Source organism: Pipistrellus hanaki (assembly GCF_964339955.1).
Source record: "Pipistrellus hanaki genome assembly, chromosome: 19".
NCBI lineage: Eukaryota > Metazoa > Chordata > Mammalia > Chiroptera > Vespertilionidae > Pipistrellus > Pipistrellus hanaki.
The window spans coordinates 9,955,532-10,178,670 of NC_140521.1; the positions used below are offsets into that span (position 1 = coordinate 9,955,532).

General features: G+C 58.6%; 7 protein-coding genes and 2 long non-coding RNA genes across 23 annotated transcripts; 2 read left to right on the top strand and 7 right to left on the bottom strand.

The window, feature by feature from the left end:
* The first annotated feature begins 17,917 nt into the window (after nucleotides 1-17,917).
* TBX1 (T-box transcription factor 1) lies at nucleotides 17,918-26,364 on the top strand. 2 transcript variants are annotated; one of them, XM_084867622.1, is made up of 9 exons: nucleotides 17,918-18,152; nucleotides 18,703-18,825; nucleotides 20,079-20,463; nucleotides 22,396-22,497; nucleotides 23,352-23,523; nucleotides 24,044-24,199; nucleotides 24,855-24,922; nucleotides 25,028-25,128; nucleotides 25,488-26,364. In XM_084867622.1, the coding sequence occupies exons 2-9, from the start codon at nucleotides 18,792-18,794 to the stop codon at nucleotides 25,967-25,969; spliced, it is 1,500 nt and encodes a 499-aa protein (XP_084723748.1). In that variant the 5' UTR covers nucleotides 17,918-18,152; nucleotides 18,703-18,791; the 3' UTR covers nucleotides 25,970-26,364. The 2 variants fall into 2 exon arrangements, with proteins under 2 accessions (XP_084723748.1, XP_084723749.1); XM_084867623.1 differs by lacking the exon at nucleotides 17,918-18,152 and having other exon boundaries at nucleotides 18,179-18,825.
* Nucleotides 26,365-35,784: 9,420 nt separating this feature from the next.
* GNB1L (G protein subunit beta 1 like) lies at nucleotides 35,785-88,433 on the bottom strand. Of its 3 annotated transcripts, XR_014793450.1 has the most exons (9): nucleotides 88,300-88,433; nucleotides 87,940-88,037; nucleotides 63,688-63,821; nucleotides 63,106-63,231; nucleotides 60,885-61,047; nucleotides 56,332-56,430; nucleotides 53,435-53,650; nucleotides 37,329-40,028; nucleotides 35,785-37,063 (listed from the first exon to the last, which is right to left on the bottom strand). XR_014793450.1 is itself a non-coding variant. In XM_084867290.1 (8 exons), the coding sequence occupies exons 3-8, from the start codon at nucleotides 63,798-63,800 to the stop codon at nucleotides 39,777-39,779; spliced, it is 969 nt and encodes a 322-aa protein (XP_084723416.1). In that variant the 5' UTR covers nucleotides 63,801-63,821; nucleotides 87,940-88,037; nucleotides 88,300-88,433; the 3' UTR covers nucleotides 35,785-39,776. The 3 variants fall into 3 exon arrangements, 2 of the variants coding, with proteins under 2 accessions (XP_084723416.1, XP_084723417.1); XM_084867290.1 differs by having other exon boundaries at nucleotides 35,785-40,028; XM_084867291.1 differs by lacking the exon at nucleotides 63,106-63,231 and having other exon boundaries at nucleotides 35,785-40,028; nucleotides 88,300-88,409.
* On the bottom strand, nucleotides 82,839-85,581 carry RTL10 (retrotransposon Gag like 10). Its single transcript, XM_084867292.1, is given in 5 exon segments — nucleotides 82,839-85,033; nucleotides 85,036-85,107; nucleotides 85,110-85,278; nucleotides 85,280-85,414; nucleotides 85,418-85,581. Coding segments are annotated over 5 exon segments (717 nt in total). The 5' UTR covers nucleotides 85,514-85,581; the 3' UTR covers nucleotides 82,839-84,788.
* Nucleotides 88,434-97,952: 9,519 nt separating the features above from the next.
* TXNRD2 (thioredoxin reductase 2) lies at nucleotides 97,953-145,688 on the bottom strand. Of its 5 annotated transcripts, none has more exons than XM_084867930.1 (18): nucleotides 145,556-145,688; nucleotides 142,083-142,151; nucleotides 140,633-140,689; nucleotides 140,004-140,148; nucleotides 138,502-138,576; nucleotides 137,050-137,128; nucleotides 136,537-136,599; nucleotides 131,209-131,279; nucleotides 123,051-123,070; nucleotides 122,239-122,330; nucleotides 117,878-118,052; nucleotides 107,395-107,531; nucleotides 103,875-103,970; nucleotides 103,311-103,403; nucleotides 101,626-101,697; nucleotides 101,355-101,452; nucleotides 99,153-99,361; nucleotides 97,953-98,236 (listed from the first exon to the last, which is right to left on the bottom strand). In XM_084867930.1, the coding sequence occupies exons 1-17, from the start codon at nucleotides 145,677-145,679 to the stop codon at nucleotides 99,238-99,240; spliced, it is 1,590 nt and encodes a 529-aa protein (XP_084724056.1). In that variant the 5' UTR covers nucleotides 145,680-145,688; the 3' UTR covers nucleotides 97,953-98,236; nucleotides 99,153-99,237. The 5 variants fall into 5 exon arrangements, with proteins under 5 accessions (XP_084724056.1, XP_084724057.1, XP_084724058.1 ...); XM_084867931.1 differs by having other exon boundaries at nucleotides 142,083-142,148; nucleotides 145,556-145,682; XM_084867932.1 differs by lacking the exon at nucleotides 145,556-145,688 and adding an exon at nucleotides 144,624-144,672.
* On the bottom strand, nucleotides 124,872-126,938 carry LOC311613727. Its single transcript, XR_014793510.1, has 2 exons — nucleotides 125,620-126,938; nucleotides 124,872-125,133 (listed from the first exon to the last, which is right to left on the bottom strand). It is a non-coding gene; the product is annotated as an uncharacterized lncRNA (long non-coding RNA).
* On the top strand, nucleotides 145,598-169,167 carry COMT (catechol-O-methyltransferase). Of its 2 annotated transcripts, none has more exons than XM_084867957.1 (5): nucleotides 145,598-145,734; nucleotides 161,542-161,827; nucleotides 162,612-162,805; nucleotides 163,759-163,890; nucleotides 168,125-169,167. In XM_084867957.1, exons 2-5 carry the CDS (start codon nucleotides 161,542-161,544, stop codon nucleotides 168,323-168,325), a joined length of 813 nt encoding a protein of 270 aa, XP_084724083.1. In that variant the 5' UTR covers nucleotides 145,598-145,734; the 3' UTR covers nucleotides 168,326-169,167. The 2 variants fall into 2 exon arrangements, with proteins under 2 accessions (XP_084724083.1, XP_084724084.1); XM_084867958.1 differs by lacking the exon at nucleotides 145,598-145,734 and adding an exon at nucleotides 157,345-157,595.
* Nucleotides 147,097-150,720, bottom strand: LOC311613713 (transcription initiation factor IIA subunit 1-like). Its single transcript, XM_084867949.1, has one exon. The coding sequence runs from the start codon at nucleotides 148,908-148,910 to the stop codon at nucleotides 147,822-147,824; it is 1,089 nt and encodes a 362-aa protein (XP_084724075.1). The 5' UTR covers nucleotides 148,911-150,720; the 3' UTR covers nucleotides 147,097-147,821.
* Nucleotides 152,516-156,915, bottom strand: LOC311613726. The gene is made up of 3 exons (XR_014793509.1): nucleotides 156,589-156,915; nucleotides 154,290-156,348; nucleotides 152,516-154,035 (listed from the first exon to the last, which is right to left on the bottom strand). It is a non-coding gene; the product is annotated as an uncharacterized lncRNA (long non-coding RNA).
* ARVCF (ARVCF delta catenin family member) lies at nucleotides 168,410-219,088 on the bottom strand. 7 transcript variants are annotated; one of them, XM_084867868.1, is made up of 21 exons: nucleotides 218,872-218,998; nucleotides 212,416-212,469; nucleotides 190,902-191,132; nucleotides 182,456-182,614; nucleotides 181,757-182,304; nucleotides 179,927-180,429; nucleotides 179,169-179,352; nucleotides 178,202-178,319; nucleotides 177,669-177,840; nucleotides 176,768-176,785; nucleotides 175,675-175,746; nucleotides 174,975-175,102; nucleotides 174,485-174,635; nucleotides 173,608-173,806; nucleotides 173,420-173,531; nucleotides 173,216-173,306; nucleotides 172,784-172,837; nucleotides 172,009-172,094; nucleotides 171,298-171,417; nucleotides 169,404-170,881; nucleotides 168,410-169,352 (listed from the first exon to the last, which is right to left on the bottom strand). In XM_084867868.1, the coding sequence occupies exons 3-19, from the start codon at nucleotides 191,112-191,114 to the stop codon at nucleotides 171,310-171,312; spliced, it is 2,916 nt and encodes a 971-aa protein (XP_084723994.1). In that variant the 5' UTR covers nucleotides 191,115-191,132; nucleotides 212,416-212,469; nucleotides 218,872-218,998; the 3' UTR covers nucleotides 168,410-169,352; nucleotides 169,404-170,881; nucleotides 171,298-171,309. The 7 variants fall into 7 exon arrangements, with proteins under 7 accessions (XP_084723994.1, XP_084723998.1, XP_084723992.1 ...); XM_084867872.1 differs by lacking the exon at nucleotides 212,416-212,469 and having other exon boundaries at nucleotides 218,872-219,088; XM_084867866.1 differs by lacking the exon at nucleotides 171,298-171,417 and having other exon boundaries at nucleotides 169,404-170,854.
* Between the last annotated feature and the right edge of the window lie 4,051 nt (nucleotides 219,089-223,139).

The following is a 223,139-nucleotide window of genomic DNA, read 5'->3' on the forward strand; positions in this document are numbered from 1 at the left end:
CCAAACCGGTTTCGGCGTCTTTTTCTTTTTTTTTTTAATCCTCACTTGAGGATGTTTTTATTGATTTTTGAGAGAGAGGAAGGGGAGAGAGAGAGAGAGAGAGAGAGAGAGAGAGAGAGAGAGAGAGAGAGAGAAATATCCATGTAAGAGAAAAACATCGACTGGTTGCCTCTCATAGGCATCGCAACGGGGCATCTAACCCGAAACCTCGGTATGGGCCCTGACCAGGAATCGAACCTGCAACCTTTGTGTGCACAGGATGGCGCTCAACCCACCGAGCCCCCTGGCAGGGCCAAACGGATATATTTCTGTCCCGACACAGACCGGTGTGCAATGGCCCCCGAGCCGTTGGGGGTCTCTGCCTCCCTGCACACCGTCCCCCTGGCCGGAGGGGTCTCCCTGGGACTTCTGTCCGGAGAGACTGAGCCTGCGGACACGGCGGAGGAGCGAGCCAGGGGCCATGCGGGGCCGCCCCGCCTGGGCCTGGTAGCCCGGTAGGTGAGGGTTCCTAGCAGGTGGTCCCTCGCAGCCTCCTCCGACCTGGGTGTTTGGGGGTGGGGTGCAGCCTGGGAACGGCTGGGATGGGCCTGGGAACAAAGGCAGTGGCCCCCAGAGGACGCTCGAGTGGGGCCAGCTGTCGCTGCCTGGCTCCGATTCCCGCTCTGCGCCGCCGGCCCCTCAGGCCGAGGCCGGTGGTCTGCCCGGGAGGGGGTGGGCGGCCCCGGGAGTCCGGCCTTTTCTCCGGAGCCCAGCCGCGGCCCCAGGGGCATCGGACGCAGGAGGGAGCCGCCTTCGTGCTGAGTGCAGAACCGCTGTCCGGAAGGGCTCTCTCGTCCACCAGGCAGCAGGTCCCAAAGTGTGCTCTGAGCCCCCTCCCCACCCTCATCCGGCACCAGGGCCAGCCCCCTGCCTGGGCCTGGGTTCCACACCCCCCGGGCCCTCCGTCCCCCAGTTACCCTCCAGCCGGGTCCTGCTCAGGCGTGTCCTTCCGTCCAGGGAACCTCCCAGCCAGGACCAGAGCCACCCGAGAACTCCCACTCAACCTTCAAGACCCCACGTCTCTGTCCCCAAGAAGCCGCCCCCAAAGGCTAGGCCTGGCGTCAGTGTGGTGTCGTCACCTCTTCAAGACTGCTTCCTGCCGCAACCGGGTTGGCTCAGCGGATAGAGAGTCGGCCTGCACACTGAAAGGTCCCGGGTTCAATTCCGGTCAAGGGTATGTACCTTGATTGCGGGCACATCCCCAGTAGAAGGGTTGTGCAAGAAGCAGCTGATCGATGTTTCTCTCTCATGGATGTTTCTAACTCTCTATCCCTCTCTTTCTCTCTGTAAAAAAAAAAATCAATAAAATATATTTTACAAAAAACAAAAACAAAAAAACTGCTTCCTAGTGGCTCTGCATCCCTCGCCATGGGCCGAGGTCTCATCCTCCCCGGGCCTCAGTTTCCCCATCTGTCCTCGGCTAAAAGCGTCCACGGGTCCTATGGGAGCATGTCTGAGCTCCGGGGGGCCTGGGCCTCCTCAGTTCTGAGGAGCTGGGCTGGGTGTGGGTGAACTGGGGTCTCCCCGAGAACAGGAGAGTAGGGGCCCAGCGGGCACCCCCTAACCACAGGGCTGGCCTCCGCGGAGGCCAAGAGGCACGCAGAGCGGCTGCTGGGGTGGGAAGGGGGGCTAGAGAGGGGGAATCTTCTTACTCCTGAAATCCCTCCCGCCTGCCCCCAGGCCCCCAGGGAAGCCCCGCGATGCGGGAACCTGATATTTTAAGACTTAAAACAAATGTTTCTGGAGCCCGGGCTGTGCAGTCTCCCACCCAGGCCTCCCAGGGGCCGGGCCAGTCAGAGGAGAGGAACCCCCGTGGCCCTCACATCCCAGCCGCGAGTCCACCCTGCCCCTCGCTGGGACCGGAGGGACAATGAGGCAGGACCGTTTAGGAGGAGTCAGAGCCCAGGGCAGCTTCAACATCGAGGCTGGGGGGCCTGGTGTCGGCTCCCTGCTCTGCCGGTCCCATCTTGGCCTCTAGCACACAATGGGAAGCCCATCAGGAGCTCCGAACGCCTCTCAGGCTGGCCTTCCCGATGCTCCCAGACTGTCCCTCCCCACCGCCAGGAGTGGGGACAGTGCTGTGTTGCTTTTGACCCACGGGCAGAAGCCACCTAGAGCTCGGGGCTGGAGAAACTGAAGGCTGTGGGCCCACGGAGCAGGAGATCTGGGATCGATTGGCGATGTCTGCCTGGGAACTGGGGTGGAGGATGGATGTGTGTGCTGGAACTGGCTTCCTGAAAAAGCAACCTTGACATTGGACTCCCAGTTGCCTGGGTGACAGAGGGGCCTGAAGCTCCCTCAGGCTGAGCAGAGCTGGCCTGGGTGAGGCCCAGGCTTCAAGTCCCTCCCAGGGACTCCATGGAGCCATCTTCTCTCTGGGAGCTCCCAGGGCCTGGAGAGCCTGAGCAGCACGGGTGGAGGGGCCGGGCTGGTGGGACAGCCCAGGGCGGGGAGGCTGGGGACCTGCCGGGTCTGGCAGGATTAGGGCCTAATCTCTGAGAAATGTCTTGGGGGCTGCGCCAGCCCAGGGCCAGCTGGGAATGTGGGGAGTGAGGAGGCAGATGTTCTGCGGATTCTCCCAGGGTGGGCGAATCCTGACGACCCCAGTTAGCGTGGGGGCCCCCAGCTTTCAAAGCACCTGCACCGTGTCCCCGCTCAGTCCCCATGCCCAGAGCCTGGGAGAGCCAGGGTGACCCCAGCGGATCAGGGTGGAGCCCACCCACCTGCCAGCAGGTGAGGGCAGACACGGACAGGAAGGTGGCAGTGAGGCAGGGTCCAGGGATGGCCTTGTACCTGGGCCCGATTCCTTTCCTCGGCCACACCCCTGCCAGGGCCCCCTCCTCTCCCACCCCCTACCCGCACTGGTTCCCAGGCCCCTAGCCCTGCTGGGCACCTGAGCTCCAAACCAGAAAAACTAGATAGAGAACAAACAAGCCTACAGCTGTGGCCTCCACCGTGCCCAGCGCAGGCCGGGCCGTGGGGCTGGCTCCCGCCCCTCCGGGTCCCGAGGGGCAGGGCGGCAGGGGTAGCCGGGAAGGGGGCGTGCAGAGTCCACACTCTCTGGTCTGCCCCTGCCTGCCTCCCCAACCTGAGGTCCTGTCGCACCAGGCATCGCCCTGCTGTCTCTCCGGGGATGGGCTTTCGAGCCGCCAGCTTGCAAAGAAGAGCCTCACAGCCTGTGGGCCTGGGTGCCCTGAGCTGCCTCTGGGCAGGGAGCCTCTCACCGCCAGGAGCGTGAGAGTCGGGGCAGAAGCCTGCAGGGGGCTCCAGGGGGACATGCAGGCTGGAGGGGACGGCTGGGTCCCTGAGGTCCCTTCAGACCAAGAGTCCCTAGATCAGCCGCCCCCAACCGGTGGTCCGAGGTCCACTGGTGGTCTGTGAGGTCCAAAAGTTTGGGGACCGCTGCCCTAGACCCAAGGCTCCCTCCGAGAGCCCCAGTTCCCAGGCCTCTGACCTCTGGATGGGCATGTGCAGTGAGCACAGCGCTGGGCCCACCACAGGTGCTGGCACACACACGAGCAAGCATATGCAGCCTACACCCCCCCCCCGGGGGCTTTCGTGGCAGCGGGGGCCTTGGACTCACCAGCCTGCACTCTCCCCACTGCCAGGCCCTGCCCTCTGGGCTCCTCTGAGGTCAGGCCAGACCCCTGGACCCTGCAGGGCCTCGGCCGGGACTCGCCTCGGCCGCACCTGCCACGCCTGCCCCCAGGGCTCTGCGTGTGACTTCAACCCCGTGAGAGTGGAAACTGCTGGTTTGGATTCAAGTCCCTGGAATGGCCACAATGGAGAACTGGGGCGGCTCCGGCTGCCCCAGGCTGCGCGGCCTTTCCGGGCAGCTGCAGGTTCTTAGCCGGGCAGCCTCCTTTCTCCAGGAGGAGGGGGCGAGGAGGAGGGGGCCATGTGCTTTAGGGAAACGGCGAGGGGCTGGCCAGGGAGCCATATTGGAACCCAGGCTGCCTGTGGTCCAGGTCCCGCCCAGCAGGGGGGGATGCAGCCCTGGGCTGGGGAGACAGGCCAAGGTGGGACCCGGGGCCCAGAGGGGGCTGGGGAGGGCAGCCGAGAGGTTGGGGAGTTGACCCCAGTGAGGTGGGGCTCAAAGGACCTCCCTTGACCATCACGTCAGGAGCAGTTTGGGGGCTGGAACGGGGGGGAGGGGGGAGAAACACTGCAGTCAGGCTTCCTCTGCCAGGCAAGGAGTCAGATCAGAACGGCCTGGAGAGGAGAGGGGCTGGCATGGGGTGGTACAGGATGAATACACAGGGCAGGATAGGGCCTGAGGGGGAAGGGGGCAGGTGGGGGCGGGGGCAGTGGGGCCAGAGTGGCGGGTGGGTCCGTGCCGAGGGCCCGGCCACGCGGTCAGTTCCGGGCGGGTCTGCCCTCCCGAGGGGCTGGAGCCCAGGGTGAGGGCAGGGCTCGGGGCCGCTCTGAGGGGAGCTAGGCCGGGGACCCAGCTGTCCTGCGAGGACACGCCGCCTCACCCTTGGGCCTTGCCACCAGCACTCACATGACCCGCGCCTGGCTGGCTGCCTGGCCAGCGCCCCTGCCAATCACGCTGACCTTCCTCCCACCAGCACCTGCTGGGAGCTGACAGAGGTCTCTATTCCCGGCCAGGCGCCTGCTCAGGTTATATTTAGGCCATTTAGGGGGGCGCTGGGCTGCTGACCCCTCCCGGGGCCCAGAGCAGGGGCAGCTGGGCCTGGGCCGTCTGCCCGGGGCGGCCTGGTGGCTTGGGTGGAGCCCTGGGGCACAGGCTGCTGCCCGCGGGCCTCTGCCTAGGCCCCTGCCCCTCTGTCCATAGTTGCTGGTCCGGGGGAGGCATGGGCTCTGGCCATGGCTCACATGGGGACTGACCCTGGACCTGCGTCTGAGCTCCTGGCCGTGAAGGATGAAAAGGCCGACTGAGCTGGAAACTCCATGAGCTCAACCCCGAGCGGGGCAGGGGGGGTTATGGGGAGGCAAACAGGAGCTCCAGGCTGTGGTGGGTGGGGAGCAGCAGCCTTGTGCTCAGAGGCTCCGGCATCCATGAGCTCACCCCCTCCTGGGACTTCCAGGCCCTGCCTGAGGGGATGGGGGGACGAGGGACCCGAGCCCCAGGCCCTTCCTGCCTTCCTGGACTGGAGCCCTCCTCCCTCCCGCTGCCCAGCAGGATGTTCCCGGGGAGGAAGTGGCCCCTCCGAGACCACCCATCCATCCCTCCTGGAGTCCAGGACCTTTTCCGGCCCCACGTGGGCGCCTCGGTCCTGCCCCCATGCTGCCAGCCCGGGGCCAGACCCAGGCTTCCGGCCCCAGCAGCGTGCAGCGGCGGGGATGTCTCTCTCAGCCGCCCCCGGCCCCGTAGGCAGCCCAAACTCGCCAGACCAGAGAGCTCAAAACCTCAGAACCCCACATCCCTGCCCACAGACCCCGCCTTCAGACACCCTCATGCTGGCATCACCTGCTGCCCCACCGCCCGTCTCCGAGGGGGAAGGTGACCCCAGGCTTTCCGAATCTGTCTCTGGAGGCTGATGGCTGCACACAGGGGTCACCATGGGGACGGCAGAGGCAGGCCCGCCTTGCTGCAAGGGCCTTAGGTAGATGGCACAGCCCTGTCCCGGGCAGCCTTGTCTCCAGAGAAAGTCCCTCCTCAGCCCAGCCCTCCCCTTCCGCCAGGCCCCTCACCCGCCAGGTCTTCACACCCCGTTCAGTGGGGTTTCCTGCCCCTGCTGACCCCAGACCAGGCTGAGTTGCCTGGCCACCCCCCCCTCCACCCTCTGCCCCAGGAAACAAGCAGCCGAGGGGCCTGGGGGCCACGTTTGGAGAAGCCGAGGGCAGGGCGGGGGGCTCTGGAGGGAAGTGCAGGGGCCCCGGCCCCGCTCCCTCTGAGGTTCAGGAAGTGGGGGTCTCGGGAGCTTCCTTTCACAGCCAGACGTGCGTGCCCGCCGTGGGGCCGAGCGGCGGGAGGGTCAGAGGCCTGGCCGCAGCTGCCCCTTCCTCCCAGCCGGTCACCAGCTGGGTGGGCTCTTCCACCACAGGCTGGGTAAGCAGGGTGTCCCTTGGGCCCACAGGTGGCCGGCAGTGGAGGCCAGAAGGTCTGTGAGCCCGCCCAGGCTGGGGGCATGTCGGCCATGGCCTCCGTGGGGGCTGTGGGTACAGCCCACCCTGCCGGGCAGGGTTTGCCATCAGATGGGTGTGGCGGGGCTCGGGAGTGTCCAGTGGGCTCACCCCGGCTGGCCGGGGTCTGTATTCCCTCCTCCAGCCCCAACTTTCCCAATCCCCTGTCTTCCCATCTGTGGGACAGGGTGACAGTCTCTGGCCCCAACCGGTGAAGGGGCTGGGCTGGCCGGGGCAGAGGAGCCTGGGGCTGTCTGGGGTGGGGCAGTGCTTCCAGCCCACCGGCCCCCAAGCCTCGAAGCCCCCCTCCCACCCACCCGAGCTGGCCTTCCATCAAAGCCTAAGCCCAGCTGAAACTGATTTGGCTCAGTGGATAGAGCGTTGGCCTGCAGACTGAAAGGTCCCAGGTTCGATTCCAGTCAAGGGCATGTATATTGGTTGCGGGCACCTCCCTGGTAGGGGGTGTGCAGGAGGCAGCTGGTCGATGTTTCTCTCTCATCGATGTTTCTAGCTCTCTATCCCTCTCCCTTCCTCTCTGTAAAAAAAATCAATAAAATATATTAAAAACAAAACAAAACAAAAAAACCTAAGCCCCCTGCTATGCCTGCCCCTGCACCCTGAGCCTTTCTCCCTGACCAGGTGCCCTCAGCTCAGCCCCTGCTGGGGGCACCGGGCGGTGGAGCCCTCCTGGGCTCATGCACACTCTCAGGAGCTGGGAAAGGCTCCAGAGCGCCCGCCTGGCCGAGGAGGGGACTCCGGCGAGAGGTAGGGATCTCGGAGCATACGTGGGGGATCTCACAGTCAGGTACATCCTCACGTTGGCTTATCCCCCACCACGATGGGGGCGGAGACCACACATAGATGGGCAAAGTGAGGCTCGGGAGCACTGGCTGGCCCAGGTCTTGGTCCGCCGGGGTCTCTGGCCCGGGAGGGTCTGGGGCTGGGACCAGGAAGGCCAGCACCGTGGCTCACGAGTGTGAGTCTCTGCCTGTGTCCGAGGCCTCGCTGGGCCCCCGCCCCCGGCCCACACATGATGGGCGGTCGTCCATCAGCACGGCCAGCCCTTCTGGCCATCCATCACCAGCCAGTGGCCGCAGGAGGAATGGCCTGTTTGTTTTGCCAGCTCCGTGTCGCTCCCTGGGGCGGGGGCTGGAGGAAATGACCATTTTCTTGCCTGGGCGGGCGGGCGGATGGACAGGAGAGGTGTGCAGGGCACCCAGGGCAGGGCCAGGCTGGGATGGGGCAGGACCCCGGCTGGGCAAGGCCCCTCACGGATGCCCGCGGCCTTGCCCCGCTCCGTGCCCTGCCCCAGCCTCCTCTCTGGCATCGGCGTGAGCCGCCTGGGCATTTTCCCACAACAGCTGTCTGCAGCCAGGTCACTCACCTCTGCCCCTGCCACTGGGTGGGGCGGGCTCAGGTGTCAGCGGCCACCAGGTGGGAGGTCCCCTTGTCAGAAATCTAAGATGCTTGATGCTGGCTGTCCATGGCGGCTAGCCGTTCCCCTGGGGGCGTGTCCCGGCCACAAACCAAAGGGTGCGGAGGAGAGGGCTGTCAGGAGGTCTAGAAGGCCTTGGGCAGCTATTGGGAGCCAGCCAGCCTCAAGATCAGAACCAGGGGCGTGCGGGGCCACACTAAGAAAGACAGCACAGCCGAAGCCGGTTTGGCTCAGTGGATAGAGCGTCGGCCTGCAAACTGAAGGGTCCCGGGTTCGATTCCGGTCTAGGGCATGTACCTTGGTTTCGGGCACATCCTTGGTGGGGGTGTGCAGGAGGCAGCTGATCGGTGTTCCTCTCTCATCGATGTTTCTAACTCTCTTCCTCTCTGTAAAAAATCAATAAAATATATTTTAAAGAAAGAAAGAAAGACAGACAAACAGCACAAGTAGAGCGAAGGAGGTGGCACGGCGTACGGAGAGAGCAGTGTCCAGGCCCCGGGCAATGTCGTCAGCAGCTGCACAACAACCACTACCACATGGGGACGCGTCCGGCTCACGGGAATAATTTACCGACAGGGTGCTCAGCGCCCCCTGACCACGGTCCCTTCTCACAGCCACGCTCCCGAGGCCCCCGGGGCCGCCCTGGGACGTGTCTTTCACTGCCGCAGCCTCGGCCCTCTGCCCTGACCCCTGATCCACAACACACTCCGCACTGCCCCCAGCCCCTAGCCACCAACGAGGCCCCGGCTCCCTCCCGGGCCTGCAGGCCAGGAAAGGAAGCCCCGAAGCCGAAGCTCCCAGACCAGGGGCGTGAGGCCGCTGCCCTCCCCGCCCCCCCCCCACCACCACCACCACCGGGGCGGACACCCGCAGAGAACACGCCCGCTGAGTGCAGAAGGCAGCTCCTCCCCAGGAAGGAAAGCCAGAGCCGAAGCCGGAGTCAGGAAAACGCCCTGCAGATCAGGGCCGGCGGCTCTGTGCCCCCTCTGGCCTCTGCCACCCCCAGTGCCCTCCCTTCCCCGGGGCCACCCCCTCTGCTTACCTCCCAGGCAGCCCTGGCTATTGCATAGCTTTTCGCCTGGGAGCAGCAGTGCTCTTCCAGAACTTTCTGCCCTTAGACCCGGGCTGCTTCCTCTGTCCCGGGACAGCTCTGCAAGGTACTGACCCCTTCTGCCTCCTCAGACGGAGAGGCATTTCTGTCTGGAACCCCTGAAGCAAGACTCTGGTCAGTCTCACCATACGACCAGCCAAAGTTCCCTCTAAAGTGAGTTACGAGCCGAAACCGGTTTGGCTCAGTGGATAGAGCGTCGGCCTGCCAGAGCTGAAGGGCCCCAGGTTCGATTCTGGTGAAGGGCATGTACCTTGGTTGCGGGCACATCCCCAGTAGGGGGTGTGCAAGAGGTAGCTGATCGATGACTCTCTCTCATCGATGTTTCTAATGCTCTCTCTTTCTTCCTCTCTGTAAAAAATGAATAAAATATGTTTTAAAAATAAAAAATAAATAAAAATAAAGTGAGTTACGAATGGTCATCCTGCCTGAGTGTCTGTGTCGGAGGGAGAGGCGCGCTCAGGGGAATAGCGCCATCTGAAGCCACGAGAGGGGACTGTCTGGGTGTAAGGGGAAGGGGCTCCGGGAGGGCTGATTCTCGGGGTCCCAGCCGGGGCCCAGCTCCTGAGGGCTAGCTTAGCCCCCCTGCTGTGCCACCGCCTGGTGCACCGTCCAGGCCGCTCGCCCACATGGCTTGGTCCTGCTTTACCACTCCCCCCCCCGCCCCAGGCTCAGGGAACAGGCAGAAGCAGCCGAGCAGAGCAGAGGGGGCCCCGGCGGGCCCCAGGGTGCAGTCCTGAGATGAATTCCGTTTTCGGTGGGGGCAGAACCGTGGCACAGAGCCAGGGCGGAGGGGACACGTGGCCAGAGGCCCAGAGGGGAGCCGGGACCCAGGAAGGCAGGCAATTCCAGGAGGGGCCTGCGTGGAGCTGGAAGCAGAGCCGCGTTGGCTTTGTCAGGGGGCTGCCTCGGTTTCTCCAACGGGCACCTCGGCACTCACATCGGCCTCTGGTCCTGGCCGTTCCCAGGGAGGCCCGAGACAGCCAGGCGCTGGCCTACCCTCTGCCCGGCGTGGGACGGCCCCGCGTGCATTCAGTCCCGGCCCACACCCTGGAGGGAGGCCCCCCGCCCCACAGCTGGTGCCAAGTGTCCGCTCAGCAGGATGGGGCAGAGGGTGCCTCCACGCTGCCCATGCCCCCTCTTGCCCCGGGTGCCTGGCAGCCAAGGATAGCTTCACCCACCCCGTCTTGGCCTCAGTTTCCCCATCTCTGAGAGGCCCCTTGGTGGGTAGAGGAAAAGACCAAGGCATGGCGGGGGTGGGGAGATTCAGCCGGACCCTCCCCTCTGTCCTTCTGGTCCCAGTGTCCGGCTCTGGTGGGAAGCTGGGGCTCCAGACCTGGCCAGGGTCCCCTCCCTCCTCCTCCCCGCACCCCACCCTGGCATTACCTCAGAGCCAGGGATAGCTTGGTGGGTGAGTGGGAACCCCAGAGGTGGGTCTGCCCAGTCCCTGTCCCACCCAGTCACCGATGGATACTCAGACAGCAGGAAGGGCCTGGCCACCCTGCACACACACAGGCAGGCCAGGCCCTCTCAGCCACGAAGGCGGGAGAGGCCCAGCAGGAGGGGTGGGGAGAAGAACCGGCCCCGAGACTCGGCCCCGGGGACCCACCCAGGGGCTGACCAGAGCGCGGGCCCAGCGGCAGGGCTCCGCGGGGGCCTCCGGGCTGTCAGGCCGTCCCCTCCGGCAGCTGTCTCAAGCTCCCACCTCCCCCACCCGCCCCCGGGACTCCTATTTCACTGAGGAGATTAAGACCACCTGGCGAGAGCCCCCTCTGGGCCCTCCCTCACCCCAGCCCTCCCTCCTCGCCCTGTGGGCCCCTTGAGGTGCTCTCCTGAGCCTCGTGCCTCTCCGCCCCACGTTCCCACACAGCCTCACGGCCCTGCCCCTGAGCCTACACAACATCCCCACCTGCTCCGATGGCCGCCTGGCCCTCTCCCGCCCTGCTCCCCCCAGCCCTGCCCACACAGCACTGTCACCGGCCGGCCGAGGTCCCCACCGTGGGTCCCCGGTCACACCCGCCCTTCCCCTCCAGGCCTAGGAGGAATGGGGGCAGCCCCGGGCTCCAGGGACAGTGTCCTGGGGGCTCGGCCGCGGGCCCTGTCCAGCCTACCGTGGGGCAGTCAGCAGGGCCTGGTGCCGCTCAGACAGACGGAGGAATCTGAGCTCTGAAAACCACAGCTCGGAGCTCGCCTATTTGTTTGCTTTTGGGAAATTCCAACCTGGTTCAGCAGAGCCTCGGAGAAGGGAAGGGATTTGTCTGGCTGGAGCGGGGTGGGGTCCACAGCTGAGTGTGGGACCTGGGCTGGGCGGGGGAGTCGGGCAGAGCATGCGTGCCTGCCTGGGCTTCCTGGGGGCACACAGCCAGGACCCCTCCTCTCTCCACCCCAGGCCAGGCCTGGAGGCCACAGAGGAGCACAGAGCAACAGCTGCCCACCCTTCGTCCTGGGGGGCCGGCTAGATGAGGGGGTGGCCCGAGGAGGCGTGGGCAGCAGCCATGGTAACACCAGCTAAGAAGCCATATTCAGAAGCCAGCAGCTCTGAATCCACGCTGCAGGGCCTCTAGCATTCTCCCCATTTCTTAGACAAAAATCACTGAGTCTTGGAGAGGCCCAGCTTGTGTCCTCGGACACAGAGCATGGCAGGGTGAAGCTTGCGCCTGGCCCCGGCTCCTGATGTCTGGGCCACACGACCAGCTCTGGTTCTGCCCTGCTCTGAAGGGCCAGCGGGACAAGGAGACCTGCCAGGAAGAGTCACATTCTCCTCTGAAAGGCTGTCCCACCTTCTTCCCAGCCGCTCCTTCCCCAGGAAAGCAGGAGCCCGGGCTGGGCTGGGAGACCTGCTGGGGATGGAAGTCCCTCAGGAAGGTCTTGCTGCCTCCACTGGTCTCCACAGGCCTCCGTCTCCCATCTGTCCTTGGGGTCCTGGCCCCCCATTCTGGAACGCTGCTCATCAGGCCATCCTGTGCCATGACAGAGCATCCCCTCTAGTGGGACGATGTCCCTCAGGCAGGACCGTGTCCCTGCCTCCTGCCTGCAGCCCAGATCGGCAGGCTGAGGGGCACTGCAAGGTGAGTCTGCGGAGGGCAGTGGGCACAGAGACTCTGGGTGCCAGGCCACATCCCCTGGGTGTGGTCTTGGAAGCGGAGTGGATGACAAAGGGCACAGCCACAGAGCCAACCCTCTACTGCCCTGGGGCCAGATTCCCGCCCAGTTTCTCCAAATAGTCACACGAGGCTGTCACAGTGAATAGCGAACAGAAATTCCAAGGCAGATATATTCTGTTATCTTACACGCACTGTCTTTAAGGGGAGACGCAATCGAACCAATGATTGCAGGAGAACCCCCTCTCTAGGACCTGCTAACAAAGGCGCCGATGTCGCCGAAACCGGTTTGGCTCAGTGGATAGAGCGTCTGTCTGCGGACTGAGGGGTCCCAGGTTCGATTCTGGTCAAGGGCATGTACATTGGTTGCGGGCACATCCCCAGTGGGGGGCATGCAGGAGGCAGCTGATAGATGTTTCTCTCTCATCCATGTTTCTAACTATCCCTCTCTCTTCCTCTCTGTAAAAAAAAAAAATCAATAATATTGTCTGGTCCAGCCAGACAAATCCCTCCAAATTATATATATATAATTTTTTTTTAAAGGTGCTGATGTCACTGGCTCAGCAGTCATTCTCCATTCCCCTGGGCCCGACCCCAGATTCTCACTTCTCAGAGCTTCCCAGGGCTCCTCTTCCCTGCCCAGCCCGATCCAGGCTGGGCCTGGGCAGGGAGTGACCTCCCAGTGACTCCACCCATTAGGGACTCTTCCTGGACCCAGTGTCGAGGGCCTCGTCCTGGCCCTCAGACCTTCTTCCCCCTTGGGGCAACATCGGAGTGTGTCACCTTCAGGAGTGGAGTGAGACATGTTATTCTTCCTTCCTCATACGGTTCCATCGGCTCCACGTGGACCTCGTCCAGGTCAAGTAAACATCAGACCACGTGAGTTACTGAAGTGAGTGTCCCCGGCACTGAAGATCTACCGGCACACGCGTGCACGTCCATGTCAATGTTCCGCACGGACAATATGTGCCACCTGGCCCACGTTGGTGTCTGTCTGTGAACAGTGTGTGTGTGTGTGTGTGTGTGTGTGTGCTCATGATCACATGTGTGTGAAGTGTGCTCACATGCATGTGTATAAACACTCAGCTGCGGATGTGTCCATGTATGTATGTATGGCGTGTGCATACCCAGCACACATGACGCCCGCCCTCACGGGCATGTGTGCAGTGCTGGGGGTTCCATGTGGGTGTGTGATGGGTGGATGTTGGTGCCCAGCCAGGTTCCCCCGCTGGCCAGAGGGACCTGCAGAGAGCGCCTGCAGGTGCGCCTTTTCTGGCCGCCTCCTCTCACCTAACACACCCAGGAGCTTTGGGGTCCGTCCCTTTCCCTGGAAAGTGTGGGTCCCACTTGCCTTGGCCACAGAGATCAGGGTTTCCTCAGCCCCCCCTGTAGGCAGCCTAAATCTAGGTCACCTGGTCTCTGAGCCCCACCTCTGCCTGGGGGCAGCTGGGGTAGATGGACAGACATATGGACAGCCGGCTCCTCATGTGGCTGGGTCCTCCCGCTAAATCAACAGGCCCAGCGATCAGAGAGGGGCCCAGGGCCGGCCGTGCACCAGCCTGTCTGTCTGTCTGTTTGTTTGTTCTGGAGCTGTGGGAACTTTCAGCCTGCAGGGGGCTCTGGTGCCCAGCAGGGGGGGCAGGCGGGGGTGCTCTTCCCCAGGCCTAGCTGACATCCCCATCCTGCCTGGCCATCCCTCTCATCATCTCCGCCCCCATCTGTCTTCCTGGGCACTGGGCCCAGAAGACAGCACCCACATAAGGGGGGAGGAGGGGAGCACAGGACCCAGGAGACAGCACCCAGCACCCACAGCGGGGGAGGTGGCAGAGAGGAGACTTCCACCCAGCTGTGCACGGCTGTCCGAACGCGGGTCTGTCCCCTCCCAGCTCCGAGGGGACCGGCGTCACTGGGGTGTGAGCCTCTCTCTCTGCCCTGCCTTCTCCCACGCCTGTCACTCCCACTCACTGTCTCAGTTTTCCTCTTTGTTCCTCCTTCTGCCATCAGTCCCCCCGGGGTCCAGGCACCAGCACTCTGAGAGGTCCCTGTCCCGGGACCAGAGGCAGGTGGCGCTGGGGTCTGAGATGATGCTTTGGGAGAAGTGGGGGGGTTGGGAGGGGGGAGATCCAGCTCCTCCCTGGCCCTCGCTCAGCTCACTCCCACCCCACCCCCTCCACGCCGCCAGAGTGCACTCACCAGGCTGTTTCTAACTCCTGAGTCTTTTCGAGAATTCCTCTGGGCTTGTCTGCCCAGCCTCACTGGGGAATCTGCGCTGTGCCCCTACCCAAGGTTTGTGAGGGCCCAGCACCCAGGAGGACGCCTGGGGGGGGGGCTGGCAGGGACTGCGGCTTCAGTAGGGGGGCACCCGAGGGAAGGGCCAGGGGACAGTCAGGGGCAGCGGAGCCACTGCTCTCCCCGAGGGGCGGGGGAGAGAGGGTTGCCTCCTTCACCTCTGAGGGGCAGTGTCCCAAGAGCCCAGGACCTGTGCCAGGGAGGGTGTGTGAGCAGGAAAACTGCCTCTGCCCCAGGCCCCCAGGGCGGCCCCAGCCCTGGCCACAGGGCAAGCTCCGCAGGCCTCCACTGCTGACCGGGCACCCACCGTGTCCGCGCGGCCGTGCTTCGGAGGTGCCCGCTGGGCGCTGGAGGAAGCTCCCACTCCGATTCTGGCTTAGATTTTAGATTCTGGCTTAGACGCAGCCCTGGCACTAGCCGCGCCCGCTCCTCCCCCCAAGCGCAGAGCCCCAGGGGTCTTCTGAGACCTGGACGAAGCAAAGGGAGGTCTCAGCACAGTGGCTGGAGGATAAGGGGGCACGCGGTCCCTACCCGCCCATCACGCCCATCAGGGCGACCCAGAAAGCCGCGATCACGCGCAGGCATCGCGGGCCAAGCACCGCCGGTGAATGGAGGGACAGCAGGGCCCGGCACTCCCAATCCGAGCGGTGGGGACAGAGCCGGGAAGGGAGGACGAAGGCGCCGAGCCCGGCTCCAGCGAAGGCGGCTCCTCTCCTGCCCCTGCCGCTGCCCCCGCTGAGACCCGGGCCCCCAGAGGCCCAGGGAGGGCTGCGGGCCGGGAGGAGCCCCTGACTCGGTTCAAGCTGCTCCTGGCGCGGGGCCTCCCCGGGGGAGACCCCCGAGGCCGAGTCCGGGCAGGCGCTGGACGCAGTCCCCGGCTAATCAATTCTGCAACGAATGAATGGGGTCCAGGAAAGCCCAGCCCCCCTCTGTCTGAGCCGGGGGTGACGCAACCCGGGTCTCCTCCGCTCCATTCTCTGATTCCTAAGGGAGGAGAGGAGGGGGGTCCCAGGGCACCACGGACTCACATCCCGTGGGCCGCCTGCACGCATCCCTCTGCGCTGCTTTTGCCCGGGAGGGCCCGGCACCCATGGGGAGCCCGGGGGCGCACGGGGGGGGGGTGCACCTTGTCTGGGGAGCACTCCGGGGCAAGGCGCAGGGGCTCGGCGCCCGCTGGAGGCGCGTGGGGGCGCGCAGGTCCCCCCCGAGGTCGGGAACAAAGAGGCCGGAGCGGATTCCGAGCGCGGAACGCGGCGGCGCGGTGGACGGACGTGCGCTCACAACGGACCGAGAGCGCGGAGCGGGGGTCCCCGCGGAAAGAGTGTGGGGGTGCCCGGCTTGGTGCGCTCCGAGGGGGCGGGGCTGGGCGGCGACGAGCCAGCCAAGCACAAGCCTCCCCAGGGCCGCCCCCCGCGCGCCGGGGAGAAAACACCCGAAATCCGGCTGGACGCGGGGCTCGCTTTAGTCGAAACTCTCCGAGGTTGCGGGGGAAGGCGGCGCAGAGTGAGCCGAGGCGCAAGGCTCCCGGGGGCAGTGCCGGGGGACCCCACGTGGGACCGTGCGCCGGGAGAAGCCAAGGAGGCGCCGCGGCCGCAGCGCCCTGCGCGCCCCCGCCGCCGCCCGCCCTCCGCCAGGCGGCCGCCCCCACTCTGTCCTCCCGGCAGCCGGCCCGAGCCCCAGCCTCGGCGTTGCGGCCTGTGAAATGGTCTCATAGCACCTACCTCGCGGCCAACCAGCCCGCCGGCCGGCCCGGCGCGGCGCGATGCGGGTCTGGTCCTTCCTCTTCGTCCCAGGCGGAGGGCCGCGCCGCCAGGTCCAGGCCGCAGCCGCGCGCCGCCCGGGACCCCGGCCTCGGTTTGCCCCCCGGGTCCGCCGGCCGGGCCTCCTGCCCCGGCGGCGTCATGGAGGCGCGGCCGGCAGGGGGAGCGAGGCGGCCGGATGCCGCGGCCCGTCCAGGTGAGGGAGGGAGCCTTCCCGCGGGCGGCGGCGCGGGGGCCGCGGTGCGCGGGGGACAGGGTGCGCAGGGGACGGGGTGTGCGGGGCGCCGGGCCGCCCGCGGGCGCGTCCCCTCCGGGCGCACTGCGGCCCGCACCGGGGAGGGTGGGCGGCGCGGCCGGCCGGGAGCCGGGGCGGGTTGCGGGGCGGGGGAGCGTGGCGGAGCGGGAGGGCGGTGCGGCCGGGGAGGGACCGACGGGAGGCCGGAGGAGCGCAGCCCGGTGGGCGGTGGAGGCAGCTGGAGGCTCGGGCGGGCGGCCTGGCGCCCCCGGCCTCTCTGGGCTCCAGGAGGGCCCGCGCGTGGGGCAGCGGGGTGCGCGGTTATGCAGTCGCTCCGGGTCAGAACCGGCAGCAGCATGGAGCGAATCGCTCAGCAAACCCGAGCAGCCCGGGTGGGGCCCCACACACCTACCCAGCGCCCTGTCGCCCTGTCGCCCAGTCGTGGACCACGAAGAAGTTTCTCCTCGGCTCTGAAGCTTTGGACAAAACAGCCGGCCCCTGGCGGGCCCCCGTTTGCGCAGGAAGGGGTTAATGAGGGCTGGGAGGACCCCCGCTCCACTCCCCACCTCTGCCCTGGAGGGTCAGGGACCACAGGATGGCGCCCGAGGAGGCTGACCCGGAGTCCCCAGGAAGACCCGGGGTTTTTCACTTTCACTTCTCGGTGTTGGTGTCACCCTGGGACTCAGGTATTCGCCCTGGACATACAGGGAAGGCTCCCCAGGTTCGGAGGAGAACGCCATCACTGGCACCCCGAGTGCTGGGACAACGTGCTTCCCGGACAACGCACAGCCCACCCCACGGAGCCCCCACAGCGGGACCCACACATCAACGGTGGGTGGGTATAGCTACACACCAGCAAAAGGTCCCCCCTGGTGACACGGTGACAGGGCCCTGCACAGCTCTGGATGTGAACCGCCAGCACCCCGCACAGCTCCTGCAATACTCCTCGACCTGCCCCACTGTGTCCCCTCTCCGCCAGGCTCTCCCCTCCGCTCACCAAGGGGGTCAGGGGAGCCTGGCTGGTCCCACATCACACTCCTCCTTGGACCTGGCCCTAGGTCCCACAGGTCGCTGTCACTGTCACCGTCCCTGCTGACAGCTTCCGGTCCCTTCCACAGCCCAGAAAGCCTGGGGGTGGGCCGGGGGAGGGGGAGGTGTGAGGGGCTCGCTGTGCATGAGGTCACCCCAGTCACACAGCACAACCCACATGCTCACCCACCGGCCTCACACCCTTTCCTGGACCTCAGGCCCCAAAGTCAGCACTTCCCACTGGGGCCTAACCCCTGGTCCCCGGTTTTCCTGGGCCGTCCCTGCTTCCCAGCCAGCAACAACCCCTGCAGCCTCAGGTCCGAGGCCCTGGGATTGTAAAAGCCCCGAGAGAGACTGCCTTGCCTGCCCCCTACCCCCTCCAGACAAGCACAGGCAAATGATGTGGTTGCAGGCGGAGGAGAGGCCTTGGGAAGGAGGCCCTGACTGCTGGAGCCTTCGTGCGGGACCGAGAGGCTCCTGGGAGGCACGGAGGGAGACACCGGACTGGGAGGCCATGGGTGCCTGCTAGGGTCAGAGGAGGCCCCGGAAGCAGTGGGTAGGAGAAGGCACAAGCTAAGCCCGGCCTTTTCATCCCAGATGCCTGTGCCTAAGGCCTGGAGGCCTCAGGCAGGCCCTGCCTCACTGTGCTGGGCCTAACTACCCCCGCGGGCAGGCTGACTGCGGAGCGGGATGCAGCGAGGGGCAGCAGCACACCGCCGCACCGGGAGGCCTGAGCTCCCTACGTGTCCTCGGCTCCCTCGGCGGTCCAGGCTCCGCCCCCGGCCCTCCCTGCGCCTGGCCGGTGCGCGGGGAGGTCAGAGGAGCGGGCACTGCCCACCCTCCGGATGTATAAGCGTCCCGGCCAGAGGCGGGCGGTGTACGCGGGTTGCGCGTGACGCCGGGACTCCCGGGCTGGGCTGCCGCAGCCTGGGCGGTGTCCCTCTGCTTGGGGTCCCCGGCCACAGCAGTGAGCCAATCGAAGGGGGCCCGGGGCATTCGCTGGCCGGGGTACTGTCCTGCTTCGCAGAGGCCGTGCTGGAGCCTGAACTGCCCTCTCCTCACCCAGGTGCAGGGGCAGCCAGGGAGGAGGAGGAGGCAGGAGGGGCTGAGGGCAGGGGTAGGGGCTGGGCTGGGCCCAGGCGGCCCCTGGTGTTTCCTCCGTGCTCCACTGCCTCAGGCTGGGGCTGAGTGCTCCCGGTATAACCGCCTTCCCCCGGGGGCTGTGGAGGCTGACGGACAGAACCCTGGCCTCCGTGGGAGCAGCGGGATGTCCCAGGGGCCCTGGCCATGGAGGTCCCCGGGAGCAGAGGCCAGGGGCGAGGAACTTGAAAAGCAGAAGGGCCCCATGCTCTCCGGGCGCCCCGCCCGGCCGGGCCCCTCGGCTGCCACTGGTCGGGAGTGGGGGGCCGTGACGCCATAATCCCCTGGGTCTGGGCTAAGGGCTGTGAGTGGCACCGCAGGCTCCCGCCCCCGGTTCCCGTGGGCTGGGCCGGCCTCGGGGCGGCTGGGTGCACGCAGTCGGAGGCGGCGCCGGCCAGGCCGCCGGGCGCCTATGGACGCGCGCAGCCCGCTGTCTCCCCGGGCCAGCGCGTTCAGCATCGCCTCTCTGGTTGCAGCAGAGGCCTCGGAGCGCACCGCTCGCCTGGGCCCCGGGGCCTCCCACCGGGCGGCGAAGCTTCACCGGCTGCTGGGATCCCCGGCCGGGATGCACTTCAGCACTGTCACCAGGGACATGGAAGGTGAGCCTTCCGCCCGCCCTCCAGATCCTCTGCCGCCGCTGCCCCAGAGAGGGTTGGCAGGGCCGGGGCACCGAGTGGGTGTGAGGGGAGCTCTGGCAGGGTGGGCTCCAGGCTTCTAGCTTCAGCTCTGGGGCAGAGAAAGGGCGGGCATCCTGCCCATGGCTTGTGCACCCTCCAGCCTGGGACCCAGCTCCAGGGACCTGCACAAAGCTAGACACAGGCCCAGCAGAGGTGAGTGGAGGCGGGGAAGGACAGGAGAGGAGGACCAGAGAAGGGGGCAGAGGGAGAAGCCCTCGGCCGGGGGGGAGGTGGGATGAAAGCGCAAGGAACGAGGGAAAAGGGAGAAAGAGAGGCAGCCAGGAGAGGAAGAAATTGAGGGAGGGAAAAAAGAGAGAAAACACAGAAAACCCGAAAGGAGGGTAGGGAAAAAGAGAAAGGAGAAAAAGAAATAGAGGGCAAGAACAAAAAGAAGCAAGGGAAAGAAATTTTCAGAAAGTCATTTTAAAAAGAAAAAGAAAAACTTGTCTTCATTTTGTTTAAAAAAGAGGGGAAAAGACAATGAGTAACAAAGAAGGATATACAGAAACCAGAGGGGAAAGGCAGACGGAAAAAGAGAAAGAGGGATGAAAAATAAAGCGGAAAGAAAAAGACATAACAGGAAAACGAGGAAGAGGCAGAAAAGCCAACAGAAATAGAAACGAAAGAGATAGTGGGAGAAGGGAAGACGGCTAGGAGGGAAATTCTAAATGATCAAGACAAAGGTAAAAAATAAAATAAATAAATACACTGGAAAGAGAGCCTGGACAGACCGAGAAGGGAGAAGTGCAACGCGGGAGGGCGGCAGAGCGAGGGGCGGCGGGCGGGCGGGCGGCCGGCGCTCTGGGGAGCCGGTCCGGGCGGTCGGGGGGCCCGGGCCGAGCAGCCGCGGCGGGCGGGCGGGCGGGCTGGGGGCCGGGGAGGGGGAAGGGGCGGAGGAGGGGCGCGGGGAGGGGAGGAGGGAGGGGAAGGAGGCATTGTCTCGGCGGGGGTGGGGTGGGGAGCGCGGGGCGGGGCGGGGCGGGGCGCCTCTTCGGGGCCGGCCCGCGGTGTGGGGCGGCGCGGCCCCGGGCGCGGCGCGGCGCCCGCCACTCGGCCCGGGGCGCGGGGGAGCGCTCACCTCGGCGGCGGCGGCGGGGTTGGCGGCCCGCGGGCCATGATCTCCGCCGTGTCCAGCCCGTGGCTCACGCAGCTCTCGCACTTCTGCGACGTTGCAGCCTTCACGGCCAGCAGCCTGAGCAGCCTGGGGGCCGCCGGGGGCTTCCCGGGCGCCGCGTCGCCGGGCGCGGACCCCTACGGCCCGCGCGAGCCGCCGCCGCCGCCGCCGCGCTACGACCCGTGCGCCGCCGCCGCCGCCCCGGGCGCCCCGGGCCCGCCGCCGCCGCCGCCGCCGCACGCCTACCCGTTCGCGCCGGCCGCCGGGGCCGCCAGCAGCGCCGCCGCCGAGCCCGAGGGCCCCGGGGCCAGCTGCGCGGCCGCCGCCAAGGCGCCGGTGAAGAAGAACGCCAAGGTGGCCAGCGTGAGCGTGCAGCTCGAGATGAAGGCTCTGTGGGACGAGTTCAACCAGCTGGGCACCGAGATGATCGTCACCAAGGCCGGCAGGTCAGGGCGCCCTTCTCCCCGCCGCGACCCTCCCCACGTGGCGCCGGGCTCGGGGGCAGCGGGGCTTTGGCCCGATCCACGCGAGCGAGACCGAGACCGGGAAGCGGGGTGGGGGGCGCGGCCTGGCCACCTGCGGGCCCCTCTGCTCGCGGGGCCAGCTCCCCGCTCCCGGGGACCCGGCTCTAGCGACGGCCGCCCGGCGCGCCAGGCCGGGCCGGAGGGGACTGCTCGGTTGGCCGGTAAGTCGGATAGAAACCCTGCGGACCGGCCGCCCCGACCAGCAGCAGCCCCAGAACCGGACCGGCTCTGAGCACACACTGAGCCTGGGGCGGAAGGCAGCTGCCGGTGAGGGGCCTTGCCACCAGCCGGCTCCAGCCCCGGCTCCCTCCCGGTGGTGGATCCCCCCTCCAAGGAAACTCGGTCTTTGGTTCTTTAGTTCGGTCTATCCCGGCGAAAGAGCAGCAGCTGGGCAATTGTCGGGAACGTTTTAGGGGGGAATTAGGGCTCTTAAAACAGCGTGTCCTGTTCTGTGGAGCTTTGCTACCCAGTTGTCTTAGGCCTGAATTCCGGGTGATTGTGGGGCCTGGCTCTGCCGCCGGGGCCGCGTCCTCCAATCGGCCTGTATTTGCTGTAAGGGCCCCGAGAGAAGAAGGGGAACAAGTTTTTCGATGCAACGGATTTGACCAACAGACAAAGGCGAGTGCCGGGCTGTGTCTAATGTACACACAGAGACACCGGCTCCGAGTCCGCCCGGCCAAAGGGAGCTCAGGGCCTGTTTGCAGAGCCTTCTGGTGGTTTCTGTTTCCTCGCTGAGGCCGTCCTCCCTGGGCAGCCTGGGGCCCACGCTCAGCTCCAGCTCAGCGGGTCTGCTCCAGGCTGTCCGTGCTGTCCTGGGCACCCCCCCCCCCCAGGACTGTGCCCCAGCCTCTGATCCAGGCCAGCCCAGCCCAGCAAGGGTCTTGACACCCGCTAGGCTTCACCCCAGGAGTCAGCATGCACCCTCCAGCCTGCAGAGGTTGTGGTGGTGGTGGTGGTGATGGTGGCAGGCCAGTCCAGGAGGGCCAGCTCAGCGTCATCTGTTTTCTGCCCACTGCCTGCAGGGAGTGAGGGGAAGCCGTAGGAAGGGCAGGGGGCTATGCCTAGCGCTGTGCTTCAGGGCCCCACGGTGGGCAGGGCGGCCCATCCTGGAGTGGCACAGTGCCCTCTCACGAGCCTGATCTGGTCATCAAGTTGGAGCCCCGGGGGAGGGAGAGTTAGAGACCCTGAGGGCACAAGCCAGGTCTGCCCGAGTAGCTGTGCCTTAGGGTTACAGTGGCAGTCGGGGGAGCGGGAACTTGTAGGTAGGGAGACTCCAGCCCTGGGCGGGCAGGAGGCAGGGCCTGAGGGATGGGTCACAGCAGAGGCTGCGAGCTCCAGGGCCTAGGCCTTGCTGCGGGATCCGGGAACAGCCTCGGCCCAGGCGGGCAAAAGGGCAACCAGGACTCCTTGGAATCTCACAGAAAAAAATACCCCGGTTTCACTTTGTCTGAGCCGGGAGCTTAGACTGAGCTGGGGTGGCTCGGTGGAGGGCCGGGGCTGGATCATGTGGCTGGGGTGTTGCTGGCGGAGGCTAGCTCGGCGATTGCTAGGCTGGGTCCGCTCAGGCGAGGGTGACAGAAGCGACTGGCCAGGACCAGGGTGTGGAGGTTCAGCCCCAGGGTTGAGCTGGCCGTTTTCATGCTTTAAAAACGGGGGCACATCTTACCCTCGCTGGGCAGGGGCCTGGCCGGGCTAGAGCCGCTGAGCGAGCGAGCAAGGGGAGCTGAGATGGAGGGACCGGCCCCCACAGCACACTCCGCAGTCACCGAGGCAGCCCTTCCCTGGCTGGTCAGGGTGGAGCGACCCTGTCCCTCTCAGCCTAAGGTGACCTGCCTCCCGCCGTCCTGTCCCCAGGCGCATGTTCCCCACCTTCCAAGTGAAGCTGTTCGGCATGGACCCCATGGCCGACTACATGCTCCTCATGGACTTTGTGCCCGTGGATGACAAGCGCTACCGGTGAGCGCCCAGCGGGACCCGGGAGGGAGGGTGCCCTGGGCAGCCACGGCTCCCCGCCTGGCAATGCCTTGGGCACAGCCCACGACGATATTGGCAATGGGGTGGCCAGAGGCATCTGTGCCAGCTTCCCCACCAGCTTTTGTGTCCCGTTCCCTTCCCACTCTGGGGGACCCCAGACTCTCCAACATCCCGCCCCCCAGAAGGCTCTCCAGAACCCCACTTAGGAGGTCACCCAGGCTGGTCACCTCCCCACCAGCCTCAGGCCCACCGCAGCCAGCGCCCATGCAGGGGAGACCCCAGCACACAGCCCCCCTTCGTCCTGTCTCCTCCCAGGAGGTGCACACCTTGTCCCCTTCCCCCACCCCCAGGGGATGCTGCCCCCCCACACACACACACAAGCAGGGCAGGAAAGGAGGGGTGACGGGGAGAGATTATGCAGGGCGGGCCTTAGCCGCCCGGACAATTAACAGCAATTAATAAAGAGAACGCGGTTTGCCCCGTGCCCCAGGCAGCCTACGTGGCCAGACCCAGGCGCCCGCCGAGCAGGCGACACGGAAGGCCAGCAGCAGGGGAGGCCAGAGCAGGCAGACCCGTGTGCAGCGAAATGTCGCACCGGGCGCTCAGCCTCCCTCCGCCCCCCTCCTCTCCCCCCTCCTCGGCGCGGATTCCCGCTGTCCTGTGTGTTGGGACTGGAGGGAGTTTTCTGTTTTCTCTGCGAGTCCCCTCGGAGAAGCTTTCCCAGCCTGCGTGCGGCAGCCAGAGCTCCCCGACGGGGGAAACTCATCAGAGGCGCTTCCGGGGTTCCCCCAGCTCGGCCCCCCACAGGCCATGACCCTGCTCTGGTGCTGTCCCAGGTACGCCTTCCACAGCTCCTCCTGGCTGGTGGCCGGGAAGGCAGACCCCGCCACGCCCGGCCGAGTGCACTACCACCCGGACTCGCCCGCCAAGGGCGCCCAGTGGATGAAGCAGATCGTGTCCTTCGACAAGCTCAAGCTGACCAACAACCTGCTGGACGACAACGGCCACGTGAGCGACCCCCTGCCCCCGGCCGGCCCCCACGGGGGGGGGCCCACCCCTGCAGGCCCTCCCTCCGCGGGCCCTCCCTCCGCGGGCCCTGCATGCAGAGGGCAGAGCTTGGGCAGCCTGGGGTGTGGGTGAGGGACAGGCTGCAGAGGGCAGCCCCTCTGGGCAGGGGCCCCCAGGATCTGGGGGACCTCAGGCCTGGGAGAGGGGGCCCCATCTTTTGTTGGAGATTTTTAACCGGAAAAGAGGGTGCCGGCTGGCCGTGGGGGTCGGTGCAGGCAGCTTTTTGGAGTCCAGGCTGGCGATGAGTTAAGGAAAGAGAATCTAAGCCTCGATCTTTTGCCGCTCGGAGGAGCATTTTTTTTTCCTTGTGGCCCCACCCCGTTGGTCACAGTGTCCCCCTGGATCCCCCCCAGGCCAGGCCTCGTGTGGGGAGGTAAGGGTTTTGCCCAAGTTCTCCGTTCGCTGCCTGTGAAGATCTCGGCCGATTCCCTAGCTCCGGCCTCGCCACCTTGTCTTCCAGATTATTCTCAACTCCATGCACAGATACCAGCCCCGCTTCCACGTGGTGTACGTGGACCCGCGCAAGGACAGCGAGAAGTACGCCGAGGAGAACTTCAAGACCTTCGTGTTCGAGGAGACGCGCTTCACGGCAGTCACCGCCTACCAGAACCACAGGGTGAGTGCGGCCTGCGGGGACGGGGTGAGGTTTGTCAGCCCCTGCCCGGGATCAGGACCAGAAGGTTTGGACCTGCAAATTATGGGGGTGGGGGCCGTGGAACGAAACCAGCCCGCAGCCCCACCCCCAAGGGCCTCCCGCCGCTCCCTCCCCTCTGCCGCAGGACGCCCCGGCCTCCTATCAGGTTGACCTTTCAAGCAGCAACTGTCAATGTGGCCTGAAAGTTTGTTTTCCAAACCATTCCGGAAACTCCCCATCAGGGGCCAGATCTGAGGTTTACCCAGATTCCTAGGGCGCCCCTCCGCTCTGCTCTTCTCCCCTGCGGGGAGGGGGTGGAGGGGACCGCATTCCCATCTCAGCCAGGGTGTAGGGGTCTCCATCCCAACCGCTTGGGGTCCCCCAGAGGCAAAGGGGCTCCTTCCCGAGAAGGGAGGCTCGCTCCGCAGACACACATCCCGCCGCAGGAGAGGCACAGCCTCCGTGGGGGAGGGGCGGCCGCGGGCCGCTCAGTCCGGAGGGGCGGGGAGAGGAGCCCTCTCGGGAGCAGCCCCCCTCCATGCTCCCCAGCACTCCCCAAGTCCCCGCGGGGTCCCCCGGCCCCCTGCACGCAGGGCTCCTCCAGCGCGTGCTCAGTGCGCGCCCTCGGTCCCCGCAGATCACGCAGCTCAAGATCGCCAGCAACCCCTTCGCCAAAGGCTTCCGAGACTGCGACCCTGAAGACTGGTGAGTGTCCCCGAGGAGCCAGCGAGCGCCCCGGGCGCCGCCGCGCCGGCAACGGGGCATCCTACCCCCGACCCACCGCCCGCCTCCCTCCGTCCCTCCCCGCAGGCCCCGCAACCACCGGCCCGGCGCGCTGCCGCTCATGACCGCCTTCGCGCGCTCGCGGAACCCGGTGGCCTCCCCCGGGCAGCCCAACGGCGCGGACAAAGGTAGGGCCGGGGTCGTGGGATCCGGGCCGCGGCCCCGCGCGCGCTCCGCCCCCGGGAGGCGGCTGCGCCCGGCCCTGCCCGCGCCTCCGGGGCGCTCGCGGCCTCCCCGCCGCTTGCACAACGGCCGCGGCGGCGGCGGCGGCGGGCAAGCGCGCACTCGCCCGCCCGGCCCGACGGCGGAGCCTCGCCCGGCCGCCCGCGGAGGGGCGCGGGCTCCCGGGGAGGGCCGGGGTCTCGGGCTGGTTCGGAGAGAAGTCGGGGTGACGGGGGGGGGGGAGGGGTGGCCTAGCGCCTCCTCCTGCCGGCGGGTCCCCTCTGCGCTCCGGCCCCTCACGCTCACCCGCCGGCTCTCCTCGCAGACGCGGCCGAAGCCCGGCGGGAGTTCGAGCGCGAGGCGGGCGGGCCGGCCGTGCTCGGGGACCCGGCGCCCCCGCCGCCGCCGCTGCTGGCGCGCGTGCTGAGCCCCGCGCTGCCCGGGGCCGGCGGCGCCGGGGGCCTCGTCCCGCTGCCCGGCGCGCCCGGAGGCCGGCCCAGCCCCCCGCACCCCGAGCTGCGCCTGGAGGCGCCCGGCGCGTCCGAGCCGCTGCACCACCACCCCTACAAGTACCCGGCCGCCGCCGCCGCCTACGACCACTACCTCGGGGCCAAGAGCCGGCCGGCGCCCTACCCGCTGCCCGGCCTGCGCGGCCACGGCTACCACGCGCACCCGCACCCGCACCACCACGCGGTGAGCCCCGCGGCCGCAGCCGCCGCCGCCGCCGCTGCAGCCGCCGCCGCCGCCAACATGTACTCGGCCGCCGGGGCCGCGCCGCCGGGCTCCTACGACTACTGCCCCCGGTAACGCGGCCGGCCGGGAGCGCGCCCCGGCCCCGGGCCTCCGCGGGGCCCCCTCTCCAGCCTCGCAGCCCCGGGGCCCTCCGCCCCCCGCCCCGGCGCTGTCGGAAGAAGACCTGGCTCCCCGGCCCCGGCGCCCCCGCGGCCCCCCGCTCCCCGCCTCCGCCTCCCCAGCCCGGGGGCCGCGGGGCGCCGCCAGTGCCAAAGCGCCGGCCGCGGAAGGAAGTGGTATTTATTGTTCTCCGCCCGGCCCGGCGCCCCGGCCCGGCCCGCCGCTGCCGCGTAGACACGGCCCGGGAGCCCCGTCCGTCTGTGGGCGGTGTAGATACGTGTAGATATGTGTAGATACTGTAGATATCGCGCCTTCAGCGACTTGATGATAAACGGTTTCGCCTCTTTTGGAAGCTGCCTGCGTGTCCATTTATTTGAGAACAGCGCACGGGGGAGGGGGGTTTCGGGGGCAGCAGCTCGGTTGTACTCGGGGACTTGAGGGTCAGACTCGGGGACTTGAGGGTCTGCCCAGCTCTAGGCCCTGAAGGCCGCAGGTCGGGCAGTTGGGCGCAGCCAGGGGTCCCTGCCTAGAGCCTTTCCCCGCCACACCTCTCTCCGTCCTCTCCCCGCCCCCTCGGCGGCCGGCCCGGTCGGGTTTGCTCTTACTGCCCCCTCCCGGCCTCTCCCCGGCCCTGCCCGCGCGCCCCTTTCCCACTCGGACCTGGCACCCCACCCCCAGGCAGTGGGTACCCGGGCCCCGCCCAGCCCCAGGTGTGCATCCGGCCTTTTTACTGAAATTCCTCGCCCGCCCGGGCAGTTGTTCCTCTCCTAGGACTTGGACCCACGCCCAGGTCCTGTTTTCGGGGCCCATGCCGGTTCTGCGTGCTTTTCCAGGGAAGCCGGGAATGACGGTCATGACAGAGCACTGTCACTGGGGATTGGGGAGGGAGCAGCCTGGCTCTGAGGAAGGAGAGACAAACAGGCCGTTCTGCTCTCCTCGCATCCCCCCCCCGCCCCCGCCCTGCCTGCGTTTCCCCTGTTTATTGACTCTGTTCACTGGGAGCGTCCCCACGGGGTGACCTGGGCCAGGGGGCACAATGACAGCGGCCATGAGTCATCTTGAAACCTGTCTGTGAAGCGTTTTTCCCAGGCCAGGTGGTGAGGGACCTCTCCCCATCTACTCAACACCAGGGATGGGCCAGAGGAACCCTTTGATCCCTCCCTTCCTGAGTCCCGGCAGGAAAAGCTGACAGCCAGTCAATGTCAAGGCTACTCACTTGGACGCGACACGAACGGGAAATGCGAGGGGTTGAGGTTTTTGTCCTAGTGTTTGTGGCGGTCGCTGCCACACGGCAGTGGCAAGCCTGATCCCTGAGGGCACGCCTTCTGCCCAGATGTGTTTGCCCTGGGCGTGTGAAGGGACCGAGGGTTTAGAAACGGGGTGGCAGGAACTGGTGCCAGGAAGTGGGCTAGGAAGTGACCGAGGCTGCTGAGGGGTGAGCTCTGGAGCCAGACCCCCCTCCCCCCCCAAAAAAAAGCCTCCAAGGGTATGAAGACTCTCGCAGCCTCTGCTCAAGTGGCCAGCAGGCTCCGTGGACACGGCTCCAGGGAGGCACGCCTAAGGGAAGCTCTGGATACCGCCTTGTGGACACTGTCCAGCCCCGCGCCCCAGGAGCATGCTTTGAATTTGCACCACAAATGCACCAACTCCCTTCCTTGTCCTGGGAGGCCCGCAGGGGTGCTGGGCTGCGGGTGGCCCTGCAGGCCCAGTGTCCCCTGCGGGGGCTGGGCATCCCTCCGGGGCCCGCTGGGATTCTCAGGCCTTCCTCTCTGCACATGGGCCCTGGGGAGAGGGGCGGGGGGAATGGGGGGTGAGAACCGCAGTGGGAGAGATCTCCGGTTTGCTTTTCTCCAAAGCTGACGTGAGAAGTGCCCCTTGGAACCGACGCCGGTGCTGGGTGTTCGCCGAGGAGGGGACGCAGGGGCACGCACCTTGGATGTGACCCCTCCCACATCCTACCCCCTCAGCATGGAGCGCCTCCCGGCTGGCCAACATGGCGGCCACTGACGTTTTAATGAAGGAAACTAGAATAGAATTAAACATCGGGTTCCTCGCAGGCTCCATTCCGAGTGCCGGACGCCACAAACGAGGGCGTGCCCTGCAGGGACGGACATATGGCCCCCAAAGGCATGGTGTTCTCTCCTCTGCCCCGGGGATGATGAGTCTGCCCAACGGAGACCTCAGAAATGGGGTCGGGCAGTGGGGAGCCTGGGCTGGCTGCTCCTGCTTCAGGGTGTGTCCCAGGCCGCCCATGCTGCTGCTCCCGTGGCTCAGTGCTGCCAGTGCCCCGCGCCCCGTGAAGGGCACCTGGTTGGTTTAGGACAGCAGTCGGCAAACTCATGAGTCCGCAGAGCCAAATATCCACAGGACAACAATTGACATTTCTTTGGAGAGCCAAATTTTTTAAAACTTAAAACTTCTTCTAACGCCACTTCTTCAACATAGACTCGCCCAGGCCGAGGTATTTCGTGGAAGAGCCACACTCAAGGGGCCCAAGAGCCGCCTGTGGCTCGAGAGCCGCAGTTTGCCGACCACTGGTTTAGGAGGATGCGTCGATGTTGGGCGCCGAGGGCGGGGCTGGCTCCTCCGGGCAGCCTGCCGAGTGGGGCCACGCATCACCTCCCCAGGTTACCGGGCTGTCACCCTGCCTTGCACCCCGGGATGGGGGCGGGGAACGAAGGGCTCATTGGGGTTACCCTGCTTCTCCGGGAGGCTCCCCGCTTCATTCAGAAAGGCACCAGGGCATCTCTTGGCCATTCGCTCCTGAGAGGAGTGGTCGGTGAGCGCCCCCCGCGGCAGGTCTGTCTGGCTGCTGCTGTGGGGCTCACGTGGCGGCATCTGCCCCCGGACAGTCCTTGACTTCCTGTGTCCGACTCCTCCTTGCTTCCGTCCCCTCCCTTAGGCTTCCTCCGCACACACGCCTGGCTTACCCTTTCTGTGCCCGCTGTGCTGTCCAGGGCTTGGGGTCCTGCCCGCCCTGCCCCTCGCGGGCTCACCCCGAAGCTGTTGGATGCCTCCACAGCACCTCCCCCGGAGCCCCCCGGTCGGCCCAGAGGCCCCTTCCTTGCCTGTCTCCATGGACCTGGGAGGACAGGAGTTTGGACTCACAAGGACCTCCGAGACCTTCAGGTCCATGGACCCCAGACTCCTGAACACGTGAAGCCCTTCAAGAAAACTAGACCCCCCCCCCCCGTGTGAAGCACAGCCAGGCGCGGTGGGCCTGCCCATTCCCCTCCACCCTTGTGGGTCCCACGTTTGGGACTAGGGAACCCCGGGACCCGGAGGGGTGGCGGGATGACCCCCCAGCAGCCCAGCTCCTGTTCTCAGAGGAGGAAGACCGGCCTTCGGCTGGGGAGCCTCCGTCTGTGCCTTACCCACTCCGCCCCGGGGGCCTTGGGGAGCTCCGCCTGCTGGGGAGGACATCCCACACCCCCGCCTGGGAGGACTCACCGGGTCCGGGCGCCTGGGGCTCACAGCGCAGCCTCCTCGCACCCGAGGCTCCCAAAGCCGAGATGTGGGCGCTCTGAGGCCCTACCGGACGCAGGGCCTTGCCCGCACGCATGGTGGTTTGAAGAGGCTCTGGGCGGCCCCCTCCCTGGCATGGCCATCACGTAAAGCTGGCGACGCCCACGCCTTCAGAGGGACAGAGAGAAGGCGGCGTGCGGGGCACCGGATGGCTCTGCAGACGGGGGCACGGGCCTCTGGGGGTGGCTGGGGGCGGTCTCCCCCGGGGAGCACTGGGGTGCAGAGGCCACGCACTGACCTTTGGCCACGAGACGAGGGGAGCCGGAAGCCTGCAGTTGCAGGGGGAGGAGGGGAGCTTAGTGGTTGTAGGGCTCCAGCCTCCACCCCGGGGAGCCCCAGCCCCCCTTCCTCCCGCTGGGGAGGCCCAGGGCGTGTGTGGGACCCATATGACTGTGGCTGGCGGAGCGGGAGGCCCTGATCGCCAGGTGTGCTGCAGATCAAAGCGCCCGCGCACCGCGGACCCGGGGCCACAGCTGCTGAGGGCAGAGCCGCCGGCCGTGTGCAGGAGGCGGCGGGAGGTGGGGGCGAGGGGCTGCGCCCAGGACCGAGGGGGCGATTCCGGGGGTGGCAGGAGTGCGGCCCAGCCGGGACCCGGGTGTGGGGGAGAGCACACGCGCAATGGCTCTGTGGTCAGTGCCTCGGTTTCCCCTCCATGCAGGGGAGCAGGCATCTGAAGCGGCTGCCCATCCTGACCCCGCAGGCCTCCTCCCGGCCGCCGCCCTCACCCCTCGAAGCCGCCTCTGTGTCCAGCCAGAGACCAGGTGGTGGCACCCGGTCCCCAGAGGGGAGGGGGGGATGGTGGTCTCCTGGTCTACCCCACACGTTTTCTGCATTTGAAAAAAAAAATGCCCGGCCGTGCCTTTGATTCGGTTCCCTCTCCCGCTTGTCGCACTGCTTCAAACCAGATGGCTCCGAGCCGGATCCGGAGCCGCGGCGTCTGTGTGACCGCCGCCGGGTCTGCCTGTGGGAGCCGCGGGACCCGGGTGTTTGGTTAAAAGCAGCTCAGGTGGGGGAGAAGCTTAGGTTTTAATCGCGGTAATTAAATGATCTTTTTAATTATACAGAGGGAGGGCACTGCAGCGCCCTTTATCTATCAGTGTTCAACTGCACAGAGTGAGCCCTTAATCCCCTTCTTCCCCCCTGCCCCCCTCCCCCCCCGCCTCCCCCAGCATCTCTGGAGCGGGGACACGTCTCCACGGGAGGGGCTCACAGTGTAACCGGAGGCCTTTTCCATGCCCCCACCCCGAGCAGGATGTGCGGTGCCCCTTCTGGTGGAGAGGGCCCAGATGTGGCCACCCCTTCAGCCATGCATTATGAGCTCCTGCTGAGCCCGGAGCCCCAGCCACCTGGGCGCTGGCACCTCAGCCTGGGAGACCTTGCAGACCAGTTCCCGGGTCCTCAGGCCCCAGGCCCCGAACTTCACCCCCCACCTTGGCCCTGCCCTCGGGGCTGGATACACACACACACACACACACACACACACACGCCGCCCGCCCTGCCTCCTGCTCGCTGCTCCTCGGTGACACCTTAGCCTCAAGTCCTATCTCCCTGTGTCCCCCATCTCCAAACACATCTTTATCCCAGAAGGTGTTTTCTAGATCCTTCCCCAGGGTGACCCCATCGCAGTGAAGGTGGGGATGACACCGGGGACAGGGAGGCTGCCTGGCTGCACGTGACCACAGCCTGGACCCGCCCCATCAGGTGGTACATCTCTAGGGGGCATGGCGGGCTCTTCGCTGCGGGGGGGGGGGGGGGAAGGGGCTCAGGGCAGGTCCTTCAGAAGCAAGACAATGTGGGTGATGGGTCTGATCCCCCCACCCACTGCTCAGGAATGGGGTCTCCCACATATTTAAAAAGATATATTTTTTTTTATTGATTTCTGAGAGGGAGAGAGAAAAGAAGCATCAATGACCAAAGAATCATTGACTGGCTGCCCCCTGCATGCCCCCTACTGGGGATCGAGTTAATAACCGGGGTATGTGCCTGACAGGGAATAGAACCGTGACTGTCTGGTTCATAGGTCTTCGCTCAACCACTGAGCCACACGGGCCAGGCAGGGTCTCCCACATTTGGGGGTGACTCTGAGAGAGAGAGGAACTGCTTCTCAGGGGCAACCACGGGGCCCAAACTGTAGAACGGCGTGTGATCAGGTTGGCTGAGCGAAGCCTCGAGCATCTACCCGCAAGGAAGGGGAGCAGAGACTTGCACCCAGATGTCAGGAGCCCTGGGGGTGGCCGGAACCAGGACCCAGGCGGGGCGCACCCGAGGTGGGGGGGTAGGCACTGTGGCTCCTCCTTCCTCAGGGTAGGGCCCCGCGGTGAAGAGGAAGGAGCGGAGAGGATGGTGAGGCGTCAGGTGAGCGAAGGGCAGGGCTCCGCGGGCGGCGCCCTCTGCGGTCCGTCTGCGGCATCTGGGAGGCGAAGCTGCAGAAAACGGACCAGCGTGCAGGCGGCAGGAGGCCGTCACCGTTCACACAGCCGTCCGCCGAAGAGTGAGCGTTCGCGCTGCTCCACACAGGAAGAACCTGCCTTTGCTTCCGTTTTGTCCCCGTTCTGGTGTCTGCTCTTTCCCCCTCCGCCCTGTCGGCCCCGCACCTCGCTGAACGGTGTCCGGGAATGGTTTAGGCCAGTGTTTCCCAACCTTCTCTCATGATGAGAATCACCTGGTGGAGTTGTTAAAACACAGATTCCTGAATCCCAACTAAGAAGTGCTAAACTAAAATTTTTGGGAACATATAGGTAAAATTGCATACCTAACTTAGTGCTCTGTATATAACATTTGTCTTAGAGCACTAGTTAAGTATACAATTTTACCTATATGTTCCCAAAAATTCTAGTTTAGCACTTCTTAGTTGGGATTCAGGAATCTGTGTTTTAACAACTCCACCAGGTGATTCTCATCATGAGAGAAGTTTGGGAAACACTGGTTTAGGATCTGTTGTTCTGTGAGCAAAGCGGCATGTCTTTGTTCTTTACTTCTCCAAGTGGGTGAGAGCGCTGGCAGGCTCCCTGGGCCGTGGGTGGGAGAGGCGTGTGCTGTCCTGAGCGGCCCCCGCGTGGCCGTGGCCCCCAGCGGAGCCCAGCACTCCCGCCCAGCCGCACACTCAGACTTGATCTCAGCCTCGTCTACAAGGAGAAAGCGATGCGTTTGGTAAAGTGCTTTGTCCGCTCTTATCTGGAGCTGTCACCCCGTGTGCTGCAGGAGCGGCTGTGAGCTCCACTGCCCAGGAGCACAGACCTGGAACCTGGAAAACAGATCCCCAACCTGGCCCAGTGCCCTGACCGGAATCGAACCAGCAACCTTTCGGTGCACGGATGACGCTCAACCAACCGAGCCACATGGGCCAGGGCGCCAGGGCCGACTTTTTAATACCCTGGTTATTTAATGTTGAAGTGGGTGCTGGCTACCCTAAAAGAGTTGTTTCCCCCTTCACTTTGGTCTGTGGTTGAAATTAAAAAAAAAAAGAAAGAAAAAGAAAAAAGAAAGAAAGAAAAGAAAAGAAAAGAAAAGAAAAGAAAGAAGCCAGTGTTCAATGAATTCTTAAGATGAACAAATTGCATGCTGTGTAATATACATAATTCTCAATATAGTCCCACTCCAACTCAGTTGATAAATCCAAATTCATGGCTATAACAAAGTAAAATTACCCCAATGTTTAAACATTGGTTGCAGATTTATCAAAAACACTTCTAAATATTTAACAAAAAAGACAAGCCTCACCTATCACTTCTAAAAATGTCTTCACGTCTCAGGACAGACGCACACGCAGTCTGAGAAGTGGTTCTAAAAGGGGAACACAAACACCCGTTCTTTCCTGGGGGTGTTCTCGGCACCCCCAGGGCTCGACCCGCCAATCGGGTCGCTGGAAACTCCGCTCCGGGCCAGGCCCCTCCGGAGGGGCCGGTGCTGCCCTCCAGCGAGGCGGGCCCGCCGGCCTCGGACTGAGCCTCTCTTCAGAGCAGCACTTTCCTGCAGATCGGGGAGCTCGTAATGATGGCCCCGTCGTTCATATTTATTTTCAGTTCCTGACCCTTGGCTTCGCTCCCTGAGATGAGGGATTCGCTACGTTTCCTGTAGGTGCGGAGTCCTGACCCGATGTCCTGTTATTCGGAGATAAGACCCTGGTGTGCTGAGAGGAGCAGCCTTCCGGGCGAGCATTTTATCCCACCCGGCAGGGCCGAGCGGGGCTGCGTGTACGTGGCCGGAGGGAGGGGCGGCCGGACACTCCCACCTGCTGATGGCAGGAGCTCGGTTGCTGCCCCCGGCTCCTTCCCCACACTCTGGAGTCTCAGATGTCTGTGCTCATCAAGATGAATGTCACTCATTCTTTTTTTAAAAAAATATATTTTATTGATTTTTTTACAGAGAGGAAGGGAGGATAGAGAGTTAGAAACCTCGATGAGAGAGAAGCATCGATCAAGCTGCCTCCTGCAACACCGCTCTTGGGGATGTGCCCACAACCTAGGTACATGCCCTTGACTGGAATCGAACCTGGGCCCCTTCAGTACGCAGGCCAACTCTCTACTCACTGAGCCACACCAGTTAGGGCTGAATGTCACTCATTCTTGATTGAGGGGCTGGCATCGACGGTCCTCCCTGTGGCCCGCCCTCTTAGGGACCCACAGTCCGGCAAGCCCCTCCAGATTGCTGGCCCATGTGCTCAGAGGCTAAGTTTGGGCTGGTTATTGAGGCAGCATGGATAACTACAACCGGGTGGAGCAAACGACTCGATGGCTCACCATTCCACATCTTTAAAAAGCAAGCGAGGTGAGGTGGGTACAGGGGCTCGATTGCATGGCAACAGATGGAAACTAGACTTTGGTGGGGGGCATGATGGAGCACATTCAGATGTCGATCATAGCGGCGCACACCTGAAACATATATAATCTATAAATCAGTGTTCCCTCAATAAAAACTAAATTTAAAAAAATAAATTAAACAATAAAAATGTAAGCATCTTGTCTCAGGCTGCTCTAACAAAATACCAGGCTGGCCGGTGGCTTATGAACAGCAGAAATACACTTCTCACGGTTCTGGAGACGGGAAGTCCCGGCTCAGGGTTGATTCCGTGTTGGTGAGGGCCTCATAGATGGCTGTCTTCTCTCTGTGTCCTCAGATGGTGGAATTGCTCTGGAATCTCGTTTTAGGGCACTAATCCCATTCCTGAGGGCTCCACCCTCACGACCCAAAGGCCCCACCTCTTAATACCATTACCTGGGGGGGAGGGGGGCGGGAGAAGAGGTGAAGGGTCAGGCTTCCTATGGATTTGGGGGAACACAAACATTCAGACCATAGCAGCCTCCAGGCACAGTTGACCTCATCACAATACCTTCCTTCCTGGTATGCTTTTTGGTAACTTCTTATTTGAGTGTCAATGAGAATTCTTGGATTATGAGAGTCTCCCCCATTCGTCCCAGGTCCCAGGCCTGTGTGGGAGGCCCCTTGACCCTCAGTGCTGCTTCTGGCACCTCTGAACACAACCTGGCTTTGCGGCAGCAGCGATTCCTCACCTCGGCCCGTGCCCCGGAAGCAGCTACCCTTTAAGGCAGGGCCAACACGCGTTCCTGTGAAGGGCCAGGCAGTGGCTCTGCGGGTCCGAGGTCCCACACGCCCTGGAGCAAGCATGACGGCTGACGACATGCAGGGCGTGCTTCCCAGACCTGCCCCGAGGGTCTCAGCGCCCACGCTGGGTGCAAGCCGTGAGCGCTGACTGCATTTTTTCAGTTGACGCACCATGTGGGCATACCCTGCTGCCTTTGGCACGTGGGTGCACCTCCCACTCAGATGCTTTTCCGCGCGGATCCCCAGGCGTGGCTTTGGAACTGCTTTTGGCGGGCATCTGTCTGGGTGGGTCAGGTGTGTGTCTGGCCTGCTCAGCTGCAGAGGCCTCGCCCTCTGCATTTGCTCAGCTCCTTCCGGCCAGGTGCTTCCTTCCTCCCGGCTCCTAATGGGCCTCCTGGACACGCCGCCCTCCGGCCTGGGAGGCAGCGTGGAGGCAGGGCTGAGCTGGCCCCGACACATGTGAAAACTGGAGCAGAGGCGGAGCGGGGCGGGAGCGGGGGTGCGGGCTGCATGGGGGGCTGCAGGCGGGGAGGTGGCCCGTCCGCACCGGCGCACAGGTGCACGCGAGCTCGGCTGCGAGGTCTCTCCCGTGCCAGCTCGTCTTTAACACCAGGCTTTCCCGGGCAGTTATAGCTAGTTGAGTATCAAGCGTTTCTGAAGAACCCCCTGGAGGAATGTCTTTCCTTTGTGCAAACAGTCCTTTTGTGCGGAGGGTGTTCTGTGGCTTCTTGGCAGAGACGCAGGTGGGAAACACCTGATTGAACATCACTCAGTCAGGAGTGCAAAGACACGCACCGCACGTCAGCACAAAGCCCGCTGCCGAGCCGGCGCAGCGAGGGATCCCGGCTGCCGCCCCGCAGGCCCTTCCCGGGCCGCCCTCGGCACCCGGCTCCCGGGTCACCCGCCGCCGCAGGCGGGCTGGTCTGCCTGTCTCCAGGGCACACGGCTTTCTGACACGAGCCCATCTGACACTCGGGAAGCACAGGGAAAGGCGGTGAATGCTAAAGGCTGTGTCCCTGGTCACTGCCTGCTCTGCCGTCAGCCTCCAGCTTGTCTGAGGAGAACCCAACCGGCTGTGGGATGCCGGTGAGGGCCGAGGGATGCCGGTGAGGGCTGTGGGGCGCCGGTGAGGGCCGTGGGATGCCGGTGAGGGCCGTGGGGCGCCGGTGAGGGCCGTGGGGTGCCGGTGAGGGCTGTGCACGGGAAGCCACGCGGCAGAAGAGGGGCTGCGGGCAGACGGCAGGGGCCCTGCAGCCCTGGCCCCGGAGCTCAGCCGGCCGCCGGCACAGCTCAGACCTGACAAGGGTCGTCCGAGGCTTTGCCAGCGTGAAGCGCCCTCCCCGGGCTGGGCGTCTGGAACACGGCCTGTGCCTCCCGGCGTGGGAGCTCCGTGGCCATCTGCTGCTGCCCAGGTCCTGTCCATGCGGAGGCCGGGCTGCCGAAGCCTCGGGTCCCACCGGGGGTGCAGAGGAGGAGCCCTGAGGACCGCCTGGAGGCCCCGCCGCTGCGGACACTGATGTGTCTAGTAAGCTGGCGTCACTCTGTTCTAGGCAGCTCAGCTGAGTCAACAGGACTCTCAGCCATCCGTGAAGCCTCGGGGACGAGGACCCTGCGCCCTCACCCGCCCGGACCCGGCGCAGGCCCCGCTCTGCACAGAGGAGCCATGGCCGGCAGGGAGCTCGCGGGGGCTGTCACGGCCTGGCGTGGTCCCCGTACACTGAGCTCGGCCACAAGATGTCCCCGGGACACTGCTCACCAGCCGCCTGGGACGCTCTGGGCCTCTGCTGGCGTCTTCAGCACCAAGGCAAGGGCCAGGGACGCACAGGGGTCTGCGTCACCCGCACCCGCTCTTCCCCGCCTCTGGGCGTGGGGAGCCGACAGTCCACACGCGCCCCCGGCGCTGGAGGCACCGCACGCTGACCTGCAGCCCGTCCTGGTCTGTGTCACACCTCCGTGGTATCTCTGTAAATACAGTGACCCGACACAGGGCAGCGTCACGGAGATTCTCGGGGAGCTGGGAACATGGGCTTCACAGGGACGGGGCGGTCCCTCTGCCGGGACCCGTTTCATGGCCTCCTGAAGGCCCAGCCCAGCGCCCGGCGCCTCGGAGTCCACGCTGAGGCGGGAAGACCACAGGGTGCCCAGCACAGCAGTGGGTTCAAGCGGGGCCGTGGAGGGGCGCAGGACGCTGACGAGGTGCCCCTCCCTGGGGGCATCTCCCCAGCACCTTTGGCCCGTGTTCTCCGGCTTTGCCTCCATCAGGCCGGTGGGTCTGGAGCCTCATCTGACAGGTCTTTGCTCTTTGGCAGCAGCCATGGGCGGTCAGCGCCTCTGGAAACGGCGTGGCAGCTTTGCTGGAGGTCAGGGAGGTGTGCGAGGCTCGTGAGCCCGGCTGTGGGCAGGGCCAGCGGGAGGTTCATGCTGAAACGGACACACACCTGGCTCCCCGCCGCCTTCGGCTGTGCGGCCGCGGTGCCGCTGCGAATGAGGCGGAGGACGGGTGTTCTGAAGTGGCTCACCCAGCGCGTGGCCTCCTGCGGGAGCCGCGGCCGGGCTGTGGCTTGGTGAGGTCACCCTCCGTCGCCCCTGACCTGGCAGCTCCCTGGAGGAGCCCCAGGGCACGGCTCACCCGGCAGCTTCCCTCCCGTCTCATGGGGCTCACGTTGCAGCCCAAACAGCTACTCCTCCCTGACATTCCTGCTGTGGAATCCTCTGGAAGTGTCCCCAGCTTCCCAGTGGCCTGGTTAGGGGACACTTGGGGCCTGTGTGGTCCCCCCCGCTAAGGTGCCAGATCTCCCGCAGCGCCTCTGTCCAGCTGGGGGGCCAGTCCCTGCACGGGGAGGTCCATCGCTCAGGACCAGCCTGCCTTCCGGGGCGGTGCTCAGCTCCTGGGCGGTGGCCAGAGGCCCTGGGGGAGGCTGGGCGGAGGGCAGTGGGGTCTTTCCTCAGGGGCCTGGGTCTGACTGAGCGGCCGGGCCTCTGCTTTGGTAGCCCAGGTCCGATTTTGTTTCCTAGAAACGACCCTCTGCTCACATGGACCAAGGCAGACTGGAGCAGGCTGACCTCCATCCTCTTCCAGGGACCACGATCACCAGCCCGTGCCTGCCCCTCTGCGGTCAGATTGCCCCCTGGGGCTGCCCCCCACCAGGCGCCATGACAGCCGTGCCCACCTGCCTCTAGCATCTGAGCGCCACCAACAGCCCTGCCTCCCGGGAGCCCCCGCATTGAGAGGTCCCTGCTCTGCGGCAGCAGCTCCCGCTGGAGTTCCTGCCCCGTGGAGACGGGCGATGCAGACCTTCCAGGGGCCCAGGCCTCACTGACGTGGTTCCCACGGTCGTGGGACCCCTAAGCCCTCAGACCCCCCCTCTGCGAACCCCAGGCGGTCTGGCCTTCCGGTTCTACGTATGTGCCTGCCTGTGGGCCGTGTTTCAAACGACCCGTGAGACCTCAGGCCTTTCCGATTCCCGGCGCTGCGGCCTCAGGCAGATCTGCCGGTGGACCTGCTCCGAGGACTCGCCCGATGCCTCATCTTCCCGCCACCTGGGCCCACACGTGCGCGCCAGACCTCCGCCTGCCGAGCGGGGAGGACCAGCTCCCCTGGAGCAGAGCCGCCTCCTCACGGGTCACACTCCGCTCCTCACCCCTGGGCCTGCGGGCCTGAGTCTGGTGCTAAGCAGAGAGGGGCGGGCTGAGGGCCCTGAGTGTCCGCAAGGCCCCCCCTGTGGGGGCCGTCCTAGGTGCTGACCGGCTCAGGGCGGGCAAAGGGGCTCTTCTGGCAAAGAAGCCGGCAGAACAAAGGGGTCTGAGCCGCCGGCTTCGCCGGGATCTGCCGCAGCTCCTGCGCCGTTTGGAGGCTCGTATTTCCTCCCTATCAGCGATTCAGCTTTAAGAGATGACGCCTGACGTGAGGAGGCTGTGGGTGCAACGCCTGATTTGGCTGCTACTTCCCGCTGCCCTGGGTGTGAGGTGCAGGCTAGGGCCGTGCCTTGGCTGCGGGGCCTGGCCTGTCCCATATGCTGCTGTGCCTCCCGCCCCGAAGCCGCCCCGGACATGGGCTGAGCCACCCCTGGTCTCACTCTTCCTCCCGCTAATCCTGCGTTTGGGGTCTCTGCCCAGCTGCCTTCGCCGCCCCCCTCAGCGCCCTCTTTCTGCCTGGCCTCCTTCGTCACTTCCTTCTGCTGTCCGGGCCTCAGACTGAGCTCCCGCTGTCCTTGGGGTGAGGCGCCACGTGGAGTCGGCAGGTCCCAGGGACCGCACTCAGTGTCCAGTGTGAATACAGGCTGACCATCAGCCCAGTGGAGGGTCTTGGCTCCGACCCTGTCGGGGGGGAAGGGGGTTTGCCTTGGAGAGAATTCGTACCTCGAGTCTGAAACTTTAATTTTACCGTAAAGCTCCCCATGGCCTCTTACCCAGGTGATGCGGGCCCAGGTGTCTGCCCAGTTACCCTGTGTAAACTGCAGAGTCACGGCTGCACAGATGCCCTATTTCACAGGAGGAAACAGCCGAGTGCACAAAGCGAGGACTCCGCAGACCACGCTCTCCTCGAGACCGGAGGAGCAGGAGTGGTGACTTGCTGTCCGCAGGGCCCTGAGCACGGCCTCCTCAGGCCCGGGTCAGGCCTAAGTGCGGGCGCTCCTCTCTGCCCTGTGTGTGCCCGGAACAGGGAGCGGGCCCGTCAGGAGGGTGGGTAGAGCGACCAGACGCTGATGCGATGGTCCTTGGACCCCGCGGCCAGCAGGCCGTCCGCGGCGAAGGCCAGGCAGTGGACCGGGGCGCTGTGGAAGGCCAGCACGGCCAGCGGCTTCATCGTCCGCCAGTGGAACACGCGGACCCGGTGGTCCCAGCCCGCCGTGGCCAGGAGCTTCCGGTCCGGCCGGATCTTGACGTCAGAGATGCCGGGGTTGGTGAGCTCGTGAGTCCCGCGCACCTGCAGCATCGAGAGGGAGGCGGAGAGTCGTCAGGGGCTTCTGAGACCCGGCACGGAGGCTCCCGTCGCGAACATCCGCCCACCCCGTCCCGCAGCTGAGCAGGTGGACACGTGGCTGTTCGCAAACTCACCCCTTCCTCCCGGGAGCAGGGCCTGAGCCCTGCCCTTAGCCACGCCCTGGGGTTAGGAGGGAGGACTTCGGGACCTTCCCTCAGAGAGTCCCGAGGCCCCACAGAGCTAGGAATTTGGGGGCTCCGAGTCCCTCCCATCAGGCCCTCAGGAAAACCCGCAGCGAGGGGATCGTGGGGCCCCTCCCCGCTGTATCCAGTGTCCAGGGGAGCGGCAACATGTCCACTTGACCAAACATGGAGCCGGCATTTCCGCCTCCGGAGAAGCCTCACACCCGCCGAAGCACCAGGAGTCCAGCCAACGTGAGTCCACCTTCAGCAAAGCTGAGAGCGAGGGCGACCTCAAAAGCGAGAGGGCTGGAGGCCGCCAAGAGCGGGAACGAGCAGCACGTGGGCGAGACGAATGGAGGACAACACTGACCACAGGCTGCAGGGCCTGGCGAAGGCAGGGAAAGCCTCCGTCCCCAGCCTGGGTCCCAGAAGAAAGAAAAACAAGCTGCACAGGCACATCCGTTTGTGTGGAGCAGCCATCAGGGCTGGCATCGCTGGCTCTGACACCCCATGCTCCTCAATGCCGGTGGCGACCCCTCCCCGACAGGTGCCTCCTGCACCGGAGTTGCCTGCGGTCACGCTGCTCTGGGTCACACAGGACTGCACTGAGCTCTGCAGGGCACCTGGCACCTCTGTGCCCCCAACACTAAATGCCAGAGGCACCTGGCACTGAGGAGTCACCTCGCCGCTCCTCACCAGCACCCCCTTTTCTCCTGCTTCACCTCCCAATGGGGCCACAGTGACCTAGATGATTAGCACTCATTTCTTCAAAGATAACACAAGGAAAGAAATGCAGAAAAAGGAATGGCGGCATTCCTTGGAAGCCAATAGAAAACGTCAGCAGGCATTTCAGCCTTAAATTCACAAACAAAGCTTCATGAAGCCGTCACCTCTATAAAACAAAAACCCAAAGCAGCTCAGGGAGGAGGAGACGCACTGGCAGCGCACAGGAAGAGGGGAAGGAAAATGCAGAGACATGAAGGGGAGTCACACACAGCAGACGAGACCCGGAGCCTCGTAACAAGACAGTGAAGGCAGGAGTGGCACAAAGTGAGCAAAATGAAAGGGGACCAAGAGATTAGTCAGCGTTAAGCTATGTCTAGTCCAGTGGTGGGCAAACTGCAGCTCTCGAGCCACATGCAGCTCTTTGGCCCTTTGAGTTTTTAGCAAAGGCCAGCTTACGAGTGCCCTAATAAAGTTTATAACAATGTACCTACCTAGTTAGTTTAAGTTTTAAAAATTTGGCTCTCAAAAGGAATTTCAATCGTTGTGCTGTTGATATTTGGCTCTGCTGACTAATGAGTTTGCTGACCGCTGGTCTAGTCAAATCATTGGACGTGACGGCTGAAAAGTCCCTTTGGTAGTCAGGCAAACAGAGCAAGATGGTTTAGGAGGGTGAGGGTTAGCTGTCCTCAGAATGATCCGTGCCAGCAGACGGCAGAGTGATGCCTGCAGAGGCTGTGGAGGAGGCAGGGCCGAAGAATTTTATATCCAGCCAAACTGCCGCTCAAATATAAAGACAATAGACAAGCATTTTTGAACATGTAAGGACTCAAAGCTATATGCTCCCGTAAGCTCTTCCTGAAGGACTAGGAGATTAACCCCAGTCTCCTCAGAGAACTGGAGAACTGCAGCAAATGGCCTGGCAGAGAACACGGAATCGACTTACCTGTAGGATTAGGTCTAAAACAATGCGGGGATTATGGCTATAGAACCGGTTATGTAACTAACAGGAATATGGGAGGGTAGCACGAGAGAGGGGATGCTAAGTTAACCGAGTGGCCCATCTTTTGTCATTTGGGGAAAAGAGACACTAGTCAACCTCCTGTTTGAGAGATTGTCTCATACTCAGTAAATAAAGACAAAACATTATGTCCTCTGCCCCACCACCCTAGACTTCAGGTACCTTTGTTTCCTAGCATTTGCTCTTATATTTCTCCACAAAGGATTAAAAAACAGATTTATGATTGGGATCCAAAGCTAAATACAAATCTGTGCTACGTCTGAGAGAGATGCCAACACGATGATTGGCAAAGATATACCAGGAGACTACAGACAAGAGAAACAGGGGTCCAATCTCATTAAGAAAGGCTGAATTCAGAGCCAAACGCATTGTGTCAGACTATGTACCATACTTAACAATGATAAAGGGTACAAGTCATAATAAAGAGCTATGTATATCGATCAACAAATAAACAGTCTTATCTTAAGCAAGAATAATAGGAAGGTGGCTATGAGAGAGTAACTGGTACCAGACCGTCCTCTTGCTGTAAACAACCATCAAACTGGACAAAATACACTAAGCAACTATGAACAGATACCGGACAACAGGACAGAAGGGCAGCGTGGAGCCCAGCAGCTTTGTGAAGCTGAAGGGTAGGGGTCAGAGTGTGGGCAGCTGGAGCAGCTGAAATCTGGGGCATGGCAGCGGCACAGAGGGGGCTGGTGGAGGGACTGAAGGGCGTGTGTGGTCCCAGGACTTCTGTGTGAGGCTGCATGCTCAGGGTTCCACCCCAGGTTTAACCAGACAGTGGCTGCTACAGGGTTAAACATTACAGATACTAGAGACCAGCAGTGAGCTCAGGTCCAGCCGGGATGGGAGTGCAGAGACTGCATGACAACCTAATACTCCCTGAGATGCCACATGGCCTGGCTTCAAGAATGAGGATTACACCTTGGGGCAGGGCCCACTCCAGACTGACGGTGACGAGGCTGGAAACCAGGCCCTACGAGTTTGGAAGTTGGTCCCACCACATTAGAGGGACCTGGGATGACTCTGGGCTTCCCACAGGCCTGCCCTAACGAGCACAAAACCAAACCCACACAAGTTCAAGGTGAACAGCCGGTGACTGCGCTGCCTGCGAGAACAAAACTGAACCCTCTTCAAAGCAGAATAGAATTCGGAGTCTCTATCCCCTATTATTTACAACGTCCGGCAAACAAACAGAACATTATTAGACATGCAAAGAAGCAGAAATATATTATGACCCAGAGGCGAGGGGGAGAAAAAGCAGTTTATAGAAACTGGCCCAGAATGGCACAGATGTTGAACATATCAGACAGAGATTTTAAAGCAACTATTTAAATATGTTTTTAAAGAAAACATGAAAGGAAATGCATTAAATAATTACTGTCTTGGTGAGTGAAGAGATAAGAACTATTACCAGAGAAATTAAAGTTATATATACATATTAAAAACAAAACAAAAACAAAAAAACACACCCAAAATAGCCAGCACAGTGTTAAAGGAGAAAATAAAGTTGGAAAACTGATGCTACCTGACCCTCAGGGCTCGGCAGCACCAGCCTCTGACCCGACGCACATTTCAGATGAGTCTGTCACGGCACCAAGTCTTCCACCCAAGGGCAGGGACAGGCCAGAGTGAAGAAGTGACCCAATGCTCATCAGCTTTGTTTAAAGAGAGCCTCCAGCCCTGGCTGGTTTGACTCAGTGGATAGAGCATCGGCCTGCGGACTGAGGGGTCCCGGGTTCGATTCCGGTCAAGGACACATGTCAGGGTGGTGGGCTTGATCCCCAAGAGTGGGTGTGCAGGAGGCAGCCAATCGATGATTCTTTCTCATCATTGATGTTTCTATCTCTCTCTCTTCCTTTCTGAAATCAATAAAAATGTATTTAGCCGAAACCAGTTTGTCTCAATGGATAGAGCGTCAGTCTGCGGACTGAAAAGTCCCGGGTTCGATTCCGGTCAAGGGCATGTGCCTTGGTTGAGGGCACATCCCCAGTGGGGGGTGTGCAAGAAGCAGCTGATCGATGATTCTCTCTCATCGATGTTTCTAACTCTCTATCCCTCTCTCTTCCTATCTGCAAAAAAAAATCAATAAAATCAATAAAATATATTTACGAAATTAAAAATAAATAAACAAATACAAGAGCCTCCGCTGACTCCATCGTGAAGGATGGGGGTTAGGAGTGGGAATGGCACAGGGGTGTGAAATGTGCCTGGGGCAATAGGGGAGCCTTATTTAGAGAGCAAATATTCACCAGGACCCAACCACGTTTCCAAATGATCATAAATTATTTTATCAGTGCATTTGCAAAGGTTTATAAAAACATCCATAATATGTTTTTCCCTTAGATTCTAGAGTTACCAATGTGACAGCTAATGCAATAATGATTTGTTTCAAATGTCAGCGTTTAAGCTGCATAAAGCTGATTTTATTCACTTTTCTGGTTGGCTGCACTCTTGTTAATGAAATTAACACACCCATCCCATTTGTCCCCAGGGGACAAGGATCTGATTTATTTTTCTATTAAAATCAGTTACAGACAACCACGTTTGGATGGCCCTACATGGGGTTCACCCAGGAGCCAAGGGGCTTCCGGGGCCAGTTCATCAGCACCAGGGCTGGGCGAGCCGCCGGCATTCAAGAGATTATGACATCTGCCCAGCCGGGTGTGGCTCAGCGGTTGAGTGTGGACCCAGGAACCAAGAGATCACAGGTTCGATTCCCAGTCAGGGCACATGCCCAGGTTTCGAGCTCAATCCCCAGTGGGGGGTGTGCAGGAGGCAGCCAATCAATGATTCTCTCTCATCATTGATGTTTTTATCTCTCTCTCCCTCTCCCTTCCTCTCTGAAATCAATAATAAAAATATATTTAAAAAAAAAACAAAAACTCTTCCAACTATGTACTTCTGTTGTATGGAAAGCACATCTCAATAAAGTTGATTTTAAAAAAAGGGAGAGATTATGACATCTGAAACCTACAATGTTAAAAAATGAAACTTTTTAAAAATATATATATTTTTATTGATTTTTTTTACAGAGAGGAAGGGAGAGAGATAGAGATGTATTTAGCCGAAACCAGTTTGGCTCAATGGATAGAGCGTCAGTCTGCAACTGATGAGAGAGAAACACCGACCAGCTGCCTCTTGCACACCCCCTACCGGGGATGTGTCCGCAACCAACGTACATGCCCCTGACCGGAATCGAACCTGGGACCTTTCAGTCTGCAGACCGCCGCTCTACCACTGAGCCAAACCGGTTTCGGCAAAAAATGAAACTTTTATAATATGTTTTTATTTCTTATCATTTTTAAGAAATAACAATTGATTAAAAATTTTTTTATTGCTTTCTGCCAAGACCGGTTTGGCTCAATGGATAGAGCGTCAGCTTGGTTGCGGGCATATCCCCAGTAGGGGGTGTGCAAGAGGCAGCTGATCGATGATTCTCTCTCATCGATGTTTCTAACTCTCTATCTCTCTCCCTTCCTCTCTGTACAAAATCATTAAAATATATTTTTAAAAAAATTTTTTTTATTGCTTTCAGAGAGGAAGGGGAGAGAGAAACAAATGATGAGAGAGAGTCATGGATTGGCTGCCTTCTGCACGCCCCCTGCTGGGGATCCAGTCTGAAACCTGGGCATGTGCCCTTGACTAGAGTTGAACCCTGGACCCTTCAGTCGGCAGGCTGACGCGCTACCCACTGGGCTAAACCGGCTAGGGCACAACTGATGTTTTAACACAAAACCAGTAACATTGTAAGGTGGAGTTTACAGTGGGTGTGAAAGTGAAATATACAACAGCACAGCGGAAAGCATGGGAGGGTGGGCACTCTGATCCTGCTCGTGCAGGGCTGGGATTCAGGACAGGAAGGGTGACAACACCAAGCAGACAGAGCTGTCCAGTGAAGAAGCCAGGAGAGGAGGTGAAGTGGGATGCTAAAAACCAAGTACCTGGTTAACACACAAGAAGGGGGAAAGGAGTAAGAGAGGGTCAAAAACAGGTGGCAAGTGAAACACATACCAAGACGGTGGACTTAATGCCAGACACATCACTAATTATAATAAGTGACCCAATTAAAAGACAGAGATTGCCTCAAAGGGTCCAAAAGCAGGGCTACCAAAGAAGCTTTTAAATGCAAAGAGATCAAGACAGGTTAAAGTAAGAGAGAGGTTGGTGAAGGTGGAGGTTGGAGGTGGGCGAAAAGAGGTCAATGGGGGTAAAGGAGGAACACATGTAATACTTTCAACAACAAAGATTGTTTTTTTAATGTATATTTTATTGTTTTTTTACAGAGAGGAAGGGAGAGGGATAGAGAGTTAGAAACATCGATGAGAGAGAAACATCCATCAGCTGCCTCCTGCACACTCCCTACTGGGGATGTGCCCGCAACCAAGGTACATGCCCCTGACAGGAATCGAACCCGGGACCTTTCATGCTCTATCCACTGAGCCAAACCGGTCAGGACAAAGATTATTATTATTATTTTTTAATATAAGAGATATATCGTGCAAAGAGGAAACAGAAGACAGCTCATGCCACAGTTCTAGTATCAAACAAAGCCGACTTGAGCACAGAGGATGTTAAAGAGACACGCAGGACATTTCATAAAATGACCATCCAGCGGGATGCGGGAACCATCTGAAACGCTCACAGTCCTACCACAGAGCTTTAAAACGCGTGAGGCAAACCTGACAGACCGAAGGGAGAAACAGGCACGTGCACAGCCGCACCCGGAGACGGTGAGCCCCCGCTCAGGACCCGGCCGAACACCAGACAGAAAGGTGGGTGAGGATCCCGAAGGCCCGAGCAGCTCCCCCGAGCGCCCCGGCCCGCGTCGGGCTGACAGGACACTCCGCCCAACAACTGCAGAACACATGCGCTTTCACCAGGATACACCATGTGCTGGGCCAAAACACAGGCCTCAATAAATATCTGCATCCTGACATTGCACAGGGCACCTCCACTGACAGCAGAATTAACCGAGATTAAAGATATCCACAAATTCAACAAATATTTGGAAATTAAATAATATACTTCTAAGGAACCACTGGATCAAAGAAGAAATCACAAGGGAAAATAGAAAGAATTTTCGACGGAATAAAAATGAAGACACCATAAATCAAAATGCGTGGGACGGACCCGCAGAGGCCGGTGGCGAGACGGGAAGCCGACTCCTCCGAGGCCCGGCAGAGGGGCACCGACGACGGTGGGCACCGTCCGCGTGCGACTGGCACTCAGTGGTCCCCGCTAACGCACTGCCGAGGACAGCCCCCTCGGTTTCTAGAGAGGAGGGCTCGAGATGCAAAAATGTGGGCAATGCTCATGGCACAAAAGGGTAGCGAGGAGGTGCAATCTGTGAGAGACGGGACATCTGGGGGAAGGGGGAGGCGAAAGGATTAAAAAAGGTAAAAGCTATAAAAGGATGTATCATCCGAAGAAACTTGGCCCGAGCGATGTGAGCAGTTGGCAGAATCGGCCTGTAGGCAAAAATCCTTTCCAGAGATAACAAGGTGACTAAAGGGAAGGCTCAGCCCGGCCGGCGCGGCTCAGAGGTGGAGCGTCCACCTATGTATGGACCAGGAGGTCGCGGTTCGATTCCCGGTCAGGGCACATGCAGGGGCTGCGGGCTTGATTCCCCAGTGTGGGGCGTGCAGGAAGCAGCCGATCCATGATTCTCTCTCATCACTGATGTTTCTATCTCTCTCTCCCTCTCCCCCTCTCTGAAATCAATGGAAACATTTAAGAAAAGAAAAGGTTCAACTCCCCCATGAAGGTTAGCATTCTTTTAAATATATATATATATATATATTTTATTGATTTTTTTTTACAGAGAAGAAGGGAGAGGGATAAAGAGCTAGAAACATCGATGAGAGAGAAACATCGACTAGCTGCCTCCTGCACACCCCTCACTGGGGATATGCCTGCAACCAAGGTACATGCCGTTGACCCGGATTCGAACCTGCAACCCTTCAGTCTGCAGGCGACGCTCTATCCACTGAGCAAAACCGGTTTCGGCAGCATTCTGAACTTGTGTGTCCGTAAGCCGCTTTGAAATGCAGAAAGCAGAATGCACAGGCCACAGGAAAGGTTAGCAAGATGCGCAGCAGCTGGAGGCTGCCCCTGACCCTCCCCAGGCCCGTGGGCCGCAAGCACGGGGGTGGGGGTGCCGCGCTGACCTGGTTCGCGCAGGTACAGCCGTGCGTCTCGCGGGGAGAAGCACTCCCCTCCCAGCACATGTGGAGCACTCATGAGACTGGACTGGCCTCCACATTGCAAAGAGCTGATATCATTCAGACCTTCTTCTCCGACCACAATGGAATTAAACGAGAAAATGAAAAATAAAAAATAACTTGGTGGGGCGGGGGGGTGGAAATCAAACATTTGGAAACATAAAAACACTCTAATCAGCTCGGCAGTCAGAGAACAAATAAAAATCAGGTCCGCCCGGAGTGAGGGGTGATGGAGACGGCGACATGGTGCAATGTGGGGCGCAGACTTCGGCTGCTTTGAGAAGAGGCCGGAGCGAGTGCGTCATGCGCCGGCCCCAGGCAGCCATGGCGCGCGCCCGAGAGCGCACGAGGGAGGCGGGAAGAGCAGAGCAGAAACGCTGGGACAGAAAAAGAAAGACCGGCAAAGACAAGGCTGAGGAGGAATAACAAAGGGACATTCCTGCAGACACAGCAGAAATGGACAGTCTTTACCAACGCCTATGAAAAAGTCAATACGAAAACACCTTGAGGATCTTTATGCCTACAGGAAATAAAACTAACTCAAAAATCAAGACACGTAAATTAATCCCAGAAGAATATCAGACCTTCCCTACGGGGAACACGCCTGCCCCCAGGAGCAGGCCAAGACTGACCCCGGAGTCAGGCCCCGGAGCCACCCCGGAGTCAGGCCCCCGTCAGCGTGTCCAGAGGCCGGCAGAGGGGGGAATGCCGCCTCCTGATTCTGGGGCTCCTGACACCCCGATGCAATAAGCAGCGCGAGGAGACAGGAAGAGGGCACAGCTGTCTACTGACAGGCGCCCTGACCAACTCCGACCGAGCCCCTCAGAGGACATGCTGGGGAGCGGGTTGTTTTAGCGCTGTGCAACTGATGCAATGTTATCAGAAACCGAACAGCAGAATTCACTAAGTTATCGGATCTGAGAAGAAAAGCCATGAGTCTGATGGCCCAACAAGGCCTCCAGATCCAGATTCCCTCCCCACCAGGAGTGGGAGAAAACCTAACCCGGTGATGAAAATTTGCAAACCAGCCGAAACCGGTTTGGCTCAGTGGATAGAGCTTAGGCCTGCAGACTGAAAGGTCCCAGGTTCGATTCCGGTCAAGGGCATGTACGGTACCTTAGTTGCAGGCACATCCCCAGTAGGGAGTGTGCAAGAGGCAACTGATCGATGATTCTCTCTCATCGATGTTTCTAACTCTCTATCCCTCTCTCTTCCTCTCTGTAAAAAATCAATAAAATATTTTTTTAAAAAAAGAGAAAATTTGCAAACCACACAGCCAAGGCGGCTCTCCCAGCCCACCAGCGGCGCGGCCAGGACGCCTGTGGTGGCTCCCGCTTCCGCTCAGCGTGCCCTGCGCCCCCGGCTCCACACGCAGGCTGCCGAGGCGGGCACGCGCTGGGGCAGGGCCGTGGCGGTGGAAGCCACTGTGCACGGGTGGAGAAGACAACTCCACGCGTGTGCCCGCGTGTGGAGGCCCCTCCTGAGTCGTGTGGACAGAGAGCTGGTGGCTGGAACGGGCACGAGAGGCTGATGGCCACGGTCCCCCCTGCTTCTCTCCTGTGAGCTTCACCCCAGAGCCACCAGCGTTCTCACCCCGCCCCCCGCGGCAGCATCGCCACCTGGCAGGGCTGCGGTGCCCAGTGCTGCCCAGGGGTCAGCTATGAGACTCCCCACCTGCCGCCCTCACAGCCCCTCCTGGAGGCGCAGCAGCAGCAGCAGCAGCAGGGCAGAGGCCTGCAGCTCACCGCTCTCCACGGCCGTGAGAAGGCGGGGACGGTTCAGGGGGACCCCCTCGGGGAGCGCGCTGTCCCCGCGCTGGGTGTTCTCAGGGAGAGGAGTCCCGTCGGGCGTTCCCGGTGACCGTGGCCCCCTTCCGCCGTGTGCCTGAGATGCGTACCACAGCTCTCTCCCCAGTGATAAACTCAGGAGGAGCAGGCCCCTCAGGGTCCCGTGGGCGCCCCCGAGCCTGCCCCCGCGCCAACGCTTTGGAGAGAAGGCCCCGCAGGGCGAGGGGGGGGAGGGCAGTGGCCACGCACGGGGACACCTGGCCGGCCTCAGGCACAGGGAGGGGGGGGTGCGGTTAGTCTGCTTCCCAGTCCTGGCTGGCTGGGCTGGGCTGGGGGGGGCTCATTATTATTTAAAGGCCTAAAAATATTGCCGGCCGTAAATCAGCCCCTGCTTCAAGGCCGCGGGCCCTGCCCCACGTGCGGGAGGAAGGAGCGGGTCTGTGCACCACCTGTGCCTGACGACAGAGGCCGGCGCTCCGGGTGGCGCCCGGAGGGCACCTCGGGGAGGCAGGTGAGCAGCCTGGCATCGCGGCGCGTCCTCGAGGCCGCGGGATCCCGGTGCGGGTGACCCAGGACTCCGGCCGCCGCCCCGGCCCTGGCCGGACCTGTCCTGGGCCGGGCCCCTCCGGGAAGGAGCCCCGGCCACCAGTGGCTCTCGCAGCGCATGACCTCAGGTGCCAGGAATGCGCGCGCGGCGCGGCCGCCATCTGGTTCCCATTACCCACGCTCGGCTGCGGGAAGCCTCATCTGCGTCTCGCGCCCAGCGCCCGCCCGCCCGGGAGAGATTGATTTGGGCTCATTAGAGGCTCCGGCAGCAGGCCGAAAGGTGAGGCGCATCTTTGCCCGCGTGGCTTGCGGGCCAGTGGGCAGCCACATCGCAGTGCCCACCGTAGGGCCGGGCACGGCGTACCCAGGGCTCTGGGGCAAGGACGCCCGTGGGTGATGAGGGCCTGGGGGCCCCCGGATGCCTCCTCCTCAGAGGCCTGCGCTGCACGGCCCGAAAGCCTCCGGCCCCAACTAGCTTTGAAGACGGTGCCCAGTTGTCCCCGGGTGAGGTGGCGTGCTCAGCGGGAGGGGCCCTCCCCAGCTGAGCGGGGCCCCGGCCCAGGCACCGCCACCACGCCAGCCACAGCCGTCATGCAGAGCCTGCTCACCGTCTGCTAGAACTTTCCAATTCATTAACAATGCCCTCTGCTTTAACTTTTCAATTCATCGGTACGGTAAAAGTTCATCTCTGGACTGCAACGTGCCCCATAAATTTAAGTCTTAAGTTCCAGCAGCTGTTTCTCGAGGGAGCCAGGAGAGACCAGGCAGGTCGGAGCCAGGAGGGCCCGTTCCCGGGACCCGGGACCCGGGGGCGCCGCAGCCTGGGCAGGGGCCTCAGGGAAGCTGCCCGAGTCTTGGGCTCTTGGACCAAGTTCAAGGCGCAGTGGGGTGGAGCACGGGACTCCACAGGGAGTGGGTCTCTACGAGGCTCGAGGAGCCGGAGGGGAGGGAGTGAGGGAGCACCCTGCTGCCCATGGAGCCAGGAGGACTCAGGCCTCAGCAAGGCTGACTCCACTGCTGAGGACCCAGCGCGTGGAGATGTGGCTCCGCTCCCTTCTAAAGATGGCCGCCACCGCTATGACCTTCACTCCCACCCCTGGCAGGTCCACGGGGGCCCTCCTCCGGGATGAAGGCACTCGAAGCTCAGCCCCCGCTGCCTGGCCTGGCCCCACTGGGAGGCCTGTCTGACCCCCTTCCTTCAGGGCCTTGTGGCTCCCTGGGATGACAGAAGGATGGAGGGATGGTTGGACGTTGGGAAGAGTGATGCCAAAGAAGTATGAACATGTGCCCTGTCCCCAAACATGACATGTGACCCCCTCCTTGTCCGGTCGTGCTGGGCTCTGACCGCTGCTCCTCCGGACCCACAGAGCTCGAGGCAGACCCTCAGGTCCCACCTGTAGAGTCCGGGGCAGCCTCACACCTGGGCAGCTGGCATGGCCTTACCCTGCTGCCGCCACCGCCTGCTCTGGCTCTAACCTTGGTTCTCCAGAAAGACTGTTCTTGTTGGGGTGCCAGGGGCCCCTCAGCTGTAACGTGGGGCGGCACCTCCCAGTCTCACTCTGCCTGACCTCAGTGTCTATCCTCAGACCTTTACGTCACTGCTCTCCTGGACACCCCCTCCTGTCCTGGCTGTCCTCGCTCTGTTCCTCTGGGGGGGACCTGGTGACCGTGTCACACCCCCAGGTTACAGCCAGAGTGTGGTGATGCCTGCTGGATGCCACAGTGTGTTCCGATTCTCACCTGGGGCCCATGCCCCCTCCATCCCATGTGCCGGAGGGTGCCTCTTCCCCTGGCTGGGGGGGTCCGGTCTGGGTGAGCATGGAGCAGGCTTGGCAGGCTGCTGGGCAAGGCTCCCACCTGCAGAGGGGCCCCGAGAGACGCCTCTTGTCTGCCCTCCGTCTCCGGCGGGAAGCCCGGACCACAGCCTTGCAGAGACAGCCCCGGACCCGCTCTCCAGCACTCCAGTGGTGAAGGCCCAGTGAGGCCAGGGGCTGGGCTGCTGCTGCCACTGCCGCCACCTAGAGTCCTGCTCCCCCCAGACCTGGGTCCCAGAGCTTGCCCTTCTGAGAAGCTTCTACTTGCTGGCTACGGTCAAGTCCAAGACGCCCTGGCTGATGGGGCTCCTCGCTCACCCCCAGAAGCCGGTGTGCACCTAGGTGACCCTCTGGGGGCCGGAAGGTACAGGACACACCCGGCACGTCTCCTCCCCCTTGACCTGTAGCTCCTGGGACCTGCACCAGAGTGAGGCCTGGGGAGGAGGACTCCTGCCCCCAAACGCCACCCCTCCATCCCAAACGGGGCTGAGCAAGCAGGGTAGGCCACCCCGTGTGGAGCGCCCGGCACGGCCCAGACGTGGCTCCCAGGTGCTCTGCGGGGCGGGCTGGCTGGAAAGGCCCACTGGGACGTTATGAGGGCTCCTGGGACGTTAGGGGGTTGGCTTTCAGCAACTCCCCTCTCCACCCTGAGGCCTCACAGCCCTTCCCCGCTGCCCGTGAGGCGCGGCCTCCCTGGGGCCGGCTTGCAGACCACCACCTGGGCGTGACTCCGTGGATTTCTCCACATCGGGCTGTTTTTGTTTTTTGATTAATCAGTTCCTTGCTGACCGAATTCCTCTGAGTTTTTGCAAATGGGCTGGCGTCCTTACTCCTGGACTCTCCATGCCTTTTCTCTAGATGGACAAGACGTGACTGCTATTAACCCGAGGTCCGAGGGAAACCCAAACCATGTGAACGGTTCACGGACGCCCACGCCCCCTCCTTCCTGCGCCGGCCCCACAGACAGGCCCGCCTGCACCCCGCCTCGGAGTGATTAATTAGCCGGCGATCTGCAACAACTCCTCTTCATGCCTAAATATTGTTTCAGCCTATCAGACTGTTAGTGCAGAGCAGGATAAATGGCACCTCGGGTCTGGCGCACTGACCTGCAGGGCCTGCTGCTCATCCAGGCTCCAGACAGCCAGCGCCTTCTCCGCGGAGCCCGAGACGCCCCGGGCCTTCTGGGAGTCAAAGTCAAGGCCCATGACGGGCTCCGTGTGGCAGGCGATCCGGCTGCACACCTTCCGCTCGGAGACATCCCACAGGGCCACCGATCCGTCCTCGTAGCCGGCCAGGAGGCGCGGGCGGGGGCTGGAGTCCGTCTGCGGGGAACAGAACGGCGGTCAGCTCCCGAGGGGTCCCGGTGCGTTCTGGGGACCGGGGGCTCTGGAAACGGGCTGTCCCCCCTGCTGCCCGCTGAGGAGCTGCTTCCCAGGGTCCTCACTCGGCAGTGACAGTGCGGAGGCTCCGCACCCCCTCCCCCCGCGGATGATGCCATTGGTGCAGGACCCGTGCGGGCTGGGGTTGGGGCACCCCGGGGACTGGGACGGGAGGGTACGGAGCTTAGCACGCCCCCACCTAACACTGCGGTGCCGCTGCTTGCCAGCCCGGGTCCTGCCCGGGTCCCCCCTTCCCGCGGGCCTGAGACTCCCCACCGCCTGTTGGCGGGGCTGGTCACCTGTCTACAACCACCAGCCAGAGAAAATCGCGAGCTCTTTGTCAATGAAAAATGGACTTTCTGGGCTTTGTCAACGTCGCTGCGGAAGCCCCCCCCCTCCCCCCGTCCCGGGGCTGGGTGAGCCGCCGCGGCGCTGAGCTATTGTGATAAATGAGGGCACAGGTCAGAGGGCCCGCGCCCTGGGCAGACGCCTCGTTCATCTCGCCTCTGTGTCGACTCCAGAGAGCACGGCAGGGCTCCGAGTCACCCTGGCACCGAGAGTGGCCGCACCAGGCGCGGTGCCCGGTCCCCAGACACTACCAACAGGAAGTGCCTCCAGGACAGGTGCCCAGGTTGCTTCCGGGACTCCTCTGTCCCATGCTTTATCTCTTCACTTGTCTCAGCAGTCCCCCCCCCCCCCCCAATGGCCTGGGGATGGCCCCACTGGAGTGTGAGAAATCACTGAGCACGTCCCCTCCAGCTCTGACCCGGCCTGGCCTTCAGCCCCGATGGTGATCGGTGAGAAAGGGGGGCTGGTCAGCGAGACTGCCTCCTGGGCCACCTGTGCCTCTGGGTTGCGAACAGCTCCACTAGTTCAGGACTACGGACGACGGACAGGGCAGCCAGAGCAGGGCCTCACCCAGCAGCTGCCAAGGGGGCCACATGCTGAGCTCCAGCCTCTACTCCCCACCTGACTGCAGGCCACTCCAGCTGCTTTCCCAGCATGCAGGGTCCTGCGGGCCCCCCCAGTGACAGACTGCGGGTGGGACAGTGCTCCAGTGGCCATAGGCTTTTGGTGACCACACCCACAGCGCCAAGCTGACCTCCATGGAGTGAGGGCCTGAAGTGACTGTGAGGACCCCAGCAGGCAGGCAGGCCCTGTGGGGAGCCCCCGGCTCGGGTGGGGCCCATTGCTCTGAAGGGGGTGTGAGTAACTCTGCATGAGGCTTGACTCTGATTCTGACATTTTATGTGATAATCACCATGACAACGCAGGTCAGCCTCCTTGAGGGATAAAACGAGAGTGCATCTTAAAACTTCAGAAAAAAAAAAAAAGGCCACTTCAGGCCTAATAAACTGGAGCCTGGGCCTCCGTGTTTGGAGAGAAAAAAAAGGGGACATTTAAGATTAACAGAGAGTTTGCTTTTGTGTTGGATCCATATCAACTAACAAAAACGTGATTTGTCCTTCTGTCAACTATATTAATTACCTTAACAAGTTTGTACATCCCGTTTCTACACATTTTTCTGCTGGAATTTTTACACGATTACGCAATGACAGCACTTCCAGGGAGTGGAGTGTGAGCGGATGTGGCCCCTGCCGCCCTGCCCGGGGCTGTGAGCGCCGCACCACGCCCGCCCCCAGCACCGCGGCCTCGGGGCATTCCCACCAGCGTCTGCCGAGAACCTGCTGGCGCCAGGAGCTGTGCCACCCGTCCGAGCGGGCCTCAGAGCCTCGCTCACCTCCTCGCCCGGGATCCGGACTTCCAGCTGGAAAGTCACTGGTTAAGGAACTCCAGGAGGAAACCAGCGGCTAGAAAGGCCAGGGAACCTTCCCGGTCCTGAGAGGGGCCAATGGCTCGGGCCTGTTCCCCTGACTCCCATCGGCCATGCAATCCTCTGCACGCGGCCTGAGCCCATCCGTCTGCCTCTCAGGAAGAGTTCCAACAGGCACTGAGGCGCCTGGCAGGAACCGCCAGCTCCCGATCCTGGATGGGCACGGGGCGGCCCTCCCAAGGTGCTGGCGGACTGCAAAGAGCTGAGAAACGGCCTGAGCAGCGCTCCCGAGGTGGACACTGCTCAGGGACCTGCTTCCCGCGGTCTCTGCCACGGCCGAGACGCCTCCAGGAGGCCTTCTAAGCGAACACGCCACCCATTTGCTTTGCTGTGCCACACACAGTGGCCCAAGGCATGGGCATGCTTACGGGGAGCCAGTGTTGACCTCTGACCTTTGGGGGGGCTGTGCATCAAGGAAAGTCAGGGCCTCCTGTGAAGGTGGGCGGGTCCAGGAGAGGGGAACGGGGTGGGGAGAGAAAAGGGGAGTCCTTCCTGGGAGGCGGCCAGCTCAGCTGACCCGGCTGTGCCCCCTCCCTGCACTGGCAGGGGGTGCCCCCTTCCCGCCGCCCAGCCTGCAGGGGCCAGCAGAAGCCCCGTGGCAGTGGGCAGGAGCATCCCTCGAAGCACGGGGGCTGCGGGGATGGAGGCGGTGGTGGAAGCGGTGTGCGCAGGTCTCCCGAGGGGCTAACTGCCCTGTCGGTTTGACGACAAACCGAATCCTGGATGGGGCATGATTCACGGCCCGGCGGGCGTGGCTGGCAGGGCGTGGCTGGCGTGCACTGGGCCTTACCTGCCACAGCTCCAGGCACATGGGCATGCCTGGCTTGGCATCTGCCTCTGGCTTCAGGGTGCACACTGACGTCTTGGATGGCATCTCCAGAATCTGAATCTGACAGTAAGAAAACAAGTTGATTTGGGCCGGCGCCAAGTCCAGTCTGTTCTATACAAACAAGAGACTTTTAAGGCGATTAGCTAAGACGGCTGCGGGTTTCTGTCTGCTCCCCGCAGGAACCTGGGAGCCCAGCCTAATTAGGCCGCACAGGCTCGTGGGCTCGAGGGCTCCGTACGCGCCTCGGGAGACGGCGTGCGTGGCGTCATTCCCTGGCGGCCGTGAGTAGCGTTCTGCCCAGGGCAGCCACCGGCCTCTCCCCAGTTCCACCCGCTCTCCCGGCCTCTGCCTGCTTCCCTCTCCTGCTGCGGGTTCTACGGGAGTGACTCCACACTCTCAGCGTATTAAATGGTACAGACTGGCCCAGGGGCCACTTGGGGACCCTCTACCCCGCCTGGGAAATGACCACAACGTGCACCAGGGGAAGCTCTGTGTAAGGCCGTGCCTTGACCCTGGGCGTCGTGGCGGTATGTGTGTCACCTCGGCCGGCAGATGTGCGTCGCTGCCCCGCACAGACAGCCCAGACTCGGGCCTGTCCACGGAGTTGGGCCGGGTTCGGTCCCCGTTGTCGGCGGGGGACAGCCGAAGTCAAAGGAGCAGGCTCAGAGCTGGAGCCCGATAGACTGGCACTGGGCGCTCAGACATCTGCACCCCTCCTGCCTCAGCCCCCTCACCTGCCTGCAGGGCTCAGAAGAGGAGAGGGGACCCCATGAGAGGCAGGGGTTCAGCCAGCCCTTAGCTCCCCATGTGCTGGTGAGAGCAGCTCCACCAACACCACAGCAACCATGGGCGGCCACTGTGGAGCCGCAGGCCACCCCCCGCCCACACGGAGGTATGCTCTGGTTTGCAGACAGGGGTCTGAGTTCAGAGGAGTCGAGAATGCTGAGGGGACAGCTGGCCTAGGGTCTGATGCCCAGAACTCAGAACCGCCAGCGGGGAGAACCAGGGTGAACTCGAGCTGTGCGAGCGTGGCTGAGCTCCCGCTAACACACACAGGAGAAGGGCCCGAGCCCCAGAGTTAAGTCCCGGGTCTGAGTTCCAGTTCTGCCACATGTGTGTGTGCTGGTGGCCTGGTCTCTCAGCTTCGAGGCCCTGCAGTGCGCCCCATGCCTGCCTCTGTGCTCGGGCGGCACGTCCACAAGCTGGGGCTGTGGGTGTGCTCTGGGCAGGGATCTCAACGGAAGCCTGCAAAGCACCCCGGCCCCAGCACCGGTAGGAAGGGTGAGTCCAGGGGCCCCTGCCAGTGTGAACACGCACACACACACTCACACATGCAGACAACGGCCCGCGCTGCCCACGAAGGAGACAGAGAAGAACAGAAGTGACGTGAACTGTGTCACGGCCATGAAATAAAGGCCGGCCAGAAAACGAACCCTGGAGCAGCCCAGATGCCGGAGGAGAAGTTCCAGCAAAATGAAAAGAAATGTAAGAAAGATGAGGTAGCCGAAACCGGTTTGGCTCAGTGGATAGAGCATCAGCCTGCGGACTGAGGGCTCCCAGGTTCGATTCCGGTCAAGGGCATGTACCTTGGGTGCGGGCACATCCCCAGTGGGGAGTGTGCAGGAGGCAGCTGGTCGATGATTCTCTCTCACTGATGTTTCTAACTCTCTATTCCTCTCTCTTCCTCTCTGTAAAAAAATCAATAAAATATATTTAGAAAAAGAAAAGAAAAGTGATGTGCGACAGCCAAGACCCAGTGGCAACAGGTGTGAGCCAGAAATAAAAAATTAAAAAACACACACACAGAAAAGGAGAGAGGGCTCTTGGGTGAGTGATACCAACTCAGGGACAGACTCCTCCCCGGCAGCAGAGGCAGCAGAGCGCCCGGCCAGGATGGCTCCCCCAGGGCGGAGAGAGATGCTCCGCTCAGTCCCCACGCCTTGTGCACCCCAACACCATACAGTGCAAAGCAGCAGGCTGTGGCCGGATGGCAGGGCCCCCTTTGCTGCTTTAGTGCCCCGGTGAGCCGGCCGCACTGCGAGGTGAGGGGTGGCCTGGAGAGACACTGACCGCGCTGCTGGGGGCAGGACACGTGACTTCCTACTCCGTGCACGGTTCTATTTCCTGAATTACTCAGATTTCTTAAAATGAGGTTTGTTCCTTTTGTCACCATATCAGGAGGACAGGCTGGTTTCAAGATGCTGAGTGGCAGCCAAAAACGGGTTTGGCTCAGTGGATAGAGCGTCGGCCTGCGGACTGGAAGGTCCCAGGTTCGATTCCAGTCAGGGGCATGTACCTTGGGTGCGTCAGGGGCATGTACCAGCGGGGGGTGTGTACCAGCTGATTCCAGTCAGGGGCATGTACCAGCGGGGGGGGGTGCAGGAGGCAGCAGATCGATGATTCTGTCTCATCGATGTTTCTAACTCTCTATCCCTCTCTCTTCCTCTCTGTTAAAAATCAATAAAAATAAATAAATAAAAATAAAAAGATGCTAAGTGGCTGGAGGGAGAGGAGAAGCCACAAGGAGAGGGATGTCGGAGGAAGCAGATGTCGCTGTACATGGTATGCACAGGCCACACCTTGGATGGCCTGGCACACAGGCCCATAGTCAGTGGGGAGTGGCCCATCCTGGTCTTTGGGCTCAGGCTCAGGAGTCACACAGCAAGTCTGCTCGGGTCAGGAGGGGCAGGAGGGGCTCAGGGGGGGACGTGGCAGCCCTGAGACTGAGCCGGGTGCCGTGGGAGGGAGCGTGGGGGAAGGAGAGCAAGGAGCCGTGGCCCCAGGACCAGGGCAGCCCGGTGGCCTGTGCCCAGAGCCTCCTGCAGGCGCCGGAGTGCTTTCCATCTGGCACTCGACCGCAACTTTTGTTTCCAGAAGGAAAAATGTTGGTTTGAGCAAGCGTGGCCACCCAGACGGCCCAGGGGGGCAGGAGCTCGTCCTCTCCCGGCACTGTCTGGGCGCAGGCCAGCGATGCTTTTCCAGGGCCTCGTCCAGGCAGATTCCAGGTGGGAACATGGAAAAGAACCGTTTTCCCAGGATGCGCGAGATCCCAGGACTGGCTGCTCCTGAAAAACACAGATGCTGCCAGAGCTGGGAGCCAGGAGGTGGGTTAAAACAGCCTCGAGCAGAAGGCATGAGTGGTCTTAGGGACCAGGCCTGGGAGAGGAGGGTGGGGGGTGGAGGGTGAGGGCAGGAGGAGGGACGAGAGCAGCCAGAAGTCCCGGGGCGGCCGAGGTGGAAGCCAGCCCACAGCACCGGCCCCGGTGGGAGCTGGCTCGGCCCTGGGCCGGCTGGCTCTGTGTGTGCAGGCAGGGGGAAGGCTGGCTGCCCGGCTCCTGCCCTCCCGAAGGAAACACACCTCTCTCCGTTCACATTAATAAAACCTTTAACAGGTTTTTGGCAAATTGGCAAGAAAAGTGCATGTAGCTCCTAATTGGTGATTTAAATGCCATCATGAACAAATAAATGCCTGTTCCTATCTCGTTATTTATGAATTGAACCTGCTTGCAGACAAACGGCTCCTCTTGGGCGGGGGCCAAGCCTCCCGTGTGCACAGGCCGCAGGTCCCTGCCCGGCGCTGCCAGCGGGCAGACTCCTGGGGAGAACACAGGAGTGGGCGGCAGGCAGGGGCTCCCGCTCCCTCCCCTGGCCCACCCCACCCAGGCGGGACCCCACCTCTCCTCCAGCCAATCCCCCCCATTTCCCTTCAGCTCCCTCACAGCCACGCCCTCCTCCCCTTCCAGGCTTCCTGCTCTCTGCCCCACGTGCTGGGCGCTGCTTCCCGGGGGGGACTCTGCCTGCTCTGTCCCCCGGCTGTGGACACCGCTGTGCAGTCCTTGCCACCGCCAACCACCGCTGGCTGCTCTGGCATGAGCGCCATCTGACAGTGACCTCTAGGCTCTGTCATACCGACCCCACCCTCCAGCCCCACCCTCTGACACTCCCCTGATCGCCGCTGTCCCTCTGCACTGCAGTCACCACCCAGTGCCAGCCCTGCCCGCCAGGCCCAACCCTACCCGAGGCCTCTCACACCAGGGTCCGGTTCTGCTCCTCAAAAAGCTGCCCCTCCCCTGCTGCCCTGGCTCCCAGGCCCACGGCAACTTCACCAAGGCCTTGGTCTGCCTTCCACTACCTCCTGCTGGTCTGCTGGGGACTTCCCCGCACACGAGCCTGTTCCTAAGTCCTCTGAGGACCTGTCTGGGTGGCCTCCCCAGTTCCCCTGAACGCCTCAGGCCTTGCCACGCGTCCCTCTGCAGCGCGCTGGGTGCCTGGTCCTCCCAGAGTCACCCTGTGGGCCTCCTTCCTGACTGTCGCCACCAGGAACATCTCCCAGGTGCCCAGAGGAAGGCCCATCCCGAGGCACCCAGCAGTCAGACCCAGACCTCCCACAGCTCACCGGGTCCTGTGGAGAGCAGTGCTCCTGCAACCCAATTGCCCATGCCCACGCCCATGCCCACGTAGGGAAAACGAGTCTCGGGTGACTCGTGAACAGGGCTGGGCAGGCTGGCGCTCACCTCGTCGCTGCCTCTCCCGGGCACAGCCAGCATCCAGCGCTGCTGACCCCGGGCCAGGATGGAGCCCCTGCAGAAGCCCACGCTCTCCAGGCCCACGGAGTCCACCACGGCGTTCCTGCCCTCCGCCAGGTCCCACAGGCACAGCTTCAGGTCTCGGCCCTGACTGCCAAAACCAAGGAGAGACCGGCCGTGAGCCTCCCGGGTGAACCGCCTGCACGCCCCGCCTGGACAGATGCCGGCGTGCTGGGGCCGACCGGAGGCGGAAGGCCGGCGGGGCCCTGCCGGAGGGGACCCCGGCTGCCGCCGGATCATCGGCTGGGGAGCCCTGGCGTCCACAGGAGTCTGTGTCCAGGCCGCTGTTCACGCCTGAGCGTCAGGGGGACTGAGGATCACGCGGCTCTCTTAAGGAGCGGGCTGACCCTGGGCTCTGCTGGGCTGTGAGGGAGCCGGACGTGGCAGTGACCTTCACACAAGGACGAGCCAGAGCCTAATGCAGGAGAGACATGCTCACACACGGAGGGGCATCTGACTCACGGTCAAGACGGCAGCCAGGCTGTAAGCAAGGACCGGCCTGTTTTTAAGGAGCTTTTTATTCTGAATTTGTGTCGAACGCACAGGACAGTTGTGAGAACGGCGGGAAGGCCTCCCACGCCTCCTTCGCCCGCCACCTAATTGCTAACGCCGCCGCGTACACTCTGTCCTGGCCCGACGCCCATCACCCCAGATGATCTGCACGGGGACAGCCACACCCAGAGCTCCTTGGCCCGGGTGGCATGGGGGCGGGGCACTTGCTGCACCGGGACCAGTGCAGCCTGGTGCTCCCAGGCAGCCCAGCGTGCTCGAACGTTCTATCCGTGGGTGCAGGATCCCCCGGAGGCCTGGCTGAGAGCCTTCCTCCATCATATCTGCAGCAGGTGGACAACTCAGACCTCCAGCCACAGCAGGACAGAAGTCACCGGGGTGCACACATCCAGGCGACACCCCCCGGAGAAGCACCGAGGGGGATCCCGCAAAGACAGAGCTGAGTGCAAACGTCAGATGCACAGGAAGCTGCTCTGGGGGACCCCACTTTCTTAAGTAAAGAACAATAACAACAACAAGAAATAGACAGAACGAGCCTTTGCCTTCTGGAGATGCGCGTGCCGGTGGCAAACACAAGTGAGGCGGGAGGGGCTGCCTCCGGGGACAGGCAGGGAGCGGGCTGCAGAGTCCGCGTCCTGCTGGGCCGCTTACACAGGTGGCCGCTCTGGGACCGCGCAGCAGTCTGCAAACTTGTTCTCCGCGCTCTCCGGTGAGTGTGCTTCACCTCACAGTGAGAGGCGGGAAACACAGCCGCACAGGTGTGTCCCGGGAGCTCCTTGCACAGGCTGGTGTGGGCCTGGGCCTCCCCGCTTTCCGTCCTCCAGACTCTCCTCGACATGAAAGCTCACTCTCCGCCCTCAAGAGCCACTTGGGAGGGACTTGACTTGCAAACACAGCTGGGCGCACAGCCTCTAGTGCAACGTAAACGCACCTGCTCATTCCAAGCGGCTGCAGGGTCTGCGCCGCGGGCCTCCTCACCGCAGGCCCTGCCTGGAGGGGGGCTGCCGCAGGGCCATTGGGACCGGAAGGAGGGGTGCCATCCTCACAGGCTACACCGGGAGCTGTCCACCCCGCACCGCGCTGGCCCAGGTCTCCGTGGCCTGAAGCCTCAGAGCAAGGCGTCAGGTCCCCTCTCTGCCAGGGGTCCCCGGAAGACAGCCAAGGTGCCTGGGCCCCAGAGAGCAGGAGGCCCAGAGGGCCTACACCTCAGCGGGAAATTCTGCAGGAGCATTTAGAAATGGCAGCTCCTGGAACAAGTGCCTCAGTGGGGTATTCAGACAAGACACCTACTCTATTCAGGGAAAGTCGGAGACTGTGAGGGCCCGTTGTACCAAGTGTGGGCGGTGACATCGGGGCCAGCCTGGCCAGGGACCCCAGCTCCCACCGCTGGGAGCTGCAGCAGGCCAGGCGGGCTCTGCTCAGCCGCCGGCGATGGGGCTACGGACAGAGCCGTCCTCTGCGTTCATTCGGCCCCTCTCAGTGAGCACAGCGGGACAGCACCCAGCACCCCCAAACGCTCTGCCTCAGGATGGGCTGAGAGCAGGGGTCACGCCCTATCCTGCCCCTGGGGGTGGGGCAGCCTGAGTGGCTAGGGGAAGCTGCCCCGCCCGGCTCCTTTGGGACTGCCACGGAGACCTACCTGAGGAGCTGGGGCCCCTGGGGCAGAGTCTGCAGCCAGATCACACACTGACCCCCGTGCCCATCCAGCGTGGCGATGGCCCTCCGCGTCTGCAGGCTCCAGATGTGCACCAGCCCGCTCAGGGACCTGTCCAGACGAGGGCAGGGCAGGGTCGGGAGGAGGTGTGGGAGGAGGTGGCCGTGGCCCGCCCGCTCCCCAGGGCCAGTCGGGTGGACCGGGGTTCCAGCTGCCTGAGCCTTTAGATTAGGTGCCAGCTCTGAACACGCCCTCAGGCTAAAGGGGCACATGCCCTTCCTCCACGGGGGCCTCTGAGGGCCCCGTAGGCAGAGCCTGCCTCCCCGCAGAGGGTGGGAGGGCTGCCGCTGACAGTGCAAACTGGGTGGCACCTGTAACAGAACGGGCGTGTGTCCCTGCCTCCCCCAGGGGGTGAGGCCCAAGGGGACAGACAGTATGTCCAGTGGGCTCTCAAAGTGTGCCGGGGGACAGGCGGCCTGAGCTGCTCAGCAGGACCCCAAACAAGCACCATCCTATTGTCAGCCCCCCAAACCTCCCCCTGGGCCAGCCCCCGCAGCAGCTACTCACCCCGAGAGGAGACGCTGGTGCTCCCGCCCCGGGGCTCCTCCACAGAAATGCAGCGCGTGCACCGCCGACTGGGTCCCCCGGAGGACGAACTGGGGGTCCGGCGGGGCCGCCATGCTGGGCGGGGCTGCAGCCCCCTGGGGACCGAGAGAGGGTGGTGAGCGACCCGCTGTCCCCCTTCAGAAAGGCAGGGGGCGGCCTCCCTGGATGCTGTCCATCCCGTCTGCCTTCTGCCATGGCCTCTGCAGCCACGTGGGACCACCCCAGGCCCAGCATGGGCACAGCCGTGGCCACAGCCTCCTGCAGCCACGCCTGCCTGGCACAGAGCCGTCCACGGTGTCCGGGAACTCCGGGCCGCACCGGCTACACCTCCTGGCTGCCTGGCTCCCCCTGGCCCTGAGCGCCGTCCCACTCAGGCCAGCCAGGCCCTCCTCGCCCAGGCTGCGCAGGGTCTTGCTACTGACCAGGCCTCGCTCCAGTTTGTCTCTCAGGGAGCCCACCCCAGCCAGCCCCCCTCCCCCCAAAATAGTCAGGGAGCGCGAGGGCCCTGGGCAGGCTGGCCTGGTGGACAAGGTCCGAGGAGCAGCTGCTGGGCCCTCAGAAACCACGGCTTGTCCGGGCTGTGCCTTCCCCCGTAAGAGCAGCGGGTCAGCAACGGGCACAGAGTTGCTGGGCCCCAGGGTCAGAGGAACCCAAGGATGCAGAGCCTGCTAAAGCACCCCCACCCAGCAGAAAAGCCCCAATTCAGGATGGGGAGGCACCCCGCCACTCAGTCCGAGCCTCAGAGTCCAGCAGGCCACCTCTGCAGGCTCCCGCTGTGTGGCCCCGACATGCACACTCCCACCTCGTTCGTGCTCCCGTACACACGCACAGGTGCTCACACACGCACACCTACCCGTATACACGCACATGCTTATTGACACACACAGGCGTGTGCTCACATGCATGCGCACACACATACACATGCGGTGCCAGCTGAAGCCCAGCCCACACTCGCCACCTGCCTGGGGCCAGAAAGGAGTTTCCAGAACCTCACCAGCACGAGGCTCGCTCGGAGGTGATGAAATCACGTTCTCCTCCATTGTTTCCCCACAAGCGCAGGGAACAAACCCGTCACGTTGTTGCAACAACCGAAAAGCACAGGCCAACATGATGCATCGGCAATTAAGGGCTCCATCATTTCCAGCAATTAAAATAAATGCTTTCTTTGAAAACTAATTAATTCTACCTACATATTTTTCCCATGACAATATGCTGCGATGGCTTGATTTATGACATCTAATTATTCTTTATTAATCTAATTGAGAATAATCGCATTATCCTATCTCCCCTGGCAGCGGCGGCCCGGAGCGGAGGCCGCAGCCTTGCGCAATGCTGACGTGCGACGTGGGCCCCGCCGCCGCCGCCGCCGCCGCCGCCGCCGCCGCCGCCGCCGCCTCCGCCGCCGCCTCGGGTCCCTGTCCCATCACTGTCTCTCCCTCCCGGAGGGCAAAGGAACACGAAACCCAATCCACCGAGCACAACTTCGCATTCTGCCTGCTCTTCGAGATGTCAAAGCGAGATGCACATTCTTTCAAAAATTAAAAAGGAAGACAGCCTGACACAATTTGCACAACTCTGACAGCCATTCCAACCGAGGCTGCACATGCCCCCCAAAGCCCCGGAGCCCTCAGCCCTCAGATGAGCAATGCCAGCATCCCCTGTGTCCCCTCCGTGGCACAGCCTGGCAGGCTTATGTCCAGGAGAGGAGACGGGAGCCTCTGCTGCCCGGGCAGATGCCCAGCGGCAGCCTGCAGCCCCTCCCGCGGGCCCCTGCCCTAGGCCTGGAGCCCCCTCCAAGCCTGGCATCAACCCCTGGCCAAGGCTTCTTCCGGAGGAAGCCTGTCTGTCCGGTCCCCGGTTGCTCGGGTGACGGTGGCTGCCATGGTGGTGGGTACGTGGACAGAGCATCAGCACTGGGGAGTGAAGGTCCCAGGTTCAGTTCTGGTCAAGGGCACGTGCCCAGGTTGCGGCTTGATTCCCAGTAGGGGGCGTGCAGGAGGCAGCCAATCAATGATTCTCTCTCATCATTGATGTTTCTCTCTCTCTCTCCCTCTCCCTTCCTCTCTGAAATCAATAAAAGTATATTTATTTATTTTTTAAAAAAATATATTTTATTGATTTTTTACAGAGAGGAAGAGAGAGGGATAGAGAGTTAGAAACATCAATGAGAGAGAATCATTGATCAGCTGCCTCTTGCACACCCCCCACTGGGGATGTGCCCGCAACCAAGGTACTTGCCCTTGACCGGAATCGAATCCTGGACCTTTCAGTCCCCAGGCCGACGCTCTATCCAATGAGCCAAACCGGTTTCAGCAATAAAAGTATATTTAAAAAGAAAAAAGAAAACCTCATAAAAATAAATAAGGAAGCATGGCACCATGCGTGAGAGCCATGAGAAACAACAGGAAGCAGAACTAGACCTCCAGAGCAGAGAACTCAGGTTTATTGAAAATAAGAATGCTTAATGGTTTTACAGAAAAAGAAGGCGCTAAAACGACAAGTAGAGAGCAAAAGGCTGTAAAAAATCACCAATCAGATCTGACAAAGGACCCAACTGGTTAAGAGGTTATTGGGAAACAGGTGATTTGCATGGAGGCAAGGTCTTACTCTTCTGGTTATTAACTAATCACAAAAGGAAAAGATCCCTTTACAATGGAGGCACCTGGCTGTCACCACCTTCACCATCTGATCAAAACTGGCGCTGCCAATAGTAAACACACTGACATCACCGATCGCCCGGGGCGAGGCAAGAAGACGTGGCGCCATCCCCGCGCGGCCATGCCAAAGCGTGCCGGGAACGGCAGACACAGCCAGGTCACGGGACTAGACAGCGAGCGTGGACTTATCCGAAGGTCACGGTCAAGAAAAACAACAAAAGCAAAAAGCCGGACAACTCTTGTAAATTAACCATCAAGATCAAATGCAGCACCAGAATCATGATGAGCCGGGACCGGTTTGGCTCAATGGATAGAGCGTCGGCTTGGGGACTGAAGGGTCCCGGGTTCGATTCCGGTCAAGGGCATGTACCTTGGTTGCGGGCACATCCCCAGTAGGGGGTGTGCAAGAGGCAGCTGATCAAGGACACTCTCTCATCGATGTTTCTAACTCTCTCTCTCCTTTCCTCTCTGTACAAAATCAATAAAATATCTTTAAAAAAAAAGAATCATGATTAGATCCTGGATCAAAAAGGGGGAATCCACACGCCGGTTCGAGTCCCAGTCAGGGCACATGCCCAGGTCGCAGGCTCGATGCCCAGTAGGGGGCAGCCAATGGATGATGTTCCTCTCTCACAGAGGTTTCTATCTCTCTATCCCTCTCCCTTCCTCTCTCTAAAAGTAAAAACAAAACAAAAACAAAAAGAAAACAAACAACAACAAAAAACATTAAAACAGGAGAGGACCCACAGAGAAATTGCTTGGGACAACTGAGGAAATCCGAATAGGGACTGCAGGTGATGTGGAATTTTGTTCATTTTCTTGGGAAGGGTAATGGTGTTTTATGGAGAAGACTGTCTTTATTCCTATGCTACAGTATTTTTAAGGTGAAATGTCATGATGTCTGCAATCTGTTGCAAATGCTTCAGGAAAAAAAAAAATTTCTTTATTTCTATGTACATGTAAATATATAGGCAGAGCGGTAAAGTAAATGTGGGAAAATGCCAACAATTGGTGATCACAGGTGAAGGATACCTAGGTATTCATTATATACTATGCTTATAACATTTCTGCAGGTTTAACAATATAAAAGCACATTAGAGGAGGGGGAAGCATAAAAATCACACACATCAATACCGTAAAAAAGCCCTGACCAGTGTTGCCCAGTAGTTAGAGCACCAGTCTGAACACCACAGGGTCGTGGGTTCGATTCCCAATCAAGGGCACATACCTGGGTTGCAGATTCAATCCCCGGCCCTAGTTGGGGCTCATGCAGGAGGCAACCAATCAATGTGTCTCTCTCACTTCAATGTTTCTCCCCATCCCCCCTTCTGTCTCTCCTCTCCCCCTCCCTTCCACCCTTCTTTCCTTCCACTCTAAAAAAAAAAAAAAAAAATAGTGGAAAAATAAAAAAACTTAAATACCATAAAAAAAAGCAAACACCAAAAAAGAAAAATGATCAAACGACTTGAGCAGATATTTCACAAGAAACAAAAGTGGCTGATAAACATATGTTTAACCTAATTAATAATCTTAGACATGCCTGTCAAAACTGCCATGCGACATAACTACACTTCCAGCAAATCAGTAAAAAATTAAACAGTCTGTCAAATGTTGACCAAGATGTGGGACAACTGGAACCCCTTACCAAGCCAGAGGGAGCGTAAGCTGACACAATCCGTTTGGAAAACAACCTGGGAAAACAATCTATATTTTGCACACTATGTGACTCAGCAACCCCACTCTTAGATAAACATCCTACAGAAATTCTCACACACGCACACAAAGAGATCTGTGCAGGAGTGCTTATAGCGGTATTGTGTACAGTAAAAGAAAACAACACAAAAAAACCCGAAACAATCCAAACGGCCATCATCTGCTGAATGCGATAATTGTGGAACGTTCCTACAATAGAATACTCCACTACGTTTAAAATGGATCAACTCCAATCTCACAGGGATGCAGCTCAATATCATCATTCTCATCGAGAGGCAGTAAGGAAGTCAAAACCAGGCTACACAATAACAACAACAAAAAAAGGCTACAGACAGGGAGAAAACAGTCACAAAATATATCGGATAAAGAACTCATACTCAGAATGTAAAAACCAATAAGAAACAAAATGTTAAAGTTGTTCCAAAAGGCAGAAATTAGATAGACGGTTATACCAGGCAAGTGGCAACAATAAGAAAGCAGAGATTGAAATACTGATATCAGCAAATTGAATTCTAGCCAAAAAGCGTTAAATTTGACAAAGCCAGACACTTTCGAACACTAAAAGCTGAAATTCACAATGGATATATGATACTTATAGACACCTATGTACTAAACCTATATAAAGCCAAACTACAGAAGACGCAAGAAGTCAAAAAAACTCACTAATGGCTCTTAGTACAAGCCGGGCCCAGTAGATAATAATAAGGAGAGAGAAGACTCAACAGGAAAGATATTGTGGATGAGAGACTAAGCCTTCTTCTCAAAAGCACATAAACCGATTGTAGCCCTAGCCGGTTTGGCTCAAATAGAGCATCGGCCTGCAGACTAAAGGGTCCCGGGTTCAATTCTAGTCAAGGGCACCTACCTAGGTAGCAAGCTGGATCCCTGGCCCTGCTCAGGGTGCAAGCAGGAGGCAACCAATCCGTATGTCTTTCTCATCATTGGTGTTTCTATCTCCCTCTTCTGTCCTCTCTGAAACCAATAAAAATCTATAATAATAAAAGAGTAATATGCTAATTAGACTGGACGTCCTTCCAGACAGCCTTCTGGACGAAGCCGTGGGGATGGGGCCGAGGCAATAGGGGGCCAGGCCCCTTGCACAAATTTCGTGCATCGGGCCTCTAGTATATATATATTTAAAAACCACTGTTTGTATATTGGGTGTCACAAAGCAAACACTGGCTCAGTAAATAAAGCGTCAGTCTGAGGGTTGAAATTCCCAGGTTTGATTCCAGTCAAGGGCATGCACCTTGGTTGCAGGCTCTCCCCCATGCAGGAGGCAACCGATCGATGTATTTCTCTCACATCAATACTTCTCTCTGTCTTTCTCTCTCTAAAATCAATGGGAAAACATCCTCAAGTGAGGATTAAAAAACAAAAAGAAACATTGGTAAGCTCCATAAATATGAAATATAATAAACGATATCCTATAACTATAGTGCAATTAAACCAGAGATTAACAAGAATAAAGCCCAAAAGATCCCTGCAACTAAAAATTTTAAACCAAATGTATTAAATGAATTTAAGGTGAAAGGGGAAAAACTTAAATCACAAATTTTGAAAACAACAATGCAAAACACCTAATTTCTGTACAAAGGAAAAGTCTGAAGAATGTGAGAGGAAGTCCCTGATGGTGTGTCTGACTCTTCTCTCTTGGAGCTGTCCCAGCGATGGGTCTAGGCAGGGAGCTTCATGGAAGAAGTGACTGTGAGAAACCCCTCTCTTTCAGGCCTGAGTAATCTAGGGGATCCAGGATGAACTGTGGGTGGAACAGGTGTGTGCAGGAAGGTGGGGGAACTGAAGAGGGGCAGAGATAAAGAAAAGATCCCTTAATTTTGTGAAGGAAGCCACAAAAGTCCTAGGCTCATTCCTGCATTGTACATGCCTGGGACAGGCCCAAAGCAGCAGCACCAGCTTTAAGATGTGGACTAAGATTTAAACCACCACCCAAATCTCCGACAGACCCCCAAGGGTCTGATGTGTGGGACAGCCCCAAAGCAGCATCTCAAAAGCTTTGAAAATTAAAAGGAGATGAACACCATAGTCCATGGAGGGCAAGACAGAACTTGTGATACAAAGCTAAGTGGGTTGACTACCTGCTAACCCCAAACCCAACATTCTCCAAAGGACCCAGCATAACACTCAATCCAGGATATGTCTAGGATACAATACCAAATTATTCAACATTCCAAGAACCAGAAAATGACGCCAATTCTCAAGGGAAAAAACAACTTACAGATGCCAGCCTTGATGATTCAGATGCTGGAAATATCAGATAAGGATTTTAAAACAGCTTTCAGGATTATGCTCTACGAAGCAAAGGTAAATACACTTGAACTTAATGGAAGGAAAGTTCTCAGCAGAGATAGAAGAATTGCTTTTTAAAGGAAATTTCAGAACTGAATAATAAAATATCTGAAACCAAAAAAATCAATAATGGAATGGGAGAGGACAAAGGAAAGAGTCCATGAACATGAAGACTGATCAATAGAAACTATCTAATATAAGGTCAAAAAGAAAAAGATTACATTCAATACAGCATCCAGGACTTGTGGGAGAACAGTAAAAGGTCTGACATTCATGCTATTGGAATTTGAGAAGAAGAGAAAGAGACTGAAGTACAAAAATTACTTTAATAGTGCCTGAAATTTCACAAAATTGGGAAAAGAAAGATTTACAGATTCAAGAATTCAAATGAATAAGAAGCAAGATAAAACCACACTCAAACACAAATGATAAAAAAAGAATCTTGACAGTAACAACAAATTATACATAAGGAAATAATAATTTAAATGAGTGTGGATTTCTCATCAGAAAATGTGGAAGCCAGAAGACAGCAGAACACCTTTAAAGCAATGAAAGAAAAGAACTTTATATCCAGCATATGGTCCTTTGTGAATGAAGGCAAAATAAAAATATTCTCAGATGGAAAAAAAAAATAAAATGAAGAGAATTTCTTGCCAGCAGATGTGCTCCAAAATATATACTAAAGGAAGTTATACAGCTCAAAAGAAATGGTAATGAGAAAGAAATGTGGAATTTCAAGACAGTAGAGTAAAAGAAATGGTAAATATCTGGGAAAGCATAAAATACAAGTTTTCACCTCTTAAGTGAACATGTATATTGTTAAAATTATAACACTGCTGGGTTCTTCAATGTAACAGCTATAACATGAAGGTGGAAGAGTAAGGGGACCCATATGGTTGTAAGGCTTCTATATTTTACTTTGAAAAAAAATAAAATAAAATAAAAAACTAACTCTAAGAAGACTGTCAAAGGTTTAGTATGTAGACTGTAATCCCTAGAGCAAACATTTAAAACATATTATGTAACAGAAAAAGGTATATTCATAAGACTAACAGAAAAATTTAAACAGACTATTTGAAAATATCCAAGTCATCCAAAAGGCAGAAGCGGGGACAGCGCTGGTCGGCGTTGCTCAATGGTTAGAGTGTCCGCCTGAGCACTGAAGGGGCTCGGGTTCAATCCCCAGTCAAGGTCACATACCTGGTTTGCAGGTTATATCCCGGGCCCCAGTCAGCGTGCATGTGAGAGACAACCAATCGGTGTATCTCTCTCTCTCACATTGATGGTTCTCTCTTTCCCTTCTCCCTCCCTTCTATTCTTTCTAAAAATCAATGGAAAAAGCCCTAGCCAGTTTGGCTCAGTTGATAGAGCATCAACCTGCAGACCAAAGGGTCGCTGGTTTGATTCCGGTCAAGGACACATACCTTGGTTGCAGGCTCCTCCCTGGCCCGGGCCCTGGTCAGGGAGTATGCAGGAAGCAACCAATCGATGTATTTCTCTCACATCGATATTTCTCTTTGTCTTTCCCTCTCTTCCCTTCTCCCTAAAAATCAATGGAAAAACATCCTCAAGTGAGGATTAACAAAACAAACAAACAAACAAACAAACAAAAATCAATGGAAAAAAATGTCCTCACTCTTCGGGTCAGGATTAAAAAAAAGAAAAGAGGAGAGAAGAACAAGCAATCAGAGGAAACAGAGAAAACAAAATGGTAAGCCAAAATAAGACTATCTCAATGATTATAATATATGTAAATACTCTCAACATGTAAATTTTAAGGCCCCCATAATTATAAGCTATTATAAAAAAAAATATATAAGTTATCTAGAATAAGCCCGTTTTAGTTTAAAAACATAGGTAAAAGTAAAAAAATGAGAGAGATATACAAACAACAAAAGAAAGCTGGAGTGGATATATTAACATCAGACAAAACAGACCTCAGAGCAAGAAGTATCATCAGGGATAAGAAGGATATATAAAAACATAAGGCACCAATTCATCAAGAAAACATAAAAGTTCTAAATATGTATTCATTTAACAACCAAATGCATGAAGGAAAAGCTGGTGGAACCGAAAGCAGAAATAAACAAACACATAATTATAGCTGGAGATGTAAACTACTCCTTAGTCATCTGTTGAGCAAGTGGCCAGAAAGTCACCCAGGAGCCTTGACTAAGACTATCTCTGTACTTGACCTCGGTGACATTAAGAAAACACCCCACCCAGCTGAAAAACATTCTTCTCGATGCACGCGGCACATTCATCAAGACAGGCCATATCCTGGGCCACAAAACAAACCTTTAAAAACGAAGAAGAACCCAAAAAGTACACAAAATATGTCCTCTGGATTATGGAATTAACCTGGAAATTAATAACAGAAAGATAACTGGAAAATATCCAAATATTTGGAAAATAAGTGACACACTTTAAATAACCAATGAGTTATTTTAAATGGGTCAAAGAAGTCCTAAGAAAAATTAGAAAAAAATGTTACCTGAATAAAAAATAAAAAGTCAAAACTTGTAGAATTTAGAGAAAAATTCCTACCACTAGTGCATACGTTAGAAGAGAAGAAAACTATGGCCTAGCTTCCACCTTAAGAAACTAGGAGAAGAGAAGCAAAATAAGCCCACGACAAGCCAAGGAAAGGAAATAAGGTTAGAGTAGAAAAGAAAGAGAGAACAGGCCAAAGCTGATTTGGCTCAATGGATAGAGCGTCGGCTTGGGGACTGAAGGGTCCCGGGTTCGATTCCGATCAAGGGCATGTACCTTGGTTGCGGGCATATCTCCGGTGGGGGGTGTGCAAGAGGCGGCTGATCGATGTTTCTCTCTCATTGATGTTCCTAGCTCTCTATCCCTCTCTCTTCCTCTCTGTACAAAATCAATAAAATATATTTTTTTTAAAAAGAAAGAAAGAGAGAACAGTAATATGATAGAGAAAAATCAATAAAACCAGACAATGGTTCTTTAAAAAGATCAATAAAAATGATAAATCTAGCTAGACTGACAACCAAAAAAAGGAGAGAAGAAACAAGTATAATAATGAAAGAAGGGTTATCACTAGACACCTCAAACACTAAAAGAATGATAAGAAAATACTATAAACAATTCAATGCACACACACTCAACAACTTAGATGAAATGGAACTACAGACCACAGACTGTTAGAATGGCTAAAAGAAAAAGGGGGGGAAAACCGACAAAACCAAGAGCTGGCTGGAATGCGGAACAACTGGACTTCTCGTACATTGTCGGTGAGAATGCAAAATGGTACAAGCATTCTGGAAAACAGCGGGGTAGTTTCTTATCAAAGGAACTATACATGTGTCATATTGCCCAACTATCCTACCCTGTATATTCTAGAGAAGTGAAAACTTATGAGCAAACAAAAGTCTACTGTATTAATAGCAGTTCTACTGTATTAATATTGTCCGAAATGGGAAATAACCCAAATGATAGCCACGGGTGAATGGCACACTCTTGAGCAACAAAAAGGAACAAATGACTAATAAATACAACATCGTTGATGAATATCTAGAGAATTATGGTAAGTTAAAGGCTACAGACTATGTGAGCCTGATGATATGGCATTCTGGAAAAGGCAAAACTAGGCAGACACCACAAATGGGCCATTGTCAGGGGTCCGGGGGAGGGGCAGGGGCTGACTACTGAGGGGCGGCAGGGGGAGGGTTCTCAGTTAATGAGACAGCTTCGGTATCCGGACTGTGGGATGCTTGTGTGGGCAGGTGTGAAGACTCACTGTAAGTGGATTTCACAATAATCATAGCATTCATACAAGATATTCATGAGTTCATACTTATGCGAAGACAGGAGAGAAGACAAATTTCCCACCCAGAATTCCAAATTATGGATGTAGATGCTCCGCCCTGAAGGAGACGGAGCAGAATACCCACCACTGAGGAGTGGCTTGGCAAAGCGACATCCTGCCTAAGAGCGCGATCTGGACAGGGGGTAAGCAGCAGCTTTACAGTGGAGAAGCCTCGGGGGACCAAGGTCAGCATCCACAGTGATGTCATGGTGACAGCATGCACCTGTGATATGATGTAATGAGGTGGCACTTACCTTTCAGGTCTGGCTCCCAAAAACCCTCAACCTCTATCTATTCACGAGAAAAACACACAGCAAAACCCAGCCGAGGGACAGTCTACGAAAGACCTCAAAACCGTCAAGGCCACAAAAACAAGCCAGAAGAAACTAAGGAGAAAGGACGACTAAATACAACCTGGGACCCTGGATGGGATCCTGGAATGGAAAAAGGACATTCGCTAAAAACTCAAGAAAACTGAATAAAGTGTAGACTTCAGTCAATAACAATGCATCTATGTTGTTTCATCGCCATGACAACTGTACCATGCTAACAGAAGATGTTAATCTTAAAAAGGAACAGTGCTCAGGCACGCTTCTTTGTCCATGGTAACACACCCTTGGCTTTCTGAGGGGGCTTCTTTTCAAATAAAATACATTGTCCAATATTTCTGTGCTACTTTTTCTCACGCTATAAGTAATGGCATTTAGTTCACCACTAACATATTATAAACACCCAGTTTCCTGTTTAGATTCTTTCAGATGTAGAGCCAACTTCTAATTCTACTCAAGGTGACTTTAAGCAGATTTAATGCCAACTTTTAAGTGCTTCTCCCATTGAAAACACCCTTCCATTTTTTTGCCCTAATATAAATTGGGTTTAAACTCATCAATAATGTCCCCAATACAAGGTAGTCCGTATTGAGTGAAGCAAATTAGTGGGTGACCTTGACCGGCATCATCATCATCGTTCCTTCTAGAAACGGAGCAGCATGCCTGGGAAAGGAAGAAGTCATCTAACAATAGTGCTCTCCACCAGTGAGACCTACTCCTTCTCTCTGAATTAGCACTGCCAGCCTCGTGGGAAAATTCTGGATTGGCTGGTCCTTAGGCCAGTGAACAGCAGCCCGCTCCCTCTGCACTTCCCGGGCCACAGACGGAACCTAAGACATTCCCTGTACCGGTTGGTCCTGAGTGAGGCCTCACCGCCCTCCCACCTCCCTCATCAGAACAGACCCTGGCAAAGCCCAGAATCCCAGAACGGACCCCTGCATTCAGCCCCGATGGCCTTAGCCGGCCACCTCCCCCTCCCAGCTGGCCCCTCGAAGCTGCACCACAGATGCAGCGGCCTGTGGTCCAGGCTGCTGCTTCCCATCTGGAAGCGGAGGTCTGACCACAGCCCCTGCACTGTCTCTGAGGTCCAGGGGGGTCCACGGCAGTCATCAGGTTCACATACAATACATCTGATTGACTTAGGACAGCCCTCCACCTCTCCGTCACTGAGGCCCTGGTAGTCAGTGTCCTGTCCACAACACGGGCTCCTTGCTCGAGATGGGGGTGGGGCAGCCCCATGAGTGACACCTGGCCCCAAGGGGTGGTCCTACCACAAAGCAGGCCCCCTTGCAACGAGGCCAGACCTGCCCTTGAAGGCTCCAGGAAATCTGTGTCCGGCTAAGGCAAGGGAAGGAACAGCCTGCTGGGATCACAAGAGCCGATCCCCTTACCTGCAGCTCACAGCCATACCAAGACCCGGACCCACGCCCCAGCCAGGGAACCGCCACAACGGAAGGGCCTGGGCAGGTGGGCGGGCCAGCCACGGCCCCAGCCCGCCCGAGCTGGGAGGCAGGTCTGCCCCGGGTAACTCAAACTTCACAAAGAAACCATTCCTGGAATGGGGCTCCGCTGGTGAGTTGAAGTCAAAGGCGCACTTCATAGCTCCTTTCCAAACCCCGTGCATTGTCAGGGCCCTTGCCCCTTTGAAGCCGTGCTGAGTGATTGAAGCGTCTACTTTCTGAGAGGCAGATAGTACGGGCCCGGTAATCTGACTCTAAGCCCCGGGATAAAGGTAGTTTGTTTCCTCTCAGCCCTTCTGTCAACACCTCCTCAGTAATTAGCCCTAATTATTACCAAGGGCCAGCCTCCCATTCGGTTATTAAATCAGAAATAGTATCATGGCCGGGCGTCTGTCAACACCCGGCTGGCGACCTTGGATTCATTGAATCCTCTGTCAGTATCCATGGCTTCAAAGATGCAGATCCTGGGGAGGGTTCCGGGATGCAGCCTGGCCAGCCCTGCCCCAGAGGGAGGGAGGGAGCCGGGGAGGGAGGGGGAGCGGAGAGAGGAGGGAGGAGGGAGGAGGGAGGTTGGTGCCACAAGCAGCCCAGCCCTACACACCTCGGACCTCATAGCCCAGTGGGGAGGTGGGAGCCCAGCCCGGTCCCTGCATCCACCTCCCCCCCACCCCCCGGGGCAGCAAGTGCACACTGTCCAACCACAGCCATTCCCAGCTCCCCAGGGGGCTGATATAACTGTGTGTGTGAGTGTGTGAGTATGTGAGTGTGTGAGTGTGTGTGTGTGTGTGTGTGTGTGTGTTTATAGGGGAGTGACAGGCACACCCCCAATAGCCCTTTCCCTAGAGCAGTGTTTCCCAAAGTGTGGTACGCGTCCCCCCAGGGGTACGGGAAGAGTCTGGTGGGGGTACGCGTTGCACCGGAGTTTGGTGGGGATATGCACTGCACCGTGCTTAGCTGCACCTAATTCTCCGTTCTCATGAGTACGAGGGGTGCTCAGTGTTACAAAAATTATAGAAGGGGTACGCATATGTCAAAAGTTTGGGAAACGCTTCCCTAGAGGATCTGAAGCTGGTCCGGGGCCTGCCTGCCTCTGGCACATCTGTCTCCCAGGAGCAGCAGGCAGTGGCCTTGGCCTTGACCGATGGAGCTGGGCCCAAGACTGGGCAAGGCCCCGTTCTGTGAGTGCCCAGGGAAAACAGCCGGGCCCCGCTGCCAGGAGCCCCCTCTGAGCTCCGTGTACCACCTGGGCACCCCTGCAGGTAGGGCATCTCCCCACGAGCCAGGGAGTCCCCAAAACATAACTCGGGGGACAGCCGCAGACACAGGCTTTTGTGGTGGAGCCAACGGTCACACTCCCGAAGGACCTGGGGTTAGAAAAGCCGCCACCTCTGCCTTTGGCTTGAACCCTCTCCTTCCATCCAAGAAGAGTCGCTTGCTCCATAACTGGGACCTTCTGCTCTTGCAAAGCTCAGCCACCACTGCTAGCAAAACAGCTGCCTCTGGCAGGAGCAGACACTCACCTCGCCTCCCTGGGGCCCCTAGATTCCTGTGAAGGCCCAGGGGGGCTCCGGGCCTGCAGGGAGTTAGGCTTTGCCTCACAGTGCCTGGACACTCACCCCACCAGGTCTAAAAGCACCCCTTTTCCAGACGAGCCCCACTGTTTTGGGGGAAGAGGGTAACAGGCCAAGTGATAGCCGAGCCTCCCAAGAGCCTGCTGTGGTCGGTGCCCAGGCAGAGGTGTCCCCCCCCAGCCCACCTCGGCCTGCTCTTCTCCCCTGCCCCGGCACAGCCAATGCCCAGGCAGGGCCAGCTGGGCGGGGGCAGCAGGAGGGAGCCTTCAGGAGATAAAGGCCCGTGATGTCTCACAGCCTGCAGGCCGGGTAGGTGTGTGAATGACCGGTCTGCCCCCAGCCAGCAGGGGCCTCCCACAGCTGTGGGTGCTGGGCCGGGAGAGTCCCGCAGACTTCTCCTGGGGACTGGCTGAAAGGAAGGAAATGCCAGGGTGAGGGGCGGCGGGGCTGCAGGGGCGGGCAGGATGGGCGGCAGGGCCTCTCCGTGAACAGGCGTCTCAGGCTGCAGCTGAGGACATCCGTTACCCCCAGGGGCAGCTCCAAGGAGCCCCGAGATGGCAGGAAGGAAGCCTGACCTGACGGAGGGGCCTTTTCAGCCAACCTGCCCCCAGGCACTTACGGGCAGAGGTGGGCACCGGGCCAGCGACAGGCCACCCGTCTTTTTGTCACCGGTGAACACATGGGAAAGCTTGTGTTACAAGAAGTGTGACCATCCCCTGGTGCCAGGGCCAGCCTCTGGGGCGCTCCTCTGCCAGGAGGTCTGGTCCACAGCATCCAGCTGCCCAGTGCTGCTGATAGCACCCAGACAACTCTCACCCAGGGCATGGGAAGGGGGCTGATCCCCACGGGCTCATGCCCAGCAGCTCCTGGGAACCCAATCCCACTTGAAGAGGGACCCCAACCACGGTGATGCACTTCCTGACGGATCCACGCGATTGTCTAGGGGCACCCCCCCACACTGTGCACACACATGAATGGCTGCCGGCAGGGCTTGGTGGAAGGCTCAGGGAGGGAAGGGTCAGGGACAGCGACTGCAGTCCTGAGGGGCCTGCTACTTTCCAGGCACATGGAGGCAGAAGTTCTAATTTACAGGCCGAGGAGTTCAGCAGCTTGCTGGGAGTGGGGATAATAACGAGGACCAGGAGGCTGAAGTGGGCATTATGAAGAGTGCCCCTGGTGCGGACGGGTGGACAGGGACAGGACTGCACTGGCCCTGGGTCACCTCCTGGCTGCCATCACCCCAAGGCTCCAATGTGTACCCCGATTCCCAGGGGAGGAACACAGGTACTCGGTGTGGGAGGCTGTGGTGCCCCAGGGAACAGAGCATTGGATCAGGTGTCTGACCCAACGCCTCCTGGGTCCTCCACCTGCAGGCCCTCCCAGGCCACCCACCTCCCACCCACCGCCTGTAGAAAGCCTGGCTATGGTGCAAGTGTCAAGGTGAATGACGACACTTTGCACTTGAACTATGGGGAGTGCAAGATGCAGCATCCCAGCAGCCAGCCGGTGTCCCTGAGCTGACCACAGGTGGAAAGCAGCCCAGGGACAGCCCTCTGCCATCTGATGGTTGTGCCAACTGGGAGACAGATGCACCTGGCAAGTGGATGAACACTCATGACCCACAGGTCCCAGCCCTGGCTGTGTATCCCTGAGGCCAGGAGAGAAGGAACGGGCTGCCAAGGGCGCCCTGCAGCCCAGGGGCCCCTCCCGGGCTCACCCTCGACACCCCTGTAACAGAGATCATATCACCCATCTGCAAATGAGGACACCACTGCTCCAAGGCAGCTAAGGTGAGCTCAGGACTCCTGCTGCTCCAGAGAGCATGCCCAGCCCAGCAGTCCCCCAACGCAGAACCCCAGGGGGAGGACCACTGCTGGAGCCAGGTGGGCACAATGCGGTTCACTGTGCCATCCTCTCCACTCCTGCGTTGTGATGAAATGTGTTTTAGAAACTACCCGAGACAATCTGAAGAACCGGGGAGGAGAGTATGTTTCTCTACCAGATAAAGAAGATGTGCCATAACGCTAGCTCGTTGGTGAGGGATAGAGCAGACCAGAGCCAGGCGTGTATGAGAGGCATCATGGACAGGTGTGGGCAGCATGGCATCCGGCACTGGAGGGAAAGGTAAAATGGGTCCGCTATCGGTTAGGATCGGGTAGGTCACGCTGTGGAAAACACAAGTCCCCAAACTCAGTAGCTTCACACATTCAATGTTTATTTCCATTCCTATGACATGTTCAGCGCCGGTGCATGGAGAAGCCACTCTTCTCAGGCTCTTCGATGCCAGAAGCAGACGCCTCCGCCCACCACACCATTACCGAGTCCAGTCAATGCAAAAGGCAAAGCATTAACACTTGGGAATACAGTGTAATGTCTTTGACCATCAAGGAGGGAGATATTTCTTAAGAAGAGTCCTGCCCCGGCCAGATGGCTCAGTGGGTTGCAGTGTCGTCCCATGCACCAAAAAAAGGTTGCAGGTTTGATCCTTGATCGGGGCACGTACAGGAGGCAACCGATGGATGTTTCTCTCTCACATCAATGTTTTCCTCTCCCTTCCTCTCTCTCTAAAGTCAATAAAAACATATACTCAGGTGAGGCGTTAAGAAAAAACAAAGAAGGCCCAGCCAGTGTGGCACTGTGGTTGAGCATCAAAACATGAACCAGGTCACAGTTCGATTCCCAGTCAGGGCGCATGCCAGGGCTGCGGGCTGAATCCCCAGTGGGGGCACGCAGGAGGCAGCAGGTTGATGATTCTCATCATTGATGTTTCTCTCCCTCTCCCTTCCTCTCCCCGATATCAATAAAAACGCGTTTAAAATATTAATTTAAAAAGGAAGTGAGAGTCCTCCATACAAAACAACTGGGCACTTACTTCCTGCTCCAGGGGCCTAGAGGGGCTCCCCCCAGGGCATTCAGTGACCTCAGAAGGGTTCTCATGACAGCACTGACCAAAATTGCAAATAAATTCATTTAAAAAAGAAATCCATCTTGGGCAGTATAACTGTGTTCCCCCAAATTCAGAGTTCTAACCCCCGGTACCTCAGAATGTGATTATTTGGAGACATGACCCTTAAAGAGGTAATTAAGATTAAATTAAGTTATATGGGTGGGCCCTAACAACAGGACTGGTGTCCTCTGAGAGATCAGGACACAGACAGGCACAGAGGGACCACCATGTGAGGGGAAGATAGCCATCACAAGCTAGGAAAGGGGCCTCAGGAGGAACCACCCTATAGATTCCGTGATATTAGACTTCTAGCCTCCAGAACTGTGGAAAACACACACATTTTTCGTTTAAGCGATGAGCCCTATAAACGCACGCAGGTGTCTTTCCAGGGTAATGCTGGAGCACGCCAACCACTGCCTTGAGCCGTGATGAGTGGATGCTTGCTCTTCTCAAGGCTGAGCGCCCCACAGGAGGATTAGATGCTCTCATCCATGCAAACTCAGGTGTGGTTTCTCTGGCCAGGGAGTCGGTAATGGGAGGGGAGAGACAGGGATCACCTGAGGTTCACTGTGGTCTTTCCACTCGTTCTGTGTTTGCAGAAAAACACACCCAGTGGGGCTCCTGTTGGCACGGGTCCCTAAGCCGCTACAAAAGGCAGAGGGTGTCCCAGTTGATCTGTGACGGAGATGCAGTTTGTTACTGCAGCATAACCTGGCGCATCCTGACTGACGCAATGGATAACAGCTCTGTTTACCTCCCTCCTTACTGCTGGGCCTTTGGGCTGTTTCGTTTTGCTGCAGTGAGGCTCATTTTGGCAGTCACGAGGGCTCAGGCCACTGCATGGGTGTTATCTCATTCAACTCTTCCACACCCTGTGAGGATAAACTACAGCTCACAGAGGTCAAGGTGACACCAAGGGCTGTCACTTCCAAGTGTAATAGGAAAGGTATGACCAAGCTCAAGTCCATGCGCTGAAGCCCCACACCAAGGAATGAGCAATGACCAAATATATGCAGGCAAGTGATCAGCGTCTGCGCACCTAGAAATGTCATGTGGGCAAATTGTAGTATTTGACACTAACCAATAGCATTAAAAAAAAAGTCTGTTTTCCCCTGCTTTCAGCAATTCCGGGTATCTAAGACTTTTAAAGTAAGTTCTGGAATCACAGACTGGATTAATACTACTTTAATGATTTTTCAAATGTTGAAATCTTTAATTCATCTGGAGTATAGGCTAGTAGAAAGAGGCAAGTATGCAGTTTTACTATTTTCCAGATGGCTAATCAGTTGTTCCTACTCCTTTTATTAAATAATACATTTTATTCCCATTAATTTGAAACACCTCTAGGACTAAATTCCTATTTGGCTTTATTCCAAAGTTCTCTATTCTCCTCTGTTCATCTGTCCACACCAATTTCCAAGCACCTTCATTATTGCAGCTTTATAAAACGTTCAGTATCTCATAGGACCTTTCCCTCAATAATTCCCGTGTTAGAATTTTCTTGGAGACAGATACGTAGAAAGCCCTCCCATAGTGCCTGCTGTGTCCTCTCTTTAAGAAATTAAGTCTGCAGGTATTTCCAAGAAGTGAGGGGCAGGCATGATGATCTACAAGGGCCCTCATTTGAGCTGGCAAGACAGCTCTGGCAGTGGAGCCTAAAGCTGCTCTCTGGGGGGCGGCCCAGCTGACACCCTGCTATGCTGCTGGCCTCTGCACGGTTGCCTCTCCTGTCTCCATGTAGTGGACCTGGAGTGAATTCCTTCAGCTCCAGATTGGCATTTTCCCTTCGGCCCCCTGGGTTTTCCCCTCCCTCAGGCTCCAGGCAGCTCCTGTGGGCTTGGGTTACCATCTGACACACCTCTCCCGAGGGCCAGCTTTGCCGAGGCAGGCCTAGGGGGGTTGGGGGAGACGCCAGAGGACCTGTTTAATTTGGGGAAAGCAAAGAAGAGGACAGGACCTCACTGGTGATGGCACGGTGCCTGCTCCTGAGTGGCATCAGGAGAGGATGGGAGGGCCCTGGCCTGGCTGCCACACAGGCAGTGTGTACAGTGTTCAAAGTGATAGCTTCCTCTGGCACTGACCTAGCTGCTTTCCCACTCTGGGGGGACAGGAACACAGCGTCAGGAGAGGAGGCCCGTCATGCTTGGTGGAAGGAGCATTTGCCACTCCCAGCTCTCCACACATGTGCAGGCGACCCCAAGGAGGTGCTCCTGAAAGCTGCATGGCCTGGCAGGCGTGCGGAGGTGTTAGGGACAGGCTGGCTGGAGTGGGCGGGAGCAGTCAGACTGCGCCTGCAAAAGGAGGGTCTGGACCTGAGCAGCAGCAGGGCGGGGCAGCCAGTAGTGTTATCCCACGCAGAGGGACTGGGGCTGCCTAGAACATTCTGGGATTTTCCACATCTGATCCGAAAGGCTGCATATTTCTTTTGTCAGCCTGCTTGTTTGGCTTTTAGGGTTGTATTAGCTTCCCACCTATTTCCAAGATTTGCAACTGTTGTACCTGCAAGTTATTTGTGCCTTAAAATAACTCACACACATAAAACCACCTGAACCCAGAGCCTTTTGAAGTGAGCTATTAAATAAAATAACCCCAACAATGTGTTTAAAAACTTTTATCAGGTGTTTTATTACAATTTTTCCTAAAATAACTAGTTTTAGTTGCAATTCCCATTTCCACTTCTTTCTTCTTTCTACTTATTCTTTCCAGGAAGGTGTTCTTTTGTTTACACAATTGTAAAACTGAAAGGGGCTTGAAATTCTTGCCTAACCACTGCTCGGATTGGTGCACTGTACCAGCCCTCCGTTAAATTTAGCTCGAGGGAGCTTCCAGCTCAGCTCGTCATTAGAAAACGCATCCTTGTGCAGAACAGGTCTGTCTTCATTCCAACCTCTGGCCCCCCGGGGCCTCACAACTCAGGTCCTCTGCCTGCTCCTCACTTCACCTCTACTCGTGTAGAAAAGTCAGTTTTCAAGGCCACACTTCACCTGCCAGGCCTCCCACTCCCACCCATTCAGCCCAACTCCTCAACCAGACCCTTCCAGTCCTCAGAGCTCCCAACCATACATGCAATAAGACCTGGGGCGCTTGGGGCCGGGCCTGGCCTCTCTGTTCCTGACAGGACGGGCACAGGGCTCCTGCCAATGGGACAGACTCTGCTTGTGGGCAGCCACGGCGCCACAGGCTCAGCCACGGATCTGTCGCACATTTAATGAGCACCGGTTGTGCATCAGGGACACGAGCTAAGGTGGAGCTCCTGCCCTAGAGGCTCACAGTCTACACAGATATACAGTCATGTGGTGCTGGGTTCAGTGCTGAGTCAGCAATGTGCAGGAGTGGGCAAACGGCAATGACTGTTGAAGAGCAGAAAGTGGGAGGGCATCGGGGCAAAGGCACTGAGATAGGAAAACTGAAGAAAACCCGGTGACTAAATGTTAACACAGAAGAAAATGCTTGGAACAGAGCTGAGACTGAAAGGTAGCTTGCATTCTACCTTCCTGTATTTGAGCCTTCCCAGCTGACCGGGGCTGCTGCTAAACCCTTAGGAAAGCATCTTTCTCTACCAAGCACCATCTGACTCAACAACGAAAGTGGCCACCTCCCCCAGGCACCCTTCCTTAAATTCCAGCCCAGGGGACAGGTCACGGGAACCAGGCATAGGGGTGGGGGGCAGAGCAAAGACCATACAGGGACCAAATCCCAGAAAGGCTGGTGTGGCAAACCCGTCCAGTTGCGGCCAGCACTGAAGGGGGTTCTGTGTATGTGTGTGTGTGTGTGTGGTGGGGGGGGGGAGATAAGGGGTATGGAAGTGGGGGAGGCTTACAAAGACAGTGCAAATATATGGTGAGGACTGATCTATAGAGCTCTGTCCACCTAGTGGGAGCAAACCCAGGTGAGATGGCACTCCAAGGGCAGGTGTGGGGATACAGAGCCCAGCAGGAAGCAGCCTCTGTGCCATCAGCGAAGTCAGAGAATGAGGAGCACAGGGCAGAGGCCAGCGGTCTGCTGTGAAGGGGGAAAGGGGAGGACAAAGGCAGAGTCTAAATAAGTACACCTCCTGCCCAGCAATGGGACCAGGGGACAGCGCCACTCCTGGCAGCACTACATCCAGAGTCATCTGGCAGCAGGAGAAAAAGGTGGCTCTGCTGGGGTCTCTGGGGTGTCCACTACCCCCTGTGGGCCACCAACCTCCCCTATCTTCTGGGGTTCTGCCCCCCTTGGGTGAGCGGGATCTGGCTGCTGGGCAGGGGGGTTAGGCAGATTCTGAAAGCACAAGGACAGGTGTGGGGACCCTCTCTGTTGGCTGGGAGGAGGCTGGCCCCACCAGAACAGGACTGGTGCTACACGCAGAAGTGGACAAGGCAGGGGGCTCAGGGGGCCCAGGGCTGCTCTCCTTGGCCAGCTGCTGCTCAGGCAGAGGATTTTTCAATTCAGAGTCAGAACTAGAAATAGCAGGGGTGGCCAGAATGCCTGGGACAGGCCTGAGGGCAGCACCGTGTTGAGTGCCAGGGCCTCGGAGAACCTCGCTAAGGACTGCCTCACCACAGGCAGCTGCGGGGCCACTGGTGCAGGCTTGAGGCGGGGACAAGGGGCAGGGCTGCAGCATGGTACTCAGCAAAACTGTTCAGGTTTTGAATAACCTCCGCAAGATCCTGACCAAAGAGCTCATAATCACCAGGCAGGGATAGGTCCCCGTCAGGGTAGGGGGCTGCCCACGCCCAAGCGGGGTCTGTCAGGTGCCCTGAGGATCTTGCAGACACAGCTGAGGTTGTCCTGATAGTGCTCGAAGCGGAAAGACATGCAATCGCCCAGCCTGGGCCAAAAAGTGGGCAGCAGCAATGGGAAGCCATCAAAGGTGCCTGGGTCTGAGCCTGGCACTCAGTGGAAATCTACCCTGAGGGGTCGTGGGCTGGGCATGTGCACAGTGAGGTAACCCTTTCCTGTGGCTTCACAACTCACTGTGCTCTTCTGCTCCATGCCGTACACACACACACACACACACACACACACACACACACACACGGTCCCCCTGCAGGGCTGCTCAACCCGGGACCCACTAAGGGGGGCATATGCAACCGCAGGAGGCCCAGTCAATCGCTTGCCAAGGGGTGTGTGTTGGCATAATTGGCTGCAGCCCAGATGGGACTGCAAGGACCCTCCACCGGCGCCAGCCACAAGGAATGCTGGGAGTGGAGGGAGGCTGCTGCACCACTACTAAAAAGAAGGGGAGAAGAGAGGAAGACATGGCATAGGAAGGGGGGAGGGGTCAGAAGGGACGCACAGGACACAAGAAGACAAGAGATGGGCTAGATGGGTGTGGTAAACCCAGGTGTTCTGGGCAAGTGCTGAGGGTCAGGGGAGCTGAGAAGAGCTCATAGGACTGTCAAACACAGGTCACCATCCAAGGCATTCTGTCCAAACCCAAGGTGGGGAAGAGCAGAAACTAGGCCTAATCATCACCAAGGGGCTGCAGGAGGTAACCCACCAGGAGTTCTGAGTGGAAGCAAGGCCTGGGATGCCCGAGAAGGCTGGCAAAGGCCACTTGTGACATTTCAAGGGCAAGATGCGATGGCAGACGCTGTCAGTACGAAGGAAAGGGGGTCAGATCAGATCCTCCTGGGCTGCCCTGAACAGCCTGGCTCTCAGGGAATTTCAGGAGAATGACAGTAGCAACCTTTTACTAACTGCTCTACCCACACCACACCCTGACCCTCGCATAAGGTTGGTACTATTATGGTCCCCGAGGCAGACTGGTGAGTGACGTCGCTTGTCTGAAGCCACACACCAAGCAGTAAGCGGCAGAGGCAGCTGAACCTGGCTCTGGAGACCAAACCCTTAACCATCACCTTCACCACACCAATTATGAACTACACTTTACAACCTGCTTAGGAGTCTTTAGCTGCCCCAAGCACTAACACCAACCTGTGGCACAGATGGTCATAGGATTGTCCTCCACTATAGCACTAGGAGCATGGTACCCGTGTGTGTGACAGAGCCCCGGGCCATGCTATTCTCTGTCTCTAGGCCCTAGGCTTTCCAGACTCACTTCACCGCTCAGAGTACAGCCTACAGGCAATGCCACCCTGACCCTGAATGCCACCTCCCTGCACTCCTTTCCCTGTCGAGAACCCAGCATCTGATCATTCAAGTTTAATCCCACGTGCTGCCTCTTCTCTCACCTCCCTCAAGTTACTCCTGCTAAGGGCCTGGGGAGCAGTGATCATCAACCCTGGGTATTCAGGGAAAGGAGGCTGCAGCAACCAGCAGGCACAGTTCTTTCCCACAGCAAGGGGCCATCCCCGAGGGCTGTCACGCTGCCCAGCCTAATGCAAATACCTCCCCAGGCTCTGCAAAGGGAGGGCCACTCATGGCCTCTGCAGCACTCTTTGCTTCACCCCTCCTTGTGCAGTTTTCCCAACACCCCACCCCTCCACTCACATCCCAGCGCTCCGCACCTAGGGCACCGCTGCCTGCACACACCTTCGTGTGCAGTTTCCCGTGTGTTTGCCTGGCCCCCATCAGAGGGAGTTCCTCCAGGAGGGCACAGCTCTATTGGTCTTTCCGCCCAGAACCTCCCAGGGTGGCCTGCAGCCCGCAAAGCTGCCAGGGCCACCAGCACCTACCTCTGCCACCCAAGCATTACTGAACCTCTTAGATATATTCCCTGCTCTGGGGGTGGTCTTCCCCTAAAAGCCTTTCCCATCCTAATACAAGGAAAGAATATTCTCGGGCCTGCTGCAGCAGTGGCCCAAGGAGCAGCACCCAAATGCAGTGCACTCAGAGTCCAGTCCAGTCCAGTCCCTCACTGAGCTCTGATCACTCACCTGAGGTTAGGCGCCAGGTCGCCCACGGAGACCACATCCCAGGCCCAGGAGCCGATGCACTCCCTTCTCCCAGTTTGGACCTCCCATCCCCACTTGGAACCCTAGCTGTCACCCTCCCAACCCATCATTACTCCTGTGTGCCCTCTGCAATCTCAGGAAGAAAGCATTTCTGCCCCAAGCAGCCAACTTTGCCCTGCATGGGCCAGAACCTTCCAAAGCCTGAGCCTGCCTGGTGAGAGAATCCTGGCTCTCCCACACCTATCAATCTGCTGGTCTCTCTGGTTTCTATCCTCACCATGCCTGGCACCGAGGAATCTGGGCCCTTCTGGGCTGGACAGCGCTCGCTCTGTCAAGGAGAGGATACCGAGGCTCACATGCACTTGCCTCGCCTGGCACCATGGGACATCCTCTACTCCGAGGAGACCCCGGGCCCCCCAAGAGTAGCACAACTTGCCCAAAGCCCCATCGCAAGTGCCTCCACTTCAGGGCAGACCACTGCCCACCCCTCCTGCAGCCGCCACGCAGCAAGCCGCGGGGATCGGAGCTCAGAGGCTCCACCCCAAGAGAAATCTGACCCACCTACGGCTACGCCAGGCGCCCACGAAAAGAGTCCACGAATCTGCAGCCAGAGACCTCGCGAACGCGTCTCCCTCCGAGGCCGAGAGTCCCAGGGTCACCTAGAAAGCGGAGAACAAGATCGGCCGCCGTGAGGCGAGGCGGAGGGGGACTACCTCTGGGGACGCAGAGACGGCGGGAACCACCCGAAAACCATTGCAGACGCCCCCTCGGCCCTGGCGCGGATGGACAAACTGAGGCCCGGTGGCCGGAAGGCCCGCGGGGACCCAGGCCGGGGACTCCGTCTCCGAGGACGGGGATTGGGGAAGGGACGGAGGGCGGAACCCCACTGCCGGTCGCCCGGGTTCTCGCCGCCCCACTGACCCTAGAGCCGAAGATAAGTGACTCCAACTCGGAGCAGTGAGGACCTCAGGGCCCCAGCGCGCGGTGCAGCCACACCCCCTGCGTGCGCACAGCCTCCCGGACGGCGCCGCCGCCGCGCCTGCGCCGTGCGCCCTGGGGTCGCGGCCGCGCGCAAGCTCCGAGGTCTCGCCAGCGCGAGGGCTGATGGGATCGCGCTCAGCCCTACGCCGCGCCAAGTGCCACGAGAGCACGCAGGGCCGCGTGCGCATGCGCGGAGTGGCGGGAGGGGGCGGGGCTGCGCGGGTGGCACTGCCCGGGCGGGCGGGGAGCACACGTGGGAGGAGGACTGAGCAGCTAGCGGGTGGCGCCGCGGCGCCCACGTGGCTCCTGCAGAGGCACAGTTTGTTTGTTTTTTTTAAATATATTTTATTGATTTTTTACAGAGAGGAAGAGAGAGAGAGTTAGAAATGTCGATGAGAGAGAAACATCCATCAGCTGCCTCCTGCACACCCCCCACTGGGGATGGGCCCGCAACCAATGTACGGTACATGCCCTGGACCGGAATCGAACCGGGACCCTCTCAGTCCGCAGGCCTACGCTCTATCCACTGAGCCAAACCGGTTTCGTGGAGATGCAGTTCTTGAAGCCCCTGGAGCCCGGGTTTACCACCTCGAATCAGCGGGGCACTGGGGGCTGCGGGCATCAGGGCGGGTTTGCGCGAAGAGGCCCCGTCCAGTGCCCCGTGTTAAAGGGCCAGGCTCTGCATACCTCCGGCCGGGCAGCTCTGCCCCAAGGACCCTCCACCACCTGCGGGCGGGCGGGGCCTGTGGGTTTCGCATCGTTGGTGGGTTTATGCTGCTCTACCCCAGCAGAGGCCGGCCCCAGAGCGGACAATGAGGGCAGCCTGCCAAGGCAGCCGGGAGCAGCGTGCCCAGTCAGCACCCAGGGACATTGGGAACGCGGGTGGAGGACGGGATGGGGGGCTCCTCACCCTCAAAGCACAGCTCATGCCTCCTCCCCGCGCCCTCCCGGTGCTTAGACCAGACAGAGGTGGGAGAAGGTGCCAGCCCCCAGCGCAAGGACCTAACGTCCTGTGGGCCAAGGACCTGGATGCAGGCCAGGGGTGCCTGGGGCCAGGGACAGCGCCGAAGCCGCTGGAAAAAAATGATTTTTCTCAAGGCGAACACACGTAACACATCAGCTCCCCTTCTGCCCTGGTCTAGTGACTCCTTTCATGAAAGGATCTCTGAAATGTTATCTGCATTTACACCCAAACGCACTCTCTTTGATCTCTGAAACGCAAATCAAAGCTCACATTGTACCTCCACCGGGTCTGCGGGGCTTTCAGCAGCCTCGGCCAAAAATAATAGAAGTGGCACCCGGCCAGGAAACGCCTCCTTGAAGCGTGAATGAAACTTGTATTTTTCGGTTGTATCTTTCCTAATTGACCTGATAATTTAAACTTCCTGCCTCAAAGGAGAGGGGGAGTTTCCGACAATTTGGCTTACCTCAGGCACTAGGCAGCGAAGGCCAGCTCAGGGCCCATCAGCAGGCTTGTGTGAAAGGCTAATTCAGCCCGGCCAGGCCATCAGAAAACAACTGTGTAGGTCCAAATTGCGTTTTTCCTCCCACTCAGGCCATCTAAGTATATGTATTTTTTTTAATTGTGGTAAAATATATAAGACATAGTATTTACCATTGTAGCCATGTGTAGGCTCAGTGGCACTAATTACATTCACATTGTGGTGCACCCCTCACCACCACCCAGCTCTAGAACTTCATCACCCCACACAGAAACTGTCCCCGTTAAACACTTAACTCCTCACTGAAACCGGTTTGGCTCAGTGGATAGAGCGTCGGCCTGTGGACTGAAAGGTACCGGGTTCGATTCCGGTCAAGGGCATGTACCTTGGTTGCGGGCACATCCCCAGTAGGAGGTGTGCAGGAGGCAGCTGATCGCTGATTCTCTCTCATCGATGTTTCTAACTCTCTATTCCTCTCTGTAAAAAACCAATAAAATATATTTTAAAAAATAAAACACTTAACTCCTCAACATCACCTCTTTCAGCAGTCCCTAGTAAGCTCTATTCTACTTGTCTATATTAATTTGCCTATACTAGGTACCTTGAATAAGTGAAATCACACATTATCATTTCACTTAGAATAGTTGCTTTTAATCCTCACCCGAGAATTTGTTTGACAAGAGAGAGAGAGAGAGAGAGAGAGAGACATTGATTGGTTGCCTCACACACTGATGCACTCCCCAACCAGGGATTGAACCTGCAATCTAATGTGCTCTGATGGGGAATTGAACCCACGACTTTTCAGTGTATGGAATGATGCTCCAACCAACTGAGCCACGCCAGCCAGGGCTAGAATAGTTTTAAAGGTTCATCCATGTTGTAGCATCTATCAGAATTCTGTGTCTTTTTGTGGCTGAATAATATTTCATTATGTGTACACTAGAGGCCCGGTGCACGAATTCACGTACAGGTGGGGTCCCTCAGTCTGGCCTGAGATCGGGGCTGATGGGGGTGTCAACTGGCTGGGGGAGGAACTGAGGGAGGTTGGCTGGCTGCAGGAGGTTGGTTGTGGGAGTGGACTGACTACCAGGGGGCAGCTCCTGTGTCGAGCATCTGCCCCCTGGTGGTCAGTGCATGTCACGGCGACCAGTTGACTGGTCAATCGGTCACGTAGGCTTATATATGTAGATACCACATTTTGTTTATCCACTTATCTATTAATGGACACTTGGGTTGTTTCCATCTTTTGGCTGATGTGACTAGTGAAGTTATGAACATGGATGTACAAATATCTGAGTACCTGCTTTCACCTTTTTAAGGTATATACGCAGAAGTGGAATTACTGAATCGTATGGTAACCCTATGTTTAACTTTTTCAGGAACTACCGAACTTTTCCACAGCAGCTGCACCCACCAGCAATGCAGTTTCTAATTTTTTCAAATCCTCACAATCATTTGCTCTCTTCTGCTTTTTTTTAAATTAAGGTTTTTAAAAATTGATTTTGTTAAATTTATCTCTAAATATTTTAAGGGTTTAGATACTAATGTAAATAGTATTTAAAATATTTTTATTTTCCAGCCGAAACCGGTTTGGCTCAGTGGATAGAGCTTGCGAACTGAAAGGTCCCAGGTTCGATTCCGGTCAAGGGCATGTACCTTGGTTGCAGGCACATCCCCAGTAGGGGGTGTGCAGGAGGCAGCTGATGGATGTTTCTCTCCCGTGATGTTTCTAATTGTCTACCCCTCTCTCTTCCTCTCTGTAAAAAATTGATAAAATATATTTTTTAAAAATAAATAAAAAAAATATTTTTATTTTCCAGTTGTTCTTTGCTAGTATGTAAAAATAGAATTGACATTTTATCTTATGCTCTTGCTAGGTTCACTTAATATTTCTAGTAGTTGTTTTATAAATTTCTTAAGATTATCTATATACACAACCATATACAAATAAAGACAATTGTCCTTCTTTCTTTTATATATAACATTTGTATATTTATATAGAATATGTATACATACATATATATGTCTATACACACACACATACAACTATTATGACTTTTTTTTTTTTTTTTTTTGCCTGTTGCAGTGGTGAAAACTTTCAGAAAAGTGGTAGGAGTAGGCATCCTTGACCTATTCTAAATCTTAGAAGGGGAGTGTTTGATCTTTCACTATGAAGTTTGGTGTTAGCTGTAGATGCCTTTTTATTTGGTTAAGGGAGTTTCCTTTGAGTCCTAGTTTGCAGAACTTTTGTTGTGTTTTTTTGTTTTTTGTTTTTATAAATGGGTGTGGAATTTGGCCAAATGCTTTTACACCATCTTTACTATAATCACAGTATTTTTGTTCATTCTGTTAATGTGACAAATCGCAAGGATTGAATGTTGACATAAAACCACTTGCATTCCTGGATAAACCCCACTTGGCCATAATGAATTCTTTGCATGTATTGCTAGGCTGCACACTCACATTTTGTTAAGGACCTTGGTCTACCTACTTAAGGGATGTTGGTTCGTTGTTTTCTTTTCCTGTGACATCTTTGTCTTGTTTTGAAATCAAGGTAATACTGGCCTGATAAACTGACTTGGGAAGTGTTTTTCCTCCTCTACTTTCTGAAATAACTGGTGTAGGGGTAGCATTATTTATTCCTTAAGTGTTTGCTAAAATTCATCAGTGAAGCCAAAGCCGGTTTGGCTCAGTGGTAGAGCATTGGTCTGCGGACTGAAAGGTCCCAGGTTCGATTCCGGTCAAGGGCATGTACATTGGTTGCGGGCACATCCCCGGTAAGGGGTGTACAAGAGGCAGCTGGTCGATGTTTCTCTCTCATTGGTGTTTCTAGCTCTCTATCTCTCTCCCTTCCTCTCTGTAAAAAATCAATAAAATATATTTAAAATTCATCAGTGAAAATATGTAGGCCTGGAGTCTTCTTTATGGGATACCTTTAATAAAGAACTTAATTCCTTTAAGAGATGTAAAGCTATTCATATTTTCTACTTCTTCTTGTAAACGTAAAGGAATCTGTCCATTTCTAACTTGTCTAATGTATTGAATTAAATTTGTTCATAACATTGCCTTATTATCTTTTTTAAAATATATTTTTATTGATTTCAGAGAGGAAGGCAGAGAGAGAGAAAGAGAGATAGAAACAGCAATGATGAGAGAGAATCATTGATTGGCTGCACTGAGCCTGCAACCCGGGCATGTGCCTTTGACCGTAATTGAATTTAGGACCCTTCAGTCCCCAGGCCGGCACTCTATCCACTGAGCCAGTAGGAGGTGTGCAGGAGGCAGTTGATCAATGTTTCTCTCATTGATGTTTCTCTCTATCCCTCTCCCTTCCTCTCTATAAAAAATCAATAAAATACACACACACACACACACACACACACACACACACACACACATATATATATATATATATATATATATATATATATATATATATTTAAAAGAACTGCTGTAGGAAGTTCTTCAGGCAGCAGGTGTTCACAGAGGGCCTGGTAAGCGGGCGGGTGGGGGTCAGAGCTTGTCTGAGCTGGTGAAGGCAATCCTCATTCACACTGTGCCTGGGCCTCCTGGTGCAGCCTCCCGCCCTGATGTGCTCAGGCACCAGGGAGCTGACGGGTAACACACCTTTGGAGAGATGTAAGGTGCTGGATGGGGCTCTGACTTGCAAGGAGTGGGCTGATGTGAACCACATACTCCACTTATCCACCTTCTCCCCAAGACTTTGAAAATCAAACACTCCCCCAGCCATGGAAACCCAACCTCTGCTCATGCTTAGGGCTTTATTATCATAATCACCCGCCCAGTTCCGGCCACCACAGGCTGAACAAGGAGTCATTGGAGGTCTTGTCCCCCATTGCCCTGTCCCACAAGCAGAGGCCTGGCACTAAGGAGGCAGTGTGGCTGCACGCTGTGCCCCACGGGGACTTCTGGGGGGTCTGGGCATCGGTTTTCTCACTCATCAAGTGGGAGCCACCCCCCCAAAACACACACACACACACACACACACACACAACAACAACAACAACACCACCACCACATTCGTATGTTGCTTTGATCTCACATTCTGTCTCCCATCTCGACCCTGGTAGTTCAGGAGCTAACTGCATGTGCTCTGGGGAAATTGTGGGTATGAAAATTCTTCAAAGATGCTTAGACCACAACATGCCTGCATGCCTCTAATGGAACTATACAAAACATGGGGGTGCCCCATGCTGGGGTGCTCGCATCCACGCGCCTCGTGCCCAGTCCCCTGGGAGCCTTGGCTGGGTCAGTGGCCAGTGGTCGGAGCAGAGAGCTGGGCCCAGCTGGCTCCTGACCCCCAGCTGGTACGTAACAAGGTCACACGGTTTCTTGTGTATGGTTCCCCTTTATTCCCAAGCATTTGGTGTTATTTGATCATCGGTGGTAAGCCAAAAAGATCCTGGTTTTATTAGGGGGGGAAAAAGCTTAATTTCATGGCCAGATCACTGTCCCGTGAAACCCTAGAGGCCAGGACCTTGGCGGGCTCGAGGTGGGCCTGCCTCGCCCGTCATTTCTGCTGTCGCCGCCGGCTTTGAATTTCCTGCCTGGACCAGCCGGGAGCCGAGGGCTCGGCTGTTTCCTGAGCTCAGCGGGGCTCACCGGGTTGGATCTTCACCCTGTGGGTGCCCAGCTCCCTGTCCTGTCCTGGTGGGGGTCAGCTCTAAACAGAACAGGCACGCGGGAGGGGTTCCTCTGGCCGCCCCCTCAGATGGCCCTGGGAAGGCTGCAGGCCCTGGTTTGGGTTTCGGGATTAGGGAAACCCGAGCACCATAGCGTGTTGGGGCTGGGATTAGGTGAGCTCAGCTCTAAGATGCTTTGCTGGGCCCCAGGGGGCCCCCTCAGTGACCTCTTTGCTGGCCTTGCAGGCACGGGCGCTTGGCCAAGGACCAGCATGTACGGGGCTCCTGGGGTCCACTGTGGCGGTACAAGAAATTCAGGAGACTCCTGGGAGCTGGGGTGGCAGGTGGGGGAGGAGTGGGCACAGGGCAGAGTAGGTCAGGCCTGCTCAGGGCAGTTCTGCAGGGGAGCGCCCTGGACTGTCCTCCTGTAGACGTTACTTCCGGGTCTGAAGGTTGGGCCCTGGCCATCCCATGACCAAGTGCACGTGGAACAGGAAGCAGCATCTGTAAGACAGGCCCAACCCCCCGTCCACCCTGTCCCCTCCCTGGGGCATCACTCCTAAAGTCACTCAGCCCTTGCTGCCTCGGGGGAACCCCTGGGATGGGAACGGAGGGCAAGTGGCTCCCAGTGGGTTGTGAACAGCTCAGGGAGGCAGGAGTGGCTCCTGGTGGCCACCCCTGAGTGCCCTGGCCTGGACCCCGATGTACTTATAAGAGCCAGACACCAAGGCGTGCACGGCCAGTGAGCAATGTGAGCACAGGGCCCTGAGGCCATGCAAGGAGCCCCCTCACCTGGGTGGCCCGAGCATCTGGAGCCCGAACAGAGTCCGGAGGGCTCAGTGATGTGGCCCGGAAGCCATGGGTCTCTCAAGACGGCACAGGCCCTGTCTGGCCGACTCAGGGTCCCCTCTTGCAGGGTCCGGGGCCGCTCTCACTGCCCCCGGTGGAGAGCGGTGGGTGAGGGGCTCAGGCCTGAGCCAGGCTGTGGAGCAGGCTGGGGCTCCGAGCTGCTGCGTGGGCTGGGTGTGCAGCGAGGCGTGTAGCTGAGACGCTCGGGACAAGCCACCCCAGGGTCCTCGGGGGCTGCAGGCACAGACACCCGGAAGCACGGGCACCGCCGGATGCGGACCTGTTTCTCATGGGGCAGCTCTGCCTGCAAGGGCCCTTGGCTCAGCGAGGTGGGCACTTCCTGAGCCAGGCCTCCTGGTCCCCCCACCTCCCCGCCATGTAAAAAGCATGGCTGAAGCATGCATGGGGGCGGGTGCTGCCCACTACTGCTGAGGAAAGCTGGGCTCCTTGGCCGGGCTGCGAGATGCTGGGAAGACACCAGCAGCCTGTGGTTCGGAGGGGACCGCAGCCAAGCATCTTGTCCACCTCCCCTGAGCTGATGGCCCCTTATGCACCCTGCAGTCAGTCCCCTCCTCCCTTGCCTTGCCTATTTCAGTTTCCATCCAGCCCTCAAAAACTGCTTGTCACCCTCTTCTGTATACCTGCCTCCCGAGGGGACAGCACCTCAGCGGCTGGAGAGGGAAGAGGAGTGGGGGAGTGGTGGGGGAGGGAGAGGGTGCCGCTGGAGGTGCCTTGCCCAGCTTCCGAGCTAAGGGTTAGGCCGGGAGGGGGTGGCTTGGCCCCTGAGCACAGCCCCTTCCCTCCCATGGGGTTGTGCAATCTGAGCCGTAGGCAGAAGTGTGCAGGAATCACCCAGGGTAATTGTAGGTTACACCAAACAATCTGAGGAATTAAAATCATATTTTCATTGCACCATAAAAACTTGCAAAGGCGGCGGGAAGGCGGCCCTCGGGGCCAGGTGGAGAGCACCTGGCCTGTGGCGCTCTGGCCCCTCCCGCGTCCCTGGGAGGAGGGGGCGGGGCAGGGGTGGGCCTAGAGAGGGGCCTCGGGCCATTCTGTGAGCCTGGAGCCCAGCCGCATGCTGGACAGATGACTGCTCCGTGCTCCTATTGAGGCCCACGTGCAGGGTGAGCCCTCACTCAGGGAAGCAGCTGTCAGAACACCCTGTCCAGCTGGGACCCCAGAATCTGGCCCCCAGGTCCCCCCAGAGCAGTGTGTGCATGTGGGAGTCCAGGTTACTGGGCGCCGTGGCAGGAATTGCATACTGAGAGGAGTGGGCACAGGGCAGAGGCTCAAAGGTGGCTCCGGCGATGGCGGTCGCCAAGGCCAGGCCCTCTAGGCTCCTGCCCACCATTTACCAAAAAAAACGTGAACCCCATGAAGGGGCCTGTGGAGCTTAGGGGCCACACAGACAGCACCCCCACGAGCTGTCCCGAGCCCCGCAGGACTGGACGGCGAGGCTGGCGGTGCCCAGCCCCAAGGGTGCATTGCTCTCTCCCAGGGGATGGCACAGGCCAGGCAGCCCAGGGTGGGCATTGCAGACACGGCAGGTGCAAGGTTGGTACTGCGGAAAGGGGCGTGCAGAGAAAACCACGGGGGGGGGGGGGCTGGGGGCAGGCACGTGGGAGCACCCTGGCAGCCAGTGGTGGGCGATCCTGACCCTCCCCTCAGAGAGGTGCCCAGTGTGCACGAGGGTCCCACTCAGGCGGCATCATTTCCATCGTCACCAAAAGCAACAAGGCCATCCCGGGCTCCTCACTGCCCCAAGGCAGACCCATCGGGCTCAGGGCACCTGCAGCCCCTGCCTGGAGGGCCCCTGGCAGCCCGCGTTAGCTGACCTCCGCACACCTCGCCTCTGCCTCCACGACAGGGCACCCCTCCTCCCCGCGGGGAGGCGGCCCGCGCAGGATCCAGCCTGGGGCGCGCCGCCAGCCGTGCGTTAAATGGGACACGGCTGATCTCGTGCTGCACTTGTCGAGAGGGCCCGGCCCAGCCCGGCACTTGGCATCTTAATTGGGCGTCTGAGAGCTCCCGCGCACGCTTCCCACAGAGCGAGGCTCCCGCAGGCCCATTAAGGCGCAAAGGCATTCCTTTGTTTGCTGACAAGCAGGGTCCCATCCAGGGCTCCCGGGCCAGCAGACTAAGTGATGTTTTCTTAAGAAAGACACGAGATTAACCGCCACTAAAGCCCCAGCACAATGCCAGGCCCTGCCCGGCGCTGTCAGCTCTCTCTCGGCGGTGACTGACAGGCACCGTCAAGCCTCAATGTGCGGGATTAGCCGGAGCGCAGCACACGGGCTGGCTTGGAGGCCACCGTGGAAACGAATGAGGTGCCTGACATTCAGGGGACAGAGGGCCTCCAACCCCTGCCCGCTCCTGTCGCCGGGCCACACTGCTGGCAGGATGCTCGCCTACCGGGAGCTCAGAGGGTCCCGGGAGGGGTTCCCCGAGATCGGTGCGGGGAGGAAGGGCCGGGGTCCTCCGAGGCACTGATGCTGGGAACGCAGGGATGCTACCCAGCTCCCGTCGCAGAACCATCTGGAAGCAGTTCCCAAATGACGAAGGGAGGTGATGGGTGTGTGTGTGTGTGTGTGTGTGTGTGTGTGTGTGAGTGAAAGGCTGGTGGGGGCACATCGGGGGCACTACAGGCAGGGCACACTTGAGGAAAACACCCTCTTTATTTGCTCTCCAGAAATGCCAGGGGGGCTCAGACGTGGGCAGCCCACGGGGTGGGTTTCTGCGCAGGTCGTCATCAACTGGCATCGGGGGCCTGGCAGGGCCGGCCCGGGCACGAGGGGCAACGGGGCAGGTGTGGGGCTGACGTCCCACGGGGGCCATCCCTGCAGGGCACACGGGCAGTCCATCCAGACACGCCGCCCACGCCGGGTACCTCGGGGCTCTCCAGGCGGGGCTGAGGGTCGCCTGGGCTGGGCCTTGGGTGTCCTGCCAAAGGCGGGGGGTCAGCATGAGGTGGCCACCCCAGCCCCGCACACCCGTGGCCACGACTCTCCTGCCCACGTGCAGGGACCCTCTCGGGGCAGACGGACCCCCGGGGTGGGTCACAGGGAGCACTGTACTGTGAAAACTACTTTGCGGATGGTAAAATGTTTATCATCTTTTAGGTGTGACATTCAGATATCAGTTTCCTCCGTTTGTCTACAGAGAAGGCGGCCCTGACGGGGGCACCCTGGTGGAGCAGGTGCCCCCGGTGCCCCTGGAGAGGCCCTGAGCCACCGCACGGCCCCTCAGGCTGAGCCGGAGGATGTTGGGCCTGAGAGATGGAAGGCTCGGACCACAGGCAGCCAGCCCGGGGGCCGGGGTCAGGGAGGGTCTCGCTAATGCCTTCCTCCTCAGAAGAGGGGTGGAGGCAACAATGAGCGAGAGGTTTCCGGCAGCTGCTGGCCCAGCCCGGCCCTGCGCAGCTCTGGCAGAGGCAGCTGTGCGCAAGGCAGCATCTCCACCTTCTGGGCGAGAGGGAAATGAGCGGGAAGGAGAGGGAGGCCCGCTCCTCCCGCCCAGCGCCAGCGCCCAGGGGCCGCTGAGCTCGGCCTGGGGGCGCTTTCCACATCCAGTGTGCCACCTGGCACAGGCCACGGAGATGGGTGAGCCCACAAGACACTTCCTGCCTGTGGGAGCAGCGGCAGCCAGGCCGGGGCCTGGGGCATCCTGGGGAGGGTGGGGCCCTCAGCGGCCTCCTTTCCCATCCCTGTGTCTTTGGTTCCTATGGCCCGGGCCCGGGGCTCCCTGGGAGGTGGCACAGGGCGGGTACAGCCTGCCAGGCACCTGGAGGGCAGTTCACAGTGGCACCCTCCCCTTCTGTCACGGCTCTATCCTCACTGGGAGCCCGGCCCACACGTACCTGGATCCAAAGCCCCAAAGGGCCTGGCGGTGGGGGCAGCGGGCGTGCCGTGTGCCCTGGGCTCGGCAGGGATGGCGGCTTAACCTCAGCAGCCCGTCACGGTGGGGTCCATGCCGGAGCGCTTGGTGATGCGCAGTTTGGTCACCTCCTCGGCACACGTAGGGTGGATGCCCACCGTCCGCATCACCTGCGCGTAGGAGGCCCCGCACCTGCACGCGGGGGGGGGGGGGGGGGGGAGGGGGGCCGTGAGGCAGTGCAGGGAGGCCTGTGCACGTGACCCTGCCCCCGGGAGGGTGGCACCCAGGAGGGCACCTCAGAGGTCTTGGTCTCCTCACCCCCTCCCAAGCCTGGCCCCCACCCTCTCTCCTGCAGCCAGCAACCAGAGACACCTGCCAACAACAGCTGGACCCATCCCATCTCCCTCCGAGAAAATGCCTGCATTGGCCGGGGGAGAGGGGGCCCCACCTCCCACCTGACCTTCCCTCACTTGCTCCAGCCTGGCCCCCTGCGGCTCCCCGCCCACCAGACACAGCTCTGCTGGGGCTGTGGCTCCACTGGTCCTGCCGGGGGCCCACGTCCTCGGTCTGCCTGAGCCCACGTGTTACCACCGCAGCCTGCACCCGCCCAGCCTCCCGTCCAGCCGGCTCTTCTGCTCACAAGTGCCGCCTGCGTGCTGCCCACGACCCCTCCCCATGCACGGTGCATCCTGGGCACGCTGGGAAAGGATCTGCTGGACACCCTCCCCGGCCGAAAGGGCTTCCTGGTGTTTTAATTACATTTTAAAATCCTGATTGAGACACATCAGCTCTCTACTTATTTTTATGCTCTTTTCCTCTGAATTGCCTGTTCATCTTCTCTGTCTACTGGATTCATCCTATTATTACTGTTGATTTCTAAGAGTCCTTTGCATGTGAAAGAAACCAGCCCTTTCCAGTTGCGTTATTAAAAAGGCTGCCGCATTTTAGAGTCTCCAGAAATTGTTCCAGCTGAGTGACAGTCCTGACAAAAGCATCCGAGTGCCACGGAGATCTGGGCCGGAGCCTGGGGGAGCCGGCCTGCCAGCACTCACACAGGTCAGGGGCTGGGCTCCAGGGGGCACCCTCAGCTGTTCTCCTTGTGCCCAGGGTGGACTGCCCTCCCACAGTGGGCTCTGGCAAGGCTCAGCAGAGCTTTGTACCAGGCTCCTGGGCCTCCTTCCAATGGTCACTCCATGTGAGATGAATCCCGTGATTAAGGACCACGGACACATGTTCCTGGACCCAGCCCTGCCGCCCGCCTCCCCTCCGAGGCTCAGCTCCCCTCCCCTCCGGGGAGAACCTGACCCCACCCCCAGTGATCGCCTGGATGCGTGGGGGAAGGGCTCGGAGGGCAATGGGAGGCCTGAGGCTGGCTGCCCTGTGACGGGTGCCCATCGGAGGGCCTGTGCCGAGGCCGAGGTGTCTCTGGGACGTCTGGACTAGACCCTCACCTTTGTAGCCCTCCATCACCAGGTTTTCTGGGTATCAGTCCTGCTCCTTGAACCTCCATACACCCCAAGAATCAATGGGGATCCAGGAGGCATGTCTTCCTTTATGAGTCCAGCCCCTCCTCCTTCTCCCCCCCCCCCCCGCCCGCCCCAACCTCTGGCAGGCCCACACCCAGCTGTCCAACCTCCTCACTGGCCTACGCAACCCACTCCTACCCAGAACCTCCGTCAGCAGAGGCTCCAGGCGGGGGCCCACAGTGCACAGCCTCAGCCCGAGATCCAGACAATGGCTGGGGCTCCCGCAGACGAGTGCCTGCTGGGGGGGGGGGGGGGTGCAGAGGGAGGGTGCGGGAGGGGAGGGGCTGGCACTCACAACGCACCTGAGGCTGAGACTTGGCTCATGGCCACCTGGGTGCTGAGGCCCATGAATGAGGGCCCTAATCGTGCTCACTCTGAGTGAGAGAGGCCCAACGAGTGACCCCCCTTCCCCCCTTCCCCCGAGGGCCGCCAAGGGCAGGACGCTCTCCTCTTGCTCCCCAAGTGGCCTGGCCATACACACTCGGCGTGGCCGGCTTAGCGGGGTTTGGCGGGAGGAGGAAGCTGCCTCTGGCCTGGCTGAGCCTGCCCTTCGGGGGAGCCGTCCCGCGGAGAACACAGAAAGCTCCCTGCGGCGCTGCCAACACACAGAGGGACCCCCGTCTGCGCACCGGGCCGCGGCCGCGTTCTCCCGGACTCACTTGATCCCCAGCGCGAATCCCTGAGTGACTTCGCCCGCGTTGGGGCCCAGGAAGTGCAGGCCCAGCACTGGCTTCGGGGGCTTCCGCAGGCACACCATCTGAAAGCCACAGAGTCAGCTGCCGCCTGCCGGAGGCGGGAGCCCGGGGCTGCCTGTGGACCGCCCCCCCCCATGTATGTGTGGCCGTGGGGGGCTCCCCCACCCCCGGGGCCCACTCTTTCCCTCTCTCTCACCCTCTGGCATGCCCCGGCCTGGCCCCCGAGGACACTCACCTTTATGTAACACTGGGACGCGTCCCGTTCGGCCACCGTGAACTCCAGTGGCTTATAGTAGGCGTGATACACCTGGGCGACAAGACACCGGTTCCAGGAGTCAGTGGCTGCAGCCCCTCGAGCCCCCTGCACACGGCCCAGCTCGGACAGGCTGTGCGGACGCGGCAGGGCCCCGGGCTCTCCCACGCGGCTGTGGTCCAGGGCCAGGACCCTCCCCCTCGCACAGGCCGTCTATGGCCAGAGCCGCTCTGTGCGGCAGGCCTCTCCCCGTCAGGCCGAGGTCCCCGTGAACCATGGCAGCAGAGCAGGCACCAGGCTAGCGCCACCCGCCGTGACTGGGCCCTGGGCCCAGAGCTCAGCACAGGGCACGGGAACCCCCCAGGAGGGCGGTCTGAGTGGACGCTGCGGAGTGACCGGGTGACGGCGGCGGCGGGAGACGGGAGCGGGTGAGCGGGTGGCCGTCTGGCCTCCCTCAGGCACCCTGGGGCTTGGGGGGCCCTCGCTGAGCAGGGAGGAGGGGGCAGGCGCAGGGCCCCGCGGCCCACACCGGAGCTGTCGGACAAAGGCTTTCAGCACCCGAGAAGGGACCGACCGACAGCGCGTTCGGGGCTGCGGCCAAGTAAAAAATGAGCAGGGCCCTCACATGTGTTGCACAGCCATTATTAATTAATGGAGCTTCAGAGAATATTGTTCTAACGAAGACCGAATTGTAAAAAAAACAAACAAAGGGTATTTGGCCATTCAACATTGTGAAACATAAAACAACATTATAAAATGCCACGAACATATGTCCCAGTGTACTCGCGATGAATCAAACAAAAATAGCAAATAAAGTGCTGAGGGGAAGGCCGGCCTGTCAAGCGGGGCCTGTTGATGGAGGGGACTGGGGCGCTGGGGCAAGGGGCAGGCCCCGGAGTCCAGGGCCCTATTCCCAGAGGGCCCCGAGCCCTGCTGTGGTGGCCGCATGGGGCCTGGTTCCTAATCGGTCCGCCTGCAGGCTGCGGCAGCAAGAGGAGGCCACACGAAGGCTTCCAGCACCCAAAGTGTCCCCAAGTCCTGCCAGGCTGCCTGGGCACGCGCTGTGCCACCCCCGGGCACAGCTGGCCCGTCGGAGCACACCCCAGAAGCAGCCTTGTCTGACGAAAGCCCTGCCTCTGAGATGAGAGGCTGAGGCTGGGCTGTCAGGGGCCTGCGGGGACTGAGCGGGTCTCGTAAGAGGAGCAGAGGCAGAAGCTGGCAGGGGGCTGGGGGGCAGGTGAGGGGTCACAGACTGCAGAGATCACAGGGGAGTTGGGGAGTTGCAGGAAGTCGAGGTACCTGGGGGCAGGGCCAGGCTGGGGCAGGAGAATAGGAGACGAGGGTTAGAGGTCAGAGTGCAGAAGCCTTCCCAGGTCTAGGGAGACATGTGCCCTTGTGAGGTGGCCACACTGCAAAGGCTCCCGAGGCCACCCTCTAACACTCCCATCCATGCACATGTCCCTTCCGGCCACATCACAGCCTCACAGCCCTGGTTCTGGGCCCCAGGCCCCGCCCCGCTCCTGCCCTCAGAGGTGCAGTCCTGGGATGCAGGAAAGTCAGCTCTCCTGCTCGCCTGCTGGGCCTCTCAGGGAGCGGGTGCCAGACGGCACGAGGGCCACACAGGTGTCACGCTGTGGCGGCCCCTTCTGCTCGGGGCCCTGACTGACCTCCACGTGATCGGCTCCGTGGCGTGCCACCGCCGCCTCCTCGGACAGCCCCACGCAGCCATATTCCAGCGGGGTGAACACCGTCGTGGGGACCTGGGAGAAGGTTCTGAGTCAGGCACACCGCTGGGACACAAGATTGAAGGTTCTCACCGGGCCAAGTCACCAGACACGCTGGCTGGCAGGCCACAAGCGGTGGGCAGACTCACTCACTTATTCCTGGGCTAAACTTCACACACACACACACACACACACACACACACACGCAGACATGCACCCACCCACTGATGCACACACCCCCCACATGCAAATATAGATGTGTATATATATACCCATAATATGCATGCACATATGCAAAGACATGCACAAAATGCACAGATATATGCATGCACATATGCAGACATGCACAAAATGCACAGATATATGCACGCACACAGACATGTACTCGCACCACACACCCACACGCACACACACAGATGTGTACATATGTGCACCCCTACGTAAACGTGCACACATACCCTCACGCTTCAGTCTGAAGCTAGCCCGGGAAGAGCCATGAGCACTCACATTGTCGTAGTCCATCAGGTCTTTGGACTGGCCGCAGAGCCTCTGGGCCAGCAGCCTCCCTGCCATGATGGCGGTGGGTGTCAGCTCAGGCCGCCCCTGCGAGGAGGGAGAAGCGTGGAGTCAGTGAGAAGCGGAGTCAGCTCAGCGTGTCTCGTTAGGGAGTCCGTGCAGTCCCTCCATCACCCTCCACCTCCCTAGTGAGGTGTCTCCCTGTCAGAAACTCCCCGGCGCTGTCTGCTGCTGGGCCGCCCTGGGACAGCAGGCCCTCCGCCAGCCGGTGGTTCTCTCCTCACTCCCTCCGCCCAGCTCTGGGTGATCACACCTTCCCCAGCAGAGCGGTGAGCTTCTAACGAGCCCGCCAGGCTCCCTCGAGGCCTCTACCTGCACCCCTTCTTCATGGCAGCGACCTGGCAGAGCTGAGCCCACAACAAAGCTCCAGAGATCCTGCTGCCACTCAGCCCTTCAATGGATTGGGCCTCTGGCTGGCCCGGGCCCTGGCATTCTGTGCGCTCCTGACACCGCTCACCACAGCCCATTACAAACCCAACGTGAAAATGCAGCTCTCCTGGGGTCCCCTCTGTCCCAGTGTGTGTCCTGCAGGCAGGGGGGTGGGGGTGGGGGCGAGAGCGGGGGACACAGCCCTCAGCGTTCCTGCACGGGTAGGCCCAGGACAAGCTGCCAATCACCCCTGCAGCAGCAGGAAATGCAGATGTTGTTTGACATTCCAGAAATGAATGGAGATCCGCAGAGATAACTCAGGAGAGCAGACTGTGCATTCCACTGAGCCTGGCTAGTTCAGGAAACCTCCAGGCGCACGCGCACAATATCGCACTCAACAATGGCTCACCCCACCCCCTGCACACACACACACACACACACACACACACACAACACACACACCAACCCGGACCATTGCAGTGTTAACCCTTGTGCCTGCTCAGAATGACCTTCCCAAGGAAGCGAATTTAATTATCTGAATACGTGATGCTTTGTGTGTGCCATATGCTCCTGGCCACATGGTATAAAGCAGTGGTCGATAACCGGTGGTCCGTGAGGTCCGAGAGGTTGGCGAGCACTGGTCTAAAATATGAACTGTTTCTGCTGTGTTAGCACAAGCCCTGAGGCTGATGGGACTCCAACTCACTCCGTTCCTGGGGTGCGTAGAGAGCGCGTCTTATTCGAACTGGGCTCTCCCCTGAGACCACGGCGCTGCCTGAGGGCACGGCTCACGGGACGGACACCGGCAGCCAATGCCACCCCCAGGCCATCAGAGATCACTCTGAGCAGCGGCCGCTGGCTGCGCAGGCTGGGTCCACGGGACACTTGAGAACACGTGCAGTCACTCCCTTCCATTGACACATCAGGACCACTAGATGGTCAAAGCTGACCTGGAGGAGAACTGACCAGAGCTCTGGCCACACGCCCCAGCTGAGCTGTCCCCGAAGCCCCATCCACGCCGATGGGAACACTGGCCCTTCACCAACAACAGGAAGGCCCAGCCTTGCGTGTACCCGCCCTGGCTGTCCCCATGTGTCCCAGCTCTCTCCAAGGCCCCCAGACACCATGACCACAGCAGAGACTGCGGGAAGGATGGTCCCGCAGCATCAGCGACAGCTGCCTCGCAGCTCCAGGTTTCCCCACCCAGGGACCCACTCACCTTAGATACTGGCTCCCCCATCCCTAGGCATTTCCCAAAGTGGGTTCCCTGGTGTACCTGGACACAAGCATCCTCATTCAGCTCCCCTGTGCCTTTTCTAGCTCTTCTCCAGCCCAGACTTCCTTCACCCCCCCCCCCAACCCCATAACTGAGCATCTTCTGAATCTGAAAATTCCTTACATCTCTCCTGACCCCCAGGAACTAAGCATCTTCTGAATCTGGAATAGTTTCCTGGTGTTTGTCACCTGCGGCCACTACCAGAATGTTACCCCTTTGAGGCCTGGGATTCTATCTGTTCCCACGGTGGCCCCAATACCCAGAACAGTTATCGGTACCAGAACAGTGGGCACTCAGTCAGCACATGATGAATGAATGAATGAATGAATGAATGAATGTAAATTAGCACATCGTTGTGGGCTTAACGGCTCCCTGCTCCCCAGCCCCAATTCACCTCTGCCTGGAACCTCAGAGCGTGGCCTTATTTGGAAATAAAGGTCTCTGCAGATATGACTAAGGTAAGGATGGAGATGAGGTCATACTGGAGTAGGGGGGGGCCCTAAATCCAACGAGAGGGTCCTGCCAGGAGAAGAACAAGAGCGCAGCCCCCTGGAGGAGACGGTCCCGTGAGGCAGAGACTGCAGGGCTGCCGCTCCGAGCAGGACCATCCGGGCCATCAGATGCTCGAAGGGGCGGGAAAGGTCCTTCCCCAGAGGCTTCGGAGGGGGAGCCTTCAGACCTCCAGGCTGCGGAATCAGGGAAAGTAGACTTCCATCGTCCTCGGCCACCCCGTGCGCGTGATTTGGGATGGCAGCCCTGGGACACGTGTCAGTGACACCAGCAGGTCTCCAAGCCGGGAGGCTGCTGGGGTCAGGGTGCCTGGGGCCCCTCTCGGTCCCTTGACCAGGGACTCTCCTGAGCCACCTCCTCGGTGTGTGCTGCACACGTGTGGGGCAGGCTGACTGTTCCTGAGGCTTCGGGGGAGCAGGGGCCCCACAACTGACCAGCGGAAGGTCTTGCTAGGAGCCTGGGGGGCAGGGGGGACAGGGCTTCCACCAGGGACTCGTAGGTAGTGTGCGCCCTCCTTTCCAGGGGAGGGAACCGGCGGGCCTGGGTGGGGCTGGGTCCACATGCTGTCAGGCTCCAGTGCCCTCAGGCCCTGCCCATCTGCCAGCCCAGGGAGAGTGCTGACCCGCCCAGAGATCAGACCCAGTGCCCTGGGGCCAACGTGGCGGCATTTCCAGTGCACCTCTGCCCGCCTGCGGGGAGGGTGAGGCGGCCATGGCGGTGAACAGGTGTCCCTGCCTCAGAGCTGACGCAGAGGTTTGCAATAGGAATCTGCTAACGGTGCTCTAAGGCAGTGTTTCCCAACCTTCTCTCATGATGAGAATCACCTGGTGGAGTTGTTAAAACACAGATTCCTGAATCCCAACTAAGAAGTGCTAAACTAGAATTTTGGGGAACATATAGGTAAAATTGTATACTTAACTAGTGCTCTAACACAGATGTTATATACAGAGCACTAAGTTGGGTATGCAATTTTACCTATGTTCTCAAAAATTCTAGTTTAGCACTTCTTAGTTGGGATTCAGGAATCTGTGTTTTAACAACTCCACCAGGTGATTCTCATCATGAGAGAAGGTTGGGAAACACTGCTCTAAGCCATTTGTAAGGGTCCCCACCTACCCTTCATGGCAAGGAAGAGCATTTGAGAGAGAGAGGCTGCCCGACTCCTCCCAGAACTCACATCTAGTGGCACCTGGGACTTGGCCCAGCGCCTCCGTCAGCCACGTGTCTCCCCACGGCCTGGCCAGGGTCGGTGGCCAGGGTCGGGGGAGGGGGTCAGGCAGCGGGCACCAGCCATACCTCCGCTGTGTCTCCAATGGCATAGATATGGGGGACGGAGGTGGCTTCCCGGGCATCCACCAGGATCTTCTTACTCTTAGGGTTGGTGTCCACTCCAGCCTTCTCCAGATCCAGGTTTCTGGTTTCTGCAACTCGCCCTGAAGGAAAGGAAGAGCAGTTTACTGACCGCAGTTTTCTTTAGCCGTTCTGACCACGATCCTTGGTTTATTTGAAACACTTCTCCGACTGCCTACTTTAGAACTGGTAAAACATCAAACACAAACATCGTCGGGGGACTCCTGGCCTCCACGGGCCTCAAACACACACACACACACACACACACACACACACACACACTCCTTACATTTATTTGCACAAAGAATCCGTGAAAGGATGAGGCAGGACCAGCAGAAACAGTGGGCCTCGGAAAGGGAGGAAGCTGGGGGAAGGGACAGAGTCAGGAATAGGACTTCTCTAAGCACATCCTGTGATACAATGTTGTTTTCTTAGCCATCTATGTGATTACACATTAAAAAATAAACTTAAATTAAAAACGGGGGAAATCCCTATGACCTACAAATAACCTGAAACGAAGGGGCCTGGGTGTGGATGCAGCTGGTAACAGAGCAATAGAAAGATGACTCGTTCAAGAACTGAAGGAACCAACATTCTAACTGAATATCCTCAGAGGGTTATGTCCTAACAATAAAGCTGCAAACAGATCTTGTGTGTCACAGAGAACAGTTAAAACCTCGTAATGTTAAATTTGAAATTCATTAATTTTTTTTAAATATATATAAAGTTCCTGGTTCTTACCACAGAAAGTTCTAGAAGCAGTGATGACCCAAAGGCGATGTGCATCGAGCCTGTGATCACTAAACCCCTCCGCCATGAAGGGGCCATGACCCTGGTGTAGCCCACTCCGGGCCGGGGTGCCTTGGACATGGCAGAGCAGCCACAGGCGTGACGGGACAGGGCCATGCAGCTGTTACAGACATCACGCCCCCGGGGAAGACTATCCTTACCCAGGCCCCTCACAGAAGCCGCGGCTCCTGTCCTGCACGTGCATTTTCCACTGAGGTCCCCATGGAGCCCACTTGTGGGCCTCAGGTGAGCTGACGGCCTCGTGAGTCCCCATATGGCTCTTCCTGGGCCGTAGTGACCGCCCTTCCACTCTCTGTGACCCTAGGGCTCCCACGCTCCTCCTGACGGGTCGTACTGGGGCGAGAACAGCACCTCATGGTGATTTTACGCTTCCATCCTACCATCAGGCTGAGTGGATCAGCTGTGGCCTTTTGTCCTCTCTCCTGCACTCCTGCCTGGCCAGTCACAGGAAGGGGAGCCAGCCCTGAGCAAGCAGTGAGAATGCACCAACTCACACGCTGCTCAGGGTCTCAGGACAGACCCCACAGCCCCTCTAGGGGGCTGCAAGGCGGTTCCTGTGGCAGCTCCACCCTGCAGACATCAGCTCCCCCGCTTCCGTGTGTCATGACCTGCCCAGCAGGCAGCCCCAGCTTTGAGACCCCCAAAGTGGACAGCAGACCTGGGCCCAGGGGCAGAGCACACCACACCCACCCTCAGTGCAGTCAGCGTGGTTAACCCTGCTCTTGGGTACAGAGAGGCCAGGAGGGGCAGGGGACAGTGGTCCCTGGGTGCTGGCGCAGCTGCCGCCCTGCCAGGCTCCACAGGCTACAGCGTGGGTGTCATCACAGCCGAGCTGTCAGCACGGGCCCCCTTTTCCCCTCATCTAGTCGCTGTGGCCTCACTGAGCAGGAAGTGTCAAAGGCCACTCTCCGAGAGGGCAGTGGGCAGCTCGTGGATGATCCCCTAATGACAAAAACTAATGACTCCTGAGGCACGGTTCCCACAGTGTGCGGTGGCTCAGACACACAAGAGGCCGGGGAGCGGGCGGTGCCAATGTGGACATCTGGAGGGCTGAGCCGTGTGAAAGGGAGACCTCGCCTCCAGCTGCTCTCTTGAGGCGGGAAGTCAAAACAGAGACTCGGCTAAGCCGTGCTTCTCAAGTTCATGGGGAGCCGGCTCCAGCCTCTTCCCTCTGCTCGGCCACAGCAATCGGGTGCCAGGCAGGCTGGCACCTCTCACCAAGGAGGCCAGACACAGGCAGCAAGAGGCTCCGGGGTCCCTGCGCTCTGACGGCACTGGAGCGGTATGACTGGAGACCCGTGAGAATGCAAACTGGGACACGCCACCGCGGCCAGTGTCCTGCCCTGGACAAGATGGCCTGGGGGTGGGGGTGGGGGTGGGGGTCCAGGCCTGACTCCCACATCATAAGAGAGATTGGTTTCTTGGAACCAGTGGGCACACAGGAACCCTTGTGCCTTTGGGAAGGGACTGAAACAGGTTGCGCCTCTGTGAGGAAGGAGCTGGGCCCCGTGGGCAGAGCTGGAGGAGGGGGCTGGCTGGGGGGGCCGAGGGTCCCTGCAGGCAGAGGGCTCACAGCTCAGCGCGCTGGCTCTTCCCCAGGCCCCCAGTTCTGGGGGACACAGCACACCGCAGCTCACCATGCCCACCGCTTCCTGCGGATTGCTGAGGGCTGGGGCAAGCGGGTATCCCAAACGGTGCTGACCACGCCGTGCCCGAACTCCCTCCTGCACTCCTGCCTGGCCGGTCACAGGAGGCCAAGAGCATTTCCTCACATGCTTTGCGGTAACCATGGCAACTACACACCTTGCGGATGCCAGCAAACCACATCCGAGGTCCCTAAGAAAATACAGCATCTCCCCCTGTTCCCGGACTTGATACATTCCAACACCCCCCCGTGGGTGCTTGAAACCGTGCATTTGTACTGAAACTTATACTTTTTTTTTTTTTCTTATACATCTGCAATTTCCAACCTTTTTCATCTCATGGCAAACCTACACTGATTACTAAAAATTCTGTGGCACACCAAAAAAATATATCTTCTGCCAATCTGACTAAAAAAAAAAAAAATGGGTATGGTTTTGATTCACTCACACCGGACGGCTATTGTCACAGTGACTGTTGTCATTTTTTCATTTGACAACCTAAGGGAAAAGCGGTCAGCGCCCCTGGTTCGTTCGGGTATTGCATGCTTTAAAAATTCCTGCGGCACACCGGTTGAAAGTCACTGTTATACATGCAGGCCCTTTCACTTAAAGGAAGCACTTTATGGCTCCTGGTTGGCATATTCGAACTGTCAGCATCGCTACTCATCTGCTTGGGGGCCATTATTAAGTAAAATAAGGGCTGCTTGAACACACAAGCACTGTTAATACCTGGGCAGTTGATCTGGTAACAGAGACGGCTGCTCAGTGACTAATGGGGGGGAGGCAGAGACACTGTGGAGACCCTGGACAGAGGGACGATTCACGTCCCAGGCAGGATGGAGTGGAATCACGCGAGATTTCATCCCTCTACTCGGAACAGCATGCCATTTAAAACGTGTGCGCTGTTTGTTTCTGGAATTTTCTCTTAATATTTTTGGGCTTCGGTTGACTGCGGGTAACTGAAGTAGCAGAAGGCAAGACCATGCATACCAGGAGACTACTATATAGATACATTTAAAAGCAGTAAATTTGTTACTAAATATCAAACTTAGGAATAACAAATGCAGGAATCAGGTTGCCTCTACAGTCCGTTTTGAAGGCAGAATGTTCAGGGCCCCCGAGGCCCAGAGGGAGGAGAATGGGTGCCAGGGTGGAAGCAGTGGCTGGCCTCACCAGCAGGGCAGCTCTACCACATGGAGAATGTCCAGCCTAGGCCCGTTTTCCCTTTATCTTAGGTAAAAATAAAGGTACAACTCTGGCCGGTATGGCTGTTAGTTGGCTAGAGTATCGTCCAGTAAACCAAAAAGTTGCAAGTTTGATCCCTGATTCCACTGTGTATGGGAAGACAACTGATGTTTCTCTCTCACATCGATGTTTCTCTCTCTCCCTTCCCCGCTCTTTAAAACTAATACGCATGTCCTCCAGTGAGGATTAAAAAATAAATAAAGGTACTACTCCTCGAAGGATTTGGGGGAAGAGGGGAGCCCCCACCGTGCCCCAGGCTGCATCACCCTGCGTGTCACACACAATATCCCCCCCCCCCCAACACCCCTACCGACCCCGCACAGAATGTCTCCCCCTTCAGCCTGGGCTCTTGGCACCAGCTGGGGTCCAAGTATCGCTGAATGGCTCCCCCGGGGAACTCCGGGAGGCTCCCAAGTCCTGCTCCCTGGACACCCCCGGCTGGAGATGGCCATCTGCCCGCATGTCTGTTTACGTTTAGTTCCCTGGGGCAGGTTCTACGGGCCGGGCAGGAGGCCACACCCCCAGGGCTGCTTCTTCGGGGGTTCAGGGCTCTGCTCCTTCCCGAAGGGGAAGGGGGTAAGGTGAGGGCTCGGCGCACTCTCAGTGCTGATCGTTACTAGTCAACTTATTTCTTGGCCACGCATTCACTCCATTTCCTCTTGCGAATTGTCAGTTCCTGCCTTTTCTCATTCGCTTACAGACGTTTTCATGACTTTCTGGCCTTGCAAGAGCTTCCCAGGGAATACACGTATGATGCTGTGCCGTTGTTACAGCAAACAGTGAGACATTAGCATTCCAGGTACAAGCAGATGTTCTCCCTTCCTCTTCAGAGGCCACAACCATCTGCACGAATGTGTGAGTGGGCCCCACCCCTCTCTGCCCCGGGAGCTGCCTCCCTCCCCAGGCCCAGCCCTGTCCATCGGCCAGAGTCCCTCTGGAGGGCCATGTGACCCCTGGTATCTCTGAGGTCAAACAGTCCCTCCTTCCCAGCACCCGGCACCCAGGGCCCTACAGGGGTGGCGGAATCAGCATTCAGCCCAGACGTTCATGGTACAACCGGACTGGGCCAGCCCTCCTCTGATGCCCACAGCTGCTGCTGCTCACCGGCCACCACGCCACGCAGCCGCTGGAGAAGCCACGTCTGAGCACCCCAAGAGCCCCTGGTCATTACTCCTTGCTCTGCCGGGCACGGGGGCGCAGATAACCGGGCGCAGGCAGCTTCACGCGCCTCTTCCATCCATTATGGGAGGACAGGCATTCCCCCCGATTTCACGCCTGCCTGGAGCACATGTTCTGACGAGTGAAGGGCAATCCGTGTAACGAGGTAAGATTTAAGTGCCAGCGGGGGTATGACAGGGTGAGTGAGGACTGTGATCAGAGAGATGCAGCAGGGATTTGCAGGAAGCAGCTGGAGGCTCAGTGCTGCGAGCTCCGGAGCCTAGGAGGCCGGACAGACAGCGTGGGCGAGGGCCAGGAAAGAGCTTCACACACAGGCTCATCGAGCCCCCCCACCCCCCCGAGCGACCCTCCTGAGGGGCTCGTGGACCCCCAGAGCCGGCCACCCGCCCTGGCCAGGCCTGTGCAGCACCTCCAACCAGGCACAAATGGGAACCCACACCTTCGGAGCCTCTGGTTGGATTTTTGGAGACTTAACTTTTCAAAAATGTATGCTATGTGTCTCGTCACCCTTCAGACGTAAGGGGAAATGATTTAAAAAACAGCAAAGGGCTTTTTTTATGGTCTCAAATGGCCCCTTCTCAGTGAGTGCCAGGCCGATCCACAGCTGCCAGCCCGCCGAGGACAGAGCGCTGCTCTCCTGCTGGCCTCGGCCTCCCAGGCAGGGCTCCATGTTTGCGGAATGAATGAGTGAGGCCCTGGACCTCAGTGCGACCTGAGGCGGGCTGCCTGCTGTGACCACCAGCGCCCACTAGGGCCTCCTAGGCCACTGGTCGGCAAACTGCGGCCTGCGAGCCACATGCAGCTCTTTGGCCCCTTGAGTTTTTAGCAAAGGCCAGCTTAGGAGTACCCTAATGAAGATAATAACAGTGTACCTACATATATATTTTTAAGTTTAAAAAACCTGGCTCTCAAAAGAAGTTTCAATCATTGTACTGTTAATATTTGGCTCTGTGGACTAATGGGTTTGCCGACCACTGTCCTGGGCCATCGTGAGGGAGCCTTTTACCTGGAAAGCTCCTTGGACAAGCCGGGAGGGCTTACCGACTGGGGCGCACGTGTCTGTTGGCCAGAGTCCATCCTGGAAGACCGTGTGTGGGTCTTTCCTGTCTGAGCCGGGGTGCCAGCACTAGCATGGCATGAAAAAGCCACGCTGGCTCTGCAGGCAGCCTGTGGACTCAGCGGAACCTCCAGCTCGGTCCCAGCGGCAGCCTGGCCCCAGGGCCCCAGGAAGGAGCGGCTCTGGCGGGCGGCGTTGTAGCTGTAACGGTGAGAGATGTAGTTCCCCCGCGGCTGGCTGCTCCGAGGGGCCGTGCAGACTCAGGCGGTGCACGTTCATGTGGTGCCCGTTTATCTCTAGGACTTTCACAAAGGTGGGGGGTTTTTTTGTTTTTGTCTTTTCTTGCCTTTTTTCCTAATTGGTTTCTACGAAGTTCTAACCATAAATCCTGGATTTGACTTGGTAAAGAGCCCCCATCTGATCCCCGTGGGCACCGAGGTTGGCTGGCTGGCTCCGGTGGCTCTGGGGGGCCCGGTGACCCTGGACACAAGGAGCTGGCACAGCTCTCCATCCCGGCTGGTGGCTCACCCCAAGCAGAGGGCGCGAGGCCAGTCTGGGAGCACAGGGCACTGTCTTCCCGCTGCCCCTCTCCCGGCTTCTGCCACTGCAAGCCGGGGCGGAGGGAAGTGAAGGTCACAGCCGACGGCGCTGCTTCAGGAGCGGGGCGCACTGCCGGCTGCACGGGGTGGTAGGCACGCCTGTGGCTGCACCCTGGCCTGCGAGCTCCATAAACATCTTCTTTTCCTCCAAAAGCAAAGCACAGACACAAGCAGGTCTGGGTCTCTCTTGATGTAATTACAAACTTGACGTTTGCACTGACCTAAAAGGCATTAGGATAGCAGAAGAAAAGTGGTTCCTTCTTCAAGGCCAGCTGCTCCGCCTGGGGCGAGGGAAGGGTGGACACCGGGTGAATCGCGCTGTCACAGCGCAGTCTTCTGGATGTGACTGCCACAGCCAGGCCTCTGCAGAGCCCCCTCCGGGACGGAGACAACCAGGCACGTGCTCTCCTGCAGCCACAGCAGCGGGCGTTCCCAGAGGACAGGCCCGCGGGCTGTGGACCTGGCTTCTCCAGTCCAGGCTGCGTCCCCGGTCAGCCCACAAGCTCCTCCCCAGCATCGATGGCCTCAAGGAGCCGGAGCCCTGGGCTGCCTCATCCTTTTTGCTGGACTCGGAGCACTCCCACCCATGAACCCCCAGCCCTGGGGCTCAGTTCTGTGGTGCCTCCTGCCCCCTCTCCTGCTGCCTGGCCCCGTGAGGAAAACGCCTCAGGGACTCTGTGAGCCGAGTGTGCAGTGTGGCCGCACCATCCGATGGGCACAATTGAACCAGGACGGCTACTATGTGCCCTGCAACACGATCCCGGGGCAGAGAGAGAGGAGATATCAGGCTGTAGTCCACGCTAGACACGTGTGCTCCCCTCCCTGGGCGTGGTGGCCCCCATCGTGGCTCCCCGGACCCTTCCTGTGTCCCTGGCCGAGGTCCCAGGACACGTGCTGTGTGGGTGGGCTGTACTCAAGAGTGGCCTGTGGTGGGTGCCTCAGGGTGGTGGCTGGATGGAAGCGGGAACGCTGGGCCCGCAGTGCCTCGGTGCCAGGGCCTGCTGGCTCCTTTTACACCACCTCAGGGGCTCAGAGTGACCTGACGGGGGGATGACCACGGCTCTTCTGCTGGGACGAAGCCTGAGAACCAGAAATGGCTTCCGGGCTGGTTCCCCGGGTCTCACCCAGCAGCCCCGGGGGCTCCCGAGGTGGGTCTGAGAACATGGCCATCTGGCTCTTCCAACAGTGAGCAGCGTGCCATGGCCCGGGGATGGAGGCGCCAAAGCCTTCATCCTTCCCTCGAGTGAAGGACAGAATCTTCCCGAGAGGCTGGAGGTGATGAGGGGCAGGGGGTTCCGGCTTGTGACTTTCCAGGCTGCGATCCAAACCCCTTTCGTCCGAGCTTTAAAAACAGAACCTCGGCCGGACCAAAGCTGACCGCTCGCCTAGAAGCGCTGGCGCTCGAAGTCTCCGCTCCCGACGCCCGTCCTGCGCCGGCTCCCCCAGACGGCGGGGATCCAGGCCACAACTGGTTAACTGTGCCGGGCGAATTCGAGCCGGCAGCGCAGGCTGACTGTCTTCACTCAGCACTGTAATCGGCACATCTGCAGACAGGAAATCCTCCTCGCCGAGAGTTCCCAGTCTATTATCTGAGACACCTGGTGTGGGTGGGTGATTCAGAGACAAACAATGAGAGGGCCCCCTGCACAGCAATTAACTGCTTTAACTGCTAATGTGTCTAATCCACCACGTGGAGATCAAGGCTGCGCGGAGGAAGAGGCGCAGAGTCCTCCTTGGCTTCCAGGCTGCGTGCCCGGCGCTCGCCAGCTGTGGCCCAGGCAGGCGTCGGGCACCGGGGCGCCCGTCAGGGCCGGGCCGGCACGCAGCCCCACCGGCGCTCCTGGCAGCCCCCTGTGCGTGTCCACGGGGCCTGAGGGGCATCCTTCCCTTCTCTGTGTTTAACCGACGTCCAAGCCCAGCCCGCTGCGGGGCAGGATGTCTGGTCCAGGAGCTCTGTAGCACCAGCCGTGTTATACCGCCCCCCACTGCCCCCAGGGCGTTTGATCTTAACCTCCCGGATCGGATCATCCTTTATGGCAAGTAGAGATAGAGCGTTGGCGAAAGGCTTACGGGAGTCAAACCGGCAGAAAAGCATTCCCAGTTGTTAAACTGGGGAGCAGCTCCCGATGTTTACAAAACCTGGCCCAGGAGCGAGCAGCAAAGTCAGCACATGCCCGTGCAGCCCCAGGAGGCGTGCCAGAAACCGCCGCCGCCGCCGCTGCGCCGCCTGGGGAGGCGAGGTCAAAGGCCAAGGGCTGTGAAAAGCTTACACCCCCGGCATCAATCATGCCGGGCAGACTGTCTGGGGATGCTCTTTTTGAAAACACACACACACACACACACACAGAAATAAAACGAACTCCTGGTGGGGGAGGGCGGGCAGGCATGCATGTTGGGGGGCCTTGCTCGCCCTCCACCGGGCCCCGTCTGGAAGCCAGGCGACCCGAAAGCTCTCTGAGGGCACAGAGCCTCGCCCTCGGAGCGGCTGCCATCGGCACGGCCTCAGCAGGTAGCGCTGGGGGCAGGCTGGCGCCGCGGTGCAGAGGTGGAGACCAGGGGCGTGGTGGGCACAGGGACGGCAGAAGATGAAGGACTGATGGGTGCTGGGGCACAAATGGGAAAGAGAGATGGCCGCCTCCCGGGTTAGAGCGGGGTTTAAGGTGTTACCGGTCAAGTTACACTTCTGGGTCTGAGCAATTACACAGTCTTCTAGTGTTCATCGGCATAGAGCTACCTAAAATGTACAAGTGGGTCAAGAACGTCTCCTTTGGTGACTTACTGACTTCGGGGGAAGAGGCACTCAATTTGCTCGGGGGCATTTCTGATCCTTCTCCTTGCTCCTCAGATCCGCTCACACTGACCACCCAAGGGAGCATCCTCTGGAGGTCAGTTCTCCCTGTGATTCCCGGTCACTCTGAGCAGCTCGGAACACAGGCTTTTCGGAAACCCACTGCTCCGTGATGCACACCTGCTCCCGCCAGGAGCCCCACCTCCAGGAGCATGGGGACCGAGCCACCAGGCCTCGCCAGCGCCGGCAGGACGCCCTCCAGCGCTCGGTAACCACGCGCTTCACGGACACGGGCCCGGGGACAAGCCTGTGAGCCACAGGATTTCGAGCCCAGGTTCACCGAAGACGGACAACTGACCAGACGGAGAAAACACCTCACGCTGAACACCTCAAGAGCGAACAAGACCTCGATGCAACACACACGCTGGGGGGCGATGAGGAAAACAACTCTAACCCCCAGAAGCCACAGTAGGAGCGTCCCGGCAGAGACCAGGCTCCCAGGGCGTGGTGCCTGGGCCCCTGTTCTCCCACCGAGCTCCTGGCCTTTCCTCAAAGCCCAGTCCCCTCTGAGTCCAGGCCCTGAGCAAGGATCTCCCCCCACCACCCCCACACTCCCCCCCTCCTCCCCAGGGGGGCCTAGGGGTGCAGGGAGGGTCCCGCCTGGGAGGGAGTGTGTTCAACAAGGTGGGCAAAGGGCGAGTTCTGAGCAGCCCCACCTGCCCAGCCTCTGCCCTCCCAGCAGCTGCCCCAGGGCCTCTCAGAGCACTGGGGGATGAGAACACAGCCCGTGCCTGGCCGGAAGAGGCCTCGGGTCTCTGTCCTGGCCCTGGGTGCTGTCCTTGGAAATCTGCAGTGTGACTGCCGGAAAGGCCGGGAAAGGGGCCCCCGGAGCATCTGATGACCTACAGCGCGCACAGCAACCCACCGGGAGGTTTATCAGGAGCAATCCGGCGAGTCTTTGTGACGGCCCCAGGGGTGCACTGCAGCGCCAGCCCACCTGAGAGCCAGCAGGGCGCGGGGGCCCCGGGAGCAGCGGGAGGGGGAGGGGGCGCTCACGCTCCCCACCCGGGGGCGCTCACGCCCGCGCCGCGCGGCTCACACGCCTTACCTACGGCCCACAGGACGGTGTTGAAGGTGTCCGTGCCCTCCCGGCCAGAGGCGTGCTCCTTCCAGGTGACCTGGAGCTGGTTGTCCTGGAGCCGCTTCACGCTCACGACGGTGCAGCCCCTCAGAAACCGGGTCCCGTGAGAGGCCATGTAGTCCGTGACCAGGGCTGACATTTGCTGCGAAGCACAGAGCACACGCCGTGAGGACCAGGCGGCCGAGAAAATGTCGCCACCAATGACGGAGCAGGAGGAGAGAGAGGACCGAGCCGCCTGCCTCCTTGCGAAGGCCCTGAGGTGGGGGTAAGAGGGGGTCTCTTCCAAAGAGGAGGCTCAGGGCTCCCCTTCTTCTACGTGGCCCCATGCAGACCGCCCGCCCCTACCTCCGGGCCTCCCTGTTCTCCGTGGAGCCGGGAGGGCACCGGGCACCCCCTTCCCCAGCCCCCAGCTCTACGCCAGAGAACCCTGAACCCTTCCGCCAGGATGCACTTGACCTCTGGGCTCTTCTTTATTTTTTTTTTTTATTTATTTTTTTTTTTAATAAGTTTTTATTTTTCATATTATTACAAATGTTCCTTCCCCCCCCCACCCCCACCATTGCTCTCCTCCACCAGGTTCCCACCCCACCCTCTGCCCTTTCCCCTCTCCCCATTGTCCTCATCCATAGGTGCACAGTTTATGTTCAGTCTCTTCCCACGCCCCCCTCTCCCCTTTTCCCCAAGAATCGTCAGTTCACTCCCCTTCCATACCTCTGATTCTATTATATTCAACAGTTAATATTGTTCATCAGATTTTTTTAATTTCCTTGGTTTTTAGATTCACTTGTTGATAATTACGTATTTGTTGTTCATAATTTTTATCTTTGTTTACTTTCTCTTCTGAAAGAACCCCCTTCAGCAATTCATATAATTCTGGTTTGGTGGTGATGAACTCCTTTAGCTTTTTTTTATTAGTGAAGCTCTTTATCTGGCCTTCGATTCTGAGTGATAGCTTTGCTGGGTAGCTTATTTTTGGCTGTAGGTTCTTGCTATTCATCACCTTGAATATTTCTTGCCATTCCCTTCTGGCCTGTATGGTTTCTGTTGAGAAGTCAGCTGACAATCGTATAGGTGCTCCTTTATAAGTTACTACCTTCTTTGCTCTTGCTTCTTTTAGTATTCTCTCTTTATCTTTTGCTCTTGGAATTTTAATAATGATGTGTCTCGGTGTGGTCCTCTTTGGATTCCTTTTGTTTGGAGTTCTGTGCGCTTCCTGGACTTGTAAGTCAAATTCTTTCACCAGGTGGGGGAAGTTTTCTGTCACTATTTCTTTCAGTATGTTTTCGATATCTTGCTCTCTCTCATCTTCTGGAACCCCCATAATTCTGATGTTGGTTCGCTTGAAGTTGTCCCAGAGGTTTCTTACATTATCTTCAATTTTCTGGATTCTCTTGCCTTCTAGCTTCTGTGGAGGAGTGTCTTCTGGCTCTTTATGTTCCAAATCTTTGACTTGATTCTTGCGATCTTCCCTTCTGTTTTTAGGACTCTGTAGAATATTTTTTATTTCAGACAATGTATTCTTTATTTCTTGTTGATCCCTTATCATTTCTTGTTGACTCCTTATTAATTCTAGTTGATCTCTTTTCATATCCTCATAGGCCTTATCCATCTTTTCTAGGAAATTCTTGAAAAACCTCATAAGCGTAGATTTGAACTCTATATCCAGACGCTTTTTGTCCTCCATTTCTTTCGTTTGTGATCTATTTTGTTGTCGCATTTCGCAGTTACAGATGGGACGGTGTTTCAGGGTGGAGCCTGCAGCTTTGGCTTCCGTCAGCCCCGCCCTATGCGGGTCCTTCAGTGCTCGCAGCCGGCGCCTCTGAGAGAAAGGTGCCCTCGATTTTCGCCTGCTGCCAAACAGTCTATGCTCTCCCACAATGAGCCCGGTATTGGGGTTCAGTTCAGTTGGAAGTGGAGTTGGAGGTGGCGTTCACAGCAGTCTGGAGCCCCAGTCTCCTTCCCGTCAGGGCAATCCCGCGGCACAGCCGACCGTCCCTTCTCTGGGGGCAGTGTGCGCGCCTCCGGGACCTCCTTTCTCAGCTTCCCCGGGTTCCGACTTACAGCCCAGCTCCCTATGGCTGAGCCTGAGTCCCCGGGGTCTGGCCCAGAACTGGGGTTCAGAGCAGTCGGGGGCCCAGCACAGTCGGAGTTTTATCTCCTTTCCGCTAGGGAACGTCTGGGCTCTTCTTTAGATGCTAATTAACCGTCTGCACGGAAAGTAATGACAGAGGAGCACCCTTCTCCTGGGGCTCCCCACCCTCTCTCCTGGAGCAGGGAGCTGGGACAGGAGGGGGGCCCCTCTGTTCCCCACCAAGAAATGCAGGAGAGTGGTGCTCCTGGGGGGCGGGGGTCATCTATAGAGAGGGCTCCTTCCTCCCAGCCCGCATTCTCGGGCTGCAGACGGGGAGCCTAATTCTGGAGCCCCCGTGGGCTATCACCACGGCACAGGGCGCGGTCAGCCACAGGAGAAAGTAAAAGTCACTCTAAACGCTCTGTTGTCTGCTCAGATGCACCAGCTCACTTAGGGACGGGGACACCAGGAGAAGCCCTGCCCTTCCTGGAGCCCTCTGGACTCCTGACGGCCTGGACATCCCTGTCTCGGTCTGAGGGGAACTGCTGGCCCCCCGAGCTACGGCGCAGCTCCACCGTCCCCAGGCCTGCCGCTGGGGCTGCAGCTCGGAGCTCTGACTGACGCTTCCTGCTGAAGCAAGGCCTCGGTCACCTGGCCTTGCCACTGTCCCTCCCCCAGGGCACCCCTGGAGCCTGCTCCCTCTCTCCCCCCCCTCCCTCGGGTGATCCCACTGTCCCCAAGTGGGATGAATCCGACTGTGCCCCGGCATCAGACTGCCTCCCCTGCTGCGATGCCTCTGGGGAACTCATCTGCCAATGGGCCCTCCAGCCCGGCCTTGCTCACTGCAGCCCCTCGGGGGGCCGGATCTAGCCTCTTCACCTTCCTCCATTGGCCCCTCGCTGGGAACTGCTTCCCCTTCCCACTGTCCCCAGCTTCTGCCTCCATCCAGTGCCGAGGCCAGCCCTCCCACAGCCCCGGTCCCCACAGTCCCCGCTGCCTCTCCTGCCTCATTTCTCCTGCCTCCTCCGTGTGGCCTGTCCCCTCAGCAGGCACTCAGGGCCTGTGCGCTGAGGGAAGTGACAGATGAGTGTGGCAGCAGAAGTGCAAACAGCACATGGTGGGCCCACCAGGCGGGGCAGGGCAGGCCCGGGAGCCGAGGGCGGACAGAGGGCCAGCGGGACCGTGTGAGGAGGGGCTGTCTGTCTTTGGGGAGGCACAGAGGGTTTGCCATTGTAACAACAACCCCACGCTTGGATTTTAACAGGTGACCTTTCCTCGGAGAGTTTTTAGATAAAAGCATTCAACATGCTGTTCACGTGGGCGCATCTGCCATCACATGGGTGTCTGCGTCCCGCACACTCGTGAGGACAAGCTGCACAGGGGAGATGGCCCTCGGCGCCTGCCACACCGCGGTCAGGAGAGGACACCCAGGCCCACTGTGCCCTCAGCCGGCGCTGCCCCGGAACAGGGCACGTGAGCAATGAGGCTCAGGGGCTGTGCTGACGCTCCGAGTGCTCAGGGTGACTGCCCGCGGCCGGGAGCAGAGTGCTCACCGGGGCTCACGGGTCCCGTCTGTCCGTCTATGGCAGGCGGCCAGTCCTGCGGCCAGGAGCTCTGTCTTCTGAAGTGGCCGCCCAGGGCCTCGCCAGTCCGCCACCTGCTTCCCGGCCTGGCGCTCCCCTGGCTGAGGGGGCACCCCCATCACACCCCAGCAAGGAGGCGCGGCTCGCACCTCTGCTGACACACACCTGCCGAGGTCTGAGGGGCTGGCCCGGCGTGCCCTGAGCTGCCACACGCTCTACGTGACGATCCTGCTTCGGCTCTGGCAGGTGTTGTATGTTTTATGAACAACCTCCTCATTCAACTCAAGGGCCAGCTTCTAAAGACCGAGAGGCTCCCAGCCCACACCTGCGCCTGCCTGGGCGGGGGCCGCAAGCTGGTATGAGCGGGCCACGGGCCAGTGTGGGCGGGCCACAGGGTGGTGTGAGCGGGACCACGGGCCGGTGTGAGCGGGCCACAGGCCGGTGTGGGCGGGCCACAGGGTGGTGTGAGCGGGCCACAGGGTGGTGTGAGCGGGCCACCGGCCGGTGTGAGCGGGCCACAGGGTGGTGTGAGCGGGCCACCGGCCGGTGTGAGCGGGCCACAGGCTGGTGGAGCGGGACCACAGGGTGGCAGGAGCGGGCCACGGTCTGGCATGAGCAGACCCCACGGGCCCGTGGGAGCAGGCCACGGGCTGGGGGCGGGGCCTGGGCTGTACCTGGTCGAAGCCCCGCAGGGGGATGCTGCGTATCACGACGGTGGTGTCCAGTCCGAGGCCGGTGAGGAAGCCGGCGCACTCCAGGGCCACGTCTGCCAGAGACCAGCTAAGGAGGGCTCGCCGGCCCATTGTGGCGTCGGGAGCCGAGTGGCGAGGTCCCCGGGGCCTGACACCAGCAGCCCCCTTCCCGCCGGTCCCGGCCGGCCGAGAGGAGTCTCCCGACACCAGCCGCAGGGCGCCCCTCCCCATCTCTCACACGTGCGGGGCCGGGGAGGGGCGCCCTGCAGCACCCATGGGCCAGGCGGCTTCTGCCTCCTCCGGGCATCGGCCCGGACTCCCCGGAGTCTCACCTCAGCCTCCAGGACGAGGCCCGCTCTGCGGGGTCCGGGTGGTGACGGACAGGAAACACCCCGCCCGTGAAAGACACAAGGCAGCAGCACTTTCATCTCCCCGGAGCGACCCCCGTCCTGACCCCGGGGCCTCCTGGGGCTCCCCGCCTGGCCCCCCCAGTGCTGCTGCTCCCGCTAACGGACGGACCTCAGTGAGGGGGCCGCCCTCCGGGGCGGATCACCTGCCTCGCGGCTGCGTCCAGCTGGCCCGGCCGCCCCAGCAGCTCCGTGTGCGGCTCAGGAACAGCCTCCAGAAGCCCTAGACTCAAAGGTCAGCCTGAAACTGTCCCCTGGGTACAGGTCATCCTCTCGGAGTGGCCCTGTAAGTGCCTGCTTCCAGGCAGCGAGTGTACTCGCGGGCAGAGGGCGGGCGGGGGAGGGCTCGGGGAGGCCCCTGGTCACCTGCACGCCGCCAAAGGATACAGCTGCCTCCGACCACCAGCCTGTTAGGGGAGTGAACACAGAGGAGAAGAGCGGACGTGAGTCTCACCGTCACTCACGCACAAGCATCTGCTCCACGTGGGGGCTCTGCCGCGGGGACGGGGCCCCTCAGCCTCCGTGCAGGGCACTCAGGCAGCGAGCGTGCGATGTCAGGTGCGTCAGCTGAGGCCGAGTGTGCAAACAGCTCGTCCCAAGGCACAAAGCCCACTTCCCAGAGGCTGCCGCTGTGACATACAGCATGGCAAATAGTGTCACCGGGTCAGAGAATTGCCTGGTGCTGAAGGATGTGAGTGGCCAGTGACAAAACAGCACGTGTCCCGTGAAAGGCCCTGGGAGTGGGGCCCGCACGGACCCAGGGGCATGGTGGGAAAAGCCCCGTCCGAGGAAGCAGAGGGTTTTCCCTTCTCCCTCAGGTAAGCTCTGCCTTGGGGTCTCTCTGGACCTCCTGCGGCCAGGGGGAGGGGGGGCAACAAGGACACTTGGCAGAATGGGGAGGGCACCACGCAGTGGGGTGGGGGCACCTGGAAAGCATCGTCTATGGGCAGAGCACTCTTAACCAGGGAAGACCAGACCAGAAGGCCCCAACCAGATCAGGCAGGCCCAGGGCCTGGAGAGCCAGCTTCTCTGAGCGAGGAGAAGGGAACCTGGGAGCAGAGGCAGACACACGACACAGGGACCCAGCAGAATCATTTTAAAGTATCTGCCATAGTCGTATATGTGCTCTCCTGCCATTCAGCTCCACGCCCGGCATGCTCTCACACACACGCACTTGCACGCATGCTCACACACGCACACACGCACGGAACCGAACGCAGGAGGAAAACTCCCAGCCTGGGAGGCGGTGTGTGGGTGGGCTTGTCAGATCGCTCCTCCGGCCTTTGAACAAGAGGAGGTGATGTAAGGATGGCTAAGCCTGGTGTCAGCGCTAATCCCGCCCGGTACTAATGATATAATTCCGTTTCAAGAAGCGGCGGATCCCGGGGAGCACTCGTGCAGGTGCCCGGTGAGAGGCAGCGGGCACATGGCTTCCTCTCGGGAGCCGGAGGGAGCCACGGAGTCAGGCCTGGGGGGCCGCAGCGAGGTCGGTGCACGGGGAAGCTGAGGGGACTCCTGCACCGTGGGGTGTCACACAGAGGTCTAAGCACAGGCACATTTTCAAAACAACAAAAGATCTAACTATTTTTGGGGGGGACTTGATTATATGACGAGAGGAGTAAGCCTTTCTTGAAGATAAGAAATGACGACACGAACAGACGTTAGCTACTTGGGTCCGAGAACTCAGCCAGAGAACCCCTGCAAGTGGACTGAAGCATGAACGAGACGGATTCACAGAGGAGCCTCCAGGTCATGAGCGGGGCGAGTGCCAGGAGGCAGGACTGCCACCTCATTTGTTGTTGTTGTTGTTGTTTTTTAATATATTTTGAGTTTTTACAGAGAGGAAGAGAGAGGGATAGAAAGATGAGAGAGAAACATCGATCAGCTGCCTCCTGCACACCCCCTACTGGGAATGTGACTGCAACCACGGTACATGCCCTTGACCAGAATCGAACCCGAGACCTTTCAGTCCCCAGGCCGATGCTCTATCCACTGAGCCAAACCGGTTTCGGCGCCACCTCGTTTTTTACTGTTAAGTCTGAAACTGCAGATCAGCTTCCGCTGGCCACTGAGGACCTGCTGGGCCTGGATGGAGGGCCTGAGGGTGATGGGGTTGAGCCTGGGTGCTGGTCACTAAGTGTCTGGGTGGCCAACGCTCGCCCCGGCCGGCCACAGGGGGGCAGCGGTGCTGGCAGCGGAAGTCAGGGGCCCGCTGGTTGCACCTGGGGCGGGAGGAGTGAGCCTCTGAGGGCTGGAAACCTGCCGATCTCTGCCTGAGGAGGCCCGGGACTAGGCCGTCAGCCCACGCCAGAAGTCGCCATCTGCAGGAGGAGGCGCTGGTTCCATTTTCCTGGCGCTCTGAGCAGTCCTACTCTCTCTCTCTGTGCCTTTCTGTGTGCAAACGTTTTACACGAAGGCACAGCTACCGCGGGATTAGCCTAATCACAGGGCAGGCTTTCTTGTTCGAGATCTGGATGTGGGGGAAACAGAAACAAAAGCCTTAATGCGGGCCCGGGAAGCCCTGGCTTAAGGAGCTCTCCACCTGCCTCTCGAGTCTGAAGGCCCCTGATCTGCTCCCCGAGGGGAATACCCACCCAAAGGGAGGGCCGCACGGCAGGCACCTGGCCCCTTGGCAGCCCTGCCAGCGCAGGAAATGCCAAACAGGCCCTAGGGAGGCAGCACGGGGGAGAGGGGGGGAGGGCGGGGGACCCACGGCCTCCTCCCCCGTGTGGGCCAGCCCCCTCCCACCCGCAGGGCCTGTGGCTGGGCCCACTTCCACCGGGCCTGGTTCTCTACATTCAGATGCCGCTCCTGCCGCCCCGAGGAGGTGTCTCCTCGGCCCCTGAGCCCTCACAGGGGCACGCTCCGCGAGGCAGGCGGGAGTGCCTTCCATCGGGTAGCCAGGTCCACGCTGCTGGCTCACTCCCTTTGCAGGACGTAAGGATATCACACTCACGCTAAACAAACGTGGCAGTGAGGCGGAAGATGAAAAATGAAGCTGCGGTGGATTTCCCTAAATGAATGGCTGTGGTGCTTCGCAGAAATAAAATTTATATTCTTCTCTCTTGCTCTTAGGAAGAGAGAGAAAAGCAGTTACAGTACCTAATCAGCTTCTGAGCTCAACAAGGGTCCCACAGAAGCTCCTCCCGTGACCTACTCTGACAGGCAGCCCCCGTCACAGACGCTCCTGGCTTCGCGCTCGCGGGGGCCCAAGGACGGAGGTCAGGCTATGGGCCATGCAGGGCAGGCCGGCCAGCGCCTCCCTCTGCACACCCTCAAGGAGACCTCGGCGGCCGAGTGACAGTGGGAACACAGGGTCCTGGGTCCCGTCTGGACATGGCAACTCTGTGCTGCCTGGTGGGTCCCACGTGGGAGAAGAGCCGCCCCAGGTGGCTCCGGTCTCCGAGTCCTCTTTGCCATCAGAGAAAGTTCCGGCACTGACCTCAGCCGAGAGCTCTCGCTCGGAGCCAGGTCAGCACAGAGCTGACCTCAGGCCCGGAGCGAGCCCCAGGCAGCGGGGCTGAGCAAGCTGCGCCAGGAAGCCGAGGGGGTTGAGGACAGTGACCTTGACTGTCTACCCTGAAGGCACGCAAACAGCGGCAACACGCAGGGACCAGCTGGTCCTGGGCCTGAGCAGGTTGGGCGGCTGCACCCAAGTCCCAACCAGGCCACCTGGGCCAAAGGCCTCTGAGGGGAGATGGCTGACCCTCCATGTGAACGAGCGAGCATCCTGGGGCCGTGGAGGGAGGTGGAGCCGGCTGCCTCAGGGGCACTTGGGTATCCAGGACCCGCATCCTTCCAGGAGCTGTGGGGCGTGGGCCCCTCTCTCCCCTCCCAGGTTCCCTCCACCTGCCCGGGGGCTGCCCAGCTGAATGATGGGGCAATGCAGGGCTTGGGCCTCCCTGGGCAGGGCTGTACACGCTCTCTGTGCCCCTACTTCCTCCGCCGGTTGGGGACAGCGTCCCAAAGTGGCCGTTACCCCCTGCCCATTCCTCCCCAAAGGGCTCCTGCCAGCCCAGAGGACCCCTTCCTTCTTCCGGAATCATCCGTGCATCTGCAGCCCATCCTGGGTTTCCACACAAAAATAAAGAAATGAGGCCCTCACCAGTTTTGTTCAGTGGGTAGAGAGCATCAGCCTATGGACTGAAGGGTCCCAGGTTCGATTCCGGTCAAGGGCACATGCCTGGGTTGCAGGCTTGATCCCCAGTAAGGGGCTTACAGGAGGCAGCCTGTAATGATTCTCTCTCATCCTTGATGTTTCTATCTCTCTCTCCCCCCTTCCTTCCCCTCTGAAATCAATAAAAGTATATTTTTAAAAAGAGAGAGAGAGAGAGAGAGAGAGAGAAACAAGAATAATGGAAAAGGGACACAAGCCGGGCACAACGCTGGCGTCCAGGCGGCCGAGCTGAAGATGCCGACCTCCACAGCCGGCCTCAGGCCTCGCCCGTGCCGGCCCAGCCCGCCTGGCCTCCCCAGGGCCTGCCCGTGACTCGGGAACTCACGCTGCCCTTGCTGGCGTCCTCCACATGGGATGCGTCGCCTCCGGGAGGCCCGAACCAGGTACCCAGCTGTGTAGGGAGCGTGTCGGCTGGCTTGGCCACCCCCGCTGCCATCTGTGAGCCCTGGGCTCCTCAGACCTGGACACAAGCAGAGGACGAAAGGGCCTCCTCACACGCCCAGGAGGCTAGGACGCCACTGTGGCTGTGGGGGGTCCACAAAGAGCAACAAAGGTGGCGGAGGGAACGCGGGAAGCTGGAAGCCGCAGGCCCCGCCGTGGGCTCCACGTGCCAGATCGGAAGCCGCTGGTCATCGTGTGCCATGCAAGGCGGTCTCATGCTGCCGAAGCCGGTGTGGCTCGGTGGATAGAGCGCCGGCCTGCGGACTGAAAGGTCCCGGTTCGATTCCGGTCTCAAGGGCATGTACCTTGGTTGCAGGCACATCCCCCGGAGGGGGTGTGCAAGAGGCAGCTGACCGGTGATTCTCTCTCATCGATGTTTCTAACTCTCCATCCCTCTCTCTTCTTCTCTATAAAAATCAATAAAACATATTTTTTTAAAAAAAGAGGGTCTCGGGCTGCCCAGGCCCCGTCACGGGAAGAGGAGAGAGGGAGGCCGGTATGTGCAGCAGGTCCATGAGAAAGCTGGGGCCGGGCGTGCCACCCAAAGCCTCCGGAGCCGAGGGGAGCTGCTCAGAGGGCACGGTGCCCGCTGCGGGAGGAGGCCAGGCGCTCGGGCACGCTCGGCCGCCGGCCTGGCCTCCTCGACGGGGCCGAGCAGGAACGCCCCGGCCGGTGACGGGAGGCGCTTGGGGCCAGGGGGCAGCCCTCGGGCCCATATTAATTTCAGCTCCATTTTAAAGGCGAGTTAAAATAAACACGGGGAATATTTATAAGGCAAATAAATCTGGCAGGAACGGCCCCTCCAAGTGTGAGCGGAGGCCTCCCCCTCGGCCCCGGCCCAAGCTGATAAAATACAGAAATGCTACTGTAGACCCCGCGGGCTTATTTTGACTGCGCGGAGGAATGTAACATGTAAACACTGCCTCCCCTATCGCACTGTTACAACTTGCATTAACAGCACCGGACAAAAGCCGCATTTTCACAGAAGCATCGTACAGGGATATATCTCCAGCTTAATTTTTTTTTTAAAAAAAAAAAAACCACACCATTTCCTCACATAAATCATGCTCAGAACGAAACGGGTGACTGATACATTGCAAACACTTTTTTTTTTTTTTTCTTAAACAATAACATACCTAGATTCCTTCTAAACGAAAGAGCTTGTTTAAAAAAAAAAAATCTTCTAATTTTTTTAACGAAGAAAATAAACACTACAGTTTCATTCCTCAACCAAAGTATCCTGGGGCCGTGTCTTCCTGGCCGAATGGGCCACGGCCCCCAGTACGCGGCCACAGAGGAGCAGTGCCAACCAGGGCCACCTCACCACCATCGCCGCCGCCGGTACCCACTGCACCGGGCCTCCCACCCTACCCCTCTGGAGACGATGCCAGGCAGGCACTCTTGCCAATGTCACAGGAAAAGCTGGAGTTGAGAGCCAGGGCAGGACAGGACTCAATTCCTAGATGAAAATTTCAGATTGGCCTGAGGGGGTGGAGTGGCCAGCGACACTGGACTCCAGCAGCCAGGTCGCCACCGACCCCACCCACACCACAGATGAACTGCAAATGCCCGACACAAAGGCAAAGCTGAAGGGTGGAAGCCCGAAGGGGAAAATACAGAAGCTTTTTTTTTTTTTTTTCTTTTAAGGGGGAAAAAAAATCGTGGGGGTAGGGAAGGCCTTCCTGAACATGCAATAAATCTAAAAGCCATTAAGTGTAAAAAGAGATCTAAGTTACATTAAAAGAAACATTTGTACATTGCTCGAGTGAAAAGACATGACAAGCTGAGAAAGCCTGCAACATAAACGACAAGGGATCACAGTCCTAATATGCAAACCAGCTGGGAGATAAGAGATAAGAGGAGAAAAAGAAAACCAGATAGAAAGCAGGCCGAGGACCGAGCTAACAATTCACACGCGCGCGCACGCAGGCACACAGACCTTCACACACAAACTCACATGCAGATACTGCACTTAAATGGCCCAGAAATATACAGAAAGATCATTAAGAATAGCAAATGCAAATAAAACCAGCAGTTTAACCTATTGGATAGTCCCAAGATAAAAGAACAGAAACCCAGAAATTATGCATGAAGAGAAAAAAAAGGAATAAATGCGGCAACATAAAAGTTAAACATGTCTGCATGAAAAACTACCTTTAAGTCAAAAGGTAAGCCACAGCCTGGGGGTGCTGGTGGAAGGTGAGGGACCGAGGGCCACACACCTGCATGAGCTTGAGCGCAGATGCTGGGAGGAACCCGGACGTGCCTCGGGCAGAAGCCACTGGTGCCCACCTGAGGGGGGCGGGAGAGGCCCCTTTAATTTGTATGCCTGTGGGAAAGCTGGTGCCCACAGGAGGAGGGAGGCCGCAGGCAGAGGTGCCCGTATAACAGGGAGCAGCCCGCCAGGAGAGAGCGTGTCAGCAGATGGGTCAAGGTGTGAAGGGCATCTGCCTTGGACCTCGGGTTTCTACTCCCAAAACACCCTCAGGTATATGTCACACATAAGAAGCACTTATGCCCCGGCCGGTTTGGCTCAGTGGATAGAGTGTCCCAGGTTCAAGTCCGGTCAAGGGCACATACTTTGGTTTCAGGCTCAATCCCCAGCTCTGGTTGGGGCACATGAGGAAGCAACCAATCAATGTGTCTCTCTCTCTCTGCCTCTCCCCGTCTCTTCCACTCTCTCTAAAAATCTCAGGTGAGGGTTAACCAAAAAAAAAAAAAAAAAAAAAAAAAGTGGTATTTATGATGGTATATAAGATACACGCCAAAGGTTTCCATTGCAACATTGTATAACAGTGAAAAGGAGAAAGTACTGAAATATTCTCCAGTACAGTGAAAAGATAAAATAAACTACAATATATCCATTCAAGGGAATCCAGCCTCTGCCCTGAACAAAGATGCTTGGTAAACAGGAAATGATGGTGGTGAGCAGAGCACATGACATGCAGACACACTCCCCATGTACATACACACACACACACACACACACACACACACGCCTCCCATGTATGCTTGTGCACACACGCCTGTCCACCTCTGGACACATTTTCCACCCACATTTCCTTGCAGGCAAGTCCCAAGGCAGCCCGGTGCTGCTCACGGCCAAGCCTCTGTCGCCCTCTGGTGGTCTTTTGGTTGAAATGAGCACGAAGTTCCCTCCATAACCTACAGGCAGGAGCTCTATGGACCTAGAACAGCTCTGTGGAGGCAGGAAATGAACTTAGTGCTTTTCACCTGCTTGGGAAATATGAAACCACTCATGTGCTTCACAGATCTCATTTCCACAACTGGGATGTGGTTTCTGAGGCTTTAAGAGATCTCAGGGAAGTCCACGGTGCGAACCAGGAGGAAGTAGAAAAGTTTGAGGCCAGAGGGGCTGAGGGCTTTTCCTGATGACCTGACCCTCTTTCCCTCTTGAATGCTCCTCTCTCTGGACCCACTGGAACCCTGGGGCTCCAAGGAACCCTGTTTGAACACGATTGCCCTAGACCAGTGGTTGGCAAACTCATGAGTCCACAGAGCCAAATATGAGCAGTACGACGATTGAAATTTCTTTGGAGAGCCAAATTTTTTAAACTTAAACTTCTTCTAATGCCACTTCTTCAAATTAGACTCACCCAGGCCGTGGTATTTTGTGGAAGAGCCACACTCAAGGGGCCAAAGGGCCGCAAGTGGCTCGCAAGCCGCAGTGTGCTGACCACGGCCCTAGACAATATTCAATTCACTTGGTGACAGGTGGGCCATCATTTCCAAGATGTCACAGGATGTGTCCACAACCCCTCTCGGGGGCACAGATAATGGGCTTTCTGTCCTCTCAGGGAAATGGGAGCAATGCACTCAGAGAGTGGACCACATGATGTCCTACTTGGCCCTGATGTGTAAGAAGTGAACAAAGGGTCCCCCACTCAGGCATGCGTCACGTCTTACGTTTTTCCAGGGGATTCCTTCAGCCAGAAGATGTCATCGCTTGTAATCCCGTGTTCCAGGGCACCTTCAATCTATCCAGAAAAAGGATCAATGTGAGAGAGTGTAACTGGACCTGTCCTAGGGGCTTCCTCAATGGGGACGCCCATTTTTTTAAAAAAAATATTTTTTATTGATTTTTTTAGAGAGGAAGAGAGAGAAACATCGATGAGAGAGAATCATCGATTAGCTGCCTCTTGCACACTCCCCATTGGGGATGTGCCTGCAACCAAGGTACGTGTCTTTGACCGGAATGGAACCTGGGACCCTTCAGTCCGCAGGCCGATGCTCTATCCACTGAGCCAAACCGGTTTCGGCAAGGGGACGCCCATTTTGTAGACACAGCACAACCAGACCCACCCAGGCCACTTGTGGGTGCCCTTTCCTACTCCACAGCCTTCTTCAGGGTGTGGCTCTAGGTGCCCTGTCTGTACCTAACTCGGTGTGCCATCTGCCCAGCATGAAAGCACTGCCTGTCCTCGGCTGTGCAAAGTGACCAGAGAGCCAGACACGGCCAGCAGCTCTTTCCTCTCCGCTCTCCGGGACCCCCAACTTCCTCCAGACCCAGAGCTATGGGGAGGGGAGGAAAAGGATGGGGGAAGCGAGGCAGGGGTGGGGGAGCAAGCCATCTCCAAGGGCACCAGGCTGAAGGCTGGATGGGATGGCCCAATGGTCTCTACCCTGGAGAGGAAGCACGGGTGGCCGTGCTCAGGAACTACATGATCCTCCTGTATCCCAGCAGGGCCTGGTGAGGGGCTCTCGAACAAGTGGAAAGACACCAGGCGAGCCCTAACCGGTTTGGGTCAGTGGATAAAGCATCGGCCTGCAGACGGAAGGGTCCCAGGTTCGATTCCGGTCAAGGGCATGTACCTTGGTTGCGGGCACATCCCCAGTAGAAGGTGTGCAGGAGGCAGCTCATCAATATTTCTCTCTCATCAATGTTTCTAACTCTCTGTCCCTCTCTCTTCCTCTAGATTACTTAAAATAAATAAATAAATTAATTAATTAATTAATTTAATTTAATTAAAAAAGACACCAGGCGAGCACTCCCTCAGGCCTGTGAGAGTAAGATGTGCTGGTGGAGAGGAAATGGATTTCAAACAGTTTATGATTCCAACCGGCAAAAAAAATAAAGTCAGGGATTTCTTGGGTTTGCTGAAGGGAAACCGAAAGGTCTAAAAATCAAAGGGACTGAAACACAAGCAAATCTTGGCAGGCACCCAGGGGGGTGGGCAGCAGGGGCACCCCGGGTGAGATGTCCGAGAGCAGGACAGCCAGGACTAGGACCTGAAGCTCCTGCCTCATCTCCCTCTGGGCAGACATGGGCAGCTGCCCAGCCGAGGCCCAGCAGGGTGGAGCCGGGCCAGCGCCCCCCACAGGGTGTGGGGCCGTGTGCGGCTCCGCCCCGGGCCTCAGAGGAGCTGAGATGACTACCCGCCTCCTGGGGCTCCAGGCTGGGGGAGGGTCATGGACAGTCACCCGCTTCGCCCCTATGTGTTGTAGCTACCTTGACCAACAGCGCCCTGCCGTCCCACAGAGCCACGCAGCCTGCGCCAGGGCCAGCCCTGAGCACAAGCTTCCCCTACCCCATCCCCGAGGCCGCTCCTGCTGGCCTGGCGGCAGAAGGGAAGGCCCAGTGGTCTCTGAGGACAGAGGGGTGCTTTTCCCTCGGCGCCCCCTTTCCAGAGGAAGCACAAAACAGGAGCTGGAGGTTCGGGGTTCAGGCGTCTGGGAGGAAACAGGACCAGCCCTTGTTCTTCCATCATGTGGGTCTCGGGAGGAGGCAGGAGCCCTCCAGGCTGGTGGGACCTGTGGTGCCCTTTGCTGTGGCCCACGTGGAGGCTCAGGGCTTGCAGCACCCACTTCCTGGGGACCCTGGGAGACCCTCGAGGATGTGGCTCAGCCAAACCCCTCCGCCCTCCCATCCCGCTGCCCATTCTGCCTCACCCCACCCGGGGCCTCTTCCTGGCGGCAGGGAGGACAGAGAAGCCCCCGGGAGGTAACGTCAGCACAAAGGGTGTGGACTGAGGGGCCCCCAAGGCCCACCCCTCCATGGAAACAGCAAGAGAGCCGGCCAAAGCGGTCAGATTCGACTTTTTCATAACTCCGGAAGTTAACCGACGGCTTAAGTCAAGAAAAATGGCTGAAACTTGGTAAGAACGGCAAGTTCTGTGGGATATTAACTTACGCCAGTCCCCTCCCCCAGTTCCGTGGCAGCCTTGAAAAACGACAGCACGAGAGAGAGGAGAACGGAGCCGGAGCCCGTGCACAGCTCCTCCGCCGGGAGCAGCCGCTGGCAGGCCTGGCGGGGGCTCCCTGGAAGGCCCCGCTCCACGGCCGGCTCTCCCTCCGGCCTGCCCTGGACCCGCCCCGCGCTGAAAGCCCCTCCCCGGGGAGGACGTGCCCAGTGACTGAGCATCGCGGCTGCCTCCCGTGATGGATCACAACGGACGCAAACGGCAGCCTGAACCAAGAGCGGAAAAGGGAAAGCTGGGGCCGGAGGCGTCCACTGGGGCTTTCGAAAGCTCCGACGAGTTCCCGGGATCTGGATGGCCAGGCGCTGGCACTGGGCGGCGCACGTGCCCGGGAGAGGCCTGAGAGGGCACCGAGCTCTCAGCCCCTGGCTGACCTCGGGCTCTGGCCCAGCAGGAAGTGAGGGCGCAGGCAGTTCCCCTGCCTGGCTCCGTGCCGAAGGGTCTGCCTCGAAATGCCCACGGGGCCCCTCGGCAGAGACGGGGGATTTCTTGGTTCCAGGTGTTTAAGGCTATCTCTGTCGTTAGCTGACCGCTAAGCTAACTGAGCAGAGAATTCACTGGCCTCACACAACGAAGAATAAAGTCTTTACAAAATCAGTTCATAAAAAAAATCATCCAACAGCAATACACAAAACCCTACAGTGGAGAGAGACTCTGATTCCCAGAGTTAACATATTATTTAATTTGAAAAGTCCTGCTATGGCCTAGCCGGTGTGGCTCAGTGGTTGAGCGTGGACCTATGATCCAGGAGGTCACGGTTTGATTCCCAGTCAGGGCACATGCCCAAGTTGCAGGCTCAATCCCCAGTAGGGGGTGTGCAGGAGACAGCCAATCAATGATTATCTCTCATCATTGATGTGTCTATCTCTTCCTCTCGTTTCCTCTCTGAAATTAATAAAAATATATATTTTCTTAAAGAATGAAAAATCACGTTATCAACAAAAAACTATGAGACAAGCAAAGAAACAAGAAAGCATGACCTTCACTCACTGCTGGCAGGAATATAAAATTTTCTACTGGGGATGTGCCCCCAACCAAGGTAGCTGCTTTGGAAAACAGTCCGGCAATTCCTCAGGAGGTTAAACATAGAGTTCACGTGACCCAGCAACTCCACTCCAACGTATATACACTGAGTGGCCAGATATTATGGTCTCTGAACGCATAATAATCTGGCCACTCAGTGTTTATCCTATATAATAAAAGGCTAATATGCAAATTGTCCCTTCGACCAGCAGGCAGGCCGGCCAACTGCCCATGTCCCATCCCCCTGGCTAGGCTGGCCGGACCCCACCCATGCACCTGGCCTCTAATACACACACACACACACACACACACACACACACACACACGCACATACACACACACACACACACACACACACACACACACACTGAATGGCCAGATTATTAAGCGTTCAGAGATCATAATAATCTGCAGAAGAAGTGGAAACTTAAGTCCACAGAGAAACTCCTATGCAGATGTTCACAGCAGCATGATCTGTAAAAGCTCAAAGTGGAAACAGCCCAGATAGCCATCAGTGGACAAGGGCACAAACAAAACGTGGCGTACGCATGCAATGCGGCATTACTCGTCGTAAAAGGAGATGAAGTTCTGATAGAGGCTCCACCAGGAACGAACCCTGAAGATGTTACACCAAGTGCAGAAGCCGGTCACAAAGGCCACGCCGTGTGTGGTTCCATGTATGTGACATGTCCGGCACAGGCAGATCCAGAGAGACACAAAGCAGGCCTGTGGTTGCCAGGGGCTGGGGAAGCAGGGAATGGGAGTGACTGCTAAGGGGTACAGGGATTCCTTTTTGGGTGATGAGAATGTTCTGGGATAAAGTAGTGGTGATTGATGGTTGCACAACTCCGTGAACCAGCCACTGAATTGTATCCTTTAAAAGAGTACATTTTGGCCCTAGCCAGCTTGGCTCAGTGGATAGAGCATCAGCCAGCACTTGAAGGGACCCAGGTTCGATTCCAGCCAAGGGCACATGCCTGAGTTGCAGGCTTAATCCCCAGTGGGGGGTGTGCAGGAGGCAGCCCATCAATGATTCTCTCATCATTGATGTTGCTATCTTTCTCTCCTTCTCCCTTCCTCTCTGAAATCAATAAAGAATATATATTTTAAAAAATAAAAGGGTAACCGAAACCGGTTTGGCTCAGTGGTAGAGCGTCGACCTGTAGACTGAAAGGTCCCGGGTTCGATTCCAGTCAAGGGCATGTACCTTGGCTGCAGGCACATCCCCGGTGGGGGTGGTGCAGGAGGCAGCTGGTCGATGTTTCTCTCTCATCGACGTTTCTAGCTCTCTATCTCTCTCCCTTCCTCTCTGTAAAAAAAAAAATCAATAAAAATATATTTTTTAAAAAATAAATAAAATAAAATAAAAGGGTACATTTTATGGTATGTAAATTTTGTCAATTAGGAAAAAAAAAGATTTAGGTTTGGGGGAGGAAGAACAAGGTTTAAGTCCTGCACGTTCCAATGTTCTGAGGCTGAAGAGAAAAGGAAGAACCAACAAAGGAGACAGAACAAGTGGCCCTGAGATAAAGGAGAACAGGCCTGGCGGTCCCCAGGTGCCGGCTGGAGAATGACCCCTGAGCATGGACCCGAGAACCAAGAGGGCCCCCAGTTCTATCCCAGGTTGCAGCTGGTTCCCAGAAGGGGGCGTGCAAGAGGCAGCCAATTGATGTTTCTCTTTCATCGATGTTTCCATCTCTCTAGGCCTCTCCCTTCCTCTCTCTATAATCAATAAAAACTTCTTTTTTTGTTTTTTAAAGAATGACTTGAGAATGGCTCTTAGGATTCAGCAGTGTTCAGGTCCTGGTGGCCTGACTCAGCAGAGTGGATTCAAGAAAGAACTGGAAAACAGAAAGCAATGATGGTAAGTACACAAAAACCCCTTTTTAAAGAAGAGGAAGCGTGGGGAGTGCTGATGGGCTGGGGAGCGTGAGCACAGCAGACAGCACATCACACGAGCCCAGAGACCATGGACACGCAGGCGGCAGGGGAGGCTGTGCTCGGGGGCACTCACCTCCGTGGGGTACCTCGGTCTCCCTCCGGTAGCGATGACAATGTGCTTAGCCGAAAGCAGAGTCTGAGGAGAAACCGAGAGCCGCAGGGTCAGACAGATACACTGTGGGCACCCACGCCTCTGCCAGCAGGTACCCCCGGGCAGAGACCCACGCTTCTTTTTTTTTTTTTTAGAGACCCACGCGTCTAAGGCAACCCCTGCCCGGCCCTGCAGACCCCGTGGAGCTGGGAGCCCGTGCGGGTCCAGGGGCAGGCAGAAGAGGGCAGGGAGTTGTTCTAACTCGAAGCACGTCACAGCTTACAAAGCACCCCGCGGGCGCCTCGTTCCCACTAACCCAGGGTGCGATCAGCCACCCCACGGCCTCCTCAGGCGCCGCCCCACGAGGCCCACGAATCGCCCAGGATCCGCTTCATCCCTCACAGAGAATGACGAGCAGCTTCAGAGGCATCCGTCCGTCCGTCCACCCAGCAGCACCGATGACCGAGAACAGCACCTGGCCTGGCCGGGACTCACCTCTTTCCCACCTTTTGTGACACCACGGACCACGTGCTCATCCACAAAGCTGGCCTTCATGTTAAAGTAACTGACTTTTCTGCAAAACAAACAGAATTTTCAAACACTTCCTTTGCAGATTCGGCATCACCGGTGGGGTTACGCAGGGAGGAGCCCTGTGTGGCCGGTACAGTGTGAGCGCGGGTCCCAGGGCACGTTCTCTGCCCCCAGTCCAGGCGGGGAAGCGGAGAGAACAGCGCCGGGAAGCACAGGGGAGGGGAGGGGCGGGCAGAAGCCCGGCCTCCCCTAGGGGTCAGGCACGTTCCACCAGGAAGAGACGACCCCCCCCCCCCACGTGCACCCAGTTACCCTCAACATCCCCACCACCAACTTCCCACGGGCAAGGAAGAGAGCCCAGAGGGCAGGCAGCACCCCAGCCTTTAGGGACAGGGAGACCGGGAAATGGGTCCAATGGGTCCGACAGGAGCCCAAGGGTGGGGGGAGCAGGGGTGCGCAGAAGCGACCCGCCCTCTCTGATCACGAAGGCTGTGAGCCGTCCCCACCACCCTGACCTGGCGTTCTCCCCAAGGCCAAGCCCTGTGCCTCCTGTCCCACCTGAAGCCCCTACAGAGTCCTCGCTCACCCACAGCCCGTGAAGGGCTGCAGGACACAGATCCACAGATCCGCCCCAGCCTCCTCCGGGGAGCAGCTCTGGCCTGCTGGGTGCCCGCCCGCGCTCAGACAGAACAAACGGCAGAGCCCGATGCCTCCAGAAAACCTCCTACTGGGGATGTGCCCGCAACCAAGGCGCATGCTCTTGACCGGAATCGAACCCGGGACCTTTCAGTCCGCAGGCCGACGCTCTATCCACTGAGCCAAACCGGTTTCGGCGTGGCTGAGCTTTCTTAGGTAGCAGGGTACAACACAGCTGCCTCCGGCACGGCCCGGAAGATCCCTCGGGACCAAGCTAAGGGTGCTCCGGTGAGGGCCAGGCCTCTGAGGGAGGGGGTGTCCTCCATGCCCACACGGGCAGAACGACGGGACAAGGAGCACAGCTCAGCCGGGGTCAGGCGGCGTCAGGCACCTCTCCCTACGGACGGGAGCTGCTGCGGCGGGAGGAAACATCGGCATCCGGGGAGGGGGTCCCAGAGGGCTGATGGCCCCGCTGGGCTCAGGCTGGAGCGATCACATCGGGCCAGGCCCCGTCCCCGTGCCCAGGGAGCCGGGAGCCGGGACAGGGGCCGCCTGCTGATCCCTGTACACTGTGAGCCTCACGCTCTGCTGGCCCGGGCTCTGCTGGGCCGCCCCGCGGGGCAGCCTCCGCTCCCAGGGCACTCGCCTGCCGGCTGCTTATCCGCACGCTCCACCCCCTGAGCAGGGACTCCCACCTCCCTGCTGCTGAGCCCCCACGAGCAGGGGCTGGCCGGGGTCTGAGGTGACCCAGGGAAGGCCGGGGGCGGCGCGGCTCCGTACCTCTCCTGCAGCTGGACCCGGTGCCCCCAGTTCAGCGACTTCACGTAGTTTTGAACGGCTTCCGCCATCTTACTCCTGTGAAGGCACAAAAGGAAACGTTAAAAGCCACCGCGGGAGTGGCAGCTGCAGAGTCCCACACGGACTGTTAGATGTAAATAGCGCGTTAACAGAAACACCAAGAAACAGGTGTTTCTAACCATGGTCAAGCATGACGTCCCCCCCCATGGCCACCACCGCTGTCCCAGGTTCGGGGCTGTGGGCCTTTGGCCTCATGGAAAACGGGGCTTTGGTCCACAGAGGCAGGACCGGGCAGCGGCCCTGCGTCTCAGCCACCGAGAACCACCAAGGGGCCTGTGCGTGGCTCCCGGCGGACCAGGTGCCGCCTGCTAAGCCTAAAACGGCGTCCGCCCCGAAGCACTGGCCTTTGGGGTCACATCCTACATGGGGGGTCCTGTGCACTGCAGGACAGTTAGCAGCATCCCAGGGCGCTCCCCAGTAGACGTAGCAGCAGTCCCCTCCCCGCCCCTCCGGGGATAACCAGAAAGTCTCCGGACACTGCCCCGAGTCTGGGGCCAAAGGCTGCCCGGATGAGAAGCCCCAGGGGACAGCATGGCCCCCTGCAGGTTAACAGATGAATAACCCTCTGCCTCCTCCGGGGGTAGCAGAAACACATTGGGCGGGGGCAGGAGGGGGGGGACTGGCCCGGGGTGGGAGTGGCTGGGGGAGGGGGGGTCAATTGGGGAAAAAGGAGACATATGTAAAACTTTAGACAATAAATAAAAATTAGAGGGGGGGGGGGCAACGGTAAGGTATGTACACATACAATTTAATTTTAAAAATTACAAATTAAGATAATATTTATTTTAAAAAAATAAAAAGATAAAAATTAGAGCCGAAACCAGTTTGGCTCAGTGGATAGAGCGTCGGCCTGCGGACTGAAAGGTCCTGGGTTCGATTCCAGACAAGGGCATGTACCTTGGTTGCCGGCACATCCCCAGTGGGGGGTGTGCAAGAGGCAGCTGATCGATGATTCTCTCTCATCAATGTTTCTAACTCTCTATCCCTCTCTCTTCCTCTCTGTGAAAAATCAATAAAATATATTAAAAACATATATATATATTTTTAGCCGAAGCTGGTTTGGCTCAGTGGATAGAGCGTCGGCCTGCGGACTGAAGGGTCCCAGGTTCGATTCTGGTCAAGGGCATGTACCTTGGTTGCGGGCATATCCCCGGTGGGGGATGTGCAGGAGGAGGTAGCTGATGGATGACTCTCTCTCATTGATGTTTCTAACTCTCTATCTCTCTCCCTTCCTCTTTGTACAAAAATCAATAAAATATATTTAAAAAAAAAATATATATATATATATATATATACATATATATATTTTTTTTTTTTTTTAAACTTTAGATAATAAATAAAAATTAGGAAGAAAGGGAGAAAGGGAGGGAGGGAGGGAGGGAAGAAGGGAAGCAGGCAGGCGCTGAGAACAGCCGGCTCCTCACCAGTCGTGCGGGACCTGCTGGGGCACCCCCCAGCCGTAGTGGGGGGCGTCATGGATCATGCCCCCCAGCAGCGCGGCGTGGTGCATCAGCTTCTTGGGGATGCAGCCGACGTTCACACAGGTGCCGCCGATGCCCCACCGGGTGCCTGGTGAGTGCAGAAGAGCACATTCAGATTCCCATTCAGACGAGGGCTTTCCTGCTCTGCCACAGTTTAGCATTCCTTTAGGTTGTGGTTTGTAACTCACACGTGGCCCAGGCAACCCTGCTCTACCGCTCTGCTCTGTGTAATCACGTTCAGGGTCCTTTGTTAGCGTGGTTTTGTTGTTAATCCTGACTGAGCCAGAGCTGGAACCTGCCACTCAGGTACGTGCCCTTAACCGGAAATCAGGCCTGCAACCCTTAGGAGCGCAGGCCGAGGCTCTAACCAATGAGGTACACCAGCCAGGGCAGAGTCGTTCTTACAGAAGAACGAGGCTCTTTAAAGGAATGGCAGTTTACAGGGAAGTCAGGGCCCTCTCTGGAGACTCTGGCAAGCAGGGTGCCTGGTGGCTCAGCTGCCCTCTGTACCAGGAACTGCCCTTCCCTGCCCCCTTCCCCGGGACACGTGGCCCCAGCTGGGGGCTGCCTACCTCGCGGGGACGGCTCCACGTAGTCTACCACGGCCACCTTCTTTCCCAGCTGAGCGGCTGCAATGACAAGCAGAGAGGGCAGGTGGGCACAGCTGGGAGCTGCTTTGGGGCTGGGACCCCAGGAGCCTCTGGGACCCAGAAGAGGGTGGGAAAGGAAGAGGGCCAGGGGCACCACCAGCTCTGCACCTGGCTCCCCCACTGCCTGCCGCCACCCAGCCGTGCTGCCCACAGGCGGGAACCCTCCTCTGGGCCCAGCTCCCCCTCTCCTCCCACCCCCAGACACTCAGCAAGCCTAGTGCTGTCAATGTATTGATGTTTCTCTCTCCCTTTCTCTCTCTCTCTCTCTCTCCCCCTTCCTCCCTCCTTCCCTCCCTCTCCTTCCCTCTCTGAAATCAATAAAAATATATTTAAAAAAAACAAACATATATCCCCCACACACACACACTCACACAGTTCATAGCAGCACTGTTCACGATACCCCAAACAAGAAACAAGCCAGATGTCCATTTACAGGCGAACAAACCAACAAAATGTGATATGTATAGAACAGAATGCTAACCAACAAGAAAAGAGAATGGACTGTGGATATATACAGCAACATAGATGGATCTCAAAGTAATCCTGCTACGTGAAAGAAGCCAGAAAGGAGTACATATAGCATGATTCCACTCACACACAATTTTAGAAAATGCAAACTAATGTACAGTGAGAGAACACAGATGGGGCTTGCCGGGGGACACAGGGGGAGGGGGGGCAGGGAGGACTTCCTGGGGTTTGAGGAAACTTTGAGGGTAGTTATCGGCTGCATTGTGTCCCTCCCAAACTGGCGTGCTGACCTCCAGAGCCTCAGAATGTCCTTGAAGACAGGGTCTTTCCGGGGCTGGGCTGGTACAGGGAGGTCATGTGGGTGGGTAGGCACTAATACGATCTGACCAGTATCTCTACGTAAAAAGACAGTCACCCGCAGAGGGACAGCCATGTGTGGACACAGTGAGAAGGGGTCAGGTACCAGCCAAAGAGGGGCCAGGTACCAGCCAAAGAGAGAGAGGTTCCAGGATAAACGGACCCTGCTGGCCTGTGACCTCAGACTTCCAGCCTCCAGAACTGCAGGGAAATACATGCCTGCTGTTTAAGCCCCTCGGCCTATGACCTTGGTCATGACAGCCCCGTGAGGCCTGGGGCTGGTGCTGAGGAGGGCAGACTGGGACGTGGGGTTCCAGCCTGGCTGCCGTGTGCTGCACAGATAACTGGGGGGCAGTGGGGAGCAGGGCACAGTGGCAAGATTGCTGGGGTGATCCCGGCAGAGTGATAGGACCCTGGAGGCCAGCTGTGGGGACAATGAAGGCTGCTCATGGCTTCTCAAGGCACATCCCGGAGAACACCACCACCCACTCCAGGGGACACTGGAGACTCGGTGACACCAGCAGGGCACAGGGCACAGGGCACGTACCTTCCTTGGCACAGGCCAGCCCGCCGGATCCCCCGCCAATCACCAGGAGGTCGTAGTCCGGTCGTCCTGCTGGAGTAAGGGGACGGGGTAAGAAGGAAGGGCAGGACAAGCCTGGGGCACCAATCCCAGAAGGTAACACATCATTTCCAAAGGGCAAGCAGCCCTGCCTGGTTAAAAGTGGCACAGGCTGGCCGAAACCGGTTTGGCTCAGTGGTAGAGCGTCGGTCTGCGGACTGAAAGGTCCCAGGTTCGATTCCGGTCAAGGGCATGTACCTTGGTTGCGGGCACATCCCCAGTAGGGGGTGTGCAAGAGGCAACTGGTCGATGTTTCTCTCATTGACATTTCTAGCTCTCTCCCTTCTTCTCTGTAAAAAATCAATAAAATATATTTAAAAAAAAAAAAAAAGTGGCACAGACTCAGTGGACAGAGTGTCAGCCTGCGGACCAAAGGGCACATACAGGCTCCTCCCTGAAATGCCTTTGGGGCTCACTGTGGTGTCACCTCAGAGGCAGCACACGGCCCCCACTCCCGCACCCAGCACAGAGAACTGCTCGTCTCTTCTGCAAACTACTGACAGAGAAGGCAGTCAAGAGACAGCCAAATAAATGCAAAATTGATCTTTGTTATTAGGCAAGAAAATGACAGCTGGATTTATCACAAAATTTTGTCTATTAAAACTTTATGCCAAGCATCAACAAAAAAGAGAGAGAGAGAGAGACAGCGGGAAAGAAGACATGGAGAAGGGGAATGGAGTGAGCAGGCGAGGACAGGGGTGTCCTTAGGGACGGCCAGCCTGTGAGAGCTGTAACCCAGGCCCAGGTTGGGGATACCCAGCGCAGGCACAGGATCAAAGCCTCTGAAGAGTCTTAAACGGCTGTCAGTTACTCTGATGGCCCCCATGTGGGCCCAGAGCAGCAGGAAGGGAGAAATGATAGGAAATGATCAGTCCTCGGGTCTGATAACTGCCCAAGGCCAGGGAGCCTCCGAGCCTGGGCCTCTCGGCGAGGAGAGTGCGGCTGTTTCTGCAGCCACGTAACCTCCCTGGCTGTGGAGAAAACACGCAGGGCCCGGGCCCCTCAGGGGCCTGAGCTCAGTAATGCCCCACAGGCCCCAGGCCGGGGCCTAAGCTCCTCAGGGACACAGCAGCTCGGCCAGAGGAGGCCCTGGATTGCATGCAGCTGAGGAAGCCTGGGGAGCAGCCGCCCAGAGCTGGGCCCAGGCCCTCGGTCCACGGCCTGCAGGCAGCCTGCCCAGGGGGACCCGCCGCTGTGCCCGCCAAGCAGCAGGGTCATGCAGGTTCCCTTCAGCAGGAGGCACCTGAGGGCACCTGAGATGCACCAACAGGTCCTTAGGGATCATCGAATGGAGCCACAACTCCGCTCAAACAGCCGGTCCAAAGGGGACCCAATTCCAAATGCAACTCAAGGATTCTGACGAGGTCTTCGCCTGCTGTCAGTCTCTCGGACGGCTTCCACAGGAATCTAGAGAACCCCAAACCAACTGCTGTTGGAGAAAAGCTACCTCCGGATGAGGAGCTCAGGCCTGCCGCTCCAGCTGCCTGCCGGGGGGTAACAGGGGGGGGGGCTTTACCCCGGAGAACACCCCTACCTTCCATGGCAGGTGCTCGTCCTTCCTGCCACCACAGCAGGGTCCCCGCTGAGTCTCTCCACCCGGTGCCCCCCACCCACCCGCCCCACTTTATCCGGCCAGTTACCAGGCAGAGGGCAGGAAGAGCAACTGGCCATGTGGATTCCGGGCTTATCTTTAGCGGTTTGCTCTCCCCACTCACTGTGCACGCCCAGGAGCCCTCCGAGCCCGATAACCACTTGGAAGAAGCCACAGCGGAGTGAGCCTTCGGTAAGTGAGAGCCTTTGCACTCAGGGGAAGCTTTCGATAGCTCGCTGGGGAGGACTGACCCTGAAGGACCCCAGAGCGGATGGGGTGGGAGCCACTCTGCAGGGTTCCCCAGAGGCCCTGGGCTGCCTCACATCCACCCACGATCCTCACAGCCTCGCCCTCCCCACCTCGGCCAGGCACAGCAGGCAGGGCTGGCCCGGGAAGGTCTGTCTGGCCTTGGCATTCTGAGCCCATTGCTCTTTAATTTTCATATATATATATATATATATATATATATATATATATATTATTGACTTTCTACAGAGAGGAAGAGAGAGGGATAGAGAGCTAGAAACATCGGTCAGCTGCCTTCTGCACACCCCCTACTGGGGATGTGCCCGCAACCAAGGTACATGCCCCTGACTGGAATGGAACCTGGGACCTTTCAGTCCGCAGACCGACACTCTATCCACTGAGCCAAACCGGTTTTGGCAAATTGCCCTTTAATTTTCTGCTCCTCTCTGACCTTGGTGCCTGGCACAGGGGTCCAGCAAGTGTGGCAAGGCTGAGTGAACAGCGTGCCGCTCTGGGAGGGGGGCAGGGGGCCCACGGGTGTGCCTGCTAGCTCGGGGCACTACCTCGGGGAGACCCTGGCAGCAGGTGTTCGGGACAGCGTCCCCACACGCCTGGGACACAGCAGGCACCTTTCTCCTCTCCGACACGCCGCGAGGCTGACATGGAGGAGAAGGTGTAACATCTGGCCAGGTGTCCTGGTTCGGGGTTGGCCCTACCCGCTCCTCACCACAGCTGGAGGGGGGAGGAGGGGTGCGAGGGGGCAGAATTCTTGGTGCACTGCCTCCTGCCTGACTGGAAACTAAAGACTCCACCCCAAGGCCACTGGCGTGGCCCTCTCCTTTAAAAGGACAAAAACAAACTGAACCCTGGGGCAGCTCCTGTTTACAGAGCTTTTCCTTGGCCTCCGGGGTTCCCCAAGGCCACGAAGTCCCTGTTTGCCCAGTTACACGTGCAGAGTCAGTCCTCGCTCTCCAGCCCCCCATGGCCAAGGGCCCACCACTCCATTCCCGCAGCCCCAAGTCTGTGAAGGATCCCTCCCCGGGCCGCTGCCCAGGCCCTTGCACACTCAGTCACACACTCACACCCTCCTGAGCAGCCAGCCCCTGCTCAGGCCCTGGTGGCACGTGTGGGTCTGTGATCACGGTCCTGGTTTGGTCAGTGTTCCTTAGTGGCTCCAGGAAGCTGAACACAAATCCTCCCCAGCCCAGTGCACCTGCAGAGCAGCTGGGGGGCTCCCCACCCCCGGCTCCCTGGCACCCCTCCCGGACTCCCCCAGGTGCCTGTTCTGAGAACCTGCTGGGTAGGGCGCCAGGGCCCCGGGGAGGGGGTGGCCGCCGGGCTGTGAAGGAGGGGACAGCCCCTGGGAACCTCAGGAGCTGGGCGGTCCTCCTCCCGGGGCCCACCGTTAACCCTGGGCAGCGGGAGGGCGCGCCCCGGCAGCACCGCTGCAGGGCGGGCTTCCCGCAGCTCCTCCGTCTGCACAGGGTCCCAGGGCGCCCGGCGGCAGCTGGAGGACGCCGGCTCTCCGGCCGCCACCGCCACCCCGGGGACCCCGCCCTACCTGCCGCGCTCCGCGCCGCGCCCCGCACCCCGCCCGCCAAGGCGGGGGCCCGCGGCCGCCACCGGAAGCGCCCGAAGAAGCCCCGCAGCGCCGCCAGCACCACCGTCGCCGCCGTCGCCGCCATCGCCGCGGGGCCTCGGGCCGGGCTGCCCGCCGCGCTGCCTGCGCCGCCGGGCGAGGTGAGTGCGCGCAGCCGGCGCCGGGGCAGACCCCCTGCGGCCGGTCCCGCCTGGTGCCCCCGGGCCGGGGTCCGGGCCGGGCGGGGGCGCTGCGACCTGGGGTGGGGGGGTTGGGAGGGCGGGTTGGAGGTGTCTCTGGAGTGGAGTTGGGGATTCGGTTGGAGGGGTGGGGGGTTCGGACCCGGATGGAGGGGTCCGACCTTTTGGGGGGGCGGGTCTCAGAACAGGAGTTGGGGGAGGGGAGCCAGGCTTCACCGAGGGAGAGGGAGCTCTGTGCTGTGGGGCAGGATCCGACCTGGGGATGAGAGTGTCCAGACTTGGGGGGATCCAGACTTAGGGGGGGTGGTCTCCCACTTCTCTGGGGATCCAGACTCCTGGGTGGGGGGCCTGCCGCTGGGGGAAGGCCCTGACCTGGTGCCTGATGGCAGAGTCAGGTCCTGACTCCCCCGAGAGAGGGTCACCCTTGACCTTGGAGCTGGATCCTTAACCTTGGGAGCAGGATAGTGAGGGCCCAGGCCCAGGGGGGCTCAGGGATGTCCCCAACAGGCTCCCTTTGCAGGCCTTGGGGCACCAATCATAGGAAAAGGCTGCCCCAGCACCAGGAGGCCATGACAGTAGCCCCAGACTGGAGAGAAAAGGGAAGTGGCCCCAGGCCTGGCCTGCTAACTTTGGGGGTTTCCAGCCAGGAACGCCTGTGTCCTTTGCCTGGGACTGAGCTGCCCCGAGTGCCTTTGCCTCCCAACTCCTAGCGGGGCTCTGAGGGGCGAGTCCTGTGCAGAGAAAGGACAGTGTCCTAGATGAACACAGCCAGACACTAGCTCAGGCGGTGAGGACGAATTTTATCCAGGGCAAAGGATAAAATGCTCAGAGGAAACTGGATGTCTTTTTTTTTGTATATATTTTTATTGATTTCAGAGAGGAAGGGAAAGGGAGAAAGAGAGAAACGTCAGTGATGAGAGAGAAGCATTGATCGGCTGCCTCGTGTATGCCGCCAACTGGGGATCCTGCCTCCTGTGCCTTGACCGGGAATCCAACTTTGATCACCAGGTTCACAAGTCAATACTCAGCCACGGAGCCACACCGGTTGGGTGAAACTGGGTGTTTTTAAAGGGAGAATAAAATGGGGGGTGGGGTGAGGGGGTCAGGGTATGGGGGCTTGAGAGAGTCAGGAAATTACAAAAAGCAGAATTTTTTTTTTTTTGTAATTGGTCCACGTGATACTTACGGGAAAGGGGACCTGGCTCTTGGCGGGCCCACCTAAGTACGGCCAGTGCAGGAGGCAGCTGATCGATCTTTCTCATCAATGTTTCTAACTCTATCCCTATCCCTTCCTCTCTGTAAAAAATCAATAATATATATATATATTTTTTTTTTTTTTTTAATTCAACACCATAATTCCTGCCCTCTTGTAAAAAGCACACACGTGCCGAAACCGGTTTGGCTCAGTGGTAGAGCATCAGTCTGGGGACTGAAAGGTCCCATGTTTGATTCTGGTCAAGGGCATGTACCTTGGTTGTGGGCACATCCCCAGTAAGGGGTGTGCAAGAGGCAACTGGTCGATGTTTCTCTCTCATCTCTCTCTCTCCCTTCCTTTCTGTAAAAAATAAAATATATTGATATATTTTTTTAAAAAAAAGCGCACACGCAATTTTCACCAAATGGAACCACATACAATAAGCAGTTCCGTTTCAGTCTATCAAAAGGAAAGTTTCTTTATTTCATTCTAACAAGTGTTTTCTGATTGAACCCAAGGCGGAGGAAGGAATACAGACAAAGCTTTCCATGCTAATGACCAGTGGCAGGCACCTGTATTTAACATGGACAATTAGGGTTTTCCTACACAAAACCCCAATGGTCCCTTCCCCAGCAACCCCAGGCGCTGCAGTTCCATGGCTCTCCCGTTAGAAGTAGTGTCTGTGCTGTCAAGGCCTCTTTGTTCCGGTAGCTTTGCTTCCAGGGCACTTTTTCTGGCATCAGAAGTTAAGGTTTGGTTGGCGTATGTCCCAAGTGTCAAATGGTCCCTTTAAAAAAAATTTTTTTTTTTTAAGTTTCTTTCCTTTTACTGATAAAAGCAAAGAACCAACGCTTCACCATTCTGCATCTCCAAAGGCTTTGGAAAATATATAATCTCTTCCCTGAAGACTCATAATGCCATCCTTGAGGTGAAATCTCCATTTGTTTTTGCTTCTGTGTATCTTATCGTAGAGGCACACAACCACGTGTTCGGTATCAAAGAGTTTCTCTCCTTCCTCATCGCTCACATCGTCATCGCTGTTGAGGGGCATCTCTTTGACCTGCCCACCTTCAGCTCCACCTTTTTTGTCTTCCTCCTCCTCCTCATCGTCGTCTTCTTCATCCTCATCTTCTTCAGACGATGTATCCCCAGTTCCATCCACTTGCAATACTGAGGGGGCCTGTTGCTGGGCAGGCTGGGCTTGCGGTGGCTGTTGGCCAGCTGCAGTTATCCGCACGTGGGCTGGGGTGGGAGCCGCCGCCGTGGTGGGGATAACTTGAGCCTTACTTCCCGTAAATACGATTTGCTGAGGCTGGAGGATGACGGCTGTCTGTGGTGAAGTCCCTCCAGGAAGAGGGGCTGAGGCCTGCTGTACTCCGCCAGGCTGCGTGGGTGGTCTGGCCTGCTGCTGCAGAACCACGGGCTGCCGAGGCTGAAGGATATACTGGGCACCGTTGGCTGCTCTGATCACTTGAAGAAGCTGGCCTGAGCTTGTTAATATGTGTTGCACGGGAGTCACACCAGCAGGGAGTGCTAAGATGGCAGCTTTAGCAGCAGCACTGACGTTGGATGCACTCATGGGCTTTGTCAGCTTAGAATCCGAAGCAGCAGCTTGCGGTGCAGGAATGAGGACCTGCCGGGTCCGCGCTTGCTGAGGGGCCGCGGGCTGCGGTGGGGCTTGCAGGTGGTGGTGATGGGGAGGCCGCTGTTGCTGGGTTTGACGCTGCTGTTGAACTCGCAGTAAAAGCTGCTGCTCTTCCGAATAAAACCCATCCACGGCCCTCGACTGCACTAGTTTATCCTCCCACAGGGTTTTCAGTTCCATCAGGACCTGTTTGTCGACTCCTTCTTCCAAAAAGATGTCTCTCACCTCATTGATAACGTCTTCGATCACGGATCTGTAAAAGTTAGGCACGCTGTTTGTAATTGCCTGGGTTGCCATTTCCACACACAACACAACCCCGAGAAAACAAGCTAAAAAAACAAAACCAAAGGGGAAAAAAAAAAACACCGGAGGGTGACCCAAACAAGTCACCGCAAGACTGGGGGGTAAAAGGGGGGGGGGGGTAAAACAAAATCAGATCCTGAAGGAGTAGAGGGGAGCGGTGAGGAGGAAGGAGGGGGCAGTCCTCCCGAAGCTTAAAACCTCGAGAATCGCCCTTAAGAAAAAAAAGAAAGAAGGAAAAAGAAAAAGCCAAGACCCTCGAGGAGTCCAGGGGGCGTTGCCCGCTGTGCCCAGGAGGGAAACCACCACGGATGGCCTCTCCCCAGGTCCTCACTCCACCGCTGCTGCCACCGACTGCAGCGCCAGCCCCTCCTCAGGGGTTTTATAGTCCGGCGTTTAGGGGAGGGTCTCAATAGAATATTAATCCGCTTTATGCTGATGGACCACAATGAGATTGATTCCCTTAATCTCATCTATCCTTGGGTGTGCTAGGCCAATGGCACTAATTGGATTCCCGCTGTCTCCCTGCATCAGGCATTTAAGCTATTTTCCCTCTGGTTCCCAAAGTGCAAACCATCGGCTCCTAAGTGGTTTAGGGGAGATGGGATTTACTAGGTGTCTAGAAACTGCTTGGCATCTAGATTCTTCTACCCGTGTTTCCCCGAAAATAAGACATCCTCCGAAAATGAGACCTAGCTCATGGAAAGATAAGACATCCCCTGAAAATAAGACCTAGCGCAACTTTGGGAGAAAAAATTAATATAAGACACTGTCTTATTTTCAGGGAAACAGGGTCGATGGCGGCACACGGCAGTTGAACTATCCGTCTGACTCAGTTTCCCTCTGCTGCTCGTCCTGGCTCACTAGCTTGCTCACTGGCACCGAGGCAGGGAGACGGGTGTGTCCTCGGAACAGGCAGGCACCTTAAGGGAGGGATGGGTCCTCCTGGGGATGGATGGAGGCAGCCTTGAGCTGTTAGAAACTGTGTTAGTGTTTGTTCAAGTCTTTATAGGCCAAGGTTGAGGCCTAGTTGAGGAGAAGGCTCAGGGAGGGTTTGGTCAAGGAGAGAGACCTTATCAAATCCTGTTCTCGTTGAAGGAGGGAAGAATTAAGGTCCATTGCCTGTTTGGTTATCTTTTGTTCCTTAAGGAACAGCTGAACCATCTGTTGGGACTTGGTAATAGAGAATATTTGCTAGATGGTGCAAGCAATCCGGCATGTAAAAAAACAATTTATTTTAGAGAGAGAGGAAGGTGAGAAAGGGAGAGAAACATCATTACAAGAAACATGTATCAGCCGTGGCTGGTTTGGCTCAGTGGATACAGCGGCGGCTTGTAGACTGAAAGGTCCCAGGTTCGATTCCAGTCAAGGGCATGTACCTTGGTTGCGGACACATCCCCGGTATGGGAGTGTGCAGGAGGCAGCTGGTTGATGTTTCTAGCTCTCTATCCCTCTCCCTTCTTCTCTGTAAAAACTCAATAAAATGTATATATATTTTAAATGACTTGGTAAAGGCTGACAATGTGTGTAAGATGGCAGAACCCATGTCCTTCCTCTGTAGATGATAAAATCTCGAAGACAGTGAACGGGACTGGTCTCCTCAGGGTGCGTTTTTTTCTCCATTGAGAAATTTATCTCTACAGTCACTTTTTCCTTTTTGATCAAAGATAGCCAGAGGTTTTTTTTTGTTTGTTTTTAAATAAGATGATCAGAGTAATTATTCTTTTTTTTCAAAATAAGTTGTGTCATTAAATTTGGCCTGGTTTATGTTGTTATAAGAAGCATCCAAACCTGTAGAGAATTTTTTTTTAAATATATTTTATTGATTTTGTACAGAGAGGAAGGGAGAGATATAGAGAGTTAGAAACATCGATGAGAGAGAGTCATCGATCAGCTGCCTCTTGCACACCCCCTACTGGGGATATGCCCGCAACTAAGGTACATGCCCATGACCGGAATCAAACCCGGGTCCCTTCAGTCCCCAAGCCAACGCTCTATCCATTGAGCCAACCTGGTCTCGGCCCTGTAGAGAATTTTTATGAGTTTTTTTTTTTTGAGCCAAACTGTCAGTTGCCCGGAAGCAACATCTCACTGGCTTGAGAAAACGCTGCCCTTGAAGGGCCGTTGGGAGGGTTCAGGGGGCCAGAAGAAGCAAAGCAGGGGGGTGGGAAATCTCTGGGATTAGATAGAAAGTAAATGGGAGCCCCGGCCAGTGTGGCTCAGTCGGCTGGGGGTCGTCCCATGCACAGGGAGGTCCGACTCCTGGTCAAGGGCACATGCCCAGGTTGCTGGCTCTGTCCCCAGTAGGGGATGTGAAGGAGGCAGCCTATCAATGTTACACTCTCACATCGATGTTTCTCTCTCTCTCTCTCTCTCAAAATCAATAAACTACTTTTTGAAAAGTAACCGGAGAGACACTCAGCTCTTGGAGGTTACAGCACAGCTATAACTAATATTTATGGCACTTAGAGATGGTGTGTGGGAAACAAGATAACGGTGAGGGCTTCCGGGCTTGTGCCCTGAGGGGCCTCGTAAAGAGTAATCTTCTTAAACGAATCTTCAAAGGTGTGTTACCTTAAAGGCAAAAAAACAAAGCCGATGTGGACCGGCTTGCTCAAGATAAAGATCGGACCTTTGTCAAGGAAGCTGCCAGGGCCTTGACTACCTGCCAGGACTCACTTTCAGTTGGGAATTTTTCTGTTCGGACCATCCTGCGTGGTTACTTTCGGTCTCTGAGTTTGTAAGGCCCGCCGTGCAGGCCTCCCTTGAGCTTGTCAGGTGTAGTGCTGGACCCATGAAACCAGTCTAGGAACCAGGTTTTTTTAAAGTGTTCTTTGTGGAACTTTTTATGGGCATCTTAGATTAGATTTTTTTTTTTAATATATTTTTATTGATTTCAGAGAGGAAGGGAAAGGGAGATAGAAACATCAGTGATGGGAGAGAATCATCGATCGGCTGCCTCCTGCACACCCCCTACTGGGAATCAAACCCGCAACCCAGGGCATGTGCCCTTGACCTGAAACGAACCCGGGACCCTCCAGTCCGCAGGCCAACACTCTATCCACTGAGCCAAACCAGCTAGGGCTCAGATTAGTCTTTTAAAAGCCTCTCAAGGCTAGGAAGCTAAGCCAAAAACTTACCATCAGACTTCCCCCTGGAGATTTGTGTGAATTCTCAAGGTCTCCTAAATATCCTGTGGTTCCTGGGCCTGCCGGTACGTCACCTCCCTTGCTCACCAGAGGACTGGGAACCCTGTTAAGTCTGGTGCAGCCGACGGAGTAAGTGGCATCCTGCCCTCCCACAGGCGTCCAGAGAGGAGGTGTCGGCTGTGTGGGATCTTTGCAGAGGGGCCGAAGGCATGTCTAGTGATCTTTTACAGGTGTTTTTTTTTTTTTTTTTTAATATATTTTATTTATTGATTTTTATTTTTTATTTATTTTTTTTACAGAGAGGAAGAGAGAGAGATAGAGTTAGAAACATCAATGAGAGCCGAAACTGGTTTGGCTTAGTGGTAGAGCGTCGGTCTGCGGACTGAAAGGTCCCAGGTTCTATTCCGATCACCGGCATGTGCATTGGTTGTGGGCACATCCCCAGTAGGGGGGTGTGCAGGAGGCAGCTGGTCGATGATTCTCTCTCATCGACGTTTCTAACTCTCTATCTCTCTCCCTTCCTCTCTGTAAAAATATATTTTTTTTAAATGTTTCCATTTCCTTAGCTGAAGGAAAGAGGAGTGTCATCTAGGATGTGTTAAATGTGAGAATGAATACTGACTAGCTGACAAAGGGATCACCTGTCTGGCTACCAAGCACAAAGTACCCCCAACCTCAGCCTCAGGGGCCCGTGAGCCAAGAGGGGCATGCCTGTAGGGCGAGTGGAGCGCCCCCACATGTAGATGGCGGGGGGGGGGGTTGGCGGGGGGGGCTGAACATGGGTGAAGTTTGACTGTGCGTCGAGCTGGATGTGGCAAAAACACTTTGGTCACAAAGGATTACGGAGTTAAAGATCCAGAGGTTGATGGCTCTGGGTGTCAGTCACCATCCGCCTGCCCCTACCTCTGAGGTGTTGCAGGGAGAATACATAAGAATGGGCTTATTTCCCCGAAACCGGTTTGGCTCAGCGGATAGAGCGTTGGCCTGCGGACTGAAGGGTCCCGGGCAGCATTCTGGTCAAGGGCATGTACCTTGGTTGCAAGCACGTCCCTCGTAGGGGATGTGCAGGAGGCAGGTGGTCGATGTTTCTCTCTCATCGATGTTTCTAACTCTCTCTCACTCTCTCTTCCTCTCTGTAAAAAAAAAATCAGTAAAATATATATTTTTACAAAGAATGGGCTTATTTAAGGAAAGTTTGGGGGGAGGGGCGTGCTATCGTGGCTTTGGGAAAGGGCCTGGCCTGCCCCTTGCCCATGTCTGTGTTGTCTGAGATGTACACGGGATTCACACACTGGCACGCTGTGTGGAAGCATGTGGGGTGGGCAGATTCTGCTGGGACAGGAAGACCCCTTCTGCTGCCTCCAAGAGGGGAGGGGAGCCAAAACCGGTTTGGCTTGGTAGATAGAGCGTCAGCCTGCGGACTGAAGGGTCCCGGGTTCAATTCCGGTCAAGGGCATATACTTGGGTTGCGGGCACATCCCCAGTAGGGGGCGTGCAAGAGTCAGCTGATCGATGACCCTCATCGATGTTTCTATCTCTCTCCCTTCCTCTCTGTAAAAAATCAATAAAATATATATTTTTTAAAAGAGTGGGGGAGGTGAGCGTGCACCCTGGAGGCAGGTGTCCCGCTCGGTGTGTGCAGGCCTGCGGGAGCTGGATCATGGCAGGCAGCAGGCAGCAGAGAGGCATTCCTGGGTCTGGTCCCCCAGGGAGCGGGGAGCTTGGCTGCTCCTCTCGGTCCTGCTTCCTTGGGGAACGGCATGTCCCTTCCCTTTCTGGGACAGGGAGTGCCGGAGGCAGGACGGCTTGTGCTATTGGTTTTCCACTGTTTTCTTTTCTTTGTTTGTTTGTTTATTTACTGCAGTAAAACATAATAACCTAAAACGTACCATGTTGGCGTTTCTGAGTGTACAATTCAGTGGCATTGTTGTATAACTATTGCCAGAACTTTCTCACCATTCCAAAAAGAAATGCTTTGGCCGGGACCGGTTTGGCTCAATGGATAGAGCGTCGGCTTGGGGACTGAAGGGTCCCGGGTTCGATTCCGGTCAAGGGCATGTACCTTGGTTGCGGGCATATCCCCAGTAGGGGGTGTGCAGGAGGCAGCTGATCGATGACTCTCTCTAATCGATGTTTCTGGCTCTCTATCTCTCTCCCTTCCTCTCTGTACAAAATCAATAAAATATATTTAAAAAAAAAAAAAAAAAAAAAAAAAAAAAAAAGAAACGCTTTGCCTTAGTGGATAGAGCGTCGGCCTGTGGACTGAAGGGTCCCAGGTTCGACTCCAGGCAAAGGGCACGTACTTCAGTTGCAGACACGATCCCCAATCCTGGTTGGGGTTCATGTGGGAGACAACCAATCAACATGTCTCTCTCACTCCGATTCTTTCTCTTCTATGTCTCTTCCCCTCCCACTCTCTCAAAAGAAAAAAAAAAAAAAAAAAAAAGGAAAAATATCCTCGGGTGAGGATTAACAACAACAACAAGAAACTCTGTATCCATTCAGCAGTAATCCCACCTCCCTCCAGCCCCTGGCAACCTCTATTCCACTTTCTGTCTCTATGGATTTGCCTGTTCTTTACCATATAAGTGGAATCAGGCAATAGTTGTCCTTTTGTGTCTGGCTTATTTCACTTAGCATAACGTCTTTATTTTTATTTTTTATATCCTCGCCTGAGTTTATTCTGAGAGGGAGAGAGGGAAAGGGAGGGCGGAGGGCGGGGAGGAGAGAGAGAGAGAGAGAGAGAGATCTTTCCCTTCTGTATATGTGCCCTGAGCCAGGACTGAAGCCAAAACCTTTTTCGGTGTACGGGACAACACTCCAACCCACTGTGCCACACTGCCTGGGCACATAATGTCATCAAGGCCCACCTGTGGAGTAGCATCTATCCGTATTTCATTCGCTTTAGTAACTAAACGATATTCCGTTGAGTGGATAGACCACATTTTCTTTCCCGTTCATTCATCAATGGATGGACGCCTGGGCGGTTGCTGGGCTTTGGCCGCTGTAAACAACGCTGAGCTGTCTGTCTGCCGGGAGCAGACTGCCCTCACCCTCAGCTCTTCCCAAGGGCAGAGCAGCGGGCACTCGGGTCCCAGGGCCCCAAGCAAGAGGAGCTCCTGTGTTTACTACTCATTTCCCCACGAAGGACTCGCAGGGCAAAATCTCAGGTCGGAACATCTGCACGCTCTGGGTGGCTTCCTCCGTGGAGTCTGTGTGATTTTATTTTTGACGAGAGGCCCGATGCACAAAATTCCTACAAGTGTAGGCCCTCTTGCCCCCGGCTGCCGGCTTCCCTCTGGCTGCTGGCAGGCACCTGGGACCCAGGCTTCCCTCACAGAAGGAAGTCCGGAAGGATGTCCGGTCTAATTAGCTTATTACGCTTTTATTATAGATGGCATGACTCTCTTTTTTAAAAAATATATTTTATTGATTTTTTTACAGAGAGGAAGAGAGAGAGGGATAGAGAGTTAGAAACATCGATGAGAGAGAACCATTGATCAGCTGCCTCTTGCATACCCCCTACTGGGGATATGCCCGCAACCAAGGTACCGGAATTGAACCCGGGACCCTTCAATCCGCAGGCTGACGTTCAATCCACTGAGCCAAACTGGTTTCGGCATGACTCTTTCACACGTCCGCCCTTTTGTTCTGCAAAGCTCTGGGCGGAGCTGGACTGTTCTCTCCCAGGGCTGGGTGGGTGTGACCTCGCCCAGCGCTGCTGGGCAACTCAGAGCAGGGAGCTTTACGAACAGGATGGCCCTGCCGTCAGGGAAGTCTAGTGGGGTTTCGATGTTAGAAGGGGAGGTGCCCACTGGGAGGCAGTGTGGCCAGGCACCCGTGCTCAGCTGGTGGCCGGGGGCAGCGCGTCCCTCTCTCCAGGGTTGCTGGAGGACCAGATGGGGTGGGCATGTAGCCCATTCCCCCAGGCACTGCATGGGGTGGGGCATAGTACCCTGAGTGTCTCCCTGAGCCCCATGCCCCTGGCCCCAGGGGGCCTGGAAGAGCCAGTGGGAGGTGGGCGTGACAGGCGGTGAGGAAGCATGACAGTCACTTCGGCCCTGCTTAGAGCTGCCCTGCCTGTCGGGCCTGCCGCCCGCTCCTTACAGGAAGGGGAGGGGCTACAGGCCACCCCACAGGTGGGGCCCCTCTCTGCACCCTTCTGTCCATATCGATGGACAGACAGACCTAGAAGTAGAGATTTAAAAGCCAGATGCTTACACAATTCGAGTATTCAGGGGATTGAGATGTATAGTCCACGATCCCTGAGTTTGCCAAGTAATTCACTATTTAAGCAGAATATTTCTTCTTCTTTTTTTTTTTAAATATATATTTTATTAATTTTTTACAGAGAGGAGGAGAGAGGGATAGAGAGCTAGAAACGTCGATGAGAGAGAAACATTGACCAGCTGCCTCTTGCACAACCCCTACCAGGGATGTGCCCGCAACCAATGTACATGCCCTTGACCGGAATCGAACCTGGGACCTTTCAGTCCGCAGACCGACGCTCTACCACTGAGCCAAACCGGTTTCGGCAGAATATTTCTTCTTAATTAAGATAGTTATTTCTAACATTTAGTAGGTTGTGTTTTTTTAAAATACAGAGAATAAAACAAAATGGCCCAGGATCTCACCACCCAAACACCCTAGCCATAATAGTAACAATAATAAAGAAGCACTGGTATAGCCGAAACTGGTTTGGTTCAGTGGATAGAGTGTCGGCCTGCGGACTGAAGGGTCCCAGGTTCGATTCCGGTCAAGGGCATGTACCTTGGTTGTGGGCACATCCCCAGTAGGGGGTGTGCAAGAGGCAGCTGATCGATGATTCTCTCTCGTCGATGTTTCTGGCTCTCTATCCCTCTCTCTTCCTCTCTGTAAAAAAATCAATATATATATATATATATATATATATATATATTTTTTTTTTAATACTATTCTTGCCAAAACCGGTTTGGCTCAGTGGATAGAGTGTCGGCCTGCAGACAGAAGGGTCCCGGGTTGGATTCCGGTCAAGGGCATTTATTGGTTGCAGACACATCCCTGGTAAGGGGTGTGCAGGAGGCAGCTGGTCGATGTTTCTCTCTCATCGATGTTTCTGGCTCTCTATCCCTCTACCTTCATCTCTGTAGAAAATCAATAAAATATATATATATATTTTTAAAATGCTATTCTTTAAAAAAAAAAAAAAGAAGCACAGGGGTGGCTGGGAGCAGGCAGGAGCTCTGTGAGCAGGCCTGGGGATTCAGGGGGTGCATCGTTCCCTGTCATCCAAGCCCCAGAGGAAAGGCACTGTCCTTACCCATCATGCCCTCTACCCACGTGACCCCCTCACCTGCGGGGCGTGTCCTGTCCCGCGGGCCCGGGAGCTTCCGCAGAAACAAGCCTGACTCACACTCCGTCAGGCTGGTGAGGCCCAGGGTCACCCACTCCGGTGCCAGGACCTTTCCCGGTTTCCCGTGTCTGCTCTGGGCTCCCGGCCTCCTCCTGCCGGCTCCATGTGTGCTGCCTCCACTCGTCTTTCTCTCCCTGATTGGTATGTGCTCTTGGTAACTGGCCTTTGGTCTTATCTGTCACGTCTAAATTGGAAGTTGCTATCCTGGAGCCCCGGCCTTGAGCAGAGTGGTGCGTTCATTTCTCCTGCTCTCTATCAGGCACCATGCATGTGCCCTCCTCACCCCGCGGGGCCGGCGAGGACCAGAGGGCCTGGCCCTTGTCTCCGGGGCTGTGGCCTCTCTGAGGCCTTCCGTGCTCCTTCCCCCGAGGAGGGGAGGCGGAGAGCGAAAATGGCTCAGATATCTGGACCCTGGCCATTTTCAAGTTACAGTTTCCACTGGTGATAGTCTCAAGGCAAAAGAACTCCCCAGCCCTGGCCACCGGTGTGGCTCCGTGGATAGAGAGCGTCAGCCTGCGGACTGCAGGGTCCCGGGTTCAATTCCAGTCAAGGGCACGTGCCCAGGTTGCGTGCTCGATCCCCACTGGGAGGAGCGTGCGGGGAAATCTGCTCTGAAGGCCTGGGTGGTGCTGGGAGCAGGGGTGTGGAGCGAGGAGTTGGGCCCATTGGTTGTGCAAACTTGGACCTGCTGAGCGCTCAGCCTTGTGTAAACAGGCCGTGTGGCCTGAGGGAGCATAGAGATCTGGTGCCCACACTCCCCTGGGTGGAGTCTCAGCTCTGACGTTCATTGCCCGGTGTCTGTCCCGCAGCCCCCTCATCCTCCTGGTCCAGGGCGGTGGGGTTTGAGCTGACAGCTGTTATTTGTTTGTTTGTTTGCTTGTTTTTTAAGTGTCATTTTTATTTTGTTTTGTTTTGTTTTGTTTTGTTTTTTAAATATATTTTATTGAGCCGAAACCGGTTTGTCTCAGTGGATAGAGCGTCGGCCTGGGGACTGAAGGATCCCGGGTTTGATTCCAGTCAAGGGCATGCACCTTGGTTGCAGGCACATCCCCAGTAGGGGGGTGTGCAGGAGGCAGCTGATCGATGTTTCTCTCTCATCGATGTTTCTAACTCTCTACCCCTCTCTCTTCCTCTCTGTAAAAAAATCAATAAAATGTATTAAATAAATAAATAACCCGGGACCCTTCAGTCCGCAGGCCGACGCTCTATCCACTGAGCCAAACCGGTTTCGGCCGTCGGCTGTTCTGGAGGGGGTCTCCCCTCCCAGGCCCTCGGCCTGCCTGCTCCCCTGGGGGTGCCTTTCCGAGCGGGAGCTTTGTGGAGAGCAGGGTCCTGCGTGGCTGCCAGGATTCTAAAGGGCCTTTCTTGTGAGGGACCACCCCCCTGAGGGAAGATTCCCATAATCCTCTTCCTTTTGTCCTTCGACATGGTGAAGTCTCCAGCCTGAAATCTGAGCATGCGCCCTGCACACTTGGAAATCTCGGGGCTAACCCAGCCTTGCCCTGTCTCCGGGGGCCCTGGCCCGGCTCCACGTGGCTGGCTCCTGACCTACTTGCTTGAGGGGTGCCAAGCCAGGGGAGGCCAACAGGCAGTTGTGGCAGCGGATACGGCTGGCAGATCGCGCTTACCCTGGGGGGCAGGTGGCAGGGCTGGCCTTCCTTGTCCAGAGATGGTCTGGAGCCCTGGCCTGTGTGGCTCAGTTGGTTGGGTGTCCCATGCACCAAAAAGGTTGCCAGTTTGATTCCTGATCAGGCCACGTGCCTGGGTTGCTGGTTCAGCCCCCGGCAGGAGACATACAGGAGGCAGCCTATTGATATTTCACTCTCACATTGATGTTTCTCTCTCTCTCTTTCCCTTTTTCTTAATAAAAAAAATCTTCAGCCGAAACCTGTTTGGCTCAGTGGATAGAGTGTTGGCCTGCAGACTGAAAGGTCCCAAGTTCTATTCCGGTCAAGGGCATGTACCTTGGTTGCAGGCACATTCCCAGTAGAGGGTGTGCAGGAGGCAGCTGGTCGATATTTCTCTCTCATCGGTGTTTCTAGCTCTCTATCCCTCTCCCTTCCTCTCTGTAAAAAATCAATAAAGTATATTTTTTTTAAAAAAGGGGGAGATAGACTTGCCCCCTATGCCTGGCATGAGGACTGCCTTTGTCCTTATCTGAAAACTCACGTGAAGAACCACATGAGATCCCAGACCATTCTGAGTGGGCACCCACCTGGGCTGAACTTAGAACAGGACCTCCCCTGTGCCAGCTGTGACCCCCATAGGGCAGTGGCTGGTCCCAGGCTGTCTGGGAAAGTGCCCAGAGAGGGGGACTGTGACCAGCAGGCCCCCAAGCAGGACTGTCAGACACACACCTGGGCCGTCTGCCTGAGGATTCGTCCTTAGCCGGAAGCTCTTAGCAGGGGCGATTGGGCCTGTGCTCCCCTGGCACTGGGCACTTGGTAGAACTCTTGAGCCGTGGGCCCCATCAGCACCAGGGAGACAATGGTGGTGTTGTCGGCGGGCAGCGGGAGGGCAGCAGGTGTGAGACCGGTGGGGTCAGACCGGGCCTGGGTTCAGCAACCTCAGTCCTTGGGTTCCGGCTAGGAAAGAATTCAGAGCAAGACCCCAACTGGAAGAGAACACTTATTTGGCAAAAGTCACAGAGGGAGAGGGAGCCGTGTTGTCCTCAGGGCTGGACTTCAGGGCGTGCAGCGCAGCAAACTCATTCGTCCACGGAGCCAAACATCAACAGCATGACGACTGACATTTCGATGGAGAGCCACATTTTTTTAAACTTAAACTACTTCTTTTGAGAGCCAGATTTTTTAAAGCTTAAACGTCTTCTAACGCCACTTCTTCAACACAGACTCGCCCAGGCCGTGGCGTTTTGTGGAAGAGCCACACTCAAGGGGCCAAAGAGCTGCATGTGGCTCGAGAGCCACGGTTTGCCGACCACTGGGCTTAGGAAACTGGTTTTGGGAGTCAAACCGGAAGGGCCCTCGGAGCTTGGGAACGAGGAAGCTAATGGCAGTATGCCTGAGCAGGGAGGTAGGGAGAGAGGAAGGGACAGGGTTACTCCTGGGCCCCGGGTCCTCCATTCTAAGGGTTTTAAGGGCTGCGATGTTAGGGGAGATCCCAGGACAAGAGCTTTAATAGAATATTCCGTAGCTTTCCAGGTGCGCCCACTCAGCGGTCTCCACTGATGGATTGGCCGGCACCAGGCCAGGGGGGTCACTATTCCATGCAGCTGGTCCCATGGCTGGTTCTGTTGCTTCTTTGGGCCTGGAGCTGAAGACCAACCGAGGCCTCTAGATGTTACTATCTCTAGGGAGGAAAGGTCAAGGGGTCCAAACCTCATGACCAGGGTGTGCGAGGGGAAAAAAGGTCACCCTGCAAGGAGGTCCCATCCTACATTGCTAGGCACCTGGGGCTTTCCGCCCTGATGACCTTCTGGACCTGACCTCATGCCTAACTGCCTGCAACAGCAGCGCCAACAGCCGAAACTGGTTTGGCTCAGTGGTAGAGCATCGGTCTGCGGACTGAAGGGTCCCCGGTTCGATTCCGGTCGGGGGGGCATGAACATTGGTTGCGGGCACATCCACGGTAGAGGGCGTGCAGGAGACAGCTGGTCGATGTTTCTCTCTCATCGACGACGTTTCTACCCAGTTTCCCCGAAAATAAGACCTAGCGCAACTTTGGGAGAAAAAAATTAATATAAGACACTGTCTTATTTTCGGGGGGAACGGGTAGCTCTCTGTCCCTTTCTCCTCCTCTCTGTAAAAAAACAATAAAATATATTTTTAAAAAAATACCATTGATTACATTTTAAAAACAAACAAACAAAAAACCCAGTAGCACCAACACACGCAGGAGAAATCGGGAGGGCCAGGAGGGCAGGTCTGCACTAACGTGGGGGAACTTGAGCCCTATTCCCCGCCCTCCTCCCCCTCCTCCCCCCCAGCTGGCTTCAGGACTGCCTTGGCCAGCTACCAAGGCCTGAAGCCGGCCACCCTCCCCTTGACTTCCTCCTCCTTCTCCTCCTCCTCCTCCTCCTCCTCCTCCTCCTCCTCCTCCTCCCCCACCCACCCCCGCCCTATCTCAGATGCTGGAGGCCCCACCCCTGCTGTGGGCAGCCTTTTTATTGGTCCTGTCCCTGCTGGGGCTGCTGCTGTGCCTGCGAGGAGGACCCAGTGGCCTGCTCCTCATCGGCTGGAACGAGTTCGTCCTGCAGCCCGTGCGCAACCTGCTCATGGGGGACAGCAAGGAGCAGCGCATCCTGCGCCACGTGCTGCAGCACGCGGCCGCCGGGGACCCGCAGAGCGTGCTGGACGCCATCGACGCCTACTGCTCACAGAAGGAGTGGGCCATGAACGTGGGCGACAAGAAAGGTGGGTACCCGGCCCGGCCAGCAGGGGGCGACTACAGGAAGGGGGACCCCAGGCAGGGCAGCACAGCCCACGCAGGAAGGGCCAACTGTCACCCCATTTCTGAACGTTGAACTCATCGGGAGCCCTGGGGGCCCGAGCCGCCTGTCCAGCCAGGGGTCAAGCCTGTGCAGAGACCCTAACACCCACATCCCTGTCCCCATGGGGAGAGAGGGACATTTGATAAGCCACTCAGGAGGCCACTGCGTAGGGTCTCCCCCCGCCCCAACAGTCAGTATTAGGGGGGACAGTAGTGGCTCCAGGAGGCCCTGTACTCAGGCGCCATCCCTCAGAGCTCGGCTGGTGCAAGGTGGACAGTGGGTTCCTGGGTGTCCCTGCCAGGCACGAGGGTGCAAAGAGCTCCTTGGACTCTGCCCGGCCCAGGCATTGGCTGCCTCCTGACCTTGGACTCCAGCATGGAATGTGCTGTGTTGCACGCCCTGAAGTCCAGCCCTGAGGACAAACGTTAACAGCTACTGTCTGGCTCCAGGGACTGAGAGGGGGGGTGGGGTGGGGATGGGGGGGGGTCTTCCACAGAGGGCAGCTCTGGGTTAGAGCCAGTGTGCGCCAGCCAGGGAACGTGGAAAGAGAAGGGCCAGTGTGTGGACAGGCAGAGGCCTAAGGTACCATGGGGGTTTTGGGGTGGGGGGGTCGGTGCCGTGGGACGGGGCCTTGGGGGAGGGCTGGGGGGCCAGGACTCGGAGGGGGTGTCCTCCCGCCCTGCGCTCACCCCTGTCCACCCCTGAAGGCCAGATTGTGGACGCGGTGGTGCGGGAGCAGCGCCCCTCCGTGCTGCTGGAGCTGGGGGCGTACTGCGGCTACTCGGCCGTGCGCATGGGCCGCCTGCTGGCCCCCGGCGCCCGCCTGCTCACCATCGAGCTCAATCCCGACTACGCCGCCATCACCCAGCAGATGGTGGACTTCGCCGGCCTGCAGGACAGGGTGCGTACCTCCCCCCGCCCGTGACGGAGCCAGGGGTGGGCGGGTGGGAGCGGGAGGCCTGGGGTCTGCCCCGCATGGTTCAAGACACGTTTGTCCCGCTGCAGCCAGGCCTCAGCGCCTCCTGGGCCAGGGGTCACAGGCCTCCAGCAGCTCCGTGAGGGCATCTTACTTAAGGTGACCAGACGCCCTGGGACGCGGGACAAATGGTTAAAAAATCAGGACGTCTGCCGAAACCGGTTTGGCTCAGTGGATAGAGCGTCGGCCTGCGGACTGAAAGGTCCCGGGTTCGATTCCGGTCAAGGGCATGTACCTTGGCCGCAGGCACATCCCTGGTGGGGGTTGTGCAGGAGGCAGCTGGTCGATGATTCTCTCTCATTGATGTTTCTAACTCTCTATCCCTCTCTCTTCCTTTCTGTAAAAAAAAATCAATAAATAAAATATATTAAAAAGAAAGAAAGAAAGAAAGAAAGGAAGGAAGGAAGGAACGAAGGAAGGAACGAAGGAAGAAAGAAATGGGACGCCTGGTCACCTTAGTCTTTTTTTTTTTTCTTTAATATATTTTATTGATTTTACACAGAGAGGAATTGAGAGGGATAGAGAGTTAGAAACACCGATGAGAGAGAAACCGACCAGCTGCCTCTTGCACACCCCCCGCTGGGGATGTGCCCGCAACCAAGGTACATGCCCTTGACCGGAATCGAACCCTGGCCCTTTCAGTCCACAGGCCGACGCTCTATCCACTGAGCCACACCGGTTTCGGCTGGTCGCCTTAGTCTTGCTGCCCATCCCTCAGAGCGGGAAACCTCCGCAGAGGGAGGGGCAGAGCGGAGACTTGTGTCCCCAGAACCGCAGAGAAACTGCGGGTGGACTTGCCTGGGAGTCCGGGGGCGGGGAGGGGGGGAGGGTCCTCTTTGACCCCCGGGGGCACAGGCACTGGTGGAGCGCCGTTGCAGGTCACCGTGATCCTCGGGGCCTCCCAGGACATCATTCCCCAGCTGAAGAAGAAGTATGACGTGGACACGCTGGACATGGTCTTCCTGGACCACTGGAAGGACCGGTACCTGCCGGACACCCGCCTCCTGGAGGTGAGCTGAGCCGCCGCCCGCTGGGGACGCGCCGGCTGCCGGTGAGCACGGGCTGCCTGGCCGGGGGCCTCCGCCTCTGAGGAGCCAAGCGCTCCAGCGTGGCCCTGCCGGGGGGGGGGGGGGGGGGCGGGGGAGAGCATGGGGACCACAGGTGGCTCCTACTGGCCACCGACGGTCAGGGAGCTCAGCGGGCTGCGTGCAGGAGGCCCCGGGGCAGGATGGAGACCAGGAACGGGCTCTGGCGGCCTGTGCCAGGGCAGCAGGCGGGAGCTCCTGGACCAGATGGCCTGGTCCAGGAGGGCCCAGGGCAGAGGAGGCAGCAGGGAAGCAGCCTGGCGGCCGTGCTGGCTCTCCCTGCTGGACGGTGCGGGTGAGGGAACTCGGCGTCTCCGGCCCTCCTCCCCCCACCCCCCACGTCCCCACCGCCAGACCGGCCCGGCCCTCGGTGCCAGCCGCTCAGCCGGCACCGAGCGGTGACCAGTGGGAGGCCTTGTCAGGAGGGTGGAGCTTGGGTAAGGTGACCAGACGTCCCGCTTTGGGCGGGACAGTCCCGATTTTTAACAATTTGTCCCACGGCGTTTTTAAAAAAGTCCTGATTTATTTATTTATTTATTTATTTTGAAAGAAAAATCGGGACTTTTTTAAAAACACTGCGGGCCGCGGGACAAGCTGTTAGAAATCGGGACGTCTGGTCACCTTAAGCTTGGGGCCTGTAATGAGTTGACACGAGGCGCTTAATACGGATGGGTTGGCCCTCCTGGGCGGTCAAGAGGACTCTTAGAAGCATCCGGGCCCTCCTGGAGGGCCTGGGACACTCGGTCCCACCCCCACCTCCCTGCCCGAGGGCCAGCCTGGCGCCGTCCCCTGTTACCTGTCCCGTGCCCCCCCACCTCCGCTCCCCCCGGGTGGACACTCTGCCCAGTGCAGGGACTGGGAGCACCTGGAACTCACTGGTTCCGGGGGATGTGAAAGGGCACGGGATGTCCCAGGTGGGGGCCAACTTGGGCCAGAGGGCCAGAGCTGTGTGTGGATGGCCTCAAATGCCACATGGGCTCCCAGCCCGTGAGGGTGAGGTTGGGGTCCAGGAAGGATCCCCGTTGGGCGGGCAGAGCGTGGGGAGGGATGGCCCTGAGGAGGGGTGCAGGTGTCCCGAACCCCAGGGAGGCAGTGGGTGCTGGTGGTGGGAAGGAAGGGGACCCTGGGTTGGAAGTGGGGCGGGTCCTGTGTTGGCTGAGACATGCGGGCAATGAGGAGGTGACCAGGAGAGGTGGGGTGCGGGGAGAGGCTGCGCCTTAGGACAGAGTCTTCCTGGGGTCCCAGCCCTCCTGGCGGTGCTGGCTGCGTTTCCCTCCAGCCTGTGGGCTGTGGGGCAGCCGAGGGCCCTCCAGCCAGAGTTCCGGACAACACCCTTAAGAGGCTGGGCCCAGAGACTGGCTTCTAACACAGAGAAGCAGTAGCCCCAGGGCATGGACACCGTTTTAAAACCCGTAAGAGGCTGGGGCAACCCACGAGGCAGAATGTGAACAGAAAGCATTCCTGAGCCTGGTGGTGGTGGTGGAGGGGGGGGGGGGGGGGTGTCCACCAGGCAGAGGCGCGGGAACCTGGAAGTCAGGTATTCAGGGCAGAAAGCAGGCGGCCGCCCCGCCGGGCCTGTGTCACAGGGCGGGGAGGGTTCCAGCAGCCTGCGTGTGGTGGTGAGGACAGGGCCTGGCCGGCACGGACGGAAGAGCAGCAGACACTGCCGTTCAGTCACCAGGAGCCTGATCCTGTTCTCGGTGCTCCTCGTTCGAGGCTGGGAATTCTCTCCAAAGAGAAGCCCCGAATGGCACCAGCTGCGTTTCTCACCGGAGGCTCTGCAGGCCCCTGGCCTGTGCGGGGCAGGGCCAGCTGCCCTTCCCCTCCGCTGGGAAGAGGGCTGCCAGGGTGCCAGTTCAAAGCCAGGTGGCCACTTGGAGGAGGCCTCAGTCCCTTGGCACCTTCGAGTCTCCAACGGGGCGGCTTGAGGTGTCCTCAGTCGTGGCAGCTGGCTTCCCCCAAAGCCAGGGGTGAGAGAGCAAGAGGCAGGCAGACAGACAGACAGAAGGAGGGGCTGGGTGTGACTTAGTCCCTGGGGCTTCTGCTTCTCTGTGTTAGAAGCCAGTCTCTGGGCCCAGCCCACGTCCACCCCTTTTTTATTTATTTATTTATTTTTTTAATTGATTTTTTACAGAGAGGAAGGGAAAGAGATAGAGAGCTAGAAACATCGATGAGAGAGAAACACCGACCAGCTGCCTCTTGCACACCCCCCACCGGGGATGTGCCCGCAACCAACGTACATGCCCCTGACCAGAATCGAACCTGGGACCTTTCAGTCCGCAGACCGACGCTCTACCACTGACCCAAACAGGTTTCGGCCACGTCCACCCCTTGAAGGGCCGAACTGGGGACACAGTTTTAAAGTCACCTCGCCCTTGGCTCCCTGTGCTCACCCCCCGTTTCCTCCCGGGCAGCTAGCACAGCCAGCTTCTCAGACTGTGCTTCTGGCAGAAGTCTCCAGGGGCCTGTGTCCTGTGCTGGCGTAAAATTCGGTTCCTTCTCTTTTGGAAGAGAAAACACTCCGTGACTCATAATGATCCTTTCTGTTGCAATTCTGCCTCGTGGGTTGCCCCAGCCTCGTGACCTCACTCACCCGTGCCTGTTGTCCGGAGCTCTGGCTGGAGAGCCCTCAGCTGCCCCACAGCCCACAGGCTGGAGGGAACCGCAGCCAGCACCGCCAGGAGGGCTGGGACCCCAGGAAGACTCTGTCCTGGGTGCAGCCCTGGTGGGTGCAGAGTTCCAGTCCTATGTTCGGTCACCTGGAGGTGCCCCTCGTGTGTGGTCCTGTCGGCAGCTTCAGACACACCTGGGAACACTGGTTTTCCATGTTTGGATGTTTGTTTGTCTGTCTTTAGCCCTAGTCCACTTGTCCCCATGGTAAACATTCCCGCTTAAGGCTTCCCATTCTTTTGTTCCCTGTCATCTGAGCAGCCCCTCCCTCAGCTCAGAGGGCTGAGAACGCTGGAGGACCTGGGCTGTGCCCAGCTGCTCCTCTTTCCTCCTGCAGAGCCAGGCCCGGAGTGCCAGCTGGCCGCCCAGGGCCCGGTGGCTGGTGGGGCGGGGCATGCCGAATGCTGGGGCCTGGTGATGTCCAAAGCGAATCCCTGAGGGGCAGGCTTGTGGGCGGGGAGACCTGCCTCTCCCCTGCCCCCTGGCACTGCAGGGCCCTCCTGGTCAGGCCAGATCGCACCTCCAGTGACCACCCCAAGAGCCACACACGGGGGCACCGCGCATTTTTCCCACCTGGGGAAGCTGCATTTTCTTTTTTCTTCTTTATTTATTTTAAATATATATTTTATTGATTTTTTCAAAAAGAGAGGAAGGGAGAGGGACAGAGAGCCAGAAACATCAACCGATTGCCTCTTGCACAACCCCTACTGGGGATGTGCCCGCAACCAAGATACATGCCCTCGACCGGAATCGAACCTGGGACCTTTCGGTCCCCAGACCGATGCTCTATCCATTGAGCCAAACCGGTTTCGGCGAAGCTGCATTTTCTTGGCACCGGGTGATGAGGGACCCACCGGCTTTAGTGCCAAGACCCCAATCCCGGGCCCGCCATCACCTCCAGGCATCTTGCCAGCGTTTAGTGAGCCCCTGCTGTGTACGGCACGCGGTTCTAGGGGCCCAGGATGCAGGAGTGATCGGAGGAGGAGATCCTCAGGGCTGGTGGGCTGGAGGTGGGACCTGCCCTCAGCACAGCCTTCTTTTTTCTTTTTTTTCTTTTTTAAAAAATATATATTTCATTGAGTTTTCACAGAGAGGAAGGGAGAGAGATAAAGAGCTAGAAACATCAATGAGAGAGAAACATCAGTCAGCTGCCTTTTGCACGCCCCCCACTGGGGATGTGCCTGCAACCAAGGTACAAGCCCTTGACTGGAATCGAACCTGGGACCTTTCAGTCTGCAGGCTGACGCTCTACCCACTGAGCAAAACCGGTTTCGGCCAGCACAGCCTTCTTGCAGAGGACTTGCTGGGGGGTGGGGGGGAAGCTGCAGAGAGACTCGCGTGACCCCAGGAGGTGAGGGGGCGAAACCGGGGGTCAGGCCAGCAGCATAGGGAGCCCCCGCCTGGTCAGGTGCCCCTGTCCTGCTGGTTTGGAGCACACTTGCTGGGCACCCCTGACCTGCACCCCCTCCCACCGCCTTGTCCCCCGCAGGAGTGCGGCCTGTTACGCAAGGGGACGGTGCTGCTGGCCGACAACGTCATCTGCCCGGGGACGCCCGAGTTCCTGGCGTACGTGCGCGGGAACAGCCGCTTCCAGTGCACGCACTTCTCCTCCTTCCTGGAGTACTCCCAGACCGTGGACGGCCTGGAGAAGGCCGTCTACATGGGCCCGGGCAGCCCGGCCCCGCCTTGACCGCCCACACTCCGCGGGGGGCCCCCGCCAAGCCCGGTTAGAAAGGTCACGATGGGTTCGCTGCTGCCCGCTCTGCTTCTGCAGTTCTTTTTTTTTTAATATATTCTATTGATTTTTCACAGAGAGGAATTGAGAGGGACAGGGAGCTAGAAACATCGATGAGAGAGAATCATCTATCAGCTGCCTCTTGCACACCCCGCACTGGGAATGTGCCCGCAACCTAGGTACATGCCCTTGACCGGAATCGAACCCGGGACCTTTCAGTCCGCAGGCCAACGCTCCATCCATTGAGCCAAACCAGTCCCGGCTGCTTCTGCAGTTCTGTCCTCCATGCCACACACGCGAGCGAGGTCTGCGAGGCCCAGGCCAGCCACACCGGCCCCTCTGCACGCGGCCCCGGGCTGTCACACCCCGCCCCCGCCCAGAGCAAGCCGCTCACCGTGCCCCATCCCCACAGTCCATCTGGAAAGCTGTGTGTGAACCCTGAGCCAGGGGAGGCGGTGGCCGTGGCTCCCTCGGCCCTCTTACCAGCACCCCAGTAAGGTTTCTTACACGGGACAGGCCCTTGGCCCAGGCGAGGGGAGAGGTGGGAACATCTGGAGACCGGGGCTGTGCACTCAGTCTGTCCTCTGCAGTCGCCTGGCGGCAGCACTGCCTCAGCGATGACACTGTGACCAACAACACATCACACCTCTCTGAATCCTCCTGGTTTTTCCTTCTCCTTTTTAAGAAAGAAATGCAACTTCACTAAAACTGGCTGACTGTTTAACAATTTTATACCTTGATAATCATGACTAAAAGATACTAAGATAGTAATTAAAGATCTAAGTATTTAAATATAAGAGGTCCACTTTGTGTGTTTTTCAACCACCGCGCTGCTCTTTCCTTCCGCTGGCGCCCTCCATGTTGGCACCAAACACTCAGCGCTCCCCGTGACTGGATGCCAGTGTTGCCCACATGCCCAGGGGCTCCCAGCCCCCAGCACTGCTCCTCCAGTGGCCTGGCCAGGAGCCGGTCAGAGCCCCACCTGGACAGCTGCGGGCTGTGTCACCCGGCCAGGAGCCGGTCCCAGCCCCACCTGGAGAGCTGCAGGCTGTGTCACCTGCGAAACCAGAACAGGGCAGCTGGCCACCCTTCACACCCATCTCTGGCCAAGCAGGTGTGGGGGAATGGAGGATGCGGCCCTGTGGCAGTGCCAGGCATGGCCTCCGGCACCCGGTCCCTCAGGGCCCCCGGGTGGCACTAAGTGGGGGCACCACCCCAGGCCCGCTCAGCCTTGTTTATGGAAAAGACTCAGCCCAGGCTGCACAGCTGGTGAGGAATGAGGTAGAGCTGATTTGTAGCCACTAACTCCACAGCTGCCTCCAGCCCCGGCCCTGTCCCTCCCATCCCAACCCCCAGCCTGCTTGGACCTCTGGCCAGCTCAGGGGAGCACCTGTCCTGGGTGAGCCCCTCTGCCCAGGACACCACACTGGGGCTCAGGGCCCAGCCCACCACCCAGGAGCAAGCCCGCTCTTTGTATGTAGCGAGGGGATGGCAGCGAGTCTGGGAGGATGTGTGTGTGTGTGTGTGTGTGTGTGGGAACCACCCAGGGGCCTGAGAGCTGAGGTCCCTCTGGGCACTGGGCGCCCATCCCCCCGCCCCACTCCCCACCTGGCAAACAGGAGGCATTAGCTTGTGGCGAGAGATCTGAGCCGTGAGAGACGTTCCTTGGTTGCTTTTTTTTAATTTTTAAGTTTTCTTACAAAAGTGTACGTGTTTACCAATACAGTCTTGTTTTGGTTTTGTGTATAATGCTTTCCGTCAGTGTTTTTCTTCCGTTTTGAAGTCACAAAGAGCAGGCACTGGACAGCAGTCCCCCGCTGCTGCGGAGGGTCAGGCCGGGCGGGTCAGTCCCGGGCTCTGGCCGGCAGACAGGGCGCAGAGGCTGCGCCAGGGCCAGAGCCCCTGAGGAAGACTCCCACTGCACGGGGGTCCCAGGCACCCAAGGCCAGGGTGGGGGCTAGAACAGCCTGACCCCCATCAAGCTGTCTCCAATCCGCTCTGTGGGATCAGCCCCCCTAGGGCAGCCCAGTGGCTGGCCTGCCCCTGGGGATGAGTGGGGGGCCGGGAGTGGAAACCCAGGGGGTCCCCTCTACCCTTCAGAGTCAAACTCCTCCGAGCCCCACTCCCTGCCCAGCTGCCTGTTCCCAGGGCCAGCTGCCCAGCTCTTCCGGGGCACTCCCCTCTCCTGTCCTTCCAGGCCCCCCTCTCCTGCCGCCTCCCCGGACCCTGCCCTGCAGCCCCCCAGCCCTCTCTCGCACGCGCACACAGCACCATGCACACAGCACCATGTCAGTAAACAGCTAACTCTGCCTAGGGAGTTAGGAGGGAGGGAACCAGGGGGTGGGAAGAGAGGCGTGTCCAGAAAGTCCGGCCTTGGCTCCCGCGCAGAGGCACTGCCAACTCTTGCCACCAGGGGGCTCCAAGCTCCAACGCTGGGTCTGTGCAGGCTGGCCCTGGAGTTCCCTTCTTCCCTCGATCAGATTCCTAAGAATGAAAAGCTGGGCCCAGGCCCTGAGGAGGAAGAGGGCAGGGCTGAGCAGGGTGGCGGGGTGGTGGGGTGGCAGGGTGGCAGGGGAGGGCTGCCCCCTCAGACTAGGCAGACGGAGGTATATACAGAGGCAGCTGCTGTGGGACGACCCTGAGAGTCTCACCCCGGGGGCCAATCCCAGCATGCTCTTCTTCAGAGGCCGTGCACTTGGGGTGTTTCAAGGTGTAGGGGGGCCACCCCTGCTCTGGTCCCATCTCCTCGGGGCCCCGACTTGGCTTGTCCTCCCCTAAGATGGGCATTCAGGCGGTTGGGCTCCAGGTGGGGGGGCGGGGAGGGGTGCCCCCAGGGAGCGCGCAGGGAGAACAGAGCATGCAGCCAGCAGAGCCCCTGCCCAGAGGAGGGGAAACGGCCGGACGGACAACCAGAGGGGAGAACGTACCAGGCATGCAAGCTAGACCCAGGAGTCAACGGGCTGAGGCTTAGTGTCCCCCACAGCGTCCACCAGCCTGACCACCGGCCTGCTGGGCCCCGGAGGGGCAGCCTTCCTGCTGGGGTCAGGCTGCAGCAGAAGGGCGTGGGCAGGGGGGTGTTAGAGGCAGAACACAGGGGGTTAGTCAGAGCTGGCTCTGGGCGCTGGGCTGGTCCGAGGGGCAGGGCCTATCCATGCTGGGGCTCAGGAGGGGAGGGCCGAGGGGGCGGGGAGCCAGGCTGACGTGGCTCACACAGGTGCAGCGTGATGAATGTGGGTGCACGAGGCCTGAGCCCGAAGCCAGGGGATTGGCACAGAGCAGGGGGCAGGTGCTGCCCTGGAAGTGGGAACACGAGGGGGCCTCACCCACGCACACACGTGCAGAGTAGGGGGTAGACACCCTTGCTCAGACTCCTGGGGTCCTGTGCACCGTGCCAGGCCGTGCCCTGGGTCACGGGCCCCCTCCCTCTCTGAGCGTGAGCTCTGAACCAGCTGCACCCGCAGACTGGCTCTGATGTGAGGTCCCCAAGGTGGAGGGGCCACGCCTGGGCCCAATCTCCCAGCCCAGCCGCCCTACAGGTGAGCCCGCCCCGGGTGGATGCCAGGCCCCGCCTTGCCTAAGCCCCTCGCCTGGCAACCACTGCTCATGCCGCCCCCCTGGGCAGCTGCCCAGCCACTCACTTTCAACGGCTCCTTCTCAGAGGCCTCCCCCACGGGGGCACTGCCTCGAGCCCTCCACTCTCTCTGGTCCATCGTGGAATATCCATCTGTGGGGGCACAAGGGGGGTCCTGAGGGGCAGGCCCCACGGAGCAGGCCTCCCTCTCGGCTGGGACAGGGCCCCAGCTCCGTCCTGGGGGCCTAGGACAGGTCTTCCCAAGCTTCTCCTCCCGGCTCTCACCGTCCCCTGCCTCAACCGCTCAGGCCCTGCAGCGGCTCACTGCTTCCCCTTGGCAGCTCCGGACTGCCCAGCCTCCCTTCAGCTGACAGACCAGAGACCCTAGCTGGGCACTGACCTCTTCCTGGCCCCACCCCAGTACACTCTGAGCACCCCTAAACCAAACTTCTTTTTCTTTTTCTTTTTTTTTTTTTTTTAATATATTTTGTTGATTTTTCACAGAGAGGAAGAGAGAGGGATAGAGAGTTAGAAACATGGATGAGAGAGAGACATCGATGAGCTGCCTCTTGCACACCCCCTACTGGGGATGTGCCCGCAACCAAGGTACATGCCCTCGACCGGAATCGAACCCGGGACCCTTCCATCCGCAGGCCGACGCTCTATCCACTGAGCCAAACCGGTTTCGGCCAAACCTTTCTTTTTCAACCACTGCTTCCTGGGCCTTCCCAACAACACATACGAGCACACACACACACACACACACACACACACAGCATAACCACCTGGCCACGCCCCCTCCTCCCCACACAGGAGGCACTGGGCACTGCCCCTGCACTCACCTGGGCCAAGGGCCTCCATGGGGATCACATCCCGGCTGCCTGGCTTCTCACCATCTAAAAGGCACAAGCAAGGGGCTGGCTGGTTGCAGGCAGTAGTGGGAGGACCAGGGCAGATACACCCGTGGCAGGGCTGGCCTCAGAGACCCTGGGCACCCTTCATCACTAACATCTCTACATCCTTTTGCTGGCTCACTGCCCACTGCCAACCTCTCCCCACAGCCTGGCACCAATGTGAGTGCCCGGGGGGAGAGGATGTAGAGGGCTGCAAACGGGGGAAGGGGCCACTCTGAGGCCACTTTCCTGTAAGAAGGCCCACTTTCCTGTAAGAAGGCCTCCCTCCTCCACGCCTCACCAGCCTGGTCACTATCCATGCACCAGGTGGAGAGACACGGCTCTAGCTCCCACACCCCCACCCCGCCCGCCCGTCCTTACCGAGGCTCTTGTCCACCAGCGGCAGCGTGCTGTCATCAAACCCTCCGGGACTCAGGGCGCCCTTGGGCCCCTTGGCATGAGCAGCAGCGGACTGGAGGGGGGAGAGCCAAACAGACAGGGGAGGGAGGGGGTCAGGGGCACTCCCTCCGGCGGCGGGGGACCCAGCCTGGCAACGTGAGCAAGGAAAGGCCGCGCGGGCCGCACCTGGAAGCGGGCCTTGGTCCAGCCGTCCCTCTGCAGGGCGCCGCGCAGCTCCTTGTAGCTCCACACGGTCTGCAGCACGTGGGACGCGGCCTTCGCCTCGCGCACCGATTGGCTGTGGCCGGGGCCCAGGGCGGGGTCAGCGTCCGGCCCCGCCCCCGGGCCTCCCTCCCGCTCCCCCGCCCGCGTACCTGGAGGCGCCCAGGGCCGCCAGCGCCGGCACGCCGCGGGCCTGCAGCAGCGAGCGCGCGTTGTCCAGGCTGTCGGACACGATCTCGTGGATGGTGTTGAGCACGGCCACCACCGTGTCCTCCTCCAGGCGGGCCCCGGGGCGCGCGGGCGCCTGCGCGTTGCGCACGTTCCGCACCAGCTCTGCCATGGCGTAGCTCCCTGGGGGGAGGGGGACGGGGAGCGGGGGGGTGGGGGGGGGTTAGGACAGGTCTCTGCCCACCACCCCCCCCCCCCCCCATGGGGAGAGAGGAGCCCACAGCTCCCAGCGCACAGGGGTAAACCAGGCTCAGGCAGCTTGATGGAGACAGGCGCTCCAGCAGCTGGGACAAAGTGATGTGATGGGGCCCAGGCCAGGAGTAAGGTGACCAGATTGTCCAGGTGTTGGCGGGACAGTCCTGATTTCTAACAATTTTTTCCCGCGTCCCGCGGCGTTTTTTTTTTTTTTTAAAAAAAGTCCCGATTTTTGATAAGATTGGAAACATTCTTTCCAAAAATCCGGACTTTTTTAAAACGACGCGGGGAAAAATTGTTAGAAATCAGGACTGTCCCGCCAACACCTGGACGATCTGGTCGCCTTGCAGTGTTCCCCAAACTTTTGACATATGTGTACCCCTTCTATAATTTTCCTAACGCTGAGTACCCCTCATACTCACGAGAACGTAGAATTAGGCGCAGCTAAGCTCAGCGCAGTGCATATCCCCACCAAACTCCGGTGCAACGCGTACCCCCACCCGACTCTTCCCGTACCCCTGGGGGGACGCGGACCACACTTTGGGAAACACTGCTAGAGCCCTCCACCCGGTTCCCGCCCAGGCTCAGCCCCACCTGCGTCCTCACCTATGAGGTCCTTGTTGCGCCGGTCCAGCGAGAGGTTCCGCAGGGCGATGGCCACGGCGCGCACCACCTTGTCGGTCTCGGACTGCAGCAGCTCCACCAGCACGGGCAGCCCGCGCTCCTTGCGCACCGTGGCGCGGATGTACGTGGCCCACTGCGGCGGCAGAGGGGGCGGAGCGCGCTCAGCGCACAGGAGGGACACGCTCCCGCCTGAGCCCTGGCCACTCCTGCAGCGGGGACTGTGCTCCTGACAAAGCCTTCCACCAGCAGCTCAACGCTCCCTCCGCCAGACGCCTCCACACTCCACCACTCAGGGCACCCCCAAGCCCCACCACCCAGGGCACGCTTCTTGCAGCCCCAGCGCCCTGAACTTCTCTCTGTCCTTGGGGAGGGCTCCTCCCCGCCCCCTGCCTGGCCAAAGGCAGGAGGAGGCACCCACAGAGACACGGGGATTCGCCCTCTGGCCCCTCCCTGCCAGACACAGGCCTCTCACCATCCAGTTGCCAGCACTGAGGTTCTGCAGGGCACCGGCCGCAGCCTCCAGGGTGTTGAAGTTCCGGCTCTCGGTGAGGAGTGAGAGGTAGAGACGCACCACCTCGGGCTGGTACAGCAACTCAAAGCCTGGGCACAGAGCACCAGCTGCCCACGGTCGCCCAGACCTCCCCACATCATCTCTAACCCCGGCGAGGCTGAGCTGGGACCCAGGGATGGGTGGTGGGTCAGGAAATGTTTAACAATGTTATGGCTGCCCCACAGAAAAAGCAGCCCCAGCCGAGACTGGTTTGGCTCAATGGATAGAGCATCGGCTTGGGGACTGAAGGGACCCGGGTTCGATTCCAGTCAAGGGCATGTACCTTGGTTGCAGGCATATCCCCAGTAGGGGATGTGCAGGAGGCAGCTGATCAATGTTTCTAACTTTCTATCCCTCTCCCTTTCTCTCTGTAAATAAATAAATAAATAAATAAATAAATAAATAAATAAAATATATTAAAAAAAAAAAAGAGCCTGGCCTCTCTATCCCCCAATCCTGGGCACCTGTGGCACCCTCTGCTGGTGCCCAGGGACTAGGTGGTCCTCCAGGGAACACCACACCTGTGGGCCCGTGTCCATATTGGATCTGCAAGGCCTCCTTCGTGGCACAAAGCTTCACGACAAGACAGTCCTGAGCCTGGACTCCGCCTCCACCCGCTCACCTTTGGCGGCCTCCGTCCTCTTGGGCAGGTCCAACGTGTCGAAGTTCCGGTCCATCTCACCGTCCTTCCTCCCTGGAACAGAACAACAGCGGGAGGTGAGGTGGACCCCGTCGGGGGGAGGTGTGTGTGACGAGAGCTGGGCCCAGCACCTTCCTGCCTAGAGCCCAGAAAGCACCCCCGGGTCCAGGACTAGGCACCCAGAGACCAGGGGAGCAGGGTCAGCAGCAGGGCCTAGGGCTGTCCCGGCCAGGACTCATCCGTCCGTCTCCCACCAGGTGCCGGGAGCTGCGCCCACACCTGCCCAGTGGCCTCCTGTGGCTGCCGGGCGTGTGAACTGAGGGATCCGGTGGCTGGGTGGTGGGCAGGGGCACACAGGGAAGCCGAGGCCTGGCAGGGACAGGACATGCCTGGCTACCCACAAGGCAGGGCAGGGGCCAAGGAGTCCTATCCCAAGGGAAACTTGCCCGTCTTGGGCCTAGACCCTGTCCCAGGCTCTGTTGGCCAGGAAAACCCTGCTCACGGGCCAAACCACTGCAGCAGCTCCACCTCACACCTGTCAGCCTCGACCTGTCCCCCTCTGGGCCACCATTCCCCTCAGATGGAGGTGTTCCTCCTTCGGAAGGCAGCAGAGCTGTTTCAGTGGTCGCCAACCTTTTGGACCTCACGGGCCACCAGATGGCGACCGCTGGTCTGGATGACCTGGGACCCCCACCATCTCTGGCCTCCGGGGGCCTTTGTGTGTCCCTGTGTGAGCCACACACGCCCCACTCCACTGGGGAGACACCCCCCAGGCCTTGAGGACATCGGCTCTGCCCCAGTCCTAGCTCCAGGCCCAGCCCTGCCCAGGGAGCCAAGTCTGAGGTTACAGAGGGACAGCCCCTGAGCCTCCAAATGAGTCCAAGGCTGACATTCCTGCCGTTGTCATGGAGATGGCTGCCCGGAGAAGGGATTGGAGGTGGGGCAGGACCTTGAGTCTGGAAAGCCCTGCAGTTTCGAAGATCATCGCTGCCTGAGCAACAAGGGGAGGGGGCTGTGCCTCCTTGGTGCCCACGGCACCCGCCAGGCCTGGATGGCAGGACAGACAGGGACTCACCTTGATGGAACCAGTCCTCTGGGCGGCCGGAGGAAGCACAGGAGAAAGGAGACGAGCCTGAGCGGGCAGCACCCCCCACCCCGGGCCCTCCCAGGAAGCCTCAGCTTCCCACTGCACACCCTGGGTTAGACAGGCGGCAGGTGGGATCTCACCCCAATTGCTGCTGGGGGTTGAGTGCCCACGTGTAGGGCAGGGGTCAGCAGAGGCCCACAAGGCGGGACAGGTGACGGCGATCCCCCAATTCCACCTGGCAGCCGCTGGGGGATGTGGGAACCTGCACCCTGAAGGGGTGGGGTGATGCCTCAGGGTCTCCTGGTAGGTGCTCTATCAGTGCCAGAAGGGGGCATCACCTTCGGCACTTTCCAAACTTGGGCCCATAGAACCCTCCCTAGAGCTAAGGGACTAGGCCTGCCACGTGGGTCCTCTCCTCTCTCCTCCCCTGCGGGCACCACAGCGCAGAGGGGTGAAGGCTGGGCCTGTGGGATGGGCACCCCAGGGCGGCCCACCCACCCACCTTGGCTCCCTGCTTCCCCACTTGCCATGAATGTCATGGGCACAGAGAGCCTCAGCCTGTGTCGGGGGAAGGGGAGAGTCGGCGGACAGAGGCAAGAGGTTCGAAAGTGGTACCCCAGCCAAAACCGATTTGGCTCAGTGGGATAGAGCGTCGGCCTGCAGACTGAAAGGTCCCAGGTTCGGTTCCGGCCAAGGGCACATACATTGGTTGCGGGCACATCCCCGGTAGGGGGTGTGCAGGAGGCAGCTGACGGATGTTTCTCTCTCATCGATGTTTCTAGCTCTCTATCCCTCTCCCTTCCTCTCTGTAAAAACTCAATAAAATCTTTTTAAAAAAATAATATAAAATAAAAATAAAGTGGTACCCCACCCAGGCCCCTCCACACACCTTTGGTCTTCTTGCCACCAAAGCAGCCGGCATCGTCCCGCCTCCGGTGCTGGGAGCCCACGGTACCGCCCAGGGGCCCGGGCTCGGCCTCCTGGTACCTGTCGGCCCCGGGCACCTCCTTGTGCACGTGGTACGACAGGTTCCGCATGATGCACACGCAGTTCTCCACCGACTGCGGGAGGAGAGAGCTGGTGGGGGTACGGGCGGGTGGGCACGGGGGACGCTAAGCCTCTGAGAGGACCGAGGAGGGTGCAGACATGGAGGCCCGAGGCAGGGGGCCCACGTGGGCAAGCGCCCTCAGGCAGGGGCCGAGAGGAAAAGGGCAGAGGACCTACGGCATGTAGGACCTCCGCGGGGCTCTGTGGTCACCACAGGGTGGCCCGCGCTGCCCCGGAGGTGCGGGCCTGTCTCGCGGTGCCACCCATATGCTTCAAGCCCTGGGTCTGGTCCATCTCCCTGCACCTCTGAGGGAGGCCCACACTGCCCCTGCCTGGGACCTGCGGGGACCACCCTGCCTCACCCACCCCGCCCACCTTGTTGTCTGTGTCCTTCCTGCCCACGGCTGACTGAAGGGCATGCAGGAGCGCGTCCACCAGCCCTTCACACTCCCGAAGTCGCCGCCGGGCCTCTGCGCCGTCTGAGCTCACGTTCCTGGGTAGCCAAGAGCAAGCCCCATGACCCCTGGCTCCCACAGGAGCGCCCCTACCTGGCCTGGGGGCGGGGGGGGGGAGTCTGTTTCCATCTACAGAACGGACACTAACACTGCCCTGTGGAGGCGGTCGGCAGCGGACACCAGCCTGCAGCCGTGAAGGGGGTGAGGCTGGCCTTCCTTCGGGGGAGGGAGCCCTAACCTGGCATCTCCATGGGGGGGGGGGGGGCCAGGGGAGAGGCTTTCCTGGCTCCCAGTTGACTTGCAAAGGGGCGGAGGGAGGCCAGAAGCCTGGACAGACCATTCTGGCTTCCCGCTGCCCCCATGGCAGCTCTGCTATTCCCCAGGTCAGGATCCTATAGGATGGGGCCACATCTTGATAAACAGTCAGGACGGTGGGGACACTGGACTGCCTGTGGGCTCTGCGGGCCCCCCCAGAGTGGGGGAGAGGTCACAGGAGGTGGGATGAGGCCCCTGAGGCAGACTGAAGAGGAGGGTCCTGGCTCTCTGTTCCCTGGACGTCATGATGGTGGAAGAATGGGTTGAAGCTGGGCAGGGATAGGGCCATGGGGCACCGCCCAACAGGGTGGCAGACCTGGTCCAGAGGCTGCCCTTGGGGAGTCAGTACCAGCCCGTCGGGGTTATACTCAGGGCTGGGACAGGAACTGGGACATGGCTGATCCCTAAGACTCGGTCAGCTAGCTGTCTTCCCGCTTATGTGGGACAGGAGGACATGGCTCTGCCAGGACAGCTGTTTGCATGCAGGTTCTGGTGCCCGGCTCCTGCCTCCTTGACCAAGAACAGCCCAGGGCAGCTGCTCAGGGGGTGCCTGAGCCCGGCCCCACCCCCACCTCAAGCAGCCTGATGTGTTCTTGAAGACAGTCGTCCACTCGGCATCCCGTGGCTTGGAGTCCTCATTGGGCTCTCGCTCCCAGCCCGAATGGGGCACAATGACCTCGTGGGTCAGTGTCTGTAGGCCATGGTCAATGATGACCATCTTCAGGGGCTCGTAGGATGACAGGTTCCAGAGTGTGCCTGTGGGGCACCATTGACCAGCCAGTGCTGACCATGGGCACTGCCTCCCTACCGCCCATGGGACTGCTCAAGACCTGCCGCGCCATCCATCCTGCCCCGGCTCAGGCCCGGAGGGAGGAAGCAACAGAAGCTGTGAGAGGTTCTGAAGGCTCCTCCTGGCTGGGGCATATGGCACCTACCACGGGCTCCCACGGAGGAGGGGGTGAGGGCCCAGGGGCTGGGGCAAGAGAGGGGAACCTGGGACTGGATACTTCGGGGGAGGGAGCCCTAACCTGGCATCTCCATGGCGGGGTGCCTTCTCTTCCCCACCCCGGTCACATGACAATCAAAGGCGGTCAAGTGACCCTGCCTGGCCATTGGGAGTGGGATCTGGTGGGGAGGGGCCCAGTGCCAACCCCACCAGTTGGCAGCTAAGTCAGAGGTAACGCCTGGGGGCCTTTCATGGCATCTAAGCCTGACACCTGCCCCCAGCCGCTGGGACTCCTGACTGAGCGGGGTGCCTTCCCGGGGCCAAGCCTCGCTCTCGTCTCTCCCCGGGGCGCGGGGGATGCAGGGCGGGCCGGGCGCCACTCACCTGTGACGAGCTCTCGGACCTCGCTGTCCCGGGCGGCCCGCAGCAGGCGCACCAGGGCGGGCACGCCGCCGCAGTCCCGGATGGCGGCCTTGTTGTCGGGGTCCCGGCCGTAGGAGAGGTTGCGCAGCGCCCCGCAGGCCCGGCGCCGCACCTCGGCCCGGGGGTGGTCCAGCAGAGCCACGAGCAGGGGCAGCCCCCGCAGCTGCCTCACGCGCCGCTTGACGCCCTCGTTCTCGAAGCACAGGTGCTGCAGGTAGGCGGCCGCGTTGGCCTTCACGGGGTCCACGGGGTGCCGCAGCATGGCCAGCACCTCGGGCAGCTCGGGGTCCCGCCAGCGCGGCTCTTTGCGGGCGCTGTCGACGGAGGGCGAGCGCCGCACGGCCCGGTCCAGGCTGCCCAGGCTGCCCCGCTCCGGCTGGGCCAGGGGCGCCGCCGTGGCTGGGAACGGGGGCCTCTCCTCCATCAGCTCGCCGCCGCCGTCCTCTGCCACGTCCTCGTAGGCCCTGTGCCGACGAGCGGGGCACACGGGCGCGGTCTCAGCGGCTGCCCGGCTGCCCGCCCGAGCCCTGAGCTGCCCCCCAGCGGATCTCCGGGGAATCGTGAACCCGCCCAGGGTGGGACTGGGCCTGGAGTGTTGTTGGTACGTGGCCCCACGCACCACATGGGTGTGGAGAGTCCTACCCCGACCCAGCAAGAACCGACTCAGAACCAATGACGGAACCAACCCCAGTCCACGGCCACCAGGGCTGCATCCCTCCCAGGTAGGGCTCACTCACTCCCATCACCAAGGCAGTGTCCCCTGATTCGGAGCTAAGCGCCTTTCTATGAAATATCTGCCCGTGCCTGGGAAGTCCCACCTTCCCCTGAGGCCCGTCTCTGCCTGGTGCCAGGATGTGGGGGGAGGTGATCTTTGTATATGGCCACCCTGCTGGGCCCATCTAAAGGGCATACAGCCCTGACCGGTTTGGCTCAGTGGATAGAGCGTCGGCCTGCGGACTGAAAGGTCCCAGCTTCGATTCCGGTCAAGGGCATGTACCTTGGTTGCGGGCCCATTCCCAGTGGGAGGTGTGCAGGAGGCAGCTGATGGATGTTTCTCTCTCATCGATGTTTCCAACTATCTCTCTCCCTTCCTCTTTGTAAAAAAAAAAAAAAAAAAAAATCAATAAAATAACTTTAAAAAATAACATAAAATAAAAACAAAGGGCATACAGACTACCCAGTCCCCCAGGGCACAGATGTCCTTGTGGGTTTTTCCCATCAAACCCACTTCCCAGGAGAGGGACTGAGGTTAGGAGGAGCCAGGTATCTTGCCCATGGCCTTGCAACACACTCCGGACCCAGGCTGTGTTCATGTTCCCATTCCACAGACAAGAGAAACTGAGGGTGGAGGGAACAGGTCCAGAGGTTACACCGAGAAGGTCTGGGGGAAGGGGCGTTCTTGGGGTTCCAGCTGCCTCTGTGCATGAGGCGTGGGGAGAGGCCGAGGCCTCAAACTTCGAGAAACACCCTGAGCCTCTTGGGTTCCGGTCTTCAGGGTCACCTGCCTAGAGCAGGGGCAGCGGGGATCGGGCACTACGACCAGCTTCTTTCGTGCCCAGACCTGCAGGGAGGGCACCCAGGGCAACGTCCACCATCCCCGAGCCTATCCTTGCTGCTGCCCTTGAGGCCAAACGGACGTGTGTGTGTGTGTGTGTGCGTGTGTGTGTGTGTGTGTGTATGTGTGTGTGTGACGGACTAATGTAGCCCCAGCAGCTGGACCACCCGTGGGGTCCTCTCTGGTGGGCGGAAGGCAGACTCCCTGTCCGTGGCGGCAGGGCACAGGGTGCTCACCTACTGCGCAGGCCCCGCCCACAGTCAGGCCGCCTCCTCATGGCGGTGCCGTAGTCCGGCTCCAGCTCGGGGCCGCCCCCGTCGTCGGCAGCCAGGCTGCGGGTGTCGTCTTCCAGGCCGTACGGCTCTGCCTGGAAGCGCTCGGGCTGGGAGCGCCCGGCCAGCGGCGGTGGCAGCGGCGGAGCCACGGGCTCCGGGCCCTCGGTGAAGGCTTCCCGGCGGCCGGGCAGCGTGAAGCAGCCGTCACCGGGGCCGGGGCCTAGCGGGCCGCCCCGCGGGGGCCGCACCCCCAGCCCCCGGGACAGGCTGCCGTAGCTGGGGATGTCCCGGGGCTCGGGGCTGTCGGGAAAGCCGCTCCCGCCGCTGAGGTAGGTTCGAGAGAGCGTGGCCGCCGCCGGGCCGCCCCCGCGCAGCAGGAAGTGCCGGTCCAGGGGGCCGTCGGCGAAGTGTCCCAGCGGGGGGCCGCCGTCCAGGAGGGGGAGGCCATCCGGGCCCATGGGCACCTGGCGCACCGTCCGTGTCGTCACCGTCTTGACCATCTTGGTGACCTGGTGGGTACGTATAGGTAGGCGATGGGCTGGGCAGCCCGAGAGGCCCAGACACTGCCCACAGGGCCAGCGTGGCCTCAGTCTTCCCCCCCTCGAGGAAGCTGGGACATGCGCCCCGTCTACACATGGGACAGCGTGGGCCCAGCCGTACCTTGGTCTCCGTGCGCCGGGTCGTGCCATCCTCGGACATGACAATGGACACGTGGGAGGTGGGCGTGCCCGGGTCCTCCTCCACCGTCACCGTCTCCTCCAGCACCTCGGGCGCCTCCGGCATGGTGGCCAGGGAGACCTGGCTGCCGGGGCTCTGCTCCTGGGGGAGGGAGGAGGGTGTCAGCGGGAGGGCCCAATGCTTGCCCGGCCCTGGCGTGCAGGTAGGTGCCGGCCTGGATGCCAGGAATGACTTCATCCCCTCCCTCAGAGCCCACGGACCAGAGAGGGCCTGCAGCAGCCCCAGCTGCAGGTGAGGACAGCACGTGCCTGCCTCCGGACGCGGAGGGGCTGACCTTGCGCTGTTGTTCCATCCCAAGGGGGGGCCCCCAGAGGCTGGCCCCCCATTCCAGCACCTCCTGGGGCTGAGCTGGCAGGGAAGGTCCTGTGTCTTAGCGGTGAGGTGACTGCAGCAGGCTCCTGGGGGCCCAAGGGACCCACTGGGTGTCCTCCAGGTGTCCCGGGCCACCTCCCTGCCCCACCTCACAAATGCTGGCTGAGAGGCCTTAAGGTGGCAGTGTCACTAGTGTTCACCAACTCTCCGTGGCCACCCCGAGGCTCCCCTGTCCCCGAGGCCAGCCACACACCCTCGCAGACCAGAAATACTCAGCTCCCAGAATGCCCTGGGCACTCGGAGGACCAAAATATCCTCACACTCCTTCCGGCCCAGACACTCTGAAGGGTGTTGCGTGGGCAAGGCCTTAGTCCTACCATCACTCAGACCCTGAGAGACCGGAGAGTGGGTTCGGGCCAAGGGGGCCCAGCTTGTCCCTCTCTGTTCACCACCCTGGGTCTCCAACCCTTGGCCCTCAGCTCCCGAACACCTACCTCATTCTCAACCTGTCCCTGCCCCCGCCACACACACACACACACACACACACACACACACACACACCTCCTGCCTTCATCCCTGCAGGGGCCGATCCTGGTGGACTTCCAGGCAAGACGGCTCTGGACAGAGGCTCTTCAAAGGCCCATATGCCTCTGGCCAGTGGGGAAACGGGGGCTCAAAGAGGACAGGCCAGCCCATAGCAGAACTGGCCAGTCCCCTGCTGTGCCGTGTGGCACAGGGACCGAGATCTACCCCTGGATCTCTGACCACATGAATGCCACCCACAGCGTCTCAGGGTCAGCACCTGGCCAGGATGGGCAGGGGCTGAAATCCAGTACAGGGGGCGGGTCACGGGGAGCACATTCCTGGACGACCGGAGCCAGCAGACGCACAGGCTCTGCTCTGCAGCCCAGGCCCCATGCCTTGCAGGATGGGTACCCCAGGTCGGGGTCCTGTCCTGAAGGAATGCTTGAGCCCCCCAGCTTGCAGTGTGGAGGTTCGGGGTCCCTGTAACTTCCTCGGGGTCCAGGGAAGGGCCTAAACTGTCCTGAGAGGACAGGTGCATCCTGTCCTCGGGCTCTGGTGACACAGGAAGGAAGAGGCACAGAACGTACCCCACGCAGGAGAAAAGATGTGATTTTATAAAAGGGGAACTGAGGCCTGACAAAGGGGGAAAGCTCTACCTAGAGCTTCCCAAACTGCCCCTGGGGGGATTCCAGGCATCCTCATAGAAGACAACTTTGCACAGAAGACAATTTTGCAAAGCCTATTAGCCACGCCTCACCCCTTGCGGGCCACAGCCTTGACTGTCACTCTCTCAGTCTTGGGCTGCAGGTGGAGTGCCTATCGGAGACCAGGCCAGGAGGGAGGAACACTGTGCCCTGGAAAAGAGAAGTACACTGAGGCCCAGAGCAGGGACATGCGGGTGGGCTGCCGGGCAGGGTGGCCTGAGCGCTCCTTGGAGGGCACTGGGGAGAGGGGGGGTTCTGAAACAGGAGAAGGTTTAGGAACGGCCCGTCACTGCTGGGGCCTCGGGTGCCCCGTCTGTATTTAGCAAGTACAGGAACAGATGCGTGGCAGGGACCGCATTCTCTCCGCTGGGCTCCGGACAGCCAGGCGGAGGGCCAGGCACGCAGGGGCCTCAGGCCTGGAACTGGTGGCTGCAAGTATCAGGGCGGGGCAAGAAGCAAGACGGGCATGAGGGATCAGGACTGTTGCCCAGGACACGACACTGCCAAGTGGGCTATGACCCCTCCATAAGTTTGCATACATTTGCATACATTATCGCTTTCCTGGCTGGGATTGGGGGAAGCACATTTCAGATCTCAATACCACTCTGTGGTCCAGCTTATTCTTTTCATTCCGACCTGTAGTGAGGTTCTGACACCTTTAAGTCAGGAGGGTGAGGAGATGGGGTGACCAGGAGACCTAGGGCCCCCCAACAGGGCCTGATGATCCTGCAGCACCACCCATCAACACCCAGTCCAGGCAGCCCTGTAGCACCAAGGGCCCCTGCTGGCAAATGACCTCAGGGAGCTAAAAACAGGCAATGACTTCACCCAAGCGGGCAGGCAGGCAGGCAGGCAGGAGCCTGAGTCAGCTGGAGATCATGGAAAGGCCTGGCCCCCATTCCATATGCCCGGGCACGCGCATGCAGACAGGGACCTAGTCACACATGTGCATGTAGGTACCTGATCCCTCTGAAAGGGACACACGTGTGCATGAGAACCAGCCTGGCCCACGGGCCTGAGGAGGTCAGTGTTTGGGCTCTAGCAGCACTCGGTGCGCAGTGCCCACCACCGCAGGGGTGTGTGTGCACACATCCCCGCCATCTCCTGTCTTCCGCATGGGCCAGACTCCCCCCACCAGCACCCAGGCATCCACTCCAGGAGTCTCAGAGCTGGAAGCCAGATGGGAGAAGCCCAAGGTCTGCCCATGGCTTGGGACTGTCCAACATCTTTGGGTTGGGGACATGGGATCATGGGCTGATGACCAGCACACAGTTGGATGCTTGTCTGGTTTTGAGGCCCTGCTCTAGGGTCCCATGTACCACCCATGTCCACCTACCCAGGCCAGCCCACCCTCAAGGAACCCCTGGCCCTGCAGCCCCAGTCCCCTCTTGACCCCGCTATACCCCAGACATGGGCACCTGCATGGACACACCACCCCAGCCCTCCTCCATGTCCCAAATCCTGTCAAGTCCTGTCACCTGTGTCTTGGCACTCTTTCTCCAGACCCGGCCTCATCCTTGCAGCTCTCACTGGAACCGCTGCCCAGCCTCCCATCGCCCACCTCTGGGCCCAAATCCGCCCTGGGATACACCTATCCATGGTCCACCAGGTCCATGGCCCAGAGAGGGGCTGTTGCCATAACCTGGGGTTTCCCATGAGCTCCCTGGGACTTATGGGGAAGGGGGTTGGCCCAGGTCTCCGAGTGGGGGCTGGAGTTCCCCAGAAAGGTAATGCTCACAAGAGGATGCCCAGAGGCACAGAGCTGAGCACAGCATGAGGGCCCTGGGCCCCTGCACACAGGAGGGGCTTGGCTTCTTCACACACAAACAGGAAGGACCCGTGCTGTCGAGGCTGTGGGACAGGCGGAGGCAGTGTCCGTCCACCTTTGTGGCCAGTTGTGGGACAATGCAGAGGGGTCGCCATCTGGGCAAAAGGCCACAATAGCCTCTGGGGGACATTGGAAATGGCTGAGGGAGGGGACAGAGGAAACAAGCCAAGTTGTAATGGAGGGGTTGGGGGGGGGGTGCGGGGAGACTGGACTGGGGTCCCAGAGGCATGGATCTACCTGCACCATCTGCACTTGTCAGATGAGCACCCGTGGTCAGTCTGTTTCATGAATAATGAACCAAGGGGGCAGGTGTCCCACTCTGTCCACATTCCCGTTAGCAAACACAGGGAATGCTGGCATCCCGCACCTGGCTCCCATAATCCCCCGGGGCCAGGCCCCCAGAGGGCATAAGATGGATGCTGCTGAATGAGCAGAGGCGTGGAGGAGTGACAGCCCGCCCCCACCAGCAGGGCCATCCCAGCTGGACTCGAGGATGAGCCAGGCTGGCATCTCTCCTCAGGGAGCAAACCCTTAGCCACCACAGACACTCTCCCTCGGTGCCCATGGCCTCTGCCCAGCCCTGGCAGGCTGGAGACCAGCCCTCCACAGCAGCAGTCCTCCTGCCAGGGCACAGCCTCACACTGGGCGGCAGAGAGGCCAAGAGGTCCTGGGTGCCCAGCAGGCAGGCTGCGGGAGCAGGGTGGTGGGGCCCAGAAGCCAGAGCTGGCTGTCACTCACCCCAACTCCCCCAAACCCAGCCCACACCCATTGGCCACACTGTGGCCCAGATCCCCCAGCTCCTCCAATGACTACCTCCTCTCTGGGGCTGTCAGTGGCCGGACCCCGGGGACCATACCGAGGATACAGAGGAGCAGAGACAGGCTGGGTGTCCCAGGAGGCAGATGTGGGGGGGAAGACAGCACAAGGGCTGCCCCTGTGGTGGTTCCTGCACTCAGCCTGCTTTTGGGTCTATCACTGGGCCCCGCCCACTCCGGGCTAGAGCGCAGGCTGCACACAGGCCTCCCCCAGCCCCAGGGCTGGAAGGCAGGTCGCCTCGGCTCTCCTCGGAGACCCCACCCGCCGCTGCACGTGGGCAGGGCCGTCCCCACCCCTCCTCTCCCCCCCTCACGTGTGCCGCCGCCGCAGACAGGGTTTCCCTTAAACCTCCCTCCAGAGTCTCCTCCGCGGGTCTCCCAGCGCCTAAACCCGCGCTGGGGGGACGGAGGGGGACAGAGGCCTGGCTGGGCTCCCCCTTTCGGGCTCGGCATCCCCCTTGCACCGAGGGGCTGCTCCCCAAGGCCTGCGCCCTCCGTCCCTGTCGCCGGCACCTGTCCTGGGCGCTGGCCCGGGGTGCACCCCCCACCCCCGCGATCCCCGATCCCCGCTCAGGGTCGCAGAGCCTGGGACCCCCGCGCCCGGCCCCCGGAGATCCCGCGGCCCGCGCCAGGCAGAGCCCCCGGGGGCGCGCCCACCCCGCCGCCCCGCCGGGCCAAATGCGCCGGCCCGGAGCGCAGACAATAGCCGCCTCCGGCCGCCGGCGGCTCCGAGAAACAAAAGCGGGTCCCCCCGGGAGGGCCGGCGCCCCGCCCGCCGCCGCCGGTCCCGGGACCAAGTTCCCTCCAACCTGTCTGAGTTCGGCCGGCATCGGGCCGGCGGGGGCGGCGCGGGCCGGAGGTGGGGCGGCGGCGGCCGGTCCGGGCTCGGCTCCGGAGCCTGGGCGGCTGGGGCTCGGGCTCCGCGGACTCGCACCCCGCGGGGGCGGGCCTGGCGGCGGCCGCGGCGAGCAGCCAATCGGGCGGGGCCGCGCCCAGGCGGGGCGGGGCGGGGGCGGGGGGCGGGGCCGGGCCGGGCGGAGCTCTGCAGCCTGGGCGAGGCGAGGTGGGGGGGCGGGTCTCCCCTGCAAAGGGTCCCCGGGCTCCTCATCCCTCCCCGCACCCCACTTCCCCGCGAGGGTGATATTTTTCCTGCCCAGAGATGGGCCCAGTCCCTCTTCCCGGGCTTAGGTCCGTCCCCAGTAAGAAAGCTCACACACACACCCCTCTCCACCTCCCCACCCCACCCCGGGTAGAGTTGAGGAAACAGCTGGGGCAATGCAGGATCCGGTGTGGCAATGGACAGAGTGCAAGACCACTCTCTGCTCCTCCTGGCTGCGACTCGGTTTCCCCTTGCTGTGAAATGAGGGCCGATAAGACAGCGGTCACTACCATGGCAGTGCCTCAAAGGTCTCTCAGATCCCACTCCAGGCCAGCTGCCCATCCCCAAAAGGCCTAAGTGTCACCACAGAGCTCAACGGAGACCTGGCCAAGGGACCTGCACTGACCCACTTTGTCTTGGGTTTTCTCCCTCAAGGCCCAAGCCCAGGATCTCTCCACCCTCTAAGGAGAGTCAGAGCAGACCAAAGGGGTGCGGGCGCGGGGAGGAAGGCGGAGGGAGACTATTGGTGACCCTGGGTGAAAGCTTTTGAGGCTGAGTTGCCTCAGACCCTCTCCCCTCCATGTCTTTGATGTATTATACTAGGAAGCGCGGGTGGTGAGGTGGGGTGGGGAGGGGAGGGGGGACGGGACCAGAGTAGTGGGTTAATCAGGATACACTCCCCCCTCCTCCCAGAAGCCTGCTGAGAAGGTGAAGGCACACCCTGGGGAGTCTGGCTCTGATTGAAAGAAACATAGACAAGAAAAGGGCTGGCTGGGCCACCGCTTGGGTCACATCCCACAAAAACAAGCCGGTGGCTCTTGCATTATAATCAAGGTAACCTAACCAGGCGCCGGGAGGCACAGAGCTGGGCCAGCCCAGGGAGGTTCCGTGTGTCAGAAAAGAGAGGTGGCCAGGCTTCCCATCGCCTACCTGTTTCTCCACGGGCACCCCTCAGCGCCACCACGGGGCCTCTCCTTCCACAACACACCCCGTACACAGACCACGCAGCCAGCATGCGTGAGCACTCGGGGTGTGCACTGCGTGTCCCTCTGAGCCTCAGCTTTACCACGGGCACAGGGGGGAGATGACCTGACCACTGGCCCCTGTATCGTCAATCCATGGCAGCCCTCGGTGGAGCAGAAGCAAGAGGGCTGGGGCAGAAGCAGGAGGACGGACCACTGCCCTAAGGTCACGTGGCCTGGATGCTTACATTGGGTTCATTTCTGTCTTCTCCCAAATCACACCAGCTGCCAGTGCCCCAGCCTGAAGCTGGGTAGGTGATGACCACACCCCTCTAACCCCCAATACACACACACACACACACACACACTCACACTCACACACTCACACACAGTCTGGTGAGGGCCAGTCCTGCTCCAGGCAGATGTCTGGAGGAGGGGACCCTTCCTGCTGGAGGATGAAGGGCAGGCAACCAGGACCGTGGCACAGTCCAGGGGGGTGGGGGTAGCCCCTGGCAGCAGTAGCCCCTGGCCTCTCAGCCCCCCTGGCCCAGCTACCTGCTCCCAAGCTGTGCAGAGCCCAGCTCTGGCCCTGAGGACCAGCTCCCGGGAGCTCTGTGGCTCAGCAGGGAGGTCACGAGGACCCCTCGTGCTGAGACGGATCTGGAAAGCAGGGTTGGCATGGAGGTTGCTAGGACTGGACAGCCAGACGTGGTCCCACCTCCCGCACAACCCCCCTCAGCCCTGCCAGTCTAGCCACCGCCCTGGGAACACACTCTCCCATCTCAGCCTGAGAAAACCATATCCTCCCAATAGAAAAAACGGAGGGCAGGCTGGGAAAGGCTGGGGAGGGGTGGTGGGCAGAGAGGGGTGCTGGCCTGAGGTCTCCCCTGCCCCGCCCCCAGGAAGCCGGGGCAGCTCCAGGCCATGGGAACATCTTCCCTCTTCCCTCGGGGGCATCCACCCTTGCCTGTGCCCTCTGGGCTGAAGGCCCAAGCCTTTTCCGGCCTGGAAGGGCTGGACAGAGCTCCTGGCGCCTGAGCGGCAGCCTTGGGGTCACTGGCTGTTGCTGTCCCCATGTGACCCAGTTATAGGCTGTTCTGCCCCTCCTTGAGTTTGGGGGTACAGGCTTCACCTTTGGAGGGCTCGGCGGGACCAGAGAAGGGCGGATGTGCACGTGCATGGGGAAACATCAGGAGGAGAACTCCGGGGACCTAGTTTAGGAGAGCAACCCTGCTGTCCGGTCCAGGAACCTGAGGAGCCCACGGGGAGGGCCTCCAGGGTCACTGCGAGGAACCCAGGGGAACATTCACTCCTGTGCCCCCCGAGGCCAGTGAGCCTAGTGGTGAGGAGGGGGCGCCGTGGGAGGCCTGCAGGGTGGGATCCCCACACAGGGACCCTACTTCCAGCTCCTCCTAAGTTCCCGGGTTAGCTCCACCCTGCCTGTCCCCAACCCCATGCCTCAGTTAATAATGGAGACCAAAATAATCTTGCCAAACTCCAGGACTCCCGCATTTCTTTGTCCTCCCCACTACCACCCCGTGAGCGAGGTGCTTCTGTAACTGGTTTGCAGGTCAGGCTCTGGGGCACAGCGGGTGGCGGGAGGAGTCCTGGTGGCCTGACTCCTAACCATGAACCTCCGTTTCCAGGGTCTGGCCACAAAGCGGACAGGGTTCCACACCTCTTGGGGGCTGATCAGGGGCCAGATACCCGTCTGAGGGTAACAGCCGGTAGAGACACTGAACTCCCAGGTTAGCCTCTGGGCCGCAGGCAGAGCCCAAGGCCTTGCTGGGGCTGATGCGTCGGTGCACGCTAGGAAGGTTGCCCTGGCAGGGCGACTCCAGGGCTGGCAAAACCCTCAGGATGGGACCCTGTTCAGCTGCCTGGGTTCTGGGGGCTCACTCAAGTGGAGGGTCAGGGTGTGTCCTGCCCATTCATCGCATGGTGCCCTGCACACCCACCCGGGATTTCTGGTCCCTCTGAGATCCCCCTTTTCTCCTCTCCCCCCAGAGACCCCAGGCGGTCTTTGCAATTAAGCCAATGCATGCTGGCCTGTGGCCCACCAGGACCCCTCGACTGTTTTCCCACGTGACCATTTGACCCTTCCTGAGTCCCTGGGCTGTTACCTGCAAGACCAGCTGCTGCCAGGCCATCGGCAGGGGCTGCCCGCTGCCCACGCCGCCGCCGCTGCCCACGCCGGGCTGCTGGGCACGCTCCAGCTGCAAGGCAACATGGCGCCGCTCCTGCTCTAGCGCCCGCGTCAGCCGCTCAAAGCGAGCCTCCTGCTCCTTCACCGAGGCCAGGATGCTGGCGGCCGAGTGCACGTTGCAGTCCTCCATGGCCAGGACGCCTGCCGGCTGCAGGCAAAGCAGAGCAAGGTCAAGGGTGGGGCCGAGGCGGAGGGCACCGAGGGCCCCCTGCCAGCCCCACTCGCCAATCACACAACTTACTCCCACGCTGGAGCGTCCAGCTCTCGAGAGGGAAGCCACATTGATTAAATTCTAAATTAAAAGCCATTCATCTGAGGCTGGCCGGAAGCAGCCGGCTCCTTCCCGGTGGGGTGTGGGGCTCTGCTCCGGGGCAGGCTCAGCAGAACCATAGATTATTGGGGGGTCCTGGGAGCCCACTTGGAAGGGAAGGGCCAAAAGAGCTGGGTATGACCAGCACTCAGACCTCCCAGGCCTTCTGCTGCCCACAGCACATGCCAACCCATCCCATCTCATGGGGCCAGCCCAGGCTCCTCTCACTGAGGTGAAGCTGGGGCCCAGAGAGGTTGGGGGACCTGCCCATAGCCACACAGCCGGCGTGGCAGAGCCGATGTGCCAGTGAGCCGGACGTCAGCTGTCCCTGCCCAGCCACCAGCTGTACCTGGGACACCCAGCAGGCACAGGGGTGACACTGGCCTTCAGACCAGCGATCCGGCCTCCACTCACAGCTACGCCAGCTGGAACAGGGTGACGTCTGCCCGCACGGCAGAGTGAGAGCCGCGTACAGCGTGGTTGTGATTCTGTGCTTGAGAGTGGCCCATGAATACTGGATCCGGAGGAGGCTGAGGGTAGGGGGCCCAGGCTACCCAGGCCCAGTGTGCCAACAGGGCCAGGCCTGCCTGGGTCCGGGCCCAGTGCTTCCCCTGCAGGTCCCAGGGGATGGGGAGGGGGTGGCAAAGCCTGGCAGCTGCAATGACAAGCCAGGTTCCTCACCGCTTGCTCCCTGGCTACTCACTGTGATTGCTTTTCATGGGCAAAAAGATGCAGGAGGAGCATTTGGCATTCACACCTAGCCGAATAGGGAGTTCACACCCAGCCACATGGGGTATAGGCCATGTGGCCACCCTGCCAGGCACTTAGTGTGCCCCATGGAGCCAGTGCTGCTCAGGGCATCCTCCTGATCCGACCCGCACCAGGCCACTGAGGCTGCCTCCGCTGGCCACCTCAGCCCTCCACTCATGTAAGGCCTGGGCTTAGAGACACAGCACAGTGGGCAGCGCATGAGAAGGTCCAGCTGCAGGGGCCGAGCCCTTAGAGGAAGGTCGGTGCTAGGCTTCGAGGAAGGTCAGTGCTAGGCTTGCCCCACTGATGCTGGCTGGGCCAGGGACACTGTGAAGAGAAAGGGTGTGCCTCCAGTTTAAAGAACACCCCAGAGTCCAATCCACCGTGACAACTGGGGAAACTGAGGCCCAGAGAGGAAAAGAGGCCAGCATGGGTCCCAGAAGCTGTTCTTCATTTCCCCAGAACCAGTCACACAAACAAACTGCCAGTGTGGCCTGGAGGAGGGGCGGTGAGGTCAGCGCAGGCGGAGGAATGGACTGAACTCCTGCCGGGAGAGGTCCTGGCACTCACAATGAGGAGGGGGTGCCGTGGGCCAGCAGGGGACAAGGCCCGGCCTGGACACAGCCAGGGGCACGCAGCCCCCCTGTGCAGGGGTCACAGACACACCTGCATCTGGTGGCCACCTGGCCCAGTGCACAGATCAGCTAAACCTGGCTGCCCAGGTGGGTGTGATGGGTCCTTTCTCCCTCGAGGGCAGCACAGGGCAGGGTGGAGGTGCCAGCAGGGTGGCCTCAGCTGAGCCTCATGCCCGGGCAGCACAGCTGAGCCCGGGGCCACCCGGAGGAGGGCCAGTGTGCCTGGGAGGGGATGACCAGGACCTAGGGGCCAGGAGGTGGCTTCCCTCCCTCCTCATGCAGAGACGTGGGCTCCTGCCTACCCTCAGGCTTCCCCTCCCCCCAGACCCTGGGACGGCAGGCGAGGGGGGTGCGCCTGAGCCTTCAGCTTCCCTGCCCTGAGCCCTCCCGCAGGCCCCAGTCTGAAAGGGGCCCGGCCCACTGGCTCTGGCTGGGAGCTGGCCAGTGGCCCAGAATTCTGAGCCTCTCGTGAGAAGGTGGCCAAACCCCACACTGACCTTTCCATTACCCAGTTCTCTCAGCTGGAGCTGCATGGCTGTGCGTCTCCCAGGTGACACTCCCCAATGCCAGCCAGCTGGAGGGGATAGTGCCCCACAGCTGCCTCCCGGAGAACAGAGACCCCCGGCCCGGGGCCCATGCCCTCTGCTCTGCCTGTGGGTGAGGGCACTGAACCTTGCAGGCTGCCACCTCGTCACCTTGGTGGCCCCAAGAGCAGCCCTGGCACACGCAGGAGGCAGACTGCCGGCCGGGGGCATCTAGGGAGCCGGGAAGACACAGGCCCACTCTCCTGGCATGATAGCTTCCCTACGTCCTAGGTGGGCACAGGGGTTCCAGACCAGCACCCCGGAGGTGGCTTTTCTGATGATCACTCAAAATGCTATTTTTACATGAAAACATAAATAACTATGTAATGACACGAAAGGCAAACATGTGCATGAATTTTTAAGATCAACCACGAGACTTTCCCAGCTGTGTCCCCAGCTGGCCCTGGGGTGGAGCTCTGATCTGGGGGGTGGGGGTGGGGGGGTAGGTAAGAGACTCACTCCTGCTGGGACCGGGAGGCTCCGGAGGCAGGCAGGGAGGGGCCACTCGGGCTGACGTCATCCCAGCCATTCACCGGGGAAGGGCCCTGCCCTGCCTGCAGGCCAGACCTACCATGATCCCCACCCTGAGCCCAGGCACCACCTTTGCACCCGCGCCCGCCTGCCCAGGGAGGTGATGTAGCCAGAAGACAGGAACAGACAGGCCGTCCACAGACAGCCTTGCCTGTCTCAGGGCAGGAGTGGAGGTGCTCGACCTGGGGAAAGCCTGTCCAGGCTTGGACACCCACGAGTGTCCCCAGTGGGGAGGGGGGAGGGATGAAAGTACAGAGGCTGAAAAACCGGTTTGGCTCAGTGGATAGAGCGTCGGTCTGCGGACTGCGGGGGTCCCAGGTTCGATTCCGGTCAAGGGCATGTGCCTTGGTTGCGGGCACAAACCCAGTGGGAGGTGTGCAGGTGGTGGCTGGTCGATGTTTCTCTCTCATCGACGTTTCTAACTCTCTGTCCCTCTCCTTTCCTCTCTGTGAAAAATCAATAAAATATATATTTAAAAAAAAAGAAAAAGAAAGTACAGAGGCTGGATGGAAGGGGAAAGGAATGAACGAGTAAAAGGATGTGTGGACTGCGGAATAAGTAGGTCGTTGGATGAGAGGATGGGAGCAGAGGAGTGGACGGCTGGGTGGGTGGGTGGCCGCATAGGCAGGTGGTGAATGGGTAAAGGGATGGGTGCAGGCTGGCTGGAGGGATGAGTAAATGGACAGTTGGGCAGACCAATGAGGGGGCAGGTGGGCAAGAATGAGGCCCTGAGCCACCACTGGGAGGAGGGGCCTTGCCCCCGAGCCTCAGGGGCACAACTGGAGATACTGCGCTCCATCGGAACTGAAGGCACCAGCATAGGAATTGCGGGGAGATGCTGAACCTCTCCCCGAAACCTAAGCCACATTTTTGTTGTTGTTAATCCTCACCAGAGGACGTTTTTTTTCCATTGCCTCTTTAGAGAGACACTGGAAGGGATGGGGGGAGGAATTTGGGGAGGGGAAGGAGGGAGAGAAGGAAGAAGGGAAGGGGGGAGGAGGGAGAGAGAGAAAGAGAGAGAAAATATGGGAGAGACACATCGATTGGTTGCCTCCCGACCGGAGGTGGGGTGCGAACCACAACCTTGACTGGGAATTGAACCCCCGACCTTTTGGTGCACAGGCCAATGCTCTAACCACTGAACACCGCCCGTCAGGACCTAAGCCCACATTTGACGTCTTCCTGCTGACCCAGACATTCCTCCTCCCAGGGAGCACAGCCAAATCCTGCTCCAGAAAATCAAATTATGGGGCCTGACTCCAATCTGGGTTGAGGAATTGGAGGAATTTCCTAAGGGTCAGGCGGGCAGGCTCCGATCCTGACCTCTCACCGGCCATCTGTGAGCACACCACCAGCTGTCCCTGTCCCCCAGGAGGGGAGAGAGGGGGCTTGGCACCGGTTGGACCTCCTTCCACACCCCACTCCCCGCCCATCTGGACGGGGAGGAAGGGCCAGCAGGAGCAGAAGAGAGAACCCAGGTGTGGTGGTGCGGGAGCTCTCTCTGCCAGGGGGCGCCATGTCCGCTCAGCACTGCCAGCAGGGAGGCTTGCTCCCTACACCTCTGGCCTGTGGGGGCCCATCTTTACCCTGTCGCCCCCTCCTGTGGTTACTGCCACAGGGGTAGCTTCTGGTCAGCCTACAGGGACGCACACTGTGCCGAGGCTGGGAACAAGGTTGGAACAGGAGGCCGGGACGTGGGGTTCACAAGGGTGGAGTCCTCTTCTGTCTGTCCATTCATCCGTCCATCCATCCATCCCAGCCAGGGCCACTGGGTCACTCATAGTCAGTGCAGGGCCTGGCTGCCTGGGCAGGAGGAGGCTGTTCTCAGCCTTAAAGAATCTATCAAGGCCGAAACCGGTTTGGCTCAGTGGATAGAGCGTCAGCCTGCGGACTGAGAGGTCCCAGGTTCGATTCCGGTCAGGGGCATGTACCTTGGTTGTGGGCACATCCCCGGTGGGGGGGGGGGGGGTCCGGGAGGCAGCTGATGGATGGTTTCTAACTCTCTCTCTCACTTCCTCTCTGTAAAAAATTAATAAAATATATATATTTAAAAAAAGAAACTGCCAAGGAAAAGGCAAACCAGCTTCATTTTGGGAGAATGAGACATTTCTGTCCATCAAAAATAAAAGCCATGCCGAAACCGGTTTGGCTCAGTGGATAGAGCGTCGGCCTGCGGACTGAAGGGTCCCGGGTTCAATTCCGGTCAAGGGCATGTACCTTGGTTGTGGGCATATCCCCAGTGGGGGGTGTGCAAGAGGCAGCTGATGGATGACTCTCTCTCTCTCATCGATGTTTCTAGCTCTCTCTCTCCCTTCCTCTCTGTACAAAATCAATAAAAAATAAATAAATAAATAAATAAAATAAAAGCCTTGCATTTTGGTTATAGGTTTTTTGGTGTTTTTTTTTAAAGTGACACCATTTATAGTAGAACACGTAGAGAACGTTACAGATGGAAGACAATGACTCTGCTTCTAGACGGTGACTGGTGAGGGTGCGTGGGGACGCTCCACCCCGGTCTCTCCACTCCTGTGCATTTGTAATTTTCCACACTGGGGAGCAGGAGGAAAAGGCATCAAGATAACCTGGAGCCGATCGGCACTCTGGGATAAAGTTTCCTTGCGGTCAAGTGTCTCCTTTGTCTACAAAGCGCTCTTACAAATCAATAGAAAAACCGAAACCCCAACTCCAAGTAGGTAAAGGTCATGGACAAGGGACGTGGCCCGAGAGAGAGAAGATGCGGTGAGAGGGGGAGCAGGTGGGAGCGTGAGCGCGTACACAGAGCAAAAACGGGAAGGAGCCCGCCTCTGGCCGCGGCAGCTCCAGGCCCCTTGGCCCCCCAGCCGAGGCCTAGGAAGGAGCACAAGCTTCTGCGACCATCAGACCCTAAGAGGGAAACAACGGGAGAAGCAGGTATCCGCCCAGCTGGCAGCCAAGCCGGTGAAGAGGCTGGGGCACTGAGCTCCCCCGGGGCCTGGGCACTGCCCGCCCAAGGGAAGCCGTAGGGTTGTCAGGGAGCTGGCAGAGCCGTAATTGCATTCATCCCGGAAATTAGATTTCCCCGGCAGAGGAGGCGCGCCTGCTGCATTGGATCATACACGGGGCGGGGGTGGGGGGGGAGGGGGGGAGCACCAGACGGCCCCTTGGTGACCTCCTCCTGCCCCTGGACTGTCTGTCCACATGGACCCCCACAGCACCCATCCCCCGATCACATGGAAGACAACTCCTACACGTGGGGAGACAATCTGGGGGTGTTCTTCAAACATTTATGGGGCGCCCTAGGTCAAGCACTGGTCAGCACCCCCAGGGGGGCCATTTGGCAGGTGGTCCGGAAGAACTGGGCTGTGTGTGTGTGTGTGTGTGTGTGTGTGTGTGTGTGTTAGGGGAGGGGGGATGCATGATGCAGTAAGTTCGGGGTCAGATCCAGGCAGGGACACTCGGGGGGCCCAGGGAACCTGAGAGCCTGGAGCGGGGGCAGGGCTGGGGAGTGGCAGGGAGGTTGCAGATCAGATGTAGCGATGGCAGGCAGGGGCAGGTGAGCCTCCCAGCTGCTGCCCCTCCTAGTGGGAGGCCAGAGCCACAGGGAGCCCGGGGAGTGGCCAGGTGACTGCAGGTCAGACACAGCAACACAGGCAGGCAGGCGAGCCTCCCAGCGACTGAACGCCCCTCCCCTGGGGGGGGGGGGGGAGAGGCCTGAGCCCCAGGGGGCCACCGCCAGAACCCCTGAAGGGTCTGGCTGGAGATTCCCACCAGGACGGGTCACAGATTGTGTTCCCTGTGCCCGCTGTGGCACCCCTCACACCCCTTACGTCTCCTTGGTTCCCTGGGGCCCGCCTCTCTGTCAGGACTCGTGGGATGGAAATGTACTGCAGTCCCCCCAGGTCCTAGGCTGGGGTTCCGGGCAGCCCTCTCACTTCCCCTCCTGCACCTGGCCCCGACTGCAGCTGCAGCCGAGGCCCCAGGGCTATGCTTTTATTTAAAAAAAAAATTTTTTTTTAAATGTATTTTATTGATTTTTTAACAGAGAGGAAGGGGGATTAGAGAAATAGAGTCAGAAACATCAATGAGAGAAACATCGATCAGCTGCCTCCTGCACACACACACACACACACACACACACACCCACTGGGGATGTGCCTGCAACCAAGGTACATGCCCTTGACTGGAATCGAACCTGGGACCCTTCAGTCCGCAGGCCGACGACGCTCTGAGCCAATCCAAGCCGGTTTCGGCGTGAGGGCTCTGCCTTTGAAGCTCCAAGCGTGGGTACGGGCAGCCAGGACCCACCCCTTCTGGGGTCCCTGGGACAGCCGGCCTGGGGGCACCCTGAGGCCCCAGGGTTGGAGAGCCAGGGGCTCCAGGCAGAGAGGGCTGGGGCTGGCAGTCACAGTCCTCTCTCCACCTGCAGCAGCAGCCCGCCCACTCCAGGTCCTGCCATGAGGGGGGAACGGAGGCACAGAGGAGGGGCTGAACTCCGAGGTGCCCTGCTGTGTGGGGTCAGCTGGCCCTCTGCCTCCTTGGCCTCCCCCACTGGGCACCCAGCCTGCAAGGACCCTGTGTGGCTGCCCCAACCACCCCAGGGAGCCCTGCTCACCCCACAGCCTTCCACTCCGGAAGAGCAGGGCCATGTGTGTGGGGGGGGAGGGGGCGGGGGGGGGGGCGGGGGGACAGTTACAAGGGCCCAGGCTCAGCGACCCAAGCCACTGCTCTCTGGGGCGATCCGAGGCTCACAGCCAGGCTGGGACCAAACCCAGACAGACCCACAGCAACCAGGGCCTGGGAGCCCAGCCTCGACGGAGGGGACAAGGGGTCCGTGAGATAGATGTTCTGACGGCCCCACCTGGCACAGCGGGGCAGCTGTCTCGCCAGGCCGAGGGCTGCAGCCTGGCAGTGCAGCCGCCACCCACACCAGCCATGGGCCTGTGCACACCAGTGCCCTCTGCCTGGAATGTCTCTTCCCCCCCCCCCCCCCCCCCGACACAGTGGACCCTCTTCTTCCAGGCCCCCTCTGTCTCCATGGCAACACCCAGGCTTCTCCGGGAGGGACAGAGCCTCTTTGTGGCGGTACAAAGCCTCTTTGAGGGGCGGTGGGGTTACAGCCCCTGGGAGATGAGGAGACAGGGACCCTCCATCCCCTGCTCACCCCGCCCCCCACCCCCCCATGACAGAGCCAAGGAAGCCGGGACAGGAGAGCCTGAGGGTTCGGGGTCCCTGGGATGAACATCAGGGCGCCTGGAAGTGGCTGGGGAACTTCCCGCTGTCTCCCCCATCCTCTGACAAGCAGCGTGCTCTGCCTAAACGGAGAGCGGCACAGGGGAACTCCCACCCCAGTGGAAACCAGGCGGGAAGGTCCTGGGTGCCGGCAGGTAACAGGAGGCCCGGGACCAGGGTGCACAGTGTCCGGTCCATCCCAGGTCACTGTCCCCTGATTCTCTAGCCTGGCTCCCCCACTGTAGAGGCCCCATCTCTGCCTGCCTGCCTGCCTGCCTGCCCTGAGAATCCTGCCAGCCGAGCCGTGTGGCCCGGAGCAGACTTGTTGCAGCCACAACCTTATGGCGGGCTTGGACAAGGGAACCTCGCTGTGGCCTGTGAGGTGTGGCAGCCACCACGCTTACTTAGGTAAACACCGCTGTTTGAATTTCAACCCTGCCACTCTGGCTTCGGCACTCGCTTACTTGCTTAAACAATAGGGTAGCAGCCTCAGCCTCCAGATGGAGACCTGGAAGCTAAGGCGATTTTCCTGAGCCTGTGGACCAGGACCACAGGAGATGGGTTCCCACTGACTCAATCTGTAGCTCCTGGAGCTGAAACTGCAGATAACCTTTAGAGGTGAACTTTGCTCAGTTGTGCTTCTGCACTATCTGCTTTCGCAAGATAGGTCCACATTCCACTGTCCAGCAGGATGTGGCTGGGAACGACCCTGCGGGCAGTTCCCTGCCTTTAGGATTTAGAATTCAGGACAAAGGAGAATTTTTGTGGTTTAGACCTTTAAAAGGACTGCCTGCACCTGGAACGGCGAGTGTGGACTCCACCTGCGTGTGTGCTCTCGCGGCCGTCCTGGCCAGTTCAATAAATCCTTGCCTCTTTTTTTTCAATCCATCAGCAGCCTCCGGTGGTCTTATTTTTGACTCCAGGGTTCGACCCCACAACGGCCTGGCTTGCTCCAGAGTTGGGGAGATGGGACTGTGAGGGCCACGTAGGTCCAGGGCACAGGGCCAGGGACCAAACGTGGAGTCCCCATTCCCACCCCCACCCTTCCTCACCCCCACATGTTTGTCCTGTTTGTGCCCCAGCTCCACAGTCAGGGAGACTCACCCCAACAGACCCCCCCCTCCACCCTGGAGGTGGCCCTAGCCATAGAGCCCGTCCCCATCCCAGCCCACAGGTCCCTCCCACCCTGACTGCTGCTGACCAGGCGCTTGGCAGTGCCCCTGCCCGCTGGGCCCCTGCCGGGCTGGCCCTCCCCATGTGACCTCAATCTGACCCCCTGCAGCTTTGCTAACTAAGCCCCTGGAGTGGAGGGGGATCACAGGCCCGGGGGGGCAAATGAGGCGGTTACAGCCCCCACAACAGATTCTTCCCTTTGTGGGCAGAACCCCTCGGATCCCAGGGAGGGCGGCCCTGACACATGAGTGCCCCTGCAAGTCAGCAACCGCCCCCTGCTGACCCCGATGCTGGCCCCTGCTCCGCCCACCTGGCCAGCTCTCTCAGCATTCCTGCTGGCTGCTGACACTTCCAGGCAGCTGGATGTGCCCGCAGGGACCATCATCGGCAATAAACCCAGTCAGTCCTCCCCATGGCTCTGGGCAGGAGGGAGGTGGGAGGGGACCCCAACAGAGCCCAGGGGAGATGGGGCCTGGGGCCCAGCTGCATCACCCGCGGGCCCCAGAAGAAGGTTCTCGGGGAGGAGGGAGATGTGTGGGGAACGGGCCCTCACTCCCTCATCAGGAAACAGCTCTGGGGACCCAAGTGGGGAGGTGCCACGTGCCTTCACCTGCACGGCACTCCCAGCTCGGGGGCAGGGACAGGGCCCACGGCAGCACCGGTGTCAGAGTCCCTCCAGCTGCTACTGGAGGCAGAGGCAGAGCGGCCGTGGCTGCCTGATTCTAGATGGATCGAAGGTGGGCATGGCCTGGGGAGCGAGGTTCCAGGCACTGCCAGCCTTACTGCTGGCCGGCTGCATCCAAGGGCCAGGTCCCCTCTGGTCTGCTCTAGCCCACATTCCCAAGCGTGGCCTCTGGCCGGCTCTGGCTCCTTGGAGGGACCCCCAGGGACGGCCCTTCCCTCCCAGAAACGGAGCTGGATGCCAGCATTGCTGCTCCCAACCGCTCTCCTCCTCCTCCTGGGAACCAGCTCTGCTGCTCTGAAGCAGCGGAGTGCCCATGGCAACAAGTCCAGACACCACCAACCTCCAGCCAACAGCCGAGTCCTGCTTTTCATATGCAAATAACCCCGGTGGGACTGGGCAGGGTCTCCACCCCACCCCCACCCAGCGCGGCCTTCAAGCCCTGCAGTGGCCCTGTCTGGCTCCCCCAACCCACACACATATGTAATATACCCCGAGAGCCTGCTGGGAACCAGGCTTGTCCGTGGCTGGCCACAAGGAGGAAGGAACACTGCAGAGGCTGGCTGACTATTTGGGGACTTCCTCACACTCACCTGCAGCACCTGCACGCAGCCACCCACACAGTCACGCATACACACGCTTGCATACTGTCTGCTCTGTGTGGCTGCTGACGAACTTACCATAAGAAGATGGGTGGTATATGTCAGGTGGCCTGACAGTCCTTGTGAGGAGGGGAAGGTAAAACTATGGCTCCTTAGCCATCATGGCTCCTGGTGAGGATCAGAGGTCCTGGGCCCGTGGTCGGCAAACTATGGCTAGAGAGCCACATGCGGCTGGCTCTTTGGCCCCTTGAGTGTGGCTCTTCCACAAAATACCACGGCCTGGGCGAGTCTATTTTAAAGAAGTGGCATTAGAAGAAGTTTAAGTTTAAAATTTTGGCTTTTGCCGAAACCGGTTTGGCTCAGTGGATAGAGCGTCGGTCTGCGGACTGAAAGGTCCCAGGTTCAATTCCGGTCAAGGGCATGTACCTTGGTTGCGGGCACATCCCCAGTGTGGGGTGTGCAGGCGACAGCTGGTCGATGTTTCTCTCTCATTGACGTAGTTTCTAGCTCTCTATCCCTCTCCCTTCCTCTGTGTGGAAAATCAATAAAATATATATTTTTTTAAAAAAAAATTATTAAAAAAAATAATTTGGCTCTCAAAAGAAATTTCAATCATTGTGCTGTTGATATTTGGCTCTGTGGACTCATGAGTTTGCCGACCACTGTCCTGGGCAGACCCTATTACTTGTCCTAAACACCAGGCAAGGCTGCCCCCGACCAAGAGACCAGACCTGTTCCTGACAACACAGTCTGCAAGCAGCCCCAGGCCTCTGGTCCACGCTGAGGTCTGTCTGTGACAGATGGGGGGTGGCTGGGCCACGGACCCTGGTCAGAAGCAGCCAGCATGCAGGGACCTCGTGCAGCTCCCCACACCCCGGGCAGACCTTGTGCCCTTTGGAGGCCCGAGAGCCTTATGCTAAACCGTGTTTAGTGCATTTATTAGCACCGATATTAAGGACCAGCCGGCCTGTGTTCTCAGATGGCCAAAGGCAGCGTTGAACGGATGCCCTGAGAACAGACCTTAATGAAAAGGAACAATCACCAATGAGGAGGCTCCTGCAGAGATTTACAGGAAAACACGGCAGAGGCAGCACACAGCAGGCGGGGCCGCGCCGAAAGCAAACCAGGTTACGGTGGGTTAGCAGAAAGCAAACCCGAGGGCAGTCCTTTCAAACCAGCAGACGATGATTAAAGAGCTGATACAAGAGGGGAGACAGGCGATGTGGAAAATGAAACCCGGGCCGAGTTTTGACATAACAGGGACTCTCTGAGGCAGAAAAAAATAGACCGGGGACCCAAGGAAAAGGTCAGCCACCGCCTCCACAGAGAAGGCCTCTCTCGGGGCTGTCATCGTCCGGGCCGGAGCTGAGAAAACCGTGGGCATGTCTATTCCCTGGGTTTCACGATTCACTCTCCTTAGGCTGCTGTTTCCTCGGACTTCTTGAACACGTGGTGCCCACTCTGCAGTGCGGGAGGGAGGCCTGCCCAGGCAGGCGCCCAGGCCACACTGAGGTCCGGGTTCACGTTCTCCGTGTGGCTGCCCACGGCCCTGGCCACGGTCCCGATATTCATAGATGTCAGCTGCAGCATCCGCTGCCCACACATCACCTCCCTCGTTGCAGACACTCTTTTTGGTAAAAAAAAAATAGCTGACAGCCTTATTAAGAACAAACCGGAAACCTCGCCTCCTTAACCCGAGATCTTTAAAAGGGTTTAACCTTAGCCTAACCGGTTTGGCTCAGTGGATAGAGCGTCGGCCTGCAGACTCCAGGGTCCCAGGTTCGATTCCGGTCAAGGGCATGTGCCTCGGTTGGGGGGTGCATCCCCAGTGGGGGGTGTGCAGGAGGCAGTTGATGGATGTTTCTCTCTCATCGATGTTTCTAACTCTCTCCCTCTCCCTTCCTCTCTGTAAAAAATCAATAAAATATATTTAAAAAATAATAGAAAAGTAAAAGGCTTAACCTAGTTCTGAGATTACCTTAAGCAGACTTCAGGGTGAAGTTCCTGGATTTTCAAAGTCACGTTGCCGTGTGCATTGGTCAGTCTTTCCTGGGAGGCAGCAAACATGGCTCACCAGGACCCTACGGCTTTTAGAGTCAAAAGAAGGGGCCTGGATGGGTAGGTAAGTTAGTTAGAGTGTTGTTCCAACACACTAAGGTTGCAAGTTTGATTCCTGGTCAGAGCACATACAAAAAGCAACCAATAAATACATAAGTAAGTGGAACAACAAATCAATGTTTCTCTCCCCCACACCCCCGAACTTAAAAAAAAAAAAAAAAAATCAATCAATAAAAATTTGTTTAGCCGAAACCGGTTTGGCTCAGAGGTAGAGCGTCGGTCTGTGGACTGAAAGGTGCCAGGTTCGATTCCGGTCAGGGGGCATGTACAATACATTGGTTGTGGGCACATCCCCAGCAGGGGGTGTGCAGGAGGCAGCTGGTCGATGTTTCTCTCTCATCGACGTTTCTAGCTCTCTCTCTCACTCTCCCTTCCTCTCTGTAAAAAATCAATAAAATATATATTAAAAAATTTTGTTTAAAAGATAAAAATTTAAGCATATAGAGCTGACCATTTAGAAGGAGTGAAAAAATATATTCACATATCATACATAAACATGTATGAGTCATAGCATGGTGGCTGCCAGAGGCTGAAGGGGAGGGGAAATGGGAAGATGTTGGTCAAAGTATACACACTGTCAGTTATAAGATGACTGAATTCTGAGGATCTAATATACAGCATGATGACTATAGTCAACAATATTGTATTATGTACAGCAGGTCTTTAATAACATCATTTTGTGCAACATCATTTCGTTATAACATTGATGAAATGCCATAGGAACTTAACTTGTTTATATAAATTAACCTGTGGTAAAATTGGTTTCATTATATGTCATTTTGCCACAGTTCCAAGAACTTGTTAATAATGTTGTGAGAACTTACTATACTTAAAAGTTGCTATGAGAGCTCTAACTGGTTTGGCTCAGTGGATAGAGTGTTGGCCTGCGGACTCAAGGGTCCCAAGTTCGATTCCGGTCAAGGGCATGTACCTTGGTTGCGGGCACATCCCCATTGGGGGCTGTGCAGGAGGCAGCTGGTCGATGTTTCTAACTCACTCTTCACTCTCCCTTCCTCTCTGTAAAAAAATCAATAAAAAATATATTTTTTTAAAAGTTGCTATGAGAGAAGAACTTTAATATTCTCACTGTAACTACAACAGAACAATAATAACAATGTGAGGTGAAGGGATGGGTTAACGAATCTTATTGTTGTAAACATTTCACCATATATATATATATATATATATATATATATATCTCAAATCGTCACATTATATACCATAAATTTACACAGTATTATATGTTAATTACATCTCAATAAAGCTGGAAATAAAAATATGGTTTATAGCTAAAGCCGTTCTCAGAGGTAAATTCATTGCCTTAATTACTTTCCTAATTTAAAAAAAAAATTTAATATTTTTAAATAAATGAGCACACAGGCATCTAAGTCCCCAAACCAAGATTCTCATTGAAATAACCAATGCATCTCTCACTGACTACCTTTCATATGCCAGAAATGGAAAAAAATTTTCTAATAGAGAAAATTAACCTATGAACCTAGCACGGCTGACGGAAGACAGAGAGAAAGTTAATCTCTGAACCTAGTGAGGACCACAATGTGAAGCTACTGCTATGCCTCCCTCAGCCCTCAAGCCTCTGTACGAACAAGGCAGACACAACAACCAATCTAACGTTTCTCCTTCGGCCTCCGATGGAGCTGAAGGTGCAGGAGGGCGGGGACAGTCATCACCTCATCTCATCCTGAATGACAGGCCAGAGCTGAGTGGCAGCCAGCACAGCGCCTGGCATGCAGCCGTGCTCCAGTAGTTTCTGCTGCATGAAGGAAGGGAGGCTGAGCAGCTGGAGCACCGTGCGCAGGTGATCAGAGCCCTGTGGCTCCCACGCTGGGGCGGCCCTGATGCGTCAGAGCATGTGCTGTACACAGAGGCCAGTTTTTGCAAGAAACTGGAGAAATGTCAGGAGATGGACTGCCTTGGGGCTCCTGAGGGCTCAGAAGGACACGCACTGGAAGAGAGTGCCTCTGAGTCGTCTAGAATGGCCCGAGGGGGGAGTGGGCACGGAGACCTGACCCAGGCAGAGCCTGTGGATGCTGAAGGTGGGTGCGGCAAGGAGTGAGGCTGGTGGTATCACAGGGACCGGGTATGGCCTTTAATCCTGAAGGCGATGGGGAAGCATCTCATGGGGCAGGAGAACCAGACCCAGCTCAGGAGCTTCCCCCGCCCTGGCCAAAGCAGCCCACCACCAGCTTCAGGGCGGGGGGGGGGGGGGGGACGGGAAGGGAGGGGGAGAATGGCAGACACTCTTCCACTGCACCCAGCTCCCTTCCCCTGCTGTCTTCACACTCCATGTGCCTGGCCTGAGGTCCACACCTCCTGCCCATCAGTTGGTGGGGACAGAGGGAGGAGTCTGAACTAACAGAACAGGTGGGGTCAGGGGAGGGGAGCATAACCAGGAGCACGAGGGCATGTCAGCCTGCACGCTGGGCCCAGGGTTCCTCCAGGGGACGCAGTGCTGCCTCTGTCACGGGTCACAGCTGGCCTCCTTCCCGCCGCGGCACCCTGGGCCTCGTACACCTCCCCCGCTAGCAACACTAACCCTCTGGGAGCCCCGGTTCTGCAGAGACAACGTCTGCAAGCACAAAGCGTTGATTAAAAATTAACGAGTGCCCCTGTTAAAAAAAAAAAAAAAAAAAAAAAGATTTGGCAAATAAACGTCTGGAATTATTTCTACTAATTTGAATCTTCTGAATCAGCCTCATCACCAACAATAGGTTTCTGCAGGCAACAAAGGCCAGAGAACTGTTACCAGGAAGACGGAAACGGAAGATGTACTTGTCTGGGGCAGGCCTGGGAGCCACCCCCTTCCTCCCTCACCACCACTCGGCCTGTGGAGCCTCAGTTTCCCCATCGTAATCTCTCACGCCCTTGCTGGGAGGCCCAAGAGGCCAGGGGGTCTTGGTCTCACCCAAGTCCCGGGCCCCAGCTGGGCCTGAGGCTGTGGGTGGGGAGAGGGCAGGGAACAGCCAGGTGGTCAGAGGAGCGGGTGGCAGGGCCAGCAGTGAAGGGCACTCACTCTCTTGTGTTGGCAAAGCATCAGCACAGAAGATGCGGGTGAGGGGAGGCGGAGTCCCAACCCCAGCAGCTTAAACTTGTCCGTGCACAAGCCACCCCCCCAGGAGCCTGGGAAGGACTGCCAGGGTCAGGATGCAAGGGTGTGACAGCCACTATTCCAGCCCCCCCTTTTCTGGTTTATTTTCTACATTTTCTATAGAGAGGCACATATTGGTTTATAATTTATTTTTATTTATTTATTTATTTTAGAATATTGGTTATTCTTTTTAAAAATATATATATATTTTATTGATTTTTTTACAGAGAGGAAGGGAGAGGGATAGAGAGCTAGAAACATCGATGAGAGAGAGAGACATCGACCAGCTGCCTCCTGCACACCCCCTACTAGGGATGTGCCCGCAACCAAGGTACGTGCCCTTGACCGGAATCGAACCTGGGACTCTTGAGTCCGCAGGCTGATGCTCTATCCACTGAGCCAAACCGGTTTCGGCTGGTTTATAATTTATTAAAAAGGCTCTGGTGCCACTGTGGTTGAGCGTCTGTGGGTTGGTCCTGTGGCCTCTCCCTGGCTCTCAGCCCCAGGCCCAGGAGATTAAGGAGGCACCTCCGTGGCATCACTGAGGCCACGGCCTTGACCCAGGGCCTAGTGAGAGGAGGTGATGGGGGAGGGGGGAAAAGGGTGTGTGTCAAGAGGTGACAGGAGATGATTTGTGAAGGGTAGGTCTTGTCGGGGCTGAGACCCCTCCACCTATGCCATCCCAGACTCTTCAGTGACAGATCCTCCCTTCCCCCAAGGGATGGACGGAGTATGACGTAACCTGTACCTGCAGCACGGACATTCCTGAGCACCTGACCAGGCACCTTACATGGACTGTACATTGAACCACCAATCAGCACCTGCCCAATACCCTAAGCCCCGCCACCGCCGATTCCTAAGTCCCTAAGTGCCTAATCATGTGCCTTATATGAAACCACCAATCAGCGCGTGCTGAGTACCCTAGGCCCCGCCCCTTCCTTTTCCTCCCCTCAAATGGCGTCTCCAGCCAAAACCGGGTTGGCTCAGTGGCTAGAGCGTCGGCCTGCGGACTGAAAGGTCCCAGGTTCGACTCTGGTCAAGGGCATGTACCTTGGTTGCGGGCACATCCCCAGTAGGAGGTGTGCAAGAGGCAGTTGATCGTTGATTCTCTCTCATCGATGTTTCTAACTCTCTATCCCTCTCTCTTCCTCTCTGTAAAAAAAAAAAAAAAAGGCGCCTTCACCTCTGCACACGGGCTCCCTCTCCCTTTGGGAGGCAGCCCGGCAGGGGTCCCTCTCCTCTGATAAAGCCTGTGTCCCGGTCTCCCGCCCCCTGTCTCACCTTTCATTCAGTGACTGAGGCCTGTTTGCCCATCTATAAACTTGGTGGGTCCCCCCCTACCCCCCCCATCCTCGATCTGGGGCTCAGGTCCCACAGGCCAGGGAAGGCCACAGGGGCACCTCCCCCTCCAGGGCACAGAGCAAAAGCCTCCCCCTCCCCCCAGGAGAGGGTTGGCAGCCTCTCTCCACCGCCTCATTATCTCCCAAAATGCAGAGAGCAGCAAGCACATTCAGAGGAATGAATGGCCTAATTAGGTTTTCCAGGAGAGCGAAATATTTTGAAAAGAGAGAGTTTAACTAAAGGCATATCCGAAATACCAAACTCATCAACTGCAAACATCAACCTGGCAGGATGCGCCATGGGGGTGGGGTGCCTCTGGCTTCCCCCACCCACCCTGCGGGGCGAGAGAAACAGAGCTGACGTCTCTCCCGGGCTCCAGCTGAGAGGCATGCTGGGCGGGGCGCCGGGGCCTGGGGGAACGGAGGCCCGTCGGCAGCTCCCCCAAGGGCAGTACGAGGAGGGGACAGAGCAGAACAGGTCCAGGGAGGAGCCCAAAGCTGACTCTGGCCAGAGTGACAGCGAGGGGCCCCAGGGGAGGCCACGAGAGAAGAGCAGAGGGGCAGGGGGTGCTCTGGGAGGAGAGTGATGGGGCTGGGGGTGGGGATGGAGGGTAAACACACCACAACAGCCACTGCAGGGACTGCCCGGCCTCCCTAAGCTGGCCCCCCTGCACCCCCCACGCCACGGGCTGTGAGTCACCCTGAGTGAGGGATGGTGCAGCCGGAAGCTGGCATGGCACTCACATCACAGCCGCAGTGGCCCGGCAGAGCCAGGGTCTGAACCCAGTCCGGCCGCGTCAGTGTCCTTCCTCGGCCTCCCCTGAGACGCGTGGGTTCTGGGGGCGGGAGGGGACCTGGGGCTGCGGTGGTGGCTCCCGTTTCTCACAGTGAGCCTGTTAGGTCTGATCAAATCATTGAATCGATACCCCCTCCCCTGGGAAACGGACCTTCAAATAATCTCAGGTCTGACGTTCCCTTCCGCATAGACCATAGTCCATCTGCTAAGAAGACCAGTCACTTTCCCCTCCGGACTTGCCCAGGATCCGAACCCGCCCAGAGAATTCCCCGCTGAAAAAAGTCCGCCCAGAGTCCTTTAAAACATCCAACTCCCCTGCAGGCACCCTTTTGGGGCTCAGCCTATCTGGTTTCACCAGATGACTTAATAAATTGATAATTCTTTTTTTTTTTTTAATATATATATATTTTATTGATTTTTACAGAGAGGAAGGGAGAGGGATAGAAAGTTCAAAACATTGATGAGAGAGAAACATCGATCAGCTGCCTCCTGCACCCCCCCCACTGGGGATGTGCCCGCAACCCAGGTACATGCCCTTGACGGGAATCGAACCCGGGACCCTTCAGTCCGTAGGCTGACGCTCTATCCACCGAGCCAAACCGGTTTCGGCTAAATTTATAATTCTTTACCACGTTCAGCCTCATGCGTTCCTCCTTTGGCGACTCTAACAGAGCCCACCAGGGGGATGACCCACACGTCCAATCACAGAGGCCCCTAGAGGCCTGGCTTAGGACGGCCCACAGGGGAGAGGGCAGCCGGCCGGCCTGAACCAGGCTTTCCAGCCATGAGGTCAAGATCCTGTGTGGCAGGTGGACTGGCCGGTCACCACAAGCCTGCCAGCCCCTGAGGCTGAGACACAAACAGGATACGTGAGCCCCTGGCCGGGTGGTGCCACCCACGGCGGGCATGCGGATGCCAGGCTCCTGACCCTTGAGAAAGAGGCCAGATCACTCCCCCAGCATAACAAAGCCACCTGGGTAAGGGACACCCATGCCCCCCCCCCCTCCCGTGCAGGTGGTTCAGGGCCTGTCCCTGGCCAGAGGTAGCACAGAGCATTCAAAGCCTGGATGTCCACAATGGGACCCGGTCACCTGTGGGGTTCCTGAGGGGGACCCCACCATGGCAGGGACCTGTTCTCAGGACTGAAGGGTGCTCAGAGGGGCTTCGAGCCCAAGACACAGGGAAAGCAGAGCGTGCACGGTGTGTATGGGACAGCACGTGACACAGACCCACAGAGGGGAGAGCCAGAGGGCTCCGGCAGTGCCAGCCTGTGATTCCAGCGACGGGGGAGGTCCCCACAGAGTGGACCCAACACGTCCCTATAAGTAAGCACACAGAGGGATGGGCTTCTGAGAACAAGGGCTGGTCACGGGAGGCCCTGACCGGATCTTAACGATCCACTGGGCTCTGGCCAAGGGCACCACAAGCCCAGTTTCTGGTGACAGAAAATATTAGTCAAGACACAGTTCAGAAGCTGAAGCCGTTTTGGCTCGGTGGATAGTGTCAGCCTGTGGATCAAAGGGTCCCGGGTTCGATTCCAGTCAAGGGCATGTACCTTGGTTGCGGGCTCCCCTCCGGCCCAGGCCGTGGTTGGGGCTGCAGGAGGCAACCAGTTAATAATGTTTCTCTCACATCAATGATGTTTCTCTCTATCTTTCTCTCTCTCTCTCTCTTCGACTGTCCCTAAAAATCAATGGAAAAATATCCTTGGGTGAGGATTAACAACAACAAAAAGACATGGTTCAGCACCCCCCACCCCAGAGTATGCCTGTGCCTTTCCCTTCCCCTCCTTCTTCCCCCCAAATTCGTGCACCTCCTAAACGCTAAGGGATCCCACAAGAATTGCAACCAGGGGAGCAAAGGGCAGCAGCAGCTCATCCCAGGCTAGCCCCCTGGACCTGTCCCCAAGGCCCCCTTTTCTCTGACGCTCCAGGGAGCAGACAGCAGCCCTGCCTTGGTTCACTTCTTCCCGGTAATGTTTCTAGAGAGCTACAGCAGCCCTACTGCTCTTTCTTGTTGCTTCCTCTACCCTCAGCCCTTCTTTGTTCTGCTGTTCCCAGCTTATCCTCAAGATAAATAAAAAAAGAAACAGTTCAGATACAACCATATAAAAAAAAGTTAAGTCTGCCCTGGCTGGTTTGGCTTAATGGATAGAGCGTTGGCCTGCGGACTGAAGGGTCCCAGGTTCAATTCCAGCCAAGGGCACATGCCTGGGTTAGGCTTGACCCCCAGGAGGGGGCATGCAAGAGGCAGCCAATCAATGATTCTTTCTCATCATTGGTGTTTCTAATCTCTCTTTTCCTCTCCCTTCCTCTCTGAAATCAATTAAAAAAAAAAATTTTTTTTTTTAAAAAGTTAAATCCTCACCTCACATTTATGACAAAGTAAATTCCAGATGAATGAAATCTTTGAGGGTAAACATTAAACTAGAAATGCCCACAGGAAAAGATCCATGTGAATCTATCTGGCTACATGGTAGGGAGGACAATGCATAGAACAATGGAATAAGGAAAAAGGAAGAAAAGAAAAAAAAAACTCGGCAGGTTTCACCACAAAATATGAAAAATGTCTGAATATGTAAACCATCACAAACAAATTCTAAAAGGCTAATAAAAAAAAACTTGCAGCAGGCAGGCAGACAAGGGAAGAATTCATTCTGTAATGCATCAAGACCCATACCAATGGCTAAGAAACACATCAAAACCTCAAGAAACCCTGGCTAGGGGCCAGTGGTCACAGAAGTGCAGCCTCGCTCAACCACAAAAGCCGAGCTGAGCCCTCCACCCTGGACACTCAGTGGCACTGAGGATTCACAGAGCTGGTCAGCCGAGCCTCCTACAGAGACGGCACTCAGTGGGTCTGGGGCAGATCATTGGGCTGGGGACTGGGAGCCTGTACTGGGCGGAGAAGAGTGACTGGGCGCATTCTTACAAGCCACCACCACAGGGAACTCTGGCAGACTGGGGTGTCAGCAGGGCACCCCTTGCACCATCCAGAGGGTCCTTGGGGAGACAGGGACCACTCAGCCTCCTGCTACACTTACTGGCACCATGCCCATCCCACTGGAGCTGTGATGGGCAGAGGAAACCCACAAAACAGATACCGCCCAAGGCCTTGGGCCAGCACATGTCATCACACTGTTGAGGGCACTGTCGTCCGTGGCAGCTTTCTCTCTACAACGCAGACCAGTGTGGCTGTGAATGGCAGACCTATGGCCGGCAGGATTGAGACATTTCCTCTCTGGGCCCGGCAAAGCCTGCTGCTTGCTTGGCCTTGGTGCCCTCCTCCTGGCACTCTGGCATGTGGGCACACTGCCTGTCCGCAGAGACCACCCTGAGCTAAGAGCAGAGCGGGGAGGGTTGTGCCAGGATCAGACACTGCTGTGGCAGACGTCCATGGGAAGGTGGTACAGAAGGTGGCAGGAGGCCCCAGGTCCAGTCCAGGGTGCTATGCCCACCCAGTGAGAAGCTCACTGGGAGCACACACCACTCAGAGCCATGGTCCATCCCTATTGACCACACGGACCCAGCCCACCAGGACACTCTGCTGTCCTATGTGAGGAAATGTGCCCAGGCCGAGCCCGGGTCACCTACCTGTCTCAAGGGGAGATCAGCATGTCCCGACACCCATCCTGCCGACGCCAGCTCCTGCGGGGAAACCAGAGGGCACCTCGTCAGGCCCACCTGCCAGGCGAAGTCTCTTCTGGACGTGGCCAGTCTCCTGCCTGGGCACTGCCATCCCTGATCCCGAGGTCCTCCATGGGGCTTCTGGCACGCACAGCTGTGAACGCTCCTGTCCCCACTCGACTGGGGCCGTCACATCTGCAGTGGGCAGTGGAGTGCCATGGTCCCTTGTTTCTAACGCTGTGACGATTCTTCAAAAGTGTGGCTGTTGCCGAAACCAGTTTGGCTCAGTGGATAGAGCGTCAGCCTGCGGACTGAAGAGTCCCAGGTTCGATTCCAGTCAAGGGCATGTATCTTGGTTGCAGGCACATCCCCAGTAGGGGGTGTACAAGAGGCAGCTGATGCATGATTCTCTCTCATCGATGTTTCTACTCTCTATCCCTCTATCTTCCTCTCTGTAAAAAAAATCAATTAAAAAAAAAAAGTGTGCCGAAACCGGTTTAGCTCAGTGGATAGAACGTCGGTCTGTGGACTGAAGGGTCCCAGGTTCGATGCCGGTCAAGGTCATGTACCTTGGTAGCGGGCACATCCCTGGTAGGGGTTGTGCAGGAGGCAGCTGGTCAATGATTCTCTCTCATCTATGTTTCTAGCTCTCTATTCCTCTCCCTTCCTGTGAAAAATCAATTAAAAAAAATATTATATATATATATATATATATATATATATATATATATATATATATATATATATAAAAGTGTGACTGCTGAGTTGTGAACTGATGATAACATCTGCCCCCCTTCCAGAAGACAGGGCGTTCTTGTTGTGTTAAAGGCCCAGAACGGAGAACTCTCACACCAGTGTCCAGTCCATGCAGGGTGTCACGACCCGACCCCCTGCTGGGCCCTACTTCCCCCTGCCTGTCCTGCAGGACAGGCCACCTGCCTTTCCTGAGGCTCCCTCAGGCCAACCCAGCTCCCTGGTCTCTGGGCCCCCGGGGCTGGAGCTAAGGCCCAGCGCCCTTCACATGCCTGCAGAAGTGTGGACGGAGGACCCACGGGGCCTTCCGTCTTGACCAACAACCTGGGAATACATCCCCCCTCATATTGAGCCTGGAGATGTTGCCAGGGAGTGTCTGTGTCATGAAAACAGAAAGCCAGGGTGGCAGAGACAGGCAGGGAGGGTCTGGACCCCAGAGGGAGGGGCTACCTCCCGAGAGGCGTGACTGAGGTCAGGAGCGCTCTCCCTCAGCTCCATGGTACCTTCCAGATTGTTCCACCTGTGTCCAATCTTCCTTTGTGGGCGTGGCCCACGTGGGGCCTGGAGGGTGGGCCTTCCTCCTCACTGCAGCCCCTTCATCGAGGGTGGGGGCTCCGAGTCAGGGAGGTCCATGGGGTCGGAGGCAGGATGCTGGGCCTGAGGCAGGGGAGCACGGGGACCCACGCTGGGCACGCACATACATGTGAAGACACGAGCTTGTGCGCCAAGGAAGGGAGGTGTGGCCAGGAGTGCACCTGCCCACGCATGCCCTCCTGCTCACAGCCAGGTGCCGCTGCCCTGTCCCTGGGTCTGAGGCTCAAGGATCAGCTTTGGCTCCAAATGGGACATTTCTGGGACACCTGTTTCTGGCTTAAATGTTCATATATAGCCAAAACCGGTTTGGCTCAGTGGATGGAGCATCAACCTGAAGACTGAAGGGGCCCAGGTTCGATTCCAGTCAAGGACATGTACCTTGCTTGTGGGCACATCCCCAGTGGGAGGTGTGCAGGAGGCAGCTGATCGATGTTTCTCTCTCATCCATGTTTCTAACTCTCTATTCCTCTCCCTTCCTCTCTGTAAAAAATCAATAAAAAATAAAAATAAAAATAAAAATAAATATATATATATAAATGTTCCTATATAGAGCTTGTCCCAGAGAACTGCATGCCTTTTTTATTTATTTATTCAGGCCTGGAAACCATCAGCCTCACCCTAGCCGGTTTGGCTCAGTGGATAGAGCGCCAGTCCTTGGACTGAAGGGTCCTGGGTTCGATTCTGGTCAAGGGCACATACCTCAGTTGCAGCCTCAGTCCCTGGCCCTGGGCCAGGTGTGTGCGGGAGGCAACCAATTGATGTTTCTCTCTCTCTATCCCTCCCACTCCCTTCCACTCTCTCTAAAAATCGTTGGGAAAATATCCTCAGGTGAGGATTAACAAACAAACAAACCACCAGCCTCTCCCCAGCACTGGCATCATGAGAAGCCTCTGTTTAAAAAATGGTGGAGGTTTTATTATTTTATTTTATATATATATATATATATATATATATATATATATATATATATTGATTTTAGAGAGGAAGGGAGAGGGGGAAAGAGAAACATCAATGATGAGAATCATTGATTGGCTGCCTCTTGCACGCCCCCTCCTGGGGATCGAGGCCACAACCTGGGCATGTGCCCTTGACCAGAATCAAACCTGGGACCCTTCAGTCCGCAGGCCATCGTTCTATTCACTGATGAGAAGTCTCTGTAAGTGCTGGCTGTGCACTATCACCGCATAGACGCTCACTCACCACCTTGGGCCGGCCCAACACCCCGTTTTACAGATGGGGAGACTGGGTCCCGGGCCAGCACCTCAGGAGGTCTTCCTGTCCCGGGACTCCCACGGCTCACCCACTGAGCTGGGAATGTGCGGTCCCAAGAAGAACGTGCTCCTTTCCGTGGGGCTCCGGCCAGGCCAAGAACTCCACAAGCACAGAGGAGGCCAAGTAGTAAACACCAGGGAGGGGAGGGGAACGTCCGCAGGGCTGTGCGGGGGAGGGAGTCCAAGGAAGAGTTTCCCACAGTGGAGGGCGGAAGCAGAGGAAGGGAGGGAAGAAGGGGAGGGTATGGGGAGCAGTGCTGTGTCGGTTGGGGCGGGGCAGAGCCTAAAACAGGAATCCCAGGGCACTGGACAGATGGACAAACAGATGGACAGACTTGAGATATGGAGGTGGAACCAGTGATGGGATTTGTGAGGTGAGGGCAGGAGGTACCTGTCACGGGGAGCCCTTCTCATCACCCCCCTCAGAACTGGTCTGCAGGTCCTGGGGTCACCTGCCAGGCCAAGGACCCTCTACCAAGAACCTCAAGGTCAAGGGGGGTCACCACACCCCTTCTCAGACCCACTGCAGCCTAGAGAAGGCCTGCTGTGCCTCCAGCTGAGGCAGAAGCCCAGCTCAGCCTTCAAGGGCCAGCCACCAGGCCAGAGCAGCAAGCTGTGGACCCACAGACATCTGACAACGAGACAGCTCCCGTGGGCACACACGGAGTCCAGAGGAGGGCCGGGGCTGGGGCTTGGAGGGCTGGGCAGGTGACCTGGGGCCACTGTGGGTCGTGAGGAGCTCAGGGGAGGGTCCAGCAGGGCTGTCGGAGAGCCCACTTTGCACCAGAGCCTCCGGCTGCACCACGGCAACTCCTGACGAGCTCTTCCAAGCCGCTCGTCACTCTGGTAACTCGTTGCCTCATGAAAAGGCACCCCCTTTGGCTGCACCCTTTCATTTTATAGCTGAGGGCACGGAGGCACAGGGGCACAGCCCCGCCCGGAGTGGCTGGTTCGGAGTCCTCCCCTGGAAGGCTCATGGTGGCAGGGCCAGCCTACAGAAGCAGGGCGGTGCTTGGGGCATTCAACTGAAGGAGTCCGTCCCTCACTGCCTGGCCCAAGACGGTGCCCAATCACCCTGCCATCCAGACTCTGGGTCTCCTCTGCCGGCACCGAAGGTGGCAAGGGGCTAAATCCAGGGGCCCTTCTTCCTCTCTAGCCGCGCCCCCAGAACCGGCAACCCGGAGAAAGCAGGGCTCCGGTCTCCCCACAGGGCGCCTCGGGAGGGGTCCTGGGTGGAGCCAGTCTTGCCTGGCATGGTGGTCCCTGGTGCCCTCTGGTGGCCGCACGTAGCGCGCTGCTGCTTTGCTCTAGACCCGGGGTGGGGACTGTCCAGCCCTGGGGAGCAGTAGGCCTGAGAAATCATTTGGTCTGGCCCTGCCAAGGCGTGAGGGGTGAGTTAATTAAATGTCTGACCGAATACAGCAAGTGGATTTTTAAGTTGATCATTTTGTATGGCCCTGGATGGATGTTATAAATATTCAAATGGCCGTTGGCAGAAAAGAGGTTCCCCACCCCTGCTCTAGAGGCTGCCGGCCCCTCTGGGTCCACTGGGGCAGGGGGGACGCCTGTGACCGGCCCCGGGTGGGGGAGAGGGAAGGGGAGCCATGTAGGGGAGGTCTCTGTCCACCAGCACAGGGCTCACCTTTTGACCTGGGAAGTAGTTCTGTCACGATGTGCTGCCCTTCCAGTTGGGAAGGCCCACGAAAGGATTCCTGACCCCAGGTCCCCCCTCTGGCTACTCCCTAATTCAGGGGCTCCTGCGGAGTGGCCCTAGACCTCGGCCTGATCTTGATGGAAGCTGCAGCAACAGACACATGTCTTCCCCCCCATTTGAGCCATTCCTGGGGAAGTTCCCAGAACTCCCTGTACCCTCCAACCCGCCTCCCGGTATCCCACAGTGCTTGCCCCAGGACCCTCATGTTCCTTTCCTGGTCCTCCACTCCAGCTCTGCCCCCTCCCTCTCTCTGCTGAAGCTGGGTCACAGGGCAGATGCTAGGGGCTGGCTGAGGCTCTGCATGCCTGCTGTCCTTGGCACACACACACCCTCCCCGCCCCCAGCTGTGTTTCAGTTTCTGGTTGCTCTTGGAGTCAAAGAATCCCGCTCCCCATGTCCCCCAAGCCTGTCTCTTGGGGTGAAGGGGGCACAGCAAAACCTCCCCATCCTTATGCGACACAAATAGAAAAGGAGATGCAAAGGAACCCCTAGATTAGGAAGAGACCTGAGGAGCTACCTCTGGAGGGGGCACTATAGTCCGATGTGACAGGGGAACAGGGGCAGCTCTGACTTAGTAGGACTGAAGGCTGAGGGCTTGAGCTGGTTCATCCAGGAGGGACTTGGTCATCCGATACCGGTGTCTTGCAGAAAAGCGAGTGAGGAAGAGCAGGGGGAGTGGGGCTGGCCTGGCTGTACTCCCATGACCCTCCTCCCCAGGCCAGATGAGAGTCTCCAGCAAAAAGAATGCTCTGTGCCCAGCTCCGTGCTAGATGCTGGCAGACACCACAGACTTGCAGGGCCAACAGGGGACAGGCACGGTACAGCAGATGGAAGAGAGCAAGGCTGGGAGAGAGCCTACCTTCTGGATTCATGGCCGCACATGCTGTGGCCAAACTCAAGGCCTGGACCACCTGCTCGGGAACTGAGTGGCCATGGGCTCTGACTGTCCCTCTGTGTCCAGCCTCGTCCCGGAAATACACTGAGCAGAGGTCAGGCAGAATGTGCTCAGGACAGGCAGACCTCTGGTGGCAGCCTGGATCTGGGAGTGGAGGCAGGAAGAGTAGGTGCTCAGACCATGCCTCCAGTGCTGGCCTTATGGGGCAGGTTCCCCCATAGGCTCGAAGCTGCTCATCCCCTGAGCACCTGAATGGGTAAGCCGTGACCCAGCGTGTGCCCTGCACAGTAACGTGGCTGATAAGGGGAAGGGGCGTGAGCAAGAGGTAACCGCCTGAGGTCACATTCAAAGTCTATCCTCAACGATCAAACCCCAAGGAGCAGGTTCTGCTCTTTCCTTTGTTCCTAAACGTGTTTGGATCTGAAGTGCATCATCGGAAGCAGAGCAATACACCCGGCACAGGTTAGAAACCGTGACTGGCTGTTAAGTCCCCAATATTTGATTATTTTAAGACTAAAATGGAAGGCTGGGAATACCAGGTTTCCTGCCCAAGGCGTGATACCCGGGCTGGGGAAGCATTCTGAGCGGACAGGACGCGGTTCTGCTCCCGCCGCCGGTGTGGCGCAGGGGAGGAAGGGGGGGGGAGGGGATGAAGATGGGAGGTAGGGGGCGGGCCCAGGTCGGGGCACCGCTCCTGAACCCAGGACAGCGTCCCCCTCACCCTCGTGTCCTCTAGGCGGTGGAAGCAACGGGATGCAGAGACATCCCCTTGGCCCCCGACGAGCCCCAGCGCTTCCCAGAGGCGCACGGCCCCCAGGAAACTTCCCTGTCCCCATTACCGCCCCCCCCCCCCCCCGCCCCGGCGGTTGTAAAGTTTCCGTGGATGCACAGCCCTGGTTCTAGTCCATCCACCAGGCACCGTGCAGTCCCGCGGCCCAGGCCGGTCGGGGGCGGGGCTCCGAGGCCACGCACAAAGGGACCTGTCCCCGCCAGTCGAGGGTCTCGCGCGCCGTGGCGCAGAGGATGTGCGGATGGGGTGGCGCTGGGTTCCGATCCCCCAGCCCCGACCCGGCCCGGTCCAGACTTGGGACTCCCAGCCAAAGACCCCGCCCCGCCCCAGCCCCTGCCGGGCCCTCACCTACATCATCTCCAACCCGGGCTCCCCGCGGACCCCGCCCTCCTCCGGCCCAGCCTACCTGGAGCTCGGCGTGGGCGGCTCCGCAGCGCGGCCCCCGCCCCCAGACGGGTGTCCCCGGGTCCCCGAGCGTGCGGGGCGCGGCGTCCCCAGGGCGTCCGGCGAGGGACCGTTCGCAGGGCCCAGAGTTGGGTCGGTCCGAGCGGGGGGCGGACCCTCCCGGCCCCGCGATTAGCCCCCGGGACAGCCCGCGCGCCCCTCGCCGTGGCCCGAGCGCAGAGCGGCCCTCGCCAGCGGCTCGGCTCTCAGCCCCGCCCCCTCCGCCCGCAAATTTTCCCATTGGCCAGGAGGGCCCAGCAACCGGCGCCGATTGGCCAGGCTCGGGAAGACGCCGGCTTGCCATTGGGCCATCTTAATGTCCGTCCCGGCCGATACCGGTCCCCTTGTAGAGCGGCGAAGGCCCGACACCTGCACCTGCCTGGACCGCGGCTGCGGTGGGCGGTCGGGGCCGCGAGGCGGTTCCCTCTCTCCCTCCTTCCAGGACGTCCCCGGACCGTCCGGGCCCCGAGCAGGAGCTGGAAGGACGAAGGCCCCCTCCCCTGATTCCGGACATCACCACACCCACTTCGTAGATATTCTTCACTGGCACCTGCTGTTTGCCCAGCGCTTCTCCTGTCCACATGGAATGGTGTCCCTCCCACAACCCACGGGGGAGAGTTCTGCTGCCATCCCCCGTTTGCAGGTTGGGGACCAGACGCAGGAAAGTTCTCACTTGCTATAGGCCACCAGGGCTCGAACTCAGTCCGTCTGATACCTGGGCCCTGGAACCCCCCCCCTCCCCCCACACACACACCCACTTCATCTCCCCAGGGTTCCCACAGCCAAGGCAGGGAGCAGGCTCTGAGGGACTGTCCTGGGTGATGTCCTGCAAGGTTTCCAGAGAGGAAGGAAGAGGGATAGAGAGCTAGAAACATCGATGAGAGAGAAACATCGATCAGCTGCCTCCTGCACCACCACCACCACCACCACCACCACCACCACCACCACCACCCCCCCGAGGATGTGCCCGCAACCCAGGTACATGCCCTTGACCGGAATTGAACCCGGACCTTTCAGTCCGCAGGCCCAAGCTCTATCCGCTGAGCCATACTGGTTCCGGCTTGTTTTGTTTTTTAAGGGGTTTTCTTCTACGATCAGGCCTGAATCTTCAGACACAGTGGGCTCAGCCACCTTACGGCGCTCCTCGGGACTACCCTTTATCACATCCCTCCTCCCATCGCCACAGAGGAATGTGTGCCTTTATTACTCCCCTTTCCTGGTATTCCACTTCCTCCACCCTCCCCTGGGTGCACAGAGGTACCCTATGGGGTCCTGCCACCTGGGTTGAGTTTAGCAAAGGTTGTATTTCCCTGCCAGGTGGAGAGCAGCCACCGGGTCCCTGCAGTGACACAGGGAGCGCATGTGACCGTGAATGGGACTCTAACCCTAGGCCAACTCCAGTTAACTTTGTGGTGTGGGAGGCACCCGTGGGGATGCTGCCCATGGGGGGTTGTTTCAGAAAACTGGTTCTTGCCGAAGCCGGTTTGGCTCAGTGGTAGAGCATTGGTCTGCGGACTGAAAGGTCCCAGGTTCGATTCCGGTCAAGGGCATGTACATTGGTTGCGGGCACATCCCCTGTAGGGGGTATGCAAGAGGCAGCTGGTCGATGTTTCTCTCTCATTGATGTTTCTAGCTCTCTATCTCTCTCCCTTTCTCTCTATAAAAAAATCAATAAAATATATATTAAAAAAAAAGAAAAAAAGAAAACTGGTTCTTGGTTCTAAGCCTTTCCCGTCCTGGTTGCACCTGGAGATGACGGCCATCTAGATCCTCACCTCACCATATTCCCTGTGGCCACCCAGGGAGCTACGCTGCCCAAAACACTGCTAATGGAGGGACCAGACATCCATGTCTTATCCACCCATGTCAGAGGCCAGAGTGTTCACCCAATAGTTTCTTTTTTTTAAAATTTAATATATTTTATTGATTTTTTTACAGAGAAGAAGGGAGAGAGATAGAGTTAGAAACATCGATGTGAGAGAAACATCCATCAGCTGCCTCCTGCACCACCCCCCCCCCCCCCCGCCACTGGGGATGTGCCCACAACCAAGGTACATGCCCTTGACCAGAATCGAACCTGGGACCCTTCAGTCCACAGGCCGACGCTCTATCCACTGAGCCAAACCGGTGTTTGGCCACCCAATAGTTTCTTAGTCAGAACAAAGACGGGGAACTGTCTTGAGGTTAGAACTCGCCACTGGTGCCACCATTGGGTCCCCATGCGCCTTAGCATATAAGGCAACTTGAGCCCAGCAGTCTTTCAGAGCCATGCAGCCACCACCAATCAACAGGAGTTGGAACTTAAGGGTGAAATGTGGGGTTCAAGGTGCAGATTCTTCTCCCATGGGTCCTTGCTCCATAAAGTTTGAAGAATGAAACTGCAGACAAAAAGGCTTCTTTAATAAAAGCATAGAAGCTTATTGGAAGCATATGCAAACTCCATCTGGGCAGGAGTGTCCCCAAAGGGTTCCCCCTGGGGAGGGGCCCCTAAATGGGAAAAGCCTGCTCTCGCTCTCTCTCTCTCTCTCAAAAAATACAAATTCAAAAACCTAAAATCTATATCTACTGAGTCTCCTTGTAGAGCGGCGAAGGAGACGCAGTAGAGTTTATAAAGGCTATAGTTGTCTAAACATGACCTTCCGAATTAGACCTTTCCTTAATTTAGGACCCCATACTTTCCTCATTGGTCGTTCCGCCATATAGTATTCGTTTCAAAGCTCAAAGCCCACGTGGTGCCCTTCACGCATTCATCTTATCTGTTCAGGTCAGGGTTGCTTTTGATCTCCCTTATGGCTGTTTTCATTGCTCAGGCCAGAGATGCCTCCACCCTCCCTGGACACCCGCCCTTCTTGTCTGCCTAATTAAGCTGGCTAGCTAACCCTTATCAAGGGGACAGCCATTTGGCATCCTGGCACAAGGATGTTGCTCAAAGCTCTGGGCAGGCAGAATGAAGTGTCCCTCTTTGGAACCCAAAGGCCTTGTTTGGGAAGATAGCTCTTCTCCCTCGGAGCCACATAATCAGTGACACTCTGGTCTGCTCGCCACATAGGCTGGGGCATTTAGGAGCTGATTTAATTAGTCCAACATTCACTATAGGTCTTACCAAGGGACTTGGGCCCTGGTCCTTCTGGGTCCCCTCTCCTTACAGTGATCTTACAGCCCAAGCAGTCACCTCTCTCCCCCTTAATTCTTTTAAAAAATATATATATTTTATTGATTTTTTACAGAGAGGAAGGAAGAGGGATAGAGAGCTAGAAACATCGATGAGAGAGAAACATCAGCCAGCTGCCTCCTGCACACCCCCTACTGGGGATGTGCCTGCAACCAAGGTACATGTCCTTGACTGGAATTGAACCTGGGTCCCTTCAGTCCACAGGCCGATGCTCTATCCACTGAGCCAAACCGGTTTCGGCACACCCCACTTTTTTGCCATCTCATTTATGTTCCCCCTGGAACCCTGCAAAAGCCCTTGGCAGACACGGGAACTGAGGACTTCAGATGCCCAAGGACACAGTCTTCCTGTTCTGTTACTCCTGACTCCAGTCTGGATGGTGTTTGGTGTTAGGGAGCAGGCAAGACCAATGAGATGGGTCAAGGCAGACATCTGAGCCCTGAAGTCTCAGGGCTGCAAAGGGGCTCACTACCATCCCACTTCTAATTGCACACGTCCCTGGACAGGGAGCTCACTACCTTATGTGGCCATGCTTTTGGTGTCTGAACATCTGCATCTGCTGGAAAGCTCTTCCTGACATCTATCTGAAACCCTTTCCTCCCTATAGTTTTCCTCACGTGCCCCCGGGCTGTCATTCAGAGCTGGCCAGTGGCTGAGAAGAAAGAGTGGGAGAGAGGAGACTTGTGGCACGTGATCTCTGCCCTGTGGCGGTGAACGACTGGTAGAGTCCATCTCTCCTGCTCTCTGACTTTCCGGCCTCCACCCGCAGCTTGGGTCATGGTGGGCCCACTACTGGATAGTGGCCAAGTCCTCTTGGAACTGTGGGTGCCCACCCTGATCCCCTACTGGGGATGTTGCAGGCACATCCCCAGTAGGGGGTGTGCAAAAGGCAGCTGATTGATGATTCTCTCATCGATGTTTCTAACTCTCTGTCCCTCTCTCTTCCTCTCTGTAAAAAATCAATAAAATATATTTTTTAAAACAAAGAGTGGGGTGCAATGGATCTTAGGGAATGCCATGCAGGTTTGGCTTTGTCTGTTGCCTTTGCTGAGTATCAG

Coding starts and splice junctions, on each gene's coding strand:
- TXNRD2 (XM_084867930.1), bottom strand. CDS start 145,679: ATGGCGGCGACGGCGGCGACGGTGGTGCTGGCGGCGCTGCGGGGCTTC. Junction 140,690..142,082: donor GCTGGCCTGTGCCAAGGAAG/GTACGTGCCCTG, acceptor TTGTCATTGCAG/CCGCTCAGCTGGGAAAGAAG. Junction 138,577..140,003: donor CAGCAGGTCCCGCACGACTG/GTGAGGAGCCGG, acceptor GTGCCTTCACAG/GAGTAAGATGGCGGAAGCCG.
- TBX1 (XM_084867623.1), top strand. CDS start 18,639: ATGGACGCGCGCAGCCCGCTGTCTCCCCGGGCCAGCGCGTTCAGCATC. Junction 22,498..23,351: donor GTGGATGACAAGCGCTACCG/GTGAGCGCCCAG, acceptor GTGCTGTCCCAG/GTACGCCTTCCACAGCTCCT. Junction 24,200..24,854: donor CCGCCTACCAGAACCACAGG/GTGAGTGCGGCC, acceptor CGGTCCCCGCAG/ATCACGCAGCTCAAGATCGC.
- ARVCF (XM_084867866.1), bottom strand. CDS start 191,114: ATGGAGGACTGCAACGTGCACTCGGCCGCCAGCATCCTGGCCTCGGTG. Junction 175,103..175,674: donor GAGGACGGAGGCCGCCAAAG/GTGAGCGGGTGG, acceptor CTCTGTGCCCAG/GCTTTGAGTTGCTGTACCAG. Junction 172,838..173,215: donor GCTGGTGGACAAGAGCCTCG/GTAAGGACGGGC, acceptor TGTGCCTTTTAG/ATGGTGAGAAGCCAGGCAGC.
- GNB1L (XM_084867290.1), bottom strand. CDS start 63,800: ATGGCGGCCCCGCCGGACCCCCAGTTCGTCCTCCGGGGGACCCAGTCG. Junction 56,431..60,884: donor CCGGGAGAGGCAGCGACGAG/GTGAGCGCCAGC, acceptor TCTTACTGTCAG/ATTCAGATTCTGGAGATGCC. Junction 40,029..53,434: donor ATGAGCAGCAGGCCCTGCAG/GTCAGTGCGCCA, acceptor TCGATGCTGCAG/GTGCGCGGGACTCACGAGCT.
- COMT (XM_084867957.1), top strand. CDS start 161,542: ATGCTGGAGGCCCCACCCCTGCTGTGGGCAGCCTTTTTATTGGTCCTG. Junction 162,806..163,758: donor TCGCCGGCCTGCAGGACAGG/GTGCGTACCTCC, acceptor GCGCCGTTGCAG/GTCACCGTGATCCTCGGGGC. Junction 163,891..168,124: donor CGGACACCCGCCTCCTGGAG/GTGAGCTGAGCC, acceptor TGTCCCCCGCAG/GAGTGCGGCCTGTTACGCAA.
- LOC311613713 (XM_084867949.1), bottom strand. CDS start 148,910: ATGGCAACCCAGGCAATTACAAACAGCGTGCCTAACTTTTACAGATCC.